The sequence below is a fragment of the Puma concolor genome, chromosome B2, assembly GCF_028749965.1.
Source record: "Puma concolor isolate L17-30 chromosome B2, mPumCon1.1.hap2, whole genome shotgun sequence".
Lineage (NCBI taxonomy): Eukaryota > Metazoa > Chordata > Mammalia > Carnivora > Felidae > Puma > Puma concolor.
The window spans coordinates 72,655,889-72,936,227 of NC_141671.1; the positions used below are offsets into that span (position 1 = coordinate 72,655,889).

The 280,339-nt window shown below is 37.0% G+C and overlaps 1 protein-coding gene, 1 long non-coding RNA gene and 1 pseudogene across 4 annotated transcripts; 2 read left to right on the top strand and 1 right to left on the bottom strand.

The window, feature by feature from the left end:
• Positions 1 to 53,502: 53,502 nt before the first annotated feature.
• On the top strand, positions 53,503 to 53,968 carry LOC112862732 (non-histone chromosomal protein HMG-14 pseudogene; annotated as a pseudogene).
• Positions 53,969 to 69,090: 15,122 nt separating this feature from the next.
• Positions 69,091 to 181,710, top strand: LOC147581044 (uncharacterized). Its single transcript, XR_015251340.1, has 5 exons — positions 69,091 to 69,507; positions 158,010 to 158,109; positions 162,904 to 162,954; positions 170,365 to 170,405; positions 180,776 to 181,710. It is a non-coding gene; the product is annotated as an uncharacterized LOC147581044 (long non-coding RNA).
• Positions 163,556 to 243,287, bottom strand: LCA5 (lebercilin LCA5). Of its 3 annotated transcripts, none has more exons than XM_025925827.2 (8): positions 243,053 to 243,287; positions 221,272 to 221,613; positions 216,019 to 216,548; positions 180,081 to 180,218; positions 170,922 to 171,018; positions 170,073 to 170,215; positions 167,815 to 167,947; positions 163,556 to 166,099 (listed from the first exon to the last, which is right to left on the bottom strand). In XM_025925827.2, exons 2-8 carry the CDS (start codon positions 221,468 to 221,470, stop codon positions 165,228 to 165,230), a joined length of 2,112 nt encoding a protein of 703 aa, XP_025781612.2. In that variant the 5' UTR covers positions 221,471 to 221,613; positions 243,053 to 243,287; the 3' UTR covers positions 163,556 to 165,227. The 3 variants fall into 3 exon arrangements, with proteins under 3 accessions (XP_025781612.2, XP_086563413.1, XP_086563414.1); XM_086707287.1 differs by lacking the exon at positions 243,053 to 243,287 and adding an exon at positions 233,039 to 233,095; XM_086707288.1 differs by lacking the exons at positions 170,073 to 170,215; positions 170,922 to 171,018.
• Between the last annotated feature and the right edge of the window lie 37,052 nt (positions 243,288 to 280,339).

The window sequence follows — 280,339 nt, forward strand, 5'->3', positions numbered from 1 at the left end:
AGTACTAGAATAAGAACAGCAAAGACAGGTAAATGAGAACATTTCTATGCACACGCAACATTAATATTGCATTGAAAATCTGAGCTTGTGTGGACTGTGTTTAGAGATACAAACAATTCCAGAAAAGACTACATAAAATACAAGATGAATCATTGTTACTACACAAAAGCTTCTGAAATTATGCATGGAATCTAAGTGGGGAAGGCTTGAGTAATAACTAGGAAATGACTGATTTTCCACTAAAGATATTTTGTTAATTACTTCAAGGCTCTATAGGCAATTTAACACCTTGTGAGGCTGTCATTATGCTCCATTTACAATAACAGCAATTTCTCTCAAAATATTTGACAGTGCATAAATTAACTCCTTCCTTATATTCCTCAATTATGATTGAATATTTGGACTCACATCTTAGCTCTTTTACTAAACTTAAGCTCCTTGAGGGTAGCAGTGATATTTAAATAAATTTGGTGTGCCCTTCAGAACCAGACCCAGTATTAAGTACAATTTTTAATGTTTCAGATATATAGCATTTTAATTCAACATCTGTATACATTACAAAGTGATCGTTCCCAAAAGTCTAGTTACCATCCATTTCCCTATAGTTGATGCCTTTCTCCCATCCAGTCTGCTTCCCTCTGATAACTACCAATCTGTTCACTCTATCCATGAGTCTGTTTTTGTGCTGTTTTATTCATTTGTTTTTAGATTCCACGTATGAGTGAAATCATACAGAATTTGTCTTTCTCTTTTATTTCATTTAGCATAATGCCTTCAGGGTCCATCCCATGTTATTGGAAATGGCAAGATTTCATTCTTTATGGCTGAGTAGTACTCCATTGTGTATATATACCAGATCATCTTTATCCATTCATCCATTAATGGATATTTATGTGTTTTTTTGGATATATCAGCTATTGTAAATGATGCTGCACTGAAGATAAGGGTTTGTATATTGTTTTGACTTACTGTTTTCATATTTGTCAGATAAATACTCCATAGTGGAATAGCTGTATCATATGTTAGTTCTATTCTTTTTTTGATGAACTTCCATTACTGTTTTCCATGGTGGCTCTAACAGTTTATAATTCCACCAACATTGTACAAGGGTTCTCTTTCCTCCACATCCTCTCCAACACTTGTTATTTCTTACCTTTTTGGTATAGCCATTCTAATAAGTGTGAAGTGATGTCATTGTGGTTTTGATTTGCATTTCCCTAATGAGTGATGTTGAATATCTTTTCATATGCTTGTTGGCCATCTGAATGTCTTTGGAAAATGTCTATTCACATCCTTTGCCCTTTTTTTAATTGAGTTGTTTTTGTTGTTGTTGTTGTATAAGTTCTTTATATGTCTTGGATAGTAACCCCTTATTGGATATATGATCTGTGAATATCTTATCCCATTCAGTAGGTTGCCTGTTCATTTTGATGATGGTTTCCTTTGTTGTGCAGAATCTTCTTAGTTTGATATGGTCCCATATGTTTGTTTTTGCTTTAATTTCATTTGCCTCTAGGGTCAGATTAAAGAAAAAAAATTACTAACATAAATGTTGAGGAACTTACTCCTATGTTTTCTTCTGGAAATGTAAGTTTTCAGGTCTTTAATCTGTTTTGAGTTAATTTGTGTGTATACGATAGTGGTCTAATTTCATTCTTTTGCAAGTGTCCACCAGGTTTCCCAACACTGCTTATCCAAAAGATTTTCCCTCTCCTTTGTCATAAATTAATTGACCACATGTGTGGGCTTATTTCTGGGCTCTCAGTTCTGTTCTAATGATCTATTTGTCTGTTTATGTCCTAATACCATACTGTTTTATTATAGCTTTTTTTCTTTTAACGTTTATTTATTTTTGAGACAGAGCATGAACAGGGGAGGGCCAGAGAGAGAGGGAGACACAGAATCTGAAACAGGCTCCAGGCTCTGAGCTGTCAGCACAGAGCCCGACACGGGGCTTGAACCCACGGACCGTGAGATCGTGACCTGAGCCGAAGTCAGACGCTTAACCACCAAGCCACCCAGGCGCCCCTATTATAGCTTTTAGTATAGTCTGAAATCAGGGAATGTGATATCTTTATCCTTGTTCTTTTTTTTTTTTTAATTTTTAATTCCAGTGTAGTTAACATACACTGTTAAATTAGTTTCAGGTGTACAATATAGTAATTCAACAATTCAGTATATTATTCAGTGCTCATCAAAATAAGTGTTCTCTTAAACCCCTTCATCTATTTCACTCATCACCCACCATCTACCTTCTGTTAACCATCTGTTTGTTCTCTGTAGTTGAGTCTATTTTTGGTTTCTCTCTTTTTTTCCCTCCTTTGTTCATTAGGTTTCTTAAATTCCACATAGGAGTAAAGTCATGTGGTATTTATCTTTCTCTAGTGGTTTATTTCACTTAGCATTATAGTCTCTAGATCCATCCATGTTGTTGCAAATGGCAAGATTTCATTCTTTTTTTATGGCTGAATAATATTCCATTGCAGATCTACACCATATCTTCTTTATCCATTCATCCAACAATGGACAGTTGGGCTGCTAACATAATTTGATTATTGTAAATAAAGCCACAATAAATATAGGGGTGTATGTATCCCTTTCAGTCAGTGTGTCCATATTGTTGGGGTAGATACCCAGTAGTATGATTACTGGATCATAGGGTAGTTAGTTCTATTTTTAATTTTTTGAGAAACCTCCATACCGTCTTCCACAGTGGCTGCACCAGTGTGCATTCCCTCCAACGGTGCACGTGGTTTCCTTTTTCTCCACATCCTCACCAAAATTTTGTTGTTTCTTGAGCTTTTATTTTAGTCATTCTGACAAGTGTGAGGTGATCTCTCATTGTGGTTTTGATTTTCATTTCCCTAATGATGAGTGATGTTAATCCTCTTTAGATGTGTCTATTGGCCCTCTGGATATCTTCTTTGGAAAAATGTTCATGTCTTCTGCCCATTTTTTAAAATGGATTATTTGGTTTTTTTTGGTACTAAGTTGTATAAGTTCTTTACACATTCTGGATACTAACCTTTTATCTGATACGTCATTTGAAAATATCTTCTCCCATAGGTTGCCTTTTAGTTTTTTTGGTTGTTTCCTTCATTGCACAAAAAACTTTTTATGTTGATGTAGTCCCAATGGTTTATTTTTGCATTTGTCTCCCTTGCCTCAGGAGGCAGATCTAGAAAGATGTTATTATGACCAATGTCAAAGAAATTACTGCCTCTGCTCTCTTCTAGGAGTTTTATGATTTCAGGTCTCACATTTAGGTCTTTAATCCATTCTGAGTTTATTTTTGTGTACAGTGTAAGAAAGTGGTTCAATTTCATTTTTTTGCATATAGCTGTCCAGTGTTTCCAACACCATTTGTTGAAGAGAACTTTTCCCCATTGTGTGCTTGCCTCCTTTCTTGAAGATCAATTGACCCTATAACTGTGACTTTATTTCTAGTGATCTATGTGTAATTTTGTGCCAGTACCATAATGTTTTGATTACTACAGCCTTATAACTTGAAGTTGGAATTGTGATAGCTCCAGTTTTGTTTTTCTTTTTCAAGATTGTTTGGTTATTCTGGGTCTTTTGTGGTCCATATAAGTTTTAGGATTGTTTGTTCCAGTTCTGTGAAAAATGGTGCTGGTATTTTGATAGGGATTGCAGTAAATGTGTAGATTGCTTTGGGTAGCATAGATATTTTAACACTACTAATTCTTCCAAGCCATAAGCATGGAATATCTTTCCATGTGTTTGTGTCATATTCAGTTTTTTTTCATCAGTGTTTTATAGCTTTCAGAGTATAGGTCTTTCACCTTTTTGGTTAAGTTTATTCCTAGGTACTTTATTATTTTGGGTGCAATTGTAAATAGGATTGTTTTCTTTCTCTTTCTGTTGCTTCATTATTAGTGTATAGATATGCAATGAATTCCTCTACATTGATTTTTATATTCTGTGATTTTACTGAATTCATTGATCAGTTCTAGTAGTTTTTTGGTGGAATGGTTAGGATTTTCTATATATAGTATCATGTCATCTGCAAATCGTGTAAGTTTTACTTCTTCCTTATCAATTTGGATGCCTTTTATTTCTTTTTGTTGTCTGATTGTTGTGGCTAGAACTTCCAGTATTATGTTGACTTCAAGTGGGTAGAGTGAACATCCTTGTCTTGTTCCTGACTTTAGGGGAAAAGTTAAGTTTTTCCCCATTGAATATAATGTCAGCTGTGGGTTTTTCATATAAGGCCTTCATTATGTTGAAGCATGTTCCCTCTAAACCTATTTTGTTGAGGGCTTTTATCATGAATGGATGTTGTACTTTTTCAAATGCTGCTTCTTCATTTATTGAAATGATCATATGATTTTTATCTTTTCTGTTATTGATGTAATGTGCCATGTTGATTTATTTGTGAATATGGAACCATTCTTACATCCCAGAAATAAATCCCACTTTAATGTGGTGAATGATTTTTCAATGAATTGTTGGATTCAGTTTGCTAATATTTTGTTGAGGAATTTGCATCTATGTTCATCAGAGATATTGGCTTGTAGGTCACTTTTGTTGTTGTTATATCTTTATCTGTTTTTGGAATCAGGGTAATGCTGGCTTCATAGAATGAATTTGGAAGCTTCGTTCCTCTTCTATTTTTGCAAAAGTTTGAGATGAATACATATTAACTCTTTAAATGTTTGGTAGAATTCACCCATGAAGCCATCTGGTCTGGACTTTTATTTGTTGAGAGTTTTTTTATTAATGATTTCCTTTCAATTCTCATTGCTGGGAATCAGTCTGTTCAGATCTTCTAATTTTTCCTGCTTGAGTTTTAGTAGGCTATACATTTCTAGGAAGTTACCTATTCTAGCTTGTCCAGTTTGTTGGCATAATTTATTATAATCTCTTAAATTTTTTTGTGTTTCTTTGGTATCAGTTGTTGTTTCTCTTTCATTTCTGATTTTGTCTTTTGTTTTCTCAAAGAACCAAACTCTTGGTATCATTGATCTTTTATATTATTTTTTAAGTCTCTATTTCATTTTTTTCTGCTTTAATCTTATTATTTCCTTCTACTGGATTTGGGGTTTTGTTCTTTTTTTTTTCCCTATCTCCTTTAGGTGTACAATTAGGTTGTTTTATTTGGGATTTTTCTTCATGAGGTACACTTGTATTGCTATAAACTCTCTTACAACCACTTTGCATCCCAAAGATTTTGGATCATTGTGTTTTCATCTTCATTTGACTCCATGTATTTTTTTGTATTTCCTCTATGATTTCTTGGATGACCCATTCATTGTTGAGTAGCATGTTTTAGTCTCCATGTATTTATATTCTTTCCAGGTTTTTTCTTGTATATTGATTTCTAGTTTTATTGTGTTGGGGTCAGAAAAGATCCATGGTATAATTTTAATTTTTTTTTAATTTGTTGAGACTTGTTTTGTGACCTATTATGTGATATCATCTAGAATATGTTCCAAAGAATGTGTATTCTGCTGTTTTAAGATTGAATGATCTGGGGGCGCGTGGGTGGCGCAGTCGGTTAAGCGTCCGACTTCAGCCAGGTCACGATCTCGCGGTCCGCGAGTTCGAGCCCCGCGTCAGGCTCTGGGCTGATGGCTCGGAGCCTGGAGCCTGTTTCCGATTCTGTGTCTCCCTCTCTCTCTGCCCCTCCCCCGTTCATGCTCTGTCTCTGTCTGTCCCATAAATAAATACAAACGTTGAAAAAAAAAATTAAAAAAAAAAAAAAGATTGAATGATCTGAATATATCTATTGGATCCACCTGGTCTAGTGTGTTATTCAAAGCTGCTATTTCCTTGTTGATTTTCTGATTAGGTTATCTCTCCATTGATGTAAGTGGGGTATTAAAGCCGCCTACTGTTATTGTAGTACTATCAATTAGTTCCTGTATATTTGTTACCACTTTATGTTTTTAGGTGCTTCATGTTGGGTGCATAAGTATTCACAATTGTTATGTCTTCTTGTTGGATTGTCCCCTTAATGATTATATAGTGTCCTTTTTGTCTCTCATTAGTCTTTGTTTTAAAGTTGATTTTGTCTGATAGAAGTATTGCTACCTCTGCATTTGCATAATACATGTTTTTCCATCCACTTTCTTTTTTCCCCCCAACTCCTCACTTTTTTTAAACATTTATTTATTTATTTTGAGAGAGACAGAGTGATCAGGAGAGGGACAGAGAGAGAGAGGGAAAGGACACCATCAGTGTGGAGCCCAATGTGAGGCTCAAACTCACGAACTGTGAGACCATGACCGGAGCTGAAACCAAGAATCAGATGCTTTACCAACTGAGCCATGTAGAAGCCCCTCCAACTCCTCACTTTCAAACTGCATGTGTCTTTAGGTCCAAAGCAAGTCTCTTTAGTCTCTTTAGCAAATGGTGCTGAGAGAACTGGACAGGGACATGCAGAAGAATGAACCTGGACCACTTTCTTACACCAAACACAAAAATAAACTGAAAATGGATGAAAGACCTAAATGTGAGAAAGGAAACCGTTGAAACCCTAGTCAAGAAAACAGGTAAAAACCTCTTTGATATCAGCTGCAGCAACTTCTTACTGAACACATCTCCAAAGGCAAGGGAAATAAAAGTGAAAATGAACTATTGGGACATCATCAAGATAAAAAAACTTCTGCATTGCAAAGGAAACAATCAAGAAAACTAAAAGCAACCGATGGAATGGGAGAATATATTTGCAAATGACATATCAGATAAAGGGTTAGTATCCAAAATCTATAAAGAACTGAACAAAACTCAGCACCCCAAAAACAAATAATCCAGTGAATAAATGAGCAGAAGACATGAATAGAACTTTTCCAAAGAAGCCATCTAGATGCCAACAGACATATGAAAAGATGCTCAGTATCACTCATCATCAGGGAAATACAAATCAAAACCACATTGAGATACCACCTCACACTGGTCAGAGTGGCTAAAATTAACAACTCAGGAAACAACAGATGCTAATGAGGATGTGGAGAAATGGGAACCCTTTTGCACTGTTGCTAGGAATGCAAACTGGTGCAGCCGCTCTGGAAAACAGTGTGGAGGTTCCTCAAGAAATTAAAAATAGAATTACCCTACAATCCAGAAATAGTACTTGTAGGAGTTTATCCAAAGGATACAGGAATGCTGATTCATAGAGGCACATGTACCCCCAATTGTTATAGCAGTGCTATCAACAATAGCCAAATTATAGAAAGAGCCCATATGTCCATCCACTGATGAATAAAGAAGATGTGGTTTATATATACAATGGAATACTACTTGGCAATAAGAAAGAATGAAATCCTGCCATTTGTAACAATGTGGATGCAACTGGAAGGTATTATGCTAAGTGAAATAAGGCAGTCAGAGAAAGACAGATATCATATGTTTTCACTCATATATGGAACTTGAGAAACTTAACAGAAGACCATGGGGGAAGGGAAGGGAGAAAAACAGTTTCAAACAGAGAGGGAGGCAGACCATAAAAGACTGAGATACAGAGAACAAACTGAGAGTTGATGTTGGGGGGAGAGGGGAGAGGGTGATGGGCATTGAGGAGGGCACTTGTTGGGATGAGCACTGGGTGTTGTATATAAGTGATGAATCATGGGAATCTACTCCCTAAGCCAAGAGCACCTTTAGTATGTTAGCTAACTTGACAGTAAGTTATATTAAAAAAAGAAATCAATGATATTAAAGTTTGAAAATGTATAAAAACAAAACAAAGTGAGTCTATATGCTCACTTTGGGCAGCATATAGAAAAGTCTTTTATTTTTGTCCACTCCAGCACTCTGTCTTTTCATTGGAACATTTAGTCCATTTACATTCAAAGTAATTATTGAAGGACATATATTTATTGCCATTTTGTTATTTGTGTTTATTTGTGGATCTTCTGTTCCTTTCTTCCCTTGCTCTCTTCTCTCTCCATAAGTTGGCTTTCTTTAGTGATATACTCGGATTCCTTTTTCTTTATTTCCCTTTTTCTTTATCTAAATAGTTCCTTTTAACATTTCTTGTAAGGCTGGTTTAGTGGTCACAAACTCCTATAACTTTTGTTTGTCTGGGAAATTTTTTTTTAATTTTTTTTCAATGTTTTTAAATTTATTTTTTTGAAGGAGAGAGAGAGAGACAGAGCATGAGCGGGGGAGGAGCAGAGAGAAAGGGAGGCACAGAATTTGAAGCAGGCTCCAGGCTCTATGCTATCAGCACAGAGCCTGACGTGGGGCTCAAACTCATAAGCCGTGAGATCATGACCTGAGCCAAAGTCGGATACTCAGCCTGAGTCACCCAGACGCCCCATGTCTGTGAAATTCTTTATCTCTCTTTCTCTTCTGGATGATAGCCTTACTGGATAGTGTAATCTTGGCTGCAGATTTTTCCCTTTCATCACTTTGAATATATCATGCCACTCCCTTCTGGTTTGCAAAGTTTCTGCTGAAAAATTTGCTGATAGCCTTATGAGGTTTCCCCTATATGTAACTGTGTTCTTTTCTCTTGCTGCTTTGAAATTTTTTTTCTTTATCCCTACTTTTAGCCATTTGACTTTTTATGCATCTTGTTAAGGACTTCCTTTGGTTGATTTTGATGGGGGAATCTCTGTGCCTCTTAGATCTGAATTTCTGTTTTCTTCCTTAAATTTACGAAATTTTCAGCTATTATTTCCTTAAATAAAATTTCTTCCCCCTTTTCTCTCCGTTCTTCCTCTGGGTTCCCTGTAATGTGAATGTTACTATGTTTGATGGAGTCACTAAGTTCCTTAAGTCTGTTCTCGTTTTGCATATTTTTTTTCTTTCACCTGCTCAACTTGATTACTTTCCATTACTCTGTCCTCCAGGTCACTAATTCTTCTGCTTCTTCCATCGTGCTATTTATTCCATCTAGTATATTTTTAACTTCAGTTATTGTGGTCTTCATCTCTGGTTCTTTATCTCTTTGTTAAGGGTCTCACTCCTGTCCTCTACTCTTTTCTCAAGTACAATGAGTATCTTTATGATTATTACTTTAAATTCTCTATCAGACATATTACTTATATCTGTTTTGCTTAGGTCTCTTGCCTCTTCTTTCATTTGGGATATATTTGTCTGTCTCCTCATTTTGTCTAACTCTCTGTGTCTGTTTCTCTGTGTTAGGAAAGCCAGCTACCTCTCTTGCTCTTGAAAGTAGTGGGCAGAGTATTCACTTTTAACAAGGTGGTGTGAGTCCTATTCCACAGGAAGGGGGGACATGCAGGTGCTGCCAAGACTGGGGCTGCCAGGCTGCTTTGCAAAGCATACATGGGTGGGGCACACAATTTTACCAAGGTGCACAGGTCCTCTGTGGGAGGTGGCCAGCCACCACTGGACCAAGGTCCTGTAAAACTCATAGTTGGGAGACATAGTGTTGACAAGGTTTGTGTAGATCTTCTGGGGGGAGGGCATCTACAGCACTGGGACTGAGACAGACCCAATGGGGGCAGGGGGAGCATAGTGTAAGCAAGTTAGTGAATGCTGATGCTGTGCTGGTTTCTACAGTTGGCCATGTATTTATTCTAGGAAGCAGGGGAGGGAAATGGTGCCTGCTAGCTCCTTTGTTTCTGGAGAATTCCTTCAGGAAATTCTGAGATTAGTAAATAACTCTCCTTCCCATAAGCCCCAGGCATTTTTCAACCTACCGCTTCTGTGTTATGTCTCCAGGGGCTGTTTGTTGTGCAATCTCTTTAAAGGGGGAGATTCAACTTTCTGTCACCCTCCAGTCTCTCCCAAGTGAGCCTGCTGATGTTTGAAGTTCCAAGCTTTAAGTCCCACTGATTGTAAGAACTTACGAAATTTGACCCCTCTGGTTTTCAAAGCCAAACGTTATGGGGATCCATCTTTCCCGTGTGGACTCCCCAGTGTGTAGTCTGTTTCTTTCCCCTCTTCCTGACTGTGGTTCCCTCCCTCTGGTGGTAGGAATTGCACTGAATCTGTAGATTGCTTTGGGTAGTATGAACATTTTAGCAGTATTAACTCTTCCAATCCATGAGCACAAAATGTCTTCATTTATATGTGTCATCTTCAATTTCTTTTATTAATGTCTTACAGTTTTCAGTGTACAGATCTTTCACATCCTTGGTTAAGTTTATTCCTAGGTATTTTATTCTTGTTGGTGCAATTGTAAATAAGATTGTTTTCTTAATTTCTCTTTGTGATAGTTCATTATTAGTGTATAGAAACACCACAGATTTCTGTGTATTAATTTTGTATTGACTTTCCTGGATTTATTTATTCTAATTGTCTTTTAGTGGAGATTTTAGAAATATAAATATAAATATATATTCTACTGCTAGAAATATATATATGTGTATATATTTATACATACACACACACACACACACATACACACACACACACACACACTGACAGTTTTACTTCTTCCTTACCAATGTGTGTGACTTTTATTTCTTTCCCTAATTGCTATGGTTAGGACTTCCAATACTATGTTGAATAAAAGTGGTGAGAGTGGACATCCCTGTCTTGTTCCTGATATTACCAGAAAAGCTTTTAGCTTTTTCCTATTGTGTATGATATTAGCTGTGGGTTTGCCAGATAGGGCCTTTATTATGTTGAGGTAGCCCCTCTGTACCCACATTGTTGAGAATTTTTATCGTAAGTGGGTTTTAAATTTTATCAAATGCTTTTTCTGTATATATTGGAATGATCATATGATTTTTATTCATTTCATTTATGTGGTGTATCATGTTGAACCCTGGAATAAATCCACTTCATCATGATGTATAGTCCTTATAATAAAATTTTAAATTTGCTTTACTAATATTTTGCTGAGGATTTTTGCATCTATGTTTATCAAGTGGTCTGTAGAGTGTGTGTGTGTGTGTGTGTGTGTGTGTGTGTGTGTTCATTCTTGTCTAGTTTGAGAATCAGGGTAATGTTGACCTCCTAAAATATGTTTGGAAGCATTCCCTCCCTTCAATTTTTGGAAGAGTTGAGAAGGACTAAATTTTCTTTGAATATTTGGAAGCATTCACCAGTGAAGCCATCTGGTCCTAGACTTTTGTTTGTTAGGAGGTTTTTTATTACTGTTTCAATCATACTTACAAGTAATCAGTCTATTCAAGTTTTCTATTGCTACCTGATTCAGTCTTGGAAGATTGTATGTTTCTAGGAAATTATCCATTTCTTGTAGGTTGTTCAATTGTTGGTGATAGTTGTTCATGGTATTCTCTTATGATCCTTTTGCATTTTTGTGGTATCAATTTTAATCTCTTTCATTTCTGATTTTCTTTATTTGAGCTCTCTTTTTTTCTTGGTTAGTCTAGCTAAAGGTTTACTTTGTTTATCTGTTTAAAGAACCAGCTCTTAGTTTCATTGATCTTTTCTATTATTTTTTTACACTCCATTTCATTTATTTCTGTCCTGATCCTATTATTTCATTTTTTCTGTTAACTTTGGGTTTTATTTATTCTTCTTTTTCTAGTTCTTTTAGGTCTAGAGTTAGTTTATTTAAGATTGTCTTTTCTTGAAGTAGGCCTGTATTACTATAAGCTTCCTTCTTAGAAGCACTCTTGCTGCATCCCATAGATTGTGGTATATCCCATTTCTGTTTTCATTTATCCTTAGGTATTTTTCATTTCACATTTGATTTCTTTGATCCATTGTCTGTTCAGTGTCATATTGTTTAGTATCCATGTTTTTGTGGTTTTTCCAGTTTTCTTACGGTAATTTATTTCTAATTTTATACCAATGTGGTCAGAGGGTACTTGATATGATTCATTAAATAATCAGTTAAATTAAATATTCTTTAAATATTAAATTTAGAATGATTTTATGAGAGGTCTAATAATTAGAAATGCAACAACAACAAAAAAGTGAAGTTGTTTCTAACTACTGATGTTTTACTCTCTCTTCATGATTGACTATCCAGTTATAGTAACTCTTTGGTGAGTACTCAGTAAGAGCTCTTAAGTGTTAAGAACTGTACTTTGTAGAAGAGACTTTTTCCACTATCTTTGTCTAGCACAGTGCTTTATTAAATGGGTGAATTAAGAAAACCAACATCTTCCATTTGTATAGCTTGTTTAACGTTGGAACATTGTTATCACACACATTATTTTCATTTAATTTATTTTCTCATTCAGTAATATTGTTGGAAAATACAGGATTTGCCAAGTAGTAGATATTAACCATTCAAAGAAAATTAGTCCTAGCTTTTGCGATCAAAGAATATCAAATCTATTAGAGAAAATATCATAAGCAAGGGAAGTTGGAGTTTTTTAGAAAAGTGTCAAAAATTAGTCATGCATTAAAAGATATTAGAAATAGCAGTTATTGTAAGTAGGTGCTTTAATCCTGAAACCACCATGTTAGCTTGGCAGAAATTGTTGTCAAGACCAAGGTCTCTGGTCGTTGAGTGACTTGCCTGAGGTCTTGTAAACAAGAGATGACTAAGACTAAAACATGGGACTTATCTCTTGTAGGACAGTATTTACTCTTTTCCTCCAAGCTGATCAGGTGTGGAGGCTATACTCTTTTTGCTTCAGTCAACTTCAGGTTGGAGGTAAGCTCAGATCTAAGAGAGCTTTGAAACACAAAGTGCCAGAATATTCAGTTAATACTGGCAATAAAAAGCAACACAAAAGTTGAAACTTGGAAAGATAAAGCAAAAGATTAAGAGGGAATGGTTTTCTTGATCATAGTGGAGCATGGAGGAAAACATTAGGGGAAGATGTTGAGGATGGTCTTGAAGCAGACACCCAGATACCAGCACACTAGCATAAATGACTCGTATGTGTGCATGAGAGAAAAATGGGGGGGAGGGGGGGCAGATAAAATTATAAACTATAGCAATAGCAAATTTTCTCTGCCTTTCCCTTGGACTGTATTTATGTTTGTGCAAAGAGACCTTTCTGAAAGATAGTCTTCCTACTTTCTGACTTCCAGTCAAACCCATTTCAAAGCACAATACAGTGAAAACAGAAACTATTGAAGATATGAATCTGAAACTCCTGATAGTATTGTAAAAACTGTTCTTGAGTATGTTCAATTGTCCATTAGAATCCCCATTTGGGGATTGCTATATCAGAAAAACTTCCTAGTAAAGCAGAAAGTATTTATTCTCCATTTCTATAGCCAGTTTAATAAAATTTAAAATATTCTGTGGCATATAAAATATATCTGAGCAATAAATATTAATAAAAATATTTAGCAATTTCCTATTTATTTTTCCTTCCTTTCCCAGCCCTTTCCCCCTGCCACAATGAAGAGTCTAATAAGTACAGCAGCTTAAAGTTTCCCATTTTATATTATTTGTTAGACATAATGTGGAGAGTTTACCTAATTGAATTGACTTTGATGTTGTATAACTTAAGTTTACGCTGAATAAATTTGGTTATGCTTTGATTCTAGAAGTATCATAGTTCTCAACTCTTAGCATATGTTAAGTATTTTATTTTGCATCAAATTAACATAAATTATTTTCATGTGGACTATGAGGCTATTACATATATATTAACATAAAAATCGGAAAACTACTTAAATTCTTCATTTGAATAAAATATGCATAGGTGCTTGGAAGTATGGGTTCTTATGCTGAAGGCATTCAAACTGTGTCATGCTTTACATAATTTTAAAACAAAGCCGATATAAAACAAAGTAACATAATTTGAAGCTTATATTTCCTAGACGCCACAGTAAAAACCATTGATTTTTGCAAAGTCCTAATGTTCTATACATATTGAATTCTTATTTTGAAAGTGATGACTTTGGCTTGTGAATCTGAACTGTTTACTGAGGTTGGATTCTCTTGTGGCCAATTTATTTTTTAATGTTAATTAATATTTTAATGAAGTATAGTTGACACACAATGTTACATTAGTTTCAGGTGTACAATGTGATTCAACAATTCTATATGTTATGTTATGCTGACCACATGTGTAGTTACCATCTGTCACATACCACACTATTACAATATGATTGACTGTATTCCCTATGCTGTACCTTTTCTCCCCATGACTGAGTCATTCCAAAATTGGAAGCCTGTTCCTCCCACTCCCCTTCACTCATTATGCCCATGCCATCATCACTCTCCCCTCTAGCAACCATCACTTTGTATTCTGTATTTATGGATCTGTTTTTGCTTTTCTTCTTTGCTTATTTGCTTTGTTTTTCACATTCCACATATAAGTGAAATCACATGGTATTTATCTTTGTCGGACTTATTTCATGTAGTCCCCTGGTATAAATGAAGAAAATGTGGTGTATATATACATATATAGATCTATGTTGTTATGAATGGCAAGATCTCATTCTTCTTTATGGCTGAGGAATATTCCATTGAATATATACACTGTATCTTTTTCATTTATCTATCAGTGGACACTTAGGTTGCTTCCATATCTTGGCTATTGTTAATAATGCTGTAAAAGGGGCGCCTGGGTGGCGCAGTCGGTTAAGCGTCCGACTTCAGCCAGGTCACGATCTCACGGTCCGTGAGTTCGAGCCCCTCGTCAGGCTCTGGGCTGATGGCTCGGAGTCTGGAGCCTGTTTCCGATTCTGTGTCTCCCTCTCTCTCTGCCCCTCCCCCGTTCATGCTCTGTCTCTCTCTGTCCCAAAAATAAATGTTGAAAAAAAAAATGCTGTAATAAACACAAAGCTACATTACTCTTCAAATTAGTGTTTTCATTTTCTTTGGGTAACTACCAGCAATGGAATTACTAGATTGTATGGTATTTCTATTTTTAGTTTTTTGAGGAATCTCCACACTGATTTCTATAGTGGCTATACTAATTTACTTTCCCACCAACAGTGTATGAGGGTTTCTTTTTCTCCACATTTTAACCGACACTTGTTATTTCTTATCTTTTTCATACTAGTCAATCTGACAGGTGTAAGGAGATATCTCATGATAGTTTTGATTTATATTTCTCTGCTGATTAGTGATGTTGAGAATCTTTTCATGTATCTGCTAGCCATCTGTATGTCTGTGGAAAAATGTCTATTCATGTCCTTTGCCCATTTTTTAATCAATTGCTTGGGGTTTTTTGATGTTGAGCTGTTTAATTTCTTGATATGTTTTGGATACTAACCCCTTATTGGATATGTCATTTGCAAATATTTTCTCCCATTCAGTAGTGTTGCCTTTCTGTTTTGTTGATAGTTTCCTTCACTATGCAAAACCTTTTTATTTTGGTCTAGTCCTTATAATTTATTTTTGCTTGTTTCCCTTGCCTGAGGAGACATATCTAGAAAATCTTGGGAAGGCCAATGTCAGAGAGATTACTGTCTGTGTTTTTAGGAGTTTTATGTGTGTTAAGTTTTTAATATATTTTGAGCTTATCTTTGTATATGGTATAAGAAAGTAGTCCGGTTTCATTCTTTTGTATGTATCTGCCCTGTTTTCCTAGCACCATTTATTTAAGATACTGCCTTTTCCTCATTATATATTCTTGTGTCCTTTGTTATAAATTTATTGACCATATAATTCTGAGTTTATTTCTGGACTTTACTGTTCCATTGATCAATGTGTCTATTTTTGTATCAGTACCATACTGTTTTGGTTACTATAGCTTGGTAGTACAGTAAAACCTTGGATTGTGAGTAACTTGTTCTGCAAGTATTCCACAAGGTGAGCAAACATTTCTAATCAGTTTTAACTTGATAAACAAGTGAGCGATGTCTTGCAATGCAAGTAGTACGTGATACCAAATCTCATATGATCACAACTGTGCCAATGGCTCTTCTCTCTCTCTCTTTCTCTCTGTCTCTCACTCTCTCACTGCGGGATTGTGGGTGATATCTCCCATGCTCAGATGCTCTATCTCAGGCTGTGGTGTTTGGCAGAAATCAGTGATTGATTTTTTAGAGCTTTGGAAGGTGCCCACAACTGACACTAATGTATTTTTTGTCACTTTGAAGCACCTATGGACAGTCCTTTGCTTTTCCACACAAGAGTAAGCTTAGAAATGCTTTGCTTTAGTCTAGGCTGCCTGCAGATAGAGACCTTTTCCTCTTCTGCCTTATTGCCAGTCACATTAAATACAGTATATGACAAGAGTTTATTAATACTGTACTGTAGTCAACATCCATTAGTGATAATGAAAGTCGTCCCACATGATAACTCTCCTCTCTCTTGTCTCCCTCACACCAGCCATGAAGATTTTCAAAGGTGTAGGTTAATTAATTTTCCTTGTATTTTGTATTTTCTTCATTATTTATTATTACAGTATTATAATCATTTTTATGTGAATATTTTTGGGTTGTAGAATGAATCATCTGAGTTTTCATTATTTCTTATGGAGAAATTTGCTTTGATATACAAGCACTTTGGATTACAAGCATGTTTCCTGAACGAATTATGCTCACAAACCAAGGTTTAACTGTGTATCTTGAAATGTAGGATTGGGATATCTCCAGCTTTGTTTATATTTCTCAAGATTGTTTTAGCTATTTGGCATCTTTTGTGGTTCCATACACATTTTAGGATCATTTGTTCTAGTGAAAAATACTGTTGGTATTTTGATAGGGATTGTATTGAATCTGCAGCTTGCTTTGGGTACTATAGACACTTTAACAATATTAATTAATTCTTTCAACCCATGTGCATGGAATATCTTTCCATTTGTTTGTGTTTCATATATTTCCACTCTAATTTTTATTATTTCCTTCCTTCTACTAGCTTTAGACTTCGTTCTTCTCTTTTGAGTTACATTAGGTTTAAACATAGGCTGTTTGTCTGAGATTTTCCTTGTTTCATGAGGGTAGGCCTGTATTACTATAGATTTTTCTCTCAGAACTGCTTTTGCTGCATCCCAGAGATTTGGGACCATTGTGTTTTCATTTTCACTTGCCTGCATGTATTTTTTTATTTCTTTTTGATTTCTTGACTCTTTGGCTCTTTAGTAGCATGTTGTTTAACCTCCCTGTGTTTGTTTTTTTTCCCCCTATTTTTTTCTTGTGATGGATTCCTAGTTTCATACTATTGTATGAAGATGCTTGATATGACTTCAGTATTTTTTAATTTATTGAGACTTGTTTTGTGGCCTAACATGTGGTCTATCCTGAATAATGTTCCATGTGTAGTGAAAAGAATGTGTATTCTGGGCGCCTGAGTGATTCATTCAGTTAAGTGTCCTACTCTTGATTTTGGCTCAAGTCATGATCTCATGGTTTGTGGGTTTGAGCCCCATGTCAGACTCCATGCTGACAGTGCAGAGCCTGCTTGGGATTCTCTCTCCCTCTCACTCTGCCCCTCGCTTACACTTGTTTGCTTGGTCTCTCTTAAAATAAATAAATATAAATAAACTTAAAAATAAAACAAAATATTGGGGTGCCTGGCTGGCTCATTCAGTTAAGCGTCTGGCTTTGGCTGAGGTCATGATCTTGCAGTTCATGGGTTTGAGCCCCACCTTGGGCTCTGTGCTGACAGCTCAGAGCCTGGAGCCTGTTTTGGATTCTGTGTCTTCCTCTCTCTCTCCCTGTCCCTCCCCTGCTCATGCTCTGTATCTCTCTCTCAAAAATAAATAAACATTAAAAAAATAAAAAATAAATATTAAAACACAAAGAAAAGAATGTGCATTCTGTTGGTTTGGAGTAGAATGTTTTATATATATCTGTTAATCCATTCAGTATAATGTTTCATTTAAGGACCTTGTTTCATTCTGCCCTGACAATCTATATGTTGATGTAAGTAGAGTGCTAAATCCCCTACTATTATTATATTACTGTCAATTTCTCTCATTATGTCTATTAGTACTTTCTTTTTATATTTACATGCATCAGTGTTGGGTGTATAAATATTTATAATTGTTATATGCATTTGGTGGATTGACCTTTTTATCATTAGTGCCTTTCTTTTTCTCTTGTTACTATTTTTGTTTTAAACTCTATCTTGTCTGATGTAAGTATTGCTATCTTGGCTTTTTTAAAAAAATGTCTATTTATTTTGAGAGAGAGAGAGAGAGAGAGAGAGAGTGTGTGTGTGTGTGTACGTGTGTATGTATGTCTATGAGTCGGGGAGGGGAAGAGAGAAAGGGGGAGAGAGAATCCCTAGCAGGCTCCATGCTGTCAGTGCAGAGCCCCACATGGGGCTCAATCTCCCAACTGGGAGATCATGACCTGTGCTGGAATCAAGAGTTGGACGCTTAACCAACTCAGCCACCGACGCACCCCAGCTATTTTGTTTTATTACAGGTATGGAACTCTTTTTTTCATTGTTTCACTTTCAGTCTTGATGTGTCTTTAAGTTTGAAGTGACTCTCTTTTAGGCAGCATATAGATGGGTTTGTTATCTATTCATTCAGTCACTCTATTTTTTTATTGAAACTTTTAGTCCATTTACATTTAAGGTATGTACTCATTGTCATTTTGTTTCTTTTCTGGTTGTTTCTGTAGTTCCGTTTTCCTTCTTCTTTTGCTCTTTCCTTGTGAATGATGGCTTTCTTTACTGTTATGCTTGGCTTTCTTTCTCATTTTTTGTGTATCTATGATAGGTTTTGGTTTGTGGTTACTATAAGGTTCATATATAATATCCAAAATATATAGCAGTCTATGTTAAGTTGGTGGCCACTTAAGTTGGAACACGTCCTAAAAGAACTTCATTTTTACTTTCATTTTTATGTACATATTGTCTTATTTTCCATCTTTTTATTTTGTGAGTCCCCTGACTAATTCTTTTATTTGAAGCATATACATCTGTTTCCTTTTTGACTAAATTTTTGGATTTGTTTCTATGAATTAGGCAAACAACTACTTCTATATTTGAAAGGATGTTCTTATGTATGGTCATCCCCTATATAGACTGTGTGTGCTGGTGATTTTGGTTGGCTGGCTGGAGCCATGGCTGGTGTGAACTGGGGAGTCCCCAGGCACTTCATGCTGGGCCTGCTCTGGTAGGACGGCCAGAGCTAAAGTGGGTGTGTGTGTGTGGGGGGGTGGTTTTGGTGTTCTCTGCACAGAGGATTCCCTGGCAATATGGCTAAAGCTGAAGCAGGCACAGGCTGGGAAAGTCTCAGGGTTCTCTATGCAGAGGGCATCATGGTGGTGTGGCAGGAATTGAGGCAGGGCACAGTCCAGGTGGTCCTGGGCACTCCTCACCAGTGACACTGGTGGGGCAACTGGAACTGAGGCAGCACAAGGTGGGGTTTCATGGGTGTTCCATCCAGGGTACACCCTGGCATAACAGCTGGAGTTGAGGCAGGCTGGGGTTTCCAGGGTGCTCTGCACTGGAAATGCCCTGGCAAGTTGTCTGGAGCTGTGTGTTACAGGCCTGGCATGTTTCAGGATGCTTTGTGCCTGTGTCACCTTGGTGAGATGGTTGGAGCTCACTTGGTGAGCTCACTTGGTGAGATGGTTGAACACTGACCAGGACTGGTATGTGCCGTGCTAGTGCCACATTCGTGGGACAGCTGGGGCTGGTGTGGGCTAGGGATCTTGGGCTCATTGAGCTGGTAGGCTGACTATGGTGCCCAGATCCTGCTCCCAGCTGTACTATCAAGGTGGAGGATGAGCATCAACTATCATGCTCGCCAGCCTCTCCAACCCAGAGAGAGTTCTGGTGCCTCCCTGCTGTTTCCCAGGGCCTTAGGGCTGATTTCTTTATATTCTAGCTGCCCTTTTAAACTGGCTTTGTTTTTTCTGTGACCCAGGGCAGATGAATCTGCTCATGATCCCTCAGTACTATCACTCCCTACTGCGATTTGCAGCATCACGGGTGGGGGTTCTCTTTGTTCCCGTGTCTCCATCTCTCTATGGAGAGAGATCACATCTTGGAGAGATCACACATGGAGAGATCACATCTTCTCTATGTGATCTATCTACTGTTGTGCAGAAGCTCTTCAATCAGCCCTCAGTTCTTTTTCAGAGAAATTCCTCCATAAATAGGTAAAGATTTGGTGTGTCTGAGGAGAAGGTGAGTTCACGGTCTTCTTCCTACATTGCCATCTTGGACCAGAATCTGTTGTGTCCCATTTATGGAAATTAGCTATATGCTACTGCACAGATAGAATCTATCTACTTAATTTAAAAAAGTGCAAGTTAAAATATTGTTGATTAAACATTAAAACAAAAATAATTTTGCTACTCAACAGCAAATGAATTGAATATCTGAATAAAAGTTATAAAAATGGTGAAATGTTTATTTAGTTAACACAACTTATTGAAGTAGGGTTATTTAAATTTTTCTTCACCCATAGACAACCAGGTCCTACCTACCAATTCAAGGGTAGGTCAGTCTATTTATTGGTCTGGTTTATCAACATTAGAAAAATACCAGTCTCATGGTGAACACATGCTTACTGCATTGACACAACCAAGTGAATATAGTGAATCTTGCCATGTTATAAACTAGAAATTAGTGAGATGATGTAAGAAAACTCCTGGACTGGGTTTCTAGGCCTGCTTTACCATCTCTTTTCTCTCAGTATAGAAATGTACTTAAAACTCTACCATAAATATAACAAAAAATGTTGTGACTCATATATCCTGTTCTAGGTACCACCATATTATTCTCTTTTTTACTCTTTATTATTTTGCTAGGGCTGCCATAACAAAATACAAAAGACTGTGTGAACTGAACAAAAGAAATTTATTTTCTCACAATTCTGGAGAGTAGAGTTCAGGATCAAAGATGTTAACAGGTTTGGTTTCTGAGGCCTCTCTGGCCTTGCAGATATTTGCCTCCTTGCTTTGTCTTCATATACTTGTCCCTCTGTCTGTGTCCTCATCTCCTCCTTTTATGAGGACACCAGTCATATTGGATTAGGTCCTACTTACCCTGATGATCTCACTTAATCTTAATTATTAGAGGCATACCTTAGAGTTATTGTGGGTTTGGTTCCAGACCACTGGAATAAAGTGACGACCACAACAAAGCAAGTCAGATAAATTGTTTGGTTTCTTAGTGCATATAAAGTTATGGTTACACTATGCTGTAGTCTATTAAGTATGCAATGGCATTATGTCTGAAAAATGCACATACTTTCATTTAAAAATTACTTTATTGCTAAAAAATGCTAACCATCATCTGAGCTTTCAGCAAGTCATAACTTTTTGCTGGTGGAGGGACTTGCCTCAATGTTAATTGCTGCCGACTGATCAAGGTGGTGGTTGCTGAAGGTGGGGTGACTATGGCAATTTCTTAAAATAAGACAACAGTGAAGTTTGCCACATCAATGAACTCTTCTTTTCATGAAGAGTTAATTGATGCTCTTTCTTAGTAGCATTTGATGCTGTGTGATAGCATTTTACCCCCAGCACAACTTCTTTCAAAATTGGAGGCAGTTCTCTCAAACACTGCTGATTTATCAATTAAATTTATGTAATATTATAAATCCTTTATCATTTCAACGATCTTCACAGCATCTTCAGGAGGAGATTCCATCTCAAGAAACCACTTTCTTTAATCATCCATGAGAAGCAATCTCTTGTCCATTCAAGTTTTATCCTGAAATTACAGAAATTCAGTCACATCTTCAAGCTCCACTTCTAATTCTAGTCGTTTTTTTTTTTTTTTAATTTTTTTTTCAACGTTTATTTATTTTTGGGACAGAGAGAGACAGAGCATGAACGGGGGAGGGGCAGAGAGAGAGGGAGACACAGAATCGGAAACAGGCTCTAGGCTCTGAGCCATCAGCCCAGAGCCTGATGCGGGGCTCGAACTCCCGGACCGCGAGATCGTGACCTGGCTGAAGTCGGACGCTTAACCGACTGCGCCACCCAGGCGCCCCGTCTAGTCGTTGTTTTTGTTGTTTTTGCCATTTCCACCATTTGCCATTTCCATCTGTAGTTATTTCCTCCACTAAAGTCTTGAGCCCCTCAAAGTCATCAATGAGGGTTGGAATCAACATCTTCCAAACTTCTGTTAATGTTGATATTTTGACCTCTTCCCATGAATCACAAATTCTCTTAATGGCATCGGGAATGGTGAATCCTTTCCAGAGGGTTTTCAATTTACCGTGGCCAGTTCCATCAGAGGAATCACTATCTATGGCAACTCTAGCCTTAAAAATGTATTTCTTAAGTAAGACATGAAAGTTGAAATTATTTCTTGATTCATGGGCTGAAGAATGTGTTAGCAGGCATGAAAACAACATTAATCTCATTGCATATCTCTATCAGAGCTCTTGGGTGATCAGGTACATTGTCAATGAGTAGTCAGAATTTAAAAGATGTCTTTTTTTTCTAAGGAGTAGGTCTCATTTGGAAGCTTCAAATATTCAGTAAATCATGCTATAAACATGTGCTGTCATCCAGGCTTTGTTGTTCCATTTGTAGAGCACAGGCAGGGTAGATTTAACATAATTCTTAAGGATTGTAGGCTTTTCAGAGTGGTAAATGAGTATTGATTTCAACTTCAAGTCACCAGCTGCCTTAGCCCGTAACAAGAGAGTCACCTGTCCTTTGAAGCCAGACACTAACTTCTCCTCTCTAGCTATGAAAGTCCTAGATGGCATCTTTTTTCCAATAGAGGACTTTTTCGTCTCCATTAAAAAATCTGTTGTTTAGTGCAGCCCCCTTCATTAGCTAGAACTTCTGGATAACTTGGTGCAGCTACACCAGCACTTGCTGCTTTGCCTTATACTTTTATGTTACAGACATAGCTTCTTTCCTTAAACCTCATGAACTAACCTCTGCTAGTGTAGTACTTTTCTTCTGCAGCTTCCTCACCTCTCTTAGCCTTCATAGAACTGAAGAGAGTTAGGGTCTTGATTTGAATTGGGCTTTGGGTTAAGGGAATGTTGTGGCCGGTTTGATCTTCTATCCAGACCGCTAAAACCTTTTCCATATAAGCGATAGGACTATTATACTTCACTATGTGTGTGTGTTCATTGAAGAAACACGTTTAATTTCCTTCAAGAACTTTTCCTTTGCATTCACAACGTGGCTACCCATTTGGACCAAGAGGTCTAGCTTTCATCCTATCTCAACTTTCAACATGTCTTCCTCACTAAGCTTAATCATTTCTAGCTTTTGACTTAAAGTGAGAGACGTGTGACTCTTTCTTTCACTTGGACACTTAGAGGCCACTGTAGGGTTATTAATTGGCCTAATTTCAATGCAGTTGTGCCTCAGGGAATAGGAAGCCTGGGCATAGAGAGATAGTTGGGAGAACAGTGGTCAGTGAAGCAGTTACACAACATATATCGATTAAGTTTACTGTCTTATATGGGCATGATTTGTGTTGCCCCAAAACAATTACAATAGTAACATCAAAGATCATTGATCATAGATCATCATAACAAACACAATAATAATGAAAAATTTGAAATATGACAAAAATTACCAAAATGTGACACAAAGACACAAAGTGAACAAATGTTGAAAAAATGGCACCAATAGACCTGATGCAGGGTTGTGACAAACCTCCAATTTGTGAAAAATGCAGTATCTGAAATGCAGTAAAACATGACATATCTGTACCTATTTAAAGAGCCTATCTCCAAATACAATCACATTCTGAGACACTGAGGATTAGGATTGCAAAAAGGTCACCACAATACCTTGTTAACATTAGTCACCATACATAATTATAAAATTTTTCTTTTTTTATGATGAGAACCTTTAAGATTAGTCTGTTAGCAACTTTCAAATATGCAATACAGTATTATTAACTACATTCACCATGTTGCACATTGCATCTCCATGACTTATGCATTTTATAACTGGAAATTTGTACCTTTTGACCCCCCTCACCCATTTCACCCACCCCTCGCCTCTGGCAACCACCAGTTGTTGTAAAGCTATAAAGCTACAGACATGCAACCACCAATTTGTTCTCTGTATCTATGAGTTTGATTTTGTTTTTGGTTTTAGATTCCACATATAAGTGAGATTATATGGTATTTGTCTTTATCTGATGTATTTTATTTAGCATAATGCCCTCAAAGTCCATCCACGTTGTTGCAAATGGCAAGATATTATTCTTTTTCATGGTTGAATGATATTTCATACATTTTCTTTATTCATTGATGGACATTTAAATTTTTCCATGCCTTGGCTATTGTAAATAATGCTACAATGAACATGGAAGTGTTTACCAACACTTATTTCTTGTCTTTTTGATAATAGCCATTCTAATGGATGTGAGATGATATCTCATTGTGGTTTTGACTTGCATTTTTTTGATGATTTTTGATGATGAGAATCTTTTCATGTATCTGTTGGCCATTTGTATGTCTTCGTTAGAAAAATGTCTATTCATATCTCCTGCCCAGTTTTTAATCAGATTGGATTTTTTTTGTAACGAGTTCCTTATATGAATTTTTTTGAGTATGACACTATAAAAAGCACACACCAAACAGTAACTGTAATAATAATAACGAATGCTAAATAGAACACAAAAATAATGAAAACCTCATATATGAAACTCCAAAAGAGTCAATGGGATCTGGATAAACTGCATTATCCCCTTTGTTATCTTTTGTCTATTTAGAAATCACCCTGACGCTCTGTTTCCATCAAGTCCCACTGAATGAGCTCCTGAAAATGGCACTAATTAAGAACTTATATAGGTAACTTGATCATAGGTATAGGGTACAGTAAAGATGGAGCAGGGGTGCCCACAGATCACTCCTAGGTTTGGTGATTGGCTAAAATTACAGACTGGACTCCGTATATCATTGTCTCATAGCTATTATTTATTACAGCACAAGGATACAAAACAAAATCAGCAAAAGGAAGAAGGCACATGGGGAAAAATCTGGAGGAAGCCAGGTTGTAGTTGCCTTTCCAAGAGTTCTCTCCCAGTAGAGACACACAGGATATAATTAATCCAGCAAAAAAGATATAAAAATACATGAAATGGCTACTAGAGAAGCTCATTAGAGACTTAATGCTCAATGTTTTCATTGTGCCTTGGTCATATAGGCACCCTTTGCCTAGCACATACCAAACTTCTGGACTCCCAGAAAGTAAGTCATTGTTAAGTAGAAATGACATTGTTAGTACAAACAATTTAGCCCCATTAAACCACCTTTATCAGTTAAGGAAACACTTCCCAAATTCAAATTCTCAGATGCCAGCCAAGAGCCAACATTGCTAGCATGCTTTTCTAAGGATAGAAGTTTCAAACCTGCTATGTTAACTGTTTTCTGCAGATACAAAACTCAGAAGCCTGCTCCATGGAGACTGCCTAGCTGACTGCTATTTCTAAGTTTATCATACTGTAAGGAATCACAGGTAAAGGACCCCAGTAGGCTCCTTTTAAACATGTCATTTGGCTTGCTATTTTTGTCCCAAGGTTTTACATTTTAGCACCTTGAACACCTCCATGTTCATTATAGCATTATTTACAATAGTCAAGACATGGAAAGATTTTAAATGTCCATCAGTGAACAAAGAAAATGTATATACACTCCTTGAGCACTCTTTTCCTTCCCTTCCCTGCCCTTTTTGCCTGCGGAAGCAGGACAAGAGCTTTACAGAGGGAAATCCGTATTGAAATTCACAGGGGGCTAATAGAGCAACGGCCATCTCATAGGAGAAAACAGGGTGGATTGCAAAGCTACAGACATGCTTTCCTGGCATTTTTGATAAGCTCACTCTAGAGTCAGTTCCTAGAGAAATTCCCTTCCTGGCCTGGACAGTGGCCTCCTCATTGGAATTGCTTTGGAGGGGTAGACCAAATGAGGAGCTCCTCTGGCTGCCCAGCTAAATACCAGTTGCATATAGATTCTAACGTTCGCTTGAAAAGTCTGCCTCATTATTTTGTAATTCCACTTACCCAGTTTTCCACTTTGAGCTAAACGGAACCCAAGTAATGTGTCTTTTCGGAGGTAAAAGGAGAAAACTTTCGTGTTTTATATCTGGACTCTGAGGAAATCAGACACAAATTAAGCTGCTTCTAAAGTCATATGCGTTACAACTTTTTTTAAGTTTGTTTTCTCATTTTGAGAAGAAAATTGTTGCTCTGTAAGAGGTCCACCAAGTCACTCCTTCCTCCCTTGGCTACCTCCATGATGTCTCTGCGTGCGACTGAAGAGTTTGCCACCAGAGTTTCATGCATTGCTTTGCCAAATGCTGCCACTAGAATTTGACAGCAGAAAATGGTCCCTGGAGTTTATTAGTATAAAGAGCTTCCAATTCTTCATGTTTCTTCAGTCAAAACAGTAAATATTTCATCTGACATCAATTTTATTTCCTTTCTGCAACATGTAGTAAAGAAAGCTACAAGAGGCCTTAGGAACTTTATGCTTCAGTAACTCAGAATTCTCCTTACCTTTTTACATTCTCCATTTCTCATTGTACCTACAACATTGTTTGTTAGAATAACAAAGGCTGCCCCTATTTCTTGCTTTCTTATCTTAAAACAAATGAGCAAAGGTCTTTTGCTGTTTCAAAGTTTTCTTGAACCAGGCTCCTTGCTAAGGAGCAAATGTGAGCAGACAGATCATACAGATAGGCTGTATTTTGTGCATGGATGAAATTAAGAACCTGTCCTGGAAAATAGGGAACAGGGTGATCTTTGCCGTTAGCTACAGAGTCATCTGTTGATTCTTGCTGCTTCCCTTTCTATGGTACTCTCCTGGTCTCTCTGTCTCCCCTAAAGAAAATGCTGAACTGTTCTCCATGATATACAGATGGTGATAAAAATATGTTAAGTTGTGTTCCCTCTATTTGTTCTCACTGTGATACTTTTTTTCCAACTGAACCAAGTCTGATCTGATTTGGGTAGTTTTATATATCTTGACTATTTGAAGAGCTTAACAGTTGTTCTTCCCTTCCATCATTCAGCCAACTCTGATGATACCATTACTTGCACAAAAATTGTAGTGGTTTCCCCCTGCCATCGGAATAAGCCAAAGTGCCTTGGTCTGGCATTCACAGCTGTCTATAGTTGAGCACCAGCCTCCCCTCGCCTTTTCATTTCTATATGTACTATTTTTTTTTTAATCTCATGCTTGATTGTTTATTGGCATATTCATCTATTCAACAAAATTTTTGAATTGTCTATTTTGTTTTGAGTACTAGCCCTAGTAGATAAAAAGAGAAAAGATATTTATTTCCCAAAGACTGATCATCGAATAAGGGAGACAATCACAGTGGAACTTAATAAGTGCTGCCACGGAGGTGTACACGTGAATAGTGTGCATTAAATAATTAATGACAATTAGTGGTAATTTAATTTACTTTGTCTAAAATACTCATCAAACACCTAGGACAATACAAGCAATGGGCAAACACAGAAAGGATCCAAATTAAAGGAGGAGGATCATGGAAAGTTTCTCAGAGTTGCTAATGCTTCAGTTCAGTCCTTTGAACCCCTGAGCGCCCAGGACCTCTGCTAGTTGTCAAAATGCTCCTTGTAGAAGGCACAGCATGCTTTCTTTTCACTCCATTTCCTCATCTGGAATACTTTCTTGTTTTAAAACACCTCTGATCCTTCGAGGCCTAACATCTAAATGTATCTCTTCATCCTCTGTGATTTCCCTAGGACAGAAGGAATCCATTTATTACCTTTCTGAATTCCTACAGCACACTGTGCTTTTCCAGTGTCACAACTTTGAAGCTATTTTATTTTATTATTTTATTTTTAAGTTTATTTCTTTATTTTGTGTGTGTGTGTGTGTGAGAGAGAGAGAGAGAGAGAGAGAGAGAGAGAGAAAGGGGGCAGGTAGCAGGGCAGGGGAAGAGAGAGAAGAGAGAGAGAATCCCAAGTAGGCTCAGCACTGCCAGCACAGAGCCTGATGCAGGGCTCAAACCCACGAACCATGAGATCACGACCTGAGCTGAAACCAAGAGTCAGATGCTTAACTGACCGAGCCACCCAGGCGTCCCCTCAAGCTATTTTATTTATTTTATTTTTTTCCCTCAAGCTATTTTAAATGAATATCCAAGGTGATAAAAAGCAATTTAAATTACATAGAACTATGAATAGCAAAAAATGGAAGAACATCTTTACCCCCACTCTCTGTCCCATTCCTGCCTCCAGAAGGAAGTCCTATCAGAAATTTGTTGTGTCCACCCAGAACTTTTGCTTGGCATTTACATACATGTGTGCACGTGTATGCAGGCAAACACATGTAATTGAAGGTAATATTTTTCATAAATTAAATCTTATTCTGCATTGTTTTGGGAATTGCATATGAAGATATGAACATATGGACTGTTCATATCAGTACATAAAAATGTAATTTGTTTTCAATGCAATACTTAAGATGGCCATTTATTTTCTGACATTCTATTGTTAAAAAAAATCCTGGTACATTTAAATATATCTTTGCATATGTATGTGAGCACTTCTGTGGATAAACTTATTGATGTGAAATTCCTGTATCAAAGAATGTACATATATAAAATATTGGTAGATACTGCAAAATTGTCATCCAAATAGGCTATCCCAGTTTAAATTCCCACAAAGAGTCCTCAGACCCTCATTTAATGGCACCTTGCACAAATTTGATCTCCCTTAGTCACTGAAAACATAATTTTCTTTGGTCAGGGACTACACCTTCTATGTTTTAACATTCTAGGTGACCTCTGTCACAGAGTAGTGCTTGGCACATAATATAAATTTGATAAATATTTGCAGACACAAAATGAACTGCATAGATGTAAAACACCAGGTTTCTTCTGGAGGCAAGGAAGGTGCTATTTATTCTTTGTGGAAGCTCTCTGATCTGGCTCCTATAGATTGAGATCCTATTTCTAGCCCCTACCTAAGTGTTCGGTTTTTAATTAATGGCATAGTCTACTTAGATGTCTTGTTATAATGAAAATCTTAGATAAGGTTTTCTGAGGAGTTAACGGGAAGTTCTGAGAGTAAAGCCCCTGGACCAGTAAAATGCAAAGACCTAGTGGTCTGGGGCCTCCTCTTGGCACCAACAGAATGTGGCTGGTAATCCCAAGTGTACAAGAAGGACATGGGTTCATAGTAATCTGCCAATCGAGCCAGGAAGCCCAAACCGGAAATGGTACCTGATGTCTAATTGCTTTTACATTTGTGCACTTGAAGTTAGAAGATGGGGGTTAAACCCCAGTTCCATGACCTTTGGCACTCTGCTTACTCTTTTTGAAAGTCCCCTTGCTTTTCTGTAAAATGGAAAGAACAATCCTCGGGGTTTTTGTGAGGATTAAGAATGATCAAGTGAAGGAAGCTTGCACAGTGCCCACTATGTAGTAACAGCCTTCTCATGCTGAGTGCCGCCTTCCAGGGCACAGGAAAGGACTGCCTCCAGTAAATACACAGGACTTACTTAGGAACATTGTTCCTGAAGATCTACGTTTGGATAGTTGTTTTGTCAATTCTTTGCATGAGTTTCAAAACTGCCTCCTCAGGAAAATAAATCCAGAAATCCATGTAACTATTTTTTACTTCCCTGTTTTTATAGATTCTTTTCTATAGTTAAAGGCAAACTTTGGTTCTTGACTCAAAAATCCCATATGGATGTCATGCCCAAAGCAATGAAAAGGGCATATGTAACAATTGGAATGAATATAATGTCCCTCTGCATTCAAGATGAGGAGTCACACGTCAGGGGATTCTGTGGCCATGAACCATTTGTGGGCCTTTGGGAAGGCAGGCAGTAAGTGCTGAGAGCCAGCTTGGGTTTCTGGTTAAGTGATTCCCCCCAAATCTACACTGGCACAGCGCAGACTGCCAAAGCAAAGGGTACGTGAATGCCACCCAAACATTAACATGATATCTTCTTTTGCTCTGTGTTGCTTTTGTTCATGTTATTCCATCCTTCTCATTTCTACCTGACAAAGTCTCCTTCATCATTTTAGGGCTATTGCAAGTCTTACAATTCATAGCATTCTTCTTGTATGACATTTTTCATATTATGGCTTCCTGCTGATTTGTCTGTTTTTCCCCCATAGACCATAAGCACCTGAAAGCTATCATTTCATATTTCAATTTCTCTTTCCCATGTTCTGAGCTTTATACAATGCCTTGTGCTAAGTACTTCTCCAGTAATACTTTTTAAAGAAAGAATAAATGAAAAGGAGGAGAAATACGGGCTCAGGTATAGTGGGTGGATTTGTGGCTGCTAAAATGTCCCCAAAATTGTTGAAGATATTCAAGACCCACTTCAATCATAGGCAAATTCTCGGAAGTTAAAATGGGACTCTTTCACAAATTTGCATTATCTACCAGCCACAAACATACAAGTAAATGGAACTTCACAGAGTAAGCCCTTAATCGATAATGAAAAGATGCAAAGTTAAGCTATGGTATATTTTCCTAGAACATTAAATAATCCATGGGTGGGCCTGTAAACAGTGACTCAGGATGCCTCAAAAGAATGTGCAGCCATCACAGTGGCCTTATTTACAGATCGTGGATAGTTTTCCTATCTCAACATTCAGCTCCTTCTACTCCATGCAATCTTCCTGGAGCAATTTCCTCCATACCTATGGCTTGCCAGTGATTCTCAAATCTATAATTTCAGTCCAGACCTTCTACCTCAGGCCCAAGCTTATGTATTATTCTCTCTCCTGACTGCATGGCTCTGGGAAGACTACTTAACCTCTCTGTGCCTCTGTTGCCTCTTCTATAAAATGAGATAATAACACTACCCACCACATAGGGTCTAAATCAGTTCATATGTATAAAGTGCTTTGAACAGCACCTGACATGTAACATGACATGTGTTTGCTGTTTCTAGTCTCAACGTCTTTATTTGGTTATTTCAGTGGTACCCAAACCCTACATGTCTGAAATCAAACATATTTACTTCCCAAACCTGCTGTACCTCCAGTACTCCCTGTCATAATCAAGAGCACTACTATTCACATAGTTACAAAAATGAAAATGTAAGGACTGTCCTTTATACCTCTTCTCCTTATTCCTCATATACAAATTATCAATAAGGCCTACTTATTTTATTCCTAAATAGGAAAAATAGGATTATAATTGGATTGGATTCTTAAATCTATACATTTCTCTCCATCTCTACTACTGACACCCTAGTCCAAACAGCTTTCATGTCTCACCTGAGTTACTACAGTAGCCTCCTGAATGGTCTCCCCATAAACCCTCTTGCCTTCTCTAAACCTCACTCCATGGAGTGATCTTTTAAGAATAAAGCTCTGGGTCGTCTGGGTGGCTCAGTCGGTTAAGCGTTCAACTCTTGATTTCAGCTCGGGTCATGATCTCATGGTTCATGTGTTCCAGCGCCATGTTGGGATTCTCTCTTGGGATTCTCTCTTTCTCTCTCTTTCAAAATAAATAAATAAACTTAAAAATATAAGAAAATCTTACTGTGCTTTTTCCCTGCTTTGAAACTTTCAAAGCTTTCCACTGCTCCCTCAATAAAGACTCAACTTCTAAATTGGCCCTTGCTTCATGCCACTCCCATGCCTTCTCTTATCTCTTGACCATGCAGGCTCTATCACTAGCCCTTTGCCTGCAGTGCCCTCCCCTCTTCACCTTGTGGCTTTCCAACTCAAATAGCACCTGCTCAAGGAACTCTCTTGAATCCTTACACCAGGTCAGGTGGGGATTCACACCTTCTATTTTTCCTCCCAATATTTATCACATCTTATAATAATTTATGTATATGACTGTATAATCTATGTCTATTTTCTCCACTAAACTGTAAGCCCCATGAGGGTAGGGACCATGGCTGTTTCTCTTACTCACTGTATTCCTGCTACCTTGCAAGTAGCCTGAAATTTAGTGTATGCTTAATATGTTGTTGACAACTGAGTTAAAGAATCCAGAGCCCTGTTCAACATAGCTATTAGTGATTTGGATGAAATCATAAAGATAAACAGATCAAAATTATGGAGGTAAAATTTCAAAAAATTAAAAATAGAGTTACCATATAATCCAGTAATACCACTGGATGTATATCCAAAAGAACTTAAATCAGGAACTTTAAAATAGATCTGCCCTCTCATGTTCATTGAAACATTATTCACAGTAGCCAAAATATGGAAACAACCCGAGGGTCCCCTGAAAGATAAATGGGTAAAGAAAGTGTGGTAGGTACATATAATGGAATAGTAGTCAGCCTTTAAAAAGAAGGAAATCCTATCATTTGCAACAACATGGATAGACCTGAAAAGAAATTACATTAAGTGAAATAACTCGGTCACAGAAGGACAAATACTACCTGATTCCACTTATACAAGATATATAAGATAGTCTAATAGAAGCAGAAAAGAGTGGTGCTTTCCAAAAGATGGGGAGAAGAGGGGAAGTGGTGAGCTGTCATTCAGTGGGTATAAAGTTACAGTTATACAAGATGAACACGTTCTAGAGATCTGCTGTCTAACATAGTACCTGTAGTTAACAATTTGGTGTAAAAAATTATAGAGGTTAAGAAAAAAAAACTGGGACAAGTGCAACAAACTCAGGATTCCAAAATATCTTAAAAGCATAAAATAATCCTAGTAAGCAGCAAGCTTTAATAAGGATATGATACAACTATGTATTAAATTTTAAGAAAAGTCTCCTGAAGAAATATAGTATCAGGAAGACTACTAGATAACAGTACGTTTGGACACAACTAAGCCACGGTGGGAGAGTGCATCCTCGGGGGAGTTAACAATGTACTGGACCTGTAGAATGCTTGATTCCATCCTGGGCTGCACTAACAAGCCAGCCGTCCTGAAAGTCAGGGGGAATATGGATGATCTCCCTTGTCCCTGTTGAGATCACAGCTGACAAATAGTGTTAAACTAGACCGTTGATTACAATACAGTAGAAAGAATACAGGATATTTAATCTGAAGACAATGTGAGTTAACAATTATTTTCTTCAGGCCTATAATAGCCAGTATTTATCCAGCACTTACTACAGTGTGCTATAGGCATTACCTTGATCAAGCGTAATAGTGTAGTATGGATATTATTATCCCATTTTATATATAAATGAAAGTGAGACACAGTATAAATAGCTAGAAGTGGTAGAGCCAGGATTTGATGGAGGAAGCCTGCTCTAGAACTTGCTCTGAGGCCCTCTATGGAGGCCACAGCCCCATCAAGCATATGCTTATCAAAGACCTATCTGGACAAAAGAGACTACATGCTTTATGTGTTGACTCCAAGATCCAAATCCAAGATATATGACAAAGTAAGCAGATTTGTGTGTAATTTAAGAGTTTTCCGACATGAGAACTTTATAAAATGCTTTCTCAAAATAAAAAAAAAAAAAAGGTCTAGGTTGAGTGACATGTTAAACTGGGGCTCCACCACCACCTCTCAGAAATGCTGTGGAGGGTATCCCTGTATTGGGGAAGGGAGTTTGTGCTAGATGACAATTAACTCCCAATTCTAAGCTGCTAGGATTCAACAAATTGGTGGTGGGAAACTCACTTGGCTAAATCTGATGTAATAGAATAGATTATTGGTGAGCAGATAGTCCTTTGACTCCCTCTGCTTGGGGTAGAGTATAATCCCTTAGTCCCATTGACTCTAGGCTTGGCCATGTGACTTGCTTTGGTCAGCAAAATGTTGGATGTGGCTCAAGTAGAGTCTTTATGTACTTGCTTCAATTCTGCTTGGCTCTTGAGCCCCTGTGATCAACTATGAGATGCTTCTAGTAGCATCTTTAGCCTTGGCTCTAGACTCAACACATGTAGAACAGGCCTGAACCCAGCCTGCAGCCAAGATCAGCAGACCCCAACTGATCTCCAGATCCATGAGTGTGAGAATAAATGCTTCTTACTGTAAGCCACTGAGCTGTGGTTTACTCAGGATTTTATGACAAAAGCTGACTTGCAAATACCTGGTTCTCCCTAAACTGAGACAATCCTTTTATCAGGCCCTTTACAGGTAGTGGTTCTCCTTGCCACTCTCCCGCCTTGGGATTCCACCTTGTATAGTTGTATAGGGGCAGAGAAGGAAGGTGAGTGAGTGCTGGAGTTTACAATATAACATAGCCTTGAGGCGAAGGGCCTTCAAGGAATTACCAGGTTGGTTTATTTTCCACGTCCTTAAAACAACAGAACTGTGCTATAGTCCTGTACTCTGCCCTTCTCTTTGTGGTCTGCCAGTAGTCTTATACCATCTTGCTCTATCCTTACTTAGGTAATAGCACTTGGGTAAATCTATCCAATTATGGAATGGGCTTCTTCCTTTCCTGGGCGCTAAGTTTTGAGTCCATGTTATATTGTTCTCTGAGAACTCATTCAGGAAGAATTTAACAGGAAGGTGAAATCCACTTCTGCCCTCAACCTACCTTCTGGACAAGTGGAAACCAGCCCGGGCTTCTAAGAGCCAGAGCTGGCATAGGAGGATCAAGGGGAGAGATACTGGAGCATGGGCTTGGTAGAAAGCTAGAAACTAGGCACAAAACAGGAGGTAAGCCCAGAGAGATCCCCAAAGGTAGTCGCTGGTGCTTTCTCTATGTTATCTGTAGCCTTTCCAGAACTGGATGGTCCTTTCAGATACTTTTCCTTTAAAGCCTTAAATTCTGAAACTGCTTGTGCCAGCTTTCTTTGGTAACCTTTCATTTCTGGGTTCCATATGGTATGTGAAAGAAGAAGAGGAAAGAAAGGGTGGATGTGAGTGACAGTACAAGAAACATTTCCTTTACATTTGGACAGAAGAAACAAGTGGCCACCCTCAGCTGTGCAGGAATCCAGCCTGATTTTTTAGCACTGCCTTGTTTTTTCCCCCCCAAGTCTCCAGAATAAGGTATTTTCACAAAAGAAACAAGTATGCTTACAAGAGTAATGGAGGGTGTGAGTTAATGGGAAATGAGAGAGAGAGTGCAAACTATGTGCATAAGGAAGACAGGAAAGAAAGAAGAACAGAATATTTGCCAGACACCATACCCGGTAGTTGACATATGGTTTCTCACTCTCTTCTTATAGCAGCCCTTTATTAACCTCTCTGACATAGAAATAAGGAAACTGAGACAAAGAGAAGTCTAGTAATTTGCTCAAGATCCCACAGCTAGTTGGAGAGTTGGGAAAAGAACCCAGGTAGAGCTAGGATTAGAAGCTATATGCACATCTAGAAAGTGGAACAAAGGACGAATATCATTCAGACTCAACCCTACACACCGATGTTCAAATGTTATGTGATCTGAGAGACCAAAGCAAAGGTCTTCTAGTCCAAAATCTATCTTCTACTCAATTATCTTAATGCCTAGATTTCTACTATTATGTTTCCCTTTTACTGAGCTAAATCCACATTTGTCCAAGTAGGTTATACATAGCATGTGGCAGTGTGCTTGGAGATAGTTACAGGAGAATCATGGTATGTTGTTCAAGAACAGTGGTTTCGTGCCAAATTATGAGGGAAAAGTTTTACCAGAACAAACATCGATATTTTATAAAATGCAAATTTGAACTGAGTTGAAAAGCTAAAATGTGAGAAACTTCATGTTTGCTTTACATTATAATCCCAGAAGTCCAAGCATATGAATTCTTTCTATGAGTCCTTATAGGCTACTACTTTGTTGGAAAAGACTGAGGTGCACTAGTTGAAGGTACCTTGTCTCTGGGAAAACGAAAACATGCTGACTGGTAGTGGTAAGGGAACATTAACATTCCCTGCCAAATATGAGCACTTGAGGACAGACGAATTTATTATTTTAAATTCACCAGGCCAAAGAAAATACTTGAAGTAATGAGACCCCAGAAGCATAAGTTTGATTGAATTCTGGAAGCACAGAAATAATTTCTGTTGAGCAAGAGTAGGTATGTGCCTTGGTGGGATGTCAGAATAATATATGTAAGGGATGGAGTTACTGGAGAGGTCAACTTTTCCTCCATCAACCATTTATTCTCCATCCCACACTCTTTGTTAGAGAACCTTCCCGGGCTCCCTTTGCAGAGAGAATGTTCACAGAGACCTGTTAAATAGGGGGGGCTGACCATGTGACACACTCTTTCCTCTGCAGTCACAGCTGACTTGGCTATAGGCAGATACTAGACCCAAAGCAATGCACTTGGAATGTATTTGTGTATATGAAAAAAAGCCAGGGATCCTTTTATTCAGGAATATGGAAGTCAGGGTTCAAGATCTGACTTTAGTCAGTGTGAGCTGAAGATGATATAAAACTGGAGATAATGGTAGCCATATGCGTGCTAAAGCCAGGAAAGCCAGTGCGCCAAAGAGAAAAGACAAAACCAGATGTGTAAGGAGAAGCAATCAAGGGAACGTGCACCTCTGGAAAGAGAAAAGCAGAGACTCAATATCGGAGTTCTGGCCCCTGATAAAGTCCGGCCATTTGGTGAACTACCTCTGTACCATACCTGTCAATTCCCCTCCTTGCTTAAGCTGGCTAGAGCGGTTTTCATTCTTTGCCACTAAAGTTCCCCAACAAAGGCAGAGGGATGTGATCAAACCTCCTTTACTTGGGTATAGAGTTACTATGTAATTTATCATTCTAACTGGGACACTTGGGGTGCTGTTAATAATTATACTGACAAAACAGGAAACCAGAATGTACAGCCATCCTTCCTATGTGGTCAAGAAGGGAAATGAGATATTAACTGCTTGTATTTCCCAGGCACTGTTAGCTGTGTAAATATAGGCCATCTTGTCTGATCATCACAACAATCCTACCAAGCTTGGCCTCTCTCAGACCAGGAACTAGAGCTAGAAGCATTACATGTATAGGGAAACAGGTGGAAGAGCCAAGATAGGAGCCCAGGTCGAGCTGACCACAGGTTCTATGCTCTTCTCAGCGGGCTCTCTTCCTCTGTAACAGTTTTGCATGAGGCTCAAGCTGTACTAGCCCAGAGTCCTCAGATTAGCATTCTGGAGTGTTGACAGCAATGACCAGTAAAGAGAAACACATGCAATTATGCTAATCTCTCAGAAAACCCATGGCCCCTCTATGATACCAGGACGATGTCTGTCTAGCCTCCTTCTTGCCTGAAACACCTTTCAGCTGAAAAAGCACAATACAACAAAATCTCCCCTAGCAAAGAAGGAAATTGAAGCAATTTTGAGACAATTTGGAAGCCCCCATCTCCACCTGAGTTATCTGAGCAGTGCAGAACACAAAAGATTAGGGGTCAGAATTTTTCAGATAATTGCTTGTTTTCCTGACCCAGCAGGTTTAACTCGCAGGCTCTCTTTTGTGAGCATGTATTGTCCTCACCACACAGTGAATACGCACCGATTTCTAGGTAAGAGCTGTATAGCAAAAGAAAGGTGATGAGAGAGTAGAACCTGATATTCTAATTAAGACTCAGCTGAAAAATCTCTTCATTAAAATTCTAATGTGATTCCAGTTTTATTTCTACTAAAATGCCAAATATAACAGGAAAATATTCCAATTTCTATATCCCTTTTCCTATCTGTCACTTCTAGCCCCCAGGACTAATCCAGTCACAATCAAGCAATTATCTGATGTTGGGGCTTCTGGGACTTGCCAGCCATTGTGGGGAGTGTGCCAGGTTCTTTCTGAGTCAGAAAAAGAGATCAGTTACTGCCAACTGCACCCACCTGTTTATCCTTGGTAAGGGGTAGACTGCCAGGATAGTAATTACATCTTAATTGAAGGCGACATGACCTAGATAGGCAGCAAGCTCTCCTACCACATTGATCTAGCTTGAAGAAGAGGTTCCAGCACTAGGCTGAGAGGCAGGGCTTTTTATTCCATTAGAATCTCAGCTGTTTCTCCCGACACTACTTTTAGAACCACTGATGAGTCTGCCCTTGTGTGGTTTGTTTGCAGCATGTATTTCCAATGTCATCCCTGACCTTGTGAGGAGGTAGAACACTGAAAGAATTTGGAAGAAGCTGTAGTGTGGACAAGAGAACACAATTTGGGTTAAAGAATGATTACAACCACATAGTACTATGCATTCTGAGGTCTGACCTCATAAACTGCGATTCTGATCACCTATGGCTGAGACCATGTAAGAAACGTGACTGGCATTTCACAAGTTATTTGGAAGCCACAAAAATATGTCTGACACGAGGTAGCTCTTACTGAACCTTGTAAAATGGAAATGCAAAGTTTTTATACTACAATGATAATGTAATTGAGAAAAAAAATATTTTTAAAGTAAAGGAGCATAAAACATCATTTTTTGAAGAACTTAATGGACTATTGTGGCGCTCTGGGTGCTAAGTCACAGCTACACAGTCTTTTACTGACTTTTTCAAGTACACTGAATTCTATCACCACAGTTAAGGGACCTCATGGTCTCTCTTTTGAATGATTTAAATCCTTGCGAATTATTCAAGTGCTTATATTATTCTCCTTACTCTTTCCTCACCCACCTTCCAACTGAGAGAATTCTTTTAAATTACCCAGATGCATACCCTCAATGCACGTATGCACACAAAGTGTCTTCTAGTGGTTTGCACTTAGAAAACTATTCCTCTACAAATGAATGGCTCTCGTTGGTGCTAAATAATCGGATAGCATCATTCATTCTAGCCCCATAAAAATGACCAAATAAGGAATTGAGTGACATAAAACAACAGTTGAACGTGGAGGTTCACGAGTGTGAAGCACAACTCCTAACTGGGAAATGAATCCCAGCACCTCACATAGGATTGTTCTGTGTTACTTTCTTAGCAATAGTTTTAGTTTTTTCCTCTAATAACTCACTGCCTTAATTACTTCTAATAGACCTTAAAGAACACCTGTATTTTTATTCAAAGATGCAATAATGACTTCCACACAAAACCATCATTAAATTTTTCCTGAGGACCTTGAATTTCATTTTCCTAGAAATCATTGTTTTGAATCTAGTTTTCTTTCTGGTGGCCAGAATGCAGATGTTACAGAAATGTTTGTCTTCGCTTCCAGTTTTCTACCCTAATATTAACTTTGCCTTTCAACTTGGGTAAAAATCATATAATAGTAATGATGCTTAAAAAAAAGGCACTTATTGGTTATAATGGCATAGTTTTATAATGGTACTAGTTTTCCTGGAGGGCCTGAATTTTATTTTGAAATCATATGTAATGATTTCCTAAAAGTGCCATGTCCGGATCTTAAAGGTATTCTTTTTATGCACTAATTACATATAGTACCTCAAATTTTAAATTTTGTTCATAGAACTGAACTGATTCCTACTGGGAAAAGTGGGAGAATGGGGGAAAAATAATTAGAGCAAAAATATGATTATAAATATTTGATATAGTTACATTAGGAATTAAAGACAGGTTCAAGTTGAGGTTAAGTAGTTTTAACAAGCCATCCTTTAAGTTTTATGATAGCATTTGGGTGTTGATCTGTTACACCTATTTATTATACTCTGGTCTTTCCTCGGCTGTTAACAGCTGGTCAGCAACTCACTTTTGCCCTGGGATTTTTAGCCATGCAGGCATGGTTACCATCAATGCCTTTAAAAAGATTTATGCTTAAAAAAATATTTTACAAACCTTTTGTAAAACAGAGGCTGTCAAATAAATTGGATGACATTTCTGTCCCATTTGATTCCTGGCATTAGGCCAAGACCTCTATTAAAATCAAAGAATGCAGTCAGCTCTTCAAGCACTGTCTCTTTCTGCAACTGTGGTTTTGCAAAGACCCTGCAGATTCTGTAGCCCAGAAGGCTGCATGTCCTGAGTGGGTGCTTTCCTTTTTAGCAGTAGCAGAATAACAGGACACTGAGCATCACGCAGAGGCCTCAACCCAGCCTTGTTCCTTCCACTCAGACACATTGTCTAATGTGGGAATTGCACCCCGGGGAACCAGACATCAAGGTTTCAGTCATTCATTGAAATACTGCCCCATAAAACACCACTCCATTTTGTTGCACCAGACACAGGGGCAGGTATGTGTGCACATGCCTCTCTGGGCTAGGAAATTGCTAAGGAAAAGCAGAGCAGAGCTGGTAGAAGCAAGTTCCAGGTTCCAAGGTTTCTAAGAAGCCATGTTTGACAGCACACCACATTTTCTGTTTCATTGGTTTCCATTAATTTTTAAAATGTTATTCTAAGTCAGATAAGCGATTTTTCAACCAGGATGGGGTTATATTTCTGAGAATGCAGATAAAATCAAACTTTAAATTTTGGTAAGGGAATGCAACTTGAATTCTACGTTAGAAAACTTAAGTTTTGTGTTTGTGTTCAGTAAGCTTGGCTAGGAGCCTGGGTGTGGGAAGTCGGAACGTAGAACCAAGCTCAGAGATGGGGTGAAGGGCTTACTCTTGAAGCTAGGACTAACAAGTCTTGTCAATCCAAGGACAGAGGCCAAAACTGGCTCTGGGAAAGGATGGCCTAACTTCTGGGCTTTTCAGGGTGAACTCGGAGCCTCAAAGAAGAAATGATATAAATGAATAGCTGGCTTCCTAGACCAAAGAGAAGGAGGGCCATGCACATAAATTCATGGATTTTTAAGAGTTGGAGGGTGCTTCCTAATGTTACAGATGAGGAAACAGAGATCCAAGGGGACAGCTGTCTCTATCAGGCTCATTTATGTGATGGGGGTTGGGAGTGGTGGGAAGCAAATGGACAAAAGGTAGGCAGGGAATCGTTTTTCTCTTTGTTTCACAAGTTTGATTGCATCTTCCCAGCTTCATCGGCCATTTTCTGCCCTACAAGTGATGTATTCCAGTGTGCAGATAGGTATCATTGTGCACTGTAAGAACCAGGCATCTTAATCTGGGCCTTCACAGTGCACAATAGCATACCACAAGCAGGGTGTGAGACACTGTTTTCCTAAAGACATTAGAAAAAGCACATTAGTCCTGAAGCTACTCAAATAGTTAGAAGAGCTAGTTCAAATTGCTGTTCTGCCTCGACTGCTATGGCTCAGTAGAGAAAATTTCATTTAAAAAGCAAAACAGAAGGATTTCAAATCTGATGTTTGAAAATAGGTTTTTACAGAACAGTATTTACCTGGTTCAAAAGACAACCCACAAAGGAATTATGCACTCATAAAGAAGGCTCAATGGGGAGCCTGGGTGGCGCAGTCGGTTAAGCGTCGGACTTCAGCCAGGTCACGATCTCGCGGTCCGGGAGTTCGAGCCCCGCGTCAGGCTCTGGGCTGATGGCTCAGAGCCTGGAGCCTGTTTCCGATTCTGTGTCTCCCTCTCTCTCTGCCCCTCCCCCGTTCGTGCTCTGTCTCTCTCTGTCCCAAAAATAAATAAATGTTGAAAAAAAAATTTTTTTTAAAAATAAAAAAAAATTAAAAAAAAAAAAAAAAAAAAGAAAGAAGGCTCAAAACTGTTACAATAAGCCAGCGCTGTTTCTCATTTCTAAAGTGGTAGATTTAAAGTGGTAGAAGGGTTGGGAATCTTCGTCATCTGTGCTGGCAGACACAGGCAAGGAAATGTGTATTCTGAGGTGAGGATGATTTTGCAATAGAGTTTGGGTTCAGAAACCAAACAGGTATTGGGGAATTTTCTTCAAATAGAGTTTCTGCAAGAGTGAGCAGAAGAATGAGAGAAAGTTCTAACCTACACATTGGACTTTGCCCTAGCTTGCACGGTGCATAATGACACTGTAGAAGCCACAGAGAGGAAGAATTTAACCTTCTTCTGAATGATTAAAAAAAAGGAACAATTGAATATTATTGAACGAAGAGATTTTCTTACATAAATTACCAAGCTGTATGTCTCTTGGTATTTCCAGGCTAACAATTCTTTTCAACTGCTATGTGTTCTAGGCATGCCAAAGTCAATGTGGGGCAAAGAGGAGGGAAGGGGGAGATTCCAGTCACCCTTCCCTATTCTTCCTTCATTGTTGAAAGTTAATTTCTTTGGCCTTTCCAGTTCAATATTTTGTTCCATGATGTGTGTGGTAGACAGAATAATGGCTCCCCAAAGATCTGAATCCCCAGAACCTGTTAGTATATACCTAACACAGCAGAAGGGACTTGGCAGGTGTAATAAAGTTAAGGATTTTTTTATGGAGAATATCCTGGAATATCAGGGTGGGTGTAGTGTAAACATGAAGGCCCTTAAAAGGAATAGAGGGAGGCAGGAGAGTCAGACAAAGATACGTGACAGTGGAAGCAGAGGTCTGGGTGATGCAATTCCTGGCTTGGAAGATAGGAAGAGGGTCACAAGCCCAGGAGTGCAAGCAGGTTCTAGGAGCTGGAAAAGGCAAGGAAATGGATTCTCCTCTAAAGTTTCTAGATAGAATGTGGCCATGCCAATACCTTGATTTTAGCCCATAAGACCCATTTTGTGACTTCTGACTTCTAGAACTATAAGAGAACAAATTTGTGTTGTGTTAAGCCACTAAGCTTATGGTAATTTGAAACAACAGTCATAGAAAACTAATTTAATGCCTCACCACAAATCTGTGAATAGAGAAAGACAATCATAGAATTCTTTTCAGCATCTTTGGTGGTTGGTGCCTAGCTGTTTCTCATACAAAAGTGCTAGGGAATCAGGTACTGACCACTGAGGCTTTGTTCAGAGCCCAAGATGCAGCCATTTCCTTCTGAGCTGCACCAGCCTTGTCTTGGACTTTGTGAGACATTTGTGTTTCTAAACCTGTAGCTCTTGGGAATTGCACAGAGGACTTTGCATTCCTAATTTCCTCACGGCCTGTTTCTGTCCCCCAGGCATCGGTGTCATCAGAGCACATGGCATGTTTTTTGCAATTTCTTCTGTGTCAGAGAAGACCCAAGAAAGTTTCTTGGTGCCAAAATAGGGGTTTTGCATCAGCATTGGTGATGTTTGCCATGGTGGCATTCTGAACTTGGTCACAGACCACATTGTCCACACAAATTGTCATTGAATCCTTGGTAAATTTCTTCTCAGGCGGAATAACCTGTGAAATAGTGCCCACTTGGATCAAGCAATCACTCATTGCAAGAAAAAGAATAAATCAGGTTCTTTGGCTCTTCCTTAAAAATTGTGACTCAATCTAAAGAATATAGTTCTTTCGTATTCTTCTAGGATAATTACACACATTTTATTGCTATGGGGAAAGTTATGATGGGCCAAAATCCATCTGCAAGGTTACAGCCTGTACAGGGCAGATTTTAATCCTAAACACACTGCAGAATCCCTATCACTCAACAAATAACCTGTTGGACAGGTAAATGAAGAAATAAGTAAATGACAACAACTCTTTGTGAAATAGGTTTTCAACTAAACTATTGATGGGTGTGGGTCTAGTATTCTTCTTTTAGTTTTTTAAAAAATATTCATTTTTGAGAGACAGAGCATGCACGTGTGCGCACACTCGCGCGGGGGAGGGGCAGAGAGCGAGAGAGAGACACTCAGAATTTGAATCGGGTTCCAGGCTTTGAGCTGTCAGCAGAGAGCCCAACACAGGACTCAAACCCACGAACTGTGAGATCATAACCTGAGCTGAAGTCAGTTGCTTAACCAACTGAGCCACCCAGGTGCCCCATTTTTTTAAGCTTTTTTTTTAAGTTTGTTTATTTATTTTGAAAGAGACAGAAACAGCTTGAGTGGGGAAGGGGCAGAGAGAGGGAGAGAGAAAGGATTCCAAGCAGGCTCTGTGCTGCCAATGCAGAGCCTGACGTGGGGCTCACACTCACAAAACTGTGAGATCATGACCTGAGCCAAAACAAAGAATCGGATGCTTAACCGATTGAGCCACCCAGGTGCCCCGGGTCTAGTATTCACAATTTACGAAGTGTTTATGAATTTATGAAGTGTTTTCACACATTGATTTACTTGCTTATTTGTGAAATTTTTTCTGTACACCTTAACTTTTCATTTTAACTTAAAACAAGAGTCTATAAGTAAAAAATAAAATACTAAGAAAAAAAATAACATTTTCATCCAAACCCATGAAAAATGATCATTTTTGTGTGTGCCTATATTTTAGGATCCTTAGGTTGATAAGTTCCAAATTCATGGTTTTATTTTAAATAGCTATATTGCTTATATTAAGAAATTCATCTTTAGATAGCCCAGCAGCTAAATTATCTGAAGTGATTAAAATATATAAATTTTATTTGATTCCACTTTTTTCTGAATGTTTATTTATTTTTGAGAGAGAGAGAGAGAGAGAGAGAGAGGAGGGAGGAGAGAAAGAGAGAGAGAAGCAGTGAGAGAGGGAGACACAGAAATCGAAGCAGTCTCCAGGCTCTGTCTGAGCTGTCAGCACAGAGCCCGACACGGAGCTCAAACCCAGGAACCGGACTATGAGATCATGACCTGAGCTGAAGTTGGACGCTTAACCAACTGACCCAACCAGGCACCCCTGATTCCACTTTTAAAATACTTATTTGCCTTAAAAAGGCAAATTTTTACTTTTATAATGTAACATACAGTTAAATTTTACCCCTAGAATGTTTAAAATAGTGACAATGTCAACTGCCTGATTATTTAACAATAGAAGAGAATTTGCTCTTCATTCTATATAAATCTGAAACTCCCTTTAATACTAGCGGATACAGGGAGGCCAGAAATGAGACTAATTCATTTAAATTTAGAGCAATTTGTTATACGGTGGCATTTCTTTTCTGTAAAAATATAAAAAATTCAGGAGATGCAAAAGCAGGTTTTGCTACAAACTGTGCACTAAAATAAGAATGGAAAGTGGACAAAAACTAGAACAGTAATTGTGAATTGCCTTTTTTGTTATGGTTAAGGGCACTTTTCTGCTCAATAGTTTTAATAAAGAAATCCCCCTAGCTATCCCCCCAATCAGTTTGAACATAATTCAAGCATTATACACATTGTTCCCTGGATTTATGCCTTCGTGGTGTCAAATTATGTCCAGCATCCTGCCAAGACTTAGATCGTTGTACCGTAGTTAAAAATCAGATTCCAAAGCAACTAGAAATCCATGTTTTTCCTGTTTCAAAATAAAATTCTATTTACAGTAAACCTAAAAAAAAATGGTTTTTGTAGTTGAGCAAGTCGTCAGTAGAATTATAGACCGCTCAGAGAGATGAAGTTCAAATGAACTTTGTGATACTTTCTTTTCCAAATTCTCAGCTAAATATCTTCAGGCATTGGTTCCCAAGCTACAGGATGTCAGTCTCTGAGGTTCCAGGATGTTACTGCAAGGGCTTCTCAGCTTCCTAGATGGCTGTTCACGGAATAGTTTAGATGTTACACACATAAATGTGCTACCAGCTTCCAAACGTATGTGCTAGATGTTAATGTGATTCATACAACTCCAATTCATTAGCTAAGTCACTATAACTGTTTTTCGTAATATATCTCCTCTGTCAATGGGCAATTGGCTTTGGGGGAAGGATAGTATTAGGTAATATTTCTTAAAATTAAGAAGTCTTTGGTTAAAAATTAGAGCAGTGGCTCCTGGGTGGCTCAGCCAGTTGAGTGTCCGACTTCAGCTCAGGTCATGATCTCACGGTGCATGGGTTCAAGCCCCGCATGGGTCTCTGTGCTGACAGCTCAGAGCCTGGATTCTGCTTGGGATTCTGTATTTCCTTCTCTCTCTGCCCCCTCCCCTGCTCACACTCCGTCTCTCTCGCTCAAAAATAAACATTTAAAAATATTAGAGCAGATACATAACTAGAGAAAATAGCCATGCCAATGGTCATCTGTATTGACAAAAATATATAAAGACAGAAATAAACACCTACCCAACTAATTGTCAGAGATCTATGCTTCTCTCAGCTCATAATGATAGCCCTGGGCAAATAACCCCAGATATGTTAACACAAAAAATAATACAATTTAGGTAAAACAAAGAAACTTTATTTAACACTTCATGAAGTAGACCGTCTCCTTTCAGAGAACTGCAAAATGGGGGCAGAAGGACCAGGGGCTTTTATAGGATAAAGAATAAAGAACAAAGAAGAGAAAAATAGTAACTATCAGGTTGGCTGAGGCCACACAGTCAACCTTGTTTGGGGTGAGAAGGTCCAGAGGTGGCTAGGCGTTTGCAGATTGGCTGACTGGATACAGGGCGTCTTAGGCCTTCATCTTGGGCCTAGAAAATTATTTCAGCATATCTCAAGCTTCAAATGTATTGCCAGACAATTTGGAAAATATGTTTTAAACCCTCTTATGTTTGAGGGGTTGTGCTCCCACAAAAAGGAAGGTGCACAGGCCCAATAATCCACCACAAAGCTGTGCATCCTTCCTCTGGGCAGTTGTGATTGAATTCTTCATGGCTAGCAAAGCCGTTTCAGGCATTGACATTTGAGATCTCACTGTACATCTAGGAACATTGGCAAGGAACAAGAAGTATTTTGAAATAGAATAGAAGTGCACCGTGGTGTTGTAACTGAACTCAAGGGGTTCACCACTTGGGGCGTATTTAGTTGAACACAAGGAAGTGTTGAAAGCAAAGAACTTTTATTGTTATAAGTAAGGAGATGGGCAGATAGCTCTCAAAGCACTGTCTTCCTGTGGGGTTAGTACAGGAAGCTGTTACTCATTGTATTAGGGGGGCAGGGGAAGGGAGCTGGCGTATACATGAAGGGACTTGTACATTTTCTATTGAGCACTTCTGCACAACTGCATTTGCCTGGTATGTCAACGTGCTAGTGCATACACTGTATGTTCAAAAAATGATGGGAAACTCCACCCATAGGAGAAGATCTGAGCATGAAAATGAGCTAAATGTGGAAACTAACTCCTAGATGACCCAGATGTAGACTTCAGCAGACAAAGACTATAAAGAACCTATGATAAATGCATTAAAAAAATATATTCAAAGGAAAAAATACATGCGATTATTAAATTTCTCATAGAGATGTTTAAATTTAATGCCACATTAAATGTGCATCTCTAAAACAATGGTTAAAAGAGAGAATCCCTTTCAAAAAAAAAAGAAAGGAAAGGAAAGGAAAGGAGCTAAAAAGGTAACTGGGGCAAGGGGGGAGGGGTGCGGGATGGGGCTTCAGCAGGGTCCTCAGCTTCAAACCAGCTCAAACTGGTTCACCTAAGGGGCTGTCAGGTGAAACTCTTAGCTGGATGTCTTCTAGGTGGGAACTGCTGGTTCTGCAAAACAAAACACATTCCTTCCCTGCTTTTGTCCCTTCACCTCCTCCCTTCTTCCAATAGCTTTCAGCCCTCTTATTTGAGTGACTTCCTGTTGCATCCTGGCTCCCGGTATCAGCAAATGGCTGACCAACAACCCTGGCTCAAAGCCAGCCTAAAGCAGTCTGGAGGCAGAGGGGAGTCTAGCTGTTTCCTTGTGCTATGACTAATTTCTCTCCTCGGGATCACTACTACTGTTTATTTCAAATTCACCAGGAGTCAGCAATTGTTCTAAATTCTTTGCCATTAATTCTTTGCCATTATTTCATTTAAATCTTGTAACACTTAGGACACAGCAAATGAAGAAACAGAGATTGTGAGAAATTCGGTGGACTCGAGGTCATTTGAGTGAGGAGTGGTAGATTTAACAGATTTAACTTCAAACGCTTTAGCTTTAGCAGATACCGGAGACAGGCCAAACCCTGACGGAGATGTGAATTGGGCAAAGTCCTCCCTCTTCTTTGTCTCCTGTTGTTTACTGATAAATGTTTCAGGGCAGCGCCTCCTTCTGTATAACTGGTATAACTTGGTGGCTCAAAGTGAGTCACATACAGCTGGATTCACATCCCTATTCTATTACTTGCTGCACGTTTTGCTGTTCCTTGCTTGTTGTCTTGTGCAACTGACTTAACCTGTAGCCGGGTGCAAGAGCACCTGGCTCTGGGGATCCCACACAGACCAGGTTTGGCCACTCATCACTGATAAAATCCAAAGGCAGAGAGAGGAGTGGTGATGAAACAAGAAATTTATTTTAGTGAGGCCAACACCAGGAAGACAGCAGACTCACATCTCAAAGACTGTCTCCAAAATGCTGAAAATACTTCCAGGTTTATATAAGGAAAACATGGGGCAAAGGTGGGTGGGGTACTTGCAGGTGATCCATGAAGGTCAAATCGATCATTGTCTTGCAGTCCTTATTGCATGAGGGCGTAGTTTCAGTTCCCATCAGGGGACGGTTTGTTCTAGGGATCTTCCCCCAGAGCCAAGAGGAAAACTGGAAAGAAGAACCCAACCAGAAAGTTCGAGGCCAAAATGGAGGCAGCCAAATGAAATTTCTTTCAAATCAGTCAACCTTTTTCCCATAAGGATCTTGTGATGAAATTAGACAGCACTATCATTCATTCAAATTTTAGCTGAAAACTCATGGCCTTCCAGCAATCTAGGTACAGGCTACTGACAGAGTTCTATCCTCACAGCTGAAAGTTTAGTTTGGTAGTGTGATGTTATGGTTAATAATAAATATATATTGGGTCTTCATCTGTTTCTGGCACAGAGCCCTTAACCCCTTCCCCCGCCCCCAGTGGCCTAAGTTATTAGCATGACAAAGGTACGTTTTGGTATCTTAATAAGGTAACTTTTGGAAGGCACCTAAGGATGGGGGCTGGTTGCCTTTGGAGCCAACCACATGATTAGGAGATTAGTAATTTTAGTCTCCTTTCTATCCTCCTCTGACCTCTGGGGACCTGGGAGGGGGACTGGAGTTTGGCTTCAACCTCCAATGGCAAAAGATTTAATCAATCATGCCAATGTAATGAAGCCATAAAAACCCAAAAGGATGTTTGTAGAGCTTTCAGGTAGGTGAACGGGTGGAAGTGCTGGGAAAGTGGTGTTACTCTTCCCACATACCTTGCCCTATGCATCTCTTCCATCTGGATGTTCCTCTGCATCCTTCATCATATTCTTTTATAATACATTGATAAATGTAAGTGTTTCCCTGGGTTCTGTGAGCTGCTGTAGCAAATAATCAAATCCAAGGGGAGGAGATGGGCACCTCCAGTTTGCAGCCAAGTCAACCAGAAGTTGTGGGTAACTTGGGGACCTACTAGTTGCCATTGGCATCTGAAGTGGGGATGGTCTTGTGGCACTGAGCACTTAACTTATGGGATCTGATGCTTACTCCAAGTAGACCGTGTCAGCATTGAGTTAAAATATAGCATCCCTAGCTGGTGCCACAAAGAACTGCTTGGTGGGGAAAAACCCCTACACATGTGATCAGAATTGTCAGAAGTGAAGTGTTCTGCGTAAAACTAAAGGAGACATGTAGGAGGGAAAGACTGTTTTTTTCAATACAAGGTGTCAGGAAATTAAAAAAATATATGTAATTCATAGCATGTAATGCTATGAAGAAACATAAAGCATGGTTAGAGAATGAGGAGATGGAGTGATAGGGCTGCTGTTTTAGATAAAGTTGTAATGTATATTAATGTCAAACTCTTAACATTAGGACCTGACACATAGACTCAAGAGCTGTTGTCCATTATTGTCATTAGGCCATCCTGTTAATTCTAGCAGAAGAATTCTGGGGGACGACACTGAAGGGCCTTGTTTGGGTCTCATGTATGTATCTCCGAGCCAATCACTATGACCAGGTTAATAGGTCATCCTGAGTCACATGACTTTTCTCGTGGTCAGGGACGAAGGAGACCCTGACCTGATAAGCCCTCTCTCTACCCGGATTGGAGTCAGGGTGGCACAGTTCTCCAAAGAATAGACAAGGCTATTACTGGGGTGGGGGTGGGGGAACACTGTTAATAAATACTTGTTAATCCAAGTTTCTTGGGAGAATACAACTAAAAGATATTCAGTGGAGAAACATTTTGTATCAGGATTAGGTTCTGAATTCAAAATGCCCTCTTAGTTAGAACCCAGCCTACTGGGAAGTCCTAATTCCAGCACCAGAATGAATTACTCTTTTCTTCCCCCTCAGCGTTCTCTGTAAGTATAATCACCGTCTGTCACCATACAATGTTATTACAATGTTATTGACTATGTTCCACATGCTGTACTCTTCATCTACGTGACTTATTTATTTTATAACTGCAAGTTTGTACTTCATAGTTCCCTTTATTTATTTTGCCCATCCCTCCATCCACCTCCCCTCTGGCAACCACCAGTTCTCTATATTTAGAAGTCTATTTTTGGTTTGTGTCTTCATTTGTTTTGTCCTTCTTCATATAAGTGAAATCATGTATTTGTCTTTCTGTCTGACTTTTCTCTCTTAGTATTATACCATCTAAGTCCATCCTTATCAAATTGGTAGGATCATTCTTTCTTATGGCTGAGTAATATTCCATTGTATACATCCATTGCAGACACATCCTCTTTCTCCATTTATCCCATGGACACTTGGGTTTCCATATTTTGGCTATTGTAAATAGTGCTACAATAAACATAGGGGAGCATGCCTTTTTGATTTAGTGTTTTTGGGTTCCTTGGGGAAATAGCCAGTAGTGGAATTATTAGATCATGTGGTATTTCCATATTTAATTTTTTGAGGAATCTCTATATATTTTCCACCGTGGCTGCACTAGTTTGCATTCCCACCAACAGTGCACAAATGTTCACTTTTCTCCACTTCCTCACCAACATTTGAGGTTGTCTTTTTGAATTTTTTTGTCTTTTTGAATCTAGCCATTCTAACTGGTGTCAGGTTATATCTCATTGTGGTTTTGACTTGCATTTTCCTGACGGATAAGTGATGTTGAACATCTTCTCATGTGTCTGTTGGCCATCAGTATGTAGTCTTTGAACAAAAGATCTATTCAGGTCCACTGTCCATTTTTAGTCAGATGATGATGATTATGATTAGTGTTGAGTTGTATAATTCTTTATATATTTTGAATATTAAACCCTAATTGTATATACCATTTGCAAATATCTTCTGCCACTCACTAGGTTGCCTCTTGTAATGGTTTCCTTTGCTGTGCAAAAGTTTTGTATTTTAGTGTAGTCCCAATAGTTTATTTTTGCTTTCGTTTCCCTTGTCTAAAGAGATATATCCATCAATATGCTGCTAAGGCTTGTTCAAGAGACTACTGACTATGTTTTAGGAGTTTTATGGTTTCAGGTCTCACATTTAGGTCTTTAATGCATTTTTAATTTACTTTTGTGTATGGTGTAATAAAGTGGTCCAGTTTCATTCTTTTGTATGTAGCTGTCCAGTTTTCCCAGCATTATTTATTGAAGAGACTGTCTTTTCCCCATTGTATATTCTTGACTCCTCTGTTAGAGATTAATTGATCATGTAAACATGGATTTATTTCTGGACTCTCTATTCTGTTGATCTATGTGTCTATTTTGTGCCAGTATCATACTGTTTTGATTACTATAGCTTTGTAGTATAGTTTGAAATCTGGGACTGTGATACCTCCAGCTTTGTTCTTTTTCAAGTTTGCTTTGGCTCTTTGGGGTGCTTTGTGGTTCCATATAACCCTTAGGACTATTCTAGTTCTGTGGAAAATGTTGGTATTTTGGTAGGGAATGCATTGAATCTGTAGATTGCTTTGGGTAGTATGGACATTTTAACGGTATTAATATTTCCAATCTGTAAGCACAGAATATCTTTCCATTTGTGTCATTTTCAGTTTCTTTTATCAGGGTCTTATAATTTTCAGAGTATAGGTCTTTCATCTCTTTGGTTAAATTTATTCCTAGGTATTTTATGCTTTTCAGTGTAATTATAAATGGGATTATTTTCTTAATTTATCTCTCTACTACTTCATTATTGGTGATAGAAATGCAAATATTGGTGTATATTAATTTTTTACTCTGTCACTTTACTGAACTCATTTATCACTTATAATGGTTTTTTGGTTGAGTCTTTAGGGTTTTCTAAATATAATATGTCATCAGCAAATAGTGACAGTTTTCCTTCTTCCTTACCAATTCAAATGCCTTTTATTTCTTTTTCCTCCCTGATTGCTATGGGTAGGACTTCAATACTATGTTGACTAAAAGTGATGAGAGTGGACATCTTTGTCTTTTTTTTCTGATCTTAAAGGAAAAGTTTTCTGTTTTTCACCACTGAGGATATTAGGTGTGGGTTTTTCATATGTGACCTTTATTTTGTTGAGTTATGTTCCCTCTAAACCATTTTGTTGAGAATTTGTATCATGAACAGATGTTGTATTTTGTCAAATGCCTTTTCAGCATCTGTTGGGGTGATCTTATGGTTTTTATTCTTCCTCTTGTTAATGTGATTTATTGCCTTGGTTGATTGCAAATATTGAACCACCCTTGTATACCAGAATAAATCCCACTTGATTGTGTTGAATGATTATTTTAATGTATTGTTGAATTTGGTTTGCTAATACTTTATAGAGTGTCTTTACATCTATATTCCTCAGGGATACTGGCCTGTAGTTTTCTTTTTTGGTAGTGCCTTTTTCTGGTTTTTGTATCAAAGTAATGCTGACCTTGTAGTGAATTTAAAAGTTTTCCTTTTTCCTTGATGTTTTAGAATAGCTTGAGAAGAATAGACATTAACTCCTATTTAAAGGTTTGGTAGAGGGGCGCCTGGGTGGCTGTCAGTTAAGCATCGGACTCTTGATTTAGGTTCAGATCATGATCTCACAGTTCATGTGTGAGAACTGTGTTGGGCTCTGTAATGTTAGCACAGAGCCTGCTTGGGATTCTCTCTCTCTCTCTCTCTCTCTCTCTCTCTTCCCCCCCACCCTCCCCTGCTCACACACTCTGTCTTTGCCTCGCCCCCTCCCCTGCTCACATGCCCTCTCTCTCTCAAGATAAATAAATAAACTTAATAAAAAAGTTTGGTAGAATTCACCTGTGATTCCTTCTGATTCTGGACTTTTGGTTGTTGGGGTTTTTTTTTATTATGAATTCAGTGTCACTACTAGTAATTGGTCTGTTCAAATTTTCCATTTCTTATTCGGTTTTGGAAGGTTGTATGTTTCTAGGAATTTATTAATTTCTCCTAGCTTTCCAATTAGTTGGCATATAATTTTTCATAATATTCTCCTATAATTCTTTATATTTCTGTGATATTAGTTGTTATTTCTCCTCCTTCGTTTCTGATTTTGAGTCCTCTTTTTCTTGATGGGTCTGGCTAAAGATTTATCAATTTTGTTTATCTTTTCAAAGAACCAGCTTTTAATTTTATTGATCTTTTCCATTGTTTTTTTTAGTCTCTATTTTATTTATTTCTTCACTCATCTTATTTCCTTCTACTGGCTTTGGGCTTTGTCCGTCTTTTTTCTAGCTCCTTTAGGTATAAGCTTAGGTTGTTTGAGATATTTCTTGAGGAAGATCTGCATTGCTATAAACTTCCCTTCTTAGAAGGGATGCTTTGGTTGCCTCCCAAAGATTTTGGACCATTATGTTTTCATTTTCATTTATTTCCATGTATTTTTAAAATTTTTCTCTTGATTTCTTGACTCATTGGTTGTTTAGTAGTGTTTGTTTGGCCTTCGTGTGTGTGCATTTTTTCATGTTTTTTTTTCTTGTGATTGATTTCTAGGTTTATACTGTTGTCAGAAAAGATGCTTGATAAGATTTTAGTTTTCTTGAATTTATTGAGACTTGTTTTGTGGCCTAACATGTGATTTATCCTGAAAAATGCTCCATGTGTACTTGAAAAAAAAAATGTGTATACTGATATTTTGGGATGGAATATTCTGTATATATCTGTTATGCCCTTCTGGTCTAATATGTGGTTCAAATAACGGTTTCCTTATTGATTTTCTGTCTGGATGATCTATCCATTGATGTAAGTAGTGTGTTAATGTCCCATACTATTATCGTATTACTGTCGCTTTCTCCCTTATGTCTGTTAATATTTGTTTTATGTATTAAAGTGTGCCTATGTTGGGTTCATAGATATTTACAATTGTTATATTCTCTTGTTGGATTGATCCCTTTATCATTGTGTGGTGCCCTTCTTTGCCTCTTGCTACAGTCTTTGTTTTAAAGTCTGTTTTGGAGCTTGGGCAGCAGCAGTAGTGGCAACAGTGAAGCAGCCCGGCTTCATGAAGGCTCTTGTTTCACCATGGCACGTAGGCACCTGGTACAAACGTGCCCCACTTCCATGAAGCCCAAAAGTAAGGTCAGTTCTGGCAAGGAAGTGGTGAAGGAGGAGCCTAAGGGGAGGTCAGCAAGGTTGTTAGTTAAATCTGCTCCTGCAAGAGTGGAAATGAAGCCAAAAAAGGTAACAGGAAAGGATAACTTCTCAAACAAAAAAGTGCAAACAAAAGGGAAAAGGGGAGCAAATACGCTGGAGGAAAATAGGCTGGAGTGGCTAACCAGGAAACAAAAGAAGACTTACCTGCAGAAAATGCAGAAACTAAAAATGAGGAGAGTCCAACCTCTGGTGAAGCAGGAAAGAAAGAAGCCATGTCTGATTAATATCAAATAACATGTCTTATCAGTGGTCACTGTCTTCCTTCTTGTACAATCCACAGGAATATTTTTATCAACTATTTTGTAAATGCAAGTTTTTTAGTAGCTCTAGAAACATTTTTTTTTTTTTAATTTTTTTTTTCAACCTTTATTTATTTTTGGGACAGAGAGAGACAGAGCATGAACGGGGGAGGGGCAGAGAGAGAGGGAGACACAGAATCGGAAACAGGCTCCAGGCTCTGAGCCATCAGCCCAGAGCCTGACGCGGGGCTCGAACTCACGGACCGCGAGATCGTGACCTGGCTGAAGTCGGACGCTTAACCGACTGCGCCACCCAGGCGCCCCGCTCTAGAAACATTTTTAAGAAGGAGAGAATCCCACCTCATCCCATTTTTTAAGTGTAAAAGCTTTTATTAAGAGGTGAAATCATTTGCTTGTTTATTTTTAGGTACAACCAGAAAATAGTGGGGTATTGAATATGGGAGGCTTTGACTATCTTGGGTGTCAGATAAACATTCCATAGATGAGGTAGATTTTATATCATATAATACCAAGCAAATGGTGATTTGGAGTCAGTCATGCATTTAATATGTCTTGAACATTTTAAATTACTTTTATTCCCATGTTATTTTTGGTAGAATTGTTGCCTAAAGAAAACTATTCCTTGATCTTGGCTCTTCACGTCAGAATTTTGTGCATTCTGTAACATCTTGGTAATAGTAGTCAAGTTTTCCTAGTAAATTTGTGAATGTGCTGTGCAAGATTGAAAATTTGAGTATGTACGGTATATGGTATTAAACTGTGACTTAATAGGATTTAACAATGTTACAGCATATCAACATTTGAAGGTATTGGTACTTGATACACTGTTAAGAAAAATTTGTATCCAAATTTTAAACTAGAAGTTCACTGGAATAACTTTTAGAAAAGAATCACAATTACATGATTTTTTAGATTTTTGGTATATAGGTTAAGAATTGTGTACAAATTGAAATATCTATATTGATCCTCAGAACAACCAATAAAAACTCAATTACGAAAGAAAAAAAGTAAAGTCTATTTTGCCCAGTATAAGTAATGCCAGCCTGGATTTAATTTTTTTTTTTTTTTTTCATGTCAATTGGCATGGTATATGTTTTACCATCACTTTCGGTCTGTATGTGTCTTTAGGTCTGAAGTCAGTCTCTAGTAGGCAGCATATAGATGGGTCTTTTTTATCCACTCATTTCTCTGTTCTTTTCTTCTTTTACTCTTTCCGTGTGAGTGACTTTCTTTACTGCTATTTTTGGCTTTATTTTCGTGTATCTATTATAGGTTTTGGTTTGTGGTTACTATAGGGTTCATTTAAAACATCCTAAGTATATAGTAGTCTGTATTAAGTTGATGGCCCTTTAAGAAGAAGGAACATAGAAGAATTATAAAAGCAACCAGAAAACAAACAAAAATACTAATTAGTAAATATCTGTCAATAATTACTCTAAATGTAAATAGACTAACGGGTCCAGTCAAAAGACATAGGGTGACTGACTGGCTTTTCTTTCCAGTTAAAGAATTCCCTTTAACATTTCTTGTAGGGCTGGTTTAGTGATAATGAATTCCTTTAACTTTTGTTTGTCTGGGAAACTCTTTTTATCTCCTTTTGAATGGAAACCTTACTGGATGACAACCTTGCTGGGTAAAATATTACTGGTTTAGGTCTTTCCCATTCATCACTTTGGTTGTATCATGTCACTCCCTTCGGACCTGCAAAGTTTGTGATGAAAAATCAGCTGATATCTATATGTTTCCCTCATATGTAACTGTGTTATTTTCCCTTGATGTTTTTAAAATTCTCTATCATTACTTTTTGCCATTTTAATTATTGTGTGTCTTGATGTGGACCTCTTAGGTTCATCTTGTTAGGAGTTCTTTGTGCTTCCTGGATCTGGATGTCTATGTCTTTCTCCAGATTAGGGAAGTTTTCAGCTATGATGTCTTCAAAGTTTTCTGCCTTCTTCTTTTCTACTAGAATCTCCTATAATATGAATGTTATTATGCTTGGTGATGTCAGAGTTCCCTTAGCTTATTCTCATCTTTTTAAATTCTTTTTTTTTTTTTTTACTATTCAACTTTGTTACTTTCTGTCTTCTAGTTACTGATTCTTCTGCAATTTTATCTACTGCTGATTTCCTCTAGAGTAGTTTGTACTTCAGTTATTGAATTCTCCACTCTGGTTTTTATGTTTTCTATCTTTTTGTTGAAGTTTTCATGGAGTTTGTCCACTCTTTTCTCAAGTCCAGTGAATACCTTTATGACCATTACTTTGAACTCTTTATCAGGCATATTGCTTATCTATGTTTCATTTAGCTATTTTTCTGTGGTTTTGTCTTGTTCTTTCACTTGGGACATATTCCTCCTTCTCCTCATTTTGTCTAATGCTCTGCATTTATTCCTATGTATTAGGTATGTCAGCTACATCTTCTGGTCTTGAAAGTAATGGCATTGTTAAAAGAGGTGCTGTGTATAATCCCCCTCCCCGCCCCCCACCTGGTCACCAGAACCAGCCGCTCTAGGGGTTTTCCCTGTGGGGACTGCTTGCCCTCCTGTTGTGGCTGAGCCATGATTGCCTTCAGCCCAGCTGGTTGCAATCACCCACTTGGCCTGCTATGAGTGTACAAGCAGGGTTTGCTCCCTGCACTGTTGAGAGGTCTGTCTATAGTGTCCATAGGCTCAGTTGTGGGTGGGCTGGCTGTCACCCTAGCTAATTGCAGTTACCCCTCTGCCATAGTTGCAGGTGCATCAAAGGGCGGGGCAGGCTCCTTGTGCAGCCAGCTAAGGGGCTCCGCTGCAGGAAATGTGGGTGCAATGGTGTGTGGCCTTATCTCCTCCCTTCCTCAGGGCAGGAGTCACTTTGGAATGACTGGGTCTGCCTACCAGGTGTCGTGGGGCAGGACTTGCCTTGGAAGCATGCCTGCTGAGGCAGCCTGCTTGGATGGGGCAGGCGTGTTAGAGCAAAATAAATGGATAGTGTTAACATTCCCTCTCACAAGCTACTGGCTATCTAGGCTGGAGGAGGGGAAGAGAAGTGGCACCTGCAAGCATTTTTGTTCCAGGAGAAATCTCCTGCCAATCCCTGTGCTCTGGGGAATTCTAGGGTTAGTCAGTAAATCTTCCATGTACACCCCAGGTGCTTTTCCAACTATTGCTTCTCTAATGGGTCTCCAGTGAGTTATTAGTATGCTGGATCTTTAAGGGTAGAGACTCCATTTCCTAGAACTCTCTAGCTCTCCCAGAGTTAAGCATCTGACTTTAAAGCTCTAAGAGTTAAATCCTGTTGGTTTTCAAAGCCAGACATTATGTGGACTAATCTTCCCAGTGCAGATCCTCAGTGCCAGGGATGCCCACCGTGGGATGTGACCCTCTCACTTTTTTATGCTTGTAATATTTCTCCCATTTGTGGCTAATCATGCTGGGGATTTGGTTCCCAACTGTATCTCTGCCCTTTCTTCCCCTTTCGATGTAGCCTTCTCTCTGTGATTAGCTGTGGAAAGTCCATTCTGCCAGTCTTCGGGTCATTCTAAAAGTTCTTTTTATAGTTGTAACTGTTCTCTCCATGTGTCTGTTGGACAAGGTAGGCTCAGGATCCTCCCACTCTGCCATCTTCACTAATTCTTTAGTAATTACTAATTCTTTTTTTTTTTTTTAATTTTTTTTTCAACGTTTATTTATTTTTGGGACAGAGAGAGACAGAGCATGAACGGGGGAGGGGCAGAGAGAGAGGGAGACACAGAATCGGAAACAGGCTCCAGGCTCTGAGCCATCAGCCCGGAGCCTGACGCGGGGCTCGAACTCACGGAGCGCGAGATCGTGACCTGGCTGAAGTCGGACGCTTAACCGACTGCGCCACCCAGGCGCCCCTACTAATTCTTTAGTAAAGAATATGAGGGGAATTTAGCTGGTGTTGAGGCATTATTTTACATGACAAAATGTTTTTCTTTAAAAAAAATTTTTTTTAACCTTTATTCATTTTTGAGAGACAGAGAGAGACAGAGCATGAGCGGGGAAGGGGCAGAGAGAGGGAGACACAGAACCTGAAACAGGCTCCAGGCTCTGAGCTGTCAGCACAGAGCCCAATGCGGGGCTCGAACTCACAAACTGCAAGATCCTGACCTGAGCCCAAGTGGGACACTTAACCGACTGAGCCACCCAGGCTCCCCCAAAATGTTTTTCTTTAAAACCAGGATCACCTTGTCCATCGTGAGATGATCAACTATGAGAGGTATTTGGGAACTGAGTAGCCAAGGTAGAAGGACTCATCTATACTAAGCCTATTACAGACATAATCTCTGTAGGAGCATTCACTTGTTCATTAAAATGATGGGTGAATCACTGGAATTGTTAAATTAATATATACATAAATATTTATGGATATACATATATAGTTTACATACATAACTATACATAATTATAAAATACATATACGATTAAAAGAAAAAAATTTATCTGTACTTACACATTTTCTCTTTTCCCTCCCTGAAATTATATTTTGAACACAAGTAAACTACGTAACAGTACACAGTAGTATGTTACTCTTTGAGAAAGCACCAACCATTATATCTGGAACTTATCAGGTGTACCCTAACCGTTAGTTGAATTAGAATCTAAATGTTTCTCCCTTCTAAAGGATGACTTTTACTCATATGGCTAGCTGGGAATGATGGGGCTGTTTAAAAGATAATCAGAGGAGCTATCCAAATTCTTAGAGTCTGAAAAAAATCAGAGAAGGATTTTTTTAACGTGTTTTTCTACTCATGATTTGGCCCTGCCTCAAACCCATTTTGAATCTGTTCTTATTTTTCTGCAGTTGAATCTTTTCTCAAGCTAAATTTTCAGTTATTACTAGTGGCATCTCCCACATTTTATGCACATATATATTACCCACTTGAATGAAAATAAAGGCACACCCAACATTCCATTCTGTGGGAGGGAAAGCACTTAAATACACTGAGTGGAAAACATGCATTTCCTGTTTGTATTGAATTAAGATTCAGGCAGCTTCAGAACAGGATATATTTTAATATAACCATTGCATGTCTAAAAATGCCCCTGTGAACATTTAATCTACTTCTAATTCCTTTATTTAGTCTGGAGTCTTTGAAGAGAAGTTAAAACTGATATGTACAGGGAAATAGTGTATATTTAATACAAAAAGGAGTCTTGTCAGCAATTAGTAGACTACTAATTTTGCTAGAAAAATGTGGGACCTAACTTGTCCATGAGAGAATCTTTACTAGCTGTGCTTTTTTCCAAAGGCGTTTAGTTATCAAAAATATCATTCAGATATTTGTACACATTTCAGCTCTCAGGCTGAGCATTTTCAGGAGAGCTTGGGGACTTAATGAAATAAACTTTTTAAATTTTAATTTACCATTTCATGGAGGTGGGAATTCCTTTACTGAATAACAAACATGTCCGATTCCACTTAATTACTTTTCCTGACTCTCCTATCTCACTCCTGAATCACATTTTTTCAGAAGTGTATTTAAAACATTCAGAGTATATGGCAAGGGGGAAAATAGGATTGAGACATGTTTAACTCCTAAAATTATAGAACTGAATAAATATTGATACTTTAAAACTACATTTCAGGAACTGGGCTTGGACCTAGAACACCACGTTGGATTTAGCATCTTGGTGGTAAACAACCTTGGCAGGAACAGTTTTAATATAATGTTAAGGATGAGAGCTGGATAGCTATGGGGTAAGAATGAATAGAAAATGGGGTGCCTGGGTGGCTCAATGGGTTGAGTGTCTGACTCTTGATTTTAGCTCAGGTTATAATCCCAGGGTCATGGGATCTAGCCCTAAGATACTCATTCTCTCTCTCTCTCTCCCACTCCCTCTCCCTCTCTCCCTCTGCCTCCCCCACTCAGCTCTCTCTTTAAAATAAATTTTAAAAGAAGAATGAATAGGAGACCAAGAGGACATGCTAAATATAGTCCTGTTTCCAGTAGCTTGACTTTTTAAAGGAACAATGTTATGTGGTCGGTGATTTACTTTAAAATCCTTCAGCAGACATGATGTGTGCAAATATGTGTTTTAGTTTGTTTTCACCCAGATCCTAGGGCAGGGAGTTATGGCAATTGGAAATACATACTCCTATGGTGGTTACTGGTAGCAAACTTCAGAGACAGTTACAGATGCCTTAGCTCTTTTTTACCTCTAACACCGGAGGTTTTGCTAATTAGCCTAATGAATGTCAGAAGTTGGTTTTCATTTGTGTAATGCCAGGTATCAGAGATGTGCAGATTAGTTAGAAATGATTTAGAAGTATTCTCAACTTTGTATGAACAAGATAAAAGAATGTGGTGAATGAAGCTCCTTAGGCTTAATTTTTATGTAGCCATAGTCCAGGACAAGTGGAATAAGGTCCCAAAGGAAGAAGAGATAGGATCCAGAATGGAAATAGTAAGTCAAGTCCTGGACAAGAGGAGGATGCCTGAATGATTGGACATGAAATCTGATTTGCCTTAAGCCTTTCCAAATTTTAGTCATTAGTGGCTCTGGGATCTGTGACTAACCCATTGTGGTCTTCTCACCTTCTCTCCCTGTCCCTGAGGCAAGTGCCTGGTTTCTGGATATTCGGTCCCCCTTTTGTTTTTGTTTTTTTTTTGAAACTGTGATAGGCCTTTTCTCTCTCTGAAGCAGATTCAGAGAATTTTAAGACTATTAATGGACTTCATCTTCCCAGGGAATGAAAAACATATCTAGAATGGAGCTAGAAATTATCCCTGTTTATAAATTATCCTCATTTATAATTGCTAATTAATATATATAACCATTAATAGTATATGTTTTAATTGGTGTATAAATATTTTCAGAGTTGTGTCTGTTTGGTGAATGTGAATCTTTACATTAGCAGATTTTTCTTTCTTAAAATGATAATATAGCAAATTTAAGGGATGAAAGAAGATGGCAATTAACAACAACAACAAAAAAGAGGTCAGCTACTGTGTTAATGCTAAGATAAAGCTGTCAGTAAGGTCAATGGGCTAAGATAGATTGTGATAAAATTAACATTATGCAATGACATTTCACTGGGAAATTGACACTAAAATTTTGCTTATTTCTTGTACCCCCTCTGTTCACCACAAATTGACTTTTTCTAAACACGTGCTGATCAAAAGTCACTGAAAGAATTGTACTGTGGAAGGTGAATAAATGGTTTATTTTTTCTTCTCATATCTAGAAAGGTTTAAAGGTATTCTAAAGACCACTATTCTTTTGCATGAAGCAGTACTGCTAAAGAAAATTTCTACCTGGTATAAACAGTAAAATGGAGATATCATGCTGCTAAGTAAACTGCATAAAAATCAATTTTTTTTTTCACTCTGGGAGATTAAATTCACATTTTTCAGAGAGAAAGGACCATCATGGAATGGATTTCCTTATGGTCCAACAAATTGGGGTTATTAGTACACTTTTCCAGTCTAGCCGCACTGAATGGTGTATATCACAAGCAAAACACAGGATGCTAGAAGTGCTAGACGTGTAAGAGGAGTTGTAGAAGTAGAGGAAAGGAAATCCATAAAATCCCATGATGCAACGGGTCCTTTCAATGTTGAAGAGAAAGGCAGAGCCAGTGCCTGAAAGAAAGGCCAAGAGTTCCCAGTATAAGGAAACATTGATTCTGGAGATCCTTATTTGGAGTAAAACCAGAATGTGACGTTCTGTGCTATCAGGAGCCCCATTCCATGTAGCACTAAATTCATAGGCATTGATTGAAACAGAACAAAACAAAACCAACAGATCCTTAAGTATGGAAAACAAACACTGAAAAAATTACATTTGGAAAGCAGAATATGCTATGCAACCTTTAGGATTTGAACATTACTTACAAAATCAGAGATTCTAAATGGATCATGACTTAGCAGTTTAGAACTAAATATTAGGCCAAAGAACATGCTTTGGGAACTTTAACCAAATCACAGAAATGAAGAGGTCCTAACATTTGCTGTAGTTTCATAGATAACAGCTCAATTTTGTGTATTGGTCCTCTCTTTACCCTGTCTTTGGCTTTGAAAACTGTATGCATTTAGGGGCCAGAAGTGGGATGGGGCAGATACATGGACGCATACAAATCCAAAAACCATTACTAGTCTGCAATGAAGTAAGCACAGAAATTAAAGTTAGCATTTAGAAACTTCTATAGCAATTTGGCATAGTAATTTTGTATCTGTTAAATCTAATAAAAAATTTGGCTTCTATTTTTGTATATACTTTTCATTTTCATTTAATTTTTCTAGTAATTCATTTTTATATTTTCAAAAATGTTCCTTTGCAGATTAGAAAAAAAATAGTGGGTTTTTACCATAGAGTCTGAGGAGCATTGGCACACACCATCACTGTGCCATATTTTTTAAGAATTAAGTATTAAAGTGCTAGGTCTTTAGCTCTGTTAACAAGATTTTTTGAATTAAAAAAAGACATGGTGGCATCTGAGGTTCTTTAAGCTCCTCACTCATAGAATGCTAAGGCTCAAGCCCTCCATGGCAAGAAAAATTTTTGTGGGAAAAAGTTTTGTGAGCCGTTGATTGACTAATCCTAAATCGCTAAGTCAAAAATCTTTTGCCTACCCTGGATGACTTACCTCTGCCAAACTTCCTTTAATTCCCTTTGTCTTCTGATTCCTATTCTATAAAATCGTATCAGAGTCCCCGATTCAGAGAAAAAACATGTGGATTTCATTTTTTTTTTCAAATATACTATTTAGCTTTCCATTACTTGTAATCGTTCAAGAGCATGATGCATAGATAACTAGATAGTGGAAATTTCAAGAGTCACTTGTAATTAGCTTTGTAAGATGTTTATATACTTTTATTTTTATTTTTTGTAATGTTTACTTAATTTTGAGAGAGACAAAGTGAGAGAGAGCAGGGGAGGGGCAGAGAGAGGGAGACATAGAATCTGAAGCAGGCTCCAAGCTCTGAGCTGTCAGCACAGAGCCCAATGCGGAGCTCGAACCCATGAGCAGAGAGATCATGACCTGAGCCCAGGTCTCACACTTAACTGACTGAGCCACCCAGGCGCCCCTGTTTATATGCCTTTAAAAAAAAAAAAAAAAAAAAAGTTCTTCCAAGCTGACTAAGGTAATGTTAGCTGTCATTTCTGAGCGAAGCCCAAAGGAAAGCAGTGTGTGGAGCCCAGGCTGAGATTTGTTTTTCAGTGTTTCGTTTTTGTTTTTTGGCTTGTTTTTTTGCTTGTTTTTTATTGATCTCCTAAGCTGCATATGTATGAAATGGTAATTAAGAGTTGACTGTACACACAGACCTCTTTCTCTTAAGTGGCTTTATAACAAGAAGGGGCGTGGCTTCAGTCCAGTCAAGCTTCAGTGTGGCACATACCAATCCTCAATGGATCTCTTTAATCAGACCATAGAAAAGAATAAATGGTGTTGGATAGCTAGCAAACAATTAGAAAAAAATTCTCTCTCTACCTGTATCAATTCTTGATTAATAAACTGTAAATGGATGGCAAAGCCTTTTCTAAGCAAAACCAATGTAGAAAATTTGATGAAAAAGAATAACTTTTACTTTAGCCAAACAATCACCAAAAACCTTACTCTCAATCGAAAGAAAACATAAATTAGAAAAACATATATGTGACATGGATGACATGAAAGAAATTAAGGAGATAGACCTCATAAGACACATCTGGAAATACAGAAGCTATAAAGGAAAGGTTAGACATGTTTTACTGCATAAAAAATTTCAAAGTCTGTATGGAAAACAGTACCATAAATAAAACCAGAAGACAAATAGGCAGGAGAAAATATTCATAACATATGATAGATTAATAATAGCAAATCATTATACTACATACCACATGCTGTTCCAAGACACTGCATGGGTTAACTCCTTTAATTCTCACAGGAATTAATAGTACTTAATGAGGTAGGTACTATTATTATCCCATTTTACAGGTAAGGAAACTGAGACAAAGATAGGTCATAACAGCAAATACACGGACAAAGTGAAATTCAGACCAAATCAGTGTGGCTCTAGGGTCCGTGTTTTCAATTATCATGCTGTAGTTCCTTCTCAAGTCAGGCCTGAGTAAAGTAATTAGGGCCATCAACAGGAAAGCATGAGACCCTGGAAAGCAGGGAGGGAAGAAAGAAGGAAGGGAAAAGGGAAGGAGGAGCTAAAGAAACAAACAAAAACAACAAAAAAAGAAACAGAACAAGAGAAGAGGAATATTCACAATTTTTAAAACAAGTGTAATCTTTTTTTGTGGACTATATCTGTATAGAGAGTTATATGAAAAAACAGTCAACAAAAGATTAGTGGTGATTACCTCTGGTGATTTATATATATATAGCTATATATATATATATATAATAGCTCAGTCATCTTTCCTCTATTGTTTGAATACTTCTATATACGAAAGCTTTAAGATGTTAATACCGTGTACAGTGTTAGCAATGCTGTAGATATGGAGGCATGGAGGTGAGTGAATAAACTGGATGATTTCTCAAGGTCAATTTAATGCTATTTAATGCTATTTAATGAAAAACTTCAGAATTTTGTATGTCATTTGACCCAGATATTCTATTTTTTTTAAAACACTTATTTATTTATTTTGAGAGAGAGAGAGCACCAGTAGGGGAGCAGGGCAGAGAGAGGGAATCTCAAACTGACTCCATGCTGTTGGCACAGAGCTAGACGCAGGGCTCTATCCCAGGAACTGTGAGATCATGATGTGAGCTGAAATCAAGAGTCGGGTGCTTAATTGACTGAGCCACCCAGGGGCTCCCTACTTGTTTTTATGTCACCAATTTGAAGTGAATCTTTATTCATTGAGACATGAATTTTATTTTTCGCTCATTTCCAGCACAACTAGAGCGCAATGAGAACTCACTCAAGTGTTCAAAATGTGACCAAATTTAAACAACTGCAAGCTATGCTTAGCTAGTCCCTCTTCTTCCCACAGGTACATTTTCTCATTTTGGGCACACAGCTGAACTGCCTGTGCCAGCCTCCCTAAAGTTAGATCACATGACTGAATTCTAGTGATGAATATCCTTTTGAGACAAGGCTTTAAAGAAGCAGGTGTGCTCCCTCTATCCTCTAATTTTTCCTCCATTGATTGGAGGCAGAGGAGGAGGAGTAAGAAACACTGGTCGAAGAAAGACAAAATGAGCATAGGTCCCTGAGTCACTGTATGGAGAACCATCCACCAACTAGGAACTCTGCCTTAGACAGTTAAGCAAACTTCTATTTTGTTTGTGCTATGTTATATGTCTAAATCTTTTTATCTCTACTGCTTAATTCACAGGTTTGTTTGTTTTTTTATTTAAAAAAAAATTTTTTTTTTCAACGTTTATTTATTTTTGGGACAGAGAGAGACAGAGCATGAACGGGGGAGGGGCAGAGAGAGAGGGAGACACAGAATCGGAAACAGGCTCCAGGCTCTGAGCCATCAGCCCAGAGCCTGACGCGGGGCTCCAACTCACGGACCGCGAGACCGTGACCTGGCTGAAGTCGGACGCTTAACCGACTGCACCACCCAGGCGCCCCAAAATTCAGTTTAAATACAATATGTTACTTAAGGTTTATTAAAACATTTTATTGAATAATTGACATACAATATTGTATTAGTTTCAGGTGTACATAGTGTGATTCGATATTTACATGCATTACAAGGTGGCATCACAGTAAGGTTAGGTACCATCTGTCATACAAAGTTGTTCCATGAGACAGATGGTAGCTACACTTGTGGTGAACATAGCATAATGTATAAACTGGTCCAATCACTAAGTTGTACACCTGAAACTAATGTAACTTTGTGTGTCAAATATACTCAAAAAATGGGGTTCATTAAAAATAAATTTTAAAAACCTCACAAGTTGTTACAATATTACTGACTATAGTCCCTGTGCTATACATCACATCCCTTTATCTTGTTTATAACTGGAAGGCTGCTGCTTAATCCCCTTCACCTATTTCGTACCTCCTCCCTACCACCTCCCTTTGGGCAACCATCAGTTCTCTGTATTTGTGAGTCTGTGTTGTTTTGTTTTGTTTTGCTTTTTAGATTTCACATATAAGTGAAGTCATGTGGTTATTGTCTTTCTCTGACTTATTTCACCTAGCATAGTACTCTCTAGGTCCATTCATGTTGTCACAAAATATTTCCATTTTTTATGACTTAGTAATATTCCATACATACCATTTATCTATCAGTGGGCATTTAGTTTGTTTCCATATCTTGTCTACTATGAATAATACTGCAATAAACATAGTTGTGCATATATCTTTTTGAATTAATGTTTTCATTTTTTTCAGATAAATACCCAGAAGTAGAATTACTGAATCATATGATAGTTGTATTTTTAATTTTTGGATGAACCTCGTACTGTTTTCCACAGTGGCTGCGCCAATATACATTCCCACCAACAGTACATGAGGGTTCCCTTTTCTTCACATCCTGCCAACACTTGTTATTTTTTCTCTCTTTTGATAATAGCCATCCTGACTGGTATGAGGTGATATCTCATTGTGGTTTTGACTTGTATTTCCCTCATGGTTGGTGATGTGGAACATCTTTTCATGTGCCTATTGGCCATCTGCAGGTCTTCTATGGAGAATCGGCTATTCAGGTCCTCTGCCTGATAATTGGCTTGTTTTTTGTGTTGAATTGTATGAGTTATTTATATATTTTGGTTGTTAACCTCTTATCAGATATATCATTTGCAAATATCTCCTCTCATTTGGTAGGTTGCCTTTTCTTTTTGTGATGATTTCTTTTGTTTTGCAAAAGCTTTTTACTTTAATATAATCTCATTTGTTTATTTTCACTTTTGTTGTCCCTGCATGAGGAGACATATCCAAAAAAATATTGCTAAAACCAATGTCAAAAAGCTATTGCCTATGTTTCCTTCTAATAGTTTTATGTTTTCTGGTCTTGTATTAAGCCTTTAGTGCATTTGAATTTATTTTGTATGTGGTATAAGAAAATGTCAGTTTATAGCAGCACTTTCAACAATAGCCAAACTATGGAAAGAGCCTAAATGTCCATCAACTGATGAATGGATAAAGAAGTTGTGCTTTACATATACAATGGAATACTACTTGGCAATGAGAAAGAATGAAATGTGGCCTTTCATAGCAACGTGGATGGAACTGGAGAGTGTTATGCTAAGTGAAATAAGTCAGGCAAAGAAAGACAGATACCATATGTTTACACTCTTATGTGGATCCTGAGAAACTTAACAGAAGACCATGGGGGAGGGGAAGGAAAAAAAAAAGAGGGAGGGAGGCAAACCATACGAGACTCTTAAAAACTGAGAATGAACTGAGGGTTGATGGGTGGTGGGAGGGAGGGGAAAGTGGGTGATGGGCATTGAGGAGGGCACCTGTTGGGATGAGCACTGGGTGTTGTATGGAAACCAATTTGACAATAAGTTTCATATTAAAAAAAAAAAAAGAAAATGTCAGTTTCCTTCTTTTGCATGTAATGTCAAGTTTTTCTGACATTTTTTACTGAAGAGACTCTTTTTCCCATTGTATATTCTTGCCTCCTTTGTCATAGATTGACCATAGGTCTCTCTATCCTCTTCTATTGATTTATTTTGTCTATTTATGTGCCAGTACCATTTTGATTACTGTTTTGATTACTATAGCTTTGCAGTATATTTAAAATCAGGGAAGATGGTATCTCCAGCTTTGTGCTTTCTCAAGATTGTTGCCTATTCAAGGTCTTTTGTGGTTCCATACAAATTTTAGGATTATTTGTTGTAGCTCTGTATTGTATTTAACTAGTGTTTTAAACTGCCACTGAACTGACTTGCCACATATTTAAGTTTTGCAACAAATCTGTAGAACGTGCTTTCTTTCTGGTCAGCACAGTCACACTTTTTGATAGTGGGTTCAGATGAGGCACATTTTGACAGAGGAGCCCTGTTCCTTGTGATGATGAACTTGCACAATATTGGAATTCTCCAATATTCCTGCTGATACTCAAATTCTTTTTTCTCAGCAGGCTAGTTCTTGTTTAGCCAGCTGATCATTTTACTGAGTCTTCAAGAACCTTTTCTGTTTGTCCTCTATTATTGTTTTTGCCTTTAATTTTCCTGTTTTCCATTTTGTCCTTAGTGAAGGCAGTGGATTTAAGTGAGTTCTCAGATGTCAATTACATTTCTCTGCTTCTCATTTTTCTGTTTTGAACTTCTCAGCCTTGTGTACCAAGTCACCAATAGTTTTCTTAACTAATATATTTTTCTACATTGTACATGAATACTGTTCTTTTGGCCTGTCCTCTTTGTCCACTGTAGCTATCTTTTTTTTTTTATTTTTTTTAACGTTTATTGATTTTTGAGACAGAGAGCATGAACAGGGGTGGGTCAGAGAGAGAGAGAGGGAGACACAGAATATGAAACGGGCTCCAGGCTCTGAGCTGTCAGCACAGAGCCTGATGCGGGGCTCAAACCCATGAACTGCGAGATCATGACCTGAGCCGAAGTTGGACGCCCAACCGACTGAGCCACCCAGGCGCCCCTATAGCTATCTTGAAGATGCTGTGGACATAGATGTCCATGGTTACTTCGCTCTGAGGACCATTATGATGTGCAGGACGATGCCAAGAATATTGCTATCTTTGGCTATTCTCTCTCAAATTATTATGCCTGCATGCTTACAGGAAGTAGTGTCTAAGTAGCAAAGGTCTGTATATGGTGGTAAAAATGGTAGAATTACACAGGATCCAAATAGCTGAGACCCTACTGTCACAATAATCAGAGAAATGTGTGACATCCAAGCAGAAAATCTTGAACATATTCAGATTTCATCAGCACCATAATGTTATTCTCATCTGGGGAGATGCTTGTTTTTGGTTCCTGAATATTACAAAAGTTTTACAAGGCAACAACTATGTGTCCTATAATAATGAAACTATTAAAATAATGTTAAAGAATATTTAATAACATAAAAATATGATAAATTAATGAACAAAAAACAGGTTGTAAAAGTGTATACATTATGATCCCATATATGTAAATAAAATATATATTCACCAAATAAATATTGAGCCCCTACGATGCATGCACCAGGCATTAGATATTGATATTTGTATTTACATGTGATGTGGCAGATTTCATATTTTCTAATTTCTCTACAATCAATATTTATCAAATTTCTAACAAAATATCACTATTAAATTGAAATTTTTTGAATTATAAGAAAAGGCTAACATCATAATAAGGTTGTATAAAATAAACTGACAACACAGAAGTTATTTTGGCCTTGTGTTCCATAGTGACTCACCAAATATACCCTGAAGTGTTTATTTTATTTTTTTCTATTTCACTGTTAAAGCGAGCAGATGCATTTCACATCACATGGATCTCGTGGAAACATGCCAACCATTTTCTTAGCAACCAAACTCCTGTCTTCTGCACTGTGCATGATTAACTACAACAGCCTGTTGACGGCTTAAAATAAACCTGCCTTTTTCCATTTAGCATTTTATCAAATGAATGTAATTTCATTTGCTGATGAATTTAGTTCAGCTTCAAGGGAATTTTTCTCTTCTTCATGGGGAGGCTGAAGAATCAGAACTGTCATGCCAAAGAAAGAAAAGCAAGCCTAGGGAGAAAAACAGTCTGATGTTTACATGGGTAAAGTAAAAGTATTTTTGTCAATTTCACTCCCACCTCCCTGTTTTTTATGGGTTGGAATGTTGATTTAAATTTAAATTCTATTCTACTTTTGCATTATGATGTTTAGGTTGCTTGATTAAAGGTGTTAATTTAAATGGCTGTTCTGACGATTGCTGTTGTTATTATGGGTGGGCTCTTATTTTGTTTATTGCTGGCACTCGAATATGCCCTAAAACATAATTAGACTCATCTCACAGGATTATAGACCCTTTGCTGGGGTTCAGAAGTAAAGGGCTAGACCAGAATGTCATCTGGCAAGAGAGGAAGTGTGTACATTATCAATAATGAGAGGAGTCAATATTTCCTTAGAGGGGGTGACTCTGCAGCTTGGAATAAATTGCTATCCTGATTGGTAAAAATATCTTTGTATCTAAATGCACATGTAGGCATTTTGCTTCCAAGAACTACAGAAATATTTGCTAAATAGGAAAAATTTAGACTAACAGCTTAATAACAAAGCCATCTATGCAGTTAAAGCAGCATGTATCTACGGAAGCAATAAGGGAAGAGGATTTGACTGAATATAATATGTACGAGCAGGTGCCCCCCCCATCATTTTCCGCTTGTGTCCTCATTTGGAAATAGAGAAACCCTGCAGTAATGGCAAGGTGCAACACTTTTTAAATTTCCACTTTATTTCCCCCAGAGCAAATTCTTAAATGTTAACCATCATTAAGCAATCAAGTTGATGCTTTAGCTGCACAGTTTTACACTTTTTCCCTGGGGAATAAAGATACAACAAATATGTAACCTATTCCTGATAAATCCATGTTCTGATTTCTGCTCCATTTATATCTTGAGAAATAATCTTTTTTTAAAGTAAAGTTTATGCCCAACATAGAGTTCAAACTCATGACACTCAGACCGAGTTGCATGCTCTACCCACTGAGCCAGCCAGGTGCCCCAAGAAATAAATAATCTGGATTTGTATCCTATATTAAAAACGAGTAATATAAGATTGATAGTTTACATTAAATATTGCAAAATATCTACTCCCATGTTTTAGTATTGTCTTGCTATAAATTTGAATTCTTCATTGCTTAAGTCAGGTGCTGATGCTGGTCAGCCACTTTGGATATCTTTTTCAGGATAGTGTTTGAAAGAGTTAATACATTTTTAATACTGTCTTAGTTTCCAAGTTAAGAAAATCTGACTCAAATGTGTTATCTGGTATATTTGAGGCTAATCCTACTGGTGGCATGACTTCTCTATTGTGAGAAGACTTGATGACTAGCACTCTCTGCCTCTGGTCTTCAGAGAGGATCTCTGAGACCACACAGGGAGCTTCCTGTGGGACCCACTGCTCATGGGGGCAAGTACCTTAGAGGTTTATGAATATACCCTAATTGAGCTGAGGGAACTCGAGACATAATCTGGGAGAAATTTTATGTTCTGCCACATGAACAACCACAAACATATGGAAACCTCAGTGCCTCAACTTTCCTTCTTTATATTCTTTCATTAATTTCCTATCCTCAGATGGATAAAAGTCAAGGTTGGTAATACCTGGCTTGTCTGTAGAAGGGATCCTGATTAACTTAGTCATTTCATATTTCTTTTTACGTTTTTATTTATTTATTTTGAGAGAGAGAGAGAGAGAGCACACATGAGCGAGCTTGAGTGGGGGAGGAGCAGAGAGAGGGAGAGAGAATCCCAAGCTGACTCAGCACTGTCAGCAGAGAGCCCAACATGGGGCTCAAAATCACAAAACGTGAGGTCATAATCTGAGCCAAAGTCAAGAGTGGGATGCTCAACCAATTAAAACACCCAGATGTCCCACATCATATTTTGTTTTTTAATAGAAAACTATAAAACTTTACATTTGGTAATACTTTTGGTATCAATATGCTTGGTGTAGCTTTATCTCTTTCTATCTAATAGTCTTTTACTTTATTCCAAAAGATATTATGCTCCTTAGAAGTTTTGTCGTTGTTCTTTGAGTAAAATTACATTTAATTTTAAAATTCAATAAAAACAAAACAACATCAATCACCAATTATTGGGAGAATGATATTAGTTATTTGCTATGCTAAGTCCTATAGATGAATTAATTCTCATATTGTGATTAAGAAGTAGAGCCAGGTCTTTCTGGTGCTCTATAATTAAAAGGGAAAGAACATACCACACCCTCATTAAGAATAGATTAAATGTCTTAGTTAATTAGCCAAGGATAAAGAACCTCTCCAGGCAGTGACCAGCACGGCCTGTCTTGAAGAGGATTTCCTTACCTCTAGCCCCTAAGAGAGTTCACCAAGTAAGGCAAAGCCATAGAAAGTGAAAAGAATCAGTGTCCAAGTGTCCCTAATAATACATGAGCCTCCAGTCTTCACAAATAATTATATCAAGAATTACTATTCCAAACCCCATGGTCTTAACCATTACAGTAGACCCCAGAGTATTATACCTTTGCAGTGAGGTGAATCTTTTGAAAATGGGGCACAAGCTTCTTATTTAATTGTATAGTGAGATGGAACTATAGTTCAGTTTCAATTCAGTGACTGGGGCAAACCAAATCTGCTTGTTTGAGGAAATTGGGAATCTAATTTCCAGTATAAAGATAAAAAGCTAAAGTATAGAGATTTAGAAGTACAATATTGGAAGTTGTCAGGATAATTTGGGAGTATTTCTTTCTAGGTCAATTGATGAACCAAATAAGAATGTCTTTGACTTACGATTCTAGGATGTGGGACTATCTGCTTGCATATTAGGACTATCGGGAAAAGCCTTATTATAATATTTGCTCCATGAAGCTGATTAGCTCTGAATTGAGAGTACCCATTTCAGTCTGAAACAGATCAGGCAATATTTTCTTGCATCTACGGTGATATGAGCGCCTGAATATAAAAGGGTATACTTGCATAGAGAGATAACTAGAAAGATACAGATATGTACATATATATACACATGCACACATATATACACATACATGTTTCTTAGTGCCAAATATAGTAACATGAAAGAGTTTTTCAATTATTAGGAAAAGATAACGTTCCAATGTAAGGTCTAGGGTGGAACGCCCAATCCAGTAGCTATTAACTATAAGTGATTATTTAAATTTAAGTATAAGTTTAATTAAAGTTCAGTTCCTCAGTTGTACTAGCATATTTCCAATGCTCAACTGCCACATGTGGCTAGTGGATACCATATTGGGCAGTAGAAATAGAGGATTCTTCTCTCATTATGAAAAGTTCTATCGGACAGTGCTGGTCTGGCAGTTAAGGAGATAGATCTTAAAATAAATTTAATTAGAGCTTTTAAATCTTATCCTTTCAGTAAAGTCTTCTGTGAACCAATTTCTGTTGTAGATTACTAAAAGCAGGCTATTTTATTATGCTATTCACATAGTGATTCAATTTCTAATTAGAAGTTGATGAAGTTCTTTCATTTACTACAGTATCATTTGCACCACATTTTCCAACTGCATTAAGAAGTTAAATTATCTCACATAAGGTAACAAAAGGCAGGGAAATTTACTCAATGGTCTAGAAAAAATAAATGTATATGAGGCATATGTGTGTGTACACATACACTTGTGTACAAGTTTGTGTTGACTGAAAACAGAGTGTTTCTCCATTCTAAAGTGAAGTGCTAGATATACTGTACTGATCTTTGCAGCATTGCTTAGAAGAGACCAGTCAAGTCCAGTGACCATCACGTACTTCTGACCCACATAAAGGAACCATTAGGATTCTTTGAAGGAATTCTCAAGAGCAAAGAATTAGCAGTGGCTCTTAAAGCTTCTGTTTGGAAGGGGCGTACTGCTCACATTTCATTGGCCATATCAAGCTAAATGAAACCTGATATTAATGGAAATGCAAACGTATAGTCACCTCACTGAGAGCAGCAGCAAATGGGGACAGTCATACAACCTACGACAAGGCCCTTTGCTAATGGTAAAATAAATAGCTTACTTGTTCTTTTTTATATAGCCTGTTAAAATGTAGTTGGTTCCTAAGTAGTATTTTTATATCTACATAGAAAAAGGAATCCTGTTTTTAGAACATCTGAAGCATCTAGTTCTTCAACATTATCAACAATAGGCCACTGTGGTTTCTGGAATCTGTTATCAGCCTCAACCTAAGCTCAGCTATACTGGTTTCCTTCCTATTATAATCTGCATCTGTAGAGTGAATACAAAGCGAGAAAACTCTACCTATTCTAATCACAGAGAACCTCACGTAAAGTAAAAAAAATCTGTTACTGAATGATTTGAAAAGAAGGTGATAGTTATGGCCATGGGATACAAGAGTAACTGCCCCTGGAAACCTTTACAAGATGATAGTCCTGTTTCATTCTCATTATCAGGGTATTTCAGAGGAAGATGTATGATGGTCACTTTATTCTATATGTACAAAGCCTGATACTGTATAGCCTGATACTGATCTTTTAGTAAGAAGCTTGTATTAATCAACATAGATCCTAGAAATTATTCCTATGAGACAGGTGTTTTTATTCCCCTTTTGCAAAAGAGACAACAGAGCAAAGAGAAATTAATCAATTTGACCAAGTTCTTGTAACTCTCAGGAGCCAGATCTGAATTTGAACTCAAGTCATGCTGATTCCAGATGTACAGATAGATCTGATGAGCATGCTTTTACTCCCATCAATAAGTAGCATTTGTCAGGTGACCTTATAGAATTTGGCAGTCTTTTGCCAAGGGCATGACCTATATTAGTTTATTTATTCTTAAAACCAGCCTGTGAAATAAATGTGATTTCTTCCTGTTTAGTGACTAAGGAAATGGAAGCTTAGAGACATAAATACTGTGTGCAAGCTATACTATTACTAAGTGTTGGAGTCAGAATTTGAAACTAAGTCTAACTCTAAAGTCACCACGTACTAGTTTCTACGTACTAACCTCTACAGTACGTACTAGTTTCTACGTACTAACCTCTACAGTTAGGGCTCTACAGTTAGGGCTTCTCTGCAGTGCTTAGCATCTGCATCTAAAACTTGGGATGCCCTGAAGTGGGGAGTCAGTAAACCCAAAGTGATGTGAGAAAGGTAAATAAAAGACAATTAAAAAGGGAACTGAATTACTTAATACATAACGTATGGGATTGGAGGGTAGTATAGGTTTATGGTGGAAGCGAGAGTATTAAAATAAGAATTAGAAAAGAAAATCACTAATCATTAAATAGAAGTCCATTTTTATCTCAGAAGTTCAATTACTAATTTTGCCTTTCAGATACAGTTTTTGTCTTAAGCATGCTTATTTTGATTCTAATCCAGTTGGAACAAGCTTATAATTAAAGTGGCATTTACTACGTTGGATGTTTTTCATACTGATTAGACTGGAGAGAGAAAGGCCCTTGGATCTGGACACATCCAATGTCTTGATCACACAATAGAAACAGAGCTGAAAACCAGTATTAGTGGAAGACTATCTGAGTCACAGGCATTTTTAGATGGTAAGCCAAGGCAAAAGCCAAGGAACTGAGTTCCCCAGGACATATTTATTGCTAGGAGCTCTGTGTTTATTATGTTTTCATTAGTGACCATTAAATGAGAGCTGGAAAAAATGAATAAAGGATTATTAGGATGACTGAATCATAATAACTGTATGCAGCTCCAACAGATCTAGTACTAAAATATGTGATACTATGACTAAAGTTATCATGCAGATAACTGATGTTGGTTATCATTACTGAGTGTCTTACAGTCAATTTTTTAAAAGGAACTGCTACCCAAAATGATAGTATCTAGAAGTGAGGCCCTTGGTAGGCCAAGTTTAAGAGGAGTTGGTATATAATGTCTTACTATTTCAACTAGAAATATCAGGATATATAGCTGATGTCCAAATGATACCTGCAATACTTAGAAATCTCTCAAGAGAATCATTCCCAATTTCTATGTTTTTGGAATAGTGCCCAGAATTGAAAATAGTCTTGTGTCTTGCTACTCATTTTAACTCAGAAGGCAAATGTCCTTGATATTGGCTAGCTGGAAAAATGGCAAAAAGACTGATAAAGTTTTCACTGTAAGACAAATAGTCCAATAGAACTCAAGCTATGCCAGAATGGAGAGAATTGTTGGTGAAGCAGTTGGAGCTGTAGTTCTGGGCTTACGGAAGATCTTTTTGTCCTCATGAGAACTTAGAAAGTGCCCCTTAGAAAAACAGATTTTCCAGGATACTCACCATACTCTGCAACAACTGAAAAAATATGTAGGCTTCTGGGTGTCAGATTCTACATGGAAGGACTCTGTTCTCCCTGAGAAGAACAAATGACCAAGTTCCAGAATGCTGTCACCAACATGGCAGAATAGGATACCCCAGACTCCATCTTCCCAACAAAGACCAATTAAAAAGCTATATCTCAAAATCCAGCTTTGGGAGAGCTCTGGATTCAACTTAAGAAACTTTGGCAACATAGTAGAGCAAAAACCTTGAAAATAACAGCACACGAAGAGAAGGACGAATAGCTTCATTTTGCCTGCATCATCTCAGCCACCAAGCCAGCCTTGATGAGCACCAAGAGGAACTCCCTAATGAGAAAGATTTCCTCTTTTGTGGAAAGGAAGAACATGATGAGCAACCAGTTTCCCCAGATTTTCAAGATACTACATGAAGGTCCCACTTCAGTTTCACTCCAACCAGAGATTAGCAAAGCTGAAACAGAGACAGCTAGGAATGAAGAAACGCAGGATCTACCAGTATTGACCATACTGAGGGAATAACTGAGTTTCACAGTGATGTGCTCTGCAAATGACCTCAGCATCTTTTGCCACCAAAGAAACTCAACAGTCCACAAAGCTGCCATAGACCCCCTGCAGGTTTCACGAGCTTTTACCCCACAGGTATTTGTGTTGGCTGACACCAGCCACCTGAGTCCACCCTGCTCCCTCCCCATTCCCATTCTCATCAGAGACTGGGAACCACACTGGAAGCCCAGGCCTCTGTGGCTATGTGAGTGTAGGACATTATACTACACCTCCACAGCTAACTTTCACAACAGTGTGCATACCCAGGGCTGATCCCTCCAGCTATGCATTTGCTTGCCACCAGCCTGGCAACTGTCACTGGCTTCCGCTGTGATGGGCTCACCCAGGGAGGACTGAAGTCACAGTAGTACCTACCAACAGCCAGTACCACCACAGCTACCAGTGTGCTTATAGTTGGCCCTGACCCTTGCTGGTTGCTCTGGCCCTCATCCCTACATGTGTTTGCTCTTAGCCCCTACCACTACACAGGCACCTGTAGATGGCCCCTACTACCAAACATATGCAAAGCTCCAGCTCCAGGTACTACTCCTGCTTGCCCTCATTCCTAGCCACTATACCTGGAGGCACTGCTGAGGATCCTGACAGCCCCCACCACTAAAGTGCTCAATAAAGACCATCTAATTGTTGTGGACCACAAAAGGCTGGTCAATATATCCTCCCCAATCTGGTGCTATAACACACCCCAGCTCTTGGTGGCCTGCATCAGTAGACCCAGGGTCACAGAATGCTCCAACATGCCCCAACCTATCGGTAAAAGTCATTCCTTACCAAACTTAGTCCAGAAAGCCTAGAAGGAGTGACTGCTTTTTCAAATACACAGACACCTATACAAGACTACTGGGATCATGAAGAATCAGGTAAAAATGACTCCACCAAAGGAATACAGTAAACCTCCAATAACTGGCCCCAAAGAAATGGAGATACAGGAATTTCCCAACAAAGAATTCAAAATAATTGTTCTAAAGATATTCAGAAAGTTACAAGAGAAAACATAAACAACTTAATGATGTTAAGAAAACAATATAAGAACAAAATGGGAATTTCAACAAAGAGAGAAAACAGAACCAAACAAACTTTGGAGCTGAAGAATACAGTCACTGAACTAAATTATTCGATTGAAAGCCTCAGCAGCAGACTACTAGATTAAGCAGAAGAACCACTGAGCTCAAAGACAAGTCATTTGAAATTATCTAATCAAAGAAGAGAAAAGAATGAAAAGGAATGAAGAAAGCCTACAGGTCTTATAGACACTATTAAGAAAAAACAATCTACATATCATTGGAGTCCAGAAAAAGAGTTGGAGAAAGAGATGAAAAGCTTATTTAAAAAATTAATGGCTAAGGGGCACATGGGTGACTCAGTCGGTTAAGCTTCTGGCCAGCTCTGGTCATGATCTCACACTCTGTGAGTTTGAGTCCCATGTCGGGCTCTGTGCTAACAGCTCAGTTCCTGGAGTCTGCTTCAGATTCTGTGCACCCCCCACTCTCTCTCTCAAATAAATAAATATTTTTTAAAAAAAGAATTAATGGCTAAGAACATAAACTTGAGGAGAGATTTGGACATCCAAGTTCACGAAGCTATTAAGTCACCTCAAAGTTTCAAATCAAAATTTTTTCCAAGATACATTATAACAAAACCATTTAAAATCAAAGAAAAGAAATAATTTTAAAAGCAGCAGGAGAAAACAAAATTATCTTATACATGGGGACGCCCATAAGCAGATTTCTCAGCTGAGCCTTTGCAGGCCAGAAGAGAATGGAATGATATATTCAAAGTGTTGAAAGGAAGAAATTTCCAACCAAGAATATGTTACCCATCAAATTTGTCCTTCAGAAATAAGGGTGAGAGAAAGACTTTCCAAACAAGGGTTGAAGGAATTCATCATCACTAAATCTGCCTAAGAAATGCTGAAAGAAGTTCTTCAAGTTGAAACAAAAGGGCACCAATAGTAATGTGAAAACATAAAAATTTTTAAAAGCACTGGCAAAGGCAAGTATATAGATTCAGTTACTCTAATGTTATCTAATGTTATATGGTGATGTCTTAACCACTTTAGTATAAAGGCTTAAGCACAAAAGTATTAGGAACAGATATAATTACAATTATTAATGGATACATAATATAAAAAGATGTGAAGTGTGACATCAAGAACACAAAATGTGGGGAAGGAAATAAAAGAGTTTTTGTATGTGCTCAAAGTTAAACTGTTATCAGTTTAAGACGTCTCAAGTAAGCTGAAGGGTAATCACGGAATAAAAACCTATAGTAAATAAACACAAAATAAAAAGGGAATCTAAGTATACCACTATAGAAAAAGCGTTATTTCATAAAGGAACACAGCAATCACAGAAGAAAGGAACAAAAGAACTACAAACCAGCCAGAAAACAATTAACAAGATGGCAATAGTGAGTTCTTATCTACCCATAATTATTTAAAATGTACATGGGTAAAGTTCTCCAATCAAATGGCATAGAGTCGATGAATGGTTTAAAAAAAAAAGATTCATCTATATGCTGCTTACAACAGACTCACTTCAGCTTCAAGGACACACATAAGCTCAAAGTGAACAGATGAAAAATCTATTCCATGCAAAGGGAAACCAAAAAGGAGCAGGGTAGCCATACTTTTATTAGGTAAAAAAGGCTTTGTTAACACCCGTAACAAGAGTCCTAGGTCATTTTGTAATGATAAAGGGGTCAATTCATCAAAAAGAGAAAACAATTGTAAATATATATACACTGAACATCAGAGCACATAAATACATTGAACAAATACTAATAGATCTGAAAGGAGTAATAGACAACAATACAGTAATAGTAGGGACTTTAATACTCCACTTTCAACAGTGGATAGATCATCTAGACAGAAAATCGATAAGGAAACAACTAAATTGAACAACACTATAAAACAAATGGACCTAAAAGACATATATAGACTATTCCATAAAATAGCAGCAGAATATATATTCAAGAACACACAGAATATTCTCCAGGATAGATCACATATTTGGACACATAACAAGTCTTAGCAAATTTTTAAAAATTGGAAAAGATATTTGGTATAACTTCAACCACAGTGGTATGAAGCTAGAAATTAGTAACAGGGGAAAAGACGAAAAAAATCATAAATATGTGGAAATTAAACTCACTCCTGAACAACCAATGAGTCAAAGATTAAATTAAAAGGGAAATCAACACATTAAAAAAAAGAAAAGTGGAAACACAGCATACCAAAACTTATATAGCAAGAGCAATGCTGAGGGAAGTTTATAGTGATAAATAACTACGTTAAGAAAAAAAACAACAAATATCTCAAATACACAACGAAGTTAGCAGAAGGAAGAAGATAATAAAGACCAGAGAAGAAATAAGATAGAGAATAGAATAATGATAGAAAGATTAGGGCCCCTGGATGGCTCAGTTGGTTTAGCATCCAAATTTGGCTCAGGTCATGATCTCGCAGTTTGTGAGTTCAAGCCCCACATCGGGCTCTGTGCTGACAGCTCGGAGCCTAGCGCCTGCTTCAGATCCTGTGTCTCCCTATCTCTCTTCCCCTCCCCCACTCATGCTCTTTCTTTCTCTCTCTCTCACTCTATCTCTCTCTCAAAAATAAACATTAAAAAAATTTTTTTAAAGAAAAGGTCAACAAACTGAGTTGATTTTCTTTAATATAAACAAAATTGACAAATCGTTAACTAGACTTTCCAACAGAAAAAGAGGATTCAAATACAATTATAAATGGAGGAGGCATTGCAACTGATATCACAGAAATATAGAGGATAATAATAGACTACTAAAGGGGTGTCTGGGTGGCTCAGTTGGTTAAGTGTCCAACTCTTGATTTCAGCTCAGCTCATAGTTTGTGGGACTGAGCCCTGCATCAGGCTCTACACTGACAGCCTGAAGCCTGCTTGGGATTCTCTCTCTCCTCCCCTCTCTCTGCTTTTCCCTTGTTTGTGTATACCCTTTCTCTGAATAAATAAACATTAAAAAAATGATATGCCTGCCAATTGGACAATGTAGAAGAAATAATAAATTTCTAGAAACATAAATCTACCAAGTCTGAATCATGAAGAAACAGAAAGTTTGAGTATACCAATAATAAATAAGGAGATTGACTCAGTAATCAAAAACCTCCCAACAAGGAAAAGCTCAGGACAGATGCCTTCAGTTGAATCCTACTGAACATTTAAAAAAGAATGTATGCCAGTTATTCTCAAACTCTTCCAAAAATTGAAGGGAAGAAAGCCCTCCCAAATTTATTTTATGAGGACAGAATTACCTTGATACCAAAGCCAGATAAGGGTACTAAGAGAAAAGAAAACTATAAGCCAATATCCTTGAGGAATATAGATGCAAAACTTAAAAAAAAATATTAGGAAACCAAATTCAGCAGCACATTGAAAGGATCATACATCATGATCAAGTGAGATTTATCCCTGAGATTGCAAGGATGATTCAACATATGGAAGTCAGTAAATGTGATACCCCAGATTAACAAAATTCTGGACAAAAATCATATAATCATCTCAACAGATGCAGAAAAAGCATTTGACAAAATTCAACATCCTTTCATGATGAAAATTCTCAACAAACTTGGGTATATAAGGAACATAGCTCAACATAATAAAGGCCATATATGATCTCACAACTAACATATTCAGTTTAAAAGGTTAAAAGGCTTCCCTCTAAAGTCAAGAACAAGACAAAGGTGCCCACTCTCATCACTCTTATTCAACATAATACTGTAAGTCCTAGCCAGAGCAATTAGGCAAGAAAAATAAATAAAAGGCAACCAGCTCAGAAAGAAAACATTAAAATTATCTCTGCTGATGACACGATTTTGTATATAAAAAATCCTAAGGACTCTCAAAAAACGATTAGACCTAATAAATGAATTGGGTAAAGTTTTAGGATACAAAATCAACATACAAAAATCAGTTGCATTTCTATACTAACAATTAACTCTCTTGAAAAAAAAATGAGTGGATGAGCCCATTTACAATAGCATGCAAAAAAATAAAATACGTAGCAATAAATTTAACCAAGGAAATGAAAGATCTATACATAAAACTATAAGACGTCAATTAAAGAGATTGACATAAGTTTATATCCCATAGATAACCCATGTTCATGGATCAGAAGAGTTCATATTAAAATGTCCATTTTATGGATAAAGGACCTGAATGTGAGACAGGAAACCATCAAAACCCTAGAGGAGAAAGCAGGAAAAGACCTCTCTGACCTCAGCCTCAGCAATTTCTTACTCGACACATCCCCAAAGGCAAGGGAATTAAAAGCAAAAATGAACTATTGGGACCTCGTGAAGATAAAAACCTTCTGCACAGCAAAGGAAACAATCAACAAAACTAAAAGGCAACCAACGGAATGGGAAAAGATATTTGCAAATGACATATCAGAAAAAGGGCTAGTATCCAAAATCTATAAAGAACTCACCAAACGCCACACCCGAAAAACAATCCAGTGAAGAAATGGGCAGAAAACATGAATAGACACTTCTCTAAAGAAGACATCCAGATGGCCAACAGGCACATGAAAAGATGCTCAACGTCGCTCCTCATCAGGGAAATACAAATCAAAACCACACCTCACGCCAGTTAGAGTGGCCAAAATGAACAAATCAGTAGACTATAGATGCTGGAGAGGATGTGGAGAAACAGGAACCCTCCTGCACTGTTGGTGGGAATGCAAACTGGTACAGCCACTCTGGAAAACAGTGTGGAGGTTCCTCAAAAAATTAAAAATAGATCTACCCTCTGACCCAGCAGTAGCACTGCTAGGAATTGACCCAAGGGATACAGGAGTACTGATGCATAGGGGCACTTGTACCCCAATGTTTATAGCAGCACTCTCAACAATAGCCAAATTATGGAAAGAGCCTAAATGTCCATCAACTGATGAATGGATAAAGAAATTGTGGTTTATGTACACAATGGAGTACTACGTGGCAATGAGAAAGAATGAAATATGGCCCTTTGTAGCAACGTGGATGGAACTGGAGAGTGTGATGCTAAGTGAAATAAGCCATACAGAGAAAGACAGATACTATATGTTTTCACTCTTATGTGGATCCTGAGAAACTTAACAGAAGTCCATGGGGGAGGGGAAGAAAAAAAAAAAGAGGTTAGAGTGGGAGACAGCTAAAGCATAAGAGACTCTTAAAAACTGAGAAAAAACTGAGGGTTGATGGGGGGTGGGAGGGAGGGAAGGGTGGCTGATGGGTATTGAAGAGGACATCTTTTGGGATGAGCACTGGATGTTGTATGGAAACCAATCTGACAATAAATTTCATATATTAAAAATAAAATAAAATAAATAAAATAAAAAAATAAAATGTCCATTTTACCCAAAGTGGTCTATAGATTCAATGAAACTCCTATCAAAATTCCAATGGCATTTTTCACAGAAAGAGAAAAAATCCTAAAATTTGTATGGAATCATAAACAATCCTGAGTAGCCAAAGAAATCTTGAGAAAGAACAAAGTTGGAGGGATCACACTTCCTAATTTCAAGCTATGTTACAAAGCTACAGTAATTGAAACAGTATGGTGATAGCATACAGATACATATACCAATGGAACAGAACAGAGATCCCAGAAATAAATCCATATATATATGGTCAAATAATATTTGATAAGGAAGCCAAGAATACTCAATAGGGAAAAGACAGTCTCTTCGATAAATGGTATTGGGAAAACTGAATATCCACATGCAAAGAATGAAATTGGAACCCTATCTTACACAACTACTAAAAATTAACTCAAAATGGATTAAGGACTTAAATGTAAGACTTGAAACCATAAAACTCCTAGAACAAAAGCTAAAGAAAAATCTCCTCGACAACAGTCTTGACTATGATTTTTGGATATGACAAAAGCACAGGCAACAAAAGCAGCAATCAAAAAGTGAGATTACATCAAACTACAGGCTTCTGCACAACAAAATAAACAATTAACTGAATGAAAAGGCGATCTGTGGAATGGAAGAAAATATTTGCAAAACTATACACCTGAGTTGGTTATTATCAACAATATATGAGGAACTTCTAACCAATAGCAACAACAACAACAAAAAAAACTCAATCCAATTTAAAAATTGGCAGAAAACTTGAATAGACATTTTTCCAAAGAAGACATACAAATGGCCAACAAGTATAGAAAAAGGTACTCAACATCACTAATCATTAGGGAAATACAAACCAAAACCATAATGAAATATCAACTCACACCTGTTAGAATGACTATTGTAAAAAAGATAAGAGATAATAAATTCTGGGGAGGATGTGGAGAAAAGGAAACCATGGTGCACTGTTGGTGGGAATGTAAACTGGTGCAGCCATTATAGAAAACAATATGGAGGTTCCTCAAAAAATTAAAAATAAAACTATAATATGATCCAGTAATCCCACTTCTGGGTATATACTGAAGGAAATGAAATTACTTGGAAGAGATACCTGTACCCTTTTGTGCACAGCAGCATTATTCACATAGCTAAGATGTGGAAACAACCTAAGTGTCTACCAACAGATGGATGGATAAAGAAAATGTGATATATACCTCCCTCTCTGTTCCTCCCCCACTCGCACTCTGTCTCTCTCTGAAAAATAAAGATTACTAAAAAATTTTAAAAAAGAAAATGTGGTGTGTATGTATGTATATATGTGTATATATATATATATATATATCATATACATATGAATAAAATGTAATATTCATAAAGATGAAAATACTGCCATTGGTGACAACATGGATGGACCTTAAGGGCATTATGCTAAGTGAAATAAGTCAGAGAAAGAAATACTGACTCACTTAAATGTGATCTCACTTAAATGTGGAATCTAAAAACATGGAACTGATAGAAACAGAGAATAGAATGGTGGTTGCCAGGGCTGAGTGGCAGGAGGGAATAGAGAGATGTTGGTCAAAGGGTACAACTTTGAGTTGTAAGATGAGTAAGTCTGGAGAGCTAATGTCTGTACATGGTGACTAGAGCTAACAATATATACTGTTTTGTATGTTTGACAGTTGCTACCCTAGGGTACATTATACACTTCAAATTTACATGATGTTATATGTCAATTATAGCTTGAGAACACCCCCCCAATATATGTGGGATTTGGGGCTTAATTTTTAAGGTAGCGTGAATATTCACACTCATTTATTACTCCAAATTAGAGTACCAAGTAGTAAATTAAAGGCTCTTCTCTAATCCTTATTCCTCTCTATTCCAATCTTGGAACCTGATTGTAAAACTTGGTACCATGTACATATGAGCATGGATTGGGTCATTGAGAATTTCTCCTCCTGTAATATGCTACTATTTGATATAAAGTATGACCCCAATCATAGATTCTTATAGGTATTTAGAAGAAAACTTTAAACTAAAGGGAATGCACATTTTGTCCCACCACAAACAAATCAATCTGTGATTTGTATATTGAGACTTCCCCAGAGAGATTTAGGTAATTAAGAATTGGAAGCCCTTAATTAGGATAAAAAAGACTCTGCCATGGTGGATGGAAATGCTGATGAGTTCCAGAAGGGCTCTCTGTATTGGAAGAGCTAGGTAGTCAGGGCAATGTAGTATCTAAAGTGGTGTGGAGCATTTTATTACCAAACGTTTTAATCATGCCTAGACCTTCCCTGGAGTGGCTCCTCATGCACCCTGGTCTCTGGGGCCTGTTTCTTCCGTGTGGTTTTGGGTGCGTTAGGTGAGGAAGTGACACTGCTTTCCCCAGGTGGAACTAAAGAAGGTGTGTCGAATACAACACCTCCCAGAGCTTGCACTGGACTTTGTCAGCAGGATGGCATTTATGGTCATCGATCCTAAGCAAAGAAAATTTGCTTCTCCTTCTCTCTCTGCCAGGCATCCCTCTAGTGTCCCCTCTGCAGCTGAGTGGTCTACCTATCAAACTTTCTATTTGGAATAGCCTCCTCTGTCCTCTACACCTAAATCTCTCCTGTTCTTTAACAGGGAGCTTGAAGGTCACCGCCTCCAGGCAAGTATCTGCATGTTAGCCTCAAATTTTTTTGTAATTTAATTGTGAATTCCTTGATTGTATGGTACTGGGACTCCCTGGGTACTGAACACGATACTAACAAGGAGCCTTCAATTAAATGGAGTAATGGTGAGGCATGTGTGAGATGCTTGCTGTTTTGAATTTAGGAAAGCAAATGTAGGAAAGTAGGATTCAGCATTTAGATTTTTTAATGATAAGGACTCCAAATAAAGGACGGAATTTAGGAAACTTAAAATACTGTTAATCACCAGTAGAAATCTAAAAAGAAGTTCAGAGGAGTATATGTCGGAAAGAGAGTAAGAGAATAGGAATTAAGATTTCTGCAAAGTGACACAGGAAAGAGATAATAACCTGAATATTTTAGGCCAAGAACAACAAAACACCTAACAATTATTTTCAGTATATTGGAAAAAGAAACAGAAATCTTCCATTCCTGGGCAATATTAGCAAAATTTATCCTACTGTTAGATATTTTCTCTGCCAACTTCCTAAAATCATCTAGAAATATTACTGACTTTTCTAACTTTATTTTCCCTGCTCCTGTTATTTTATATGTTACTCCATAGACATCTTACTTATTTTCTTGCCTGTAGGGAATAATTTCACTTAACTATTAACATTAGTCACTTGAGCATAGTATTTCAGGAACATTTTTATCCCTCTGTTTTTTAAAGACCATCCATTACTTTTATTCTGTTTCCTGCGTTGACATTTTTCATGCTGTTTGCAATAATTTTCAGTAGGAAGAAAAAGCTTAAATGTATACAGTGATGCTTCTGTAAAATGGAATTTTCAAAGACATTTGTTTCTTGGATCTGTTCCTACAATTTTAAAATAGGAATGTTATACCCAGGAAAATAAGCAATGTGGGAGCGGGACATATTTTACCATTGTGGTTATGTTTAAATATCCCAAAATATTTTTGTTTGGTTTTTTTTAGTTTGACAAGAAAATATTTTGTGCATTCAAAGTTCCTTCCTGTTTATTGAGATGGTTTTTCTCTTATTGTTCCTTCATGTTGGCTCACCTACACGTATGATTTCCACATGTTTTCTGGTTGGATTCCTGAGACATGGCGACATCAAACAGGTTGATTTAGCTGCGGATGAACAGAGCTGTAGGAAGCAAGCAAAGGCTGTTAGCGGAAGCCAGGAGGAAATCTTGAAAAGCATGATGAGCTATATACTAAAGACACAAAGAAACTGCATTTTTGCGCCCTCCAAGGAGCTATTGATGGTAGATAGTAGGATGTTGAGGAGCCAGAGTGCTTACTGGGATCAATGTGGCAGCATGCAAGTGAGAGGGAGCCGAGGAGTCTGGGAGCTGCCGGTCCCTACGGCTGACCAAGCAGGACCGCCGCCCGAGCCTCAAGCTGTTCTTGCAGCTTGGAAACCCTGAAGCTAGCCTCAAGTAAGAGAATTTTTTTTTTAAAGCTGAAGGGCGACAGATCCTTTAGTGCATCGGTACCTTAGTTATTAGATCCATAGACGGGCTCAGCTGCTATTTCAAAAAGAATTACAGATCACTGATCGCAGATCGCTGCAGGGTTAGCTCTTCTCCCTGAAAGCTGTTCACATCGATTTGCTTCATAGATTGATTGCTTTTGGCATTTGCAACCCCCTTGAATAACAGGAGGAAAAAATATCCAGTGGATGGGCCAAATTCACACATAATGAATGAACGTGGAAGACACATTTGGTGTCACATTGACTTGCTGTGGATAACAGCACTTAAAAGTAGTAACAGCTGGATTTGAGTTTTTAAAATTAGGGCTGTATTATTATTAATGAGGAACTGAGACGATGGGAATCTGAAGGAGATCAAAAGCTTATTTGAAATGAATGGTTTTTATGCTGTACCTTGGGGTGGGGGCCACCAGATGGACCGGGCGCACGGCTCTGGGGCCTTGTTGGATGGCTTTTACTCACCTGGACTTGAGCATTATGCCTTAGCTGCAACAAGGGCACTCTAATAAGGGGCAGCACAGAACCTCTTTTGTGTTTATTGTGGGGATTTTGCAAACTATATTGTCCGATAAATCTCATACTGCCTTCTTCATGAAGATAACCAGGAGAATTTCCTCACAAACCTTAGAAAGAGGAAAAACCAGGTTCTCCAGAGCAATAGTGATATTTCCCCATTATGTACCCTGAATCTGGTGACTGCTAGAGTTTCCCTCCTGCTGGCCCCTGTGAAGCAGGGGTTGAATTTATGATTAGGATAGGACCTTCCATATACCTTATTTTATTTTACCTTTATCTTCTTTTTAGTTTTAGCACTTCATATTCATACTGAATGAATAATCATATTCATATTTGCAATGCAGCAAATTTTAAACTTACAGGGGTGCCTGGGTGGCTCAGTGGGTTAAGTGTCCTACTTCAACTCAGGTCATGATCTCACAGTTGGTGAGTTTGAGCCCCGCGTTGGGCTCTGTGCTGACAGCTCAGAGCCTGGAGTCTGATTTGGATTCTGTGTCTCCCTCTTTCTCTGCCCTCCCCCCACTTCTCAAAAAGAAATAGTAAAAAAATAAATTTAAACAGTAAATACAAGTTTTATTTTTTAGAGATAAATTGTCATTTAAAATTTTGCCCAAGTAGCACTTTAGTTATGAAACTATCTTTAATTCTTAGGAGATGCATACTGAAGTATATATGAAGTAGAATGACATGGGACTGTGATTTGCTTTAAAATACTTCAACAAGGGGCACCTGGGTGGCTCAGTTGATTGGGCGTCCGTCTTCGGCTCAGGTCATGATCTCACCGTCCATGGGTTTGAGCCCCACATCGGGCTCTGTGCTGAGAACTTGGAGCCTGGAGCCTGCTTCAGATTCTGTGTCTTCCTCTCTGTCTGCCCCTCCCTCACTCAAGCTCTGTGTCTGTCTCTCTCAAAAATACATGAAATATTCAAAATATAAAAATATAAATATTTTAATAATTTTATAATTTTATATTTTATATTTTAATATATTTTAAATATAAAATATAAAAATATAAAAAGGTAAAGCAAGGATGGAAGGTTTTTGAAAATTGTCAAATCTAGGTAGTTTACTATTCTCTCAATTTCTGTGTATACTTAATATTTTAAGTTAGAAAATGTTTTCCATTTGGATCAAATTTCTGATGACATGTGAAGCCAAACTACTTGTAAGCTTGACAGTTAGGTTTCCCTTAGAAAAACTTTAATGTTCATATGTCCTTCTGAACTTGGTTAGGTTGTTTTGTTTTTCTCTGCCTACTCAGTTGAAACTTCAAGTTATAAAATTTAAGACAGAATGAAGGTAGCAAATCTGAAATTCAAGGCTATATAAGGTATACCAAACTAAGTGCAGAAACACTCATGTGTGCTTGGGAACATTCTGCTTTCCTCAGTTACCCAAACACATACGTCTGAGCTTCCGTTTCTCTTTTCCTCACAATCCAGATCCAGATCTGGGAATTTAAAATGTAAAGAAGCAGGTAGGGATGACTCATGACAAAAATCTTGACTTGCAACATAACTTTCAGAGTTCAAAGCCTAAATCATGCTTGTGTTCTTCATAGATCATTGATGTTGTTGAGTTTGGTCACTCTCTCTGTCTCTGGGTGGTTCCACCCATGCATATGACTTAAGATTTGAGATAAAGACTGGGCTTTAAGTGAGTGTTAGTAAAGAGTACATCTTGTCTTAAATAAAGGAATCTGAAAACTCTGCCATGGACACTAAGCTGCCTACCAAGGGAAATGGTGATGCTAAGAGAAATTCATCATATAGCTGCAGAGAATCATCTGGCAATTGATGATAGCAGAGGAGGAGTAAAACAACATCTGCTTTCTTTCCATCTCATACTGATAAAGTGGTTAAATAAGTGCACTTTGCTTATGGCCATAAAGAGCACAGGGGACGTCTTCTTTCCAAGTACTTTTGTGCAACGCTCAAGGTTTATTCTTCTGGTCCTGATGTTTTATTTCTTAACACCTGCTGGATCAACAAGCACCCACAGGATTGCTTCTCAGAATTGTCTGAAAGGATTCTATCAACCATGATCACAATGCAACCCCATAGGCTACAAAAAATAAAATTGTTTTTAGCATTATCCACTAACTTTTACTTTCTATTTCCACATTCTTCATCCTGCGTGTACTTTTTTTTAAAGAATCTGAAAGTGTTTTTCTTATTATTTACAGTTATAATATTTCACTTAAAAAAACAGTGCTATGCACATTGTTAATAAGCTTTGGGGAAATATTAGGTTGAACCATAGAAACTGCTACTTTTATATTTCAAAAACGGACAAATATTAAACATTTTATATACTTCAACTTAACAGTGATCTCTTACACAAAAATTACTCTGTTTATTTTACTTCTCATGACTTTATTTCTTAAATCAACCACAAACAGTTTCTGTCAGTCACAGCCTGGTGGGCATGTGCAGATTTCTGTGGCTGCCGGAGCCAAGACATGCACTTAGTCACCTACCAGGTGGGAGGAAATAAATGGAGTTCTCTAAAATTTCCATGAATTCTTTCGTGTCCCTATCTCCTAACTTTAATCCATCTCTGTGTTTGAGAAAGATCTAACAGCCACATAGAACTCCAAGGCTATTCATCTCTAAGGAGATAACTGCCTTGCATTTTATCTTATTTCCTAAATATTTGTTTGTTTATTTTCAAGCAGGGGCAGAGGGAAGGGGCTGAGAGAGGGAGAGAGAGAGAATCTCAAGCAGCCTCCTTGCTCGGCCCAAGCCGACATCAGAGTCAAGAGTTGGACGCTCAACCCACTGAGCCACCCAGGCGTCCCTACCTCACATTTTAAGTTCCTGTCATCACAGGCCACGTTTCTCAAACTGGTATAAATGTACATGTCATGAAAAACCAGATACTTGGTAAACATCTTAGTCAATGACAAATGATTTAAACCACCATTTTTTGTTTTAAAGGAAACACATACTATGGAGTAAAATGCAAAATTCACATGAATTTTTTAGATTAAATATGACACTTGAAAGACACGCTCTACTTTTAGAGTTATTGCCAGCTTAAGAACAATGACATGGGAATTGACTGCCCTCTACATTTAGAAGGACTTTAATGGAAGGTTAGAGACGCTGAGTTAGGAAATGCATATATGTGACAGCAGAGCCTACATAACACTCTGAGAGCTATACTGTAAAATTAGCCATAATAAGGTTTTTAGTCCTTTGTGGAATGAGGGTATACATATAATGAGGAGGAGGATGACAATTTCAAAAAGGTAATATTTACCGTTCTTAAAATTTTTTTTTTTCAATGTTTATTTATTTTTGGGACAGAGAGAGACAGAGCATGAACGGGGGAGGGGCAGAGAGAGAGGGAGACACAGAATCGGAAACAGGCTCCAGGCTCTGAGCCATCAGCGCAAAGCCTGACACGGGGCTCGAACTCACGGATCGCGAGATCGTGACTTGGCTGAAGTCGGACACTTAACCGACTGCGCCACCCAGGCGCCCCATTATTCACCGTTCTTATAACGGACCAAACCAAGTATTGGTGCACAAGTATTCCAGAGATTAGCAAACTATGTCCTGCAAGCCAATCATCCCACTGCCTATTTTCATAAATCAAGTTTTATTAGACAATAGCCACACCAAATCATTTATGTACTGTCTAGGGCTATTTTTCACTCTACAATGGCATATTTGAGTGTTTGCAGCAGAGACCGTATGTCCCGCAAACCCTAAACTGTTGATTATCTGGCTCTTTATAGAAGAAGCTTACCAATACCTGTATTAGTGCATTTAATCCTCAAAGTAAGCTTATGAGGGAAATTCTGTTAACTGTTACTGTTGAGAAAACTAAGGCATAGAGGGGTTAGTTACGTCACCCAAGGTCATAGAGCAAGTAAGTGACAGGGCAGGGATTTGAACCCACCGGTCTTGTTACAAAGCCCATATGTCCTAACTTATTATAGAAATCCTTACAGATAAAAGGAAATATTCAAGGTCACCTTAAAAACGAGACCCAAAGTTGATAGCTCCCTAGTAGGTGATGCTAATATACCTATAACTAAAAAAGAAGATGCCAAATTATGAGGATGGCCAGCAAGAAACCTAAAACACAAATAGTAGTATCTAAGAAGATCATGGCCTATGCACTTGATGCCCACTTCTTGTGTGTCAATGGGAAGTTTAAAGAGTCAGACACCTAGTCACAGCCTATGGAAACCACTGCTCCAACCAAAGTCATTGTTTCCTGAATGTGGTTCACAAATTTCAATTCCATGCTTTTGTATTCCCCAACTTGTTCTTTTCTGCATTAATACTCCCCTTCCCCCAATACCCACAATGAAAGAGGCAAGGAATGCAAACATTATCTGAGAAAATGTTAATGGTGAGGAGTGTCAGGTTTACACTGTGGTGGTCATGACAACGGCATTCTTTCAATTTAATATTAGAGGTTCCCAGAGGCAAAGGTTATGGCTACTGTAAAATTCTTAAGATCCTGCAATGTGCATGTGAATACATCATAAATGGAACAAATGATCTTGTATTCTGGCTTCTGTTAATTGTAATGCTTTGTTAATTGGGCCTCGTATTTATATTATGGATTTCAGGAACTGTCGAGATTTATTTCTTAATTGTCTAAAACCTGCATTCATCATAGTTTCAATATTAAATGTATTTGATTCTATCTGATTCTTTAAAAAATGTACAATACATATATTGTGCCATTTTCTTTTAAACTGGAAACAGGTTACTTAAAAATTGTTGGAATTTTTCTAGTGATGAAAATGTCAGTTCACCTTTGGAGCTGGCTTCTTTGGGGGGATAGGGGCAACGAAATCCCAGAATAGCCCCTGTGTGATATAAATGTAAAGGAAGTAGACTCCCATGTGCTAAGAGGAGGAGATAACTGGGGTTTTGTGCGGTTAAGCTCTGGTTCTGTGGATAGACGGGGTCTCATAGCACTCCCCAAATCTGTCAGTGTCCAGCTCAGATTCCTTTACTTTCAGATTCAAAGTTGTCAATGGCCTGCTGGGCCTCAAAAGCCCTGAGGGAGGCCAGATGGCCAGCAAGGATAATTAAATCCCAAGATACAGTTGACTATAAGGGATGAGAGCTTACACTGGTGACAGTGATTCAATGCCATGGCCTTAATCAGCCTAGTGGAACACTAATTTGGGACACCATGCACGACCAGTATAAGAACCTCTGTACCAGTAACCTCCCCTGCCCCTGTAGGTGTGTCCTGGGTGGAAATGGCTCAAGGCATGATTAGAAACAGCTGATTCCTAAAGGACTTGAAGTTCAGGACATAATCTATAGTGGGACACCCATGGCTGAGTCTGTGGAGGAAGTGGTATCAGCCATTGCTCAAGGAACCCAGGGAACTCTGCATAGAAAAGAGGCAATAACAGTGAATACAATGGACTTCCCTGTCCACTTGACTTTCTGTCAGGGAGTGAGGGAGTGGAGAGTACCCACTAGAAGGGTTGAGGGGTGGTGGGGATGAAGAAAATCAGTCATAAGACCACCTCTCATAGATGGACATAGATCTTGATGACCTCTGACTTGGAACAACGAGAAGCTCTGCTCATTATAATTCTCTAAATGACAGTATTTCCTCACCACACTGCACTACCCATACTTCTGTGTGCGTGAACTCATTGGACCCATTGAGTACTACTCATTACTGGCAATCTCTGCTGCTCCCTTTCTTCCGGAAAAAGAGAAAATGATCTGTTTTATTAAAAATATTTGAGTCATCCTTTGCGGTGGTTTTGAGGGGCTTTAAAATATAAAATTTCTATTAAATAGAGCTTGAGGATAACCATGCTTTTTCATCGGTGTGGGGTGTGTGTATGTATGTGTATCTTATTGAAACGGTCAAGAGAAATCTTAAGCAGATAAACCTCTTCATGTACAAGCCAGCAATAATCCAAAATATTTACTCCTTCGTATAGTATATATATGTATGTATGTGTGTGTGTGTATATACAATCTATGTGCACCTAGCAGTGCAATCTAATATTTTTGATTATCTAATATTCCATCAGAATGAATATGTAACTACAGCTTCAGCTGAGTAGTTCTGTGAATAGTCTTTGGCCCTGGATGTTCCTTTCTCTTCAAGGATTGCTGCCTAAGGCTGTGATTTAAATAATAATGGCCCCTCTTTTTTTGTCTGTCCAGAAAGAAAATTTTATTGAAGTGCTAGCTATTTTTTGAGGAGTTAAGAAATATGTTTGCCTTATAGTAACAATACACAATCAGGATTCTCTCCTCCTGTCTTTTCCCCTTATGTGCAAAAATCTTTATAAAAGTATATTTTGCTTTAAAAAAAAATAGATTCCATCAGTGTCACTAGAAGGGTGGAAATAAGTTCAAGTGTTTGGAGCAGCATCCTTTTATAGAGAAGCCCTATCTTATTGGTCTGTGCATGTCCCCAGAGACCAGCAGAGTACCTGGCACATAGGAGGGCCTCACATTTGGTAAACTGTCCCATTTTGAACATGATCACATCTGGATAGATTTTTGTCTTATGACTCATTCAGTGCAAGTGACAGAAAAATCCAACTCATACTGACTTAAACAAAGAATAAAATTATTGGCTCATGTAATTAAAATACCCAACACCAGGTCTGCTCTCTCTCTGTCTCACTCCAGTACTCTCTTCCTCCCACCCCCTGCCGTATTTCAGCTCTACTTTCCTTTTAGATATTATCTCCGTACAGTAACCCCAGCAGTTCCTGGTCAAGATAATTTTTTTCTTTTACCCATAGTTCTATAAAACTCCCCAGATTTAGTTTCACTGGAACATTTTGGAGCATAGACCTTCCCTGAACCAATCACAGCAGCTGGAAGAATTTAATTCATTGGTTGGCCAACCTGGATCGTAGGCCCAGGCCTGTGAGCTTACAGTCTCATGTGGATAATAGAAAAGGGGTAGTTTCCCAAGAAAACATTCTACTACACAAAAGATAAATAGATATCAGGCAAACAAAAATAACTGATTTCCATTATGAAAATTAAAACAGGTTGGGTTTTTCCCACCCTTTTAATGCAGGTAAATAAATATTACGTCTTTCCAAATTCAGGAATGGTTGTAATCATTCTTCCATTTCCAAAAGAAGCAAACTGTTTACACAATGACTGTATACAACAGGGAAACACAGAGAGTTAAGAGTCACAGCCAGGCTGACTTCATGTGTGCACTCAGCTATCCTCTTAAAATTGAAAAGCCTGTGAAAGTTCAAGGCTCTGATATTTTGGCCCAAATTACATATTTCAACACCTTATTGTTTGTTTTTGATGGCTGGGTTAGTAATATTAATGCAAAAAGGACCATCTGGGAGAAACATTTTTTTCTGTCTTATGTGGTTTTTTTATGGATAAGCAAAAATGCTAATTATTTAAGCAAAAATGTTTTTAATATGGAGCTGCAATAATGTTTTTAATAAGGAGTTACATCACTGTGTTATCCACTTTGAGTCCCAGAAAAACAAAGCACATTGCTTTGTATTCATGAGCAAGTGTGGAAATCATTGCTAGAAATGCATGTTATAATTTGCCCCAAATATCAATCTATAAATACCATTCTTTGTTATTAAGCTTTGTTTTAGTAAAAGAAAGAAAAAAAACCTCAGGAAACCCTTTCAAATGGTCTTTCATAAGATCATAAAATTTCTTAAAATATTTTTAGATCAGGAAAGCCACAAATTCACTATATTAATTGGGAAAGGGAATTTTTAAAAAGTATTTCTTGAAAAATAATAGATCAGCATAATTGAATCAGGTGAGTTCTGGTAATTACTGAGAAATAAAACACCTGGATTCAATAAATCTTAAAGCATTTAAACATGTAGTAAAGCACAGAGAGACTGAGTCAAATGTGTAGATTTGAATTCTTATCCAATTTAAGTCACAAAAATAGGAACCACACAAAATACTCTTGGCTTCCTGGGTAAATGAACACGACAGGCTATGGCAATATAGTACATATTAACCCATTATGGATAACCAATTAAAAGGCTTGATACCAAATATAAGACAAAAGCAGCACTCTTGAACTGGGATAGGTGTACATCAGAATTCGTGGAGACCAGTCCTGGGAGACTGGAGTGGATGGCTTTCAAGGATCCCGATCCTCACCCTCCATACCAACTCTTTCTTAAACCCCATCTGCCTATGGGCACCCACCTTTCAGGGGCTCCTCTCCTACCTCTCATGCTGTCTTTTCCCCGGCTTTGTCAAAGAAGACTTAACCTCTTCTCTTCTTGAATCCAATCACATTGTATTCTCTCAGTGTAGAAAAACCTCTCATCAAATCAAAAAGATCAGTTAGTGCATAAAGCATTACCAGAGAGAAAGAAAAAGATCATCAGTAAGAAATATTAAAGGCCTAGATGCCCTATTTCATCCAAGTGACACACTGAAGAAATGATTTTTTTCATTAAAAATTTTAATCAATTTTCATGGAATTAGAATATTTTACTGTGAAAAGTGTGCTGGGCCGTTCTAGTCAGCTAAGAAGTATGTTCTCTCTGCATGCTTATAATTCTCAAAAGTGAGAATGAGCTTGGTGATTTATGTTATTGATCTGCATCCTGGCCTGTGTCTCCAGTTGCATATTTTGCCTGGTTTCAAGGAAAAAACTTAAAATGTGCCTGTTTACTTGCATCATCAACTCTCTTCAAAGGTTATTGTAGAGCAGAAATCTGTGGGTTTTTCTTTTTTCACATGGACACAAATCTCCTGCTCGTTGTCACTCATCAGTCATTCTATTTATTTATGTAAACTGTGGGTAATGCACTTAACAGCAATGATTAATTCACTTTTCATAAACTCTGTAGCTACTAGGGACTCAGTACCTTCTCTTTCCTTTGTTGTTAATTCCCAATAAACTTCACTTTTCAAAGTAGAATATTTTACTTTGGTATGGGTGTGTGACAAAATATTCTCAAAATGCAATCTAGGATGTAATACCCTGAACTTGAAAAAATCATCTTTATTTAGTCAGAATTAATTTCTTCCACTCAGATGTTGATATTTTAATACTGTCAAATGTGTAATCATAAACTTCATAACTTTCAACCATGAATGAAATTACTAAGCAATCCATATGTAATAATTTCCAAATGTCTGTCTTTAGAGCCATCTGTCACACCTTTTTAAGGCCCTTCAAGTCAACCTAGAATGTTAACATTGGCATAAAATACAGCTTTGTTCATGGGGTGAGGAAAAGATTTTTGGAATTTCCAGTTTTATGAGGTTGTTTTTACCAGGTTTTTCCCAAATCAACTTCCATAAACAAGAAGCCTCTATAAAAAAAAAAGAGTGTAACAGGTGTAACTAAAACTGTCAATTGGTTAAGTCTTGATAGAGCTTCAAGGTAGATTCACCAGAAACTGAAAGTTTCTTAGTTTACCTGGCAAAATACTGGATTATAGTTTCAGTGTACTATATAGTTTAGCATTTGTCCTGGTATTTTCATATTTTACCCAAATATTATTATCATAGTTGCATTAAAGCCACCTAGAATGGCTTAGGTAGCTCTCCATTTTATACTTCCATCTCTTGAAAGACATGTGCAGTGAAGGGAGCTATCATTTTAACGTGGGGTTAAATCTGAAAGATGGCTGACAATAATCCATTCTGTCTTTTACCCTTTTTAGACTCAACTAACTCTTGCCTATCAAAGACAGCATACAGAATATGTCTCCTGTTAAAGTGTTCTAGGACAAAGAGGTTTAGGGCCAGCTAACTCCTTGTTGTCTTAGGTGATAGTTAGGAGAAGTAGCTGATGCTACTTCCCCTGGCTAACCACCCAATTTTCCAGCAAGTTGTTCCATAATCTGTGCCATGGCCTGGAGATACAAGACGTCTAGTGCAGCAAAGTCAGTGACAAATGTGATGTCTCAGTCTGCTTGGGCTGCCCATAACAAAGTACCAGAGATCGGGTGGCTTAAAGTTTATTTTTCATAGTCTGGAGCCTGGGAAGTTCAAGATAAGAGCTCTGGTTGGGTTGGTTCCTGGTGAGGAATCTTTTCCAGGTTTGCACATGACCACCTTCTTGCTTCATCTTCCAGGGGCCTTTCTTTTGTGCTCACATGGAGAGTTCTCAGGTGTCTCTTCTTATAAGAACACTAATCCTGTTGAATTAGGACCTACTCATATCCCTCATTTAACCTTAATTCCTTCCTCAGAGGCCCTGTCCCAAGTATAGCCATGTTGAGGGGTTAGGGCTTCAATATATGAATTTTGGGGGGACACAAGCATTTAGTCCATAACACATGGGAAATGATAATTAGGTACATATCAAATACATGCAAAAAATGGAGACTAAACACTCCTGCACAGGGGCACCTGGGTAGCTCAGTTGGTTGGGTGACCGACTCTTGGTTTTGGTTCAGGTCATAATCCCTGAGTTGTGGGATTGAGCCCCATGTCAGGCTCCACGGAGCCTGCTTAAGATTCTCTCTCTCTCCCTCTGCCCCTCTCCCCTGCTCACTCTTGCTCTAAAAAAAAAAAAAAATTAATTAATTAATTAAATAAAAATAAAACAGTCCTGCAAAAGAAACCACTCCAATACTTATAGACTTAAAACAATCATTTATTCTATTGTTCAGAAATTCAAATAGTACTCATAAGGGAAAGCTCAGTTCTGCAACATGTCTTACTGGCTTGGGAATCCATGATAGCTTCATTCGCAAGTCTGGTTTCTGAGCTGCTTGACTTAAATGTCTGGGGACTGGCTGGGCCTCTCTCTCCCTCCCTCCCTCTTTCCTTCATAGACTCTTATGTTCCAGGGCCATTTTTTTCCTCCACATGGCCTCTCTTAAGATGGCCTTTGGTTTCAAAACCCCTGTGATTGAAAACAGAAGCTATACAACCTTTGAAGGCCTGGGCACAGAAATCCCAGACTACCACTTCTGTAGCAATCAGTTTATCAAAAACAGATCACAAGTTCATTGTAGATTCAAGATATGGAAGATAGTCCCTGCTTTCTTGCTAAGAGAAGTGGCACACGCATGCAAGGATGAGAGCAACTGTTATTGGCCCTATTTGCAGACAAATCTATCAATCTGTTCAGGCCATAAAAGTTTATATCACTTCCACATGCAAACTCCTTCAAAAGACTCCCAAAGTTTCATCCATTCTGACATCAGATTCTATGCCCAGTTTTTCTTGATCTACATTGATATGCGTTATTGTTTTGGGAAAAAATTATTTTTGAAAATAGCTTTTGAATTGAATGATTTTATAACTCAGTAAACACAAGAGAAATAATTTTCAGTGCATAAAGGAATATTTTTAAAAACTAAATGCCATCCCAGTATAGATTTTTAATTTCATAGTCACCATTCAACAACTGTCTAATACATTGCTTTCTGAAATGATGGAAATGTTCTATATCTACACTGTCCAATGCTGAACCAATTAACCGCATTTGAATACTGAGCACTTGAAAAATGGTTTATGTGATTGAGGAATTGCATTTTAAGTTTTATTAAATTTCAATTAACTTAAATTTAGCCAAATGTGACCAGTGGCTACTACATGATAGAGTATAGGTCTAACAAGTCCTTTTGAAAGTTAGGTGGTATATAATTCTTATCTTTCAGTAGGCTTAAGGAAAAAATAATCGTATTATTCACTGATGGACTGAATGAGTCATGGCAACCACCCATAATCACATAGCAAGAAACATATGCATTGAGGAGGGCACCTGTTGGGATGAGCACTGGGTGTTGTATGGAAACCAATTTGACAATAAATTTCATATTAAAAAGAAAGAAAAAAAAAGTAGCCACCAAATATCAATAGAGAAATCAGAGCCTTGCTTTGTTAAAATACAAAGACAAGTGGAGTCAGAGCTGTCCTATTTACTAGATTGAGATGAAAAATGTAAATTTTTCCATGAAAATATCTCTGAATAAATTTGTTTTTTCATTAAAAAAAAGAAACATACACACATTAGGAAAATAGTTCAAGGAAGACTCAATAAATGGACTATTTATACATGTGATCAGGATTTAGGGAAACCCCAAATAGTGCAATACCCTGTGGACAGTAACAGGAAGGTTGTTACCATCTTTGGGCCTGAAGGGATAAAAAAGAGGGAGAGTTTGCCAAACCCAGAAGGTGATAGTCAATGTAGAAAAGGTCACACTGAAAGGGAGATAACTTTTCAGGGAAGGTGCTGGGAGAATAAATATCCTTTTCTTCCTATCATCTTTTACAAAGGGATCTTGATTGGTCAAATTCAACTGGAAGCAAGAGTCCATTTTTGGGGGGGAGGGTTTCTAGCACTCTCAACCCAAAGGCTTACTGATTTATATAGTACATACCCAAAAAACCACCAGAACAATATACACCAAATGTTAACAATTATTATCCCTAGATGATGGGATCATAGATGATTCTTATTTTACTCATTTTGCTTATGTATAATTAATAAATTTTCTAAAATTAACATTAATGTCATTATTAGAAGGTAAATAAACCAATTAAGGTATCTTTCATTGCTAACTTGAGGACACTCATGTCAAATTAGAGCCAAACACTTCCCTACCATACTTGAAACTGCAGAATCTCGATTATCTTTCTTTTTATTTTATTATTTTATTTTTTTAATATGAAATTCATTGTCAAATTGGTTTCCATACAACACCCAGTGCTCATCCCAACAGGTACCCTCCTCAATACCCATCTCCCACCCCCCATCAACCCTCCATTTATTCTGGTTTTAAGAATATCTTACGGTTTGGCTCCCTAACTTTTTTTTCTTCCTTCCCCTCCCCCATGGTCTTCCGTTAAGTTTCTCAGGATCCACATATGAATGAAACATATAATACCTGTCTTTCTCTGCCTGACTTATTTCACTCAGCATAATACCCTCCAGTTCCATCCATGTTGCTGCAAATGGCATGATTTCATTCTTTCTCATTGCCAAGTAGTGTTCCATTGTATATATAAAGCACAACTTCTTTATCCATTCATCAGTTGATGGACATTTAGGCTCTTTCCATAATTTGGCTAGTGTTGAAAGTGCTGCTAAACATTGGGGTGCAAGTTCCCCTATGTGTCAGCACTCCTGTATCCCTTGGGTAAATTCCTAGCAGTGCTATTGCTGGGTCATAGGGTAGATCTATTTTTAATTTTTTGAGGAACCTCCACACTGTTTTCCAGAGTGGCTACACCAGTTTGCATTCCCACCAACAGTGCAAGAGGGTTCCTGTTTCTCCACTTCCTCTCCATCATCTATAATCTACTGATTTGTTCTTTTTGGCCACTCTGACTGGCATGAGGCGGTATCTCAGTGTGGTTTTGATATGTATTTCCCTGATGAGGAGCGATGTTGAGCATCTTTCCTGTGCCTGTTGGCCATCCGGATGTCTTCTTTAGAGAAGTGTCTATTCATGTCTTCTGCCCATTTCTTCACTGGATTATTTGTTTTTTGGGTGTGGAGTTTGGTGAGTTCTTTATAGATTTTGGATACTAGTCCTTTGTCCGATATGTCATTTGCAAATATCTTTCCCATTCCGTCAGTTGCCTTTTAGTTTTGTTGATTGTTTCCTTTGCTGTGCAGAAGCTTTTTATCTTCATGAGGTCCCAATAGTTCATTTTTGCTTTTAATTCCCTTGTCTTTGGAGATGTGTCAAGTAAGAAATTGCTGCAGCTGAGGTCAGAGAGGTTTTTTCCTGCTTTCTCTTCTAGGGTTTTGATGGTTTCCTGTCTCACAGTCAGGTCCTTCATCCATTCTGAGTTTATTTTTGTGAATGGTGTAAGAAAGTGGTCTAGTTTCATTTTTGCATGTTGCTGTCCAGTTCTCCCAGCACCATTTGTTAAAGAGACTGTCTTTTTTCCATTGGATATTCTTTCCTGCTTTGTCAAAGATTAGTTGGCCATACTTTTGTGGGTTCAATTCTGGAGTCTCTATTCTATTCCATTGGTGTATGTGTCTATTTTTGTGCCAATACCATACTGTCTTGATGATTACAGCTTTGTAGTAGAGGCTAAAGTCTGGGATTGTGATGCCTCCTGCTTTGGTCTTCCTCAAAATTACTTTGGCTATTGGTGTCTTTTGTGGTTACATACAAATTTTAGGATTGTTTGTTCTAGTTTCAAGAAGAATGCTGGTGCAATTTGACTGGGATTGCATTGGATGTGTAGGTAACTTTGGGTAGTATTGACATTTTAACAATATTTATTCTTCCTATCCACGAGCACAGAATGTTTTTCCATTTCTTTATATCTTCTTCAATTTCCTTCATAAGCTTTCTATAATTTTCAGTATACAGATCTTTACATCTTTGGTTAGGTTTATTCCTAGGTATTTTATGATTCTTGGTGCAATTGTGAATGGGATCAATTTCTTTATTTGTCTTTCTGTTGCTTCATTATTAGTGTATAAGAATGCAACTGATTTCTGTACGTTAATTTTGTACCCTGCGACTTTGCTCAATTCATGTATCAGTTCTAGCAGACTTTTGGCAGAGTCTATAGAGTTTTCCATGTATAATATGTCATCTGCAAAAAGTGAAAGCTTGACTTCATCTTTGCCAATTTTGATGCTTTTGATTTCCTTTTGTTGTCTGATTGCTGATGCTAGAACTTCCAGCACTATGTTAAACAACAGTGGTGAGAGTGGACATCCCTGTCGTGTTCCTGATCTCAGGGGGAAAGCTCTCAGTTTTTTCCCATTGAGGATGCTATTAGCTGTGGGATTTTCATAAATAGCTTTCATGATGTTTAAGTATGTTCCTTCTATCCCGAATTTCTCGAGGGTTTTTATGAAGAAAGGATGCTCAATTTTGTCAAACTCTTTTTCTGCATCGATTGACAGGATCATATGGTTCTTTTCTTTTATTTTATTAATGTGATGTATCACATTGATTTGTGAATGTTGAACCAGCCCTGCAGCCCAGAATGAATCCCACTTGATCATGGTGAATAATTCTTTTTATATGCTGTTGAATTCGATTTGCTAGTATCTTATTGAGAATTTGTGCATCCATATTCATCAGGGATATTGGCCTGTAGTTCTCTTTTTTTGATGGGTCTCTGTCTGGTTTAGGAATCAAAGTAATGCTGGCTTCATAGAATGAGTCTGGAAGTTTTCCTTCCTTTTCTATTTTTTGAACAGTTTGAGAAGGATAGGTATTATCTCTGCTTTAAATGTCTGGTAGAATTCCCCAGGGAAGCCATCTGGTCCTGGACTCTTATTTGTTGGGAGATTTTTGATAACTGATTCAATTTATTCACTGGTTATGGGTCTGTTCAAGTTTTCCATTTCTTCCTGTTTGAGTTTTGGAAGTGTGTGGGTGTTTAGGAATTTGTCCATTTCTTCCAGGTTGTCCAATTTGTTGGCATATAATTTTTCATACTATTTCCTGATAATTGCTTGTATTTCTGAGGGATTGGTTGTAATAATTCCTTTTTCATTCATAATTTTATCTATTTGGGTCACCTCCCTTTTCTTTTTGATAAACCTGGCTAGAGGTTTATCAATTTTGTTTGTTTTCAAAAAAACAACTTTTGGTTTCATTGATCTGCTCTACAGTTTTTTTAGATTGTATATTGTTTATTTCTGCTCTGATCTTTATTATTTCTCTTCTTCTGCTGGGTTTAGGGTGTCTTTGCTGTTCTGCTTCTATTTCCTTTAGGTGTGCTATTAGATTTTGTATTTGGGACTTTTCTTGCCTGGATTGCCATGTATTTTCCTCTCAGGACTGCCTTCACTGCATCCCAAAGCATTTGGATTGTTGTATTTTCTTTTTTTCTTTTTTTTTATAAATTTTTTTTTTCAATGTTTATTTATTTTTGGGACAGAGAGAGACAGAGCATGAACGGGGGAGGAGCAGAGAGAGAGGGAGACACAGAGTCGGAAACAGGCTCCAGGCTCTGAGCCATCAGCCCAGAGCCTGATGCGGGGCTCGAACTCACGGACCGCGAGATCGTGACCTGGCTGAAGTCGGACGCTTAACCGACTGCACCACCCAGGCGCCCCTGGATTGTTGTATTTTCATTTTCATTTGTTTCCATATATTTTTTAATTTCTTCTCTAATTGCCTGGTTGACCCATTCATTCTTTAGTAGGGTGTTCTTTAACCTCCATGCTTTTGGGGGTTTTCCAGACTTTTTCCTGTGGTTGATTTCAAGTTTCATAGCACTGTGGTCTGAAAGTGTGCATGGTATGATCTCAATTCTTGTATACTTATGAAGGGCTGTTTTGTGACCCAGTATGTGATCTATCTTGGAGAATGTTCCATGTGCACTCGAGAAGAAAGTATATTCTGTTGCTTTGGGATGCAGAGTTCTAAATATATCTGTCAAGTCCATCTGATCCAATGTACCATTCAGGGCCCTTGTTTCTTTATTGATCCTGTGTCTAGATGATCTATCCATTGTTGTAAGTGTGGTATTAAAGTCCCCTGCAATTACCACATTCTTATCAATAAGGTTGCTTATGTTTGTGATTGTTTTATATAGTTGGGGCTCCCATATTTGGCGCATAGACATTTATAATTGTTAGCTCTTCCTGATGGATAGACCCTGTAATTATTAATAATGCCCTTCTTCATCTCTTCTACATCCCTTTAATTTAAAGTCTAGTTTGTCTGATATAAGTATGGCTACTCCAGCTTTCTTTTGACTTCCAGTGGCATGATAAATAGTTCTCCATCCCCCCACTCTCAATCTGAAGGTGTCCTCAGGTCTAAAATGCGTCTCTTGTAGACAGCAAATACATGAGTCTTGTTTTTTTATCCATTCTGATACCCTATGTCTTTTGGTTGGCGCATTTAGTACATTTACATTCAGTGTTATTCTAGAAAGATATGGGTTTAGAGTCATTGTGATGTCTGTAGGTTTCATGCTTGTAGCAATGTCTCTGGTACTTTGTCCCACAGGATCCCCCTTAGGATCTCTTGTAGGGCTGGTTTAGTGGTGACGAATTCCTTCAGTTTTTGTTTGTTTGGGAAGACCTTTATCTCTCCTTCTATTCTAAATGACAGACTTGCTGGATAAAGGATTCTCGGCTGCATATTTTTTCTGTTTATCACATTGAAGATCTCCTGCCATTCCTTTCTGGCCTGCCAAGTTTCAGTAGAAAGATCGGTCACGAGTCTTATAGGTCTCCCTTTATATGTTAGAGCACGTTTATCTCTAGCTGCTTTCAGAATTTTCTCTTTATCCTTGTATTTTGCCAGTTTCACTATGATATGTCATGCAGAAGATCGACTCAAGTTACATCTGAAGGGAGTTCTCTGTGCCTCTTGGATTTCAATGCCTTTTTCCTTCCCAAGATCAGGGAAGTTCTCAACTATGATTTGTTCAAGTATACCTTCAGCCCCTTTCTCTCTCTTCTTCTTCTTCTGGAATTCCTATGATACGGATATTGTTCCATTTGATTGCATCACTTAGTTCTCTAATTGTCCTGTCATACTACTGGATTTTTATCTCTCTTTTTCTCAGCTTTCTCTTTTTCCATAATTTTATCTTCTAATTCACCTATTCTCTCCTCTACCTCTTCAATACATGCTATGGCCGCCTTCATTTTATTTTGCACCTCATTTGTAGCATTTTTAGCTCCTCCTGACTATTTCTTAGTACCTTGATCTCTGTAGCAATAGATTCTCTGCTGTTCTCTATGCTTTTTTCAAGCCCAGCTATTAATTTTATGACTATTATTCTAAATTCTTGTTATGTTATATTGCTTAAATTGTTTTTGATCAATTTGTTAGCTGTCGCTACTTCTTGGAGTTTCTTTCGAGGAGAATTCTTCCATTTTGTCATTTTGGGTAGTCCCTGCAGTAGCTCCAAACTGCAGGGCACCTCCCCTGTGCTGTCCGGAGTAACTTGTGTTGGTGAGCAGGGCCACAGTCGGACCCGGTGTCTGCCCCCAGCCCACCGTTGGGGCCACAGTCAGACTGGTGTATACCTTATCTTCCTCTCTCCCAGGGGTAGGACTCACTGTGGAGTGGTGTGGCCCCTGTCTGGGCTACTTGCACACTGCCAGGCTTGTGGTGCTTCTTCGATGGGATATGGTGTATTAGCTGGGGTGGTTCTGCGAGGTGCACAGAGGCAAGAGGGGCAGGCTTAGCTTGCTTTGCCCTCGGTGGTCCCCTGGGGGAAGGGCCCTGCAACACCGGGAGGGAGGCCAACCCATGGGAGGGATAGATCCACAGAAGCACAGCACTGGGTGTTTGCATGGTGCAAGCAAGTTCAGTGACAGGAACTGGTTCCCTTTGGAATTTCGGCTGGGGGATGGGAGAGGGAGATGGCACTTGCCAGTGCCTTTGTTCCCCAGCCAGGCTGAGCTCTGTCTTCTGGGGCTCAACAGCTCTCCCTCCCAGCGTCCTCTTGCCCGCCCCACTCTCTGCGAGCAGAGCTATTGACTTTTAACATTCCAGATGTTAAGTCCTGCTGGCTGTCAGAACTCAGAGTCATCCCCTCCACTTTTGCAAGCAAGACTTTGGAGGCTCTGCCTTGCTGGGCAGGCTGCCCCTCAAGAATGCATGTTGATGTAGTCTTTTTGGTTAGCCTACACACAGAAAGTAGAGTGAAAGAGGTGGCATAGATATATAAGAGTAAGTAGAAGATACCCAATATATTTAAAATTTAAATAAAATAATGTTGTATTATTATGTGTTTTTGGCATCCAACTCAGATGGAATTTTAAAAATTCAGTAACATTGCTATAATTAGATTCTTTCTATTGTTTACTTATTTATGTGACCAAGATTTTATCAATCTGAATGCTGTCTCATCTGAGCAGTAAGTGATTCATCCAAAGGCACTGAGCAGAAAGGAAAACCGCATATATCTCAGATGTGTTTACAGAAATATGATTACAATTACCAAGTGTTTAATATACTTAGGTATTTACATTTTGTGGAGGTAAAATAGGTATATAACATTTTAAAAGTTTTTGGTGTACACCATTATAATTTGATATCTGTATACACTACAAACTGGTCATCACCAGTTCATTGTCATACAATTGACCCCTTCACCTATTTCATTGAACCCCAACCCCTTCCCCTCTGATACCAATAATCTGTTTTCTGTATCTTCTTGAAAAACCAGCTCTTAGTTTCATTGATCTTTTCTATTGTCTTTTTAGTTTCCATTTTATTTATTTCCACTCTGATTTTTATTACTTTATTCCTTCTACTAACTTTGGGCTTCATTTCTTCTTCTTTTTCTAGTTCCTTTAGATGTAAAGTTAAATTATTTATTTGAGATTTCTCTTGTTTCTTGAGGTAGGCCTGTATTGCTAGGGACTTCCCTTTTAGAACAACTTTTGCTGTATCTCATAGATTTTGGTATATTGCATTTCTATTTTCCTTTGTCTCTAGGAATATTTTGATTTCTCCTATGACTTAATGGCTGCGTAGTTACGTGTTGTTTATCTCCATGTATTTGTAGTTTTTCCAGTTTTTTTTTTCGTGTAATTGACTTCTAGTTTCATTCCATTGTGATTGGAAAAGAAAATTGATTTCAGTCTTTTTAAATTTATTTAGACTTGTTTTGTGACATAACGTGATCTCTCTTGAAGATGTTTCATATGTAGTTGAATGTATGTTCTGTTGTTTTCAGATGGAATATTCTTATATAACTTTTAGGTCCTTCTGGTCTAATGTGTTACTCAAACAACTGTTTCTTTGCTGGTTTTCTGTCGGCATGATATATCCATTGATGTACGTGGGGTGTCAAAGTTTCCTACTATTATTTTATTATTGTCAATTTCTTCCTTTATGTCTGTTAATATTTTTTATGTATTTAGGTGTTCATGTGTTGAGTGTATAGATATTTACAGTTACTGTATCCTCTGTTGGATTGATCCCTTTATCATTATGCAGTGCCCTTTTTTGCCTCTTATTACAGTCTTTGTTGTAATGTCTATTTTGTCTAAGTATTGCTACCCCATCTTTTTTTATTGCTTGCTTCCTTTTGTGTGGAATAATTTTTTCCATGTTTTCACTTTCAGTGTATAGGTGTGTTTAGATCTAAAGTGAGTCTCTTGTAGGCAGCATATAGATGGCTTTTGGTTTTTTTTTTTTTATCTATTCAGTCACTCTATGTCTTTTGATTGGAGCATTTAGAAAATTTAAAATTAAAATAATTATTGATAGGTATGGGCTTATTGCCATTTAAAAAATTCTTTTTGGATTGTTTTTGTAGTTCTTCCTCATTCCTTTTTCTTCTCTTGCTCTCTTCCCTTATACTTTCATGGCTTTCTTTAGTGTTATGTTTGGCTTCCCTTCTCTTTATTTTTTGTGTATCTATTATAGACTTTTGATTTTGTGATTACCATTGTATTCATATATAATATCCTATGTTTAAGGTAGTCTACATTAAGTTGATGGGTGCCTTAATTTCAAACACATTTTAAAAACACACTACATTTTTACTCTCTTCCACATTTTATGTATATGATATCATACTTTACATCTTTTTATTTTGTGTATTTCTTGACTAATTTTTGTAGATATAATTGATTTTACTACTTTTGCATTTAAATTCCATACTGGCTTTATAAAGTGATTACTGCTGTTACTATATGTTTGCTTTTACCTATGAAATATTTTCTTTTTATAATTTTCTTCTAGTTATAGTCTTTCTACTTACAGAATTCTCAACATTTCTTATAAGGTAGGTTTAGTGATGATGAACTCCTTTAACTGTAGTTTGGGTAATTCTTTATCTCTTGTTCAATCTTTTTTTTTAAATTTAACATTTTTTTAAATTTACATCCAAGTTAGTTAGTATATAGTGCAACAGTGATTTCAGGAGTAGATTCCTTAATGTCCCTTACCCATTTAGCCCATTCCCCCACCCACAACTCCTCCAGTAACCCTCTGTTTGTTCTCCATATTTAAGAGTCTCTTATGTTTTTCTTTCCTCCCTGTTTTTATATTATTTTTGCTTTCCTTTACTTGTGTTCATTTGTTTTGCATCTTAAAGTCCTCATATGAGTGAATTCATATGATATTTGTCTTTCTCTGACTAATTTCGTTTAGCATAATACCCTCTAGTTCCATCCACGTAGTTGCAAATGGCAAGGTTTCATTCTTTTTGATTGCTGAGTAATACTCCATCTTCTTCAATCTTTAATGATAAATTTGCTGGATAGAGTATTCTTGGTTGTAGGTTTTTTTCTTTCAGCACTTTGATTATATTATGCCTCTCCCTTCTGGCCTTCAAAGTTTCTGATAAAAACTTAGCTGATAGCCTATGGGATTTTCCTTGCATGTAACTTTTCTCTCTCTTACTGTTTTTAAGATTTTTGCCATTTTAATTGGTAATGTTTCTTGGTATAGATCTCTTTGGGTTCATCTTGTTTGAAAATCTCTATGTGACCTAGATCTTGATATGTTTCCTTCCCCAGATTAGGAAAGCTTTTAGCTATTCGTTCTCCAAATAAATTTTCTGCCCCCTCTCTTCTCCTTCTGGGATCCCTATAATGCAAATGTTGTTGCAATTGATAATGTCACAGAGTTCCTTTAACCTATTCCCATTTATTATTCTTTTCCTTTCTGCTCTTCAGCCTGGTTGCTTTCTATCATTCTGTCTTCTAGATCACTGATTCATTCTGCAATCTCTAATCTGCTATTGATTCTCTCTAGTGTAGTTTTCATTTCAATTGTTATGTTCTTTAGCTCTGACTGGTTATTTTTTATAGTTTCTACATCTCTGTTGATGTTCTCACTGAGTTTATCCACCATTTTCTCAAGCCCAGAAAGTATTTTTATGATCATTACTTTGAACTCTTTATTAGGCATATTGCTCATCTGCATTTCGTTTAGCTCTTTTTCTGTGATTTTGTCTTATTCTTTGATTTGGAACATATTCCTCTGTCTCCTCATTTTGTCTAATGTTCTTTGTTTCTATGTATTAATTATGTCAGCTATATCTCCTGGTCTTGAAAACAGTGGTGTTGTGTAGAAGAGGTCCTATGGTGCCCTATGGCATAATCTCCCCTAGTCACCAGAACCAGGTGCTCCAGGGGTGTCCCCACTGTGAGCTGTGTGCACCCTTCTGTTATAGCTGAGCCATGATTGCTGTGGGCACACCGGTGTGTGGGGTTAGCTTTCAGCTCAGCTGGCTGCAGTGATTTACTTTGCCTGCCTTGGGTGCACTGAGCAGGGTTTGAGTCACATATTATTGAGAGTCCCAGCTGTAGCTTTTGTGAGCTCACTGGTAAGTAGGGTTAGCACTCAACCTACCTGTCTACAATTAGCTTTTGCCACATGTGCAGGTGCACTAAAAGGGCAAGTTTTGCTCCCTGCATAGCCAGATAAGAGGTCTGACTACAGGACTTGTGTGACTACAGGGAGGTGTGTGACTCCTTGTGTGACTACTAAGAGGTCTGACTACAGGGTGTGCTGGTGTGTAGGATTCTCTCCTCCACCCTGCAAGGCAGGAGTCACTTTGGAGTGGCATCAGTCCTGACTGGGACTGCCTGCCAGTTGTGGTGGGACAGGAGTTGCTTTGAAGTGATGCTTGCAGAGGTGGTAAGTCAGGTGGAATTGTTCTTCAGGGGAATGCCAGTGTAGGGTACACAGTGCTAGTGAAGCAAATGGAGAGTTTAGAACTGGCTTCTACAAGCATCCAACACTTTAGACTGTAGGAGGGCAAGAAAAGTGATACCTGCCAGCACTTTTGTTACTGAAAAAAATCTGAAGATACCTGCCCCGCCCCAGCACATTTTCTAAGATTAATCAATAAATATCCTTCATGTACACCCAAGCACTTTTCAAACTGCTATGTCTGTGCTGTGTTCTGGGCTGTTATTTAGCATGCTGGCTAAGCCCTTTAAGGGTCAGGACTAAGTTTCTTAACTAGTCTCTCACTCTCCCAGAATTGATGGATTTCCAAAGCACCATTGATTTTCAAAGCCAGACATTATGGGGAGTCATTTTTCCAATGTGAGTCCCCAAGGCCAGGGATGTTCAGTGTGGAGTCTGATCTCCTCACCCTTCTATGCTTGTGATGTCCTTCCTTTTTGTGGTCTTCTGGATATGTCATTCTCTCTATGAGTAGCTATGGAAGATCTGTTCTGCCAGTCTTCAGGATGTTTTTAGAGTTATTTTAATAAATATTGTTGTCTCAATGTGTTTGTGGGATGAGGTGAGCTCAGGATCCTCCTGTTACTCCACTTTCCCCCTCTTCTTGTATGTAGTCTTTTTTTAATGTTTATTTATTTTTGAGAGAGAAACTCAGTATGAGTGGGGGAGGGACAGAGAGAGAGAGGGATACACAGAATCCGAAGCAGGCTCCAGGCTCCAACCTATCAGCAAAGAGCCTGACGTGGGGCTCAAACTCATGAACCATGAGATCATGACTTAGGCTGAAGTCGGATGCTTAACGACCAAGCCACCCAGGTGTCCCTTGTATGTAGTCTTATTATTAATTAATTCCATTTACTTTTAGCTTAAAGAAGTCCCTTTAATATTTCTTGTAAGACTGGTTTGGTGGTGATGAACCCCTTTAGTTTTTGCTTATCTGGAAAACTCTTCTTTTCCATTCTCAGTGATAGCCTTACCAGGTAGAGAATTCTTGTTTGTTTGTTTGTTTGTTTCTTTTCAGATTTTTGAATGTGTCATGCCACTCCCTTCTGGTCTGCTAAGTGTCTGACAAGAAATCTGCTGATAGACTTGTGGGTTTTCCCTTGTACATAATAGTTGTTTTTCTCTTGCTGCTTTTAAGATTCTCTTTTTAACTTTTACCATGTTAATTATAATATGTCTTGGTGTGGATATTTTAGGTCTATTTTATTTGGAACTCTCTGGGATTCCTGAATCTGATGTCTGTTTCTTTCACCAGATTAGGGAAATTTTCAGTCACTATTACTTCAAATAAGTTTTGTGGCTCTTTTCTCCTGAGACCCCTATAATGTAAATATTATTTCGCTTGATGTTGCTTGAAAGGTCCTTTAAGTGTCTTTAATTTTTAACTTTTTTTTTTTTTCTTTTGCTTCTCTGGCTCAATTCCATTGTTTTGTCTTCCAGCTCACTGACTCATTCTTCTGCTTCATCTAGTCTGGTATTGAACCCTTGTAGTGTTTTGTTTTGTTTTGTTTTGTTTTGTTTTTTTCCAGTTCAGTTATGATATTCTTCAGCTCTGTAACTTATATTTGGTACTTTCTTATATTTTCCAACTTTTTGTTAAAGCACTTGCTGTGTTTATTTATTCTTCTTAGTTCAGTGAGCATCTTTATGACTATCACTTTGACCTTTTTATTAGGTAGATTGATTATCTCTGTTTCATTAAAGTCTTTATCTTGTTCTTTCATTTAAAATACATTCTTCTGTCTTCTCATTTTGCCTGAGTCTGTATTTGTTTCTGTGTATTAGGCAAATCAGCTATTTTTCCCAGGGTTAAAGAAGTAGCATTTTATAGAGGATGTCTCATAGAGCTCAGAAGTGCTTTTCTTCCTGGCCTTCAGAGCAGGCACTCAAGGGCCATCACCTGTGTGAGCTGCACATGCCTGCATGTTATGGTGGTACCACAACTGTGGTGTGCAGCTGCAGCACTGGAATAGGCAGATACCTCAGAGAGGTGCACCTTCTGTTACTAGCAAGTTAGAGAGTTCTGAAATGGTGCCCACCAGCACTAGCATTAGCAAGTTAGAATGAGATCACAAAAGTTTGACGAGCCATATCTTTCTCTAGAAAGAATCCCAACAAATTCCTGCCTCTCCAACGGATGCTTTAAGGTTAGTAAGTGGTTATCCTTCACCCGTGTTCTAGGTACTTTTTGAACTGGAGTTTTTGTGCTGGGTTCCAGAGAAAATGAATCTATGTGCAAGCCCTTTAAAGCAATTTCTCCATTCTATGATTTTCCTTGACATAATCTCATTGGTTTTTAAAGCCAGGCATTTGTGGTCTCATCTCTCCCATGCAGGATCTAGGGGTTGGGGTGGCTGATAAAGGGCACAGATCCCTCACTTCCCAAGGAAAATTGTTGATATTTTTTTAGAACCCTCCCAACTGTGGATCTTCTGTACCTGGAGCAGGTTTGGGGTTTATTTTGTTTTGTTTTTTGTTTTGTACTTGTTTGTGCCTTTCCTGACTGTTTTGATGCTACTCTTTTATCCTTTGTTGTGGAGGCTCTGTTCATCCACTTTTGGGGTCTTTTTTAGAGAAAATTATTCCAGATGTAGGTGAAAATTTGTTATGTCCCTGGTAGGTAATGAGTTCAGGATCTTCCTATGCTGCCATCCTGAACCCCCTCTATATTTAGAAAAATCAATGATGAGTTATAATAATTATAATTACAATTTAACACAGGAGAAATTTTTAACAGCAAGAGCATATAGTTAATTATTTAACGCACAGTTGGCCCTTGAACAATGTGGGGGTTAGGGTCACATACTACTTGGGAAGTCAAAAATCTATATTTAGCCTTTCACTTCCCCCCAAAACAAAATATCCTGCTATTGACTGGAAGCCTTATCTATAACATAAAGTTGATTAACAAAACTTTGTACATCATATGTATTATAGATTGTATTCTTACAATAAAGTAAGCTAGAGAAAGAAAGTGTTAAAACCATGAGAAAGATAAAATACAGTGAGAGAACTGTACTGTATTTATTGAAAAAACTCTGCATAAAATTGAACCCACACAGTTCAAACCTGTGTTGTTCAAGGGCCAGTTGTATATATATTCAGAGACAAATTATTCAGTAATCAATAAAAGAATTTTAAGCAGAAATACAGAAATCTTCCTAATCTGGAAAGGGAAATGAATATCCAGATCCACGAAGCCCAAAGAACTCCAAACAGATTGAACATAAAGGAGACTTAACTTCATGAAAAGTTAACTTTATGAAAAGACTTAACTTAAAGAAAAATTACAATCAAATAGACAAAACTCAATAGCAGAGAAAATTTTGAAAATTTTGAAAGCAGTAAGAGAATAGTAACTCACAACAAACAAGACTGTCAGCAGGTTTCTTTTGGGTGTGATGAAAATGTGCTGGAATTAGATGGAGGTGATAGGTGATAACTAACACCGTGACGGAACTAAAAGGCGATGAACTATACACTTTTTTCCCCAGTTTTATTGAGAAATAATTGATATACATCACTATATGTTTAGGGTGTAGACCATGATTGTTTGGTTTACATGCGGTGTGAAATGATTACCACAATAACTAACATCCATCATCTCATATAGACACAATGAAAAGAAAGAAAAAAATATCCTTATGAGGAGAACTACTGGGATCTATTCTCTTATCACCTTTCTTATATATCATACATAGTGTTAGCTCTAGTTGTCTTGTTGAACATTCCATCCTTAGTACTTACTTACTCCCATGATCACTCCCATGATACAACTGGAAGTTTGTACCTTTTGTCCACCTTTCTCCAATTCCCCCTATCCCTGCCTCTGGTAACCACAAATCTGGTCTCTTTCTATGCAATTGTTGTTCTTATTGTTTTAAGATTCCACATATAAATGAAATCATACAGTATTTATCTGACTTATTTAACCTAGCATGATGCCTTCAAGGTCCATCCATATTGTCACAAATGGTAGAATTTCCTCTTTTTTTTTTATGGCTGAATAATACTTCAGTGTGTGTATGTGTCTGTCTGTCTGTCTCTCTGCCTCAACTTCTCTATCCATTCATCTAGCAACAGACCCTCAAGTTGTTTCTCTGTGTTGGCTATTGTAAATAATTCTGCTATGAATATGGGGGTGTAGATATCTTTTTGAATTAGTGTTTTTGTTTCCCTTGATACATTGCCAGAGGCAGAATTGCTGGGCCATATTGTAGTTTTAATTTTTTGAAGAGTTTACATACTGTTTTCTATAGTGGATATACTAATTTACAATCCTACCAACAATGCACAAGTGTTCTCTTTCCTCCACATCCACACCAGCATTTATTATCTCTTACCTTTTTGATAATGGTCATTCTAACAGGCATGAGGTAATATCTCATTGTAGTTTTTATTTGCACTTACCTATGACTAGTGATGTTGAGCATCTTGTATGCACCTGTTGGCTCTTCATATATCTTCCTTGGAAAAATGTCTTTTCTGGTCCTTTGCCCATTTTTAATGGGGTTATTTGCTTTTTTGCTATTGAGTTGTGAGTTCTTTATATATTTTAGATATTAACTATTTATCAGATACTTTGAAAATATTTTTTCTCATTCTGTGGATTATCTTTTCAACTTGTTAATGGTTTCTTTTTAGTTTGAGGTAGTCCTACTTGTTTCTTTTTTATTCTGTTGCTCATGCTTTAGGTGTGATTTCCAACAAATCATTACCAAGATCCATGTCAAGAAGCCTTTTTCCTATGTTTTCTTCTAGGAGTTTCATGGTTTCAGGTCTTTCACTTAAGTATTGAAACATTTTTTTTTTTTAGTTCATTTTTGTGAGTTTATTTTTGTGAGGGATCAAGTTTCATTCTTTCACATACCAATATCCAATTTTACCAGCACTATTTTTTGAAAGGATTGCCTTTTCTCCATTGAATATTCTTGGCTCCTTGTCAAATATTAGTTGACTGTTTATGAGTGGGTTTTTCCTGGGCTCAGTTCTTCTCCTTTGATCCATTTATCTGTTTTGATGCCAGTTCCATACTGTTTTGATTACTGTAGCTTTCTAGTGTAGCTGGAAATCAGAAGTATGATGTCTCCTGCTTTGTTCTTTTTTTCTCAGGAGTACTTTTGATATTCAAAGTCTTTTGTGGTTCCATATAAATTTTAAGATTGTTTTCTCTACTTCTGTAAAAAGTGCCATTGAAATCTTGATAAGTATTATAGTAAATCAATAGATGACTTTTGGTAGTATGGACATTTTAACCATATTAATTCTTCCAGTCTGTAAACATGGTCTATCTTTCCATTTATTTGTGTCTTCTTTCATTTCTTCCTTCAATGTCTTATAGTTGTCAAAGTAGAGATCTTTCATCTCCCTGGTTAAATTTATTCCTAATTATTTTATTATTTTGGATGCTATTGCAAATGGGATCAATTTCTTTTTCAGAAAATTCATTGTTAATGTATGCTGTTGATTTTTATATGTTAACTTTGTATCTTACAACATTCATGAACTTGCTTATTCATTCTAACTGTTCCTTAGTTGGGTCTTCAGGACTTTCTATATATAAAATCATGTCATCTGCAAATAAAAATAATTTTACTTTTTCCTTCCCAATTTTGATGTCTTTTATTTCTTTTTCTTACCTGAATGTTCTAGCTAGGACTTCCAGGAATATGTTGAATAAGAGTGGTGAGAGTGGATACCCTTTTCTTAAGCCTGATCTTAGAAGAAAAAGCTGTCAACCTTTTACCATTGAGTATGATATTAGCTGTGGTCTTGTCATGTATGACCATTATTATGTTGAGATATGTTTCCTCTATGCCCAATTTAAGTGTTTTTATCATAAATAATTGTTGAATTTTGTCAAATGCTTTTTCTGCATCATTGACATGATCATATGATCCTTTTTCTTTCATTCTATTATAATCACATTGATTGATTTGTGTGTATTGAACCATTACTGCCGCCCAAGGATAAATCCCATTTGATCATGGTGAATGACCATTTTCATATGCTGCTGAAATCAGTTTGCTAGTGTTTTGTTGAGATTTTGTGCATCCATATTAATTAAAATATTGGCCTGTAGTTTTCTTTTTTGGTAGTCCATCTGGCTTTGGTATCAGGATTATGCTGGCCTTGTGAGATGAGTTTGGGAGTGTTCCCTCATCTTCAATTTTTTGGAAGAGTTTGAGAAGGATTGATGTTAATTCTTCTTTAAATGTCGGTAAGGGGCTCAGTCAGTTAAGTGTTGGACTGTTGATAGCAGCTCAGGTCATGATCTCACTGTCATGGACTGAGTCCAGCATTGGGCTCCATGCTAAGTGTGGAGCATGCTTAAAATTATCTTCCTCTCCCTCTGGCCCTCCCCCACTTGCACGCACACTCTCTCCTTCTCAATAAATAAATAAATAAATAAATAAATAAATAAATAAATAAATAAATAAAGTAAATGTTGATAAAAATCACCAGTGAAGAAATGTGTTCCTGGGCTTTCCTTTGTTGGTAGATTTTTAAATTACTGACTCAGTTTCCTTACTCTAGTAATCAATCTATTCAAATTTTCTATTTCTTCCTGATTCAGAAAGGCTGTATGTTTCTAAGAATTTTTCCATTTCTTCTAGGTTGTCCAGTTTGTTGGTATATAGTTGTTCATAGACCTGTACAGTTTAAAATGGTTTAAATGTTATGTGAATCTTACCTCAATAAAAAAAATCACTCTGCTACTTCAATTCTATTGGATACGTTAACACTGTGATGCTTTTTAAATTTTTAATGTTTATTTATTTTGAGAGGGGGGAGGGGCAGAGAGAGAGAGAGAGAGAGAATATCTGATGCAGGTTTGATCTCACAAACCGTGAGATCACCACCTGAGCTGAAACCAAGAGTCAGACCCCCAACTGACAGAGATACCCAGTCACTCCCATGATACATTTTTATTTCAAAAATCAACATTTTCAGTGTTATTAAAATTACTTCTTGTAATTACTTCTTGTAACAATTTGTAAAATTACTTGTAAAATTTCTTGCAAAATTACTCCTTGTAACAATTTAAACTAGAATGAAAAAAAATTTTTTTTTAATTTTTTTTTTAACGTTTATTTATTTTTGAGACAGAGAGAGACAGAGCATGAACGGGGGAGGGTCACAGAGAGAGGGAGACACAGAATCTGAAACAGGCTCCAGGCTCTGAGCTGTCAGCACAGAGCCCGACGCGGGGCTCGAACCCACGGACCGTGAGATCATGACCTGAGCCACCCAGGCGCCCCTAGAATGAAAAAATTTTGATGTTACTTTAACAATGCTTGAAGGTGGAGGTTAAATCAGATAAGACTGCTGATATTTTACTATTTTTCACTAAAAAATAGCAGTTGCATATGATTCAATTTAATAGTTTAAATTTCTTTTAGAAGGTACATGTACAGTAAATTTGAAGACCACTGATGTAAAGGATCTAAGAAATAGGTTAAGGTTAGCACCTGTTAGGTTAGGGGGGAAAGTTAACTTTAGGTGAGTGAAAATTTTCAAAGGGGTGAATGGAAGCATAAGCAGTTTGTAACAAGAGGTAGCATTTAAGAACTCAGACATTGGGACCAGGTGTCATGGATTCCACCACTTGCTTTCTCAGCTTCCTGAACTATAAAATGGTGATAATACTTGTATTTAACTCATAAGGTTGTTTTGCAGATTAAATAACTGAATGAACGTAAAGAGCTTAAAACAATAGTATATAAATATGTGTTGTATCAGTCAGCTATTACCACAACAACATTGCATAACAAACAACCATAAAATCTCAATTGCGTACGAGAATAAGCATTAATTTCTCACTTTCCACCTGTGGATTGTTTAGGGTTGTGCCCAGGTGTGCTCCAAAGTTTCTCATCTTCCTTGACCCAACAGCTAACCTAAGCATGTTCCTCCCGTGGCAAAAAGGAAAAGATGAGGAAATGTTAGTCTCCTTCTCTGAAGTAAAGCTTTTTGTTTGTTTCATGTCTTTCTAAAATCTTCTATTTGGGGGGCGCCTGGGTGGCTCAGTTGGTTGAGTGTCTGACTTTGGCTCAGGTCATGATCTCACAGCTCCTGAGTTAGAGCCCCGAGTTGGGCTCTGTGCTGATAGCTCAGAGCCTGGATCCTGCTTCAGATTCTGTCTCCCTCTCTCTCTGCCCCTCCCCCACTCATGCATTGTCTGTCTGTCTCTCTCTCAAATATAAATAATCATTTAAAATTTTAAAATAAAATATTCTATTTTTATTGGAGTTTCAATAGAGAATACACTTCTCTCTCTCTCTAAAAAAAAAAAAAAAAATTCTTTGATTGTGAATTAAATTCATGCTTTAGCCACAACCAGTGCTATACCCATTCTTTGAAACAGTCTGACTTTCTTCTGCACCAAATAAGCTACATGAATTCTGGACAACATGCATGAAGGAAAAAGAAGATATTTTCCTTGGATTCTGTATTTCTTTTAAATATAGTTTTTTCTCCCCTTCTTTTGACAAGCCTGCCTTGTGTACTATCTGAATAATTTCATAGCACCTACTAAAAACAAATAATTTGTAATACACATTCTGTGTGCTAAGAGATTTATCTTGACAGTGAGCAGGTGAGGCAAGATTCAAAGAGAATTTACATATCTTTCCACAGTTTGGCCTTTATGTTTTATTATAAAGCCTACGAAGTTTTAATTTCACCTTCTGCTTTCTGGTGAATAAACAAAGGAAGATTGTTTTGATAAAGAGACTTAATGGGGAAAGTTGATATATTACACCTTGGCAGATAACTCAAATTTACAAGCTTAGGGGAACGGTTTACCAATTTTTTCTTCTCCAATAGTCTGTTTAGCTTGTGAAATTCACATAAAATCAACACTAATTTTTTCTGTCCTGTACTGTTATAAATTGTGTGTGAAGTTATCTTGGGTACCTGACCAGCCTGAGAACACCTATTCAAATGAAGGCTTCACTACAAATGTGGAAAATGGGAGAGTCCTTCTGGCCAAAAAGCGACACTGCGCATTTCTCAGAGTACTCAATGTGGCTTTCAAACACCACTGGGATTATATTTGTTTCTAGAAAGAAAATTCTGACTGGCAATGACCCAGTGTGAATGACAAATACACTTGGTTTTGTTGACAGCTGTTCTTGTTAATTCCAGTCTTAGTGTTTCCTATAGTGGTTATATTTTCTTAGCATGAGGGAGCTGTAGCCTAGTCTGGTGAGATGGGAGGAGTTATAGGAAGTTCCAGCTATTACTCTTCCCTCTAAACTTCAAATAGAAACGATTATGCTCCTTGACCACAGGTTTGACTTCTCAGTTTTAAGGAATGTGTGTATAAATGTAAGGTAGCCATTCATTATAATACTTTAGAAAAATATTTAAAGGCCTGAGAAAATTCTCATGAGGGGATTATATAATTTCTACATGAAAAAATAGAATACCAAACTTCTTTAATAGCATAATTCCCATTGAGATAGAATGTACAGTTTTTTTTTCTGGAAGGAAATGCACCTAAATGTTAGTAGTGGGATTTAGGATGATTATTGCTCCTCTTGCACTTTCTTGTATTTATGAATTATTTAAAATGAGCCAATATTTTGTTAACATGAAAAGTTCTTACATACCATAAGACATAGCTTCCTCCCCATTCTTGTAATGTACTGGGAAGACAACATTTTATACATTAAAACTAGCCACCAAAGGGATTTTTCTGGGCTTCCTAAATTTCTATCTTCTGTCATCTTTTTCCTTTACTCTCTTGTTAGTAATCTCAGTCAGTGTCGTAACTTCACATAAACACCTCAGTCCCACGTATCCAGCCCTTGCCTTGATCTTCAGTTCTAGTCTCGCAATACTGACTACCTGCTAGGTAGCTTCATATGGATATCTTGTCAGCACACTCAGTGCACCCCAGAACAAAACCCTGAGTTGTCCTCTAGATCTGCTGATCCTCCTGCTCTCTCTATTCCTGTTAATGACACCACTTTTTCTAGGTCATTAAGAAGAGATTTGTCACTGCTATCTTTACCCTCCTTTATCTGTCACACACAAAGAGTTGTCATCATATTCTAGCTAAATAATCTAGCTCACAGTTAATTGCTCCTTTCCATTCCCTCTGGCAATATCCTAATGATATCTCTTGTTTGGACAATGGCATTGTACTTTCTAAGCAAGTCATGTTTATTAACCTTAACCCTCACAACAGCCCTTTGACATAGGTACTCTTCTTATCATCCTTATTTTACATTTACTTGCCTGAGGTCGCAGAGTTTACAAGTAGTGTTGGATTTGAACCCAGGCAGTCTAAGACCAGGGATTATACATATACCTTTCAGCCACACAGCCTTTAGAGCAGTGATGGCCACAATCACTTTACATTTTTTCTTCCTACATCCCTATGTTGGTATTATCCCTATTGTAGAGATAGGAAAACCAGAAACACCTCATGAACTAAATCTGTTCATCTACCTACCTCCATCAAGGTTAATCTTCTAAATGCTCTGTTCTGATGACTCTTTTAAAATTTTTTTTTTTTAACATTTTATTTATTTTTGAGACAGGGAGAGACAGAGCATGAACAGGGGAGGGTCAGAGAGAGGGAGACACAGAATCTGAAACAAGCTCCAGGCTCTGAGCTGTCGGCACAGAGCCCGACACGGGGCTCGAACTCACGGACCGTGAGATCATGACCTGAGCCGAAGTCGGCCGCTTAACCAACTGAGCCACCCAGGTGCCCCTGATGACTCTTTTAAAAAGAAAAACACAATGTTGCTCATTGCCCAGAGAATGAACTTAGAATTGTTTAGTTGGGCATTCAGGAGCTCCCCATCTGTTGCCCAGCTTTATCTGCTACCTACTCCTGCTGGATGGTCCCCTGGCCATCTTTTGGCATGACCCAGCCCCTGTCTCCATTCGTCTGCGTTGCAACTTCCGTTTTTGCTTCTTACCACCCACCCCAACTCCCACGTATATATTCTCCCCTGCAAAGGAGCTTTTGGAATTTTCACTGAACAGGAGCCATAGATTAGGTGCATTCTAAAGACTATCAAGACTTCTCTGCCATTAGACAGGCCTTGGAAAGAGAAAAATCACATTTCATTATTCTCAAGTACAAAAACTAGGCTTGATAGAGCTCTCTTATTGCTTTCTCTTCTGCAGTATTGCCCACAGCTCATGTTATCAGTCCAACAATAAATAGTAAAAAAAAAAAAAAAAAAAAAAAAAAAAAAGGAATGGAAGCAAGGGGCAGATTGAGTGTCATTTAGCTATTAACCCAGAGAATGATGGCTTGGGTGGTCCCAGGTTTACGACCTCCTTTGCCCAGATATATTTTTCATATTGTTCTTCTACTGTGGGCTAGAGCAGGGATCATGACATTTTCCCCCTCCTCCTCTTTGTTCTTCTTATTCTCCATCTTTCTTCTTCCAAATCCTTTTGTCAAAGAAAGTCTTTAGGGGGCTCAATATAAATAATATATTTAAAAAAGAGCTGTCCTGCTGGAGGTGAAGTGGGGAGCCTGAAGCCCTCTACATTTATCCCTCACTTACCCATTATCCCCCCCTGCACTTGAAAAATTCTGCATAGCCTAGTTTTTAAGGGTTGTATGAGCAGTATGTGAATGTATGGTCATGTGTGCCTGTTTATTTTATTATTTTTTTAAGCTTATTTATTTTGAGAGAGAGAGTACAAATGGGGGAGGGACAGAGAGAGAATGAGAAGCAGGCTCCACACTGCTTCTCCACACTCTCCAAAACCAAGAGTCTGACACTCAACCAGCTGAGCCACCCAGGCACCCCTCATGCAGGCCTGTTTAGAGGTAAGGTGGAGAGGAAGGCAATTCTGTTGTTCGTAAAAATGTAACATGTTCAAATCACTCTCCCTATTTTTTCCTAAGTTAATTGCTTTTTTGTTCTGTGCTCCCTAGAACCTGGATCCAATTGTAATTCAACAAGTATTTGTTTAGTGCTTACTGAGTTGCTTTCATGATATGAGGCTTCATATGGAGCAGTCTGTGCCCCTAGAATGCATATAATCTAATTGTGAGTCCAAGACTGTCACCTTCCTGAGAGTGACTCCAAAATCTTCAGTGTTCTGATTTCTTGCCCAAACTTCAGCTCTGTTACTTGAGTTGTCTGTCTGCCTCCTGGACACTCTCTGCTTGGCTGTCCCATTCTCACCTCAACTCAACATACCTGTCTCAGACTATGCTCTGCCTCAGAAAACCCAGAGAGTTTATGGCACCAACATCAGTTGACTGGTAAAAGAACAAAACCACTGAGGAACAGTGGGAGGCAGTGGAAATCATCCATCAAAATGACAAAAGTAACACAAATAATTGGAGAGAGCTGTGAGTTACTATTAAATATGTGAACCCTATCATTTATGAGAGGGAGTAGATGTATCCTGGAGAGAATATATACCTACATTATCTCAACTGGACTTCACTCCCTGATGCCTCTTATCTTGTGAGTATCTCTCTATGTTAACATGATTGTAGAGTTTAAAAAAAAAATGTGTTTTATACATAAATGGCCTTTAACTGCAAGCCAGCAAATACATTTGCAGATCAGCAGAGGAAATAGAAATCTGCTCCAGGGGCGCCTGGGTGGCTCAGTCGGTTGAGCATCCGGCTTCGGCTCAGGTCATGATCTCACGGTTGGTGAGTTCGAGCCCCGCGTCGGGCCCTGTGCTGACAGCTCAGAGCCTGGAGCCTGCTGTGGATTCTGTGTGTCTCTCTCTCTCTGCCCCTCCCTTGCTCATGCTCTTCCCTATCTCTCCAAAGTAAATAAACATTAAAAAAAAATTAAAAAAAAAAAAAAAAAAAGAAATCTGCTCCAAAAATGGAGGAAAAAAATGGCCATGATGGATGTTCTAAAAGAAGGGACTATGTACATAAAACCATATTTACTATAATTCCTGGATTACAGTTTCTAATTTCTTGAACTGGGATTTCCAAAGGTAATACTGAACTTGTCTTGTCTGATTACTTTAAAAACAAGCCCCTGGATAAACGTGACTTCATTGTATTTGATTCTGCTGTAGAGGAAAAATTAAGGTTTCAGGGTAGCACACTGTGTCTCACTGTAAGGGAGAACTTCTAACAAGATACCTGTCCGAAGTCAGACTGGAAGTAGGGGTGTGGGTAGGGGTGGAGGGAGGACAGCGTGCTTCCCTTCCCAATTCAGGAATGGGCTGGTATGGATTATTACATTTGGAGAGAGGTTGAACAGAAAGGCCCCCAAAGACCCTTCCGACTAAACACTCCATAAGCATATAAGTTAATTTGGAGGCCAAAGAGGTGAGAAATTAAAATTACGAGTTTTAGCAGAGGGGCCTTCCTAATATGGAGGAAGTCACTAGGGCTTGCTTTGAAGAACTGCTAGGTTTTGGAGATGGGGCAAGAAAAAGGCATCATTCTGGATGGGGAAAAACATGTCAAGGGTGTGGAAGAGGCTGCGCTGGTGCAGAGAAATGAAGAGGGAAGCTGATGCTGATGGAGGAAAAAAGAAATATGATAGAAAGAGCCCCTTGAGAGAGAGTAGGAGTTGAACTGTATTTGAGGCAGTGGTAAGCTTAGCAAAAACCTGACAGCTGTTCATACATTATCTGATAAACCTGACAGTTGCCTAAGGACATGTGAACTTTGGAGCAGCTCTGAAGTGAAAAGAGATAGAAAAGCTATATGCTATGTTAAAGCATCTTCCCCAGTGCTAAAGAACTGGGGTTTTCCTAAATACAGGGGTGGGCTACCAGTCAGATTTAAACTATATTTTTTAAGGTATCTCTTGTCTATACTGAGATGAAAGGGCAGCAAGGAAGATCTGTAAACATCCAACTAAGGTCAGGAAGTGATATTTTAAGAACTTCCATTCGACCATAGAGGTGAAAATAGGACTTAAAAAAATATTGTAAAGATCCTTTATTTGTGAACAAACAAGTACAAATATGATATAAGGTGATGTATTAAGAATTGGAACACTTGAAGCAAGCCTGACATGAAATTTCTTCAAAAGGGCTTTTAAGTCACTATCCATTTTGTAAGTCTACCATTATAATATTATATAAATTATATTACCTATTTATATATGAATTATAAAAGTATTATGGGATGGTTTGCAGTAGTGTGTAGCTTGGTGTGATGGTGTATCTTCTTGACTGCAAATGAGCAATCTGACGCTACCAGCCCCACCTGAGCCCTAGGGCTAGAACTGTGAATTTTATGGCAGGTAACCAAAGAAATACAGTGATCCCATCAGCAATTCAAAAGCTGTGATGCTTCTAGTTAGTTTGTATATTTCTGTGTTTGACCATTATGGAGTCATAACTGGCTAAGGTTGTATTTTTATTTTATTCTTTAAGTCTTTACAAAGAAAAGAAAAGAGAAGAAAAGAAAGAGGGGGAAAAAAACAAAGAAAACATTCAGGAAATTGAGAATGAGACAAGTTACGTTTCCATCAACTTGTACTTGTGTAATCAAAGAGACCTCAAATCCAGGGATATCATTAACCTAGAACAGATGAAGTCAAAAATATTCCACTACTGCCACCCAGCTATCTAGGTATAAAGAAAATGCTGTTTGTGAGAATAAGACTAATTATAACATTTGTCATTTCCATAGTGAGGATCCCCAGTAGAATAAAATATCAGCAAAATTTGCTCATTCTGAAAATTAGACAAAACACTTTTGTGGTTTGGATCCTGGTGATACCTGGTGTTGTGTCTATTCCATTACCTTACACTATAGACTATTATCTCTCCCTGGATCTTATCAGTTAATAATTGGTGTTGAATTTATTTCACACTTGATCTTAGCCAAAAGACCAAGAAGCGATGTTGTTGAATTTATTTCAAATAAAATTTCCAAGACATTATAGTTTTTCCATCTCTTTTTAAAATTATTTTTATTAAGTTTTTAATTTTAATTCCACTATATTTAACATAGGGTTATATTAGTTTCGTTTGTACAATAGAGTGATTCAACAATTCTGTACATTACTCAGTGCTCATCATGGTAAGTGTACTCTTTAATCCCCTTACCCATTTCACCTATCCCCCCCCAACCACCTTCCCTCTGATAACCATCTTTTTGTTATCTATAGTTAAGAGTCTGTTTCTTGGTCTGTCTCTTTCTCTGTCTTTCTCTCTCTCTCTCTTTTTTTTTTTACCTTTGCTCGTTTGTTTTGTTTCTTAAATTCCACATATGAGGTACATCATATGGTATTTGTCTTTCTCTAACTGATTTCTTTTAATCATTGTATCTTTTATTGCTTTTAGCATTATACTCTTTAGCTCCACCCATGTCCTTGCAAATGGCAAGATGTCATTCTTTTTTATGGCTGAATAATATTCTGTGTGTGTGTGTGTGTGTGTGTGTGTGTAACACATCTTCTTTATCCATTCATCAGTTGATGGACACTTGGACTGTTTCCATAATTTGGCTACTGTAAATAATGCTGCAATAAACACAGGGGTGCATGTATTACTTTGAATTAGTGTTTTTGTATTCTTTGGGTAAATGCCCAGTAGTGCAATTCCTAGACCATAGGGTAATTCTATTTTTAAATTTTTGAGGAACCTCCATACTCTCTTTCATAGTGGCTGCCCAAGTTTGCATTCCCACTAGCAGTGTATGAGGATTCCTTTTTCCCCACATCCTCACTAGCGCTTGTTTCCTATGTATTTTATGTTAACCATTCTGATGTTTGAGGAGATATCTCAGTGTGGTTTTGATTTGCATTTCGCTGATGATGAGTGATGTTGACCATCTTTTCATGTGTCTGTTGGCCATCCTGATGTCTTCTTTGGAGAAATGTCTGTACATGTCTTCTGCTAATTTTTAAATTGGATTGTTTAGTTTTTTGATGCTGAGTTGTATAAGTTCTTTACATATTTTGGAAACTAACCCTTTATCAGATAGTCATTTGAAAATATCTTCTGTCACTCCATAGGTTGCCTTTTAGTTTTGTTGATTATTTCCATCACTGTGCAGAGATTTTTTTTTATTTTGATGTAGTCCCAATAGTTTATTTTTGCTTTTGTTTCCCTTGCTTCATGAGATGTATCTAGTAAGAAGTTGCTATGGCCAATGTCAAAGAGGTTACGACCTGTGTTCTCCTCTATAATTTCAATGATTTCCTGTCTCACATTTAGGTTTTTAATCCATTTTGAGTTTATTTTTGTGTATAGTATAAGAAAGTGGTCCAGTTTCATTCTTCTGCATGTTGCTGTCCAGTTTTCCCAACACCATTTGTTGAAGAAACTGTCTTTTTCATATTGCATAGACTTTCCGTTTTTGTCAAAGATTAATTGACCATAAAATTCTGCATTTACTTCTAGGTTTTCTATTGTGTTCCATTGATCTATGTATCTATTTTTGTGCCAGTATCATTCTGTTTTGATTCCTACAGCTTTGTAATACAACTTGAAGTCTAGAACTTGATACTTCTAATTTTGTTTTTCTTTTTCAAAATTGCTTTGGCTATTTGGGGTCTTTTATGGTTTCGTGTAAATTTTAGAATTGTTTGTTCTAGTTGTGTGAAAAAATGCTGTTGGTATTTTGATAAGGATTGCATTAAATCTATAGATTGCTTTGGATTTTTTCTTCCAATCCATGAGCATGGAATATCTTTTCATTTGTTTGTGTCATCTTCAGTGTTTTATAGTTTGCAGAGTACAAGTCTTTCACCTCTTTGGCTAAGTTTATTCCTAGGTATTTTATTATTTCTGGTGTAATTACAAATGGAATTTAAAAAAATTTCTTCTGTTGCTTCATTATTAGTATAGAAGTACAACAGATTTCTGTTCATTGATTTTGTATTCTGCAACTTGAGTGAATTCATTTATCAGTTCTAGTAATTTTTTTGGTGAAGTCTTTAGAGTTTTCTCTATATAGTATCATGTGATCTGCAAATAATGTAAGTTTTATTTCTTCCTTAACTATTTGGATGTCTTGTATTTCTTTTTGTTGTCTGATTGCTGTGGCTAGGACTTCCAGTACTGTGTCGAATAAAAGCTTTCAGTTTTCCCCCATTGAGTATGATGTTAGCTGTGGGTTTTTCATAGAAGTCCTTTCCTTTATTATGTTGAGGCATAGTCTCTCTAAACCTACTTTTTGGAGGGGTTTTTAAAAAATCATGAATGGATGTTGTACTTTTGTCAAATGCTTTTAATGTATCTATTGAAATTATCTCTCTCTTTTTAAATGTTTATACAGGTAGGATTTGGATGAGATAAGGGGAAGGAGACAATCAAGGCAAGGTAAACAGCCTGAGTAAACGTAGTAATTCTTGTAAGAGGGAAGCAGAGTGGGAGCAGCCAGGCTGGAAGAGACTGTGCACCAGAACAGATTAAACAAAGCAGAGGATAGTGGAAGGTTAAGGAGAAATGTTTTGGTGGGGCAAGCTTATATTCTTACATAGTATTGAACATGCTGGGTCATAGACTAGTGGGGTGGGTGCCCAAGAGGAGATATGGAGGAGGAGTGACATAGCTTATAGGTGGGTTATTATGAGGAAGAATGGAGGGAGCTAGGTTGCTGCTGAGTGCAATGTTAAGGAGCAGTCCACAAGACCACCCTCACTTCTGACACAAAGTGCAGGTTTGGGGCCTTCACCTGATTACCCTCCATTTTAGTAATTTACTAAAAGGACCCACAGAACTCACTGAAAGCATAACCATTATACTCAGGTTTATGGTTTATTACAGTGCACCAGAACAGATTAAAATAAGCCAGAGGAAGACATGCATGAGGCACAGTCCAGGAGAGTTTGAAACTCAGAGCTTCTTACTGCTCTCTCTGAGGGGAGTGTGAACAGCATTAACTCTTTCAGTGACAATGTGAGAAAATAGACACAAAGTATCAATTGGGATAACTCACCTAAGCCTTGATGTGCAGAGTTTTGATTGGGCCTCAGTTACATAAACCTGATTGGTCATCCACATTGCTGACCTTAGTATCCAGCCTCTCTGGATATCTAGCTGATGACACATGACCCAAAGTCCCCACCCTAAATCACACTGCTAGGCTATTGGTGTGATCCAAGTTTCTCAGATACTCTTATCAGGGATTACATTTCAAAAATTTAGAGATCACCCCCTAAGGACCAAGGGTAAAAGCCTGACCTCTCTTTGGGTAAAGTTATTATTATTATTATTATTATTATTATTATTATTATTATTATTGAGATAGAGAAAATGAGAGAAAGAAAGAGAGAGAGAGAGAATATCTTGCTGGGAATGGAGCCTGACACAGGGTTTGATCTCATGACCATGAGTTCATGACCTGAGCCAAAATAAGAGTCAGATGCTTAACCAACTTAACCAGGCACCCCAAGAGTAAGTTTAATTCATTACTGCACACTGAGGTGACACAGTTTTGTCTTTTTTAAAGTTCTCCCTCTCATTTCTGTCTCTTCTTTCTTTCCCCAAATCTTATAAGCTTATAAGCAAAAACAATCTATGTCTCCAATACCCTCTTCTTAGCCACTGTCAAGTCAGGCCATCATAGTGACTGGGCTCTATGATGAGAACAGAGTCTGTTGCATATCTTCATTCTCAGCTTGACAAACTCTACAGAAATCCCTGGGCAAATCTCATGGTGCCAGGTCACCGGAGAATGTTCTTTGCAAGGACAGCTTCTTGCTAGGAAGATTACAACAAATACAAGTCATCTCAGAGGCCAAAACTAAAAGTCTGATTTCCATGGTGACATAGGGACTGCCCCTCTCCACCAGGGAGAGAGCATACTGAAGACTTATTCTGGGCCATATAGTTGCAAAAAATGAAATTTCTAACCAATATTAAATTATCCCCAAAGAAAGTGACTATGTGATTTAGGTAAGGCTGCCTCAAAGCCTTAGAACAGTTCCCTTTAAAGCTCTCTCAGGTGGTTTTTGTTTTGAGATTCCTTTCTTTGCTAACCTATTTCCTGCAGGAAAAGTAAAAGAAACCTCTCAGATAACGAGAAGAAGTTTTAGTATGGACATTTTTGCCATTTTGAGTCATAGCTCAACCTAATCATGTTTACAGGTTTCTATAAGGATTGCCTATCTTAAAAATTTTTTAAATTCTTTGGAAAAAGCAGATTGGGCCCAACTTTGGGCTTATGCCTACAAAGCGAGTTCTGTGGTAAGGGCTTTATTTACAAATAAAATATTTTCCACAAACACTTGTCTAACTAAATCATATAGCACAAAAATAAAAGGGCTTGAATTCATAAAAACAATCATTATTTGCAAAGGGAAGCCTTTTCAAATGTGCCTATACCTACCTACATCTGCTTTTTGATTTTGGAGCCAAAAACTCTCGAATTAAGTGTTTTGCTTCTAGCGCACTTATCTCAGAATTGTGATGTGAAATAAACAGGGAAAGTAAACAGCATTATTTTAAAATAATGCAGTTCGTATCTAATGTGGTCATGTGCGATTCTCTAACTTATTATGTTGAACTGTAATTTGAAATACTTCATATCCTATATTTTAAAACTAACCTACGATTTATTCCTACATCTCCAAAAGTGACTATTATATTTTCATATTGTCATTGACATTGATTATGCTACCATACTAGTGTTCTGCTTTATATATTTTAATTAAATGTTTTATATTTTGTACTTGTATCCTGAGGCAATTTTAACATGAAGGGGACAATTTTATAAATGGGAAAAAAAAAACATATCAAATGAATGGTGTGTTCCCTGCTGCCTAGAATATTTAAAAGCCAGAATTCCTGCCTCAAAATGTTTCCAGGCAAAGTAAAATTATAAGGAAAATTAGATGCTTTTTAAATGTCAAGAGTAAGTTATTTTCTTTTATTTGACTTGATTTTTGATTTGTTTGATGGAGTCATGGAAACTTCTACTTAAAGCTGAGTCTTTTTTTGCTGAAGAGAAAGTATGAAGGTTTATTACATGGTCACCTATAATTATTAAATAATTGGAGACAATGCAAGTGCCTAAAAATAGGGGGCTGATTGCATGATTATGGAACATAAACACTGCATAATCTATAAAAGTCAGGTCAAAAAATGACATTCAAAAAATGTTTCCTATATGTTAAGTGAAAAAAATCAATTATAATCAGTACACATAAAATAGTCCTTATGTGATTAAGAAAAATATGTAGAATATGAATACATGAATCAATAATATGTGTAAATATACACAGAAAACACTGAAAGGTTATTTAGACCACGTTGTGGTTCTCTCTGCACAAACTAGACATGGTTTGAAAGATCATAAATCATTAAATCCTAGAGTTGAAGGGCCTTTGAAATCATTTAATTCAGTCACTCATTAATTCACTAGATAATTCGTTCTTTGGCTAAAGACTGCTACCCTGATTCCTCAATGTTTTCTTCATTATAACATCCATAGTTTCTTCGATCTTCCTTCCTTCCTTTCCTGACTCCTTCCTGTCTTGAGTTGTTGGCATCCCTCTTAAGGTGGGTCATCAAGAGTAGACCCATGTTCCAAGTGTGATCAGGCCAGCCAGTATCCAATGGTCTTGTTTGCTGCTTTTATGTCTGTCCAGCAAAGGCCACAGTTCATATTGACATGAAGTCAACTAAAACTTTTTCAGAGAATTTCTATGTGAGAAACTATTAAAGGCCATCTTCTCCAATTTGAATTAATTCAATTTATTCTTTGAATCCAAAACAGGATCTCTACAGCTATAACAATCTCTGATTTAGCTTCCGGCCTTTCTATTAATCCTTAGCATATCCTAAGCCATATTTCATTTGTTTTACTCTATATCCAGGTCTGTCAAACTCATTTTGAATCTTGATTCTGTCCAGGGATATATTCAGGGTTTTTTTTTTCCATTTATTTCCTTCCCATATTGATAAGTAAGCCTTCTCTATCTTTACCTATCTCTGAAAACCATCTTTGAGGGTAAGGACTAGAAAATGTCTTAAGGCATTAAGAAATCTGCTCCTGAAATCATTGTTGCACTATATGCTAACTAACCTGGATGTAAATTAAAAAATAAATTAAATAAATTCTTATAAAAAAAAGAGTATACAGTCTTAAATATATTTTCTGGCTCATAGAAAACACACAAATAGATGTCACAAAAGAAACTTCACATTTCTCTATCATTTCTCTGTATCTTCACCCTCTGGTTTCAGAGGAAGAAGGGTCTGTAATTCTTTTTTCTGGGGCTATCACAGCTTCCTTTGTATCTGTCCTGGCTTAAAACAATAAAGAAGAATTACAGGTTCTTGTAGCAAAGTCCAGAAGGATGGCAGACTTCAGCAGCTCAGGAGTGCCATGAGAAACTTTATTCAGTGCTCTCTTCTCTGTCTTTGCTGATATCAACTTCACCTTAAGGTTAGGGCTCCTCAGGATCACAAGATGGCTGCACCAGTTCCAGGGCCACATGATTCATTTTGTACATTCAAGCAGAGAACAAGAATTGGTTCTAAAACCTCTCTCAGAAGAGCAGAGAAGCTTCTTTTGAAAAGTCTGAAAAAAAATCCCTCTCATATCTCACTGGTCTAAATCGGATGAAATGCCTTCCCTAAATGCGTAACTAAGGTCAAGTGAGAAGGTCATGTTATTTTAAGCTTGAATCCATACTCTATTTGTAGAAATATGGAATACATACAGAATTTGGGGTACCCAGGCAGCATTGTCCAATTCCACAATTTCAGGAGGCACAATTCATATGAATTTCTATTCTGGAACTGTGTTCTACATCTTTCATATAAAATATGATGGGAATAGAGCTTCCTGGAGTTAATCATCTGGTGGTCTTAGACTTGGAAAGAGATACTTGAAATCAAGGGTAGTTACCACAAGAAGGGGCACTAGATACTTTAGATCATCACAAAGTCTACTTGACCATGTGCCTTTCAGTCCTTCTCTTCCTCCTTCCTATGGGACTTTTCCCTGTTAATTTATCCTTTTTTTTAAAATTAACAACAGCTCCCTTCTTATTTGGCCATTTGCTAATGCTCATTTTTCTTCACTCAAAAAACAAAAATTAAATATGAATTAAGTTAAAATTTAAAATTAAAGCTTCCCCAAACCTGCTACTCCACCAAGCTACCTTAGCTTCCCTACCACAGTTATGGAAAGCACAGTCTATCTTCATTGGCTCAATTTGGTCATCTTGCTTCTGTCTTAACCACACTACCAAATCTTCTCTCTGAGTCATTTCTCTGTAAATGAATCCAAATGTCATTGATCAGGCTCCAACTTTTCTGATCACTACATCCTCATCCTTGAATTTTTTCAAAATTTTATCACTCACCTGCCACGTGCCACACACTGGGATAAATGCTGAGAATGCAAACATTGAAAGAATTCAGTCCTTGCCCTCAAGGAGGCTAATAAAGGCTAGTGGAAAGACAGCCAGTGAAACAACAGATGAAAGCCATACTAAAGGCACATGAGAAGAGTAAGCATCTAAATCTAAGAGTCCATGAAGCTAAAGAAGGGACAATTCTTGGACTGTTTTTAGGAAACAGTAAGGAGTTCGTCGAATTGGAAAATGCCCAAGGCACAGGAAATATCATGGTGCAATCAGGGAACTATAAACGGTTTGATATGGTTGGGGGGATGGTAGAGAATGGAGGGGAGGGGCAAGAGTTGAGTTGTTCAAGAACGCAGAAGCCAGGTCAGTCAAGGGTCTGGACAATGTAATTAGGATCAAGGATAGCCAAAGAAAAATGGAACTATTTAGCATGACAGGCTTCTATTTTATATCATTTCTGTGAAATTTTAGGGGATGAAATAGGCAGTCATGTACCCAGAAGCTGGTGGACTGGTAAGGAAGGGTACTAAATAATTTGGATTGGGGTGCCTTGGTGGCTTAGTCTGTTGAGCATCCAGCTCTTGATTTCAGCTCAGGTCATGGGACTGAGCCCTGCATCTGGCTCTGCACTGAGCATGGGGTCTACTTGAGATTCTCTCTCTCTGTCTCTGCTCCTCTTCCCCCCTGTCTCTCTCTCTCTCTCAAATTAAAAAAAAAAAAAAGAATTTGGATAAAGATGATGATGTTTCTGAGCTACAACTATGATGATGGATGAAAAGAAGGTAGAATAAATTCAAAAGATAAAAATCTACAGCACTTAGTGTGGGACAGGAAGAATGGAACCATAAAGAATGGCAAAGCTAAGTGGGAAGAAAAATTCAATGATGTCAAATATAGCACAGAGGTTAGTCAAGAAAAGGACATAGCATATCTCTGGTTTTCTTATTTGTATGACCAGTTCTCACTCACATTTGGACTCTTAGCTCTGCCACTCTGCATTGGTGCTTCCCAATGAAATAACCAAAGTAGACCTTCCTACATTCTCCCCTCACAACATCATGTAATCCCATGGGCTTGAATAATTACAGCTATGTCTTAAGCCCCAAATGTACATATCTGAGTCTGACTTTCTCCTCAAATTACAATACCAATTTTCAGTTGCTTCCTCAGCATCTCTGCTTGGATATCCATATGTGCATCTCTAAATAAATTGAAATCATCATATCCTCTCCAAACTTATTACTTCTCTTTTCTCTAATCTGTTGATGCTGCTGCTATCCTTCTAGCAGGACAATTTGCTGTTACCTTTGTATCCTTGTTAGCTTATTCACCCATCAAATATTGAGTATCTAAAATATATCTTGAATTCTTCCATGTGCTGTAGATATAATGATAACCTCAACAAAGGTTTTGCCCATACAGATGACCTTCATTCTAGTGAGGGAATACATATTGTATTATATCAGACAAGTGTAATAATTTAAAATAAAATAAGAGAACATAAGAATGACAGAGTGCTTTCTACATTCAATCAGTTGGTAAGGCCTTTCACTTCACCTTTAATGTCTCTGGCATTTATCCTCACCCCTCTGTTCCCATACTGTCCAAGTTCTGCTTTCCATGCTCCCTCATTAAACAAATGGCAATAATGTCTCAGTTTAACTCAATTAATTTGAATAAATACGTAGTGAGCTGTTACCACATGCTGGGCACTAGACTTGATACAGATACCAAAACAAACTAAAAAATTTGTAATTTAGAAAGAGTGATGAAATAAACACCTGAGCCACTTAAATACAAAACACAATTGATCAATTCCACATGGATATGATACCTAACTAGTATGGAAATTCACAGAATGATAGATCACTTCTGAAGGAGACTCGAGTTATTCAAAAATGCCACTTAAAGGATGGATTGGACTTTTGTTGGGTTTTGAGAGGACAAGCTGGGGAGGAAAATGCATTCCAAGTGAAAGACTCTGGATGAGTTAAAGGAAGAATATGGGGAAGCACAAATATCCAGATAATGGTGGGTGATGTCACTTGCTGGGACGCTAGGTTACTGATAGAGGAAACAAAGATTAGGAAGATAGACTGGGACCATTCTGTGAAGAGTCTTAAATTCTGGTTTGATAATTTATACTTAATTTATCGAATGATGAATATCCATCAGCTTTTTCTCTTATGTTTACTACATATGTGACTTTTTCATTTGTTAATTAATAAAATACCTGTGAGACTACTAGCCACTACTATCCTAGAATATTGTTGAATTAGTAAGAAATTATTACACAAGGCACGTGTGTTGAAATAGTATCTTATGATATGAAAGCTAAGCAAACCCTGGTAGATGGTGGCATGAATGTATTTGTATCGGAAAGATTATGTTTCTGAGCTTTGAAATATTTCATGTTTTCCATTATTTTGAAATTAGGTAAAGACTGCAGTGAGCCAGCTTATAATTTTATATTTCTGTTAACTTTAGAGAATGAAAAAAGAAAAGTTCTCTCCTAGGGACTTTATCAAAATTCTTTGAATTGGCAGAGTCTATGAAACATAAGAAATATGAAGAAGAAATTTTAGTAGAATATCTCCAGACTTTAATGGATGTCTGAATGAAAATACATGGTTTCTTCCAAAAATATGTTAATAATTATCTATTACTAGAATGAGACATAAATTTCCAAAGAGATGCTAATTTGTCTTTCTAAACAAAAGACTGAATTGTTTAATTTAAATTTTGCATCAACTTACAAATGGAAGCTCCCACTTAATGAATTTTCAAAAGCAAATAAACCAGTTGAGGTTTCCAAATGTAGAACTTACACATGTATTGATGACTTGGCCTAACAACCAGCATTCTAGTCTAGTTTCTGAACTATTCTACACATTGACCATATATTTAAAGTATAGATTTGGTAATGGGAATGGTACTAATAGCCTAGATGAGTAGATTTGAAACCCAATATGATTTCAAAATTGGCCAACTTTACCAAGGAAACATGAAGAAAGGTTTCCATGGTTTCAGAGAATCAATAGTGCCCTCTAAAGGAAATCCATCGGAGGTACATTCAATATCGAGGTTTAATTTAGCATTCTTTCAGTGAAAGGTGTTACTTAATTGTAATTCACAAAATGGACTCAAGATTGTAAACAGAGTACAGGCCAGCCCTCATCATAAGTACCGTTCGTAGCTTCCCACATAAATTTTCTACTGGTAGAGCAAACAGATCATCCTTCAGCCCTAATTGTTTCTGCTCTCTGTGAACTATTGTCACCATCTTTGTGGAAAGTTGCTTGAAAGGCAATGGTTTCTGAACTGAAGGGTGGACACCCTGGATTCTGAGAGATGGGAAATTGAGAAGGGGATCCAGGTAGGTATCTTGGGAAAATGTGCTACACCGAAGGAAAAATGTGTAGAATTGAGTGCAGGAATGCCTTGTCCGCTCTTTGCCCAGGGCCAATTCTGAAAACTTGCATGTTGGCGGGACAGTCACATCAGCTGGTTTGGAAGACGAAGGTAGTGTAGTTTGGCTGAAACACATGAAAATTAAAAAAAAAAAAATGATGACATGAAACACTTGTAGATTTTTGTCAATCTAATTTTGTGGTTTATTCTTATATTTTTTCCCTCTATCCATTTTGCATGATATACAGAGAATTATTCACAAAGTGCTTGATAATGTTACAAAAAATACTAGGCATTATTATTGTATTTCTTTTATTAGGAGAAGGGTGAGTCTTAAAGATTAATATCTGCCTTAGAGACACAAAGTCAATAAGTACAGATGAATGTTAATTCCACATAGAAGGTAATGCACCAAAGCTATTGTCATAATGAGATAGATGAGAATGAGTTTAAAATATTTTATTCTGTTACCAAAGCTATTGCATATAGGGCACTGTGTATGTTTTTAAGACTCTTCCTTCAGAGTCAGGTCCCGTTTTCTCAGGCAATAAAGATCATAGTTTAGGTTAGTACTGAGCACATATGCCTGGAGCATGCATGACAGCTTACTCTGAATGTTCAAATATAATACTTCACCTGACCCTCACACTAACCTTGTGAGTTCAGTAGGGTGATTAGTATATAATAGAGCAAGAAAAAAAACTTCATGGGACATGATTAGGATTATGTAGGAAAATTAATTTTCAAATATCCTTTTTTTCCCTACTGTTTATTGGAATATTAAAACACTTGAAGAGACATCAGCTTAAATATTAATGGATATACAAATCTGCTAAGATGGTACATCATCCACAGCTAAGCTCTTCCCCACCTTTTGGGACAATCCAGGTGAACTGTCACATTTCAGCAGAGACAGCTGTGGTGAGTAGAGCACGGTAATAATACTGCACCATATTAATTAGATGTGACACGTTAGTTTGAAAAAATCTGAGAATTATGGCAAATAACATCATTCTTAGAAGGTTCCACAAACTACCACCGAAGTTAAAGGTGCATCATCAGAATAGCAGGTGTGTAGAGCTTCTGGAAGCAGTCGGCTCACTTACACCATTCTATCAACTCCTAGGAAGCATTTTGAGCTTCACAGGCTAGAGTTAAAAGTTCTATTTCCCTTCTGAATGGTTCTTGGAAAAGAAAGATCCAGAAAAGTATAGATTCCTTTCATCTCCACGGCAGGAGGCTAACACAAAAAAATCCCTCCCTCTCTGATTCATTCTGGTTAGCTAAGAAGCTATTTTAAAGTAGGTTCCAAAGACATACTTCCTAAGGTTTGATCAGCAGCACAACATGGCCCCATGACTGGCTGGGCAGGAATTGTAGCACTCCTGTGTCTGACTGCTCTGTCTCAGCATGCAGTGGGAAGTGTTCTGTGTTTCAGAATTCTCTTCTGGAACCAAGGCCCCTCTTCAGGGGAAATGGCTCTTGAAGAGTTTGCTGCACATAGGAGCTTCTGGGTGGGTGAGCGAGAAAGTTTCTAGCCTGGGCAACGCAGATACAGCCTGTGTACAACTGAAGGTCAGTAGCGTTTCAGTTCAGTGCCTTGGCCACTGAACAGAAATGGTAGTTTCTGTGTTATGCACTAAACTGTCTGAGGTCAAATCCTGTGGCCCCGGGGAGTGTGCTGGTGAGTTCCTAGGGACCCCATAACCACTGAGTCTTCTCACTTTCACAAACGAGCTCCATTTGTCCTGTTAATTATTATTATGTTGCTCTTTACTGTTGTCAATACTTGGATGTAGACACGTTGACATGGACAGCAACCCCACAAGGTAGGCAGGACAAGTATCATCATCCCCATCTTGCTGCTAGGGAGAAATTAAATGATTGGACTTGAGTATACTCTGCTAGCTAAGAACCCTTGACTCCCTCCCTGTAAGCCAATGCTCTTTGCTTATGTCACTTATCCACTTTCCTTTTGGTCCTATGCCATGTGTCAACAAGGCAATCTGATAAAATAACACCAATAGGAAATCAGAAGTACATCCCTTTGGTCTCTCTTCTCCAAGATCTTTCTGGCGACAGTATCTTAAAATGTTCACCATCTTGGTAAGAATTTTTGGCTAGAAAGTATCGAATTTTCTCATGGCTCTTAGGGGTGATGAAAGCTGTGAGTAAATGTGTATCTTTTATTTGTTTTTAAATATTTATTTATTCTGAGAGAGAGAGAGTGAGTGAGTGTACACGTGAACAGGGGAGGAGCAGAGAGAAAATCCCAAGCAGGCTCCGCACTGTCAGTGAAGAGCCCAATGTGGGGCTTGATCTCAAGAACCACAAGATCATGACCTGACCTAAAATCAAGAGCCAGGTGCTTAACTGACTGAGCCACCCAGGTGCCCCTAAATGTGTATCTTTTAGAGTGTCTCATATAGGATATTTAAGAAAACACCCATGGTTCTTTGGCTATTCAAGAAAACTGGTCAAGATAAGAGGATTCTGCTTTGTGTCAGGTCAGGAGAACTGAGAGACAGGGCTTGAGGACTGTATCAGGTAAGTAAAGGAACTTGACCTGTATGTATTAAAACTCCCTACCAGAACATGGTAGTTATTCAACTGTAGAGCATTCAGTATGTTTCTTTTAAACAATGGGACAATTATTATTGCAAATTTTATTTCTGTTTTCCTGGATTTGAGCACTGTCTTGGTGACCAGAACAACAGGGACAGTTTTGGGAACAGGTGCAAAGTGCTATGAGATAGACAAGGAAAGATGACCTGGCAGGAGTCATTGGAATTGTTTACCTAAGTGAGCATTGGTCCAGAATATTCATGGCCATCAGAATTACTTATTGGTCTTCTTTTTTTTTTTTTTTTCAACGTTTATTTATTTTTGGGACAGAGAGAGATAGAGCATGAACGGGGGAGGGGCAGAGAGAGAGGGAGACACAGAATCGGAAACAGGCTCCAGGCTCTGAGCCATCAGCCCAGAGCCTGACGCGGGGCTCGAACTCACGGACCGCGAGATCGTGACCTGGCTGGAGGTCTGCGCCACCCAGGCGCCCCCTTATTGGTCTTCTTTAAATTTTTTTTTAACATTTATTCATTTTTGAGAGTGAGAGAGACAGAGCATGAGCAGGGGAGGGGCAGAGAGAGAGGGAGACTCAGAATTGGAAGCAGGCTCCAGGCTCCTAGCTGTGTGCACAGAACCCGACGCGGGGCTCAAACTCACAGAGTGCGAGATCAGGGCCTGAGCCAAAGTCGGATGCTCAACCGACTAAGCCACCCAGGCGCCCCATTGGTCTTCTGATAAAGAAAATAAATCCCTAGGACTATTTCTGAAGCCTTACCTATTACAGGGTCAATCACTGGAGGTATTCGGTCTCCATTAGACTAGTCCAGCCAGCAGTCCAAGATTCTACCAATCAGGAAACCATGATATTCCTGAGCTCCAAAGACTAGAAAGATAAAAATCACATCCCCATACTTGTTCATACCAAGGGTTCTAGATGCAATAGGGTGAAAGCTTTCTGCCTTCAATTTGGGGCATTTTTTTCTGCTGGCAACCAAGACTGGAGAACACAGTCTCCAGCTGCTTGCAGGGGCTGAAGGAACAAGATTCCAGGCTCCAGTTCCATCAACTGCAATGATGGTAGCTTTCTGAACTTGGCTTTTAGTTCTCTGAATTGGAGCTGCATTTAGGCATCCTTAAAGTCAGGTGGCCTTCTGATTACTGCAGAGGAAGTGGTGCCCTGGGTGGGCTGGTCAGGAGTGTTCTGGGAGTCAGACGCAGAAGCCCCTAGAACTTGCTCCTCCAGTTCTGATTTCATAAGCACCTTGTTCCCGGTATTAAATCCTTTCTGGTCAGATTATTCTGGAATAGTTTGTTTTACGCACTACACTCAGATACAGGGTACCAGGAAAGATTAAAAGAAGACCTACAGTAAACATGTCCTGTTGACATTTCATTTCAGTAATGAAGAAGTAAAATCTAGGCCAACAAAGACATTGCTAAGGGGAGGACATTTGAATTAGAATGATAGTGCTTCTCTGTAACATTGAATACCAAGAGAACTGGAGTGGTGTCAAGTATAGGAAATGATGCATGCTCCTTTTAAAGATTCATAATATATAATTGTGCACTACAGATTCTGAGAAGCCTGCAATAAAGAAGCATGCTTAATTTTGTTTACTCTTGTATTTTCCAAACTCAATCAGAAAGACAGTCATTATTTGAGGAATGCTAGTTTACTTCAATTTGAGGGCAAAAATACAGTCTTGGTAACTATTCTTAAAGGAACGTAGTACTTTATAATTTACTGAGGAAATATTTGAGACACCAAAATAAATAAATAAATAAAAATTTGTAAAGCAAAGGCAGGATATAAAAGAAAAGTCAGCAAGCAGTAAAAACCAATAAAATTGTTAATGTCTAAGTAATTGTTAATATGGTTATTAAACTTAATATTCATATTAGGCACAAGTCTTGAAAGGGAAGATAAAGTAAAATAATAACAATATAAATTTAAAATCTTACAATGTTTCGACAAAAAACTAAGTGGGAAAGGAGGAAATGAAAAAGTATGCTAATTTTTATATTCTACACTGAGGGGGGTTATTCTTGACACAAATAGAAAAATATAGAAAATAAACGAAAGAATGAATACATCCATACATACATATTTAATTAAAAAACATTTTTTTAATGTTTATTTATTTTTGAGAAGGAGAGACAGTGTGAGCGGAGGAAGGGCAGAGAGGGAGACACAGAATCTGAAGCTGTCAGCACAGAGCCTGATGCGGGGCTCAAACTCATGAACCACAAGATCATGACCTGAGCTGAAGTCGGACACTTAACTGACTGAGCCACGCAGGCTCACCTTTACATATTTAATTTTAAGGTAACATAAAAGTATTATGATTAATAGCTTTCAAATCAATAGAGAGAAAGACAAAAAACCTAATAAAGAAAAAAAATCAAGAAATCCTATTATTAGATGACAAATGTAAAACAAAAGCCAGAAGTGACAACTCTTAAGTGTAAAAAGCTAAAGCACTGTATTGGCTTTAAAAAAAAAAATCCAGCTATATGCTCTTTATAAGCATTCTATGAAAAACAAAATTATATGGAAAGTATAAAATAAACCAAGGGATAGACAAAGACGTAATGAGAAATTCAAAGCAGAGAGAAGTAGGAGGGCTTGATATCAACACCAAAATAAAATTCAAGGTAAAAGAAGTTACCTAGAGATAAAAGGAGATTTTTAATCATGCAAAAAATTACACAGTAATGTCCACGGGGAGAGACACTATTTTCCCCTCTCTGAGTGCCTGCCTCCCTTGAAATAGAAACTCCCCGGCTTTCAGAACTAATTAAGTCCCACACCTCCAGAAGTGCTTCCCCTTGAGCTCTCTTATGTGCCTTCCACAGGATGACTTATTGGATCAGTGAAATCAGAAAAGGATCATTGTGCATTCATGGGCTCCTCTCTTTGGCATGCTTAGAACCACCTACTTATAGTGAGTTCCATGTGGAAACCTCCTTAGAGCATAGAATGGTACATTAATGTGTGACCAGAGAAATTCAGTCCTCCCCACCCAAGCCACTAGAATGAACAGTAAAATAGTGTGCTTGCTATGCAGACATGACTTCATGATACACTCCCTGAGATGCTTTTCCAGCCTCAATGTTGTCCCCCCATTATTCAGAAAGTCTGGGGCTACTGCCTTTTTCCATCCTACCTGCCCCCTGTATGACAAATAAAGTAAGTCATAGAAAGTCAATTTTTGCTAGAAATCCAACTTTAATCCTCCAATGCAGTTTAGCATGCAATGAAGCTAATATTTCATCCCAATCTGATTTCTGAGTATCTTTCTCAATAGTTTATAAGCTGGAAAGGAGAGAGCTATGTGTAATTACACACTCCAAACCTCCAAAATAGCGGCCATTAACTTTAATGAAAATACATTAAAGCAATATATAGGAAGAAATTGACAAAACCGCATTCCAAAAGGGAGACTTAAACACTCTCTTTCAGTCTTTACCTGAACAAAAGGCAAAGACTAGAATAGGAGATAGAGAATTTGAACAAATAATAAGAGTTTGAATGAAGAGATATACTGAAATTTGTGCTCTACAGAGAAGATAGGCATTCTTTTCATATATTCATGGGAAAAAAATCTGCAAAATTTGATCATCTACTAAGCCTCAAAAAGAATTTCAATAAAATAAAAAAGTGACAATTCTATCTGCCATGTTCTTTGGCTGTAAAAATAAAACTGGAAATTAACAATGCAAAGTGACAATAAAATTAATTCAAAAATAGGTAAGAAATATTAAATAATCCTGACCTCCTTGTCAAAGAGATAAAATCAGTTTCAGAATGTTCAAATGAATTATATCAGATGCCTCTTGTGTACCCCAAATCCTTCTTGGTCTCACCTCTGATTCCATCTATATCTATGGCTAATATTTCCACATAGGTTTCAACTATTTGTGCATGTAGCAATGTATCTTAAGGGTGAGGCATATTCTGCACTCGTGGGTTCTCAACCAGGAAGTTTGGGGAAGTTAAGGCCCTCAACCAATGGGAATGGGAGTCAATGGAGTAATACTTCTTCCTTTTGTCCCTTAAGGAGACAATGCTATGACACCGTTAGTATAGTCCTCAGAATATCCTTGTGGGATCAAAGATCAGTCTCTCATTAAGGATCATCAGTCCAATAACCTATCTATAAGTTGGATTTCCCTCCTTTTCCTGTTTCACTCTCTGGTCTCTCCAGCTTCCTGATGTCACTTCTCAAATAAACTCCTTGTGCATGAGCTCTGATCTCAGGCTCACCTTTCCTTCTTAGAGGAATACAAGGTAAATCAAGCATGGTCCTGGAAAGCTCACCTTGGGATGGTCTCTGGAACCCAGTTCACCAATCAGATGACAATGAGAGTCCCACTGTGCTGGAATAAACTTCAGGTGACTGAGAGATGATTCAGAACATCACCACAAAAGGGTGCCTATGAGTGCTGAATACCTTTAACTGCAGAATGAAGACTAAAGCAAATGCATAATAGGATATCAGCACAGAGTAAAAATGTTTTATGTCCTGATATTATGAGAATTATAAACCCAATAAAACTTGGGAAGAAAAAGGAGAATGAAATAGGAGCTATAATAAGTATATTAATTGCTTCATCTGTAATAGTTTAGAGTTAAAAGATATCATTTAAAACTGACAATCCAAGACAATCCAAGAAGGAGAAATATAATGATATTTAATAATATAAAGAGTAAGAAGTAATATTATCAACTAAAATCTATTGTTGGAGAAGATGGGTCAGGGGAAAGAAACGTGCTAATTTTTTAACACTGCTGGATAGAGAATTAATAGGTACTGTCCAAAGTAGTAGGGGGCTACGAGTATTAGGTACTAGAAAAAACAAAACCTTAAACCTTTCTTAATATCAGAAAAAATACACATAGGCATATGTACATGCAAAGAAAACTAACCACTTAGTGAAAGACATTTTAAAAGCTGTTAAAACAGGACACATAAAAAAAATATAATGAAACAAAGATCAAGCTTATCTGAGTATCAACAATACAACGGAACAAAGATCAAGCTTGTCTGAATATCAATGAAATAGATAAATGTACATATTGAGAGAAATATTTCCAGACTAGATCACAAAATAAAACCTAATTCTATGCTTTATACAAGAAATATATCTAAAACAGAAAAGATCCAGAAAGTTTTATAGTAAATACTAGTCAAATACCTCCCAAAAATAGGATCAAGATGTTAATATCAAGAAAAAAAGGTGGAACTCAGACCAAAAGCAGTACACTATGCACAAAAATAAGGACTTCGTTAAATCTAATGGCCACAATTCACAGTGAGTATATAATTATGAATCTTTCATGCACCAAATAATACTTCTATAAATTTTATAAAGCAAAAATTACAAAACCTGCAAGGAGAAATAGAAGCACATTCTTCAAATATAACTTACCATGTTATTAGACCTAAAAAGACAGTTATATAATCCTATTGCCACCAAAACATGTGGAAAACAGTTGAACAGCTATTTTTCTTTTTGAGAGAGAGAAAGCGTGAGTGGGGGAGGGGAAGTGGGAGAGGGAGAGAGAATCCCAAGCAGGTTCCACACTCAGCGTGGAGCCCAATTTAGGGCTCAGTCTCATGATCAGGAGATCATGGCCTGAGCTGAAATCAAGAGTTGGGTCACTCAACCCACTGAGCTACCCAGGTGCCCCAACAGCCATTCTTGGTTATAAATACTAAATAAAATTGGAAAAGATTATTATTTGCTTAACATGATAAATCTGTCTCAGCCCTAAGTCATCATGCTTAAAAGGGAAAAAATAGAAGCATCCCCACCAAAAATTATATATAAAACAATTATGATCACTATCACTACTATTACATAGAATACTGTACTAGAGGAAAGAGAAAATGGAATCAACCAAGAGAAAGAAAGTAGAGACGAGAAATGGAAACCAACAGCTAAAACTATCCAATGGAAAACTGAAAAAAAAAATAGCTTCACATACACAAATAGTAATCAGAAAAAAATATATATGATGAAAGTAAAGTTACCATTTACAATAGCAACAAAAACTTAAACAACTGGGGATGAACTTAACAAGAAATGTGTAAGAATATACAAAACAATAACAACTTTAAAATATCACTGAAGGATACAGAAGAACTGAACAAAGGGAAACACATATTTTGAGATGTTCGCCAATTATAGAAGTATCTTTTAAAACACAAAAACATTTTTTAAAAACTAGACAAATGATTCTAAAGTTTGTAAGGCAAAAAAAATATGTATCAAGAAAAACTCTGAAAAACATGAGATGTGAAGTAAAAGGTTTAGTACTACTTAGATATATCACTAGATATATTTATTTTATAGTTTCAAAAATTGAAACAGTGTAGGGGAGCCCTGGGTTGCTGAGTCAGTTAAGCTTCCAACTCCTGATTTCAGCTCAGGTCATGACCTCACACACGGTTTGTGGGATTGAGCCCCACATTAGGCTCTGTGCTGACAACATGGAGCTTGCCTGGGATTCTATCTCTCCCTCTCTCTCTGCCCCTCCCTGCTCACTCTTGTGTGTGAGCTCTCTCTCTCAAAATAAATAAACTTAAAAAACATTAAACAGTGTAATTAATATTAGCCCATAAATAGATAACCAAAGGAAAATAATAGAAATTCCAGCAATAGGTCCAAATACATAAAATAATTTCATATGCGATAAGGGTGGAATTTCAAATCAAAGTGTAAAAGTGGATTTTTAACAAATAGTGTCAAGACAATTGGATAGCCATTGGGAAAAATTTAGGTTGAAACTGTATCTCATAGTATACACAAATATAAATTCTACAGAAAATTAAAAGAATTATTAGATTAAAATAATTATTTTATAACCCTATAATGATTCAAAATAAATGATAAATTTTGCATAAAAATAAATTGTGCATGGTGAAAAGAAAAACACAATAAGCAAAATCAACGGTGACAAATTGGGAAATGTTTCCAAGTCATACAACAGATAAAGGTCTGATATCTCCAATGTAGAAATAAATCCTAGAAATAAAGATTAATAACCTAAAGCAAAATCAAAAGCGACAAATTGGGAAATGTTTCCAAGTCATACAACAGATAAAGGGCTGATATCTCCAATGTAGAAATAAATCCTAGAAATAAAGATTAATAACCTAACAGAAAAATGGGAAAAGAATATGAACAGGCAGTTCAGAAATGTAAACGGCTTTTAAACACAATCCCAACACTTAATAAGGGAAATCACAAATAAAAACTGTATTGAGATATCTATCAGAAGGGCACTAGTATTGCTTATGAATGGATAAATTGGTTAAAACAACGGAAGATAATATTGTAGTGACTGTCAAAATAACAAATGGTATACCTTCTGGCCCATCAATTCTACTTCTGGGAATCTGTCCTGCAGATATATGTAAAATTGATGTACAAAGCCATTCAACAGAGCATTGTTTATAATAGCCAAGAATGGAAGCAACCCAAGTGTCCATCAATAGAAGACCGGTATATTAATTTTGGATATCCATAACAATGGAATAGCATGAAGCAATTTTTTTAAGTGAAGATACTTTCTGTATAATGATATGAAAAGATCATCATGTTAATTTTTCAGGGCTGCTACAACAAATCACCACAAACTGGCTTTAAAATAACAGAGATCTGGGGTGCCTGGGTGGCTCAGTCAGTTAAGTGTCTGACTTTGACTCAGGTCATGATCTCCTAGCTCGTGAGTGTGTGCCCCATGTCAGGCTCTGTGCTCACAGGTCGAAGCCTGGAGCCTGCTTCGGATTCTGTGTCTCCCTCTCTCTCTGCCTCTGCCCTGCCCGCACTCTTTCTGTGTCTGTCTCTCTCAAAATAATAGTAATAATAACAAAAATTAAAACAACAGAAATGTATTCTTCCACTGTTCTAAGAGAGGGAAATCTGGAATCAAGGTGTTGGCAGTGCCGCATTCCCTCTGGAGCCCTGTGAATGATCTGTTTCATGCTTTTCCCGCAGCTTCTAGTGGTTTCCAGCAATTATTCCCATTCCTTAGCTGTGGCCTTCACTTCAATATCTACCTCCATCTTCATGTGATGTTCTCTTGATTGGTGTTTGATTAAATAACTGGGTATTATAGGTAGTCAAGTTCACATGTAGAAATAATGTCATAATTTCCAAGGTATATATTGAGTGTAACATAAATCAAGTTACACAATAGTATATACCTTTCATTTACTAAAGAGGAAGAATAAGAATTCATATTGCTTGCATTGGCAAAAATTCTGGAAGGATTCTCACGTGTGTGCATGTGTAACTGTTTAGGGACAAGGAAAGGAAAAAGAATTCACTATATACCTTTTTAATATCATTTGGTGTTTGAACCATGGAATGTTCAAAATGTTTACATTTTTAAAGTTTATTTATTTATTTTGAGACAGAGAGAGAGGAGAGAAAACAAGTTTGGGAGGAGCAGAGAGAGAGGAAGAGAGAAAGAATCCCAAGCAGGCTCTGTACTCTCAGCACAGAGCCTGTTGTGAGGTTTGAACTCACATCCATAAGATCGTGACCTGAGCCGAAGTTGGATGCTTAACCAGCTCAGCCACTCAGGCACCCCACGTTTAATTTTTTTTTAAAAAAAAGATGTGACAGTAAGATCTGGGAAAAGGCAGATTGGAACAAGATGCAAAGTCCAAAAATTGACACACACACACACACACACACACACACACACACACATACACACACACTAAAATTGGCATTTCAAATGAGTGGTAGAACTATAGGGTAACTTTGTGTTATTTTGCTTATCTGTATTGTCTATTTTCTCAATGAACTTATTTCTTCTTCTTAAAAATGTTTAACAACTGATAGCCTCTCCTATTTTTTTTAAAGGTACGCTTCTTACTCTGAAAGATTTGAAGGTAGGAAAGGAGGGATAAAGACCCAGCAACTTCATCAATTGTATATTTCAGATATTTATTAAACTCAAAGTGAGCAATGATCTTTAGGAAAAGTGACATGATCATCTCTGCTATTATTGATTTACTTCCATTTACACCTATTTTTTTTTTTTTTTTTTTTTTACACACTGGGTAACCCTGCGCAGACTTATGGCTACAAATTCCATACATATGTGACTGAGTCCCAAATCGGTATCTCTGGTGTAGATTTTCCCTTTGTTGGTTCAACCTGTCCTTTTGGACGTCCCACAACAAACTCAATAGGCTTCCGAAGGAGCTTTTCATCTCACCCTCTACCTCCCAAATCTGTCTTCAGAGTCTCCTTTCAGTCTGTCATTGTCACCTCCTCAGCCTCCTGTGTCCCCCCCTCTTCTGTCCTCCATATCTAATTGATAACCAAGTACTTACCGATTATCTCTCATAAATAACTCTACAATTAATCTATAGTGTATTTTCATTGATTCCCTCATTTTTCTAGCGTTATTGAGATATAATTAACATACATACTGTATAAGTTTAAGGTGTACAACATAACGGTTTGGCTTATACATATTGTAAAATAATTACTGCAATAGGTTTAGTTACCACCCATTATATCCTAAAGATACACTAGAAAGAAGAAGGAAAAAAGAAAATATTTTTCTTATAATAAGAACTCTTAGGATTTACTCTCTTAATTTTCCTACATATCATACAGCAGTGTTAAGTATAGCCATTATGTACATTTACATCCCGAGTTCTTACTTATCTTATAACTGGAAGTTTGTACCTTTTCACCAACTTTCTCCAATTCCTCCACCCACCCCACCACCTGCCTCTGGTAACCACAAATCTGATCATTTTTTCTACAAGTTTTTTTTTTATCTTTTTAGATTCCAGACATAAAATATATCATACAGTATTTATCTCTTTTTTTGTCTGACTTATTTCACTTAACAAAGTGACCTTAAAGTTCATTAATGTTTTCACAATTGGAGAGATTTTCTCATTTTTTATGGCAGAATAATATTCCATTCTCATATGTATATACCACAATTACTTTATTTGTAAGTGAACACTTAGATTGTTTCCATATCTTGGTGATTGTAAATAATGCTGCTATAAACATGAGAAAGCAGATATCATTTCAAGTTAGTGTTGTTTCCTCCTAATATATTCCCAGAAGTGGAATTACTGAATCATATGATAGTTCTATTTTTAATTCTTTGAGTTTACAACCATTATTGCTTTAAATGTATTTTCTGTCCCTTTCTCTTCTCCTCCTGAATTCCCATTATGTGGATATTATTTCTTTTTATTGTGTCCTATAATTCCCAGAGGCATTCTTCATTTTTTTTCTTTTTTTTTTTCTTTTTATTCCCCTGACTGGATAATTTCAAAAGTCTTATCTTCCAGATCACTCATTCCTTCTTCTGCATGGCCAAGTCTGCCTTTGAAGCTCTGTATTGAATTCTTCAGTTATTATATTTTACAGCTCTAGGAATTGGGTTTTTAAATATATTTTTTATTTCTTTGTTGGACTTCTCATATTATTTATGCATTGTTTTCCTAATCTTCTTTAGTTTTCTGTGTGTTCTTGTAGTTCACTAAACTTCTTTAAGAGGATTATTCTGAATTTGTCACAGTCCATAGACCTCCACTTCATTAGGATCAATTATTAGAGCTTTATGAGTTTCCTTTCGTGGGGTTATATTTACCTGATTTGTCATGATCCTTGATTCATATGTTGGTATCTGTACATTCGGGTAAGTGGTCTTTATTTCCAGACTTTACAGGTTCACTATAGCAGAGACAGCTCCTTACCAGCCAGCTTGGTCTGGGTTTCTGGACATGTCTGTTGGTAATGTCCTGGGGCAGATGGGACCTGCTATTAGGGTCTAATTTGGGGCAAGGTAACTGTTTACACTCTGAGGTCAGGGGTGTGATACTCAGAATAGCTGCTGGGACTGCTGGCTTGATTCCCTTCCCAACTGAGGTTGTAGGATGGGCTCTGCTATTGCCTAGACTCTCTACTCAGGTTTAGTAGACAGTCATGACCGAGTATTATACTCAGCAGTAGACAGGGCAGCAGGACAGGACCCAGGTCTGCACAACTCATTGTTTGGAGACCCAAAGAAAGCAAGAGTGTACATCGAATACCTGGTCTGGTGAAGCCACTACTGGTTTTGCTTTGTAGACAAAGCAGGCTGTGCTTTCTGTTCAAGCGTTACTGTAAGCCAGGCTGTTGGATGGGCTACACAGCTTCCCATGTGATCTGGTAAGTTTCCCTGGTCAGGTGGACTGAGGCGTTACCCACCTGTTGCTAACAGGTGAGGCTATGAATTATTTCCCTGTCCAGGTGCAGCAAGTGAAGCAGGTATAAGGCCACTAATGCTCTTTGTTTGTGATCTTGACTTAAGCCATCCTGTGCCCCGAGTTCCCTGGCAGAACAGGACCACTGGCTTTACTCTGGGAACCATTAGCTCTGTTCATCCACCTCTTAGCTCCAGAGTTGCTGGGTTACACAGTGTTCCTGCCAACCCTTCCTGTCGGATGGGGCTGTGGGCCATGCTCTGCAGCAAGTGGGGCTATAGCACAGGCTCTTCGCTAGGGAGGCCTAGGAAGGCCCACTCCACCAACTCCTAAATTTTCTTGAACAGGTTTTCTGCTAGGGAGAGCTGGGAGCCGGGAGCCCCAATTTACAGCAGATGGGGCTATGACTCAGTACCTCTGCTGAGCGGAGGAAGGCCAGGCTACAGCAAAAATCCTTGTTTGGGGACCCAAATTAGGGAGACCTGCACCCTACTGAGTTCCCTGGTCAGACTGCCCCCTCCCCTGACTTGGTTTGCAGATGAGCAGAACTGCTCTTTGGGATTACTATTTCAGCCGTGCTAGTGGGAACTCTGTCTACCAAGATATAGTGCTGGTTATTAGAAGCCCCTCCCCACTTGTTCATCACAATTTGATTCTTAGTAGTTGAGCCCAGCAGATTGCCCTGTGATCTCCATGGGACGAAACCAGAGTAAGGGCTCCCACAAAATGATCCACAATGCTGAAGGTTCTGGATGTACTTCTTGGGCTCTCTCTTCCCACAGTGGGGAAGTGTAGCTGTTCTTCTGACCCTTCTAATGCAGTCTGTCTCAATTTCTGTGGTGTGTATGATGGGAGGAGGGGAGCCTCAGCCTCATTCCTGTGTTTCTAGATTGTCTCATTGGTGTCTTGTCCATGAGTAGTTGTTGCTTGTTCTTTTATGAGAAGGAACAAAGTCAGGAGGAATCTACATTACCATTTTGTACCATTACTCTTCAATTATTTCTTTTTTTTTTAATTGAAGTATAGTTGACACACAGTTACATTTCAGGTGTACATGATGATTGAACAAGTTTACAAGTTACTCTATGCTCACCATTTGTCACCATACAACAATATTACAATACCATTGACTAAATTCCCTCTGCTGTACCTTCCATCCCTGTGATTTATTCATTTCATAACTGGAAGCCTATGTCTCCCACTCCCTTTCACCCATTTTGCCAATTCCCCTATCCCCTTTTCCTCTGGCAACTACTAGTTGTCTGTTTCTATGAGTCTGTTTCTGCTTTTTGTTTGTTTATTCCCTTGTTTTTAGATTCCACATATAAATGCAATCATACAGTATTTGTCTTTCTCTTATTTCACTTAGCATAAAACCATCTGGGTCTATTCATGTTGTTGCAAACGGCAGGATTTCATTCTTATTAAATCTTATAGTTGAGTAATATTTATTTATTTGTTTGTTTGTTTATTTATTTATTTATTCACATCTCCTCTATCCATTTATCAATTGATGGACACTTAGGTTGTTTCCATATCTTGGCTATTGCAAATGATGCTGCAGTAAACATAGGGGTACATATATCTTCCCTAATTGGTGTTTTTGTTTTATTTAGGTAAATACCCAAGAGTGGAATTACTGGATCATATGGTATTTCTATTTTAAAAATTTTGAGAAACCTCCATACTGTTTTTCACAGTGGCTGCACCAATTTACATTCCCACCAACAGTGCACATGGGGCCCCTTCTCTCAAAATTTTTGCCAACACCTGTTATTTCTTGTCTTTTTGATTTTACCATTCTAACAGGTGTAAGATGATATCTCATTGTGGTTTTGATTTGCATTTCTCTGATGATTAATGATGAGCATCTTTTCATGTGCCTGTTGGCTATCTGTATGCCTTCTTTGGAAAACAAATTAATCAGATCATTTTTTGGTGTTGAGTTGTGTAAGTTATTTATATATTTTGAGTATTAACTCCTTATCAAATATATCATCTGCAAGTATCTTCTTCCTTTCAGTAGGTTGCCTTTTCATTTTGTTAATAGTTTTCTTTGCTGTGCAAAAACTTCATTTTGGTGCAGTTCCAATAGTTTATTTTTGCTTTAGTTTCCCTTGCCTGAGGAGATTTATCTAAAAAAAATAGTTCTATGGACAATGTCAAAGAAATTACTGTCTGTGTTTTCTTTTAGGAGTTTTATGGTTTCAGGTCTCCCATTTAGGTCTTTAATCTATTTGTGTATGGTGTAGAAAAGAGGTCCACTTTCATTCTTTTGCATGTAGCTGTCCAATATTCCCAGCACTATTTATTGAAGAGACAGTCTTTTCCTCATTGTATATTCTTGCTTCTTTGTCATAGATTAATCGACTATATACATGTGGATTTATTTCTGGGCTTTCTATTCTGTTCTATTGATCTATGTGTCTATTTTTGTGCTAGTATCATACTGTTTTGATTACTACAGCTTTGTATTGTCTTGAAATCTGGAATTGTGGAACTTCCAGCTTTGTTCTTCTTGATTACTTTGGCTGTTTGGAGTCTGTTGTGATTCCACACAAATTTCAGGACTATTCTGGTTCTGTGAAAAAGATCATTGGTATTTTGATAGGGATTGCACTGAATCTTTAGATTGCTTTGGGTAGTATGGACATTTTAACAATATTAATTCTTTCAGTATATCAGCATGGAATATCTTTCCATTTGTGTCATCTTCAGTTTTTTTCATCAGTGTTTTATAGGTTTCAGAGTACAAATCTTTCACCTCCTTTGTCAAGTTTATTCCTAAGTATTTTATTCTTTTTGGTGCAATTGTAAATGGAATTTTTTTCTTAATTTCTCTTTTTGCTACTTTGTTATTAGTGTATAGAAACACTACTGATTTCCAGGTATTAATTTTGTATCCTTCAACTTTACTGAATTCATTTATAACTTCTAATGGTTTTTTTTGGTGAAGTCTTTAGGGTTTTCTCTGTATGAAATAATGTCATCTGAAATAGTGAGAATTTAACTTCTTCCTTAGCAACATAGGTGCCTTTGATTTCTTCTTCGTGTCTGATTGCTGTGGCAAGGACTTCCAGTGCTATCTTGAGTAATAGTGGTGAGTGGAATCCTAATCTTGTTCCTGATCTCAGAGGAAAGGCTCTTAGTTTTTCCCAATTGAGTATGATGTTACCTGTGGGTTTGTCATATATGGTCTTTTAATGTTGAGGTATGTTCCCTTTACACCCACTTTGTTGAAAGTTTTTATCATGAACAGATGTTGAATTTTGTCAATGCTTTTTTTCTGCACCTATTGAAATAATCATATGATTTTTATGCTTTGTTTTGTTGATGAAGTGTATCACATTGATTGATTTGTGAATATTGAGACATCTTTGCATCCCTGGAATAAATTCTACTTGTTTGTGGTGACTGATCCTTTTAACGTATTATTAAATTAGGCTTGCTAATATTTTGTTGAAGATAATTGAGGATTTGTTGATATATTTGGGAGCTTTCTTTCCTCTTATTTTTTGGATTAGTTTGAGGAGAATAGGTATTAATTCTTCTTTAAGTGTTTGGTATAATTGACCTGTGAATCCATCTGGTCCTGGGCTTCTGTTTCTTATGAGTTTTTTGATTAGTGATTCAATGTTGTTACTTGTAATTGATCTGTTCAGATTTTCTATTTCTTCCTGATTCAGTGTTGTTAGATTGTATGCTTCTGGGAATGTATCCTTTTCTTTCACATTGTCCAATTTGCTGGCATATAATTTTTTTGTAGTAGTCTCTTACAATCCTTTGTGTTTCTGGGGTGTCAGTGTTACTTCTCTTTCATTTCTAATTTTATTTACTTGGGTCCTTTCTTATTTTTCTTGATGAGTCTGGCTAATGGTTTATCAATTTTATCTTTTCAAAGAACCAGCTCTTGCTTTCCTTGATTTTTTTTCTATTTTTTAAGTCTTATTTCATTTATTTCTGCTCTGATTTTATTATCATTTTTTCCCCTACTGGCTTTGGGCTTTGTTCTTCTTTGTCTAATTTCTTTAGGGACAAGGTTAGATTGAGATTGAGATTTTTCTTGTTCCTTGAGGTAGGCCTTTATTGCTATAAATTTCCATATTAAAAATAAATTGAATGGATGGATGGATGGAAGAATAAATAAATAAATAAATAAATAAATAAATAAATAAATAAATTCCATCTTAGAACTGCTTTTACTACATGCCAAAGGTTTTTGGAACATTGTGTTTTCATTTGTTTCTATGTATTTTTCTATTTCCTCTTTGATTTCTTTGTTTATTCATTGCCTGTTCACTAACATGCTGTCTAGCCTCCACTTGTTTGTGGTTTTTTTTCTGTTTTTTTCTTTTTTCTTGTAACTGATTTCTAATTTCATACCATTGTGGTTGGAAAAGATGCATGATGTGATTTCAGTCTTCTTGAAGTTATTGACTTGTTTTGTGGCCCAACATGTAGTCTATCCTGGAGATTGTTCCATGTGTACTTGAAAAGAATGTGTATTCTGTGGTTTTTGATGGAATGTTCTATCTCTTTTATGTCCATCTAGTCTAATGTATCTTTCATAAACACTGTTTACTTATTTATTTTCTGTCTGGATGATCTACCCATTGATGTAAGTGTTAAAGTCCCCTCCTATTGTATTGCCGTCACTTTCTTCCCTTATGTCTGTTAATATTTGCTTTATGTATTTAGGTACTCCAATGTTGGGTACGTAGATATTTACAATTGTTACCTCCTCTTGTTGGATTGATTCCTTTATCATTATGTAATGTCCTTCTTTGTCTCTTATTACAGTCTTTGTTTAAATTCTATTTTGTCTAAGTATTGCTATCCTGGCTTTTGTTTTTCCTTCCATTTGTGTGGAAAATCTTTCTCCATCCTTTCACTTTTTAATCTGTGTGTGTCTTTAGGTTTAAAGTGAATCTCTTATAAGCAGCATAGTTGAGTCTATTTTTTAACCATTCCTGCATACTATCTATTGAATGGAGCATTTAGACCATTTACATTTAAAGTAATGATGATGGGTATGTACTTATTCCCAGTTTGTTAATTATTTTCTAGTTATTTATGTTCTCTTATTTCTTATGTGCAATTCTTGAATGGTGTAATCTATCTTCCATATTAGTATAAAAATTGCTGTTCTGAAATAAAAGCTTCATGTCATCTAAAAATCCACTTTTGATTTCTACTAAAGTGCATTGTATATAATATAAGCCCCATAAAGTGTTTGGAGGCTTTTAAGTGAATGAATAGATGAACTGGATGATTGACAGTTGAGTAGGTTCAGTCATAGTTATTTTCAGATTTATTAGCTATGAAACAATTGTTGGAAGAATGCCAACCATTTAAAGCCATTTGCTCATCCTTAACCTTTGAAACAACTGGCCATATCACATCAAACTATTATAGATGAAGTTGTTTATCAGTTTCTTGATTTATTTTATTAAATCAACCAGAAACAATAATTGTACTTTATATGAAATTCTGGAATTGAATATGTCAATAATTATAATCCTAATAACTACAGTAGGATGTCTACAGTATTACACCATGGATTATTTCCTAGTGGCAATTTAAAGTTCAGAGTTCTTTCAGTCCCAAACCCGTATACATTGTACAACACAAAGGAATACTCTCCCTTAACTAAAAGTGACTAATTCTTAACCACTAAATTGTAATTCAAAACACATTCTTTATAAGTGTACCTAGACACATTTCTGTAAAGCTAAAAGCATCCAGAGATATATACCACTCATCTTGCTATAAATTTAAATGCAATCCTGACCTGTATTTTTATGAATTAATAAAAATGTTACTTGGGCAATCCAGGTTTTGCAATTAATCAAGAGAACTGTATCTTTAAGAGAGTATCCTAGCAACCTTTCAGCAAGCTCAGGAAAGACCCAAATGACAATATACACCGATTTAATTATGCTGCTGGCTCTATCAAACTTTGCAGTTAATCAAAAAAACACTTAAAAACAGAAATAGAAATTAAGTCACAGCTGAAAATGAGAACAGGCGAAGGAATGTAAGGGGAGAATTTCATAACTGAAAGATAACTTTTTACTTGCTTATCAATAGAGTAGAAATGAAATTGGTAAAATTATAATTCCACAAGGAAGTTGGTAAAGTTACGATTGCTGTGTTAGAACCAATATTATATTGATTAAGAGATTGCTAGTCCAAGGCCAAAATTACATTGGGATAATCACAGCTTTAAGAATATATTTAAGTTGTACAAGCCCACTACATTTTTAATGGCCCATCCAATTGTACATTTCCTAGTGGTAATGCATTTTATGGGAACTAAGCCCTTGAAAAACAATGTTTCTCCTGAGTACACATTTGGAAATGTAGCTAATTTCATAACCACCACTTCCTTCACCCACCACTCCCCCTACCTCATCATCACCACCATCACTATTTTGCATGGCCCAGTACTGGGCACCATCTTTAACTGTTTATATCTATATCTGTTTATAACAGATTATACAGCAACAGGTATGTCCTTGATGAGGTGGGGGTTTTTGGTAACAGCCATATAAATCAAGGAAGTCAGAGAAAGGCAGATGGAGACTTTATATAGCAAACAAAATCCAAATTCATAAAACATGGCCTACTTGTGTAGGTAGAGGTAGGTACTACCTCTGGATGTACATCAGAATTCTTATTTATGTGTCTTCAAAGATGCAAAAAGTGGACACATGAGAAATTTGAATACTTCTAATTTTTAACATATTCCCTGTTTATAGGCCAATTTCATTTAGATAATTTTAATGTTTCTTAAACCTCAAGCAAAGAAGTTACTTGCCTGGAACATTAAGTACACACACACACACACACACACACACACACACACACACACTTTTTTCTCAAATTTTGAAAAAGCTAAACTTTTAAATTTAATAAACTTGTTGCTATACCAAAGTGCATGCCCTACAAAGAATGTCAAATTTAAACCATATTGATTAGTTCTTCAGGAAATGCGGTAGGACAACATTTTGAGGGTTTTTCTGGAAGCTTAGGGACGATAGGCTATGTTAGAGGAATGACATATGAACCACTCCATCTTTTTGGTGCTGGTGGTTCCATTGGCATTCCTCTTCCCTGACTAGTTCAACTCTTCTGATACATAACAGAGGACTGACTGTTATAGACCATAACTGTTGTAGCCATAAAAAAGACAGTGGTTTGTTTCTGGTCCAAAAAGTGTAGTGTGAGGGGGAGCCTGGGTGGCTTGGTCAGTTAGGCATTTGAGTCTTGATTTCACTCAGGTCATGACCTCATGGTTTTGTGGGTTCAAGCCCCACATTGGGCTCTGTGTTGACCCTACAGAGCCTGCTTGGGATTCTCTCTCTCTCTCTGCCGCTCCCCTGCTTATGCTCTCTGTCTCTCTCAAAATAAAATAAACTTAAAAAAAAAAAGTGCAGTGTGAGGGACAAAGGTGAGTTCATATACTGTACGTTCACACTATGATCCCAAGCTGTGCTAAATTTCAATTTGCAAAACCCTGCAAGTAGCCAATCTAAGTAGAAATGCCCCTCAACCCCTCACCTACTAGTGTTGGCTCAGAGCACTGGTTCTCAACCTTGAGTTGCATCAGAATCCCTGGAGGACTTGTTCAAATACAGAATGCCTTACACCCAGAGTCATTGATTTAGGAGGTCTAGGGTGGAACCTAAGGATTGGCATTTCTTTTTCTAATGTTTATTTGAGAGAGACAGAGAGCAGAGGAGGGGCAAAGAGAGAGGGAGACAGAATCTGAGGCAGGCTCCAGGCTCTGAGCTGTCAGCACAGAGCCAATGCGGAGCTGAATTCACGAACCACGAGATCATGACCTGAGCCCAAGTTGGAGGCTTAACCGACTGAGCCACCCAGTCGCCCCAAGAATTGGCATTTCTAACAAGTTCCCAGGGGACACTGGTGAGGCTTGGGGGGTGGGCAGGAGACACACTTTGAGAACTAATGCCTAAAGAATAAAGCAAACTTGTTTATTGAAAACTAGACCTCAGAGTTATGGGCCCCATTGATTCTGGACCCCAGTAGTAATGTTTGAGTGGTAACAGACTCTCCTGGAATATGTTCTTTGGTTCTACTGATTCTCTTTCTCTGCTGAAAAATATTTTGGATACAGAACATAGAGATTTGTGCTGATTATTGAAGGAGTTCTTCTGTAAGTGCTTAGGAGAGTAAATTAGGATGTCACTGACATTAGAAACAAACTGTTGGAGGTAAATTTAAGAACCGGAGGGAAGTCCTTGTAGAAGAAAAACAAAACTGCAATAAACCCATGTTTCTAGGTGTACCCAGAGGTTTTCAGTATCCCAACTGTGTATATATGGTAACTCTCAGGTTCTTTTTATCAGTGTGAAAAAAACCCCTGAAGTCTATGATGTCCTGTTACAGATAGTGTGAAAAGTAGGCCTTACCAGGATCCATATTAACTGGGACAAAAATTCTGAAATTTGATATTCAGGTCAGTTAAAGAGAGAAGAAAAACAGCTGCCCTTGGCCATGCTATTCAGGACACCCCCCTTAGCTATACTAGCAGAGAGGCTTCTTCCTGAATTCTAATACTCTGCCTTCAGACCAGAGCAGGGGCTCCTATTTCTGTTACTCCTCCATGGAAACAACTGGAGAAGCAAAACTATGTGTGTAAAGCTGCTTCTCCCACAGGCTGCCTGTTCCTGGGAGCAGCAAAGTCCTTCTGTGGGCGACCGCAACCTCCGCGTGGGTCCATAATGACAAGGTGACTTCAAAGATGGCAGATTATAGGGTAAAATATCACATTTAGTTTTTAAGATACCATATTGACAAGCTTCTGTTGGGGTATTGATACAGAAAAGTTTGGGGTATTAATACAGAAACAAAAGAAAATGCTTAATAGGTAATGTTCTCCCTCTACTGACATGCCTGTTTTACTTAGTCTCTTCTCTCAAGAAAACATCATCTCATTTAATCCTCACAATAACTGTAAACTATGATCAGCCCCATTTCACATCCGAGGAAACCTTAAGAAAAGTTAAATTATTTGACCAAAGTTTTAATTAGTAAGTGGCAAACTCCAACCCAACTGTTTCTACCCTATCCTGGCTACCCATTTCTAAGTTTTGTTTTGTTCTAGATTGAAATAGAGTATGTTCATTTATATGTAGATATATTTCACAAATGTAGCATTTGGTACAAAAAAAGTACATTTCTGGAACTCCTCTGTGAACTCTAAAGTGTTAATGTCTTACATACTCATCTTACAATAATGATGGGACAGTTCACCCTTCAACAACAGAATTAACTTCATAGTGCAACCCCATGGTTGTAATCATATTGCTAAAATGGCTTGTGGCTAGAGATACGGAGTTTCGAGTAACTAATGCTTGTTCCATTAAGAGCCTTTTGATATTTTTTTTCCATAAGAGCCATTAATTAGATATTGTTAATTGGAAAATACAGGCACACCTCATTTTATTGTGCTTCACTTTATTGCGGTTCACAAATACTGCATTTTTTATAATTTGAAGGTTTGTTGCAACCCTGCATTGAACAAGTTGGTGTCATTTTTCCAACAGCATTTGCTCATTTCATTCCTCTGTCACATTTTAATGATTCTTGTAATATTTTTAATTTTCATTTTATTTGTATGGTTATCTCTAGTGATTTTTTAATTAAAATACAGCTGACACACAATGTTACATTAATTTCAAGTGTGCAACATAGTGATTCAACAAGTCTGTATGTTATGCTATGTTCATAGCAAGTGTAGCTATCATCTGTCACCATATAAAAATATCTAATCAGTGATCTTTGACGTTACTGTTGTAATTGTTTTGGAATGCCAACCGCTCCCATATAAGATGGCAAACTTAATCGATAACTGTTGTGTGTGTTCTGACTATTCCACTGGACATTTCCCATCTTTCTCCCTCCCCTTGGGCATTTTATTCCTTAAGACACAACAATATTGAAGTTAGGCCAATTAATAATCCTACACAGGGGTGCCTGGGTGGCGCAGTCGGTTAAGTGTCCGACTTCAGCCAGGTCACGATCTCGCGGTCCGTGAGTTCGAGCCCCGCGTCAGGCTCTGGGCTGATGGCTCGGAGCCTGGAGCCTGTTTCCGATTCTGTGTCTCCCTCTCTCTCTGCCCCTCCCCCGTTCATGCTCTGTCTCTCTCTGTCCCAAAAATAAACATTGAAAAAAAAAATTTTTTTTTAAAAAATAATAATCCTACACGTCTCTTAAGTATTCAAGTGAAAGGAATAATCACATTTCTCTCACTTTAAGTCAAAAGCTAGAAATGATTATGCTTGTGAGGAAGGCATGTTGGAAGCTTTTGGTTGACAGACCAAAAGCTAGGCCTTTTGTGCCAAACAGCCAAGTTGTGAATGCAAAGGAAAAGTTCTCGAAGGAAATTAAAAGTGCTACTCCAGTGAACACATTAATGATAAGAAAGTGAAATGGACTATTGCTGATAAGGAGAAAGTTTTGTGGTCTAGATAGATCAAACCAGCCACAATATTCCCTTAAACCAAAGCCTAATCCAGAGCAAGGCCCTCTTTTCAGTTCTATGAAGGCTGAGAGACTTGAGGAAGCTCCTGAAGAAAAGTATGAAGCTAGCAGATATTGGTTCATGAGGTTTAAGGAAAGAAGCTGTCTTCAAAACATAAAATGCAAGATCAAGCAGCAAGTGCTGATGTAGAAGCTGCAGCAAGTTCTCCAGGAGAACTAGCTAAGATCATTAATGAAGGAGGCTACTCTAAACAAGATTTTTTAATGTAAATGAAATAGCCTTATATTGGAAGATCCATCTAGGACTGTCAGAGCTAGAAAGGGGAAGTCAGTGCCTGTCTTCAAAGCTTCACAGGACAGACTGACTCTCTTCTCAGGGGTCAAGGCAGTGTTTTTACCATCCTGAAAATCCTAGGGTCTTTAAGAATTATGATGAATCTACTCTGCCTGGCTCTATAAATGCAATAAAGCTTGGATGATAGCACATGTTTACAACATGGTTTGCTGAGTATTTTAAGCCCAGTGTTGAGACCTACTGCTCAGAAAAAGCCTCCTTTCAAAATATTACTGCTCATTGACAATATATCTAGACACCACGAGCTCTGATGACATACAGTGATATTCATGTGATATGCATGTTGTTTTCATGCCTGCTACACAGCATCCATTCTCTCTCCATGGATCAAGGAGTAATTTTGACACTCAAATCTTATTTAAGAAACACATTTTTTAAAGACCATTAGTTGCCATAGGTAATGATTCCTCTGATGGATCTGGGAAAAGTACATTGAAAAGTTTCTGGAAAGGATTCACCATTCTAGATGCCATCAAGAATGTGATTCATGGGAAGAGGTCAAAATATCAACATTAACAGAAGTTTGGAAGTTGATTCTACCCCTCACAGATGACTTTGTGGGATTCTAGACTTCAGTGGAGAAACTAAGTGCAGATGTAGACACAGCAAAAGAATTATGATTAGAAGTGGAGCCTGAAGATGTGTCAGAATTGCTGCAATCGCATGATCAAACCCGAAGGGATGAGGAGCCGCTGCTTACAGAGGAGCAAAGACAGGAGTTCTTGAGATGGAATCTACTGAAGATGTGGAGATTGCTGAAATAACAAAGGGTTTAGCATATCACATAAACTTACTTGATAAAGCAGCCGTAGGGTTTCAAAAGATTGTAATTTTGAAAGTTCAACTGTGTGTAAAATGCTGTCAAACAGCATCACATGCTACAGAGAAATCATTCCTGAAAAGAAGAGCCAATTGATGTGGCAAATTTCCTTGTTGTCTTATCTTCAGGAAATGCCACCACCACCCCCAGTTTCAGCAACCGCCGTTCTGATCACTCAGCAGCCATTACCATTGAGGCAGGACCCTCCACCAGCAAAAAAATTTACAACTTGCTGGAAGCTCAGATGATGGTATTTTTTTTTTTTTTTTAGCAATACTTTTTAATTAAGGTATGCATTTACTTTTAGGCATAATGCCATTGTACACTTAATAGACTATAGTATAAACATAGCTTTTATATGCAGTAGGAAACCAAAAAAATAATTCAACTCACTTTATTGTGGTGGTCTGGAACCAAATCCACCATAACTGTAAAGCAAATTGCTTATGTCCAAAATTTCATCAGGGAAAAATGCCTCCCCCTTTCTGTAGAAGTTGTGATCGTTCCATGAAGAGAGGCAGAAGGGTGTCATCCTTCCCCTATACAAAGCCACCAGCCCTATAGGTGGGCATATAAACTAGCCCACCAGATTTTTGCTGGAGGTATAGGAAAGATTTTCTTTTTGAGGTCGGTGCCAGATGCAGGGTGCCAGGCTAAGAGGTGGACAAAGCACTGTTATTTGAACCTCCAGATCAATGAGCTTTCCATATTGAAGCCAAAAATAATATTTTTTTAAGCTGGTTTGATTTGGGTTTCCATTATTTACCACTTAAAGAGTAAATGCAAAATTCTTTTCTAAAATATCTTCTTTCTTTGGACTTCTTGAGACTATTGAATATAGTCTATTAGCCCGAGTGTAAAATGGGAGTAAGTATCCACTTTAGAAAGAACTTTGTGAGGATTAAATGAGCTAAAGCACATGCATAAAAACACGAACTGTAAAGCCCAACATTCAATAAGTATCACTTCTCTTCCTTGTTTCTACATTACCTTTCTAAAACATCAATATTTGAGCCTTTACAGTTGTTTTTCACATATCAACTCATTTAATGTATGCAATATCATGAGGGAGGGGGGAAAGGAGGTGAAAAGAGGTTTTGTAGCTTATCCAAGGATACACACATTGTGGGAGAGCTGGGGTGCAAATTATCACCTTATGCAATATAAAGTGCTATGTTTTCTGTATTTCATTTTATTTCTGCTATGAGGCTGACTGCACAATGATGAATGAAGGAAGGAAAGTTCTAAGTGCAAAGCTAAGAGGTACAACACATTTAGTATAGATGTTTTATGGTAATTCGGGTGGGGTTTTTTTTTTTTTTGGCCCGTTATCTTGTGCAAAGTGTAGTGTCAGTATGTTGTATGTACATACCTATGCTCTATTTTCCAATTATACCCTAAAAGAACTTCAATCACCTAAGATAACAGCTGATGTTTACTGAGTGCTTATAATGTGCCAGGCACCCTGCCAAGCATCAACCTAAGTATTTCATTCATCCCTCATAACTACCTTAAAAAGTGTTACAAAAGAGCAGTAACAGCTGAGCAACCCAAGGACATTCAGAGAGTGGGTGGGAGGGCAGGGATGGAACTGTGCAGTCTGGCTCACTGTGCTCTGCATTCACTGTGAGGGCAAGGGCAGGGTCTGTCTTACTCTCCTGGCACCTGCTACATGCAGGGCACCCCATTAATGAATGACTACACACTCTTTACTAAAAAGAGAGCACTTTCAAATGATATAAAAGGAGACTTTAATGTGAAAGGGGCATTTGTTGTGTAGAAAGGAAAAAGCTTTAAAGGCAGATCTTTTCCTAACAATTTACAGTTCCTTTTTGAATCCTAAAAAATCCACATTGTGACTGTAACACACATTTCCCTTCCCCTTTCCATAGGGCAGATCTGCATGCTGTATCTGACTGACACTCAACCAGGGATACCAGAAGGTGAGTATGTCTGATAGGAGATGGTGAGGAGGGTCAGAACTAGCGAATCAGACATGAAATAAGTTTATGATTCAATTTAATCCTCCTTCTCCGCTTTTTTATATTATGAGCAATATATGCCATTAGGATAGTTATTAAGGGTGAAAGGATTAATTAAAACTATAATTATCTGATAAGACTAGCATACTGTCTAACCTGATTTAGGGCAAATTCATCTACTTTAATTAAAAATACTGGACGGGGGAAAAAGGTGAGTAAAGAAGTAAAATTTAACACTGCTGGTCCTGTTTCTACCATGAATTTCTTGAGTGACTTAAGGTATCATTCAAACAGCCATCGTGTGTGTTTAGTTTTTATTAGTTAAGAGTTCTGAGTACAAATAACAAATTTATCTTGACATTTAGAAAAAAAACGATTTACTCTCTGAGGTTTGTTCATAAAAAAAAAAACCTGTTGTGTGCATTTTAATCTCCAATTCTAATGCCTAACACCATAATACTTCTAAGTCTGTAACTTAATTTTAGGTTTAAAAACCCTGTCTTGTTATATCTGGTGAAAGAGACTAGAAAACGTAGAAAAAAAAGCAAGAGACTAATTAAAAGATCTCAATATAAAACTTTACTAAAAGGCTTTTAAAAAGCCTCTTAAAACAACCTAAAAATCAGAATACTTTTGGCAGAAAAATTAGCAGCTATGAACAAAATTAACATTACATAATATTTTATCAAGAACTGAATTATGATGTGGTTTACATATATTAGAATGATTTGCAACAAGCTTTTTTTTAATCAGACATCAAACCTCTTTACTAAAAAAAAATTTTAATGTAGTTTAGCACTTCTGGGAGATTGTTCCCAATCAATGACAGTAACACAATTTAGAAGATGACAGATAGCCTATCTTTTCATTAGAGACCTATCCAGGTAAGTCTTGCCAAATAGTTATGAAATTATATTCAATAATCAGCATTCATAAGAACTCAAGGTAAAACAGTAACTCTGGTCCCCTCATCTATCAGTATATATACTTGGCATCAGAAATCATACCATTAGCAAATACATACTAAATTTTTGAAATTTTTGAAGGAAAAAAAAGCTCACTTTAGAATAAGTGTCAATCTACATTTTTTTATGCTTCCCCTGACACACTATTTCCACCACTCTTCATTTTAACAGTGTTTTCTCCATGGTTGGTGATATATTACTGCTTCTTAAAGACCAATCATACCCAGCAGTCCAAGGTCATCAACTCCTCTGCAGATGAAGTGAGCTACAAAGAGCAGAAGAAGACCAATGCATTTCAACAGAAAAACATCCGCCCTACTTAGCAAGGCAGAAGCCCACCTCTAAAACATTTTTAACCCAAGGTTGCTTTATAATTAGTCCTACAAGTCCAACAGTATTACACTCTCATTGTCTATTGCTGGTTTTGACATAAGTTCAAACCTTAAAATATATACTAGAATTTCCAAGTTACATGCTCTGGAAACATAATTGAGTTTCTATATTAGGATGAAATCTCTTCAGTTTTGTGTATTTGGGTATGAAATCTCAAACCCAGTCACTGTGATACAAACAGTGTAGGAGAACAAGGAGAGGATACCCAAGCCTCCGGGAGCCATGATAGGGGAATTATCCATGCAAACAGACAAATGTCTACTGAATTTAATATGTTAGCACAGTTGTAGGTAAGTGATTTAATGCAGCTCATAAATGCAGCCCCTGTGTTGTCACTGCTCCCACTTAAGAGTAGCTCAGCTTTGCCCTGTTTGTTAGAAAGGGACCCCTGTCCTGCCCACGGAGCACAGGGCTGCTAAGTAGCACCAGCTCTCCACCATCTGGGAGCTATGCTTCCTAACCCAGAGCCTCTCACCCTTAATTTCCACTCAACTTTCAGGAGGAAGACTATATTTAGGTCAGTAAGGATATGACCAAAAATAAGTAAACAACTAGGGATAAAAATAGGAAATAAATATGAACTCCAATGGAGTAAAACTTCCTATAGATCTGATTAAAAGGTAAAACAATTTGTAAATAAAAAGTCAAAACCAAGTAAGATACATCTCTATTTTTGGTTTCATTCAAGTCTCCTTCATTCTTGGCAAACTAGCTATGTGGCATGATATGATCTACTTTTCATTTACACTGTATTTCTCTATTAAAAATCATTCCTTAATAAGGACTTTTCATATTAAAAATTCTAAATGTGTATAATAAATATTGTATTAAAATATTTTAATATTTACAATTGGAAAAAGTATATACTGTCATCAGTCATCTCAGGACTACCTCTTCAATTTCATCTTCTACAGATTCAACTACTTTTACTGCTGGTTTACTGTTTGCATGTTTCAATCGGTGTCTATTTAGATTAAAACTTCTTCCTTCGCTGAGGAAAAAGTCGTCATTTTCATCACGTTCTCTATCCCTACTGCTCTTATCCCCAGGGGGAAAACTGAGAGAGTCCAAGTCTCCTTTGCCGGCAGCCAGAGAATTTGGGTCACTGCTTTTAGAGGAAACGGTGCTGCTGCTGCCACTGGCACCAAATAACTGTTCCATCAGATGAGCTTTTTTCTCTTTTCTTGTAATTAAATCTACACTGTCTTTACCAAGTTTCTCTATACTGTTTCTTTGGAGATCCAAAAGGCCACTCTTCTGGCTAAATGGATTTGACGTTTTTGCAAATGTGTTTTTTGCAAATGAAGGCACATAGCTGCCAAATGCAAGCTCATTTGGAGAGGCTGGGCTTCTAATACTTCCTGGATTCTGACCATCTCCTTTTGTAGCAAAGTGGCTGATGTCTTGCAAATGATGCCCATTAAACACTCTCTCTGAGGATTCACAGAACATGGATGTTTTGGGGCTTCTCTCTGGGAAGTGCAGTTTTGATTCCAAATCAGGTGGCAATGGCAGAGGAGGGCATTTTAGATTCCGAGAATCTTGAAGTTCTCTGTTGATTTCATTCAGTTTAGCAAGTAGCATTTCTCTCTTCAGCCTTTCTTCTTCCTCTTCTTCTAATTTACCAAGGTTTTGAATTTGGTACATTTCCATTTGGTATCTTCCAGTTTCCAATGCGGGCTTTTCTTCTCTCTCCAGCAAAGATACCTTGTCTTTTTCCTTTTTAGCAAGTTCTTCTCTTTCCCACTCTGCATGAAATCAAATTAAAAAAATGAGATTTTATAGGAGTCAATATCTTTAGGAAAACTCAATTCTCATCTTTTACAAAACAGTCTATCTAACTTAGTTATCAGCACAGTGAAGATGAACACTGTAAATTTCATTGCTATACTTGATAGTCTGGAATTCACAAAGAATATACTTAATGTGTACTGCATTTAAAATTCACATTTATAGGAAGAATTTTGTTCTTCAGTTTAGAGATAGGGAAGAAGGGTCTCTATTTTTTATACCTAATACAGTGTGGTACACTGAATAGAGAGTGATAGATGGATGGGGTGAGTTTATTTTAAAATTAAAAATAAACTGAAACTCTAGATGTCATACCATGAGAAGGACACAACATCATGTATATAGTATTCTTACTGAAGATACATTAGGTTGAATCTAAGAGAAAACTTCAGATAAACCTCAAATGAGGAATTTTTAAAAAATGGGTCTTTATTCATCAAAAATGTTAATCTCACAAAATATTTAGAGAAGGCTGAAGAGATAGGAGAACTAAATGCAATTCATGATCATATCATGGAGAAGAAAATGCTATTAAGGACAATACTGTGTCAATTGACAAAACTGTAATATGGACGGCAGATTAGAGAAATGTGTTGTATCAAAGTTAAATTTTCTGAAGTTGAAAACTATACTGGAATGATGTAAGAAAATGTCCTTATTTGGGAACAATACACATGGAAGTATTTTAAGGTATGGGCATGAGATATACAACTTTTAGAAGCTTTAGAAGCTTTAGAACATTTTCACTGATGTTAGAGACCATTCTATACAAACTCCAGAAAAAAAAAAAAAAAATCAATAAGCTGGAAAGAAAGGACCAGTCTTCTGTTACTTTATTCCTTTTCTCAGTACCTAGACACAACGGACATACTACCTAATTTTCTATTCTATATTTTAACATGTGGAAGCATCTCCCTTTGTGCATTAGCCAACAGGAATAGATTTTCTAATTTACCTGTTACATTGCTCTAAACAGACACTAAAAATACACATATATACAGTAACTGAAGCAATAGTTAGGCGACAGTTTTATGTTCCATTAACTTTAAGGGGAAAAAAAAGGATTTCTCTGTAAGACTAATGAAATATATGCAGAGGATTTCTCACCTATACATTTAAGATATTTTATCCAGATGGAAATGAATTTATTCCTGAACTTCATTTTCAATATCTGAAACTGTATGAGTTGGTTCCCTAAACTTCCATACTAATGGTTGAATACATTAAAGATTTGTTTTACATACTGAAACCAAAGAAAACTTACAGGAATATATTTGGGGCCTCATAATTCATTGATTTTCATGTTTTGGCCAGTCTGACGGCCAAGCCAATAAAGTGTATTGTCTTTATCTCTTCATCAAGTTTTAGTTAATTTATACACAAAAATTTTCCCTTTCATCGGAATTCTACTTCATCCGAACTTTCTGAAGGTAACTGTCCTTATTACCTAACCCCAAATAGCAACTTAACAGTCATTTTTTCCCTTCCTTAAAAACTGTATTGAAATGTTTGATTCCTAAAAGACCATCCCCCAACACTGTATCAACCTTTTCTTATTCTGTATAACCAATTCACTGTGCAGCTGGAAAATATGAGAATATTAAGGGATGCTAACCCTTTCTTTACCAAAAGATGCTGATTCATCTCTTGATTAAACAAATTCTTTTCTTACCATCCTCCGGCTTCTCAACCTCCTGTTTTACAACACGGAATCCTTGATCTTTCACAAATTTTTCTTCTCTTTTCACAATTGGGTTTAGCATCCCTGCTTCTTCATGCTCACCTCTTTCTTGCAATTCCAGGTCCTATTACATATATATTTTTTTAAATGCAAGTTCACAAGTTAAAAGGGAGAAAAAGCCATTTAAATATCATAGATTTATCTCCCATTAAGTATGACACCAAGTTAGAAACTAAATTTTAATTTAATAAAGCAGTAAATCACAAGTTACCACCCTCTGAAAGATACTTCAAAGGCACATAAGATTATTTTAGTTCAAATTTTTCTAAAAAGTAGAAGACATATCAGAACCAATAAAATTAAAGCCAATACTCTACAAACAATTCTGAAGAGATATGTTTCAGAAGTATCCTTGCTTTGTACATTTTCACAGCAAAATCCGATTAATTCAGTTAACCAGAAAAGGCTATTAACAACGTACGGAGAGGCGATGGGAGAAGGTGCTGAGCTATAATACAGGCAGTAACAACTGCACTGAATTTTTCAAGTTTATACTATAAATTTTATAATAAATATTTAAATAAATAAAATGTAAACCCAAAATTACTTGTTCCTTATGGTCCCTTTACCATGTGTGTGTAATTTTTCTGAATAAAAGTAAAATACCTAATACAAAGTATAGCAGAGAATTGTCCCTTGTATCAATTTTCCTCTTCTTTTTAGTTACAGAATCCCTGAGAGTTTTAGCAGGGCATAGGACTGCTCAAGTAGAGACTACATTTGCTAACCTCCCTTGGAGCTAAACGGACCAAAGGGATGTGAGTGAAAGTACAGATGCAACTTCCGATCACATTTATAAAAACAAAAGCTGCTTGCCCTCCACTTTGTTCCTCCTCCTCACAAGGGTGGTGAGCCAATTCCAACCATACAGAGGAGGACTACACTCTTTAAGATGGAAGAACATTAAGACAAAGGATGACTGCCAAGGAATAAACCTATCTACCTATCCTGGACTACACACTGACCTTCAATCTATTATATAAAAAAGAAAATCTGCAACTTGTTTGAGCCACTGTATTTGGGGTCTCTTTCCAACAGGAACTTATTGGTCTGTACTTTAATAACATTCCCATTTGCTAAGACCCTTTAAAGTGGCAGGAAGTCTTAAGAGCCTTATAAACTCTGTGATTAGTTATTACCACAACCCTGATGGGTAGCCCATCCCCCTTTTATACACTAGGAAACTGAGGCTCCAGGAAGTCCCAACTAAAATGTTAGAACCAGAATTTAATTAAAAAACAGTGCTAACTCCAAGGCTGTACTCTTTTCACCCTATCAGGTTGCTACTGTTCATGCTGAATCTTATAAAGACTATTCTTTAATCCTTTTAAAGTTAAGAATGAGTTTCTATTCCACACTTTACCCTTTTCAAAAAGAAAACATGATCTAGTTTCAATGACAGTGAAAATATAGGAAGAAAGACACTTAGCACATACAGCCCAAGAATCAAATCAGACCATCCTGTCTGGTATTACCACAAGAAAAGAGCTCAGGGTCACTGGGAAACTTACAGGGCACAAAAACATAGGAATATGTGAAATATGCTGGATCCCTGGTATATCATTTTCTTTGGGATTTAAATTGTAAACACAAAATATAGAACTCTCTTAGAGAAAAGAACCTTCTGGTATTCAGCATAAAAGTCCTTTTCGATGAAGGTCCAATACAGACTCCCCTGAATTTCGCTCTAATTTAAATGGTTAGTTTTATAAAGTCAGATTGAACTGCAAAGACTTTGCTCAACATTCAATTAATCTATAAAATTCTCATATAATAAGGCCAAAAAAATATGTTGACTAATTGTAAAAAATCATTTGAAAAGTACTATAATTTACTATTAAATATAAGGGCAAGGAGGATTTTTAGATTATCTGATTATTAGATATCTGATTAGTAGATATCTGATTCTTCTTCTTCTTATTAGATGACATAAAAGGTAAGAAACTGCTATCTCCAATCCAGAAGGTACAACTAACCTTCCTGAAGCATCTGAAAGATGCAATGAGAACTAAGAGTTGATCCAAAGGGATTTAATAAAATACATAGGTGTTACCTCTTTTGAAAAGGCTACTTGCATATTTTCAGTTATGGCACTAGCTTCATTGCTAACTTTTAAAACACTTGATACTATGTTTTTTGGAATAACTTCAAACCTAGAGTTTAGTACCTAATCATGTTTCTAAACTCACCAAAGTAAGACGTTCAGGTTCTTCCCATTTGTTTTCATAACACATAACTGTTTGTGGTGTTATAGGAAATTCTTCCAGCTCGAAGTCGTCACTGGTTTGTACTCCTTTTGTACACTGGTCTATAAAATCACTTTGGCATGCAGCTACCATGAAAATTACAAAAGAATTTTTCTAATCATATTGAACAGTGCTAAGACATGGAATTTAACTGCTATATGTTCACCATCTACATGAGATAATGCATGTTTTGCTCAGCTCTGTGCCTACCCACTATTACTATTTTTGTTTCTAGGGTTAACTGGCAATTCTGTGACTTGAGAACAATTTAAACAGGTAAACCCTATTAAGCTTTTACAAAATTTGTTTTTAACTTTCTGCAATTCAAAAAAGGAAAATTTATACTTTTGCTTAAAAAAAAGCAAAAAAAATGCATAATGCCGAAGTACTTATGAGTGAAATGACTGCTAGGATTTACTTTGAAATACTCTAGAAGTAGAAAAAAATAGATGAAGTAAAATTAGTAAAATATGTAACTATTAAAGCTAAGTGATGCATAATAAAGGTTCATTGTAATATAATCAATCTCCGCTCAGAAGTATTCTTACATATTTTCATAAAAGTTTCAAAAATAATTATAAGAAAAAAATTAAAAATTATGTAAAACATAATTTAATGACCTCAGGAAAAACAGAAAGTTGACAAGATTTCTGAAAATTAGCTACGAGGAAATTTAAGTTTACTTCAAAGAAGTTTTTTCCCCTTTGCCTGCCTTCTACTTCAGAATTATTTGATTTCACTATTAATAAGTGACAACTACAATATGTTTTTCAACAGTAATAGCCACTATACCATTTTTTCTTGATCTAAGTTCTTTTTCTTTCTTTGGAGAAGACTTTGGCAGACGATTAGAATATATGTTTTTTATATCCAGTTCTCTCTCCTTTTCCTGAAAAGAAACCCATAATACAATTAAGGATGTAGAGTATCAGTGTAAAATAAAACAAAAATTCTCACCTCATCAACTGGTATTTTCCTCACCAAACTGGAATATATTATACCTAGTTCAATTTCCCTTCTTACCTACCAAACTATAGAAAGGAATGTCTCTAGAACATCTAGGTTAGGGCAGAGAAATGGTTCTCCCTAAAAAGTGCAATATGTACTGGCAATCAAAATAAATGAGCATAAATAAGGCAAAATTCATTTTCTACCCACTCCTACCTGATGGAGCTAGTAACTATCTTAAACTGTCTTTCAGACTTAGTAACAGAGACCAAAATAATTTTGTTAGCATCTTTCAAATGTGGGTTTTGAATTAGTTAAAAATTAGAGGTTTAAAAAATTTTTTTTCAATGTTTATTTATTTTTGAGAGACAGAGCACGAGTGGGGGAGGGGCAGAGAGAGAGGGAGACATAGAATAGAAGCAGGCTCCAGGCTCCGAGCTGTCAGCACAGAACCCAATGCAGGGCTGGAGCCCTGAGCTGAAGTTGGATGCTTAACTGACTGAGCCACCCCCAAAACTAGACGTTTTTTAAAACACAGTATTCTTTATCATTTTGGGACTATGGGTCTGAGAATTTGATTAACAAAATGAAAATTCTATGTAAGATAATGAATAAACATTCAATTTTGCACAAAATTTCCAGCCATCAATGACCTCTGGATAGAATTAAGAACACCTTTAACAAAATTAGATAATGTGAATACTTCCTCTCAACACTGTGAAAATGAAGGGCATTACTTGAAACAACTTTTAAAATAATCATGGGGTTATCTGAGGAAGAACATTGGATTATTCAACCATGCAACAGGGAAAAACTCCAGTTCCCATAATTTCCTTTTAGGATTTCATAACTTATTTCAGTTATATCATTCCTATTAGGATTCAATGTTTTCAGTTTTGGCATGTGTTATAGTGACTATATTACCAAAACTTTTCTTTAAAAGTACCAAAGAGAATATTAGAATTTTGTAAATCACAATGTACCAACTTACAAATATGCTTTAAAATGTTGACTTTTTAGGGACGCCTGGGTGGCTCAACCATCTGACTTCGGCTCAGGTCATGATCTCTTGGTTTGTGAGTTTGAGCCCCGCGTCAAGGCTCAGTGTTGACAGCTCAGAGCCTGGAGCCTGATTCAGATTCTGTGTCTCCCTCTCTCTCTGCCCCTCCCCTGCTCACAGTCTGTCTCTCTCTGTCTCTCAATAATAAATAAACATTAAAAAAAGTTAAAAAAAAATAAAATGTTGAGTTTTCAACCAATATATATGATAAATCAAGTAACTCCTTTCGAAAATTTTTTCATTTATTTTGACAGACAACATGCAGGTGCCTGTACATGCATGCCTGGAGTAGGGGCAACATGAGAGAGAGAGAGGGAGAGAGAGAGAGAGAGAGAGAATCCCTAGCAGGGTACAGAGCCCAGATCCCGAGGTGGGGCTCAATCCCATGAACCATGAGATCATGACCTGAGCTGAAATTAAGAGTTGAATGTTCAACTGACTGAGCTACCCAGGCACCCTGGTGTAAATTACATAGTACCAACTTACAAATATGAGTAAATGTTTTAAACATTTTTTTAAAGTTGTTTTTTTTTTAACGTTTTACTTATTTTTGAGAGAGAGAGAGCACATGCACAAGCGGGGCAAGGGCAGACAGAGGGGAAACAGGATTCCAAGCAGGCTCTGTGCTGACAGCAGAAAGCCCAATGCAGGCCTGAACCCACAAACTGTGAGATCATGTCCTGAGCTGAAGTCGGCTGAGCCACCCTGGCCTCCACAAATATGAGTAAGTGTTTTAAAATGTTAAGGTCTTTTGTGTTTTTTTTTAATATAATTTATTGTCAAACTGGCTAACATACAGTGTGTAAAGTGTGCTCTTGGTTTTCAGGGTAGATTCCCGTGGTTTATCGCTTACATATAACACCCAGTGCTCATCCCAAGGAGTGCCCTTCTCAATGCACATCACCCATTTTCTCCTCTCCCCTACACCTCATCAACCCTCAGATTGTTCTCTGTATTTAAGAGTCTCTTATGGTTTGCCTCCCTCCCTCTCTAACTGTAACTATATTTTTTCCCCTTCCCTTCCCCCTTGATCTTCTATTAAGCTTCTCAAGATCCACATGAGTGAAAACATATGATATCTGTCTTTCTCTGACTTACTTCACGTAGCATAACACCTTCTAGTTCCATCCATGTTGCTGCAAATGGGATGATTTCATTCTTTCTCATTGCCAAGTAGTATTCCATTGTATATATAAACCACATCTTCTTTATCCATTTATCAGTTAATGGACATTTAGGCTCTTTCCATAATTTGGCTAGTGTTGAAAGTGCTGCTATAAACAGCCCCTATGAATTAGCACTCCTACAAACTGTATCCTTTGGATAAATTCCTAGTGGTGCTATTGCTTGGTCATAGGGCAGTTCTATTTTTAATTTTTTGAGGAACCTCCACACTGTTTTCCTGAGTGGCTGCACCAGTTTGCATTCCCAACAGTGCAAGAGGGTTCCCTTTTCTCCACAACCTCACCAGCATGTGTTGTTTCCTGAGTTGTTAATTTTAACCACTCTGACCGGTGTGAGGTAGTATCTCAGTGTGGCTTTGATTTGTATTCCCCTAATGATGAGTGATGTTGAACATTTTTTCATGTCTGTTAGCCATCTGGATGTCATCTTTGAAAAGTGCCTATTAATGTCTTCTGCCCATTTCTTCACTGGACTGTTTGTTTTTCAGGTGTTGAGTTTCATAACTTCTTTATAGATTTTGGATACTAGCCCTTTGTCCGATATGTCATTTGCAAATACCTTTTCCCATTCTGTCAGTTGCCTTTTAGTTTTCTGATTGTTTCCACTGCAGTGCAGAAGCTATTTATCTTGATGAGGTCCCAACAGTTCATTTTTGCTTTTAATTCCCTTGCCTTTGGAGATGTATCAAGCAAGAATTGCTGCAGTTGAGGTCAAAGACGTTGTTGCCGGCTTTCTCCTCTACGGTTTTGATGGTTTCCTGTCTCACATTTCGGTCTTTCATCCATTTTGAGATTATTCTTGTGTATGGTGTAAAAAAGTGATCCAGTTCCATTCTTTGCATGTTGCTGTCCAGTTCTCCCAGCACCATTTGTTAAAGAGACTGTCTTTTTTCCATTGAATATTCTTTCCTGCTTTGTCAAAGATTAGTTGGCCATACTTTTGTGGGTCCAATTCTGGAGTCTCTATTCTATTCTACTGGTCTATGTGTCTGTTTTTGTGCCAATATCATACTGTCTTGATGATTACAGCTTTGTAGTAGAGACTAAAGTCTGGGATTGTGATGCCTCCTGCTTTGGTCTTCTTCTTCAAAATTCCTTTGGCTATTCGGGGTCTTTTGTGGTTCCATACAAATTTTAGGATTGCTTGTTCTAGCTTTGAGAAGAATGCTGGTGCGATTTTGGTGGGGATTGCATTGAATGTGTAGATTGCTTTGGGTAGTATTAACGTTTTAATAATATTCATTCTTCCAATCCATGAGCATGGAATGTTTTTCCATTTCTTTGTGTCTTCTTCAATTTCTTTCGTAAGCTTTCTATAGTTTTCAGCATACAGATCTTTTATATATTTGGTTAGGTTTATTCCTAGGTGTTTTATGGTTCTTGGTGCAATTGTAAATGGGATCAATTTCTTGATTTCTCTTTCTGTTGCTTCATTATTGGTGTATAAAAATGCAACTGATTTCTGTACATTGATTTTGTACCCTGCAACTTTGCTGAATTCATGGATCAGTTCTAGCAGCCTTTTTGTGGAGTCTTTCAGGTTTTCCACGTAGAGTATCATGTCGTCTGCAAAAAGTGAAAGTTTGACTTCTTCTTTGCCAACTTTGATGCCTTTTATTTCCTTTTGTTGTATGATTGCTTTCGCTAGGACTTCCAACACTTGGTAAACAGGAGTGGTGAGAGTGGACATCCCTGTCATGTTCCTGATCTTAGGGAGAAGCTCTCAGTTGTTCCCCATTGAGGATTATATTAGCTGTGGGCTTTGCATATATGGCTTTTATAATGTTTAGGTACGTTCCTTCTTTCCCAACTTTCTTGAGGGTTTTTATTAAGAAAGGATGCTGTATTTTGTCAAATGCTTTTTCTGCATCTATTGACAGGATCATATGGTTCTTATCCTTTCTTTTATTAATGTGATGTATCACATTGATTGACTTGCAAATACTGAACCACCCCTACACCCCAAGAATGAATCTCACTTGATCATGGTGAATAATTCTTTTTATATGCTGTTGAATTCGATTTGCTAGTATCTTGTTGAGAATTTCTGCATCCATGTTCATAAGGGATATTGGCCTATAATTCTTTTTTGTGGGGTCTGGTTTGGGAACCAAGGTAATGCTGGCTTCATAGAATGAGTCTGGAAGTTTTCCTTCCATTTCCGTTTTTTGGAACAGCTTGAGAAGTATAGGTATTTATTCTGTTTTAAATATCTGGTAGAATTCCCCTGGGAAGCCATCTGGCCCAGGACTCTTATTTGTTGGGAGATTTTTGATAACTGATCCAATTTCTTCACTAGTTACGGGCCTGTTCAAATTTTCTATTTCTTCCCGTTTGAGTTTTGGTAGTGTGTGGGTGTCTAGGAATTTGTCCATTTCTTCCAGGTTGTCCAGTTTGTTGGCATATAATTTTTCATAGTATTCTCTGATAATTACTTGTATTTCTGAGGGATGGTTGTGATAAATCCATTTTCCTTCATGATCTTATCTATTTGGGTCCTCTCTCTTTTCTTTTTGAGAAGTCTAGTTAGGGGGTTATTAATTTTGTTTCGTTTGTTTGTTTGATTTCCAAAAAAACCAGCTCTTAGTTTCACTGATCTGTTCTACTGTTTTTTTGGATTCTATATTGTTTATTTCTGCTCTAATCTTTATTATTTCTCTTCTTCTGCTGGCCTTGGGGTTTCTTTGTTGTTCTGCTTCTAGTTCCTTCAGGTGTGCTGTTAGATTTTGTATTTGGAATTTTTCTTGTTTCTTGAGATAGGCCTGGATTGCAATGTATTTTCCTCTTAGGACTGCCTTTGCTGCATCCCAAAGGGTTTGAATTGTTGTGTTTTCATTTTCATTTGTTTCCATATATTTTTTAGTGTCACCTTTAATTGCCTGGTTGACCCATTCATTCTTTAGTAGGATGTTCTTTAACCTCCATGCATTTGGAGGCTTTCTAAACTTTTTCCTGTGGTTAATTTCAAGTTTCATAGCATTGTGATCTGAAAATGTGCATGGCCTTTTGTAGCAACGTGGATGGAACTGGAGAGTGTGATGCTAAGTGAAATAAGCCATACAGAGAAAGACAGATACCATATGGTTTCACTCTTATGTGGATCTTGAGAAACTTAACAGAAACCCATGGGGGAGGGGAAGGGGAAAAAAAAAAAAAAAAAGAGGTTAGAGTGGGAGAGAGCCAAAGCATAAGAGACTGTTAAAAACTGAGAACAAACTGAGGGTTGATGGGGGGTGGGAGGGAGGGGAGGGTGGGTGATGGGTATTGAGGAGGGCACCTTTTGGGATGAGTACTGGGTGTTGTATGGAAACCAATTTGACAAATTTCATATATTGAAAAAAAAAATGAAAATGTGCGTGGCATGATCTCAATTCTTTTGTATTTATTGAGGGCTGTTTTGTAACCCAGTATGTCATCTATCTTGGAGAATGTTCCATGTGCACTCTAGAGGAATGTATATTCTGCTGCTTTAGGATGAAAAGTTCTGGATGTATCTGCCAAGTCCATCTGGTCCAGTGTATCATTCATGTTTCTTATTGATATTCTGTCTGGATGATCTGTCCACTGTTGTAAGTGGAGTATTAAGTCCCCTGCAATTACCACACTCTTACCAATAAGATTGCTTATGTTTGTGATTGTTTTATATATTTGGGTGCTTCCAGATTCAGTGCATAAACATTTATAATTGTTAGTTTTCTTGATGATTAGACCCCCAATTATGATATAATGCCATTCTTCATCTCTTGTTACAACCTTTAGTTGAAAATCTAGTGTGTCTGATATAAGTATGGCTACTCCAGCTTTCTTTTGATTTCCAGTAGCATGATAGATGGTTCTCCATCCCCTCACTTTCAATCTGAAGGTGTCCTCAGGTCTAAAATGGGTCTCTTGTAGACAGCAAATAGATGGGTGTTTTCTTTTTAATCCATTCTAATACCCTATGTCTTTTGATTGCAATATTTAGTCCATTTACATTCAGTGTTATTATTGAAAGATATGGATTTAGAGCCATTGTGTTTATCTGTAGGTTTCATGCTTGTAGTGCGGTCTCTGGCCCATTGTGGTCCTTGCAACATTCCACTCACAGAGTCCCTCTTAAGATCTCTTGTAGGGCTGATTTAGTGGTGATGAATTCCTTCAGTTTTTGTCTGGGAAAATCTTTCTCTCTCCTATTCTGAATGACTCGCTTGCTGGATAAAGGGTTCTTGGCTGCATATTTTTCCTATTCAGCACATTGAAAATTTCCTGCCACTCCTTTCTGGCCTGCCAAGTTTCAGTAGATAGGTCTGCTACTACCCTTGTATGTCTACCCTTGTAGGTTAAGGCCCGCATATCCCCAGCTTCTTTCAGAATTCTCTCTTTATCTTTGTATTTTACCAGTTTCATTATATGTTGTGCAGAAGATCAATTCAAGTCATGTCTGAAGGGAGTTCTCTGCACTTCCTGGATTTCAATGTCTGTTTCCTTCCCCAGATTGGGGAAGTTCTCAGCTATGATTTGTTCAAGTACACCTTCTTCCCCTTTCTCTCTTTGTCTCTTCTGGAATTCCTATGATACAGTTATTATTCCATTTCATTGAATCATTTAGTTCTCTGATTCTCCCCTCATGGTCCAGAATTTTTTTATCTCTCTTTTTCTCAGCTTCATCTTTTTTCCATAATTTTATCTTCTATTTCACTTATTCTCCCCTCTGCCTCTTCAATCCTCACTGTCACTGCCTCTAATCACTGGGCTTGAAAAAAGATTAGAAGACAGCAGAGAATCCATTGCTGCAGAGATCAAGGAACTAAAAAATAGTCATGATGAATTAAAAAATGCCGTAAATGAGGTGCAAAATAAACTAATCTTATGACTATTACTCTAAATTCTTGTTTAGTTATATTGTTTATATTTGTTTTGATCAATTCTTTAGCTGTCATTTCTTCCTGGAATTTCTTTTGAGGAGAATTCTTCCGTTTTGTCATTTTGGCTAGTTTTCTGTCCCTTATGTTTTAAAAGCTTGTTATGTGTCCTGCACCCATGAGCACTACTATATTAAAGAGGGGTCATGCATTGCCCAGGGCCTGGCCCTTCAGGAGGTGTATTTTGGAGTGTGTTACTTGCTCTCTGTTGTTGTGACTCTGGTTCTTTATCTCCCTACTCGTAGTGATGTTTTGGACCCTCCACCAGGTGTGCTTTGCTTTTTTTCATTCAAGTAGCCCTGGAAAATAAAACAAACAAAAAAACAGAAAAACAAAAAAAACAAAAAAAAACACCAGCTACAGCAAAACAAAAGGTGGTGGCATTATTGATGGAAGAGGCCTTATACCAAACAAAAAGAGAGATGACAGGGGCAGGGAAAAAGAAAAAACTGACCAGGCAGAGAAACTCTATGGGTTAATCTGGGGGGGGGGGGGGGGGGGGGAAGGGGCGGGGAGGAGGGGGGAAGAGGTATAAAGAGGTATACCTGCCAGGAGGTGCAGGTATAAAGAGAATAGATTAAATATGTCTGCTTAAACAAACCAACAACCAGAATAACCAGACTAGAGGAAGAAATAAGAAAGAGAAAAGGAAGAAAAGAATCTGTATATGTACTAAGAATTGTCTAAGAATTAAATCAGAAAATGCAAAACCGCTGGGTGCCTTGGAACCGGTTGAAGCGCTGGTCTGGAGGAGGGGCTGTCTGGTTCCACAGCATCAATCCTGCTCCAGTAGATACGAAGTTACCAGGTGCAGAGAGGTGTGGTTTGGCGTAGGCGGGTCAAGCCTACACTGTGGGCCCATTGTCCATTCCCTGAAGCCCCCCTTGTTGGTGATGGGGAGAAAAATGGCAACACCCCAGTCTCTCCTCCATGGACTGGGTGTCCCAAACCATTCTGTTCAGGCCATCCTCGCAGTGCCACAGGCGTGAACGAGGCAGTTTGTCCCACTCTGCTGACTCCCGCGCCAACCTGGCGCTTGGTTGGGATTTAAATCCTGACGTTTTAAACAGTCCTGCTCCATGCACCCCAGTTCCGGGGAAGTGCTGCTCTGCACCACCTCAGTGCCACATGCGCGGTTTGTCCCACTCCGCCGACTCTCATGCCTCCCTGGCACTCTGCTGGGATTTAAATCCCGACGTCTTAAAGGCTTCTGCTCTGCATGCCCTAGTTCTGGGGAAGTACTGCTCCATGCCACCGATAAGTGGTCTCTGGCTGATGGGTGCAGGCAATCTTTGTCCTTTGAAACGGTTATATACCTTCTTCCCACAGCAATACAGGGAGGGGGTAGCTTTCTCCCACCATGGACTGTGACTCTGAACTAGTTACCAAGCCAGGGGCTGGCTCCCATCCTCTCCACACGCGCAAACTGGGCAGCCAGCCCCCAGTCCAGAGGAAGTCCTACAGTTAGAGTATGGATCTTTCTCCATCCCAGTCCGTGGTTTTTCTCTTGTCCAGATATAGTCCTATGCTTCCTCAGACTCTCTTTCTCTTCCCTTTGTCTCTCCACAGAAGGGGAACTCTCCCATCCGTGCCTATGTGGCCTGTTTTATCTCTCCCAGTTTGCAGTCATGCAACTATGACCCGCCAGGTTGTCTCCGTGGGTCCCCAGGATGTTTTGTCATTCTGCAGCCCGGACTCTTGGAATTCAAAGTCTTTTGGCCTCAACACTGCTGTGTTTGAGGGATGAGGGAACTTTGAGTCCCCCTACTTCTCCACCAGGTTGGATCTCCTCCTAAAATACTGTGTTTTCAACTAATATATATATTATATTAAATTAAATATGAAATTAAATACTTACTTTTAATTTGTGATACAGTTGTTGCAGCTCCTTTTGAAGAACTTTATTTTCATCCTGAGCTTCATATGCCCTTTTCCTTTCAGCAAGCAACTGTCGCTGGAAACTGTTGGTACTCAGCTCAAGGTTTTTGGATAGTTCCTATGATGTGTATATAAACATATAAAAAAATTATACTCGAAAATAACTGAAGAGTAAAACACTGCACTTAGCACTGAAATAATGTTTCTAGTGGTACCATACAAGACCTACAAATCAGGCTGCGCTTAGTGTTCATGAACATAAAATAACTGGCAAACAGATCTACCAACAATTTAATAAGGTCCTTAACCTGGTAGTCCTTTTTTTGCTTTTTACAACGACTTGTAAATAAATTCTTAAGCATTTGTCTGAAGCATACATGAATAGTCATTTATGTTGGTTGCAAATTCAGCCAAAGATATGATGAGAAACATGGATATTTGGGAATCAGAGTTCAGGCAAATATATACAGCTGCATAATATTACACGGCACTATTCGAGGTGCAGAAATTACCTTGCAAATTATTTCTAGATAAAAATACCAGTCATTTCCATGGTCTTCAAACATTTTCCATAAAGTCTGTGAAAAGATTCAGGTTAAAATATTTTCTTTTAAGTGACATCAACATCATGGTGGTATGAGCCATTCCTTTTCTTCCCCACCTTTCAATTTACAGCTAATCAGATCCACAAAGCAAGTATCCATAACTGAACCAAAAGACTTCCGCACAGCACATCAGGACACCTGAGGGAGCCATCCATCTCTGCGCCTGAAAGTGGCTCAACTATACATCAGAGGAGGCTGTGGAGCCAGGGCCGGTGGTATAGGTGGCAGAGGTGGTGGCAGGCCCATATGACCTTCCGGCAGAGGAGGCAGAAGGTAAAGGTGGTAGGTGGTCATCTGCCTGGCCACATGTGCTGCAGCTGGCGGGACTTACTCTCTGTGAGGAGAGACCATAGTGACTGTGGGGAGGGAAAGGAAAGGGAAGGAGGCAAAGAGAACTGAAGGAATGCTGTTTCCTGCTGGAGGCCCCATGATTCTGACAAGACATCATACATGAACCTCTGGGAAACACCTCCCCCTCCACAACTCAAGGATCCACTACTGGCAATGGGCACAGCCAAAGCATCAGGTGGTAAGCACACACCCCCCGCCACTCTGTCACCACACTTTTTCTTTCCAGTCTGTCAGCTGTTTTTTTTTTTTAATTGTACGTATTTTTTTCATATGCCTTTTATTTCAAAGTCCCTGATTTTATCAGTACTGTTAGATATGTAGATCTTCTCGTCCCTAGGGATGGCTTAAAGTCTTTAAATTTTTTTTTAATGTTTATTTTTGAGAGAGATAGAGACAGAGCATGAGCGGGGGAGGGGCAGAGAAAGAGGGAGACACAGAATCTGAAGCAGGCTCCAGGCTCTGAGGCGTCAGCACAGAGCCCGATGGGGGGCTCAAACTCACGAACTGTGAGATCATGACCTCAGGCAAAGTCAGATGCTCAACCAACTGAGCCACCCAGACACCCATGGATGGCTTAAAGTCTTTAAATAGCTAATGAACAGTTGAGAACTTGAGTACTAACTAGATATTTGAAGATATTATAAAGCTGTTCATTTTTTTTTTTTAATTTTTTTTTCAACGTTTATTTATTTTTGGGACAGAGAGAGACAGAGCATGAACGGGGGAGGGGCAGAGAGAGGGAGACACAGAATCAGAAACAGGCTCCAGGCTCTGAGCCATCAGCCCAGAGCCTGACGCGGGGCTCGAACTCACGGACCGCGAGATCGTGACCTGGTTGAAGTCGGACACTTAACCGACTGCGCCACCCAGGCGCCCCAAAGCTGTTCATTTTTTAGATGTCATTCTTGGTACTGGATGATGGCATTGTTTTAAAGGTCGTTATATTTCAGAAAGATACAAGCTGAAATATTTATGAATAAAACAACCGGATATCTAAAATCTGTTTCCAAAAACTAGAGAGGTAGGGGAGAGTACATATAAAAAAGTATTTCTGTAAGGTGACATTTTTTAGTGAAGTATAGTTGGCACACAATGTTACATTAGTTTCAGGTGTACAACATAGTGATTCCACAACTCTCTACCTTATGATGTGCTCACCGCAACTAGAGCTAACATCTCACTCTACAATGCTATTACAATACCATTGACTATAATCTCTATGCTGTACTTTTTAGTACTTTTTATTCCCGTGACTTATTTATTCCACACTGGAAGGCTGTACCTCCATCTTATCACCACTCTCCCCTCTGGCAATGATCATCAGTTTGATCTCTGTCTTTACAGATCTATTTCTGCCCCCCTTAGTCCCTATTACCTATTTAACCCATCCCCTGCCCAACTCCCCTCCAGCATCCCTCCAGCATCCCTCAAGAGTCTGTTTTATGGTTTGCCTCTCTCTTTCCACCCCTATGTTAATTTGTAAATTTTGCTTTCTGCTACTTCATTATTAGTGTATAGAAACACAACTGACTTCTGCATATTAATTTTGTATCCTGCAACTTCACTGAATTCATTTATTCTAACAGTTATTGGTCAAGTCATGTTTTCTACATATGGTACCATGTCATCTGCAAACAGTGACAAGTTTAACGTGTTTCTTGTCAGTTTGAATGCCTTTCATTGTTTGTCCAATTGCTGTGCCTAGGTCTTCTAGTACTATATTGCATAAAAGCGGCAAGAACAAGACCATCTTGTCTTTTTACTGATCTTAAAGCTCTGTTTCTCTCCACTGAGTATGATTTTAGCTGTAAATTTGTCATATATGGCCTTTATTATATTGAGGTATGTTCCCTCTACACCCACTTTGAGAGTTTTTGTTATGAATGGATGTTGAATTTTATCAAATGCGTTTTTCTGCAGCTGTTGACATGACTATATGATTTTTATCCATCACTTTTGTTTAAAGTGGTGTATCATGTTGATTGAATTGTGAATACAGGATTGCCCTGATATCCTAGAATAAATCCATGATCTTTGATCATGGTGAATAATTTTTTTAAAAATTTTGTTGAATGCAGTTTTCTAATATTTTATTGAGGATTTTTGCATCTAGATTCATGATGGATACTGGCCTGTAGTTTTCTTTTCTTGTAATGTCTTTGTCTTATTTTGATATCAAGGTAATACTGACCTTGTAGAATGTATCTGGAAGCTTTCCTTCCTCTTCTATTTTTTGGAAGTTTGAGAAAAATAGGTATTAACTTTTCTTCAAATGTTTGGTGAGAATTCACCTGTGAATTCATCTGGCCCTGGCTTTTGTATGTTTTTTGTTTTTTTTTTAATTCTTTTTTTCTTTTTTATTTATTTTTGAGAGAGTGAGAGAAACCAAGCGTGAGTGGGGGAGGGGCAGAGAGAGACACAGAATCAGAAGCAGGCTCCAGGCTCTGAGCAGTCAGCACAGAGCCCGACACAGGGCTCGAACTCACAAACCATGATCTCAACCAACCGAGCCACCCAGGTGCCCCAGTATGTTGAGTTTTTAAATTTTGTTATTGGTCATCAGTCTATTCAGATTTTCTATGTCTTCCTGATTCAGTGTTAGAAGATGGTATGTTTCTAGGAATTTATCCATTTCTCCTAGGTTGTCCAATTTGTTGGCATATAATTTTTCATACTAGTCTCTTAAAATCTTTTGTATTTCTGTGGTATCAGTTGTTACTTCTCTTTCATTCCTGGTTTTATTTATTTAGGTCCTCTCCCTTTTTCTTGATGTATCTGGCTACAGCTTTATCAAATTTACTTCTTTTTTTCAAAGAGCCAGGTCTTGGTTCACTGATCTTTTCTATTTTTTAAGTCTCTATTTCATTTATTTTTGCTCCAATCTTTATTACTTTCTTCCTTTTACTGGCTTTGGGCTTAGTTTATTCTTCTTTTCCTAGTTCTTTTAGGTATACTATTTATTTAAGATTTTCCTCGTTTCGTAAGGTAGGCCTTTATCACTATACATTTCCCTCTTATACCTGTTTTTGCTACATCCCAAAGATTTTGGAACATTGTTAAGCTGTCTCTCTATATTTACTTCCTCTTTGATTTCTTTGTTGACCTCTTGGTTGTTTCATAGCATGTTGTTTAGCTTCCATGTTTGTGTTTTTTTCATATTCTTTTGTTGTTATTGATTTCTAGCTTCATACCATTGTGGCTAGAAATGGATGCATGACATGAATTCAACCTACTTAAATTTATTGAGACTAGTTTTGTAGCATAATGTGATCTTTCCTGAATAATGTTTCATGTGTACTTGAATGTGTATTCTGTTTTTGGATGGAATGTTAAGTCCATCTGGTCTAATGTGTCAGCAGGCACTGATTTTCTGCCTAGATGATATATCCATTGATATAAGTGGGGTGTTAAAATCCCCACCTATTATTACTTTACTGTCAATTTCTCCATTTATGTCTATAAGTATATGCTCCAATGATGGGTGCATAGATAATGACAATTGTTGTGTCTTCTTCTTGGATTAACCCCTATATTATTACGTAATGCCCTTCTTTGTCTCTTAATATAGTCTGTCTTAAATTCTATTTTGTCTAAGTATTGGTACCCCAGTTTTTTTATATTCACTTCCATTTGCATGGCATTATCTTTTTCCCTCTCTCCACTTTCAATCTGTCTTTAGATATGAATTGGCTCTCTTGTAGACAGCATATAGAGGGGTCTTGTTTTTTTTTATCCATTCCTCCCAACCCTCCCTCCACCCCCACCACAATGTCTTTTGAGCATTCAAGCCATTTACATTCAAAGTAATCATTAATACATATATACTTATGCCATTTTGTTAACTGTCTTCTGCTTGTTTTTGTAGTTGTTCTGTGTTTCTTTTTTCTTTTGCTCTCTTTCCTTTGGATGGATGACTGACTTTATTAGTGTTTTGTTTCCCTTACTTTTTCTTCATTTTTTTGTATATCTATTATAGGTTTCAGATTTGTGGTTACCATAAGGTTCTTTTTATAACATGCTAAGTATATACCAGTCTTAATTTGATGGTCACTTAGGTTCAAACACATTCTAAAAGAACTTCATTTTTATTCCTCCCTCCATGTTTAATGTTTATGTTGTCATATTTTACATCTTTCTATTTTGTGTGTCCCTTATCTAATTTTATCCCTATCTAATATTTTAGTTAAAATTAATTTTGCTATTTTTGTCTTACAATCTTCATACCAGCTTCATAAGTGATTTGCTCTATTCCCTTTGCTGTGTGTTTGCTTTTACTCATGAAATCTTTTCCTTTTATAATGTTCTTCTAATTATGGCTTTTCTTTTCCACTTAATTTAACATTTCCTGTAAGGGCATTTTAGTGGTAATGAACTCCTTTAACTTTTGTTTGTCTGGAAAACTCTTTCCCTCTCCTTCAATCCTTAATGATAACCTTGCCAGATAACCTTTCAGCACTTTAAAAAAAAAAAAAAAGTTTTATCTATCTATCTATCTATCTATCTATCTATCTATCTAGAGTGTGTGTACAAGCAGGGGAAGGGAAGAGAGAGAATCCCAAGAAGACTCTGCCTTGTCAGTGCACAGCCTGAGGTGGGGCTCATTCTCATGAACCCTGAGATCATGATCTGAGTGGAAATCAAGAGTTGGATGCTTAACCAACTGAGCTACCCTGGCACCCCAGCACTTTGAATGTATCGTGCCACTCCCTTCTGGCCTGTAAAGTTTCTGCTGAAACTTACCTGTGCCCAACCTCGGCTTCAGCCACACTGCCAGGGTGCCCCTGAGGAGGATCTCCTGGCTGGCCCACAGGGAGAGTCCCAAAACACCCCAGTTAGCACCCACTTCAGATTCAGCTATCATGCCAGGCCACCCTCTGTGAGGAGAGCCCTGGGATTCTCACAGCTTGCAGCTACAAAACTTTGGCTATCCTTCCAGGGTGCTCTCTACATGGGGAGACCCAGGACTGACCTGGCTTATACCCACTTCAGCTCTGGCCATCCTAGGGCAGGCCCAGCTCAAGTGTCCTAAGAACCACAGCCCATGCTGATACAGCTTCAGCCAGCTAACCTAACGTACCAGGGACAGACAGTCTACACAGGATGTGACCATATATAAGACCATTCCTTTAAGTTTAAGAGAAGTAGCTATTCTGCCTAATTCACAGAAACAAAGTCAAGGAAATAAAGAGACACAGAAACATACTACAAATGAAAGAACAAGACAAAAACCTCAGATAAAGGACTAAATGAAACAGATAAACCCATTTAGCTAGTAAAGAATTCAAAGTAATGATCATAAAGATGTCCACACTGGACTGAAGAATGGAAGAACGCAGTGAGAACTTCAACAATGAGATAAAAACTATAAATTAGAACCAGAGTTGAGTAATACATAAAGAAATGAAAATTCCTTCTAGTGTAATCAATAGATTAGCAGATACAGAAGACTGGAATAACAATCTGAAAGACAGGGTTACAGAAAGCACCCAAGCTGAAGAACAAAAAGAAAAATGCATTCAAAAAGTTAGTATAGCTTACATGATCTCATGGACAACACCAAGCGGACATTTGCATTATATGGTTCCCAGAAGGAGAACAGTGAAAAGGGCAGAAAATTTACTTGAAAAAACAATAGCTCTAAGTTTTCCTAACCTGGGTAAGGAAATAGACATCCAAATTCAGGAGCACAGATTGTTCCAAACAAGGTAGCCCAAGGGGGTTCACACCAAGACACATAAAAATTAAATGTCAAAGATTAAAGAGAGAATTTTAAAGGCAGCAAGAGAGAAGCAAAAGTTACATACGAGGGAAACCCCATAAGGCTATCAGCTGATTTTTCAACAGAAACATTAAAGGCTATAAGGGAGTGGCTGATATATTCAGAGTGCTAAAAGGAAAAAAATTACAAATAAAAATGCTCCAATGAGCAAGGATATCATTCAGAATAGAAGGAGAGAGTAGTTTTTCAGACAAACAAAAATTAAAGGAGTTTGTCACCACTAAACTGGCCTTAAAGGAAATTTTAAAGGGACTTCTTTAAGTGGAAAAGAAAAATCTATATTCGAGGTAAAATTAAAAATTATGAATAAAAGGGTATAAAATATAACAAATGGAAGAGGGGGTAAAAAAAGATTTCTTTTAGAATTGTTTAAACATAAGGGGCCATCAACTTAATATAGACTGCTATATACTTAATATGTTATAAATGAACCTCATAGTAACACAAACCCAAAACCTGTAATATACACAAAAAAATAAAGCCAAGCATAACACTACAGAAAGATATCAATCACAAGAAAAAAGTGAAGAGAAGATAACAAACAAAACAACCAGAAACAATTAATAAAATGGCAATAAGTACATAACTATTGATGATTACTTTAAATATAAAGGGTCTAAATGCTCCACTCAAATGATATGGGAGAGGGCAAGCAGGAATAAAAAACCAGAATCCATCTATATGCTGTCTAAAAGAGACTCACTTCACTCCTAAAGACACATATGGACTGAAAGTGAAAGCACTGAAAAAAGATATGATACAAAGAGAAGCAAAAGAAAAAGTGGGGTGGCAATACTTCTATCAGACAAAATAGAATTTAAAACAGAGTATAATAAGGCCAAAAGAAGGGCATTACATAAATAATAAAGGGGTCACTCCAACAAAAGGATGTAAACATTGTAAATATCTAAATATATGAAGGAAATATTAAGACATTAAGGGAGAAATTGATAGTAATACAATAATAGTAGGTAATTTTATTACCACACTTACATCAATGGGTATCATCCAGGCAGAAAATCAAAGGATAAATAATGTCTCTGAATGATACAATAGATCAGATGGACATAACAGATAAAACATTCCATACAAAACAACAGAGTACACATTCTTTTCAAGTATAAATGAACACTCTTCAGGACAGTACATGTTAAGCCACAAAACAATTTCTCAATAAATTTAAGAAGACTGAAATCCTATCATGCATCCTCTTCCGACCACAACAGTATGAAACTAAACATTAATCTAAGGAACAGAATGGAAAATGCACAAACACATGAAGGATAAACAAAATGCTACAAAACATCCAATGGGTCGACCAAAAAGTCAAAGAGAAAATAAAAAAATACATGCAGACAAATGAAAATGAAATTTCAATGTTCCAAAATCTTTGGCATGTAACAAAACCAGATGTAAGAGGGAAATTTATAGTGATAATGCCTATCTCAAGAAACAAGAAAAATCTCAAAGAATCAATCTAACCCTATACCTAAGGGAACTAGAAAAAGAACAAATAAAACTCAAAGCCAGGAGAGTAGAGGAAAAGAAATAATAAAGATCAGAATAGAAATAAATGAGATAGAGACTACAGACAAAACAAAACAAAAAATAAACAAACTAAAAAAAACACAGATCCATGAATCAAGAACTAGTTCTTTGAAAACATAAAATGAATTGATAAAAATTTCATCAGAATAAGACAAAAGATCCAAATATTTAAAATCAGAAATGAAAGAAGTAACAACAGACACCACAGAATACAAAGGATTATAATACAACAGTACGAAAAATTATATGCCAGCAAATTGGACCACCTAAAAGAAATGGATAAATTGCTACAAACACACACTCTCCCAAAACTGAATCAGGAACAAACAAAATCTGAACACACAAATTACTAGTAATAAAATTGATCTGGTAATAAAAAAACTCCCAACAAGCAAAAGTCCAGGACCAGATGGATTCACAGGTGAATTATACCAAACATTAAAAAGAGTTAACACCTATCAAACTAATCCAAAAAATAAAAGAGGAAATAAAGCTTCCAAATACATCAACAAATCCTTAGTAATCTTCAACAAAATATCAGGAAACCTAATTTAATAATACATTAATAGGACCATCACCACAAACAAGTGGCGTTTATTACAGTAATGCAAAGATGGTTCAATATTTGCAAATAAACCACATCAAGAAAACCAAGGATAAAAATCATATGATCATCTCAAAATGCAAAAAAAAAAAAAAAAAAAAAAAAAAAAGACAAAATTCAGCATCAATTCATGATTAAAACTATCAACAAAATGGGTTTAGAGGCAACACACCCCAACATAATAAAGGCCATATAAACTCACAGCTAACATCATACTCAATGGTAAAAAACTGAGAAATTCTCCTCTAAGAACATGAACAAAACAAGGATGTTCACTCTCACCACGTTTATTCAACATAGTACTGGAAGTCCTAGCCACAGGAATCAAACATAATGAAATAAAAGGCATCTGGATTGGTAAGAAAAAAGTCACTATTTACAGAGGACATGATGATACTATACATAAAAAAACCCCACCCCACGGATTCCACACACACACACACACACACACACACACACACACACAAAACCATTAGAAGTTATAAATGAGTTCAGTAAAGTTGCAGGATACAAAATTCACAGAAATTGGTCACGTTTCTTTCTTTTTTAAAAATTTTTTTTAACGTTTATTTATTTTTGAGACAGAGAGAGACAGAGCACGAATGGGGGAGGGTCAGAGAGAGGGAGACACAGAATCTGAAACAGGTTCCAGGCTCTGAGCTGTCAGCACAGAGCCCGACGCGGACCTCAAACTCACGGACCACGAGATCATGACCTGAGCCGAAGTCGGCCGCTTAACCGACTGAGCCACCCAGGTGCCCCGAAATTGGTCACATTTCTATACACTAATAAAGAAGTAGCTGTAAAAGAAATTAAGAAAACCATCCCTTTGGGAGTCCTGGGTGTCTCAGTCAGTTAAGCGTCCAACTTAGGCTCAGGTCATTATCTCACACTCCAAAAGTCTGAGCCCCACGTCAGGCTCTGTGCTGACAACTCAGAGCCTAGAGCCTGTTTCAGATTCTGTGTCTCCCTCTCTCTCTACCCCTCTCCCACTCGCACTCTCTCTCTCTCTCTCTCTCAAAAACAAACATTAAAAAAAAAAAAATCCCTTTACAATCATGCACTAAAAACATAAAGTAAAATACCTGGAAATAAATTTAACCAGGCAAGTGAAAGACCAGTGCTTTGGAAACTATAAAACACTTATAAAATAAAGATGACACAAACAAATGGAAAAGTATTCCATGCTCACGGATTGAAAGAATACTGTTAAAATGGCTATTCTACCCCAAACAATCTAAAGATTCAATGCAACTTCTACTAAAATGCCAACAGCATTTTTTTCACAGAGCTAAAATAATCCTAAAGTTTGTATGAAACCACAAAAGATCCTGAATAGTCCACCAATCTTGAGGGAAAACAAACAAACAAACAAAAAACAAAGCTAAAAGCATCACAATCACAGTTTTCAAGAAACGCTACAAAATATAGTAAACAAAACAGTATGGTACTGGCACAAAAATAGATATATGGATTAATGGAAGAGGATAGAGCTTAGAAATAAACCCACACTTATACGGCCACTTAACCTACAATAAAGAAGGCAAGGACATTCAATGAGGAAAACACAGTCTGTTCAATAAATCGTGCTGGGAAAACTAGACCACTTTCTTAAAATAAATTCACAATGGATTAAAGATCTAAATGTGGGACTTGAAACCATAAAACTCCTAGAAGATAACACAGACAGTAACATCTCTTTAGATATATCTCTTCAAGCAAAGGAAACACAAGCAAAAATATACTGTGCCTACAACAAAATAAAAAGCTTTTGCACAGAGAAGGGAACCAACAAAATGAAAAGGCTACCTACTAAATGGGAGACAATATTTGCAAATAATATATCTGATGAGGGGTTAATATCTAAAATACATAAAGAACTTATAAAATTCAACACCACAAAAACAAATCGGGTTAAAATGGGTAGAGAACCCAAACAGACTTTTCCCAAAGAAGATATACAGACAGCTAACAGACCCATGAAAAACTGCTCAACATCCTTTATCATAAAGGAAATGCAAATCAAAACAACAATGAGATATCATCTTACACCTGTCAGAATGACTAGAATCAAAAAGTTAAGAAATAACAAGTGTTGGCAAGGATATAGAAAAAAGCAACCTGTATGCACCTGTTCCTGGAAATGTAAATTGGTGCAACCACTGTAGAAAATAGTATGGAGGTACCTCAAAAAATTAAAAATAGAAATACCATATGATTCAATAATTCTACTACTTATCCAAAACAAATTAAAACACTAATTTGAAAAGATACATGTACCCCTGTTTACTGCAGCAGTACTTAAAAAAGCCAAGATATGGAAGCAACTCTAGTATACATCGACAGATGAATGGATAAAGAAGATGTGGTATATATACACAATAGAGTATTACTCAGCCATAAAAAGGGTGAGATCTTGACATTTGTGATCACATGGATGGACCTAGAGGGTATTATGCCAGGTAAAATAAATCAAAGAAATACCCTATGATTTTAATTATATGTGAAATGTGAAAAACAAATAAAAAGCAGAAATAGACCCATAAATACAGAAAACAAACTGGTGGTTGCTAGAGGGGAGTGGTGTAGCAGATGGGCAAAATGGGTGAATTGGAGTGGGAAGTATAGGCTTCCAGTTATGAAATGAATTAAGTCACGGGGAGAAAAGGTACAGCATAAGGAATCTAGTCAATGGTATTGTAATAGCATTCTTAGGTGGCTAATGGTAGCTACACTTGTGGTGAGCATAAGGTTGTGGAATCACTATTGTTATACACCTGAAACCAATGTAATACTGTGTATCAACTGTACTTCAATAAAAGAAAACAAAGAGAACTCATGTAAATCCAAATATCACACTAAATCACAACAAATGTAAATGGATAATGTTGAAAGGGATGGTCTTATGTTATTAGATTCTTTTTAAAAATATATAAATATTGTACCAGCACAGATAAAACATTAACACACACCCAAGAAAGAAAAAAAATGCATTAGGCAAAAATATTACCCAAAAAAGAAAAACCAGTGGTGTAGACCAAAAAGGCTTTATGACAAGAAGCATTATTAGAAAGAGATGAGGAGTTATTAATGATAAAAAAAATTCACTAGAAAGGTAAAACAACCCTGAACATGTTTTAAGTTCAACTCTGAACCTAAAAGAAGGTCTCTAAAAAATGTTAAATTTTTTGGCAGGCTATATCAAGTGAAAGAAGAAATACATATTCATTACTTTAGAAATAAAAATGGAGCATATAGATACAAAAATAACATATTTTAAAAATCATAAACACTATGAAAAACCTAATGCCAACAAATGCAAGATATGAAATAAAATGAATAATTTTTCAGAAAAATATAAATTACTAAAAGTGAAAAGAAATACAAGATCTGAATCAATCTATAACTATTAAATGAAGTGAGGAAATGGAAAAAAAACAGAAAGACAAAAATAAATTCACAAATAAGCACTACATCCAGAAGGTTTCAGAAGTGATATCTATGAAATTTTAAGAAACAGATATTCCCTATCTTTTATAATCTGAAAAAAGAACAGAAAGAAGGAAAGGCTCTCCAAGTCATTCTTTGAGAATTTTTATAATCATGATGCCAAAACTAGATAAAGACAACCTGAAAAATAAAGCCATTCTTCATTCACAATTATGTGAATATTGTTGCAAAAATCCCAAATACTGGCCAAAGGAATTCAGCAATGTACAAAAATTATGTCACAACTAAGAGCATTTATCCCAAGAAAGCAAAGGATGAGAGTAATTTAAATAAATGAATGTAATTTTCCATGTTAATTAAATGAGAAAAAAATAATCATTTCAATAGAAGAAAAAAAGCATTTGAACATTTAATAAAATTCAGTATTATCCATGATTTAAAATAAAATTCCTAGCAAGCTGGTAATAGAACCAAATTTCTTCACATCTAATATACACAAAATGTACACACAGAAAAGATCCAGGATATATACTAAAATGCTAAAACTGGTGATATCTGAGTGAAATAACGTTTTTAGTTATTTTTTTCAAGTTTTTTAATAATGCATATGTGCTACTTATGTAAAAATAAAAATACAATTTCTAAAAATATGTTTCAATGAAAATAAAATACAAAGGAGATATATCTATCAACTTCAGAAAAGTACTTCTGTGGAGGGAAAGCAGAGAAAGGGATGTTTTAGAGAATAGTCTACAAGGAAACCTTAAAGTAACATCTTTTAAGTATATGATCTAAAGCAAAAGTAACAAGCTATTAAGTAGGTTCCTGTTTTAAATATTCTCTTTTCTGTATGTTCAAAATATTTCTTAAGAAAAACATTAAAAGTGCTTTTAGAAATTAAAGGCATATAATGAAAAAATGTAAATAGTGGTTATCTTTTACTGGAAGGATTACAAGTATTTTTCCTCCTACTTTACTGTCAATTTAAAAATGTCTTTAAGAAAAAATTTAAATATTTAACTAATATTTCACCAAAAGGAAAGATCACAGAATTGTAACTTTTTAGGTTTATATAACTTAACAACTTTTGCAAGCAAATCCAAAGGATAATTAATCTCACCCCCCACTTACTATTTAATTAATAAAGCAATATATACTTACATAAAAATATTAATATTGCATGTGTTCACACAGGTTTATAAATGGCAGTTGTTTTAATCTGCTAAGTTATTCTGAGTTATTCTAAATGCTGAAGATTTAGACCCTTGGGTAAACAAGGACCATAGCCCACCTTACAGAATAGTTGCTTTACAATATTACTAGTAAGTGGTCATTCAGCATCTGTACAAATAGTTCTGATGGCAGAAAGTCCAGTAATTCAAAGGGCACTGATTTTATTATCATTGGACAATTCCAATTTATTTTGGAGCTCCTCCTTATGAATAAGCAGAAACCTGCTTATTCAACCTAAAAATGTTAGGTTTGTACTACCTTCAGCAACATCCAAGAGCATATCCATTTCTCCTCTTCCAACAAAACAGCTCTTTAACTACTGAAAACACATTTTCCCTTTATCTGAATCTTATTCACACTTCCATGGTTCTTCCACTGTTTCTTATATTCCCATTTTTTTTTTTTTTACTTCTGGTTCTCCTGCTTGCTCTATACATGTCAGTCTGTTACCTAAAATTTGGTGTCTGTTTTAAAATGTTATCTGGCCAGTAAAATTAATTATTATTATTTCCTAGAGCCTGAGGACCAGCATAATTGGTTGTTTTTTTTTCCTTCTGTTAACTTTTTAAGCAGCTATATGACCATAGATTCAACAACTAAAATGCTATGCTTTTTTTTAAAACTTCAATTACTTTCAAATCAAGTCTCCCATATGATACCCACAAAATAGATGGAAAAAATTGAGGACTCAACAGTTAACCAGATTAAATTTTATCTTGCTTGTTTGGGGCCAGATTTTGATCAATTCAATCTTAAACTTGTCATCCATCAAATTAGCTGTCCTTCCTATTTCTGAAACCTGCCATGAATGCCACTTTCTTTCATTGATCCATCTATCCACTCATTCCTTTAAGAAATATTAATTCTAGCCAGATAGAATGTCAAATGTTGCAAATACAAAATCAAATAAGACCTGTTCTTACCCCTAAGGAGCCTAGTCAAACTGACCAATAAATATGCTGACAAAGGGCTGGGGCTTAAAATGGCACTCCAAAGCACTCACCTAAGAATGTTCTCTCCAACCTGACAGCTATTTACTGGCACCCCTTAGGCTCAGTTACTGATCCAATTGTAAAGCTTTCTAACATTTTCAACTAGTCCACATTTTTCCATTAAAACACAAGAAACATTTACTGTATCTACTACCATCTGGTAGATATAGTACATACCTACAGAATATAGATGTATATAATATGTACTACATAAGTGGTATAGTACAGTATGTAGTATATACTGTATAGTTTATAATATATAATTTAGAATTGAATGTATATATTTTATGTACATAGAAAAATTAGTAGATATAGTATTTTTTTTTTGATGTACCAATCTTGCAGTCTAATAAGGAAAAGAGTAAGGTAGTTCTAAGTGAGAAATATGTTCCAAAACATATTCGAAAATTTGGTAGAGATTGGCATTAAGTTTACTGATTAATAGCTTCTAACATCTTCCTCTCCGTGCCTTTGAAAACACTGGTGCTTGCTTTTTCTCACTTTTCTTACCTATCCCTAGTCTTCCTAAGTCCCTAATGTATACTGACAAAGGTTCTGAAACCATATTCATAAGGTTCTTCAGTCCTCTGGGGGATGATACATTCGAATGTGGAAACTGAGCTAATTTAAATGAGTTATCTCTTATTATTTCTTCATCTGCTTTGAGCAGGACAAGATAGAAGCAAACTTGGAATCTAATAGTTATACCTCCTCTGAGCATTACAAGCAGTGGGCTTTGGTCTTATTACTCTAATGAAATCGCTGTTGTTTTCTTTTAAAATGTTTATAAGCCTTTGCTTATTCTGAGATATTGTCTTCCAACATACAGTTAGATTTTACTCCACAGTATTGAGCATTGTTAATACCAAAAATAAAACAGGTTTCAGAAGTGGTTCCCACTCAATAAATTGTATACAGAGAATTAACAAGATATGACAGATTTTGGAAAAAAAAAAAAACAATGTTTCTTTTCCAGCATGTGCATCACCTTATCAGAAGATACTGATAAAATAGCCAAATTTTAATATTTTTATCCATGTTATAAAATTATGATAAAACTCAAATGTACTATTACAAGAGAATCCTATTACTCAGCTTTTAAATATGTGATAAAATGATAAGATTTTACTAAAATGATAATAGACTAGAAACAGCAAAAGAATGGGACACAGCAGACTGTAGTTCTAGTTCCAGACCTGTGATTCTAGTGACCTGTGTGATTCTGTGTGATCTAGAAGAAGAAAAATAACATCTCTCTGTCCTAGCTTCCTCAACTGTTAAATGCTTAAGTTGGACTAGACAGTTCCCCAAGAAGGTGTTTCAGGGGCTGCATCAGATTGCGGGGCAAGTGAGTTTTTGAAGCACTCTCTGCAACCTAACTCACCAGACACCACACGGGATAGTTCAGCCTTTATCTGGCTGCCTCTGAAGAAATGCTAAAATTTGAAAAACCAATGGATGAAATCAGTACTTTCAAAAATTTTTTGAAAAACAATAGAACCCTTGAAGTACACTGAGCTCATTTGCAAACCAATGCAAAAAACAATTTCCATGGTCCTTTCAAAGTCTCCAATACTACCATGCTATGATGTATTTCCTTTTAAATAACATACTTTTCTCTGAGTGTACTTTATTTTTTATCCATACATTAGGTGCTTAGTAGTTGGTAGTAAGCTAGAATCATCATGAACTTTACCTCTAACACTGTTTATCACCACCTGCAAGATTTTACAGACTGGAAACTTAGGTTCAACTAATCTAAGTGGTACTGGATTTCACAAAGATAGCCCAGTATAGAACCAGAATCTGAACCTAGTTTGTGTGTATGTGTGCATGTATAAAATTCTCTTCCATTAGGAACTTAACACCTTAGGAAGTAGGTATTCGTCAACAGCATAATTAAATATAAACAACTTTTTATTTGGTCTTAAATTTTGAGCCAATAATTTCTGACAAGTTGGCACAACTCATCAATGTTTCCATATTAAAGATGCTTTCATAAAAATACATGTTTTTAAAAATCTTCTGGGGCGCCTGGGTGGCTCAGTCGTTAAGTGACTGACTTCAGCTCATGTCATGATCTCATGGTTAGTGAGTTCAAGCCCTGTGTCCAACTCTCTGCTGACAGCTCGGAGGCTGGAGCCTACTTCAGATTCTGTGTCTCCCTCTATCTCTTGGTCCCTCCCCCTGATTGTACTCTGTCTCTCTCTGTCTCTAAAAAATGAATACAAACATTTGAAAAAAATAAAAATAAAATAAAAATCTTCTTGAATGATATCACAAGGAAAGCCAATTTAATCATAAAAGATCTTAACTTGATTACCATAAGAAAAACTATTATCCAGTAGCATTTTTTAGATTCCTTATATTAACAAATAACCAAAAGTGATTTGAAAATGCTTTACTGATCCAGAGATTTCCACTTCCAGGAATTTCCACTAGTATACTTACATATGCATGCAAAGACTTAAGTTCACTGCCATGTATAATTACACTATCAAAACAAGTTCCTAACATATATGTTAGTAAGGGAAGAGGTTGAACGTATTATAATGTTTCTATACAATGGAAGAATATACCACCTTCAAAGAGAATGAAGCAGGAGGGATCTGTTTCAAGAAGCCCAAAGGACCCCAAATAGCATGAACCCAAATAAAACTACATCAAGACATGCTATAATAAAATTGTACAAAGTCAAAGACAGCAGTTTAAAAACATCAAGAGAAAAGGAAGAAATTACACGCAAAGGAATGCCCATAAGATAATCTTTGGATTTCTCAACAGAAACTTTTCAGGCCAGAAAAGAATGGGATGACATATTCAAAATATTCCAAGAAAAAACCCCATCAACCAAGAATGCTACTTGGCAAAGCTGTCCTTAGGCAATGGAGAAATAAAGACTCCCCCTAACAAATAAGACCTGAGGGAACTCATCACCACTACACCTGCCTTATAGAAAATGCTGAAGGGAGTTGAGTGGGAATAAGAGAACACTAGTTAATATCATAAAAACATAAGAAGGCAGAGTAAAATTCACTGGTAATGGTAAATACAGAGTCAAAGTTGGATCCTGTCATATGGTAATTTCAATGCATAATTCAACTACAACTCTAGATTAAAAGTTTTAAAAAATACAGTAAAAATAACCATAACTACAGTAATCTTATTAGTTATACAATATTAAATAATATGTAAATTGTAACATTAACCTAAAATATGAGGGGAAAGAGAAGTAAAAGTGTAAAACTCAGGAATTCTATTGAAGTTAACTTATTAGTTTAAAATAGAGGGTTATAGTTTAAAGATATTTGATTTATAAATAAAATGATAAACAAGGAAAAAAATCTGTAGTAATTACACAAAAGAATATGATAAAGAAGTCAAAGCATACGGACAACACAAGACATCAAAACACACATAAAAGACAACAGGATCACAAACAAGGAACAAGAGATCCATAGAACCAGAAAATGATGAACAAAATGGCACTAGTACGTTGTTACTTATCAATAATTTCTTTAAGTGTAAATGGATTAAGTTCACCAATCAAAAGATATAGAAATGATGGTGGAATGCTTTAAAAAAAAAAAAAAAATCCGGGGCGCCTGGGTGGCTCAGTCAGTTAAGCGTCTGACGTCGGCTCAGGTCATGATCTTGCAGTTCATGGGCTCAAGTCCCACCTCAGGCTCTGTGCTGACAGCTCAGAGCCTGGAGCCTGCTTCAGATTCTGTGTCTCCCTCTCTCTCTGCCTCCCCACCCCCACTCATGCTCTGTCTCTGTCTCTCAAAAATAAATAAAAACGTTAAAAAAATTTTTTTTTAATCCATTGATATGCTGCTTACAAGAGACCCAGTCTATGGCCATATCACCCTGAAAGCGCCGGATCTCATCTGATCTCAGATGCTAAGCAGGGTGGGGCCTGGTTACTACTTGGATGGGAGACAAGAGACCCAACTATAGCCTTAAAGGCACACAAAGACTGAAAGAAGGGATGGAAAGTCACTCAAATAAATGATATCCAAAAAAAAAAAAAAAAAGAAAAAAAGAAAAAAAAAAAACAGTGGCAGATATAGACAAAAGATACTTTAAACTAACAAATGTAAAAAGAGACAAAGGTGATTATTATATAATGATAATGGGATCAATGCATCAAGAGGATATAATAATTGTAAATATTTATGCACCCAGAATCAGAGTACATGAATACATAAAGTAAAAACCAACAGAACTAAAAGGAGAAATAAACAGCAATACCAAATAACAGTTGGAGACTTTAATAACCCACTCTGGATAGAACATCTAGACAGAGAATTAATACAGAAAGAAGAGATTTGAAAACTATAGACCAAACAGGCCAAACGTATGCATATCCAACAACAACAGAATACACATTATTCTCAAGTGAAAATGGAACATTTTCTATGATAAACTACATGTTAGGCCACAAAACATCCTTAGCAAATTCAAGAAGATTAAACTCATACCATGTATTTTCTCTAGCCACAATGGTATAAAACTAGAAATCATTAACAAGAGGAAAACTGGAAAATTCACAAATACATGGAAATTAACACTCTTGAATAACCAGTATATCAAAGAAAAATAAAGGGGAAATTTTAAAAGTATCTTAAACAAAAATGGAAACATAACATACCTTAACTTATGGGATCCAGTAAAGGTAGTTCTAAGAGTGATGTTCACAGCAATAAATGCCTACAGTAAGAAGCAAAATCATGCCAAATAAACAACCCAAATCTACATCTTAAGGAACTGGAATGAGAACAAACTGAGTCCAAAGTTAACAAAGGAAAAAACAGAGAAGAGTCAAATCAACAAAACTATAACTGAAAGGGAGACATTACAATTGATAACACAGGCATATAAAGAATCATGAGGCTACTATGAATAACTATACACCAATAAACTCAACAACCACAGGAAATGGAAAAATTTTTAGAAACATACAACCTACCAAGACTAAGTCAGGAAGAAATAGTCTGAAGAGATGAATCACTAGTAAGGAGATTGATCCAGTAATCAAAAATCTCCCAACAAAGAAAAGCCCAGAACCCGATGGCTTCACTGGCAAACTTTACCAAACATCTAAAGAAGGATTAATGCCAATCCTTCTCAAACTTTTTCAACAACTGAAGAGAAGGGAATACTCTCAAACTCATTTTACAAGGCATGTATCACTCTGATACCAAAGCCAGAAAAGGACACTATCAGAAGAAAAACAAACAAACAAAAAAAAACAATATTCCTGGTGAAAACAGATGTAAAAATTCTCAGTAAAATACTAGCAAATCAAATTTAGCAGCACATTCAAAGAATCATTTGCCATGATCAAATGGGATTTATACTTGGAATGCAAGCAAGGATAGTTCAACATATAGAAATCAACAATGTGATACACACATTAATAAAATGAAAGAAAAAATCATATAATCATTTCAATAGATACAGAAAAAGCATTTGACAAAAATGTTTTATCAACAAATATTCATAATTCATATTCAAATTGTATTATCAAATGTTCATAATAAAAACTCTTAACAAATTAGGTATAGAAGGAACATACCTCAACATAATAAAGGCCATATATGTTGGCCATAGCTAATACCATACTCAATAGTGAAAGGCTGAAAGCTTTAGCTTTTCCTTTGAGAAACAAGACAAAGGTACCCACTCACCATTCCTATTTAATAGAAGGCCTACCTATAGCAAACAGGTTTAAAAAAATTTTAAAGGCATCAGAATTGGGGAGAAAAAGCAAAATTGTCTCTATTTGAGATGACATGAATTTATATATAAAAAATAATCCTAAAGACTCAACCAAAAAACTGTTAGAATGATACAAAATTAATCTACAAATATCAGTAATGTTTCTGTACACTAACAATAAATTATGTGAAAAATAAAGAAAACAATCCCATTTATAATAGCACCAAAACAATAAAATACTTAGGATTAAACTTAACCAAGGAGAAGAAAGATCTCTACTCTGAAAAATACAAGACACTGTCAAAAGATATCAAAGAGGGCACAAATAAATGGAAAAAGGTAACTTGTGTTCATAGAAGGGAAGAATTAATAGTATTGTTAAAATGTCCATACCACCCAGAGCTATCTATAAATTCAATGCAATTGCTATCAAATCCCAATGGCATTCCTTAAAGGAATAGAAAAAAAAAATCCTAAAACTTGCATGGCACCACAAAGACCCTGAATAGTCAAGTGCTCCTGAAAAAGAGTAACAAAGCAGGAGGCATCACACTTCCTTATTTCAAGCTATACTATAAAGCTACAGTAATCAAAACAGTATGGTACTGGCATAAAAACAAAGAGATCAGTGGAGCAGAAATGAGAACCTGGAAATAAATCCAAGTATTTATGGTCAGCTAATATTTGACAAGAGAGCCAAAAATACTTAATGGAGAAAAGCAGTCTTTTCAATAAATGGTCTAGGGAAGTTGGATATTCACATGTAAAAGAATGAAACTAGACCTCTAACTTACACTACTCTTAAATATTAACTCAAGGTGGATTAAAGACTTAGGCATAAGACCGGAAAAGATGAAACTCCTATAAGAAAACAAAGGAAAAAAGCTCTAAAACATGGATCACGGTGATGATTTTTTGGACAGAACACAAAAGCACAAGCAACAAAATAAAAAATATACAAGAAGAGAGTACACCAAACTAAAAAGTCTCTGCACAGTAAAAGAAACCATCAACAAATTAAAAAGACAACATACTGAATGGGAAAAAATATTTGCAAGCCACCTATCAGATAAGGGGTTAAAATCCAAAATATATAAAGAACTCCTAAATTCCTACAACTCAATAGCAAAAGAAAGTCCACTTAAAAATGGGCAGACCTGAATAGACATTTTCCAAAGAAGATATGTGAAAGGCCAACAGATACGTGAAAAATGCTCAACAGCACCAGTCATTAGGGAAATGCAAATCAAAACCACAATGAGATATTACCTCATGCCTATAAGAGTGGCCAGAATCAAAAAGACAAGAGATAACAAATGCTTGTAAGGATGTGAAGAAAAGGAAACCCTTATGCAGTTGGTAGGACTGTAAACTAGTATAGCAAATACGGAAAACAGTATGAAGGATCCTTAAAAAAACTAAAATTAGGGGCGCCTGGGTGGCGCAGTCGGTTGGGCGTCCGACTTCAGCCAGGTCACGATCTCGCGGTCCGGGAGTTCGAGCCCCGCATCAGGCTCTGGGCTGATGGCTCAGAGCCTGGAGCCTGTTTCGGATTCTGTGTCTCCCTCTCTCTCTCTGCTCCTCCCCCGTTCATGCTCTGTCTCTCTCTGTCCCAAAAATAAATAAACGTTGAAAAAAAAAAATTTAAAAAAAAAAAAAAAAAAAAAAAAAAAAAAACTAAAATTACACTGAACCTATGGTCCAGCAATTCCACTTTTGAGAATATATCCAAAGGAAACAAAAATACTAACTCTAAAAGATATCTGTGCCCCCATGTTCATAGCAACATTATTTATAATAGCTAAGACATGAAAACTTCCTAAGTGTCCATCAATGGATGAATGGATAAAGATGTGGTGTATACACACACATACAATGGAATATTATTCAGCTATAAAAAATGAGAAAATCCTTCCATTTGCGACAGCATGGATGGACCTTTAAAGCATTATGCTAAGTAAAATAAGTCATAAAGAGACAATTATTGTATGATCTCACCTACATATGGCATATTTAACCAAAAAGAAAATTCCTAGAAAAAGCAATCACACTTGGAGTTACCAGGAGGAAAATGGGGGGAGGGAGAATTGAAGAAAGATGGTCAAAAGGCGTAAGCTTCCAGGTATGAGATAAATAAATAAATACTAGAGATGTAATGTACAACAGGGTGACTATAATTAACACTGCTATATGACATATATGAAAGTTGTTACAAGAGTAAATCCCAGGAGTTCTCATGACAGGGAAAAAAACATTTATTTTTCTTTTTTTGATTTCTCTTTTTACTGACTGTATATAAGATGATGGATGCTTACTAAACTTATAATGATAATCATTTCACAATATATGGAAACCACTATGCTGTACACCTTAAATTTACACAGTGTTGTATGTCAATTATATCTCAATATACCTGGAAAACTTAAAAAAAGAATGAGGCAGATTTTATTCATGCTGTGAGTTTATATATATACATATATATGTGTGTGTGTGTATATATATATATATATATATATAATGTTGTATGTATGCACACAATAACATGTAACATGTAAAGAATACCAAAATATGTTTCAGTAAAAACAACATACTAAGCAGTGTGCATGGTACACTCCCATTTATAGTTAGTGAATAAAAAAAGGATCTTTATGAACTTGTACATTTTTTTTTTCTTAATGTTTATTTATTTTTGACAGAGACAGAGACAGAATGCGAGTGGGTTAGGGGCAGAGAGAGAGGGAGACACAGAAGCAGAAGCAGCCTCCAGGCTCTGAGCTGTCAGTACAGAGCCTGACGCGGGGCTCGAACTCACGAGCTGTGAGATCATGACCTGAGCCAAAGTCGTACGCTCAACCGACTGAGCCACCCAGGCGCCCTGAACTTGTACATGTTGAGATGATTTCTTAACAGTGATTATTTCTTGGAAAGGAGTCTACAAGGATAACAGAAAGGATAGTGATGTTTCGTTGTCTACTTCTCTGTATTATTTGAATTTTTAGGACTTTTGTAATGCTTGTATTACTTTTCAACAGAAACATTATTTTAACTTAAATATTAACATAAAATTGCTATAACAATTGTTCTAACTAAATGGATAGTTTGAAAGGATCCTGTAAAATTTATTCTCTGGATAAAGAGTATTAAACTTTACCCCTGAATCACAGATCCCATAATTTCATTGTAAATACACTCCCACCAAAATTGGTAAAAATATTTGTAAACAATATAACAAAATCTAGCCAATTCCTTGAATAATTATACAATAAAAAATTAGTAAGATCTCAACAAATGCTATTATATTTTACAAGCAGTTCCTTTTTTTAACATTAAAAATCTTTCATTTTCCCAATATTCAACAGACATAATAAGGACTTCATTATTTTTTAATAAATATGGTTTACCACGCTAAAAATGCTTTTGGCCCATAAAAGATTTGAAAACATGATTTATACTCATCAGGTTTCAGAAACAAAAGAACGCTCAAATCGTTCCATTTCACTCCTCAGATGAAACAACTGAAACCTGTCAATTAAGGGACCTGCACTAAGTCAGAGTGGGACAAACACAAAACTGATTTCTCGGTTTGACCTCCAAATGTGCTAATTAGTTTCATTTTTAAAGAAATCATACAGACCAAGTAAGTGAGGCAACGAGGGGCGTTCTGGCTTTCGGTTTCTGAAGGGTGAAAGGACAGAAAATGCTTAGAGCAGATACCTAGACACAAGAGTAAGGTATGGCAGGGAAAGATGCAGGAAAAGGACCCAATACTAGACAGTTCCATTCTGGTTCTGAATAAACTAGGAAGGGTAAGAGAAGATAATGATGAATCAATTCTTATTTTTGAAAATGGTTTACATTGGAGGACTATAATGTTTGTATCACAGAGAAACAAATACCCACTCAAGGGCAGCTCTAGGGTCAAGGGAATTTGAATGCTAGTCTCTAACAGGAAAATCTATCACAAGAAAAAGAAGAGTATTCAAACCTCCTTTCATAGCTGTATGATACTCAGGCTACTCAAATCACTCCCCAAAATCTTTAAAAATTTCTAAAAAGGGAGAGAAAGCCTTGTTAATAATGTTTTTCTAACAAGGTAATTTATTTAGTTTACTCTGTGCCAATTCAATGCTAAAACAGGGTTGGATTTTTTTAATGTATTAAGTGTGCACCCTACAGTTTACTGGTATCCTTTTAATAGCATGAATAATTATCATTACATTTATGATCTTTTCATAAAACTTTGTAGATAATTTCTTATTTAATGACTAAGGATTCTTAAGATAGTTACAATTCATGGTATTTGCTTTATTGGTCTTCCCTATGACCGTATGCTACTGTACCCTTAGATGAGGAATGCAACCAGAGCTCTGTGTTTCTAATGAGGAATGGGGACAGAATTAGTGCCTTTACCTTCAGCTGCTACTGGAGGCCAGTTGCAGGCCTCGTAAGCCATGGTGGATGCAGGTTGGCAGTCATCAAAAGAAACTGCATTTGGGGGTAATCACAAATGAACTTGCTAATAAAGAACTATTTATGTTAAATCAGTGATTCTCAACAAGAGGTGCAGGGATCACCTAAAGGTCCCTTAGACACTTTCAGGAGTCTGCAAGTTCAGAACCCTTTTATAATGAAATATTATTTGCTATTTTCACTCATCATCATGAATATATGTTAGAATTTTCCAAAGGCTATATATATAAGATGTGATAATATATAAAGAAAATGGTCAGCATTTAGAAAATCTACCTAATACAATGAACAAATACAAAAGTGATATGAGTACAAAAAGTTCACTGATCCATGGCTTCAGATTCCACTCTGCAACAAACCTATAAGAAACACCACTTACTATGTTTTGATATAGTATCAAAGAGGCCTATCTAGCTATCTGAAAAGGCTTCTAAAATGTTCTTCCATTTTCTCACTCCTATAGACATTTGTGTGAGGCTGCATCTTTTAAATATCTATCAACCATAATAACATACAGCAACAGACTGAATGCAGAAGCAGCTTTAAGTATGCAGGTGTCCTCTATATTAAGCCTGACATTGAATAAAACTGCAAATATAGAAAACAATGCCACTCTTCTCTCATTTTTTGTTTAGAAAATACAATATTTTTCATTAAAAAATCTTATAACATGTAGTCAGTTGTTTATTATTTTTAAATAAATTAAGAAATATAGTTAAATGTTCTCAGTTTTCATTTCTGATATACCCACATAAACAAAAGCTCCTGGGGAAGGGGGGTCTGTAATGTTTAAACATATCAACAGGTCTTCAGACCACAAACTGGGAATCACTGCATTATATAACTAAAAATGTTTTTCTGCTATAAAAGCACACTTTTATATTTTTTGCAGCTTTTTTATACTTTGCTGCAGCTTTATTTAACTATTAAATATTACATATAACTTAATATTTAAGTTAATATATTAAAATGGGGCTACTACTGACACAACTCCATTCAGTAAATTAACTGAAGTAAAACCCAAAATGATGGTATAAAGCCAACCATAAATGAAGAAATAAATATGTAGTCTGATTTAGCTGTCTGCCCCTTTGTACTGAATTAAACAAGTTGAACCATATCAAGCAGTTCTTCATCCCTGGTATATGGTCCATTTTGGGGCAGACCATATCACACAAGAGAAAAAATAGAGGTCATGGGTGGTTGTCTCCACTCATACCTTTGGTTATTTGTCTCCCTAAACATGTATCTACTTCTAAACTACCATGCTCCTAAATCATGGGGACTCTGTGCATTCTCTCAGTTCCATCAACTAACAAAATAAGCCTGCACCCAACGTAGAGAGAGGATGATAGTCAGAGGGATGTTTTTCCACAGCTAAATTATTTATAGGTAACTTGGAAAATGCTTTTTGTCCTGTCCTCTAAAAAGAAAATATAACTCAAAAGGGAGTAAGAATCATGGCCCGAAATCCTTCCTGGAATGAGACGATCACTAAACAAATAAACAAACCTGCCTGCCATGAGTTCCAGCCTAAGGAACATAAAAGAAAAAGCTACACCGAATGAAACAAAAAACACCATACAGTCATTCTTAAGAAACAGTAGCATAGACCTTAAAGATAGCACTACTATTTCACTGCAATTTCAAGGGATACTCAGGACTTTCCTGGGTTTTAGTTGTGTAAAATGAAACACCACAATTGAGCTCCTAGAGGTCTCCTTTATCCAATTAGTGGTACTGACTATAACCTATTGAGTTTGAAGAAAAAAGATTAACCTTGTGTTGGATAAAGTAATAAAATATGAATAAATGTATGAGGCACAAAAACAAAAGCTAATTTTCACAGTAAATCAAGAAACTCAAGAGTACAGATTTCAAATTCTGGATTGATCACTGAGATTATGGAAAATATAATTACAAATTGGGCCAAAGGCTTTAGGAAGTATGAAAAGGTAGGAATTAGCCTCAGGTGGGCTGCTGAGGCTCCTCCATTTAGAAAAGAATTAGTATGTCAGTACTCACTCTAAATGTTAATGTACTAAATACTCCAATCAAAAGACCTAGGGTATCAGAATGGATAAGAAAATAAGACCCATCTATATGCTGCTTACAAGAGACTCATTTTAGACCTAAAGACACCTACAAATTGAAAGTAAGGGGATGGAGAAACATCCCTCATGCTAATGGTCATCAAAAGAAGCTGGAGTGACCATACTTATACCAGACAAACTAGATTTTAAAATAAAGACTGTAACAAGAGATGAAGAAGGGCATTATATCATAATTAAGGGGTCTATACACCAAGAGGATCTAACAATTATAAACAGTTATGCCCCAACGTGGGGGCCCCCAAATACATAAATCAATAAATCACAAACATAAAGAAACCCATTGATAATAATACTGTACCAGGAGAAAAATTCAACACCCCACGTACAGCAATGGACAGATCATATAAGCAAAAAACCAACAAGGAAACAATGGCTTTGAATGACACACTGGACCAAAAGGACTTAACAGATGTATTCAGAACATTTCATCCTAAAGCAGAATACACATTTTTCTCAAGTGCACTGGAACATTCTCCACAATAGATCACATACTGGATCACAAATCAGCCCTCAAGTACAAAAAGAGCAAGATCATACCTTGCATATTTTCAGACCACAACGCTATGAAACTTGAAATCAACCACAAGAAAAAATTTGGAAAGACTGCCAATACTTGGAGATTAAAGAACATCCTACTAAAGAATGAATGGGTTAACCAAGAAATTAAAGAGAAAAGGAAAAAGTACATGGAAGCCAATGAAAATGAAAACATGACAGTCCAAAACCTCTGGGATGCAGCAAAGGCAGTTACAAGAGGGAAGCATGTAGCAATCCAGGGATTCCTAAAGAAGGAAAAAGGTATCAAATATACAACCTACCCTTATACCTAAAAAAGCTAGAAAAGAAAGCAAATAAAGCCTAAAGCCAGGAAAAGAAGGAAAATAATAAAGATTAGAGCAGAAATCAATGATACTGAAATTAAAAAGAACAACAACAATAGAACAGATCAATGAAAACTGGTTCTTTGAAAGAATTAACAAAATTGATAAGCCCCTACCCAGATTGATCAAAAGAAAAAGGAAAGGATCCAAATAAATAAAATCACAAATGAAAGAGGAGAGATTGCAACCAACACCACAGAAATACAAACAATAATAAGAGAATCTTATGAGCAATTTTATGCCAACAAATTGGGCAATTTGGAAGAAATGGGCAAATTCCTAGAAACACATACACTACCAAAACTGAAGCAGGAAGAAATAGAAAATTTGAACAGACCCATAACCAGTAAAGAATTGAATCAGTAATCAAAAATCTCCCAACAAACAAGAGTCCAAGGCCAGATGGCTTTCCAGGGGAATTCTACCAAACATTTAATGAAGAGTTAACACCTATTCTTTTGAAGCTATTCCAAAAAAATAGAAATGGAAGAAAAACTTCCAAACTCATTCTAGGAGACCAGCACTACCTTGATTCCAAAGCCAGACAAAGACCCCACTAAAAAAGTACAGACCAATCTCCCTGATGAACATGGATGCAAAAATTCTCAACAAAACACTAGCCAACTGGATCCAACAATACATTAAAAGAATTATTCACTATGACCAAGTGGGATTTATTCCTGGAATGCAGGGCTGGTTTAATATCTGCAAATCAATCAATGTGATACATCACATTAATAAAAGAAAGAATAACAACCACATGATCCTCTCAATAGACGCAAACAAAGCATTTAACAAATTATAGCATCCTTTCTTGATAAAAACCCTCAAGAAAGTAGGGAAAGAAGAAACATAATTCACAATCATAAAGACAATATACAAAAGACCCACAGCCAATATCATCCTCAATCAGGATGAGAGCTTTTCACCTAAGGTCAGGAACATGACAGAAGTGCCCACTCTCACCACTGTAATTCAACACAGTGTTGGAAGTCGTAGCCTCAGTAATCAGGCAACAAAAATAAAAGGCATCCAAATCAGCAAGGAGGAAGTCAAACTTTCATCACTCTTCGTAGACAACATGATATTTACATGGAAAATCCAAAAGACTCCACCAAAAACCTGCTAAAACTGACTCATGAATTCAGCCAAGTAGCAGGATATAAAATCAATGTACAGAAATCAGTTGCATTTCTATACAGCAATAATGAAGCAACAGAAAGAGAAGTCAAGGAATTAATCCCATCTACAATTGCACTAAAACCCATAAAATACCTAGGAATAACCTAATCAAAGAGGTGAAAGATCTGTACATTGAAAACTATAGAAAGCTTACGAAAGAAACTGAGGAAGACACACAAAAAAAGGAAAAACATTTCATGCTCATGAATTGGAAGAACAAATATTGTTAAAATGTCGATACTACCCAAAGCAATCTACATATTCAATTCTATCCCTATCAAAATAACAACAGCATTTTTCACAGAACTAGAACAAACAATTCTAAAATTTGTATGGAACCAGAAAAAAACCCAAATAGTCAAAGTAATGTTAAAAAAGAAATCCAAAGGTGGAGGCATCACAATTCCTGACTTCAAGCTTCATTACAAAGCTGCAGTCATCAAGACAGTACGGTACTGGCACAAAAACAGACACATAGATCAATGGAACAGAACAGAGAACCCAGAAACGGACCCACAAATATGGCCAACTGATCTTTGACAAAGCAGAAAAGAATATCCAATGGAAAAAAGACAGTCTTTTCAGCAATGGTGGTGGGAAAACTGAACAGCAACATGTAGAATAATGAAGCTGGACCACTTTCTTACACCATACACAAAAATAAACTCAAAATGGATGAAAGACCTAAATGTAAGACAGGAAGCCATCAAAATCCTAGAGGAGAAAACATGAAACAACCTCTTTTTTCTTGGCCGCAGCAACTTCTTACTTGACATGTCTCTCGAGGCAAGGGAAACAAAAGCAAAAAATGAACTACTGGGACCTCATCAAGATAAGAAGCTTCTGCATGGCAAAAGGAACAATCAGCAAACGGGGCGCCTGGGTGGCGCAGTCGGTTAAGCGTCTGACTTCAGCCAGGTCACGATCTCGCGGTCCGTGGGTTCGAGCCCCGCGTCGGGCTCTGGGCTGATGGCTCAGAGCCTGGAGCCTGTTTCCAATTCTGTGTCTCCCTCTCTCTCTGCCCCTCCCCCGTTCATGCTCTGTCTCTCTCTCTGTCCCAAAAATAAATAAACGTTGAAAAAAAAAATTTAAAAAAAAAAAAAAAAAAAAAAGGAACAATCAGCAAAGCTAAAAGGCAACCGACAGAATGGGAGAAGATATTTACAAATAACATATCAGATAAAGGGTTAGTATCCAAAATCTATAAAGAACTTATCCAACTCAACACTCAAAAAACAAATAATCTAGTGAAGAAATGGGCAAAAGACATGAATAGACACTTTTCCAAAGAAGACATCCAGGTGGCTAAGAGACATATGAAAAAACGCTCAACATCACTCATCATCACGGAAATACAAATCAAAACCACAATGAGATACCACCTTATACCTGTGAGAATCAGTAAAGTAACAACTCAGGCAACAACAGATGTTGGCAAGAATATGGAGAAAGAGGAACCCTTTTGCACTGCTGGTGGGAATGCAAACTGGTGCAGCCACTCTGGAAAACAGTATGGAGGTTCCTCAGAAAGTTAAACATAGAACTACCCTACAACCCAGCAACTGCAGTACTAGGTATTTATCCAAAGAATACAAAAATGCTGACTTGAAGGGGCACATGCACCCCAATGTTTATAGCAGTGCTATCAGCCATAGCCAAAGTATGGAAAGAGCCCAAATGTCTATCGACTGATGAATGGATAAAGAAGATGTGATATACAGATACAATGTAATACAACTCTGTGATGAAAAAGAATAAAACCTTGCCATTTGCAACAATGTGGATGGAATTAAAGGGTATTATGCTAAGCAAAATATGTCAGTCAGAGAAAGATATCTTATGATTTCACTCATATGTGGAATTTGAGAAACTCAACAGATGAACATAGGGGAAGGGAAGGAAAATAAGATAAAAACAGAAAGGAAGGCAAATCATAAGAGACTCCTAAATACAGAGAATAAACTGAGGGTTGCTGGCAGTGTGTTGGGTGGAGGGATGGGTTAAATGGGCAATGGGCATTAAGGAGGGCACTTGTTGAGAGCAGCACTGGATGTTATATGTAAGTGATGAATCACTAAATTTTATCCCTGAAATCATTATTACACTATATGTTAACTAACTTGGATTTAAATTTTTTAAAAAATGAAAAAAATTTTCAGTATGGTATGACAGCTGAAATAAGACTGATTTGAGCATAGTAGGTTCATAATTACATATTAAATGTCATTTCCAATAGAACTTCAAACACAATATAAATGAAGTAGCTTGTATCTCCCAACCAAACTTTGGGGCTTACAGCTAATTAACTCAACACTCCTAATATTTGAAAGTAAACTGCTAAAACCAAGCTCTTCCTTCATGTGCATAAAATATTCATAACTCCTTGTGAAAATAATTATTACAACAAAATAAGCTTTGAAATTTGAAAATAAAAGTCCAAACATAATTTCCTCATCTAGAAAGAACTGAAAGTATTTACAATTGCTCTACAGAAAATAAATACTTAGGTATAATCTAAAAAAACCTGTATGGATCTATATCCCGGGAATGATGACGATGAAATAAATGAATATACTGTGTGTGTTCAAGAGTAGAAAGGTTCCACATATAAATTCTACACAAATTGATCCATGTTGAATGCATTTCCCATTAAAATCCCAAGAAGGTGTTTGTAGACAAAAACAAGCTTATTCTAAAGTTTATATGCAAAGGCAAAGGACCCAGAATAGTTAAAATAGCCAAAGTTTAAAAAAAAAAAAGCATAACATAAGAGGAATCACTACCTGATGTTAAGGCCTACTATGTCGCCTATAATGAAGAAGTCTGACATTGGCAGAGGGACATATACATACATAGATCAACAGACTACAGAATCCAGAAATAGACCCACAAAAATATCCCCAACTGGTTGTTTTTTTGTTTTTTTTTTTTTTTTAAATTTTTTTTTCCAACGTTTATTTATTTTTGGGACAGAGAGAGACAGAGCATGAACGGGTGAGGGGCAGAGAGAGAGGGAGACACAGAATCGGAAACAGGCTCCAGGCTCTGAGCCATCAGCCCAGAGCCCGATGCGGGGCTCGAACTCACGGACCGCGAGATCGTGACCTGGCTGAAGTCAGACGCTCAACCGACTGCGCCACCCAGGCGCCCCTCCCCAACTGGTTTTTGACAAAGGTGCCAAATTAAAAGGAAGAAGGATAGTCTTTTCAACAAATGGTACTAGAGTAACTGGGTACCACAGGCAAAAAAAGAAAAAAAAAAAAAAGAATCCCAACCTAAACCCCACATCTTATACAAAAATCAACTCAAAATGAACTTGAAAGTAAAGTATAGGGGTGCCTGGATGGCTCAGTCAGTTAAGCGTCTGACTCCTGATCTTGGCTCAGGTCATGATTTCACTGTTTGTAAGCCTGAGCCCTGTACTGGACTCTGTGCTGACAGTGCGGAGACTGTTTGGGATTCTCTCCCTCTCTCTCTGCCCCTACCCCACTCATTCTCTCTGTCTCAAAATAAACTCTAAAAAAAAGTTAAAAATTAAAAAAAAAAAGAAAAGAAAACATAAAACCATAAAACTTTTGGATAGAAACACAGTAAAAAAATCTCTGGAGCTACAGGCAAAGGGTGATAGAAATAGGCAAGGAATTCTTACACTTGACACCATAGTACAATCCATAAAAGAAAAATCTAATAAACTGGATTACATCAAGATTTAAAACCTTCCCTCTGAAAGACCCTGTGAATAAGATGAAAGGACAACCTACAGACTGGGAGAAAATATCTGCAAGCCCCACATCTGACAAAGGACCTAGATTACCTAGAATATATAAAGATTCAAAAATCAATGGTACCAACAATCCAATTTAAAAATAGGCAAAAAATATGAACATGAATAGAATCTATAGATGGCAAATAAGCACATGAAAAGATATACACCCTCAGCCATTAGGAATAATACAAGTTAAAACCACGACACAGCACTATATACCTATTGGAATGGCTACAGTATAAAAGAGCGAGAACATCAAATGGTGGCAAGGATGTGGAGAAACTGGATCACATATACATTGTTAGTACAAATGTAAAATAACACTGCCACTCTAAAAAGAGAATGGTGTTTCTTACAAAACCAAAAATGTATTTATCATACAACCCATCAAGTACACTTTCAGGCACAGATCCCGGAGAAATGAAAATTTATGTTTACACAAAAAACTGTAGAGGAATGCTCATAGTGGCATTATTAGTTAATAGTTAAAAACTGGAAACAACCCCAATGTCCTCCAATGGGATACACCATAACACTCAGTGGTACGTCCATACTATGGAATACTACTCAAGAATAAAAAAGGAACACACTATTGATATATACAACAATTTGGATGGAGCTCTAGGAAAAAAAACATCTATTCATCTCAAAAGCTTAAATACTACATGATTCCACTTATATATCATTCTTAAAATGACAAATTTAAAGAAACAGTGAACAAATTAGTGGATGTCACAGGTTAGAATGGAAGGAAGGCAAGAAGGTAGCTGTGCCTATAAAAGTTGGTAGCGCAGGATCCTTGTGATAGAACTGTTCTGCATCTTGATTCTGGTGGTGGTCACATAAATCTACACAGTGATAAAACTGCACAGAACTAAACATATACACACACACAAACACAAATGAATTCATGCAAAACTAATGAAACCTGAGTAAGGTTGATGAATTCTATCACTATCAAAACCAATTTCCTGGCTGCAATATTGTAATTATGCAGTATGTTACTGCTGGGGAAATTGGAAGAAGGGTATATAGGATCTCTACATATAATTTTCATACAACTGCGTATCAATCTATAATTATCTCAAAATAAAAAGTTAAAAGCACTTTTTTAAATCCAGTAAGAAAAAAAACTGAGGACCCTATACAGTTAACAAGTATTTCAAAGATATCATTACAGATGACTGATTTTCATGCTCCCAAGTGGGCAGCCACATAATTAACCTCCATCTACTACTCAGAATCCACAGATTTATTTTTCCTCTCTTCCTTCTTTCTCCTCTTTCCCCCAACACCCTATAAGCCTCCTTCATAACTGGTTGTAAGAGAGAACCACAGCATACGTGTGTGTATGTATATGTGTGTACAATGCACTACCATGTTCTCTCTAGTTTTATACAAACACACACAGAGGTGGTTTTTGTTTTTGTTTTTATCATTATTAGCATTCTGTGCTCTTGGTTCCCAATTTCAAACCCTATGATTTGGCACATTTTATACTCCCCTTTAAAAATAATTAAAATGTTTGTTGTTTTTTGTGACAGTAATTGCTTTCAGCCCCTACCTCCAAGCCACCTCAAGGTAAGCGGCCCCTTAAAAAAAAAAAAAAAAGTTTCCATATGTTTGCTCTGCAGTTTGGGTTGATCACTGGTGAAGCCTACACAATATGGTATCTTCTGTGCACTCAAGCAGAAGATAATAATTGCTAATTTTATAGAGTAAGTTAGATACTTTTTCTAACCACTTATGTACACTCTATTAGTAAGCCACTGCTCCTGGGCTTAGCATTGGTATATTGAACACGGTATACTATATAAAGAAGTACAATAACATACCCTGTATTAAAAACATCCAATTAATACATGACAGAAGCTAATTTACTTGTAGTTCTGACTTGCCCTTCCTCAGAGAGCTGTCACAGCAGGCATTATTCCCATACTTTTCCCCTACCTTGGCTTTCCAAACTACTCATCAGTTTTAATAAGCCCTGACTCAGGGCTTCTGTTTGACACACACATACACACATACACACATACACACATACACATACACACACACACACACTCACATTCATGTGTATATTGTATATGCATTTACTTCTATGTAATTTTATCATGTGCACATGATATACATACATATGAGTTACATCTAATATAAATTCTCTGTATAACAATCATGGGATAGTACTCTTTTTCCAACTTGTTATAAGAAAAATACCTTTTTTTTTTAAAGTTTATTTATTTAAAGAGAGAGCAAACAGGCATGCATGCATACACACAGGGGAGGGGCAAAGAGAGGGAGAGAGAGAATCCCAAGCAGGCTCCACTCTGTCAGTGCAGAGCTCAATGTGGGCTCAATCCCACAAACTGTGAGATCATGACCTGAACCAAAATCAAGAGTTTGGCACGATTGAGCTACCCAGGTGCCCCAAGAAAAATACCTTTCTGGGTGCCCGGGTGGCTCGGTCATTTAAGCATCCAACTCTTGATTTCAGGTCAAGTTATGACTGCATGTCTTAAGATCGAGCCAGCCCTGCATGTACTCAGAACTGGGCATGGAGCCTGCTTCAGGTTCTCTCTCTCCCTCTCCCCTTCTTCCCCTCTCCCACTCATGCTCCCTCTCCCTCCGCCCCTTGCCCACTCACACGCCCTCTCCCTCTCCCTCTAAAAATATAAAAATGAAAATAAAAAAATAAACGTTCTACTGTATTCTCAGGCTAGTAACTCAACATTCTTCTACCCACCTCTCATGTTAGTTTCTATTTGGGGGAATAAGGATATGCTCTGCTGCCAAAAATGTCTTTTACAAATGTTCAAAGAAATAAAAACAAAGTATTTTTCTTGTGGCATTTCTTACACAATGGCCCCAAATGTCAGTTTTATACACTACAGCTATTAGTGTACTGTTTTCAATTTTAGAGATACACTCCAGTAATCAAATGATGTACTTACCCAAAATGACTAAGATTCGTGGAATTAAACACTCATTCATTCATTAACCTTCCCATTAATGTACAAATTTTTTGTATCTTGCTCTTAAATATACAATCTTAATTTTTTCCTAATCTTCCTCAGAAAGATAATTTTTAAAATATTAAAGAAATAGTTTTCATTTCTAAGCAAATCTGAACTTCAATAAGCAGTCTTAACAGAGTATGCTCTTAAATACCCAATGAAAAACGATATTAAAACAGCACAATTAAAGCTGTATAAGTTTTACCTTAATTCTTCTCTCGGTGTCATCTAATTTTAACTCGGCGGAAACCAGCTTCTTTGCCAAATCATCTCGTTCAGGTAGGTGTCTAGCTTCAGAGATCTTTTTCAGTTTCTGCAAGGAAAATTTTGTCCTATATAGTTCTCCTTCAGTATCTTTCACCCTTTTCTCAGTTGCCCGTTCTTTCTCTTGAGATTTTCTTAAGCGTTCTTTGAGTGCTGTAATCTCATTGTTATGATGAGCAATAAGTTGTGAGATTTCATTTTCTGTATCTTCAAACTTATTCAGGGCTTTCTCCTGTCTGTATTGAAGCCTTTTCAAAGCCTTATTTTCTTTTAGCAGCTCAGCTAACTTGACCTGGAGTTCAGTTACTTCATTCTGCAATTCATTGATTTTTAGCAGTCTTGCAGAAAGAACCCGTTTTGTAACAAGATCAGTATCTTTCCGAAGTGGCTCCCTATTGAGGCTCTGAGAGCGAAATCCCACTCGGACTCCCTTTTTGTTTGGTGGATCCTTAGGGCTTGGCTTCCTAGCGGCTAAAAAGGAAACAGTAACAATGTAAAGTGAGAGCCCTACCAATGTAATATTACTTATTCATTCTAACACAAGTGGATCCATAACATTCTTTAATTATATTGTTCCTTAAAAAATGACCTTACAAAATTTAAGTATCAGGTTTTAGAGGTCTTAATATAATGTTAATGTATATAAATATACATATATTTATATACTAATGTTTTTATTAAGAAACATTCAGAATCTTTTAAGAAAGGTCAAGAATATTCTGACTTATCAAAATGATATCTCAATAGTTTACAGGGAATTATTTTACACTGCTTTAAAATATGGCAGTATCAGCGGTATCTCCCTCTGTCTGCCCCTCCCCCATTCGCACTCTGTCTCTCTCAAAAATAAACATTGAAAAAAAAAATTTTTTTTAATGCCAGTATCAGGCTTTACCATTTTCAACTTTATAGATAAGATGGCAAGCCAGAATTCAAACATGGTCATCATCACCATTAGCATGGTGTTTAATAAACACTGGACAAAACATTGTGATATTCAAGTAATTTATGCCAAGATATTTGGGATTATAATTCAGAATAATGAAATGTACATTTTCTCTAAATTAACCAGAACTTTTTCTTTATTTGGGGAAAGAAGATTACAACATATTATACAACAAGAAGACTTGGGTTTGGGACTCTGATTTACCACTTAAGAACTTCCTAGGCAATTCGGCTAAATCTTTCCAGGTCTATTTTCCCCACCCATAGAATTAGGATAACAGCACCTATATAACTAGGTTGTTGTGAGGACTAAACAAAGAATTCATATAAAATAGGAAGTTCTCCACAAATATTCTCTGGCACAATAAGAACCTAATCCCATTTATCAGCGATTAAAAATGAAAAACACTTTTAGCAGTACAGACATGATTTTAAATGCTTGCTCAGGGGCTTTCTTTTGTGTAAGGTTCAATCAAAAACATTTGATGCAATTTGAGAACAAGACAAAAACAAAAAAACTATACCCTAAAAAATATATGCATATGAAATCCTTAAACTATACATATTAAATAACGTTTCGCAAAAATTTGGAATGTCATTATTTATACTAAAAGTTCATTAAACTTAGGCCCCAGTGTATAGAGCCCCTGTCCTTTAAAAGAGGCATCTGGAAGCCTGCCACAGTTGAGAATAATGAACTTTAATCTCCAAGGTGACTGCAGTTTTTAAGAAGGAAATGCATTCCAGATGAAAAAAAAAAAAAAAAAAGAAAAGAAAAACTAGAAAATTTAACCTTTCCCTACCCATCTCTCTAGTCATGGATACCTTAATTCCATTATTTAAACAAGTAATATTTACAATTTACATTACAAAATTTCATTTAAAAAACAGAAGATTCTAATGACTGTGTTTTGAATGTGTACTGATTTGGGATTCCAGTTCTAAAAATGTGTGAATACACAAAAGGAAGTGGTAATGATAATAAATGAGGGAAAGCCTACTTGTAACTCTGAAACTACACTATCCAATATAGTAGTAGTCACTAGCCACATGTAGCTACTGAGAGATTTGAAACGTGGGCAGTCCAAACTGAGATCTGGTATACTGTAAAGTACATACTGAATTTCAAACACTTAGTTCAAAAAAAAAAAAAAAAGCAAGCACAATGTTCCAAACATAATGTTTTATATTAACTACATTTAGAAACAATAATATTTTGGGGGTGCCTGGGTGGCTCAGTCAGTTAAGCGTCCGACTTGATTTGACTCAGGTCACGATCTCAGCATTCATGAGATCCAGCTAGGCATCAGGCTCTGGGCTGACAGTGTGCAGCCTGCTTAGGATTCTCTCTCTCCCTCTCCCTGTGCCCCTCTCCTATGCACGTTCACTCTTTCTCCAAAAAAATTAAAAAAAAAATAAATAAATAAATTAAGATAATATTTTGGATATGTTGGTTTAAATGAAGTATATTATTAAAATTAATTTTACCTGTTTTTCTTTTTTAATATAGTTATCAGACAATATAAAATTGCATGTGTGGCCTACATTTGTGACTTGCATTATATTTCCTGTGGATAGCACTGCTCTAATTTTAAATTGGGGCATCCATCATTTCAATTTTCTTTCTTTCCCAACATACTGAGTTAGTAACAGTTTTGGTATCCATATCCTATTATGGAATATGTACTCAACTCTTAGAATGACAGAAACTTTATACATAAAAATGATTATAAAGATGAGTATTAATTCTTCCAAATTTCTGTTTTATGTATAAAATCATATTGCTCAGCAAACAAGATTTCATACAAATAGAAACTTATTTGAAAAGTTAAAGCCTATATAAGAATCGACAGAATTTTCCTCTAATATACTTCAGCTATTCAGTCAAACAGAAAGGCCTTCCAAAACCAACTTTTTCACATCCTAATAATTGGAACATTGATTTACAGCATATTCTATTCATATGACTACAAACTGATCATAAAAAGGACACTTAACCTAATTCAAAAATATTTCCTAAATGCCATTTACTTATTTTCATTTTTAAAACTATCAAGATGAAACACAGTGCTAATTCAAGTGAGAAGAGAAAAGATGATTGACTGTCATGTATATCACTCTTCATTTGCCCCTTGCTAAGTCAGTATGAAAAAGAGGGTGAGAAAGTATTGCTTTTTTGCTTCCTTCAGGTGATAAAAATAAAATATGACTCCTTTAAAAAACATGCAGTTAAAAAAAATGTAGTAAAGATGAATTACATATCTACAAAAAAACTCGATATTTATATTATTGGTAACACACGAGATAGAAAACATATATAACATGTAATATGCAAACATGTATAACCTAAACTATCATCAAATTTTATCATTATGCATATAACTTTTGATAGAACAATTTCATTTTTAAAAATAATTAGATATGCTGATAATTAAAAAGAGAAAGGAAGAATATGCTATCAAACATTCAAATCCACAAATTCAAGTGTTCAAGATGCTGTTTTAATTACATGTGTTCTTTCCTTAGTTTAGTATACACTGGCAGTTGCAACTTAAATAGCATATTCTATTTAACACTAACTCAGTGTTTAAGGAAACACTAAAGTGCTTAAGTGTAACTGGTATGGTCTTGTTGATTGATCTAAGGTAGACAAATTACCACAGATTTTAATTCAGAAGGCAATACAAAGCAGAAAATAGTAAAAGTCAGACTAAAGACAATAACGGATTTTTCTGGGTGATGTTGGAACTGTTTTTCATAGATTTTTCTCAATTATCTTCTTAAATAAGGTAAGGTTTAAGAATTTCTCTTTAATTAGGTAGCCTCCTAAATTGCTTTGGGGAAGTAGTAAAAAATTAAAGTATTCCTGCAAGTAATTCACGAAGTATGTAAATTATTTCTCAGGAGTAAATGGGCATTGTCTAAGATTCAACCCTAAAGTCTGTTTATTCTTAATTAGATAGCAAAAGTTTAATATCAGATCATGCTTTCAACCACAAAATCAAAACAAGAGGCTCACACTGAGGAAAAGACCAAAAAACTTGTAGCACTGTACTGGAGAAAGAAAGAAAAGAAAGGAAATAAATGAAGAGGAATGAAAAGGAAAGAAAGGAAGAGAAAGAAAAAGCACTCAACTGTTCTAAGTATGAACATCCCTGGGAAGTTAGATCAGGGGTCCATGAAAGGGTTGCTTTCAAAATTAACATATATTCTTTGCTGACTTTTTCAAAGCAAATGTTACTTTTCAAAGTAAAAATTTATAAAGGCAAATTTAATTACACCCCTGCTTAAATCTATTCTATAGCTAACTATTTCTCCACAGAAAACAGACAGTCAATATATTATTATAGGATTCAAGGTGTTTCATGACCTGGCCCCTGTTTCAGTTCCCAATTTTACCCCTCCCTGCCTTGCAATCTAAACTATATAATCTTTCTAAATGGGGCTGTTATAGCTGTGCTGCATTTATTAATGAACACTATAATTAACTCATTTGCCTTAGTTTATAATTCTGTAGTGTATTTTTCTACGGTAGTCCTTACATATTTTGTCACTAAGTACATCAGAGGTTTTTTGACCAGAAACTCATTAAGACAAAGAAGAGATTTCTAGAATATTGCCTTGTCAAATATGTATTAATATGTAGTTCCAGACTAGTAACATTTTAATAAGACAAATTATTTCTAATGATTAATCTTGTTTGCATTATAACACAGTTTAATAGAAAACAGAGTGGTGGTCCCAAGTCCCAAATTCCATTTCTAGAATTAATTTGAACTTTTGTAGTAAGTGCTGTGTAATCTAGATGAAGTAATTTTACTCAATCTATAAAAATGCCCCTTAAGTATTTTATAGCAATGTCTTCTGCTGCTTTTTAAAAGTGGAGACTTAAAAAGGTACTACTTTGCGATTTTTTTTTTTGCCTGTATAGTACCTCAGAAACACCAAGACAAGAATTTATTTAGAAAGAATAAAACAAAATGAGAAGGCTTATGTACAGTTCTTTCTTCTGTATATAGTATGATTTTTATTATAACAAAGGATAATACACAGCACCATAAGCAACAACTATATATACAAAACTATGTGTATATAACACACACAAACACACACACACACACATATATATATATAAATCAGCCCATTTCCATGCACATATCAATATACATAGTAATAGAAGAGTTTCATTCATACAACTTTCCTTCAACACTTAAAATGAGTCTTCTAGACTCTCTTTTAGAATGCTTACCTTGGTGATGTACTTGGCTATCTGAAATCTGTCTTTTAGGATTTTTTCCCTTTTTACTCTTAGGTGAAGAGGACTTGACTAGCGATGACCGGCCAGAAGATTGTTGAGTAGTTTCCAAATCAGATGAAGAATAAGAGTAATAATGTTTGTCTGTCTTACTTTCTTGATCATTATCTGGACTTCTTTCTCTTTCCCCCATGGTTTTTGAAAAATGTTCTCTATTCACATAATTTCACAGATTTCCTTTCTCCAAAAAAATCCATGACAAGCCTGAAGAGCAACCTTTAGAGTCTTCAGATCCTGGTGATAATATTCATGTCTGCATTTGTTTTCTCCAGATATCTGTAGTAGAGATTAGCCCATTAGCAACCAGAAGATACATATTTGTTCTTACAATTAAGGAAAGAGGGAAGGAAACTCATTATATTTTGTGAAATAGGTTTTATAGTTTATTATAATAAAAGATACTTAAAGCAAATAAATACTGCTTATAATTTTTAAAAGAGGCTATAATTCAATTCATCCCTATTTTCACATTGTTATTTACAGTCTATAGAAAAGACAGAATGTTGTAGCTTGGACAGAGAACATACAAAGTACCTAATATATAATTGTTTCTGAATAAATGCTAACTGAATTTGACTCCCCTGAATGTTAAGATTTATAATAAACACAAATGCTGATTTTTGACAGATGAATAATGACCATTATTCACCATTTTTTTCTCTTCTGGGGAGGCAGGGAGTGGTAAAGGCAAGCCTACTACTAGAAACAAACAAACAAAAATAACTACATAAAAATGTAAAATTAAAGTATGTAAAAAATTAACCAAATTTAATTTTTTTTTTTAATTTTTTTTTTCAACATTTATTTTTATTTTTGGGACAGAGAGAGACAGAGCATGAACAGGGGAGGGGCAGAGAGAGAGGGAGACACAGAATCGGAAACAGGCTCCAGGCTCTGAGCCATCAGCCCAGAGCCCGACGCGGGGCTCGAACTCACGGACCGCGAGATCGTGACCCGGCTGAAGTCGGACGCTTAACCGACTGCGCCACCCAGGCGCCCCAAAATTAACCAAATTTAAACACCTGGTGAAAAAGTTGCAATATGACAGAAAAATAGTTATCATCCTTAACATATAAATAAATAACTCCTATGACCCCACGAGAAAAATATGAGGTCAAAAGTTAAATGGGCAAATAGATGTTAAGACCCATAGAAAGAAAAAAAGACCCACTCAAAGAAAAAAGGGCAGGGTGTGCCCAGGGGGCCCTCAGTGGTCATGAGATTGAGCCCCACGCTGGGGTGTAGAGATTACTTAAATATTTTTTTAATGCTGCTGGAATGCCTATCAAGAGAAGATCCACAGTGGGGCACCTGGGTGGCTCACTCAGTTGAGCACCCGATTCTTGAATTCAGTTCAGGTCATGATCTCATGGTTCATGAGACTGAGCCCCACATTGGGCTCTGCACTGATAGCATGGAGCCCGCTTTGGATTCTCTCTCCCCCTCTCTGCCTCTCCCCAACTCACGCTTGTTCGCACTCTCTCTCAAAATAAATAAACATTAAAAAAAAAAAGATCCACAGGATATTTGGGAAAAAAAGTTGGCAAGATATATTAAAACTTTAATTATGCTTTTAACCTTTGGCCCAATAATCCCATTCCTATGTAATAAGAAAATAATCCTAAAATTAGGGGAAAAGTTATGCACAAATGTTTATGCAGTACAATTTTTTTTAATTTTTTTTCAATATATGAAGTTTATTGTCAAATTGGTTTCCATACAACACCCAGTGCTCATCCCAAAAGGTGCCCTCCTCAATATGCATCACCCACCCTCCCCTCCCTCCCACCCACCATCAAATATGCAGTACAATTTAAAAAAAAAAAGGAAGCAAACAAAATCTCTAACAATAGCAGAATAATTAAGAATATTGTAAAAATCAATACAGCATAATATCGTGCTGTCGTTAGAAAAACTTATAAAATGTTTGTGTTACCAGAGGAAATGTTTATACTACTATGGTAAAGAAAAAATTCAAACTAGTGAACACAATAAGATCTCAACTACACATATTCATAAAAAAAACCCAAAAACCCAAAAGTAAGGAGTACTCTTCCCTGATGAAGTGAAAAATATTTGCAAAGTAAGGGATATATATACACCCAAATAGTGTCTGAGCAGCATGGATTTTAGATGATTTTTTCTCTCTTTATATATATTTTTTTTTTAATTTTTTTTTTCAACGTTTATTTATTTTTGGGACAGAGAGAGACAGAGCATGAACGGGCGAGGGGCAGAGAGAGAGGGAGACACAGAATCGGAAACAGGCTCCAGGCTCTGAGCCATCAGCCCAGAGCCCGACGCGGGGCTCGAACTCACGGACCGCGAGATCGTGACCTGGCTGAAGTCGGACGCTTAACCGACTGCGCCACCCAGGCGCCCCTCTCTTTATATATTTTTATTTTCTATTAAAATAAAATTACTTTTTTAATTGGAATAATCATTTTTAATATTAAAAAAAATCCCACTGATGAAATTACTGTTACAAGTATAGTGCTTCTAGCACTATATGCAAGAAACATATGCACAAGGTGGCACTACTACTGTTCATTGCAGCAGTATTACAGTGGTAGAGAACTAAAACAATCAAAGGACCATCAATGAGGAACTAGCTACATATAACCACACAGTGAAGTACAATACTATCAAGCTACTAAGGGAATGAGGACTACCTCTGTGTATTTTCTGCAGTCTGGAGTGAGCTCCACAATGTATTAAGCACAAGAATATGGAGAAATCATGTATAGTCTTTCTTCATCAAAGAGAGATTGCAAATTTGCATACATAATGCTTTATATTTTTAAAAAGGAAAAAGATAAAGAAACACTTAATGGGGGGGAAAAGAAGGGTTCTGTAAGGCAAGGCTGTCCAATAAAACTTTCATCAAGAATGGAAATGTTCTATAATCTGTGCTGTCCAGTATGGTAGCTGGCCACATATGGCTACTGGGCACCCTGAAATGTGGTAAATGTGACTGAATAACTAATTTCTTAATTTTGTTGAATTTTAATTAACTCAAGTTTTTAAAGCTGCATATACTGGTGCTTGGCTCATTGAATCTCAATGATCTCATCTTTAAAGACAATAATAATAGTAACTTCCTTAGAGAACTGCTATGACAGTTAAATGGGGATAATTCAAGAACTATGACACAATAAGCACTCGGTAAAAATCAACTATTTACAATTCAAACATACAAGATATTCAGTAAATTGATTGATATTCCTTGTCAAAACTGTTTTAATTCCAATAATATAACTAAAAGCTGATTAAATGGTATAGATGGGGATTATTTGTTTATATGCATATAGCAGAAGCAACTCCCTATGACCTATCACATCTTAATCAGAGGTGCCTAACTTTTCATTGCAAAAGGTAGAACCCACAAAACATTACCTGTCATTTACCTCCTATGCACCAACACTCACTCTCCCCCATCCCACCTCAAATATATGCATAAAGTTTTAAAAAAAGGAAACATCCACTGACCCATTATTCAAGTCCCTCTCCCTGGAATAACTATTTTAATGGCTTATACTTTCATGCTTATGCTATTTCTTGAATTAGCAACTTGAGACTATAAAAGATGAGGATTTAACTTGTGACTCATTTTAAATGTTTGCAACATGCAATGGCTTGTTGGGTTATGCAAGGTTTTTTCCTTAGAATTCCTAATTGTCCTTTTATCCTATTGAAAGGAAAAAACCACCTTTCTATATCACTAATATTTACCCAGCTTCCTAATCATTCTATCTACAGGCTGAATCCATTCCATTCTTCCTCTTAAAGACATTTTCCTTGGGACCAATTATTTCCTATTCTACTTTAAACAATTACTTTGTATATCTGTTATACCACTGTCATTCTGGAATCACTTTTATAGTACTTCTGAGTTGATCCACCATTTCTAGTAGCTCATGTCACCGTCTTTAGTTTTGCTCATTTTACTGATCCATATCCTCAAATAACTTCAACAGAAAGGGTATATAGATAGGTTAAGAGGTAAATGTTCTGAGTCCTTATATACCTGAGAACGTCTTTATTTTGCCCTCCAATTTGATACTTTTCATAGGTTCTGCATTCTAAGTTAAGTCATTTTCTCTCAGAGCTTTAAAGACACTGCTCCACTGTCTTCTAAACCCTGAAGAGGTTCTCGCTAGATGTTACAGTCATTCTTTTATTCAACATGTATTTCTGTTGAACTTTTACCATGTAACCATAAAGAAAACAACAACAACAATAATCCTTGCCATTATGGAGTTTACACTCTAGTTATGCTCATCTGATTCTCATTCCTTTATAGGTTATCTTTTTTTTCCCCCCCTCCTTAGGAGCTTCTAGAATTTTCCCTCCTCTTATACTGCAATTCCACAACGTGCCTAGGTGTGGGTCATTTTTTTCATTGATTGTGTTGCCCCTTTATCTCCCTCCTCCTTTTAATATTGAAACAAGTATCTTTAAGCACTAGAAATGTTATGTTACTTTTCTGATAACCCACTTTCCTGTTTACTCTTTTTCAAACTGACTAAATAACTGACTAAATAACAAACCTGCTCTCTGTTTTTCTATTTTCAAATAGAAACTTACTCAACTTATCTTTTAACTATCCAGGGTTGTTGTTTATTGTTTTTAATTTGTATAAACACTTTAATTTCCAATAAATCTTTCTTACTATGATTTTTTAATAATTATTCTGTTCTTGCTTTACTGAGGCAATACATTTTTATTTCTCTGAGAACACTAGACATTTTATTTTTTATTATTTTTTTTTAATGTTTGTTTTTGAGAGAGACAGTGTGTGAGTTGGGGAGGGGCACAGAAGCTGAAGGAGGCTCCAGGCTCTGAGCTATTAGCTCAGAGACCAACACGGGGCTCCAGTGGGGCTCAAACTCACGAACTGTGAGATTATGACCTGAGCTGAAGTCGGGCACTTAGCCAACCTAGTCACCAGGTGCCTCCATTTTGTTTGTTTTAAATTAAGATCTCTTCTGATTCAGGAACTATCTGTTTCACATGGTGAAAGTTTTTCTCTTTACCATAGAATTTTCATTTATAATACTGCTGGTTTTATTTTTTTGAAGGTAATTATTGGTTGTCCACTGATAAATAAGAAGAAAAAGGAGAATGAATGGAAAACAAGTACATATGAGTAGGGGTTCCTGATAGGCACACTATGCTTTAGGATGAACAGCAGAGAATCAGTCATTTTCCATGGGGCTCCCCTAGATGAGGAGGGATAATGTCCAGATACAAATGTCCACCATGACAACTGTACTTCTCCTTTAGAGTTGTCTTTATTTTTATTTCCAGAAAAAATGACTTCTGTATTTTTTGATTGGAAAGAAAAGGAGTGGCGAAGAGCAGGGAATATTATACTGAGTCACTCTGTATGGGATTCAGTGGAAAAGGAGGCATAACTATTATATGGTTATATATTTATATAGTTATATATATATAGTTATATAACTATAGTTATATAGTTATAACTATATATATAGTTATATATATAGTTATAACTATATAACTATAGTTATATAACTATATATATAGTTATGTAGTTGTATAGTTATAACTATATATATAGTTATATATTTCAACTATTTTTCCCATTTTCAGTTACCCTTGGTCTCTGACTTTAAATGCTAAGATTCTCTAAGATCCTGTTAAATATATCTGAACTTTCTTTGCTATAGTTCCCTCTTGAATATTTTGACATAGTTTTCTGTTTTAATGTTTCATCCGTCATTATTCTTTTCCTCTTTCAGAAAATGTGCTGTGATGTTTTATCAGAGAGTACCCGACCATCCCTTCAAAGTTATAGGTTCATTCTGTTGTTCTTCTTTAATATAGTTTTAATGTGGTCTTCAAGAAGAGAGGAGAAAAATACAAATCTACATCTTTAATTTGTTAATGTAACAAATATATTTTAAGCCAATTATTTCTAAGTTATTCCCACCCTTTTAAGGCAACTTGATATAAGCAATCACTTTTCCCAAATCCATACAACTGCAATTCATACACCAAGTCAGTCAACAAAAATTAGTGATGGTACAGATGCCATTATAGACAATGAGGAAAGCAATTTGAGCAAGAATACACTGTGAGTTCTTTTAGAGCAGGGTCTGGCTCTTCCATCAGAGAGACAACTAAGAAAAAGTCATAATGTCCTTTATTCCTTTAGGGAATATATAAAAGATATGTACATACAATATATATGAATATATATCCTTCATATATTCCTTAAAAATATTGCATGTTAATTATATGAGAAACTTTAAAAGTGACAAAATTCAAGAGTAACCCCCAAAAATACTAGAGAATATCTTATCTTTACCCAGTTTCTGATTTCGGATCTATTCTGAACTAAGGTGGGTATTTCTTTTTTTATTTAAAAAAATTTTTTTAATGTTTATTTATTTTTGAGAGAGAGATTGACAGAGTGTGAGCAGGGGACGGGCAGAGAGAGGCAGAATCTGAAGCAGGCTCCAGGCTCTGAGCTGTCAGCACAGAGCCTGACATGGGGCTTGAACCCACAAACCATGAGATCATGACCTGAGCTGAAGTCGGATGCTCAACCAACTGGTGGGTATTTCTAACCTACATATACTTGTGACATCCTATAATATGTTATAATCCTTCATGAAAACAAACATTCCTTAGAAAATATAGCACTCAATGACTTAAGCCTTCCCAAGGAATAGACTCTTAGACACCTATGAAAATTTACTTTTAAAAAATTAGTGGGGCACCTAAGTGGCTCGGCCATTGAGAGTCCAACTTCAGCTCAGGTCATGATCTTGCAGCTTGTGAGTTCGAGCCCCACGCCGGGCTCTGTGCTGACAGCTCAGAGCCTGGAACCTACTTCAGCTTCTGTGTCTCCCCCTCTCTCTGTCCCCCCCATGCTCATGCTCTTTCTCTCTCAATAATAAATAAATGTTAAATTTTTTTTTTTTAAATAAAAAAATAAATAAATAATTAGTACTTAGACCTTGTGGAAACGATGTTGCCTGGCTAATAGTATTGCCAGAAAAAGTCCACATAAGCAAACAAAAAGTAACAAATTAAAAACAAAAAGACCCTAAACACTAGGCTAAAAGAAAAAGGAAGATGAAGTAAGGCAACTAATAAAACAACTACTAATTTTTCTTACAAAGTATAACTATTAAACAACCAATGACTCAACAAAGAAATCAAAAGAAAATAAAATACATAGGAACAAATGAAAATGAAAACACAGCAGTCCAAAATCCTTTGGGACACAGTGAAAACAGTTCTAAGAGGGAAATTCATAATGATTTGTACTTACCTCAAGAAACAAGCAAAATCTCAAATAAGCAATCTAACCCAGCACCTAAAGAAGCTTCAAGAGGAAAAGGCCCAAAGCTTGTAAAAGGAAAGAAATAATAAAGATCAGAGTGAAATAAAGACTAAAAAAAAGAAAAGATTAATGAAACCAAGAGCTGATTCTTTGAAAAGAAAAACAAAATTGACAAACCTTTAGCCACACTCACCAAGAAAAAAAGAACTCACAAATAAATAAGATCAGAAATTAAAGCGATGTAACAAATGAAATACAAATTAGAAATACAAATTAGAAATACAAATTAGAATAGAATGCTATGAAAAAAATTTATGACAACAAATTGGGCAATTTAGAAGAAATGGTTAATTTCCTAAATAAATATACAATCTTTCAAAATTGAATCATGAAGAAATAGAAAATCTAAACAGACTGATTACTAGTAAAAAAAAAAAATTGAATTGATAATCAAAAAACTCCCAACAAAAATAAATCTAGGATCAGATGTATTCACACGTAAATTCTACCAAAAATTTAAAGAATACCTACTCTCAACATTTTTCCAAAGAAGACGTATAGATGGCCAACAGACACAAGAAAAGATGCTGATTATCACTGATCATCAGGGAAATACAAATCAACACTACAGTGAGATATCACCTCACACCTGATAGAATGGCTAAAATCAACAACACAAGAAACAACGAGTGTGGGCAAGGATGTGGAGAAAGGGGAACCCTCTTGCACTGTTGGTGGAATGCAAACTGGTGCAGCCACTCTAAGTTGGCCACTCTAAGTTAAACATAGAACTACCCTATGATCCAGAATTGCACTACTAGGTATTTATCCACAGAATACAAAAACACTAATTTAAAGTGATACATGCATCCTGATAATTTATAGAAGCATTATCTACAATAGCCAAACCATGGAAACAATCCACGTATCCACTGACTGATGAGTGGATAAAGAAGATACGGTATATATACACAATGGAATATTACCCAGCCATAAAAAGGCATGAAATCTTGCCATTTACAATAGCATAGATGGAGCAAAAGAGTATTATGCTAAGTGAAATAAGTCAGTCAGAGAGACAAATAAACCTTATGATTTCATTCATATCTGGAATTTAAGAAACAAAACAAAAAAACTTAGGGGAAAAACTGAGAAGCAAACCAGGAATGGACTGATGGTTACTAGAGGAGAGATGGGTGGTGGGATGGGTTAAATAGGTGATGGGGACTAAGGAGTGCACTTGTGATAAGCACTGGATGTTATATGAAAGTGCTGAATCACTAAACCGCACACCTGAAACTAACATTACACTGTAGTTAACTAACTGGAACTTAAATAAAGACTTAAAAAAAAAGAAAAGAAAAGAAAGAATACCTATTCTCCTCAAACTATTCCAAAAACAGAGGAGGAAGGAAAGCTTCCAGATACATTCTATAAGGTCAGCACTACCATGATACCAAAACCAAAGATACTACTGAAAAAGAAAACTACGAGTCAATATACCTGATGAACATACATGCAAAATTTCAACAAAATATTAGCAAACCACATTCAACAATACATTAAAACAATCATTCAGCATGATCAAGTGGGATTTATTCCAGGAATGCAAGGATAGCTCAATATCTGCAAATCAATTAACATGGTACACCACATAACAAAATGAGGGGTAAAAATCATATGATCATCTCATTAGATGCAGAAAAAGCATTTGACAAAATTCAAAATTGTTCAAGCCATCTATTGAACAAAAGCTTTCAACGAAGTGGGTTAAAAGAAAACATACTGCAGTATAATAAAGGCAATATATGTCAAACCCACAACTAAACACCATACTTGCTGAAAAACTGAGAGCTTTTACACCAAGATCAGGAACATGACAAGGATGTCTACTCCTTGTCTACTCATGACACTTCTACTCAAATAATACTGGATATCCTAGCCACGTCAATCAGACAAGAAAATTTTAAAAAGGCGTCCAAATTGGTAAAGGAAAAAAACTGTCACTATTTGTAGATAATACAAAACTATACATAGAAAACCCTAAAGACTCTACCAAAACACTATTAAAGTAAATTAATTCAATAAATTTGCAGGATACAAAAATAATATACAGAAATCTGTTGTGTTTCTATACACTAATACCAAAGTAGCAGAATTTTATTTACAAATTCCATTTACAATTGTTCCACAAAGAGTAAAATACCTAAAAATAAATTTAACCAAGAAAGTGAAAGACCTATACTCTCAAAACTATAAAACACTGGGTGCGTGGGTAGCTCAGTCAGTTAATCATCTGACTCTTGATCTCAGCTCAGGTCAGGATCTCACAATTCATGAGTTTGTGCCCCATGTCAGGCTATGTGCTGTCAGGGCAGAGACTGCTTGGGATTAGCTCTGTCTGTCTCTCTCTTGCTCTCTCTCTCAAAATAAATAAACCTAAAAAAAAAAAAAAAAAGCCCTGTAAAACACTGATGAAAGAAATTGACAATGACAGAAGCAAATGGAAAAATACACCATGCTCATAGGTTAGAAGAATTAATGTTGTTAAAATGTCTATACTACTCAGAGTAACGTACAGATTCAATGCAATCCCTATCAAAATACCAACAGTATTTTTTTTGCAAAACTAGAATAACCCTAAAATTTGAATGGAACTACAAAGACCTCGAACAGCCAAAGCAATTTTGAGAAGGAAGGAAAAAGCTGGAGGAACCACAATCCCAGACAGTACTGGCACAAAAACAGACACATAAATCAATGGAACACTATAGAGAGCCCAGAAATAAACCCGCACTTGTGTGGTAAATTCATTTGACAAAGGAGGTTATATACAATGGGAAAGACAGCCTCTTCAATAAATGGTGTTGGGAAAACTGACCAGGTACATGCAAAAGAATGAAACTAGACCATTTTCTTAAACTATACACAAAAATAAATAACACAATAAAGACCTAAATGTGAGACCTGAAACCATAAAACTCCTAGAAGAAAACGTAGGCAGTTATCTCTTTGATATAGACCGTAGCAACACTTTTTAGATATTTCTCCTCAGGAAAGGGAAACAAAAAGCAAAAGTAAACTACTGGGACTACACCAAAATAAAAACTTTTGCACAGAAGAGGAAACCATAAACAAAAAGGCAACCTAGTACACCTGTTAAGGGGTTAATATCCAAAATATATAAAGAACTTATACAACACCCAAAACCAAACAATCCAATTAAAAAATAGGCAGAGAACCTGAATAGACTTTTTCCAAAGACATACAAATGGCCAATGGACACAGGTAAAGATGCTCAATATCACTAATCATCAGGGAAATACAAATCAAAACCACAATAAGATATCACCTCAAACCAGTCAGAATGGCTTATATCCAAAAAGAAAAATTATAAGTGCTGGAGAGGATGTGGAGAAAGAGAACTCTATGCACTGTTGGCAGGAATGTAAACTGGTGCAGCCACTGAGGAAAACAGTATGGAGAGTCTTGAAAAAATTAAAAATAGAAATACCACTATCTATTAAAAATAGATATTCCACTACTGGGTATTTACCAAAAGAAAACAAAAACACTCATTTAAAAAGATATATGCACCCTTACATTAACTGCAGCATTATTTACAATAGCCAAGATATGGAAACAACCCAAGTGTCCATCCACTGACGAATGGATAAAGAGGATGTAGTATATACACAATGAAGTATTACCCAGCCATAAGAAAGAATGAGATCTTGAAATTTCTGACAATATGGGTGGACCCTGAGGGTATTATGCTAAATGAAATAAATCAATTAGAGAAAGACAAATACTATATGATTTCACTTATATGTGGAATCTGAAAAACAAAACAAATGAACAAATTTTTAAAAATCAGAAACAGACCCATAAATACAGAAAACTGGTGGTTACTCGGGTTGGAGGTGGGGTGCCTGGGATGGGCAAAATGGGTAAAGGGGAATGGGAGGTACAGGATTCCAGTTATGGAATGAATAAGTCATGGGGTTGAAAGGTACAGCATACAATATCTAGTCAAAGGTATCGTCATGGCATTGTATGGTGACAGTAACTTCACATGTAGTAAGCATAGCATAACCTATAGGTTGTCGAATCACTACACTGTATGCTTAAAACTAATGTAACACTGTGTCAACTGTACTACAGTAATTTTAAAAAGAAGGATAAGCAAATAAAAATAAGTACTCTAGCTTAATAAGATTACATACCAACTTAGCACTGGAATGAAACCTGGGGGATCACTCTTTTCTTTGAACAGATTAAGAAAACTAGCACCCATAAAAACAAACTGGGTTATCCAAGATTACAATTTACCTAAGGTTACAGAGTTAAGACAGTAAGCCTTGAAATGGACCATAAGCATACCTCAGATATACTGCAGGTTTAATTCCAGACCACCACAATAAAACGAATATTCCAATAAAGTGAAGACTGAAAGAAAAATAGTCAAATGAATTTTTTGGTTTCCTGATGCATATAAATGTTTAAACCATACTGCAAGAGCATTATGTCTTTAAAAAAAGGTATATATCTTAATTTAAAAATACTTCATTGCTAAAAAATGCTAATTATCATTGGGACTCTCAGGGAATTGTAATCTTTTTGCAGTGGAAAGTCTTGATAATGATGCATGCTGACTGATCAGGGTGGTGGTTGCTGAAGGATTGGGTACTTACAGTGATTTCTTAAAATAAGACAATAAAGTTTGTGTCACTGATTGATTGACTCTTCCTTTCATGAACAATTCTTCTGTAGCATGCAATGCTGTTTGACAGCATTTTACTCTTGGAACGTTCAAAATTGGGATTAATCCTCTCAAACCCTGCCGCAACTTTGTCAACTAAGTTTATATAATATTTTAAATCCTTTGTTGTCATTTCAACAATCTTCACAGCATCTTTACCAGGAGAAGATTCCATATCAAGAAATCACTCTTTGTTCATCCATAGGAAGCAACTCCTGTTCAAGTTTGATCATGACACTGCAGTAAGGCAGTCACATCTTCAGGCTCCACTTCTAATTCTGGTTCTCTTGCTATTTCCAACACATCTGCATTGACTTCCTCCAATGAAGTCTTGAATCCCTCAAAGTCATTCATGAGAGCTGGAATCAACTTGTTTCAAACTTCCATTAATGTTAATATGTAGACCACAAATAACTGTTCTTCATGGCATCTAGAATGGTGAATCCTTTCCAGGTTCTCAATGTACTTTGCCCAGATCCATCAGAGGAATCACAACATATAGCAGCTACAATCTTATAATATGTATTTTCAAAATAAGATTTGAGTGTCAAAATTACTCCTTGATCCAGGGAGACAGAATGGACGCTGTGTTAGCAGGCATAAAAACAACATGAATCTGTCTGTCCCCCTCAGAGCTCCTGGGTGACCAGCTGTGTTGTCAATGAGCAGTAATAGTTTGAAAGGAGTCTTTTTTCTTGGGCAGTAGGCCTCAACGGTAGGCTTAAAATATTTAGTAGACCATGCTGTAAACAGATGCGCTATCATCAAGGCTTTGTTCTTCCATTTATAAAGCAGAGGCACAGATTTAGCATAATGCTTAAGGGCTCTAGAATTTTTATAATGGTACATGATCACTAGTTCAACTTAGTGTCATTAGTTGCATTAGCTCATACCAAGAGTCAGCCTGTCCTCTAACGCTTTGAAGACACTGACTTCTCCTTTCTAGCTATGAAAGTGCTAGATGGCATCTTGTTTCTATAGAAAGCTGTTGTCTACACCGAAAATCTGTTGTTTAGTAAAGCCACCATCTTTATTATCTTAGATCTACTGGATAACTTGCTGTAGCTTCTACATAAGCACTTCCTTAACCTTGCACTTTGATATTAAGATGATTTCTTTCCTTAAACCAAACCTCATGAGTCAACTTACTGTAGCTTCAACTTTTTTTTTTTTTTTTTTTTTTTTTTTGCAGCTCTCTCTCAGCCTTCACAGAACTAAAAAGGGTTAGGGCTTTACTCTGGAATAGGTTTTGGCTTACAGACTGTTATAGCTGGTTTGATCTTTTATCCAGACCACCAAAACTTTCTTCGTATCAGTAATAAGGCTGTTTCACTTTCTTATTCATGTGTTCACTGCAGCAGCACTTTTGATTTCCTTAAAGAACTTTTCCTTTGCACTTGCAACTTGGTTGTTTGATACATGAGACCTACCTTTTGGTTTATCTTGGCTTTTGACATGCCTTCTCATCAAGCTTAAATCATTTCTAGCTTTTGATTTAAAGTGAGAGATGTCTGAATCTTCCTTTCTCTTGAACACTTACAGGCCATCATAGAGTTATTAACTGGCCTAATTTCTATCTTGCTGTGTCTCAGGGAATAGAAATGCCCAAAGACAGGAAGAGAGAGATGGGGTAACGGCTGGTTGGTGGAGCAATCAGAATACACACAGTAATCAGTTAAGTTCACTGTCTTACACAGGTGCAGTTCATGGCACCCCAAAACAATTACAGTAGTAACATCAAAGATAACTAATCAGAGATCACCATAACAAATATGGTAAAAACAAAAAAGTCTGAAATACTGTGAGAATTAAGAACATGTGACACGGACAGAAAGTGAGCAAATGCTATTGAAACAACGGTGCCAACAGACTTGCTCAATGCAGGGTTGCCACAAATCTTTAAATTGTAAAAAAAAAAAAAAAAAAAAAAAAAAAAAAAAGGCAGTATATGCAAAGCATATCAATGTGCAATGAGGTATGACTGTACAGTTTTCTCTCAGTTGAGTAATCCATTTGGTATTTCAATATCAACAATCAGATGAGAACTGCCTCATCTTTGAAGTCATCTCCATCAGCATCTATCTCATACTGTTGCCCTGCCACCACTAAAACTAAAGAAACATTTCTGCTCTTTTTCAGAGCTAAACCTTTGACCTATCTCCCTTCCCACACTTCTCTATCTCAAGGATTCTGCCCTGCTACCCTCTGTATAGGACCATTCCTATCAACAGAGGCTCTAATAAAGCTGTTGTGTACCTCTACATTCAATTGCATCTATGATGCAATTGCTCTACTCTAATTTTCCAGTGAATCTCTTTGGAAGAGTAATCTAGAATCTAGAATGTTATCTCTACTTTCCCAACCAGAATCTGAATCCACACTAGTCAGGTTTTCATCCCCACCATTCATCTTGGCTAAATCCAGTAGCCAATTTTCCATACTATTCATCCTTGATCTTACAGCAACATTTGAAACAACTAACCATCTCCCTCCTTCCACAAGTCTCTTTTCTTTCTAGGCTCCCATAGCCAGCTGCTTTCCTGGTTTTCTTACTAACTCTCTGGCTGTCTCTTCTCAGTCTCTTTTGTTGAGTCTGCCCCCTCTTCCTTATCTCTAAATGTTGGAAAACCCAAGTCCCCACATATTGGCCTTCTTTTCTTTATCTACACTCTCTCCTTAGGTGATCTCATCTAGACTTCATTTACTCTTTCAGATTCACATATCCACCTATGTATTTGACAACTCCACCTGGGTATCTGAAAATCATTTCAAACTTACATATCCAAAACCAAAATCATGATTTGTCCTCTTTCTACACCCACTCTTTCCTATTTTTCTAATTTCATTAAATGGCACATCCATCTACTAGATTTGATGTTGCAAATCTACGGATCATGGATTCCTTCTTAACCTCACATCCCACATCCAAACTTTTCTCTTAAGAGAGAAAAGTTACCTAAATTAACAGAACACTGAAGATTTATGTTCCACGTACAGTTCTCCAGCTAATTTAAATTAATTCTTTGTGATGGAGAATGAATTAACTAACAGTTATTCATCTGCTTTCCCTATCTATACAAGGGTAACTAGATAAAAGCAAAAAAGAAAAACTACAAGTCTTGCCCAATTTCAATTCCTAAGAATTGTTTATTTCCTAACAATTATCACTTTGTCACTACCCCCCAGCCAATGCAATCATTCTAAACCAGCATTGTCTGAAAGAAATAATGTGAACCATATAAAGAATTTAACATTTTTTCAGGAGCTGCAGGAAAATACAAACTGTGAAATTTTAATAGTATATCTTATTTAACTCAATAAATCCAAAATACTATTTTAACATATGATTAATATTTAATAGTATTATTAAGGAGATATTTTATGTCCTTTTTATGGACTAAGTTTTCAAAATTCCATGTGTATTTTGCACTTACAGCATATCTCAATTCTGACTAGCTAGCTCAGTAGCCACTGTATTGGATAGCACAAATGGCCTGGAGTGCTACTATGGCGATGCTAGAAAACCAGCAAATCTAACACATCACTTTTCATCGAAAAATTAACTTATTTCTAAAAAAAAAGTCCCAAATAGTATAGGTCACACATAACAGGTCAGAAAAAGATGACCAGAAGCCCATTCAGTACCAGAAGCCTCCTTATATAAAGTTTCAAACGAATCAGAAAGCAGACCTAAGCCAAAAGTCTACTATATATGGAATATCATGATTAGCTGATTCATGTGACTAAGAAAAGTTCTTAGTTTTAGGGGTGCCTGGGTGGTTCAGTCGGTTGAGCGTCCAACTTCTGCTCATGTCATGATCTCACAGCTTGTGAGTTTGAGCCCTGCATCGGGCTCTGTTCTGACAGCTCAGAGCCCAGAGCCTGCTTTGGATTCTATGTCTCCCTCTCTCTCTGCCCCTCCCCCTCTTGTGCTCTGTCTCCCTTTCTCTCTCTCAAAATAAATAAACATTAAATTTTAAAAAAATAAACAAAAAAGAAAAGTTCTTAGTTTTAAGAAAAAAAAACTATACAAAATCAAAGAACTGTTAATTTCCTGTCATTTCCCTGTATTCAGGCTTCTTTGTGTAAAACATTGGTGCCTGGCTATCTCTCCTGCCAGCAGAAGAGCTCATACAACGGACAACTAGATGAGTAAAATGAAAACAAACTAAGAGAGAAAGATATAAATAAGGAGATCTCTCAAAAAGGAATGGAAATAACTGAAGATGAGACAAAGGTAAAAACAATATTGTTGCATTTAAAACTGCAACTGCTTCTCTCCTATAAAAGAGATAAAGTATTATAAACAGATAATAAAACCAAGTAGTTTTCACTCTTCTACCTATATTTTCCAGGATATCCCCTAAGCATTTCTTTATCCTACCTTTATTTACAGAACACCTACTATTTTTTTTTAATGTTAATTTACTTTTGAGAGAGACAGACACAGTGTGAGTGGGGGGAGGGACAGAGAGGGAGGGAGACACAGAATCTGAAGCAGGCTCCAGGCTCTGAGCTGTCAGCACAGAGCCCAACACAGGGCTGGACCTCACAGGCTGAGATCCTAACCTGAGCCGAAGTCAGACGCTTAACCGACGAAGCTACCCAGACACCCCTACACAATACCTACTCTTGCTTTAAAATCAAACTATGTTTAGATTTTAAGTATGGTTTCCCAGACTCTAGGTCAGATCACAATATATATTACACTTAAAATTTAAGGCATAATCAGCTTCATTTTAAAGCTGATTTTGAAACAGTGGGTCAAATTAAAGCATCTTAACTACAGCATACATTCCCAAAGTCTAGTCAGTCAGATGAAAACATCACAGAAGATTTATTCATTCATGCATAAGGCATTTACTGAACATCTACTATGCCAGGCACCAACCTATGAATGGAGATACAAAATTAAGTAAGATACAACTGATAGCCTACTATTAAGAAACTCCAATACAAGAAGAAAAAGATAATGCAAGAGTATGAGTACTAATGACCAAAAAAGTAAAGGAGGCTAAGTAAACTTATAACTAAGATTAGAGGAAAGGGGTATCTGGGTGACTCAGTCAGTTAAGCATCCAGCTCTGGATTTCACCTCGGGTCATAATCTCTTGGTTAATGAGATGGAACCCTGCTTCGAGCTCATATATGTATTTGCATATGTATATACATACATATATATATATGTATATGTATATATATGTATATGTATATATATGTATATATATGTATATGTATATATATGTATATGTATATACATGTATATATATATGTATGTATATACATATACATAAAGAAACAAACAAACAACTAAGATTAGAGGACAGAGGGAGTTTGGGGACAATTCCAGGTAAGGCCTAAATTGAATCTTTAGGTATTAGCAGAGGTTATGCACAAGTATATGTATTTGTGGATTGTTTTTTTTAGAGGGGGCGTGGAGAGGGAGTTGGGCAGGTAGATGAGGTGAGAGAAGACCCAATTTCAATATGAAGAAGCAGCATTTGCAAAAGTAAAAGGCATTTATAAGTGTGGAATATCATCAAACTGCAAATAGTACACAATTGTGCTATCTAATACAGTGGCTACTGAGCTAGCTAGTCAGAATCAAGATATGCTATAAGTATAAAATACACATGGAATTTTGAAAACTTAGTCCATAAAAAAGGTCATAAAATATCTCCTTAATAATACTGTTAATGGGTGCCTGGGTGGCTCAGGCGGTTAAGTGTCCGACTTCAGCTCAGGTCATGATCTCAAGGTCTGTGAGTTCGAGCCCCGCGTCGGGCTCTGTGCTGTCAGTTCAGAGCCTGGAGCTTGCTTCGGATTCTGTGTCTCCCTCTCTCTCTGTCCCTCCCCCACTCATGCTCTGTCTTTATCAAAAAGTGAATAAACATTAAAAAAAATTTTTTAAGAATATTGTTAAATATTAATCATATGTTAAAATAGTATTTTGGATTTATTGGGTTAAATAAGATATACTATTAAAATTTCACAGTTTGTATTTTCCTGTGGCTCTGAAAAAATGTTAAATTCTGTATATGGTTCACGTTATATTTCTTTTAGACAATGTTGATTTAGAATGACTGCATTGGCTAGGGAGGGTAGTGACAAAGTAATAAATGAGACGAGATCAAGTCAAAGAGACCATTACAAGGACCTTTATATCATACAAAGAAGTTGGTTGGAAACAAAATATCTTCTAGGATTAAAATGACCAGATCTTGGGAATGTAAGCTGGTGCAGCCACTCTGGAAAACAGTATGAAGGTTCTTCAAAAAACTAAAACTAGAACTACCCTACAACCCAGCAACTGCACTACTAGGTATTTATCCAAGGGATATAAGTATGCTGTTTCGAAGGGACACATGCACCCCCATGTTTATAGCAGCACTATCAACAATAGCCAAAGTATGGAAAGAGCCCAAATGTCCATCAATACATGAATGGATAAAGATGCGGTGTGTATATATATATATATATATATATATATATATATATATATATACACACACACACACACACACAATGGAGTATTACTCGGCAATCAAAAAGAATGAAATCTTGCCATTTGCAACTACATGGATGGAACTGGAGGGTATTATGGTAAGTGAAATTAGTCAGAGAAAGACAAATATCATATGACTTCACTTATAAGGACTTTAAGAGACAAAACAGATGAACACAAGGGAAGGGAAACAAAAATAATATAAAAACAGGGAGGGGGACAAAACAGAAAAGACTCATAAATATGGAGAACAAACTGAGGGTTACTGGAGGGGTTATGGGAGGGGGGATGGGCTAAATGGGTAAGGGACACTAAAGAATCTACTCCTGAAATCACTGTTGCACTATATGCTAATTTGGATGTAAATTTTAAAAAATACAAAATAAAATAAATAAATAAGTAAAAATCTCACTGGCAAAAAAATATAATAAATAAAATGAATCTTTTAGTCAAAAAAATAAAATAAAATAAAATAACCAGATCTGACATTTACAAAGATCCATCTCCAACCCACGAATTGGAGGCCAATAAGACTGAAGGCAGAAGACCAGCTGTTCTTGAAATCAGGAGACAAATGATAGTGGTTTGAACTAATGTGGGTAAGTAGAGATGTAGAGTACAGAATTAAGAAGTGTTTTATCAAGTAAAACAAACTGCACTAGGAGACAGATTGTATGTGGACTATAAGAACAGAGAAGAACCTAAATGAATTCCAAAGTTTTGGGCTTAAAAAATTGGGTAAATATGGTAGCATTCAATAGGACAAGTTTGGTGGGGAAAGGTGATGGTTTAATATCAGGCAGACTGACTTTAGAATGCCTGTGGGAAATCTATTTGGAAATATCAAAAATTAACTATACAAATTTAGAGCTAATTCAAGAGTTCCAGGATAGAGATAAAATATTAATATAATATAGATGTATATTAATATTAGTATATTAGTATATTATATATTAGTATATTAATAAAATATAGATGGTGGAAGCCAAGACTACCAGAATCCTGAGGATGAACTCAGCCAAGAAAAGAACACAGAGTGAAGAGAAAGCAGACTAACTTATGAGGAAACACGATAATTAAATGATGAGCAGAGGAGGAGCATCCCACAAAGAAAATGGGTAATAACACGCAGGAGAATAACCAGGTGCCAGAAGAACAACTTCTTTTTTTCATCTTTTTTTTTTTTTTTTAATTTGAGAGAGAGAGAAAGTGTGTGTGTGTGCACGCGCGCCAGGGAGGAGCAGAGGGAGAGAGAGAAACCCAAGCAGACTCCACGCTCAGCGAAGAGACAGACAGAGGCCAGATCTCACGACCCTGGGATTAGTGGGATGCTTAATCAACTGAGCCACCCAGGTGCCCCAAGAGAATAGCATCTTCTAATGGACTTCTGTGTCTTACACTGTTCCATGACTGCTTAACAGAAAAGATGTGACTCTGGAGCGCCTGCGTGGCTCAGTTCGTTAACTGTTCAACTCTTGATTTCAGTTCAGGTCATGATCTCTCAGTCGGTGAGATTCAGCCCTGCATCAGGCTGGGCTCTGCACTGACAGTGAGGAGTCTGCTTGGGATTCTCTCCCTCTCTCTCTCTCTCTCTCTCTCCTCTCTCTGCCCCTCCCCCACTTGTACTGTCTCTGCCTCTCTCAAAACAAATAAACTTGAGTGAAAGGAAGGAAGGAAGGAAGGAAAGATGTGACTCTGACAAAAGAAGAAAAATCTCTTTTCCAAAGTCACCAATTACTTTTTGATATTTGAAATGATTCTTTGTCAATTCAGAATCTCAAAACAAACTTATTTCCTATTGTGAGTTTGGATAAACATGTAAGTCAACATGCAACAAAAGCCCAAGGTGAAACAGAATAGTAATATACAAGTATGGAACTGTAACTGGAAAAAATATGGATTAAAATAACAACACACTAAAGAAAGTAAACACTCTCCAGAACTGTACCCTTTTTCCCAAACTGCATGTAGTCCCCTCCCGCCAAAATAATAATAATAATAATAACAACAACAACAACAACAATTTGAAGGATGACTTTTGATCCCAAAGATATATCAACCGAAGTTCTTAACCTGCAGGTAAAGGACAGGAATAACATGTACGTGCCCAAGTATATTTTCCTAGGGAGAGGGGCCAAAACTTTCTTCAGACTTTCAGAGCAGTGACAACGAAGGAAAAGATTAAGAAAATCTCCAATAAATTCAGCCCATTGAATTGCTCACACAAACCAAATTCCAATAAGAAACCCACTTTAACAGAACCATCCACTGTTTTCATTTACCTAAGTATAGGTATGAACATCTCAATAATCCTCATAATATCTACTACTCCCATTCCCAAATAGAAAAAATATATATGCCCCTAGTAATTTGTTACTAGCCAATAATTCGTTACTAATTGATGTCAGTAATTTGTCCAAGGTCACAAGTGTATGAGAGGTGTTTAAACTCAGGACCCATGATCTTCACCACTGTTAAAAACTGCTTGAGTAGTGACTCATCTGTGCCAAGTAGGCGCATTTTTTGCCAAGCATCTTTCCTCCTTTCATCCGGAAAGACATGTTAACAATTTTAAACCCTGGACAAATGAATGGGCCTTTCTACTCCAACCATAGTCTTAATCTCCATTTTTTTATCCCAGAGATACCGAAAGCCTCAAAGCCTCCTTTCCCTTCTCGGCTCTGTCCCTCCTTTCCCACCTTCAGTCGCCACAGGCCTCTAAGGTTTTCTAATAACTCCTAACCCCTTCTCTAGATTCTCTTGCAATAAGCTCCTTTCCTGATTCCAACAAATAACCAACCCTTCCCCAACTCCGTCTCCTCCTAACTTCCCAATCCCCCCCACGTGTAGGTAAACCTCCCATCCTCTTGGTCCTTTCCCAGCTGACGGGCTCTTCACATCTTTTCCTAGGACTCTGCTCTCCCCGCGTCCCTAAACCCTCCCCATCCCTAATCCTTTCATCCTCCCCGCTTTAACTCGCAGGCCTCCATCCACGAAAGGCCAGCCCTCCACGCTCCAGTCACAGCCTCACTTCGCACCCCCAACTCCCCAATCTCCACGCCCACGCCAAAGCCCACCCCCAACCCGCCCCGGCCCTCCTCAGATCCGACGCGGCGTCCCGCCTCCTTGCCTTCTCTCCGCGGAGCAAACTCCCCGCCGGAGATTCAGAGTCTAGCTGTCGAAGAGTGGGTGCCTTGCTGCTGCAAAGATTGGGGGGCGGGCGCCGGGATTGCCGGTGTGCGGGAAGTTTGAACGCAGGACCAAAATAGGGGCGGGGACAGCAGCTTCCGGGCAGCGCCGGGCCCGGCGACTTGGGCACCAGGGTAACGGAGACGGAGGCCCATACTGCACTGCGACGCGGCTGCAGCCAATGACGCCCGCCCCCCAATCTCCCATTGGCCTCCGACACCAGGTGGCCTTTTCTATTGGCTTCAGTGGAATCGGAAGGCGGGACGATGAATACAGGAGAAGGCAGCCATTGGTTGACCGCTTTAGCTGTAGCGCGGACAGAGTGTACGGAAGTGGTTTGCGCCCAAACCCGGCCAAGAGCCGGGCCTTTTAGGCAGCTGGGCGAAGGGAGATTGCAGGGATTTTGGGTCTTGAGGGCAGGGTGTGGGTGGGGGAGAAAGGGCGGTGGTGTAATGAATTGTAGAAATCAGCAAATGCGTGATTGAAAATATTGAAATTTTTTTCGAATTCCTTTGGGAACGCATTTGATTTTAAATTGTAAGCAAACAACCAGTTCCTTCTCGGTCTTAGCCCTGAGATTGCGTATTTTTAGGAGTAGGTGTAGTTAGTGTACTAATGCTCCTGCCTCGAGGTAAATCATTAACACGCCCTGAGTTTGGCTTGAAAGTGATTTTTTTAGGTTTTGGAAGGTTGGAGGTGGAATGATTTTGAGACGTTTGCACAGGTTTTTTGTTTGTTTCTTTGTTTTAATAAATCTGGCGCTTGTCAGTAACCTGTTGAGAACTGCAGTATGGCATATTTTCCCCTTTAAACAATTGACAGTGCATTAAACTGCATTAATTGCAGGAGGTAGGGAAAGTAAAAAAAAAAAAAAAAAAAAAAAAAAAAAAAAAATCCTCTCTTCAGTGAAGGTTATTTTAATTAAGCCTTTCTGAACCTTGTGATTACCAAGATGGCCTAACACCGAACGCTATTTTATTCGCCATTGGTAATTTCTTGAAAACTGGGCTTTACCTCCATTCTGTAGAGAATCTAAATCTTGAAGGCTGAAGGCAAATGCGTTCTAATCAATCTTCTCACCATGAATTACGGTAATTCTGTTTCTTGCTTGACCTCGTTTTCCCAGTTTTGCACTATTTCAAAGCTTTCATTTTATCCCGTCAATATATTTTACTTCGAGTTACAGACTAACCCACCTAAACATTACTGTAATTAAGTGCAATTTTCTGTATGGAAAGCAGAAGATAGCAATTGTCTGTCAGTGAAAAAATAAAGATGAGTAATACCTAAAGTGCACTTAAGTAACTTCTCATCAGTTTAAATTTGCTAATACTCTTCGTTACAATAGCTCACTAGTTATTACTGACTCCGTTAGAGTTAATATTATGCAGTGCAACACTTTGGTGGAGTACTTTTAAAGGAAATAGCTGAGGGTCAAGAAACATGCCTCGTGTATTTAGGTGAAAAAAACAAAACGTCTCTCCCCAAAGAGTCAAATGAAGGTTGTTAGCACTCAAGGACAGCTGAGAATGAAACTGACATTTATTTTGCACGGGCAATACCCAGGCAATATAATCTCATTCTATCTTCATTCCTGATTTGAGACAGGTATTGTTATTCATTCTTATACCTGAGGAAACAGATTCAGACAGATGAGAGAATCTTCCAGGAGATAACTAAAGTAGTAAGTGGTAGGGGCGAGAATCAAGCCTAGGTCAGCTAAATTCCAGGCTTCAAATTTAACGCCTTTAATGTGTTTCACCCACAGGTTAATAGAATTGCTAGAAAGCAAGGAAGCATTTGAAAGGTTGGAAGTCTCCAAAAAATTGTCTAATTGTATATAACACATTTTCAAAGTATTTACAATGTGCAGTTTTATTCACTCTATCATGTTTGGAGTTAACAGTGACTATCAATTTATTTGACCTTGAATAAAGACCCAAAGGATTTCTAAATCTCCATAAGTAAAACCAGCTTATTAAACTAATTTTTTAAAAAGTTATCCAAAAGTTTGAGATAATTTCTGAAATTTTTATATGATGTTACCTGGTTTTGACATAATCATTTTGATAGGATTAGATTTTCTAAGATAATACTATTTGATATCTCATTCCATTATATACTACATAGAATTCTGCTTTTCAGAAAAAACAAAAGCCAACAAAAGTACATTTTTATATTACACCACTTGAAATTATATTTAACAGGAATCAGACTTCTTATTGTTTTTAAAGATTATGTTTATGAAAGGAATTATACTAATGATCATTAGGGACTTTGAAGTTTTATTTTTAATATTTTGGGCTTACATTGATATTACAGTATCTCCACATTAATTATATTGCTAACTGCTCATTTTCCACAAGACCTCAGGTGCCTTTCTTAATGCTATGTGACAATACAGATAATATTAATTAAAATCTTCCTAGATGTGCTTACCAATAAAATTAATCCATTTTCTGTATGGAGAAACTAAGAAATTTGAACTCTATGTAAGAAGTTTCATAAAATAGGTAGACTTTCCAATTCTAGACAATCCAGAAATTACAATGACTACATTTTAAAAGGGGCATACTATAAATAATCATATCTTGGAAAGCACACCAGTATAATTATCCTTAGCTAAAGTTCAGTTGTTCATTTAATACTTCTTTAGAAAAAAAAAAAGTATTGGCACAATTTTTATACATTTTACCTAGATAGATGATAATACAAAATTTAAAACTTTTATTTATTTATTTTTTTATAATTTTTTTTTTTAATTTTTTTTTTCAACGTTTATTTATTTTTGAGACAGAGACAGAGCATGAACAGGGGAGGGGCAGAGAGAGAGGGAGACACAGAATCGGAAACAGGCTCCAGGCTCTGAGCCATCAGCCCAGAGCCTGACGCGGGGCTCGAACTCACAGACCGTGAGATCGTGACCTGGCTGAAGTCGGACGCTTAACCGACTGCGCCACCCAGGCGCCCCAAATTTAAAACTTTTAAATTTAACTTCTGGTATGCATATTGCTAGAAAAATTTAAACACTAATTACAGGTAAGGGGTGCCTGGGTGGCTCAGTCAGTTAAGAGTCCAACTTCGGCTCAGGTTATGATCTCACAGCTTGTGATTTCAAGCCCTGCATCAGGCTCTGTGCTGACAGCTCAGAGCCTGGAGCCTGTTTCAAATTGTCTCCCTCTTCCTCTGCCCCTACCCGCCTCACACTCTGTCTCCCTCTCTCTCTCTTTCAAAAATAAATAATGATTAAAAATTTTTTTTCAATAAAAAAGAAAAAGAAATTACAGGTAAATAGTAGGTTGTCAGTATATAATACTAACTTTTAAACATGCTAGGTGTTTAAAAGAAATTGAATGGCTTAGGAAAACAAGTTAGGGACAGTGATTTGATCTTATAAATACAAATTGAGTCTAATTGATTGCTGTTATTTGCCTTTGCAGTACAGAAAGCTGGTACCATTTGATTATTGTTTAAATGATAAATCTTTTTTGATTGCTAGATGAAATTTACAAGTTAATTTTGTTAGTGGAGAAAAAAAAACCACTGAGATATTTACTAGTATTTTTCTTCTTTCATAATTGGCAAGTAAATCATTATTAGTTTCTCAATTTCATGGAATTTATTTGAATGTGGGGTTTTTTGCTTTTGTTTTGCATGAAAAGATCTAAATCAAAAGTTGGTTTAAGCTAGTTTTTAATACATGTTTTCAGATTTCATTACTCCACAATTCTATCTTTAAGTAAATTGACCTATAGATTAAATGCTACCTCCAAAGCAGTAGAAATAGCATTGAAGGAAACCATAATTCTATTCTTATTCACATTGTTAGGTTTGAAAGGGAGAATGTCAATACAATTTTCTTAGTGGACAATTGCCTGTCCTTTACTAAAAATAATACATAGGAAATTCTGTTAAAATTGGTGACTATATTTTAAATTTACAATAAATATGCTAGATAATTATTAATTAATATTTAATAATTATTAAGTTATTATAACTTAATTAGTGTGCTAGGTAATTTTTAATTTTAATTGACAAATATGCTGATTCCTGGCTAAGACACCTGGCACCCTTCACCAAGACAGTAAGTACAGAATTTAAGTCTGAGGTAAAGGACAGTAATAAGTATTTTGGGAGCTATGTTTGAGGTATCCATGGGATATCCAGGTAAAAATGCAGATGGTATTTCTTATGTAGTTAAACATGTATCTCTAACATGTCCTAATTTTACTCCAAGGTATTTACCTGGGAAAAACAAAAGTATATATCCAAAAAATATTTAATCAACAGTGTTTATAGCAGCTTTATTCATATTAAATAAAACAGGAAACAACCCAAATATCCATCAACATGAGCATGAATTTTTAAAATGTATATCCTTATAATGTAATGCTGGTCATCAATAGAATTAACTACCGATGAACATGATGAATTTCAAAGGTATGTTGAGCAAAAGAAGTCAACCACAAAAGAATATATTCTGTATATTTCCACTAATAGTGAATTCAAAAACACAGTTAATTTATACTGGTGAAAATCAGAACAATCAACTATGGGGATAGGGTAGGGATTGACTGGAAGGGAATGAAATTTAGTGTTGTAAATATGCTATATCTTGACAGAGGTGGAGGTAAAAGAATGCTTCCTGTATCAAAACTCATCAAAATGTAAATTTAAGATAGATGTTTTTCATTGTATGTGAGCATTACCTCAACTTTTTAAATGACTTAGTTAAAAAAAAATACATTGACTTATATAATAGAAAAATTTAGAAGTAGACCTATCTCTAGATATAGTTAGATCCATATGCTGAATATCATTAAAATTTTATTTAAAACCTTTTTTATGTTTTCTCTTTATGTTTTTCATGTACTTACATAGGAAAATTTTTATATCAGACAGGCTTTAGAGAAAGCCAGGTACTAACACCAAAGCTCCAAACTTACACTCTACTCTAGTCACCTAGCAACCCCATGGGGAAAAGAACACCTCTTTTCTCATTGGTCCAATTGAAATCCTGGTAATATTTATTCTGATTGCTTATACCTGAACATGTAATAATTACTGTGGCCAAGTCGTTGCTTGGAGTGGAGAAGGTAAAAAAGGTGTCATCAAGTCTCCTGAATTTTCGTGTTCTCCCAGAAGAGCTGAGAGAGCTGTTTCTCCAAAGGAAAATTAGTATAGTTTCGTGGACCAGTCTGGCGCATACTTAATTTAAAATTCATCTAAGAAACATATATGCAATTTTAAGCTCTCCAGGATGTAAATATAGATACTATCAACCAAATATTGTTGTCTTTTGACCCCTTCTGATTTATAGTACTTCCACTGTCAAAAGACTTTCCCATGATAATTTCTGGGACTTCCCGGAGAGTGTCTCATACTTAAAAACACATCTACCTTCACTGGTGGTCCTTGCTAGGAAAAACAGCAGGGCCACTGCTATATCATGCAACAGTCTATCCCATTTCTTTCCAGAACCCACTGGTGGCTGTCACTGATTCACCACGACTATGTCACTACAAAGGTGAACTGGAATAATGCCAGAAGTATGCCTACCGTTTCTCAGATCCTACCCTGCCTTTCTATATTCTATTATATAGTGCTGGGGCTAGGACTCAACAAGCTACATTACCCAGAACCCTTGCTAGTTAGCTCATTGCTAGGTTCTGACAATAGGAAGCATTAGGGAAAGGTTGGAAGGTGGGAGTTGGTGAGAAAGAATTTCCTTCTTGATGTCCATGTTTCTACCAATGTTATTACAGCACCAGCAGTTGGCTCTACTGTAACATGTCTTTTGCTGCTTCTGGATCTACATGTTTAGAACTTCCCCTAGGAGTGTAGATACCAGCCCTGTGGGGCATTTTCTCTGAGTTCCTACACTCCAGTGACCCCAACCCCAATTATTTTCTTCCCTTAACCTCACAGGTTAACTCTTTTCTTCAGTTACAAATATCTGGTTTACCTCAGTGTTCTCTTTGTGATCTTTTAGCCTTTCAACACCTTTATACCAATTTTCTGTGAGCCCTGCATCAGGCTCACTGCTGTAAGCGCAGAGCCTGCTTTGGATGCTCTGTTCCCCTCTCTCTGCACCTTCTCTGCTAGTGCACGCATTCCTGCTCTCGCTCTCTCTCTCTCTCTCTCTCTCTCTCCCAAAACTAAATAAACATTTAAAATAAACAAGAGGGGGAAGCCAAGATGGCAGAACAGCATGGAAGTTTTTTGTGTGTCTCACGTCCATGAAATACAGCCAGACCAACACAACCATCCTACACACCTAGAAAACTGATTGGAGGATTAACACAACAATCTGCACAACCTGAACCACAGAATTCAGCAGGTACGCGGCGCAGAAAGGTGAACGTGGGGAGCAAGAAGCCATGGCGGGAAGGAAGGTGCTTTTGAGGAGAGAGGACGGAGACTGGGGGGAGAATATGGGAAAAGCCCGCCTCCTGAAAAGCAGCTGGAGAGAAAGTGGAAAATTGGAAACAGACATAGGGACTAAACTAAAAAGGGAGAAAGAAAGGAGAAAGGGTTTAAATTCTATTAAGACTGTAAACAAGGAGAGCACAGAGTCTGCAACTCTGCAGCTCGATACCTGGTGGTGCTCTGGTGGGAAGGGAGAATCCCCAGGAGCAGAGTGGGGTCCGGGAGGTTCTCGGGCCACATGGGGAAAAGCAGTTCCACTGCTGGAAGGGCATTTGGTAGAGACTGTTGAGGCCACCTGGTCCCAGCAGACCCCAGAGAACTGCCACATTTGCTGGTACTGGAACAAGGTCATTAAGGGTGAACCCTGGTGCCAGATGTGTGTTGTAATTTTCCATAATCCCTGAAAAGCTGCTGCTACACTATCTGGCAAACTTTTTCTGGGGCAGGCTGGCACCTGGCTGCAGGCTCAGGGCACTGGCAGCAGCAGGGTCCAGCAAGCGTTCCTGGGTGCAGCCCAGGTGAGACCCTCCCACAGAGGGGCAGAACAGGTCAAAGCTGCAGTCCTTCAGAAAGGGCTGGGGAAAACACCTGCATCTGAGACAAAACTCTGGAGAGAGGTACTACCTGGGGCTTGGTCACAGACAGTGAAAAAGTGGGCAGAGGATGAAAGCTGAAGACAGAGGACCAGTCTGTGATTGCTGATCAAGGAAAACACAGTTCTGATACTAGACACTGAGTAAGTGGATGACACCACTCCCTCACATGCGCATACGCACCTACAAGTGCCACAACAATCCACCCCAGTAGGCTAGCAGTGCCATCTAGTGGAGAATGGAGCTGTTACACTAAGCCCCACCCAACTGGGCTGACCTCACTCTTCAAGAACACAAGTCTCACCACCTGCTTAATTTATGGACTATAAAGAACTACATAGACTGACTTCTAGGGGAAAACGAAGTACTTTCAGTCCTATTTCAATCTGTTAGCAGGTCCATCTATTCAATTTTATTTCTTTTTTTTTCTCTTTTTCACTTCTTTTCCTTGAATACAGAAAGAAAAAAAATTCATTTTTATTTTCAATTTTTATTAAAAATATTTTTATTTAATTTTTTTACTACATTTTTTATTTTTGTGTAAATTTTTTCAAATTCTATTTTACTTCCATCATTTTATTTTGGTCAACTTCAGTGTATTCACATTTTCAAATTTTCAAACAATTTCATTTTTTTTCTTTTTTCTCTTTTTCATTTCTTTTTATTGAAGACAGAGGGAGAAAAAATTCATTTTTATTTTTAATTTTTATTAAAATTATTTTTCTTTAATTTTTTTCTACTATGTTCTTTAGTTTTGTGTAAATTTTTTTTCAAATTCTGTTTTACTTCCATCATTTCATTTTAGTCTACTTCAGTGTATTCATTTTTTCAAATTCTCAAACAATTTCCTTTTTTTCCCCCCTTTTTTTCTCCGATCTATAAACCACTTTCAATACCCAGACCAAAACACACCTAGGATCTAGCATCATTTATTAGATTTGTGTGTGTGTGTGTGTGTGTGTGTGTGTGTGTTAATTTTTAATTTTAATATTTTTCAAATTTTTTTAATTTTATTTTTTCCACCTCATTAATTCCTTTTCTCCCTTCAAAATGACAAAACGAAGGAATTAACCCCAAAATAAAGGGCACAAAGAAACGACAGCCAGGGATTTAACCAACACAGATACAAGCAAGATGTCTACACCAGAATTTAGAATCATGATAAGAATACCAGCTGAAGTCGAAAATAGATTAGAATCCATTTCTGCGGAGATAAAAGAAGTAAAAACTAGTCAGAATGAAATAAAAATTGCTCTAACTGGGCTGCCATCACAGATTGATACAGCAGCAGCAAAAATGGATGAGACAGAACAGAGAATCTGTTCTGATATAGAGGACAAACTTATGGAGAATAATGAAGCAGAAAAAAAGAGGGAGATTAAGGCAAAAGAGCACGATTTAAGAATTAGAGAAATCAGTGACTCATTGAAAAGGAACAACATCAGAATCATAGGGGTCTCAGAAGAGGAAGAGAAAGAAATAGGGGTAGAAGGGTTATATGAGCAAATCATAGCAGAAAACTTTCCTAACCTGGGGAAAGACACAGATATCAAAATCCAGGAAGCACAGAGGACCCCCATTAGATTCAACAAAAACCAACCATCAACAAGGCATATCATAGTCAAATTCACAAAATACTAAGGCAAGGAGAGAATCATCAAAGCAGGAAGGGAAAAAAGTCCCTAACCTACAAGGGAAGATAGATCAGGTTTGCAGCAGACCTATCCACAGAAACTTGGCAGGCCAGAAAGGAGTGGCAGGATATATTCAGTGTGCTGAATCAGAAAAATATGCGGGCAAGAATTCTTTATCTAGCCACGCTGTCATTCAAAATAGAAGGAGAGATAAAAAGTTTCCCAGACAAACAACAATTAAAGGAGTTTGTGACCACTAAACCAGCCCTGCAAGAAATTTTAAGGGGGACTTATTGAGGGGAGAAAAGATGAAAATATAAATACATACATACATACATACATACCAAAACCAACAAAGATTAGAAAGCACCGGAGAACACCACCAGAAACTCCAACTCTACAAGCATCATAATGGCAATAAATTCATATCTTTCAGTACTCACTTTAATCGTCAATGGACTCAATGCTCCAATCAAAAGACATAGGGTAACAATGGATAAGAAAACAAGATCCACTGATATGCTGTTTACAAGAGACCCACTTTAGACCTAAAGACACCTTCAGATTGAAAATAAGGGGATGGAGAACCAACTATCATGACAAAAGAAAGCCAAAGTAGCCATACTTATATCAGACAATCTAGACTTTAAAATACTGTATCAAGAGATGCAGAAGGGCATTATACCATAATCAAGGGGTCTATCCACCAAGAAGACCTAACAATTATAAACATTTATGCACCAAATGTGAGAGCACCCAAATATATAAATGAATTAATTGCAAACATAAAGAAACTCATTCACAGTAATATCATAATAGTACGAGACTTGAACACCCCACTCACAGCAATGGACAGATCATCTAATCAAAAAATCAACAAGGAAACAATGGCTTTGAATGACACACTGGACCAGACAGACTTAACAGATATATTCATGGGGCGCCTGGGTGGCGCAGTCGGTTAAGCGTCCGACTTCAGCCAGGTCACGATCTCGCGGTCTGTGAGTTCGAGCCCCGCGTCGGGCTCTGGGCTGATGGCTCAGAGCCTGGAGCCTGTTTCCGATTCTGTGTCTCCCTCTCTCTCTTCTCTGCCCCTCGCCCGTTCATGCTCTGTCTCTTTCTGTCCCAAAAATAAATAAACGTTGAAAAAAAAAATTTAAAAAAAAAAAAAAAAAAACAGATATATTCAGAACATTTCATCCAGCAGACCAATACACATTCTTCTCCAGTGCACATGGAACATTCTCCAGAATAGACCATATACTGGGACACAAATCAGCCCTAAGCAAGTACAAAAAGATCAAAATCGTACTGTGCATATTTTCAGACCACAACACCATGAAACTCGAAATCAACCACAAGAAAAAATTTGGAAAGGTAACAAATACTTGGAGACTGAAGAACATCCTACTAAAGAATGAATGGGCCAACCAAGAAGTCAAAGAGGAAACTAAAAAGTATATGGAAGCCAATGAAAATGATAACACCACAACCCAACACCTCTGGGACACAGCAAAGGCAGTCATAAGAGGAAACTATATAGGAATCCAGGCCTTCCTAAAGAAGGAAGAAAGATCTCAGATATACAACCTAACCTTATGCCTTAAGGAACTGGAAAAAGAACAGCAAATAAAACCCAAAACCAGCAGAAGGCAGGAAATAATAAAGATTAGAGCAGAAATTAATACTATCGAAAAAAACAAAAAAACAAACAAAACAGTAGAACAGATCAATGAAACCAGAAGCTGGTTCTTTGAAAGAATTAACAAAATTGGTAAACCACTAGCCAGTTTGATCAAGAAGAAAAAGGAAAGGACTCAAATAAATAAAATCAAGAATGAAAGAGGAGAGATCACAACCAACACAGCAGAAATAAAAACAATAATAAGAGAATATTATAAGCAATTATCTGCCAATAAAATGGGCAATCTGGAAGAAATGGACAAATTCCTAGAAATATATACACTACCAAAACTGAAACAGGAAGAAATAGAAAATTTGAACAGACCCATAACCAGTAAGAAAATCAAATTAGTAATCAAAACTCTGCCAAAAAACAAGAGTCCAGGGCCAGATGGTTTTCCAGGGGAATTCTACCAAACATTTAGGGAAGAGTTAACAGCTATTCTTTTGAGGCTGTTCCAAAAAATAAAAATGGAAGGAAAACTTCTAAACTCTGTCTATGAAGCCAGCATTACCTTGATTCCAAAACCAGACAGAGACCACACTAAAAAGGAGAACTATAGACCAATTTCCCTGAGGAACATGGATGCAAAAGTCCTCAACAAAATATTAGCCAACTGGATCCAACAATACATTAAAAAAATTATTCGCCACGACCAAGTAGGACTTATACCTGGGATGCAGGGCTGGTTCAATATCCACAACACAATTAATGTGATTTATCACATCAATAAAAGAAAGGACAAGAACCATATGATCCTCTCAATAGATGCAGATAAAGCATTTAACAAAATAGAGCATCCTTTCTTGATAAAAACCCTCAAGAAAGTAGGGATAGAAGGAACATACCTTGAGATCATAAAAGCCATATATGAACGACCCAACACTAATATCATCCTCAATGGGGAAAAACTGACAACTTTCCCCCTAAGGTCAGGAACAAGACAGGGATGTCTATTCTTGCCACTGTTATTCAACATAGTATTGGAAGTCTTAGCCTCTGCAATCAGACAACACAAAGAAATAAAAGGCATCCAAATAGGCCAGGAGGAGGTCAAACTTTTACTCTTTGCAGATGACATGATACTCTATATGGGAAACCCAAAAGATTCCACAAAAAACCTGCTAGAATTGATTCATGAATTCAGCAAAGTTGCAGTATATAAAATCAACACACAGAAATCAGTTGCATTTCTATACACCAACAATGAAGCAACAGAAAGAGAAATCAAGGAATCGATCTCATTTACAGTTGCAGCAAAAACCATAAAATACCTAGGAATAAATCTAACCAAAGAGGTGAAAAATCTATACACTGAAAACTATAGAAAACTTATGAAAGAAATTGAAGAAGACACAAAAAAATCGAAAAAGATTCCATGTTCCTAGATAGGAGGAACAAATATTGTTAAAATGTCGATACTACCCAAAGAAGTCTACATATTTAACGCAATCCCTATCAAAATAACACCAGCATTCTTCACAGAGCTAGAACAAATACTCCTAAAATTTGTATGGAACTAGAAAAGACCCTGAATAGCCAAACCAATCTTGAAAAAGAAAACCAAAGCAGGAGGTATCACAATCCCAGACTTCAAGCTGAACTACAAAGCTGTAATCATCAAGACGACATGGTACTGGCACAAGAACAGACACTCAGATCAATGGAACAGAATAGAGAACCCAGAAACATATGGCCAACTAATCTTTGACAAAACAGGAAAGAATATCCAATGGGATAAAGACAGTCTCTTCAGCAAGTGGTACTGGGAAAACTGGACAGCAACATGCAGAAGAATGAACCTGGACCACTTTCTTACACAATACACAAAAATAAACTCAAAATGGATGAAACACCTCAATGTAAGACAGAAAGCCATCAAAATCCTTGAGGAGAAAGCAGGCAAAAACCTCCTTGATCTTGGCTGCAGCAACTTCTTACTCAACACGTCTCCAGAAACAAGGGAAACAAAGTGAAAATGAACTATAGGGACCTCATCAAAATAAAAGGCTTCTGCACTGTGAAGGAAACAATCACCAAAACTAAATGGCAACCGATGGAATGGGAGAAGATATTTGCAAATGACATATCAGATAAAGTGTTAGTATCAAAAATCTATAAAGAACGTATCCAACTCAACACCCAAAAAACAAATAATCCAGGAAAGAAATGGGCAAAAGACATAAAGAGACACTTCTCCAAAGAAGACATCCAGATGGCCAACTGACACATGAAACAATACTCAACTTCACTCATCATCAGGGAAATATAAATCAAAACCACAATGAGATACCACCTGACACCTGTCACAATGGCTAACATTAACAACTCAGGCAACAACAGATGTTGGCGAGGATGCAGAGAAAAAGGATCTCTTTTACATTGTTGGTGGGAATGCAAGCTGCTGCAGCCACTCTGGAAAACAGTATAAAATTTCCTCAAAAAACTAAAAATAGAACTACCCTATGACCCAGCAATTGCACTACTAGGTATTTGCCCAAGGGATAGGATAGAGGTGTGCTGTTTTGAAGGGACACATGGACCCCAATGTTTATAGCAGTGCTATCGACAATAGCCAAGTATGGAAAGAGCCCAAATGTCCATCAATAGATGAATGGATAAAGAAGATGTGGTATATATATATACAATGGAGTATTAGTTGGCAATCAAGAAGAATGAAATCTTGCCATTTACAACTACATGGATGGAACTGGAAGGTATTATGCTAAGTGAAATTAGTCAGAGAAAGACAAATATCATATGACTTCACTCATATGAGGACTTTAAGATACAAAACAGATGAACATAAGGGAAGGGAAACAAAAATAATATAAAAACAGGGAGAGGGACAAAACAGAAAAGGCTCATAAATATGGAGAACAAACTGAGGGTTACTAGAGGGGTTGTGGGAGGGGGGATGGGCTAAATGGGTAAGGGCACTAAGGAATCTACTCCTGAACTCATTGTTACACTATATGCTAACTAATTTGGATGTAAATTAAAAAAAATAAAAAATTAAATTAAAATTTAAAAAATAAAATAAATAAAAAAATAAAATAAAATAAAATAAAATAAAATAAAATAAAATAAAATAAAATAAAATAAAATAAAATAAACAAAGAAACCTAGTGTGGTTTCAGATCCTCTGTCCCCCTCTCTCTGTCTGCACCTTCCCGCGAACACACACACCTGTTCTCTCTCTCAAAAAAAATAAATATTTAAAATAAATAAATACAAATAAACAAATCTAGTGTGGTTTCCTGACAGTATCGTGACTGATCTAGTGTTCTAGAACCAAGCTTTAGAGGTGAAAGTGAAATGCCCCCTTCCCTGTGTGTTACTTTCTGCTAGATGGATCCTAGTGAGGTGTTACTTGCTGTTATAGACTAAATGTTTGTGCCCCCCCAAAGTGTGTTTGTTGAAATCAAACCCCCAATGTGAGATATTAGGAGATGGGAGTCTTTGGGTGATAATTACATCATGAGGATGAGGCCCTTATGAATGGGATTAGTATCCTTTATTATAAATGACATGTGAGGATACAATGAGTCAGCCGTCTGCAAACCAGGAATTGGGTCCTCACCAGACACCAGATCTGCTGACATCTTGATCTTGGACTTTCTAGTCTCCCAAACTGTGAGAAATAAATGTCTGTTGTTTAACCCACCCAGGCTATGCTATGGTACTTTTGTTATAGCATTCTGAACTGTGACATTTGTTATGTCCGGATGTTTTATATAAGTTAGTGGAAATGTTTTCATATCTCCTGCATTATGGCACAAACACAGTAGGGAGCTGGCCTGGTATAGATTTGAACAGGTCACTGTGCTATAGTCAGACACTACCTTCTTTGACAGCTCTTGATCAGGTTAGCCATGCTTGACTCTTCCCTTTGGAAAAGTTCTTTCTCAGGAGGATTCTGAGGTCTGTCACTCAAACTGAGATTCTCACTGCATGTAAGAAGCATCTACAATCTATATGGCTCTACGCTGAGGCTAATGAGTAGATGGGCTCAGCACACACGCAGAATATAAATAAGACAGAATTAATGTGTTCATTATAACATTTGTAACCTACACTATTATCTACCTCCTCCCCCACCTCCACCCCCCCCAAAACATATAAACAATAGCAAAGAAAAAAGTCCACAAAATTTTTACTGCCTTCCGGGGAAACATTAACACAATAGGTGGCCAAGAAAGATTAAAATGCCTCAAAGTATGATCTTATATTTGAGTAGCATTTTGCAGAGCACTTTCACAAAGATTACTTCATTGGATTTTAAAACAACCCTGAGAAATTAGAAGGGCAGATATTTTCTACTTTTAATAGGTGTGGAAATTTGACCCTAGGTTAAATCAGATTTGTCTGATAGAAACATAACACAAGCCACATATTTATTTTTAAATTGTCTAGTAGTCACGTTATAAGTTTTAAAAATGAAATTTATCATATATTTTATTTAACATATCTAAAGTATTATCATTTCAACATGTAATCTATTTTTAAATTATCAATGAACTATTTCACACTATTGTTTATTACTAAGAATTTGACAGTGTGTATTTTACCGTTAGAACACATCTCAATTCAGACTAGCCACACTTCATGTACTCAATAGTCACATGTGGGTTGTGACTACCCTATTGGGACAACATAGGATTAGATTATTTACACAGAGACATATAATGGGAAGTACTGTTGCCAGGTAGCCAGCTTCTGAAAAGGGAAATATTGGCCTGGAAACCTAGAGACCTGAATTCTAGACATGACTCTGCCTCTTACTGGTTGTGGGATAGTGGCAAGGTATTCCTTTTCTTTAAAGCCTGGTTTCTGGTCTGTTAAACAAAGCAACTGGCATTAATCAGTTGTCTTTACTTCTTCCCCCTCCCCCCAGGAGGATGTCCTCAAAAGACATCTTGTATGGAAGCCCAACATTTCAAAAACAGGAAGCATATGGGCCGCTTCTCTGTTGAAGGGGGCATGGCAGTGGGAAGGGGAGGGGCCACAAGTAGGTTACAGTATGTTTAATGTGTTCATGCATACTCATGCAGATACACAGAGGCGTTTTCTGAGGGGGTTCTGATGAACCCTTTTGGCATATTTGAAAACACTTGGAGGAAGTCATCTCTAAGATCCTCCTTATTAAAAAAAAAAAACAAAAAAAAAACTTATGATTCCACGGATATAATTCCACTCAGGCATTGTTGACTCTTTCAACCAGTATTAGTTTAAGATTTAACCAAGAAAGAGAAAAGTCCAGTACTATCCACAGACATCATTATCTTGGTGTTTGACTCACATTTTAAGTTTCATAGTATCATCGATTTTCATAAATGGAAGGGGGTCTTTGAGATCAATTATTCAAATGGTTTTCTGATTTTTTTTCCCTTAGTAATAAAAGCTTCTCTTCAAATAGTACGTACCTTACATAGAAATCTAAAATACTCTGTGAAAGAGTCAGAATGGGCCTGCAAAGTTGAAGCGGATGTGAGGAGATAGAACCCTAACAGTTCAGCATCTCTCAAACACCCCCTTCCAAAAGCAGCCCCTGGAATCCTCTCTCAAACCACGGGGCAAACTGGTGCAGAATGTTAACAATTAGAGTTTTAACCCAGTTTCAACCCCTTCATCTGGTGAGGAAGCCAAGGCCCAGTGAGGTGCTCAAAAATCTCACCACAAGCTGGCGTCAGAGCTGGTACAGAACCCAGTCCTGGTATGCTAGAGCTAGCTGGCACTCAGTCATAAGACCCAATTGTTACATCTTTAGAAATTTTGCAAGCCAGTTGCCACCATGTTGGTAGCTGGAAATCAGCCATGGTGAAAATATTTACACCACAGAAGTCAGCAAGTGCTACAAATCCAGGATTTCCCCAGAGAACTGGTTGTTTAAACAAACCTTTCACCAGCACACCTCAGAATCCAGTATTCCTGAGTTCAGGTCCTTACCTGCTATTCAGCAGAGAATAGATGGACTGCCTTTTGATAGGAAACACAATTTTAAGTTAATAAAAAAATTAAAATAAAGTAAAACTTATTTCTTTCTTACGAAAAAGAACTTAATACCCCAAAATAGTAATTTTTCTCAATATTTACCACTTTCTATTGTCCTGTAGGTACTTGATTCCACTGTCTTTCAAGCTGTTATTTGGAGTCTTCAATAACTTGGGGGATTGATTTTTAATAATAAGTGAGCCAGGCAGGTCAAAGCTTTAGAACATTAGTTAAATTAAAGGCTAAACATAAGAAGAACATAAAAGAAATTATCGAAACTGCTGTTTGAGAAGGGAATTATCTGATATACCTTCTCTTTCAGTCCCCTGTTTCTATTTCTGGCTAAGAAGGTATTAAAAGGTCGGTATAAACAACTGCTGGTCTCCAAGCTTCTCAGATGGCCTTGAGCCTCCCCGTATTTAATCCTCCCAACTGAACTTCTGTTTCATCGTCTTAACAATGACCCTTTCCTTCTGCCTCTTTCTCCCCTCCCTTCACTGCTTTTCTTGTCCTTTGTGGCACTGGCTCAGCTCTCCTCCTGGGCATGTTTGGGCATGCTTGTGATGTCAGATGCCTGCACTTCAGCTGTCCTTTTGTATCCATGGTGATGGATGAAAAATAAGCCGCTTTGCAGTGATTTGAACTTTAATCCATTCAAATGATGCATGCTTTATTACTCAGGTGATTTTCCCCCCCATACTTTCAGATCACTGAAATCTTGAATTATTAAAGAGGAATTAACATGCTTTTTCTTTCTTTCCTTTTTTTTTTTTTTTTTAACCTTTTATGCCTTGGTAAGTTCAAATAATCTTTGATCTCAGCACCTGAAATTTTTTTTCTTGATAATTAAGTCAATAGGAAAATAATTTTAGAAATATGATTCCAGAGGAAAAGAAATTATAAAACATATTATTTGATGTTCCTTCTCACTACATGCATATAGGTAATTTTTATTAGGCTAAGTAAGGGTGGAGGACCTACATAACACTAGGGAAACATGACAAAAAGGGTAAAATGTTCACAAAGTAGTGCTGCCCATAATATTGACCATTTGACACTAGTGATCCTTGAAATCACTTTAGTAGTCTATTGATATAATCTATTGATATAAATGGCTTTGAATCTTTTTAACTTAGGGGAAAAAATCTCAGTCTGCTGGTAGTCTTTAGTACCTTGCTAATACTTCTTAATCGTATTTTTTACAAAAAACAAGAGCTAGCTTTTTGCACACAAACTGCATGCAATAGTTTCTAGCTATAATGTAATAAACATGCTTAAGTTCTATCAGTCCTCATCGTTTCTTCTGTTTATAAATAACACTGACTTTCCAGTGACGTAGTTTCTTTATATTAAAAATATGATGTAGTCAATACAAACAAAGAGCAAAAATCAGGAAGTTAGCAGTCCTAGGAAACTCAGTTCTCTACAGTTGTGCGGTAGTTACAGCCAGAATCCTGCCTCACTTTCTGGGGGAGGCATGCACTTGTAAACTTTTCTTAAGTTAGCTGTACCCTCTCTTACTTTCCTGATTCAAAAATCTGGACACTCTTGGGTCCTTGAGTGGCTCAGGAGGTTAAGCATCTAGCTCTTGATTTCAGCTCAGGTCATGATCTCATGGTTCGTGCATGAGATGGAGTCCCACATCAGGCACCGTGCTGACAGCATGGAGCTTGCTTGGAATTCTTTCTCTCTCTCTCTCTCTCTCTCTCTCTCTCTCTCTCTCTCTCTCCACCTCCTCATGCATGCTTTCTCTCTCAAAATAAATAAATAAATATTTCCCAAAAAAGTCTGGACATTCAATGATCAGTGTACCCAGAGGTGAGTAAACCTTGGGAAAAACATTAATATTATAAAAAATATCAAGGATATACAGACTCCCAGAGACAGAAAGTGGAGGCATCTAGGAACTGGAGAGAGGACAGAATGGAAGTTATTGTCTAATGGATACAGAAATTCTGTTTGGGATGATGAAAACATTTCTGGAAATGGATAATGGTGATGGTTATACAACACCTTGAATATACTTAATACCACTAAATTGTATGCTTAAAGATGGTTGAAACAGGGGCATCCAACTCGATTTTGGCTCAGCATTGATCTCATGGTCATGAAATTGAGCCCCAAGTCAGATTCCAAAGATTCTCTCTCTCTTTCTCGCTCTCCTTCTGCCCCTTCTCCCCCACTTGTGCACTAGTGCACACACACACACTCTCTCTCTCAAAATTAAATTTAAAAAATAGTTAAAACAGTAAATTTTTTGCATATATATGTGTGTTTTACCACAATTTTAAAAATATTGCAATTTAAAATTGTTGTTATTGCTGATAAAAGAAATTTTAGTGAATTGACATAGGCAGAAAGTAGTGATTGATCACACTCTGCCATTAGAGTTTAGTGAAGCTGATGCACCAGCTGCCCTTCCTGAACACTCAAGAGGGAAAGTGGGATCTGTGGCAAGTCTAGACTGTGACTGAGTATTAATAACCTTGTGATTCACCATATTGGATCCTGAGACAAGACCAAGGCACCTGGATATGCAGGCTCTGGTTAGAAATGAGATAGCAGGAAGCATGGTCCCATTTGTCTTGTTTGGCATCACTGAACTCCATTTCTTCTCATCAAGGGATAGTGACCAATTGCCTGCTCTTAGTGACAGGACAAAAGTGGGGTCAAGGTCATGGTATCTGGATCAGGCAGCAAGGTGGGGAGAACAGCGCAGCAATTTCATGTGCCTTGGTCTAGTCTATAACACTAAGTTAATAAATGGGAACAGAAGCCAGGTAGACTCGAACAGTATGACATAACCCACAATATTTAGGAAAATCATAGTAGTTGAATGAATTAAGATTTTTGTTTTACCTAACACAGATTAAACAATACAAATATTCAAGTAAAAAATTACTAAGTTTGAAAATGTCCCTCTCCACTTTCTGCGAAATGGAATCTTGCATGGGATTTTTCCTGTTACCCTAGAGTTGTGGCTAATATCTAAAGCTGAGGTCATGCTCTTAAAAGCCATAAATAATTAGGACTCAAAACATTCTACTGGGGCTTATTAAAAAAGTATATAACCAGCCTTTCTACCATCAACCACAATCCTAGAAAACTCTTCTCTTCACCTTCACCTCACCAAAGAAATGGCCTAATGGGTAGGGGTTAGGGGAGGAACTCCCAGAAAAGAATTCATAGACACCCACAAGGTGTCTTGAAGAAGGAGAGACTGGCATCTAGATTCCTGACTTGTGTCTGCTCCTTTGTTGTAGCTGTTTCGTAGCTTTGTGTTGCCATTGGAATAAAGCATGTGAGATTTTTAGGAGATTTTTCCATTGTTCATGGGGGCATCCATAAAAAAGTAATGTCCATTTCTACTCTAGAAATTTCTAAAGGTGGGAATTGAAAAACCACTACAAATAGGGTTTAAAGACAGTTTATCTGAGAAGATGAGGGCTCCTGGCCCCAGTCTGGTTCTTCATGATCTTAAAGGCCATAGCATGGATGTCTGGGTTTCATGATTCCATAAAAGGAGTGAAGATTTAGAGGAAGGCAGATGAGCACAGGGTTGCCCTAGGAGGCTACGGGGTGGTAAACATACAACCCAGAGAGGAAGTTGAGAGAGTGAACTCCTGCTCAACCTGGAAGTCCAGTTTGTCCCTCTCTTCCTCACAACAGCAGAAAAGAATTGGGTAAAGCTGAGCATTATGCCAAGGGAGGTACACTTCATGTGCTTAGAGACCATCTTGTCTTCTGAGACACTGGTCTCAGGTACGAACATGCTGAACCAGAGTGAGGCCAGTGATGCCTCCCAGCTTGACCTGTGGACCATTCACATATAAAGGTGGATGACTGCCCCATCCCCCCACCAGAGCCAGTAGTATCATCTCCCCTACTTCTGTCATGTCCAGAGTTCTAGCTTCTATTACAGGAGGGAAAGAAAAGAGATTGAATCAGAAATGAGACCGAAGGTTTCTTTTTTTTTAAGTTTATTTTGGGAGAGAGAGAGAACAAGCGGGGGGGGGGGGGGGGGGGGCAGGGGAGGTGACAGGAGAGGAGAGGAGAGAGTGAGGAGACAGAGAAAATCCTAAGCAGGCTCTGCCCTGTCAGTGAAGAGCCTGACATGGAGCTCAATCTCACGACTGTGAAATCATGACCTGAACCGAAATCAAGAGTTGGGCGCTTAATGGACTGAGCCACCCACATGCCCCTAAGACTGAAGTTTTGAAACTGGACTACACTTCAAAACCTGAAAGTAACCAGAATTTTATGGAATTTGTCCAAGATGTTAATCTGGAATTCAATATAGCACAGTTGAAAGCAATGATGGGGGTGGGGGGAATGACACTATTTTTATTAATCCACTAAGCTGAGACAGCCCAATTAACATACAAACTATATATATATAATTTTATATCATGATTATTTGCTTAATAGTAACAATTTGGTCATCTATCTTAAAGTCTTCTTTAATATCATTTATGATAGTCTCATCTTTCCACTTTACAGATATGTCATAATTTATTTAACCATTACTCTAGTATAGGATGTCAGTATTGTTTTAAAATTTTAAGAATTGAATTATAACATTTGTTCCTTTAAATGTGATTATTATCATTCTTAAATGTCCACTGATCTGTAGACCAGAGTGATTCTAACTACCTAGTAATTTGTTAGAAGACAGCCAGGAGTTTTGATGATGTGTTTATTAAGTTGGCAGCATTACACGTTTTATGCTTCTAGTGTTTGCCATTTTGTGTGGATGACTGTAATTCTACAAGATATAACATGTCCCTGCCTTCCAGAATATAAGCACTGCAAGGATGGGAGTTCATCTGTTTCATTCTCTGCTGTATGCCTAGTACCTAGAATAGGCCCAGCACAGAGTAGGCACTAAAAATATACTTAAAAAAATATTAATGAATGAAATTTTGAGTAGGAGGGGGGCCATAATTACTGCTCAATTTCTCTTTGGTTTTTGCAGAGTGGGTTTATGGGAACCACATAAGTAGGTGGTTAGGGCAAGAATGGACCTAACAAAGGGCACCTGGGTGGCTCAGCCGGTTGAGCATCTGACTCTTGATTTTGGCTCAGGTCATGATCCCAGCATTGTGGACTTGGAGCTCCACATCAGGCTCCATGCTGAGTGTGTAGCCTGCTTAAGATTCTTCCCTCCACCCACCCCCCCATCCCTCTCCCTCACTGGAGCTCGCTCTCTCTTTCACTCTAAGGAAAAAAAAAAAAAAAAGAATGGATCTAACAGAAGAAACAATGAGAGGATGTAGGGAGTACAGCAGAAGATAGACACAAAGATGAAAAGGGAACTCCAGGTCCCTGGCATCTGAATAAGTATTGATGTGATCCTATGGCTTTGTTTTTATTAAGGTCTAAATTAATTAATCCAATCAGCAAGACATCAAGACTCATAATAAGATGGCTGAAACCAAGCAATGGATATACAGGAGAAATTGTTGCTAGGTGGTGAATTGCACATACCTGTCTAGACACTGGCCTCTCGAAGTCTCAGTAAAATAATAGGAGAGCCATTAAGTAAATTAAAAAAAAAAAGTTTTTTTTAAAGATTAAGAACATATGATTAAGGGAGGGGTCATAAAATGGAGATAGCAATTGACCAAAAGTTTGAAAAAATTCTGGAAGATAGAAACTAAATAGGATCAGACTAAAGGAATACATAGAGAAGTGAAACACTATAACCCTAAACTACACAGATAAAAGGACTTGTTTCCACAGGAGGCCCAGAGAAATTCCAAGTTCAGAGGCAACATTTGCAAAAGTCAGTTCAGGATGGGGATATCATCAGCATAACTAATTAAAGAAGTACTGCCCCTGTCCCTCTCTTTCTCTCTCATTCCCCTGGGTTTACATTTCCAAACTCAATTTATAAACACAACATAGAAGAGCTACATTTTAAAATGAAAACAATGAAACAATATAAACATTACAAGCATCAATAATTTAAAAGTATAACAAAAATCAGGAAGAACAGAGGTGGAATGTCCTAATTTCCTCATCTTTTATTACAAGTTGATGAATACTGCCTAAAATCAGTAAGTCAAGAAATAGAAGTAAAATGTATTCTTTGAGGTTAAAGAATAACCACCACAAGCAAATGAACAAACAAAGTTCCCTTAAAAATATTCAATGGTCAAAAATAATATATCCAATGGTCATGATAATCTGATGAAAATTATTATGCCTGGGGAGTGAGACTTGGCATAGGAAGTGAGAGAAGGGGCTAGGAGTCTTACACAGACACATCTGTATAATTTTAAAGGGCTTCCAAGTGTTGGTATTGCTTTCATAAAAACAAACTAATTTTAAATGCTAAGTATTTGGAAAATGTAAAATGTTACATTAAAGTGTTATTAGTGGTTCTTTTTGAATGATAAGAATTATGGACAGTTTTTTGCGGGGGAATCTATAATTCTACATTTTCTAAGTTTCCTATCTCCATTATTTTTACAGTAGAAAAAAAACATTAAAAAAATGTCATGACCATGGGTTTGCTGTAAAATATTATACATGCAAATAAAGAATTTAAAACAATATTTAGCTGCATAAAGGAGAATCAAAGAGGCCAAGAAGGAAAGCTGGACTTTATAGTCACTGGTAATTGGAAGAAGCAAAAGTTGGAACCGAAGAGAGGAAGCTGGCACCACTTTCAGAAAGGAATAAATTCTGAATGTACACTAGAATGGAAAGTTTGACGAGCCACAGAGTGTCCCCCACTATGATCCTGTTTATCTAGATTTTTCTATAGGATGAGGAGCATGCATATTCATTTTTCCTCTTGTATTTATTGCAACCAGATAAAAATCTGACCACTGCAGAGATCACAAATGAGACCTTTCCCAGTAGGACATACTCTGCCTGAAGCTGCTACTTCCTGATTGTGCGCTCGCTGGTCATGTCCCCAGAAACCAGACATGATCTTATGTTGTTCCTACTTGATCAAGGAGCCCAGGCCATGCGGGCTGTTGAGTAGCTCCACAGGAAGAACTTGTCACATATGGCGTGGTTAATGCGGAATATGGTCAGAAAGTAAATGGTTACCGTAGAAGGTGCATCTGCATAGTAGCCTACATGCTGGCACAACTATCAGTGCCTTCAGCAAACCTGTTTTACTTGTACTTCAATGTCATGACCATAGCATCTGTTGCTGTGCCTTTTACTTTAATACATTTTCTGCCAGTGTCTCAAAAGAGCACATTCTTTCGTGCAACATCCAGCAAAGATTTTCTACAAAAGTCAGTGGTCAAGGACTCAGTGTTAATTAAACATCAAAAGGGTGGCATGCCAGCCTACTACAGGGAAAGAGCCACTTCAAAAATATCCACATTTCAAGAAGCACTGATGAAGGACATTTGAGAATTTTTGGATGTTTCCAAAATGTGGTGGTTTTTTACTTTTTGAAGCACCTTTTTTACGACCTCTCTGCTGGGCTTGTTTTGTTGCAAGCTGTAATGACTTAAACTATGTACAAGTTCTTTGGAATTACAAAACCTCATCCCCAATTCTTTACTGTATAATGGAGAAGTAGAGGTTATTGAAATATTAAAGGAACCATGGCGGACTTCCCAGTGAGCTATCTAAAAGTCAGCTGAGATGTGTTTTTTGTGTTTTTTCTGTTTTTTTGGGCCAAGGTTTTGCTTCTCAAAGTGGCGTCCATGAACAAACAGTACCAGCATTGCTGAGAATCAGAATCTCAGGTCCCACTCCAGACCCCAGAATCTTCATCACAGGTGATTTGTATGCACAGTACAGTTTGAAAAGTACTGGTTTAGGAGAATCCATAGTTGCTTCGGGAATATTCCCAGCTATCAAAACAGAGGCTTTACATCTTACAAATTTCACAATTCACTTCTAAGCATACTATAGTGATTGTTTGATATTCAAGATAGGTTAGAGGCTTCTCATACTGATAGCGGTATTTTGGACAGCAGTTACTCTAAGCATAGGATACTGTGCCCTATGGTGTGGAATCAACCCCCTCATTGTCTTGGTGATTTAGGCCCTTTTCACTGTGTTTGCAGTAGACTGGAGAGGATTCTGTCTCCCAGAGAGTTTTTCATATGGAAGCTGCTTTTCAGTTATTGCTGGAATTTTCCTTTCAGAAGCACTTACACGGTCTACACAGCCAAATGAAGAAAGAAGAGACAGGGTTCATAGCTAATGCAAATCAAGGACAAAGTTCTAGTTTCACCATCTTTGCTATGGCCTCTGAGTTTATACCTGCTAGTCCTGATATTACTCTGATCAAAAATACAAAGAAAAGAAGATGGTGTTCGTATGTTTGCTTACACATGGAGATATTTTGCAAGTCTGAATTCTGATGAACCCCTTCAAAATCACAACAAAACCTCAGTTTTAGACAAGATGCTCACATGTCCAAATGAACTTTGTGCAGAAGAAATTCATCATCTAAATGAAAATAATTCATGCCTGTGGCCCCAGTGAAGAGAAGGGACCAAAAATTTAATGCGTTTTGGTTTTGATGTGTTTCTTTGTTTTTTACCACTTGGATGGTCATGCAAACATGATGTATCCAAACAAGATGGGTGATGCTTGTAGCCATGATGGACAGATACCATCAGAATAGCCAAGATCCTGGGTGACTTAATCTTGTAAGACTTGGCCATTTTCCTTCCTCTTCCATGAAGTATCTTTGAAAAAAAAAAAGTTTATTTATTCATTTTTGAGAGAGACAGAGAGAAAGGCAGAGAAAGAGGGAGGTAGAGAATCCCAAGCAGGATCCACACTGTCAGCACACTATCTTTGATAATGTACATTTTTCTGAGAAAATTATATGATCTGGTCAGATTTTTAGCCTTTTTTCATCCTGAAGAAATGTTATAGTTGTTGTTCACAAGCAACAAATGTTATTTGATATGTTATCAGTCATTTTTTCATGGTCATTTTAGTTAGGTGGCCAGTTGAGTGGTGCTGAGAAACTCCAGCTCATGAACACAATTCTCAATGGCCTTTGGAGAGGAAATGATCTGTCTCTTCCTCTTATTTTTCCTGTTGTGAGCATGGTAGGTATATTAACATCATGTCATTATAATGGTTGTCTAGTGTGTAAAAAAATTAAGTAGGAGTTTCTAGACATGTCCAGAAGCAAGAAATTCCAGGGTAGGAGGGAGACGTAATTTTTAAATTGCAAAGTTTGTACTTAGGACATAATATATGCAAAAATATTAATAGAGCCTTTCTAATCTTCTTTTGACATTCTACTGACAGTCATTTGAGAGTTGTTGTTTCCGGAGTATTCTTTGAAATTCAATAGAGGATTTATTGAGGAGTCTGCAACAGGGAATAAAGAATGCTGACTTGAAATTTGTAATTCAAATGTACTTTTCTCTAAATCCTGAAGTTCAGTCAATCGGAATATAAGTGAAAAATAGAAAATTTAATGGTTTTTATATTGTAAAGTGGTATGGTTAACAGTGCAGACTATGAAGTCAGAGGTCACACACACTTGGCTCTGTCACCCAGAAGTTGCAATTTGAGGCAAGTTACTCAACTCTATTTTCCTTGTCCAAAAATGGACACCATAATGCCACTTCCTCAGATTGTTTTGAAAGTTAAATAAGATAATTGCTTAGTAAACCCCAAGGCTGAATTATTATATTATTATATTATTATTATATACATGCCAATATCAAGGTAGACAATGAAAGAGATAGATATTATTATATAGACAAATATGGCTATTACAGATGTTGTCATTATATATCTGCCAATATCTGGCTAGATAATGTAAAAGACAAGATATTTCAGTCACAATAGTCACCTTCTGTGACCTATGTAAAGAAAAAACTAAAAATATACCATGTCCCTGGAAAAGAAAACTGAGTAATTTAAAAGTGTCAAATCATCTCCAATTGAATTATAGGCTCACTGACATTTCAAAACCATTTCTTTAAGGTATTCAAAATGATCTTAAATTTTTTACTTATTTAAAAAAATTTTTTTAACATTTATTCATTTTTTGAGAGACAGAGTGAGACACAGAGTATGAGCGGGGGAGGGACAGAGAGAGAGGGAGACACAGAATCTGAAGCAGGCTCCAGGCTCTGAGCTGTCAGCACAGAGCATGATGCAGGGCCTGAACTCACGAACTGTGAGATCATGACCTCAACCCAAGTGGGATGCTTAACCGACTGAGCCACCCAGTTGCCCCTGATCTTAAATTTTTTAGATGAATAAACACATAAAGTGAGTTTTTTTAAAAATTAAAAATAATAATCATGAAGAGAGATATAGCCTGTCCAGACATTAAAATATCATATGTTACAAAAATTTTTAAGTAGTACTAACACAAAATTAAAATATATGATAAGGTTAATGTCCCAAGCCAAAGAAAAAAGGAAAGAATTATTCATTAAATGATTCTGGGAAAAGTCATGGGCTTAGAGATCTTTATTTATAACTTGGACTGTACCATTTCATTAAATATATACCAAATGAATTTAAGAATTAAATTTAGGGGCGCCTGGGTGGCGCAGTCGGTTAAGCGTCCGACTTCAGCCAGGTCATGATCTTGCGGTCCGCGAGTTCGAGCCCCGCGTCGGTCTCTGGGCTGATGGCTCAGAGCCTGGAGCCTGTTTCCGATTCTGTGTCTCCCTCTCTCTCTGCCCCTCCCCCGTTCATGCTCTGTCTCTCTCTGTCCCAAAAATAAATAAACGTTCAAAAAAAAAAAATTAAAAAAAAAAGAATTAAATTTAAAATTCAAAATATAAAAAGCAGCATAAAATTAAAGTAAATTTTTATCAAATTTCTGCAAAGAGGAAACTTCCTAAGATTAAAAATAGGGAAAGAAAACTCCACAAAGCACAAAAGTCAAAGGATATGGACAATTGCCTAAAGAGAAATTAATACATATTAACAAATGTGGAAAAGTCTAACAACATTAGAAGCTTTTAAAATTTTTCAAAATGAAATAATTATGTCCACGTAGATTCCATTTTCATTTCTCCACTTATTTCATATTTTAAGAATAAAAATATTAAATGCCTGTAAGGAGACAATAAAAAAGCCATGCTCAGAACAAAGCTGGAGATATCACAATCCCAGATTTCAAGGTACACTACACATCTGTAGTAATCAAAACAGTACGGTTCTGGCACCGTATAGATCAATATAGATCAATGGAAATATAGATCAATGGAACAGAGAGTCCAGAAATAAACCCATGCTTTTATGAATAATTATGAATAATTATGTCAATCTATGACAAAGGAGGCAAGAAAATGCAATGGGAAAAAGACAGCCTCTTCCACAAATGGTGTTGGGAAAATTCGACAGCTGCATGTGTATGAAACTTAAACCACTTTCTTACACCATCCACAAAAACAACTCAAAATGGATTAAAGACCTAAATGTTATACCTGAAACCATGAAATTCCTAAAAAAAAAAAAAAAAAAAAAAAAAAAAAAAAGAAGGAAAGAAAGAAAGAAAAAAAAAAAAAGAAAAACAAACACAGGCAGTAATTTTTTTGACATTGGCCATAGAAACATTTTTCTAGATATGTTTCCTCTGGCAAGGGAAACAAAAGCAAAATTAAACTATTGTGACTATACCAAAATAAAAAGCTTTTGCACAGTGAAAGAAACTATCAATAAACCAGCAAGGCAACTTACTGAATGGGAGAAGAAATTGGCAAATCATATATCCGATAAGGGGTTAATATCCAAGATATATAAAGAACTTATACAACTCAACACCAAAAAAACCCCTCAAATAATCCAATTAAAAAATAGGCAGAGGAATAGCCAACACATAGGCATATACATGGCCAACACATACATAAACAGATGTTCAATATTACTAACCATCAGAGAAATGCAAATTTAAAACACAATGAGGGTTCCTGGATGGCTCAGTCAGTTAAGGATCTGACTCCTGACTTTGGCTCAGGTCATGATATCACGGTTTGTGAGTTCGAGCCCTGAGTAGGCTCTGCACTGATAGCATGGAAACTGCTTGGGATTCTCTCCCTCTGTCTCTCTCTCTCTCTGTTACTCCCCTGCTGGTGCTCTCTCTCTCAAAATAAATACATAAACTTAAAAAAAATACACACATACCACAATGAGATATTGCTTTATACCCTTCAGAATGGCTACAATCAAAAACACAAGAGATAAGAAGTGTTGTCAAGGATATGGAGAAAAAGGAGCCCTTGCAGCCACTGTGGAAAACAGTGTGGAGGTTCCTCAAAAAATTAAAAATAGAATTATGATATGATCCAGTAATTCCACTACTAGATATTTACCCAAAGAAATGAAAATAGTAATTAAAAATGATAAATGCACCCTATGTTTATTGCAGCATTATTTACAATAGCCAAGATATGGAAGCAACCTGTGTCCATCCATAGATGAATGGATAAAGATTTTGTGTTTCACATAATGGAATATCACTTATCTATAAAAAAAGAAAGAACACTTGCTATTGATGACAAATAAGAAGAAATATAGAATTGTAACTGTGGGTCATGTTTTAATTTTTATTAAAAGTAATACCTATCTGTAATTTTTTTGCCTGTTAAAGTTATGATTAATTTAGTGGTTCATGACAAGAAAAATTAAAATTTGTGACTAAGGAGAAGATATTGAAATACCCAAATTATTAAAATACTGAAGATATAAATTCTTACTGAGCAGGAAAAATCATCTAGCATAGGTTTTCAAAGAACATCTGTACATGAAAAAAAAACATGCAGAACTATTAATAGATCAATGAACAAACTGGAGCTATTCCATTGGGAATATTCCCAGATTGTCACAACCATTATCATGCAATAGCCTTCCAAGAGTAATTATGTTTGGAATACTTATATTTCGAGTAAATGTGTTCTGGAGGAAGAAGCATTGTAATTAGTAGCAGATAAGCTTGCTGGGACACAACCTTGCTTCAGCCAGCAAACATTAGATGTCCAGAGAATCTTTTTTCTAAGAATATTTTAATATTTTATGAGACAATTATTCAGTTCTATGTCTCATTTGGCATGCAAACTTTTTCCAGAATGCTTCCAAGGAGAAAAGTTACCCTGATTGTAGGGAGTTTGGAATTAATCAGGCTGGAATGGAAAGACTACTATGTATATTACAGTTTATTATTTTGAACCTCAGTGATTGAGGACTTGTGATCATTCATCTGACTGGGCTCTTGTTTTTCTTGGAATCAAGAAAGAAAATATTTATGATGCAAATTAGTATCATAAGTGAGAATCTCCTAAGAGAGAAAACTAATTTAGACACATCAGCACATTGTTTTCGCTATGAGTGCCAAACTAGTCTGGCGTAAATGAGTGATACATGCAAGGAAGTAGGTGACATAGTCGTGGGGAAAGAACAACAGGTGGAAGGATGTGTGTGGAGCCTGCTACTGTAGCTTCTGAAGACAGCTCGGCTCCAGAGATGGAGAGATTGTAGAATCAGCAGTTTGGGCACAGTCCATCCATACACAGGAGGATCAACCACTGTAAACAGGCGATGGCATAGGGCTTTGCACACGTAAGGATAGCACTACATCCTGGTGTCCGGACCAGAGTCCCGTGGTTGCATAAATACATCATATAAATGTGATGTGTAGAATCCTTTTTGAAGGGAGGAAACAATTGATGTGAAGGTATTTAAACCACAGAATCTATTAACTGAATATAGTGGTACGTTTACTTAAAAAAAGTGAAAACTCTACATAAGTTTTCCATAAAATAAATATCCTTAATTGACCTTCTGACTGACTAATGGTAAGACAGCTGTTGTTCAGCAAAAGATTTTGATAACAAACGGAGGTGAACTTATAAGGTACACTCTCAGCACTTTGGGTGTCTTTTAGTTTAACTTTGTATTATAAAAAATGTTCAAGGGGCACCTGGATGGCTCAGTTGTTTAAGTGACTGACTTCAGCTCAGGTCATGATGTCCCACCGGTTTGTGTGTTGGAGCCACATCTGGCTGGCTCTCTGCTGTCAGCACAGAGCCTGCTTCAGATCCTCTGTCCTCCTCTTTCTCTGCCCGTCCCCTGCTTGTGCCTGTGTGCTGGCGCTTGGGGGCGCTCTCTTTTTCTCTCTCAAAAATAATAAATAAAAACATTTAAAATGAAAAGAATGTTCAAACATATGCAAAAATAGACTAATACAATGACTCTCAATGTAGCTATCACCAAGTAAAAACAATTTTGGTGGCTAGACTTTGATTAGAATTACAAGTGCAGGGGGTATCTGTCTCTTTCACTCTATTATCTGGAATACCAACCACAGCCACAAACACACATATAAATGAATGATTTAATGAAGAAAGCTCAAATTAAAGAAAATAAAAAGATTTAGTCCAGAACGTTGTAACAGGAAAAAAGGACTAAGGGAACTGCTGGGAGAATATTATATTCTAACTGGTAGACCAATCTGATACAAGAACTATTAAAAGGAAAGCATAAAATAAAAGTAGCAATCCAACAATACACTCACACACCTACAAAAAGGTAGACTGAATTTCCAGGGCACAGAATGAAAGAAGAAAAGAAATAAGTCAACATGTATCTATTTGGATCTGTCAAAGAAGGGCAAATCAAGAACGAGGGTTGATGGGTAGAATGAGTATATTGCAGATGCAAAAAGGAGGCAAACAGGCTGAAAGACACAGAAGCAGCTAGAGAGGACTGAGATAAATAGAAGACAGGCACTCTGGAGGAAAAGAAAAAGGAAGAGCTCTGCCCAGTGAAAAAGCCTGGAAACAAAACGTTCTAGTAACCGCAAGTAAACCCAGTGCCCACGTCTTGGTCTCTAATGTCATGCCCTGTTGAAAGGAACCAGGGCTTCCAAAAGGATTTGTGGATTTCAGGGCTGGCATGTGGCTACCATACTATGTAGTGTGGGATTAGTCTAAATTTCCTGGGACCCAGGAAAGTTATGCAACTTTGCTAAAGTCACAGAGTTTAGAGGCAAAAATCAAAATCTACTTTAATGTTTTATATTTAGAATAATTTATATTCATATTTTATTTATTTATTTATTTATTTATTTATTTATTTATTTATTTAAAAAGAAATACAGTTTTAAATGAATCCTTTAAGTTCCATGGGAACAGGAATTTTTTTTCTGATCCACTGACACTTTCCCAGTGCCTAGAAAAGTGATGACCTAATATTAAGTGCTTATGAAATATTTGTTGAATGAATTAATGCAGGAACAAACAGTTACAAAATGTCATAATCATCAGCTATGTGATTATTTTAACCAGGCTGTAAGCTAGATAATGGTGGTGTTATGTTTTGCTCACCATTCTATCTTAAGTACCTAGAACTTGGTCTTATATCAATAGTTAAGTAATTTTTTGAAATATTTATGAACTATGATTTATTTGAACCACAAATTTAATTTTTTTAAGTTTATTTATTTTGAGAGAGAGAGAGAGAGAGAGCACAAGCAGGGGAGGGGCAGAGAGAGTGGGAGAGAGAGAATCCCAAGCAGGGGATTCTCAATGTGGGACTCCATCCACAACAATCATGACCTGAGCAGAAATCAAAGAGTCAGATGCTTAACCAACTGAGCCACCCAGGTGCCCACAAATTTGATTTTGATCAGAAATATCATGGTGTGGGAGAAAGAACACTAGACCAAGACAAGCAGTCTGGGTAAGGTTCTCCATTCTGCAGTTAATTGGCTGTGTAGCTTTGGATAACTTCTTTCAGTTCTCTGGGCAGTGCTAAAATGAAAGGTTAAACCATATTCCCAATCTCCAGTTCAATTCTTTTTTTTTTTCTTTCTTTCTTTCTTTGAGAGAGATAGACCAAGCAGAAGAGAGGCAGAGGAGGAAGAGAGAGAACCTTAAACAGACTCCACTCCCAGCACAGAGCCCCACTCAGGCTCAATCTCACAACCATAAGATAATGACCTGAGTGGAAATCAAGAGTCAGGCGCTAAACCGACGGAGCTACCCAGGCACCCCTCTCTAATTCAGTTCTAATACTCTAAGATTAATTTTCCCACCCTTTTATCAAAAGAATTAATAATTTTGCCAGACTTTAGATGCAAAAGCTTAGTAACTCACTGATTTCCAAATGTATGGCATTCATCTGAAAACTCACTATATAACATAGGTCATGAGGGAGTCAAGACATAAACTTGGGTTACAACTGTTCTGAGCAACAATTTCCAACATCTAGATCACAGAGGTAAAATGCTAAAAATCAGACAGATGCTTTGGCAGTGGCATAAAAGAGATTTGGTAACAAAACATTCTGGCTCCTGTGGCTAAATGTGAAATGTACCTCAATGCAGATATTTCTTTCAATTCAGAGTGTTAGAATATGGAGAATGTCACTTAAGCACACAGTAGGGTGAATGGACATCGTTGCAGAAAGTTGAAGTAGGAAGAAGAAAATTAGCTGCTATCACGTGGGAGTGGAGAGGACTATTTCATGAGTACAAGTAAGATTTCCCCTAGAGATTCCATAATTAGTTGGAAGAAATTTAGAGGGGGGGAAAAGAGAGAGTTTTAGATTTCTCAAATTTGTCTATACCAATGAATCCCACTCAGTTAGGGACAATACCATTCCCCCCCTCCCCAGAGTATTTGTAAATGTGTGTAGGCATTTTTGTTTATCATAATGACTCTGGGGCCCTACAGGCATTCAGTATGTTGGGACCAGGGGTGGTAAGCTAATGCAATGCTCAGAAGAATCTCGTACAAGGAATTATTTTTCTGCCCCAAGTGCCAATAAATAGTGCCTCTATTGAGAAAACATGCCTTGTAATGATACCAAATAACATGATAAACTGTGAGTTGTATTCTAATTCTTTCTTCTACAATATTTCAGATACTTGATAAATGACAAAACATCAACTACATTTAATGAGCGTGAATTTTTTTAAATAAAAAAACATGAAACAAGTAGTAAAAGGCAAAATTTGTGAAGCCAAGGAAAATACAAACTAATGTTGAATTAAAAAACTTATTTTTTTTTAAACATTTATTTATTTTTGAGACAGAGAGAGACAAAGCATGAACAGGGGAGGGTCAGAGAGACAGGGAGACATAGAATCTGAAACAGGCTCCAGGCTCTGAGCTATCAGCACAGAGCCCGACGCGGGGCTCGAACTCACAGACCGCAAGATCATGACCTGAGCCAAAGTCGGCCGCTTTACTGACTGAGCCACCCAGGTGCCCCAATTTAATATTTTATAATATACAGTGCATTATATATATATATATATATATATATATATATATATATATAACTTTAATGTTAATTTATTTTTGAGAGAGAGAGACAGAGTGTGAACAGGGGAGGGGCAGAGAATGAGGGAGACACAGAATCCAAGTCAGGCTCCAGGCTCTGAGCTGTCAGCACACAGCCTGATGAGGAACTTGAACTCATGAGCTGTGAGATCATGATCGGAGCCAAAATTGGACACTTAACTGAGCCACCCAGACATCCCAGTGCAGTTTTATATTCTTAAAGTTTCTTCTGCCACACATAATGGTCATTGTAGGAGGCTTCATTATTATTGCATTCATGTTTTAAATAGAGAATTTTCTCTTTTCCAAATTCCAAGAGAATGAAGATTATGAGGAAATTCAGAGAATGAAGGACTTAAAGAAATTTATTACCTGTGTTCTCTGATTCTAGGGAAAATAACATATAAGTTGTTCCAAGAATAGAGTTCTCTTTCCTTTGTGGATGGGAAAAAGAAAAGAGCAATTATCCTAACTGAATGTATTCCTCCCTTCCTAAGTAGGTTTAATATTATATCCTCCTGTTGTTGAAAATTCATTTCTTCCTTGTTCTCCTGCCAAGAAAAATTCCATTTCATTAATCTAAATGGGAATTTTCCAAATAAAAAGGGAGAAAAAGCTTATCCAGAAAAAGAGGAAGACGCTAAGCCAGAAGCAGCAGGAGACAGACGAAGAGAGCATTACGGGTCACATATCAAAGAGAGTCCACCTTCAACAGCATAAACTGCGGGCACACCATAATTTCTTCTATTATAATTACAAAAGTGGAAAGCATATTCTAGCCCTTCATACATAATGTATCGTTCTATCACCCATCTTGAATATTAAAAGGATTCACTTCTGTGAAACTTGTGTATTTTTTGAGAACCCTTATAAATGATAATATAGTATACATTTTATCTTAAGTTAAATAACTTGAACAATGGAAGGTTCTTCTTTTCGGAAGAATTTGGAAAACAGGGAAGAAGAAAAGATGTCCTGAAAAGAATGCTAATTTAGAATCCAGATAGCTCGAGATCAAATCCCAGCCTTACTACTCGCTGTGCAGTTGGGCAAATTGCTTTGCTTTGATTACTTCATTTGTAGCCTCAGAAATTCACATTTTCTGATAAACCATCATGGCAGAATTAGCAAAAACACAAAATTTTCAAACTCAAGAAAAGTACGAATTAACATTGGATTTAAAAGTCTAAAAGTTAAGGGGTGCCTGACTGGCTCTGTCAGAGGGATGTGCGACTCTGATCTCAGAGTCGTGAATTCAAGCCCCACGTTGGGTGTAGAGATTATTTAAAAATAAAATCTTTATTTAAAAAAAACCCTAAAAATTGAATAAAGTATAGTAAAGTTTTATATTCTTAAGGTTTCTCCTTAAGGTAATTATCTTCTAAATCTTATTTACAAACGGAATGGTTTCTGCTTGAGCTCTTTTATTATACTTTCTGATATATAGCGACCGGAAACTAGTTGGCACTGTCGGGAAATCTCTTTAGTCAGATACACAGGCTTATAATATGTATTTTCTATCTTCCAAGGTACTCCAGGTGGCAGTTTTAAAAACTTTTTCACTAATATATAACATGGGTCAGCATTTTTTCAGCCTGCCATAGCAGTTTACTTATTGTCATTCCAGCCTTTACTCATAGTCTGCTCAACATTTTTCCAGCCTTTGCTAATGCTTTTCTTGTTACTATTCCTGTCTTTGCTACCAGCCTTGGTCCACAGCTTCCTCAGCTTCCACTTGCTGCTACTGTCATATATTTTAGATATTTGTTTTGGCAACACCCCACTTATAGACACAAATTTTTATATCAGTTCATTTTTGCTTATAACAAGCCACTCCAAAAAATAGTCCTTTGAAAACGTAATTCTTTATTAGCTCACAGATATGTAGATTGGTAATATTGGATGGATGCTCATTTCTGAACAGGCTCTCCTGGATTCATTCATGTGTCTACACTCACCTGGTGTGTCATTGGGATCTAGTTGTTTATGAATGGCCTCACTCACATATATGGTAGATGGCTGAAGCAATGGGCAATTGAGCCACATGTCTCCAACATGGAGCAAGCTAGCCCATGTTTTAACATGGTTTCTGAGTTCCAAAAGCAGCAAGAGAAAGTAAGTTTTAATGTGTAATCACTTTTTAAGTCTCTGTGTCACGTTTGCCATTTTCTTTGGACAAACAAGTCACTTGGCGAAGTCAAAAGTCAGTGGTCAGTGTGGGACTTCTTATCCAAGGTCATGGGGATAAGGGAAGAAATTTTAAAAATAATCTATAACTGGGGCGCCTGGGTGGCGCAGTCGGTTAAGCGTCCGACTTCAGCCAGGTCACGATCTCGCGGTCCGTGGGTTCGAGCCCCGCGTCGGGCTCTGGGCTGATGGCTCAGAGCCTGGAGCCTGTTTCCGATTCTGTGTCTCCCTCTCTCTCTGCCCCTCCCCCGTTCATGCTGTGTCTCTCTCTGTCCCAAAAATAAATAAACGTTGAAAAAAAATTAAAAAAAAAATAATCTATAACAGGGGCACCTGGGTGGCTCATTCAGTTGAGCATCTGACTTCGGCTCAGGTCATGATCTTGCGGATCGTGAGTTCCAGCCCCAAGTCAGGCTCTGTGCTGACAGCTCAGAGCCTGGAGTCTGCTTTGGATTCTGTGTCTCCTCTGTCTCTGCCTCTCCCCCACTCATGCTCTGTCTGTCTCTCTCTTTCAAAAATAAATGAACATTTAAAAAACAAAAACAGGGGCGCTTGGGTGGCACAGTCGGTTGAGCGTCCGACTTCAGCCAGGTCACGATCTCGCGGTCTGTGAGTTCGAGCCCCGCATCGGGCTCTGGGCTGATGGCTCGGAGCCTGGAGCCTGTTTCCGATTCTGTGTCTCCCTCTCTCTCTGCCCCTCCCCCATTCATGCTCTGTCTCTCTCTGTCCCAAAAATAAAATAAACGTTGAAAAAAAAAATTAAAAAACAAAAACAAATCTGTAACAGGTAGTGATACGTGAGTTCAGTTTTAAAGGACACTTAAGGTTTTACAGATAGACAGGTGGGAAGGAAATTCATTGCAAGAAGAGGGAAAATTATATTGAAAGCCATGGAGGAAAAAACATCATAATCTTTTCTGAAAATATGTGTTTCTATGCTTTCTTCATTTGGCCACCATTCAACCTTGCATATTTCAAGCTTCAACAAAAGACCCTAGATTATTTATTTAATGTTAAATTTTAATTCCAACCAAGAAATCTTAAAACTCACAAAGAAAACAATAAAAAAATGCAATACGTAGAGCTGAACCGACTTGCCTACCAAGCTTCAAATTGTCACCATTTTCTAAAATATAATAAAATTTCAAGTTCGCTCACTAACAACAAATAATGAGTAATTAATATTTCTTCCATTCAAAGACAAGTCAAAATTGGAAATGGTGATGGGCAGTGTGTGAAAACAAGAAGCAAACCAGGGAAATTCCTTGAAAAAAATAGACTGTTGGCTATGATGGATTATACAGCTAGAACTAGGTGGAAGGGCAACCAATGACTAAGTAAAGTTTATTAGTGATGGTCAGTTTTATGCAGAAAATGATTTGGCCAGTTATAGTGCTTGCTCTTCCCTTCCTTCTTATTTTGACAACATCCTACTTCCTTAATATGACA

Coding starts and splice junctions, on each gene's coding strand:
- LCA5 (XM_025925827.2), bottom strand. CDS start 221,470: ATGGGGGAAAGAGAAAGAAGTCCAGATAATGATCAAGAAAGTAAGACA. Junction 171,019..180,080: donor AACTGTATCACAAATTAAAA/GTAAGTATTTAA, acceptor GTTTCTTTTCAG/GAAAAGGAGAGAGAACTGGA. Junction 166,100..167,814: donor GGTTGAGAAGCCGGAGGATG/GTAAGAAAAGAA, acceptor GATTTCATGCAG/AGTGGGAAAGAGAAGAACTT.